At 42.7% G+C, this 267,672-nt stretch overlaps 2 protein-coding genes, 1 long non-coding RNA gene and 1 pseudogene across 6 annotated transcripts in view; 2 read left to right on the plus strand and 2 right to left on the minus strand.

Moving 5' to 3' along the window:
* Positions 1 to 62,555: 62,555 nt before the first annotated feature.
* On the minus strand, positions 62,556 to 63,169 carry LOC117716529 (MRG/MORF4L-binding protein pseudogene; annotated as a pseudogene).
* Positions 63,170 to 82,648: 19,479 nt separating this feature from the next.
* Positions 82,649 to 228,140, plus strand: Niban1 (niban apoptosis regulator 1). Its single transcript, XM_034512826.2, has 14 exons — positions 82,649 to 82,878; positions 145,343 to 145,473; positions 149,616 to 149,747; positions 152,782 to 152,896; positions 157,381 to 157,545; positions 197,999 to 198,114; positions 204,100 to 204,204; positions 204,537 to 204,699; positions 209,285 to 209,472; positions 212,978 to 213,139; positions 215,308 to 215,418; positions 218,628 to 218,735; positions 224,554 to 224,665; positions 226,144 to 228,140. Exons 1-14 carry the CDS (start codon positions 82,824 to 82,826, stop codon positions 227,298 to 227,300), a joined length of 2,820 nt encoding a protein of 939 aa, XP_034368717.1. The 5' UTR covers positions 82,649 to 82,823; the 3' UTR covers positions 227,301 to 228,140.
* A 3,176-nt stretch (positions 228,141 to 231,316) lies between these two features.
* LOC143443689 (uncharacterized) lies at positions 231,317 to 259,218 on the minus strand. The gene is made up of 4 exons (XR_013112871.1): positions 259,091 to 259,218; positions 232,179 to 232,253; positions 231,542 to 231,660; positions 231,317 to 231,449 (listed from the first exon to the last, which is right to left on the minus strand). It is a non-coding gene; the product is annotated as an uncharacterized LOC143443689 (long non-coding RNA).
* Positions 259,219 to 259,520: 302 nt separating this feature from the next.
* The window catches only part of Edem3 (ER degradation enhancing alpha-mannosidase like protein 3), a 64,057-nt gene continuing 55,905 nt past the window's right edge, over positions 259,521 to 267,672 (plus strand). Inside the window, exons 1-2 of one of the 4 annotated variants that reach the window (XM_034513024.2) lie at positions 259,521 to 259,899; positions 263,715 to 263,760. In XM_034513024.2, the coding sequence (XP_034368915.1) occupies positions 259,739 to 259,899; positions 263,715 to 263,760 (207 nt within the window). In that variant the 5' untranslated portion in view covers positions 259,521 to 259,738. The remainder of the gene's footprint in view (positions 259,900 to 263,714; positions 263,761 to 267,672) is intronic. The other 3 variants (XM_076941333.1, XM_034513029.2, XM_034513026.2) reach the window with 3 other exon arrangements.

Below are 267,672 nucleotides of genomic sequence, written 5' to 3' on the forward strand. Positions count from 1 at the left end.
AAGTAGGCTCAAGGTAAATACAGCCAAGGAATGTATTGTATTCCTAGTATCTTGGTCATTCTGATAAAACCGTAGACACAGTAACCAGGGAACTTTGTTTATTGCCTTGTGTGATTACTATGATTATTGCCTTGTTTGTTTCTTGACTACTTTGTTTATGTCTTACAACTGGCTGTATTCTTTGTATGTACCCAGAATGATATAAAAGAAGATTGGAAACAAATAAACCCACTTCAGCTTCAGAACTGGCTGGGGTCATGTTATAGTGTTGTCTAATTGTTGTTTTCTCTTTGATCCTCACTCCCTCCCTGGAAACCCCATTGACTGACTAAGCTGGCTTAGTCAGTCCATGGAGCATTTTGATCAGATATGAGTCTCTGACTTACCTGCTGCTGAAACAAGAAGCTTCTCTGACCAAAGTTAACAGGAACACAAATCTACCAATATAAACACAAATATAGACATTTTAGATGGTATGGTGGTTTGAATGAGATGTTGCCCATAGTCCCATAGTATTTGAATATTTGGTCCTAGTTGGCAGCACTGTTTGGGGAGGTTTTGGAGGTTTGGCCTTGTTGGAGAAAGTGTGTTGCTAGAGGTAGGCTGTAAGAATTGGAAATTTTATGCTATTTCTAGTTCACTCCGTCTACTTCATGAGCGCTGTTCAGGATGTGAGTCCTCAGCTTCCTGCTCCTGCCACCACGCCTCCACTCTGCCATCATGCAGTCTGGACCTCTGGAACCATAAGCCCAAATAAATGCTTTCTTCTATAGATTACTTGGTCATAGTGTTTTATCACAGCAGTAGAAAAAAATATCAAATACAGAAGTCATTTTGACAGCACAGCTACTTAACACAACAACAGCATCTACTTTAAGTTTTTCAACAGGGTCTCTTACTGAGTGTTGAGCTCACCAACTGGCTAGAATGGTTGGCCAGTAAGATCCAGGGATCCTCCTGCCTCTGCCTAGCAGCACCAGGATGGCAGATGTTCGTCATACTGGGTGCTGAGAATCCAAACTCGGGTTCCATGACTGTGTCCCACTTTACCCAAAGAGCGGCTTCTCCAGCTCCCCCTTTTTGTCTGTTTCCTTCCTGTTTTCCTCTCTCCTTGTTGTAGCTCTCACAAACTCTCTGCTCTCATATTTGCACTGCCTCAGCATATCCTTTAGATTGATACCATGGAAGGCTAGATTTGATCCTCAAATGCAAAAGGAACAAGCAGTCTGATGGGCTGGATCAAAGCCACTGCCAAGTAGGTTTCTGCTGAGAGAAAGCCTTGCCCCTATGAAGTGCAGTCCGAAGCAGGCTCCCGATTTCTATTTCACTTAAGGCTTTTTCTATGCACATTGCACCATGCAGATGGATTGTTGCCTACTCTTACAAAAACTAGCTGAGCCTCGGTCACAAGCAGCCAACTGTTCAAAACATGTTCCAATAAGGCAGGAAAGCCGTATACAGCTGGGCTGTGTCTGCGCTTCATTTCCATGTTCTGTACATTATTTCCATTCCTCTGGCTATAAATATAACTTGCCTAAGGGGTGAAGTGGAACATTCTGAACCATTTTTGGTCTAGACTGATGTCTGATTTGAGAACTTGTAAATAAAGCCAATTAAAATCTGCAAAAGGATATTTGTGGCAGTTTTTTTTCCCCCTTTAACATGGCATGCAGAACGTCTCAGATAAATGTAGCAAATGCATGTCATATTTGGGGCATATGTTTCTGGGACTAGGGTATTTGTCTTAGTTAGGGCTTCTATTGCTTCAATGAAACACCATAATCAAAAGCAAGTTGGAGAGGAAAGGGTTCATTTGGCTTACACTCTACAGCACTGTTAATCATAGAAGGAAGTCAGGACAAGAGTTCAAACAGGACAGAAACCTAGAGGTAGAAGCTGATGCAGAGGCCACAAAGAGAGGGGTGCTGTCTACTAGTCTACTGACTTGCTTCCCATGATCTGCTCAGCCTGCTTTCTTATAATTCCCGGGACTGCCAGCCCAGAGATGACACCACACTCTATGGTCTGGACCCTATCAATTACTAACTTAAAAAGTGCCTACAGGTTTGTCTACAGCCTAGTCTTGTGGAGGCAAGCCTCAATTGACGCTGTCCTCTTTCAGATAATTCTAGTTTGTATGTCAAGTTTGTATAAGAATATCCAGCACAATATTCAACTACTGAATATACTTGTTACCCATCATAGTAAATGCTATGGTTAAGGACATACACATTAAATTAAATCTTTGCTACTGCAAAATAGAAATACATTTTGAGATGTACCTTTTTCTGACCCCTCTCATAGAAATTATAAAGCATTAAGTCAACTAACAAACTAACATAAAAAAGGCCCAGGGCCAGTCAGAGTCCTTATCTCATGAAGGTGAAAATTTTTAAATAGTTATTAAGAAGTAAGTGGATAAAGAAAATATTGATAGGGCTGGAGAAATGGCTCAGTGGTTAAGAGCTCTGACTGCTCTTCCAGAGGTCCTGAGTTCAATTCCCAGCAACCACATGGAGGCTCACAACCATCTGTAATGGAATCTGATGCCCTCTTCTGGTGTGTCTGAAGACAGCTACAGTGTACTCAAATAAAATAAATCTTAAGAAAGAAAGAAAGAAAGAAAGAAAGAAAGAAAGGAAGAAAAGAAAAGAAAAGAAAGAAAGGAAGAAAGAAAATGTTGATGAAGATGAAACCTAAAAGGAAATAAAGAGTTACATAGCTGGTCCCAAGATAGTGGAAATCTTCAGACCATTATTAAGAATTAACTTAAATGACTGGGCATTCCTTTAATGCCAGCACCCGAAAGGCAGAAGCAAGCAGATCTCCCTGAGTTTGAGACCAGCCTGGTCTACAGAGAGAATTCCACAACAGCCAGGAGCTACACAGAGTAACATAGTCTCAAAAAAACCAATGTAATGATGACGATGATGACCACGACGATGACGAAATGGGAATCTGGGCATTTGGGCATAGTGGCACATACCTGTGATACCATCACTTGGAAAGCAGAGGCAGAAGAACTCCTCCAAAGTCAGCCTGGACTTCACAATTAATTACTGGCTAGCCAGGGCTACCAGTTCTCAGTCTCAAAATGAACTTCAGCAAACCAAAACCAAGCAACAAACAAATGGGATAGGCTGACAGCATAGAGCAATAGTAGTGTTACTACCTAGGAAATGGAGGTTTCCCTCTCTCGGTTCTTGGCCTCAGATAATAAAATAATTTGAAAATTAATGTGGAAGGATCTTGAGGACCATATGCCAGGGCAGGCAGGCTATAGATTTCAGTTGCCAGAAGGAGGAAGATGCAGAAGAAGAACCCAATGATTTTAAGAGAGCATGCAGTGGGCAGCATCATAGAGCTAACCCTGGTGGCATAGGCAGGGGAGAGCTGACCTGCTGACAACCACACAGGAGAGCTGGTGGGCTAAACAACACAGTCCTCACCTAAGCTCAGATCCAGAGCTTCGAGTTGGCCCACCCCAACATCTATTGAACTACGGGAGCTCCTCGTGCAGGGCCGGTCCTGTAGATCCAAACCTACAGGATCTCCAGGACATAGGATAACAACAGGAGCCCCACTGAGGAGCCAGTATTGATGATGTAGCAGAAGCCAGAGGCCTCCAACTGCACCAATGACTCATTCCAATAAGCATTTGCAAGTAAAGCTGTTTGGACAAAAGGGTGTACTGTGTGACACACCATGGTATCCAAAGGGTTGTTTGTTTTATGCTGTTTTTTCTGTTTTTTTTTTTGTTGTTTTAATTTTTATTTTTTTGTTTTCTATTAGCAGAGAGGTTGCAAGGGCAGAAGGCAGGCATGAAGGAACAGGGAGAGGAGTGGGATTGGGGTGCATGATGTAAAATTCAGAAAGGATCAATGAAGAGTTAAAAAAGGAAAGGAAGAAACAAAGAAACAACGCAGGCAGATTCAGTAACAAAAAGTCAAGTAATCATGCTAGGCAAGCAACTACATGTGTGTGGCAGAAAGTATTGGGGCCTCCAGAGAAGAAGAATTAGAAGGTCCAAAGTGTCTGGGGAAACATGCCCAGGCTTTGGCCAGTATTTAGGGGGAAAAAAAGAAGGAAAAAGAAAAAAGAAATAAAGGAAAAATTATAGTTTTTTTGAGCAACTCAGAAAACCCCACAGGACACATGCTGGAAGTTCTGCTAGAGACAGCACTGGAGCGAGGAGATGACTATTTTATCTCATGAAGAGGACAGTCATTCTTTCCATTCTCCTAGATTGACTTTGGGTAAATAATTTTCCTATGAAGTGGACTCCTGATCCGGTAACTGATTGACAGGCCCGGCTGGATTAACTCTTAAGAGAGGAGACAATACTACATAGTATTTTTTATCTTCACAGGAGACCAGAATGTCACTTTTCTACCTAGGGCCAGAGTATTCCTTTCTTTCTACCAGAAGAAAGGAGATTTCCCTTCATGGACCTCAACAGAGCCGAGGCACCCCCACCTTTTCACAGGATAGTTTAAGGCCTAAGGAGTGGCAAAACTAAGACTTACCTTACCTTTCTAGTGTTTATAGGGAAATGGGAGGTGGGGTTCACAATTTCAGCGGCTTCAAAGGCTCCTGACGTGTTCCACCCTCAGGAGTTTAGACCCTGAAATCATCAAGGAGCCAGAGCAGGAACCAGAGCCCTCTGGCCTCCAGCATGATAAGGCATTTCTAGCTTCCGGCTACCACAAGATCAGAACTGCTGCTTCTAGAGCTGTTGTAGGGTTCTAAACAAAGAGATGACTCAGGAAAACAGCATCACTGTTCATACCAGATAGAAAGAACTCTTGTTTGTAAGGGGGAAATTAGCGAGCAAGCAGATCAGTAAAACAGGTTTTTAAATATATTTGAGTTTTTTTTTTTTCCTTTTTGTCGTCCATATGCAGTTATATACATTTCGATGGGGATCCTGGATTACCAAGTAAGCCACGTTGGCTAGAATGAGAGGAAAGGACGGGGCTGCTTTCGAAGTGTGGTCTGTCTTCATGTACACAGAGAGAACTCTCCAGCTTGCAGGTAGCCTGGACTGGACACTGACGACGACTCCAATGGTTGTCTTCAGTTTTTCTTCCTCTTAGCTCTCTAGGGTACCCTCCTCCCACTACCAGAGGGTCTCTGCCCTAAACTGTCTGACCTGCTTGATCTCCTGTCCTCATCACTGTGTATGCTTAGCAAGGGCTCTGGGATGGAATCCATAGTGCCAAGAGGGAAAAGAATGGAAATTGATGTGGTTAAAACAAAGGAGATGGGAGTAGGGACGTAGTTCAGTAGGTAGAGTGCTTGGATAGCCTATACCAAGCACTGGGTCGGGTCACAACACTGCATAAAAGTTGGTGTGGCGGCACCATATGCCTGTAATCACAGCCACGGGGAGATGTGACAGGAAGACCAGAAGTTCAAGGTTATCCTCAGCTACATAGAACAGTCAGTGTTAGTGCAGTCTGCATGAGACTCTGTATTTAAAAAACAATGAAGAAAGAAAACAAAATTACTGCATCACAGTCTTCAGGGAACTCCAAACAAGTTTGCTATATTTACCGATTGGGAACATTTATCTGAGAAAAAAAGAAAAGGTTATCATGAAAAAAAAAAAAATAAGACCTGAAACTAAACTGCCCACACCAACAATCATGGGCATTACTCAGATAAAGATTGACAAGACACGCAGGGTCCTTTGGCTCAGCTGCTCCTGAGAATCTTAAATACACAAATGGGTTCAATGGTCCGGGCTGGATAAGAAGAATAATAGAAGATTCATTGATCTGGGAGCACTGTGCCAAGATCTACTGGTGAAGCTCTGGCTTGGGTTACAGTTTAATTAAGAGAACAGAGAACTGTAAGAGTTGATATGATAATAAAACCTAGAAACTTACAAAGCTTTATATGGCGAAGTTGTGCTTTATTTATTAGATGAATTACTTTTCTATTAGTTACTTTTCTATTGCTGTGGTAAGACACAATGACCAAGGCAACTTATAAAAGTGTTTCGCTGGGTGTATGGTACCAGAGGGTTAGAATCCAAGCTAGTGGAGTGAAGGCATGGTGGCAGGAAGAGCTGAGGTCTCACACCTTTCTGCATGCAAGCAGAAGACAGAGAACATACTGGGAGAATGGCGTGAGTCTTCAAAAATCTCAAAGCCCACCTCCAGTGACATTCTTACTCCAGCAAGGCCACATCTCTGAATCCTCCCTAAGCAGCCACAAACTAGGGACCAAGTAGTCAAGTGCCCAAGACTTATGAGGGACACATCATTCAACCGGGCGGTGGTGGCGCATGCCTTCAATCCCAGCACTTGGGAGGCAGAGGCAGGCGGATTTCTGAGTTCGAGGCCAGCCTGGTCTACAGAGTGAGTTCCAGGACAGCCAGGACTACACAGAGAAACCCTGTCTCGAAAAACAAAAAATAAAAACAAAAACAACAACAAAAAAAGGGACACATCATTCAAATCATCACATTTACATATATGTTTTGTGGGAATAGATACTGTTTGTCATAGTTAGGGTTTCTATTGTTGTGAAGAGACACCATGACCAAGGAAACTCTTATAAAGACAAACATTTAATTGGGGCTGGTTTACAGGTTCAGAAGTTCAGTCCATTATCATCATGGCAGGAAGCATGGCAGCCTGCAGGCAGACATGGTGCTGGAGGAGTTGAAAGCTCTATGTCTTGATCCAAAGGCAGCCAGGAGGAGACTGTCTTCTGCAGATAGCCAGGAGGAGGCTCTGGATCACACTGGCCAGACTTGAGATCTCAAAGCCCCACCTCTACAGTGACACACTTTCTCTAACAAGGGTACACCTCCTCCAATAAGGCCACACCTCCTAATAATGCCACTTCCCAGAGGCCAAGCATATTCAGACCACCACACTATTTCAAGCTGGAAAAGATTTTCCCAATCTACCACTGGAAAAGAGGCCTGGTACCCTTCGAGCAGTATTAATTAGATGTGCTAAAAATGAACCAATAAGATTGCTTAATGCCATAGTGTAGAATAACAGATGTGCTGCTGGTGGGAACAAGTTCTCTGTGTGGTACCCATACATAATGCCCAGACATTGGCTTATAAGAGAAGCCAGGAGGTGCCACCCAACTATTGAACTAAAGAATTCCCTCTTGAGAGATATTTGTTACCTTGTTATGAGACACTAAGGAAAGATGCCCCTCTGAATGAAAGAAATAGAATAATCTTATACATTGAGGTGCCTGTGCTATCTTGAGTGATATCAGAGAGTTCGTCTAATGGGGAAGACAGGACCCAGTAGAGCTCCATAACAGGATGAAATGGCTCGCCCAGGAATTGCTCCTTGAGGAAAGCAAAGAGACCCATAAATATGGAGATTCTTTTGTCTTCATACTGACTCTAGATCTGTGTGGGGACCTGGTAGATTCTACAAATAACTCAACTGAAAACAATAAAGCCCCCTAGCTCTGTGGCTGGTGATTATATACAACATGGAGTAGCTTAGAGTAGTGCATAGCCTGACCCAACAACTGGATTTGAGAAATAAAGTATTCAATTAGTTTACTAGACCTTACTCTTCATTCCTCAAAACATTCTTAGCTCTATTTAATGAGAATTTAGGCAAAATGGTGACCAATGAATAATTATAGATTCTTCAAATTGCAGTCCTTCCAAAAAAGTTATAAGGCCTGTATGATTTGGGAGGGGGTGGGAATCTGATTCCCCTCTTACTAATTTATATCCTATAATCTAGTGGGAAACGGAAGGTTCTGTTTGCTAGTTCATCTCCTTAGCATTCCCTTCAAAGAATCCCACTGATCGGCACATGATTGCAACAGTAGGTGGAATCTAATTTCCCAACTTACACACTTCTCTTTGATGGAATTTTTATTTAGTAGACACTGGAAGATTGACTTGACCTCTGATTCAGAATGCAGAAGTGAAGTGGCAAGGGTGAGGGTCACAGCAGAACAATGACTCTGTTGTTGACCTGTCACCAGAACAGGATCATGAGAAGTGGAGGGACTTGAGGATTGGTGGACACACAGGCCGGAAGTCCAGGAAAGCAGGCTAAATGTAGGTTTAAGAAAGTATTGCTTGATAATTAAATCAAGGTATCTGAAGCCAGACCCAACTTTCTGCCCTCCTCCAGGGGGGACGGAGCTGAAGGGAGGCTTAGTTTGTCTGGTATGAGTTGAGCCTGGCAAAGGGACGCTTCAATCTAGACTCTGGGTTCTGAAGTAACAAGGGGGCTAAATCTGAAGAGACAGGCAGAACTGAGATGACTTTACACCCTGGTGGTGGTGGCAGTGCATTGTGCCTTTAGTCCCAGCACTTAGAAGGCAGAGATAGGTAGATCTCTGAATTGGAGTACATCCTGGTCTACAGAGCAAGTTCTGGGATAGCCAGGGCTACACAGAGAAACCCTGTCTTAAAAGGAATAAAAAAGATGACTTTGCAAGAATCCCAGCGCCACAAAATGTTCAGTTTTCCAAAGCACATGGGTTATGTGAGCTTCTACTTCAAAAAACAAACACAAATACTGTCGGTGATGCCTTTAATCCCAGTAATCAGGAGGCAGAGACAAGTGGATCTCTGAGTTGGAGGCCACCCTGGTCTACAAAGTCCCAGGATAGCCAGAGCTACACAGAAAAACCCTGCCTCAAAAAAAACCCCAAACAAACAAACAAACAAACCCAAAAGGAAACAAAAGAAGTCAGGTGTAAAATAATGCTTTAAGTGTGTCTGGATGCAATTTAAGTTATACATTATTCCCTTACCAAGAAATCTACAAATGTGGGGCTGGAAAGATAGGTCAGAGGTGAAGAACACTTGCAGCTTTCCCAGGGGACCTGAGTTTAGTTTCTAGTACCTAAGCCAGGTGGTTCACAACTGTCTGTAACCCTAACTCTAGGGAATCCAGTCTTCTTCTGGATTCTGCAAGTTTCCACACAATATGTGAACACATACACACATATGCACACACATGTACATGCACTCACACATGACACATACATACATACTCACATATACACATGCACACTCACACGCTCACAAATAAAAATAAAAGAGTATAAATAGGCTTGGGGGGTGGCTCAGTGGGTAAAACACTTGCTGCCTAAACCTCAGGACTGAGTTCAGTCCTCAGGATCCATATGGTGAAAGGAGAGAACTGAGTCTCATAAGTTGTCCTCTGGCCTACACACTTGCACACATGCATGCACGCGTGCATGCACACAAACACACTAAATAAATACATAGATGAATATTTTATAAAAAATGGTCCATGAATAACTCAGTAACTCAAAAAAAAATTTAAGATAGAACATAGATACTATCCTCAAAAAATTCAGCATGTCCACGGGGACCCAGTCCCAGACCAAATGTGATGAGGCTGGTTTGACTATTTGTGTTTATTGTCTTGCTTGTTCTTTGACAATTTGCATCTATTGTATTGCTAGACGCTCATCCTAGAACTGACCTTAATACATGCATGTAATCAAAATAGTATAAAAGCAAAAAAGGAGGAGGGGATAGGATAGGGGGTTCTAGGGAGGGGAAATAAGGAAAGGGTATGACATCTGAAATGTAAATAAAATATCCAATAAAAAAAATAAAAAAGTTAAAAAAAAGATTAAAGCAGCAGGAATAACTGTCCCTGCATTGTTACCGGCTGCACACTATGTGACAGGGTCTCTCATAGAGCTGCAGTCATGCAATAATAGCTATAATTCTGGGAACTAGGGGAGTTGTAGGCAAATTCACAACTGTGCTTAGAGCCAACAGCTTTATAAAGTGTATTCTTATAAAGTGTGTTCTTGATAATGTGTGTATTTATAAAAATGTGTTCTTCTAAAGCGTGCACTTATAAAGTGTGTACATGATAACGTGTGTACTTACAAACTGTGTATTTATAAAATAAAATGTGTTCTTATAAAGTGTGTACATCAAGTGCCTTGCTGACTGTGCAAAGTCACTTCACTTTCTCTCGGAAACAATCCTCTGAGGAAATTACCACCATTATCTCCATCCTATAAACAGGAAAATATAGGCGTGAAACATCTTAATACTCTCCTGAGTCATCTCACAGGAGCACACAGGGAAAATTCACACCCTTCATCTCTTCGTTTGAATTGGCTTCTTACAATTGATACTTGATGTCTTGAATATAACATTTTAAATTATTTATTTATTTATTTATTTTGAGACAGGGTTTCTTTGTGTAGCCCTGGCTGTCCTGGAACTCACTCTGTAGACCAGGCTGGCCTTGAACTCAGAAATCTGCCTGCCTCTGCCTCCCAAGTGCTGGGATTAAAGGCGTGTGCTACCACTGCCCAGCATGAATATAACATTTGTATTTAGATAAAAGAAGAAAAGGCTGGAGTAAGCTAAATGGTGAATGTATCCATTGTCCTGTGGTAAGAATCTTCAGTTGTGGGCTGGAGAAATGGCTCAGTGGTTAAGAGAACCCTCTGCTCTTCCACAGCTTCTGAGTTCAATTCCCAGCAACCACATGGTGGCTCACAACCATCTGTAATGGGATTTGATGCCCTCTTCTGGTGTGTCTGAAGACAGCTAAAGTGTACTCATATAAATAAAATAAGTAAATCTTTTTTTGAAAAAAGAATCTTCAGTTACTCAACATGCTTGGATAAAAAAAGATGACTTTCACAGCCTAGTGGAGGTGGTGCATGCCTTCAGTCTCAGCACTTGGGAGGCAGAGGCAGGTGGATCTCTTGAGTTTAAATACAGCCTGGTCTACAGTGTGTATTCTAAGACAGCCAGGAATTTATCACATATGGTTGTCTTAGAGGGGAAAAAAAAGTTGTCTTCACAAGAATCCAGCTCCACAAAACATTCAGTTTTCCAAAGCTCATTTGGACACAAAACACAATAGCAGTGATGGGCACTTTCAAGCTCCCCAAGCCTTTATCCCTAGGTTCTTCCTTCCAGGGCGCATTCTGTAGAGCTTGGGACACAGCTCAGTGGTAGAGTATTTGCCTGGGATGCCCAAGACTGTGGTTTTAGTCTCCAACAACACAAAAGCAACAATGAAAAGAGAAAAGCACATTCTGTGTTTCAGATTATTTCTTTTGTTTTTCTTTCTTTTTTTTTTTTTTTTTTTTTGTTTGTTTTTTGTTTTTTGTTTTTCGAGACAGGGTTTCTCTGTGTAGCCCTGGCTGACCTGGTCGGATTATTTCTTCTGAAAAGTTAGTTTCTATTTGTGTACATGTATGCTTGTGTATGCGGACAGTGCACAGGTTTTTGCTCAAGCCAGAAAAACTACATGGAGCTGTAGTTGCAGGCCTTGTGAGCTGCCTGATGTGGGTGCAGGGAACTGAACTCCAGTATTCTGCAAGGTCAGCAAGTCCTTCTAACTGCTGAGCCATCTCTCCAGCCTCGTGTACCATCTACTACTGTAACGTTAATAATCACAACCAGAAGACTTCATACTTGCAAAGGCTGAAAATAGAAAACAAACCCTATAGGCATAGACTCTTCCAGTTTCACTGTGTTCTGCATTGCTTTATCACATATGGTTGGACCTTAAAACAGATGTGTCTTAGATGAGAAAGAGGCTATCTGTGGTGGCCAGAGCACAGAAAAGCATCCTTTGCTTGATAGTACAGAGGCCTCTCTGGGAGAGCTTCAGAAGATCCCTTTAAAGCTAGTTTTTTGTTAGAGTAAAGGTTTTCCAAACATCTTTCCAGTGAACTGGAATTATTCTTCTTCTTCTTCTTCTTCTTCTTCTTCTTCTTCTTCTTCTTCTTCTTCTTCTTCTTCTTCTTCTTCTTCTTCTTCTTCTTTTTTTTTTGGTTTTTTGAGACAGGGTTTCTCTGTGTAGTCCTGGCTGTCCTGGAACTCACTCTGTAGACCATGCTGGCCTCGAACTCAGAAATCGCCTGCCTCTGCTTCCCAAGTGCAGGGATTAAAGGCGTGTGCCACCACTGCCCGGCGGAACTCCGCTTCTTAATCTCTACTTTTTTTTTTTTTTTTAATTTCTGGCTTTTGAAATGCAATTATTTTCATCTTCAGTAAGACTCGGTTTTTTTTTTTTTTTTTTTCAGAGTAATTTTTACTTAAGCTAAAGTGAAGTATTCCCGGAAACCCTGCTCTGATATGTAAATATTAACATTTACACAATTCCCATTTGCTCAGTCTCATCTGGAATTCAGAGAGCACACAGAATTCAGCAACACATTTTTTTTTTTTTTGTCTGCCATCTGCTTTCTCTTATATGAAACTTTAAAAAACTTACTCTTTCAGGGCTTCGCAGGCTTCACGTGCACGGAGCTCAGCGTTCATCCCCAGCACCGCATAAAGCCAGGTGTGGTGGTGCGAGCTGTGCTGACTAGCTTTTGTCAGCCTGACACAAACTAGACTCATCTGGAAAGAGGGAATCTCAAGTGAGAGACTGACTCCACTAGATTGGCCTGTGGGCATGGCTGTAGCATGGGTGGGAGTAGGGGGGTCAATTGCTAACTGACTCAGGGGGAGGACCCAGCTCACTATGGACGGTGCCACCCACGCTCAGGTGGTCCTGGGTTGTATAAAAAGACAGGCTGAGCAGGCTATGAAGAGCAAAATAGCATCCGTCTATGGTTCCTGTATTGAGTTCCTACTTTAGCTTCCCTCAGTGATGAACCAAGCCAAACAAAGCCTCTCCTCCCCCCACGTTGCTCTTGTTTAGTTTCTCATCGCAGCAATAGGGAAGCAAACTAGAGCCATGATTTCAGCACTAGAGAAGTAGAAGAAGCAGGGGGTCTTCAAGATCATCTACTGACACAGAGTGGGTATGAGACTGTCGCAAAACAAACAACATGAAACAAAATCCAACAAAACCACCAATTATTCCTTAAATCACATTTAAATATTAAAAATAATTTCAGTTTAATGATGCACATCTAAGGACTATTTTCCATGTTAGTTCCATATAAATTAGAGTCATTTTCAAAAACTTTTAAAAATTATCATTATTATTCTCTCTCTCTCTCTCTCTCTCTCTCTCTCTCTCTCTCTCTCTCTCTCTCTCTCTCTCTCTCTCTCTCTCTTTGGAGGTCGGAGGACATGAAACCATGGAAGAATGTTCTGCCTGTTTTCCTGGACCCTCCTCCCACCATGCCGTAGAAGTGCCAGGATGATGGACTTGAGCCGCTGCACGGGCTTTCTTACGGGATTCTAGGGCTTACACTCAGGCCAGCCTAGAGTGGCAAGCACTTTACTTAATGACCCATTCCTTTCTCTATAAGCAATTTTATGTAGGAAATGATCAAGTGGCACCTAATAATGTGGCTACCCAAATACCCCATATATCTATAAGGTACTCCCAAGAGTTACTTCATCTGTTTAACTTTCGGGGAATGTGCTTTGAGGGTTTAATTACATTCTGAACACTCTTCTAGGTGCTAGAGAAAACCAGTAAGATGAAGACATGAAGTCCTCCTTTGCCAAGGACCAGCCTTGGCTTGCAGAGGGTTCCTGAGAAGTCAAATTGTGGGTCCAAGCTGGTGGCCTTTGTTCTGCTGTGATGATTTTCCAGACTGTGCTCCTCTCTCCCTTTCCCTCTCCTTCTCTCTCTCTCTCTCTCTCTCTCTCTCTCTCTCTCTCTCTCTCTCTCGTTTCCTCTTTCCCTCCCTCTCTCTCTGTCTCCCTCTCTCCCTCTCTCTTTCTCTCTCCCTCTCCCCTCTCTCCCCCTCCCTTTCCCTCTCCCTCTCCCCTCACTCCCCCTCCCTTTCCCTCTCCCTCTCCCCTCTCTCCCCCTCCCTTTCCCTCTCCTTCTCTCCCTCTCCCCCCCCCCCCCCGTGTGTGTGTGTGTTCTGCTCTGCACTAGACAGCTTTTTCTTGCTATTCTAAAAACTCTATGCTTGAGACATCTAGCTTTCTGCTTGGGACAGCTCTCTCTGCTTGTAAAAATTCTAAAAGTTCTCTGAATAGCTCATGGGTTTTCTGGCCAAAGTCAGAAAAACTGCTATAGAAAATTCTTGGATCTTCTGACCAAGTCAAAAATCTTGTTAGAAAAATTCTAAAAGTAATTCTTGGGTTTTCCAATCAAAATCAGAAAGCCAGAAAAAATTCTGAAAGAGCTGCTTTCAGTCTTCAGACAGCCTTCTCTGGATAGCTGCTGGAAAACATTCTGAAAGAGCTTTGTCAGCTCTCTAAGTAATTCTTGGGAAAAATTCTAAAGGAGCTATGAAAAAAAGTCTAAAGGAGCTGTGTTTGCTCTCCATGGAGTTTCCAGCTAAAATCAGAAAACCTGTTAGAAAAAATTCTTAAAGAACTTTTTTTACTGTCCAGATAGCTCAGCTCCTTTTCCCCACTTTTTTTTTTTTTTAAATAGGTTATTTATTTACATTTCAAATGTTGTCTCCCTTCCCAGTTTCCCCTCGGCAAACCCTCTATCTCATGCCCCCTTGCCTCTGTCTCTATGAGGGTGCTCCCCCATCCCTGTTCAATTTCCTAACCCTCTGTACATCTCTCCTGTCTCCTTCCATACCTGATCCTGCCCCTCTTTTCCCTCCCCTCTTCTCTCCTTTCCAGGTCTCTCCCTCCCTCTACCTCCCATGATTATTTACCCCACCCCCTTCTAAGTAGGACTGAAGCATTCACAGTTTGGTCTTCCTTCTTGAGCTTCATACAGTCTGTGAGTTTTATTATGGGTATTCCGATTTTTTGGGCTAATATCCACTTATCAGTGAGTCTACACCATGTCTTTTGTGACTGGGTTACCTCACTCAAGATGATATTTTCTAGTTCCATTCATTTGCCTACGAATTTCATGAAGTCATTGTTTTTAATGACATCTCAGCTCTTGCTAGAGAAAAATTCTATTACTTTCTGCTAGCTCATCTCATGCAGATCAAGAGCTCAGTTTTCTATTTACATATTAATTCAGTTATTTATTCCAGGTTCTCTTTTGATTATCCTATGAATCAGTATTCCATGACACCAGCCCCTTGATTTTTAGGAGACAGTAAGCACACACTTTCTTTTTATTGTAAAAGAATGTAGAGATCTGGCTGCCTCCATTAAACAAGGACCATAAGCTAGCTGGCTGGGGCCTTGTCCCGAGATTACCATTTCTGCTCTCCTGGGCATAACCTTGCTCTGTCCCAGGCTGACTCTAAAGTCTGCCTTTGTAAGCATGAAGAAACAACTTAGCTGGATGGGGTCTCCTGTGATCACCACCCTCCCTCCTTACTATCTTTCTGATAAGTTGGCTCACAGCACAGCTGCATCTGCTCCTTTAGATTTGTGAAGAAGCCCTTCATAGAATTCATATTGTATCCTTACTTTTTGAGAAATTATATATTTTTGAACCCAAGATTTTAGAGTTCTTTCCCACAGCCTTAAGCGCTGTCCTGCAGGTCCCAGCATTTACCATTTTGCTGAACAACAGCCATACCTCTTTGCATCCCAGATCGACTCTTGCTGTCTCTGTTTATTATGAAGTCATTAAGGTTAACAGGGAGGGCATTCATTGGAGAAATGTGAAAATGCATACATTATTATAGAAACAAGCCCTATACCTACAGCAGCCATCAACATTCATAGAGGCTCATGCCTGCTGGCCCTGTCTCAGGAACAGGAACCATGTCATTCTGTCCCCACCAAGGCCATGCCGGACTCCACACTCCTTCAGGTTCCCCAGCTGGTGGGACTATTGTGGAACCTTTAAGGGGTGGGGCATAGCTACAGGAAGTAGATTGCTAAGGAGGTGGGCCTTGAGAATATTAGGCTGGCTCCATTTCCAGCCTAGGCTCTCTGCTTTGTTGTCTACCAAGATGTAATAAACAAACTTCAGTGAAAGTTCCCATTGCCAGGACTGTAGCCCCAGGCACCTGCCCTCTTCACTGTGAAGCTCTCTACCCTCTCAAACCAGCCCGATATAAATCTTTCCTCTCTTAAATTGCCTCTTAGGCATTTTGTCATAGCAATGACAAAATTAACTAATGCAGGGTGAACCCGTGCTCATAACTCATGTTTCCTTGTTCAACAGTGTGGTCCTGTGGTGGTTTGAATGAAAATGTCACTCAGAGAGAGGCTCATAGGGAGTGAAATTACTTGAAAGGATTAGGATTAGTGATGTTGAAAGAAGTGCATCACTGGAGGAAGGGGGGACCAGAGTGGTGAGCTTTCAGACTCTCACTCTTCCTGCTGCTGCTGATACAGAGGTAGAACTCTTAGATCCTTCTGCAGCACGATGTCTGCCTGCAGCCATGCTTCCCACCATGATGATAATGGATTAAACCTCTGAATTCATAAACCAGCCTCAATTAAATGTTTTCTTTATAAGAGTTGCCTTGGTCAAGATGTCTCTTCACAGCATTGGAAACCCTAACTAAGTCATAGAGGGCAAGTGTATAAATAGTAAAATGCACAGATATAATGAATACAATTGGGTGAGGTTTTTAACAACTTTACACACCAATGTAACCAACACCCTAATAAATGCATAGGAAATTCCCCAGCCTATGAATGTGCAGAGTGAAAAATTATAAAGATCATTTTATAAAATATATACAGGCTTTTTTCTTTACCCCTAGACCTGAGCAAAAGAATACAGGTTCACTAGTTCCAGAAAGCGGAACTGAATGTAAGATTTCAGGCCTTCACTGCCCCGGGATACATTCGGAGAGTAGTACATTATCCCTGAGTCAGAGGACACTTGCTGGATTAACATTCCTCAAGCCTCAGGGAAGAGAACCCACCTGTGGGTGGGGAAGACCCAAAGCAGGAAGACATGTTCCTAATTACAAAGAAAGATGCAAGTCATCTGGGTGGTTCCAGGAACTAGGTAACTTTCCACTGTTTTGGTTTTTTTTTTTTTTTTTTTTTTTTTTTTTTTTTGGTTTTTCAAGACAGGGTTTCTCTGTATAGCCCTGGCTGTCCTGGAACTCACTCTGTAGACCAGGCTGGCCTCATACTCAGAAATCCACCTGCCTCTGCCTCCCAAGTGCTGGGATTAAAGGTGTGTCCCACCACAGCCCGGCCTTTCCACTGTTTTTATGTTATATTTCCATGGTTACCCCTTCCCCCACCTCCTCTTGAGGTCTTCCCAGTGTTCCAGAAAGCTGTAATTTAAGTCTACCTAGATGCTCTGCTAACCTAGATAAGCTTCCACCTGTAGGAACAGCCCTCCTCCCCCATTGATTGGTAAAGCCTGCTGATGTTCAAAAATTGTAAAGCAACCAATCATGTGTAACTGCACAAAAATTCCTCCCTTTCCCCACCCCATGCTATAAAAAGCCCCTCAGCTTGCTGGTCTTTTGTCAATTCAACTCCTGTGTGAGTGAACGAATTGACCTTGGCTAGCCAACTCTCCCTAATAAACCTTTGCTGATTGCATCCAGGTATGGTGTCTTGCGATTTTTGGGTGGCTGTGATTTCCAGAGACTTGAGTAAGGGTCTCCCGAGTTTGGGGATCTTCAAATGAATGCTGGAAAATGTTCATCATCCTCAGCCATCAAGGCAATGCAAATCAAAGTGACACTGAGGGCCTTGGAGCTATAGCTCAGTGATAAAAAGCTTGCCAGCTGTACACAAAGCCCTGTGTTCAAGCCCAGCACCATTAATTATCAATAAAAAAAAAACTACATTGAGATTTCATGTCATTCCAGTTAGAATAGCAATCATTATGAAAACAAACAACATATGTTAGCAAGGGTTGGTGGGAGAAGGAGCCCTGATAAGCTGTTGGTTTCTCAAAAAGCAAGAATTACTGTACACACTGGTTTTGTGTGTCAACACAAACTAGAGTCATCAGAGAAGAAGGAGTCTCACTTGAGGAAATGCCTTCATAAGATCCAGCTGTAAGGCATTTTCCCAATTAGTGATCAATATGGGAGGGCCCAGCCATTTGTGGGTGGCACCATCCCTACGCTGGTGGTCCTGGGTTCTATAAGAAAGCAAGCTGAGCAAGCCGCATGAAGCAAACCAGTAAGCAGCATCCCTCCAAGGTCTCTGCATCAGCTCCTGCCTCCAGCTTCCACCCCTGTTTGAGTTCCTGTCCTGACTTCCTCCAGTGATGGAGTATGATCTGGAAGTGTAAGCCAAATAAACCCTTTCCTCTCCAACTTGATTTCTGGTTATGGTATTTTGTGACAGTAATAGAAACCCTAACTTAGACAGTTACCATAGGCTCCTGCTATGTCATACCCAAAGGAATAACAGTTAGCATACAATAGAAGTATCTGCACACTAGTATTTATTACAATGCTAGTCATGACAAACAAGTTATAACATCCACCTATGTGCCCAATAGGTAAATGGATAAAGTAATATGATATTATTCTTATAATACCAGTACTTGGGTGGCTAAGGCAGATATCTCCATGAGTTTGAGGTCAGTCGGGTTCTATAGTTTTAGGCTACTTTGGCTATAGAGTGAGACTTTGTCTTAAAACAAACATAAAAAATAAAACAATAACAATTGTTGGGATACAAAATAAAACAATAACAACAATTGTTGGGAGCCAACTTTTAGCAGAAAGCGGCTATCAGCTTTGCAGCCATCTCAAGCCATATACCCTGACATGAGACTTGTTTTTCAACAGCCTATAACAGCTGAAGCACACTCTGATATCCCACATATCTTGTTTTGCTGTTTACTGCCCCCAGCTGCAAGGCACACGTGGTATCCATGCCTGCAAGGCATGCAGTTCACGTGCTATCCACGTGCTATCTACGCCATACATGCCTGAAAGGCGCACATGGTATCCACGCTATAGACGCCTGTAAGGCTTATGTCATATCCACACCTGCAAGGCAAGTGGCAAAAGCCTATAAATACCCCAGATTTCCCTTCAATAGAAGAGACAAGAGAATACGGGAGACAATGAGAGAGACAATAAAGGAGAGAGAGAGACACAATAAAAGAGACTTGAGACTCGATCAGACCCTCTGTCTTATCTTCTCTCTCTCTCTCTCTCTCTCTCTCTCTCTCTCTCTCTCTCTCTCTCACTAGACCCGGACCTGCAGAACAGAGCGGGCCGTTACAGTTTTGCCGCCCAACGTGGGGCAGCTCGGCCATTACAAACAATCACTTGAGTTATGGTTTTTATTGCTGTGATAATACACAACGACAATGAGAAACTTGGGGATGAAAGAGTTTATTTCACCTTATGCTTGTAGGCAATCATCCAGGGGAGTCAGGGCAGAAACCTGAGGCAGGAACTGATTCAGAAACCATGGAGGAGTGCCCCTACTAACTTGTTTCTCATAGTTTGCTCTTTCTTTCCTTTCCTTTTTCCTTTCCCTTTCTCTCCTCTCCTCCCCTCCCCTCCCCTCCCCTCCCCTCCCTTACTCTCCTCTTCTCTTCTTTTCTTTGTTTCTCTGTGTAGTCCTGGCTGTTCTGAACTTACTCTGTAGACCAGTCTGACCTCAAGCTCAGAGATCTGCCTGCCTCTGCCTCCCTAGTGTTGGGATTAAAGGCGTGCGCCACCACCACCACCCAGCATCAACCTGCTTTTTATACACCCCAGGATCCTTTGCATGAGATGGCATTGCTTACAGTGGACAGAGCTCTCCTCATCAACCAAGACAATACCCCACAGACTTCCCTCCAGGCCAATCCTGTGGAAGCATTTTCTCAGTTAAGATTCCCTTTTCCCAGATACATCTAGGTTTGTGTCAAGTAGGCAAAAACTAAATAGTATAGCAACAGTAACAACAACAAAGAAAATAAAAATAAATTAAGAAAAGAGAAAGAAGGAAAAATGAGGCATATTTATTCAATAAGATATTATTCAGCCTACAGAAGAATGAAATATGTCTCTGCAGGGGAACATACAAAACTGGAGATCATCATCATATGGAACAAGAGAAGCCAGACTCAAAATGGCAATTACCACATTTTCCTTTATATAAGGAATCTAGATTTTAAAAACAAATAACAATGAATGGGACAGTAGAGGGGTCTACTAGAGTGGAGAAGTCCTGAGAAAGAAGAGGGGTTAAGAAAGGGTGACAAGGGTGTGTAGAATGAAAAATTATAAAGACCATTTTATAAAATATATGTAGACTTTTTCTTTGCCCTTAGACCTGGGCAGAAAAATGCAGGTCCCAGAACGTGGAACTGAAAATAAGATTTCAGGCCTTCACTACCCCAGGACACATTCCGGGTGAAGGACATTATGGATTACATTCCTCAAGCCTCAGGCAGTAGACCAACCTATGGGTGGGAAAGGCCCAAGGCAGGAAGACACATTCCTGACCACAGATAAAGATGCAAGCCACCTAGGTGGGGCTATAGCCAGAAGAAGTGAAGATAGTTAATCTGAAATAGTTGGTAAATGACAGGGTGGGACACAATGACATGGTAAAACCATATTTTTGAGAAAAATGATTGTACTGAGTAATTTCCATGGCTATTAACATTTCAGGGTGGGTTTCTCTGAAATGTTCCACTATTTTTATGTTTTGTATCCTTGGCAACCCCTCACCCCCTTCCCACTCCCCTGGATTGTGGTTTTTCCCTTTAAAACCCTCCTCAGACTGTCGGGCATGGTCGAACTCTACTCCTGTGTGAGTATGTAGTCAGACTGCTGGCTGCCAGCTCTCTTCCCTAATAAACCTCTGCTGATTGCATCCAGGTATGGTTTCTTGTGATCTTTGGGTGGTCATGATTTCCTGAGACTTGAGGAAGGGTCTCCTGAGTATGGGGGTCTTCAGGTGAACATAATTAAAGTGCATCATACACATAAATATCACGATGAAAACTTATGTTTTGCACAAATAATACATGCTAAAAAACAGAGGACATTTTTATCATGCCCAGAGAGGCCTTAGGTGGGAGTTTTCATTCTTGTGACGAAAACTAAACTGAGAAAACAATGCAGGAATGTGTCTTAGTTAGGCTATCACTGCTGTGGTGAACACCAGGACCAAAAGCAACTTGGGTAGAAAAAGGTTTATTTCACTCACAGTTCTAAATAGCAGTTCATCATCAAAAGCAGTGAGGACGGGAACTCAAGCAGGGCTGGAAGCTGGAGGCAGGAGCTGACGCAGAGGCCATGGAGGGGTGCTGCTTACTGGTTTGCTTCTCATGTCTTGCTCAGCCTGCTTTCCTAAAGAACCCAGGACTGGACCTTCCCCTACTGAGAGGCTTACCTATAGACTTGCCTATAGCCAGACCTTATGGAGTCATTTTCTCAACTGAGGCTCCCTCCTCTGACTCTAGCTGGCACCAAGCCGATGTAAAACTGACCAGTACAGGAGGATACATTTACTTTGGATCATAGTTTGTGAGGTTTCACTGCATGGTTACTTGGTCCAATTATTGTGACCCTGAGAAAAAGCAGAGCATCATAATAAAAAAGGGGGCAGAGAGAGAAAAGGGGGTGCAGAAGAATATGCATTCCTCTTCCCTCGGACTGCTTTTTCCTGTAGAGTGAAAAATTATAAGACCACTTTATAAAATATATGTAGACTTTTTCTTTGCCCTTAGACCTGAGCAGAAAAAGTGCAAGTTCCAGAATGACGGACTGAAAATAAGATTTCAGGCCTTCACTGCCCCGAGACACATTCCTGGTGGAGGACATTATCCCTGAATCAGAGGACACTTGCTGGATTACATTCCTTAAGTCTCAGGGAGTAGACCCCACCTGTGGGTGGGAAAAGCCCAAAAGCAGGAAGACACATTCCTGGCCACAAAAAAAGATACAAGTCATCTAGGTGGGGCTGTGACTAGAGAAAGTGAGAAATATTTAACCTGAAATAGTTGGTAATGACAGGGTAAGGCACAGTGACCTGGTAAAACTACATTTTTGAGAAGAATGAGTGTGCAGAGTAATTTTCACATGACTCTGGATCATTTGATCATTTGGGCTAGATTCCTCTGGAATGTTCCACTGTTCTTGGTTACCCCTCCCTCCCTTGTCTTGCCAGTGTTATATTCAAAAATTTATAAAACAACCAATCATGTGTAACCACGCTAAAATGCAACCAATCATGTGTAACCGAATGAAAATGTCTTCCTTTCCCTACCCCATGCTAAAAAAAAAAAAAAAAAAAAAACAAAACCCTCAGCTTGCGGGCCTTTTGTCAAAATTCTGTTCCTGCATGGACAAGCAGTTTTGACCGTTGACTAGCCAACTTTCCCCAATAAACCTCTGCTGATTGCATCCAGGTATGGTTTCTTGTGATTTTTGGGTGGTTGTGATTTCCTGAGACTTGAGGAAGGGTCTCCGGAGTTTGGGGGTCTTCATTCCAGGCATTGTATCATCAACGAAAAGTTTGTATAATGTGAGAATCGGTACCAGAGACGTAAAAGAGTTGCTTTGAAGTCCTGAACACATGGTCCAGAGACCTTTGGAACTGGTTTGGAGAAGTTTGGAGGTATGAGAGAGAAGCCTTAACACGGTGTTTGTTGAGTTTGGTGGGCAGTTCTGTTGGGGATGCAGATAGAAACACGGGAAAGAAAAATATACTCAGGACTTGGACTAGAAACTTTCTTGTTATGTTTTTGCAAAGAGCTTCTCAATGCTTTGTCCACGCCCTAACACTTTCCAGCAGGTTGAGTTTGCAGGGCATGAAATAGATTGCAGTAAGCCATTAGAAGACTGTTTCAGCCTTTAGGCAGTGTGTTGAAGTTGTAAACAGGGATTCTGTGGTTGTTAAAGAGATTAGCACCATTAGCTGTTTTGCATCAGCACAATTGAAAGATAGTTTGAGGACAACCCAGGAATCAGCCAGACCTTGCCCTTCACAGCATCAAGAGTTAAGTCCTTTCAAAGTGCACCCTACTCCCTCCATCCCCCAGATCCAAGAAAAGTATGCCTCTGGGACAAACTGTTCGTTCTGGACAGTCTCTCTGATTCCAGTCCAGGTACTCAGAGGCTGTAGCCATGGTCCAAAGGAACCCTGGCACTGCTCAGGCTGGAGACAGGCTTTGGGGTTTGTCCACGTGATGCTGGTTTTGCAGGCACACAGAACGCAAGAGACTTCTACACAAATTGAAGGCAAATCTTTGCATTCTAAGCCAACCATGGCTTACCTGGGTCCAGGGATGGAATGCTACAGTTTACTTCTGAAACACGTTCCCAAATGCTCACCTGCTAAAGGCTTTGTTGCCATCTGATGGGCCTTTGGGAAGAGAATGGATCTTAAAGGCCTAATCAATAGATTTTTAACCCCTTGATAGATTCATAGTATGCTGGTGTTATTGGAAGGTGGGGCCTAGTTGGAGGGAGTGGTTCACTAGGGTGTGGGGTGCGAGTCTGACTTGGAAGACACACCTCATCTTTCAGCCCTTTGTGTTGCTCTCTTTTACTTGTTCCTGTCTGTGGGTGGTGAGCATCTGTGCTGTACCACACCCTTCTCTCTGTGATGTTCTTCCTTACCACAAGCCCACAAACAACACTGACAAACAACCACGAACTAAAAGACACACATCAGCATAAGTCATTCCTCCTTTAAATTACTTCTCTTCGGGTGTTGTCTGACATCTCCTGTACACCCTCCTCCAATCCCTTCCTTTAGAGGCACTCTCGGATTTCAGCCACCACAGGATAAATCATCTAGAAAGCCACAGAAACAGAATTGTACAATATGTATTCTCAGTCTCCCTTTTGGTTGCAACTAATATAGATTCATGGCACTGCACTATCTAACTAATTAATTACATATTTTTTACAGTGCAACATTTCTTTGTATAAATATATCAGAGTTACTTTTAATGCATAATCCCATTGATGGATATCTGAATTTGCCTCTAGTTGTTAATATTTATTTATGTATTTATTTTTAAGAAGTATAGCTTTGTTTTATACACTACAATAGGGCAACGGGCTGGCTAGAAACTAGGGCTCCATTTGTTGTTTCTAGTTTTTGATGATCAGAAATAAAGTTGTCACTGACATCTCATCTCAAGTCTTTCTGTGGATATGTGTTGGGGACCACTCTGCTCTACATTTGGGGGCCAGAAATGTTGAGAACTGCACTACCCCACGTTTGGGGGCCAAAATGTCTCAGACCACTCTATCAGTGTTGGAACCTGCACTGACAAAAGCCTTGGGGGCTAAACTGCTAGAACCTGCACTGCCCCAAGCTGCTCTGGTCTGTGGGTCGGGGTTCAGCAAGAGAGAGTGAGGATGGCCGTGAGGAATGGAGACCAGGCAGAGTGTGATTCAATCCCGTTTATTCTTCAGTCTCTCTTCTCTCCAAGTCCCTAGTACCTAGTCCCTAGTCCCTAGTGCCTCCAAGTTCCAAGTTCTTTCTCCAAGTGTCAAGTGCCTAATTCTCTGTTGCATGTGTCTAACCTAATTCCTAGTTCCAAGTTGTACTCTAAGTTGTTCTCTTCCAAGTGTCTAATGTCTATTCCTACTCCTAGTGTCTGAATCTCTGTTTCTCCAAATTGTTCTGAACTCTTCTGTCTGCCTCTCTCCTTTTATATGTCTCACTTCTAAGCCACGCCTCTAAGTCACACCTTTAATCATGCCCTTAGGTCTTGTCTCTAAATCTGATCTCTAAGTCACATCCTTAAGTCACACACCTTTAAGTCTCACACACCCAAGGGAAAATCCTGGTTATCTAAAGCAAGATGTTATCAGAGTGTGCTCAGCTGTTGTAGGTTGATGTAATCAAATCTCTTATCAGGGTATATGGCTCAAGATGGCTGCAAGGATGATAGCCGCCTTCTGTCGGCTTCCCACAGATATGTATCTTCATTTCTTTGGGTAAATACTTTAGTTAATTTTTAAAAATTGGGTGTTTATTGTGCTGCTATTATTGTGTGTATATAACGTGCTGTGTGTAAGTGCAGTCACAGCGTGCCATGGCTCAGCAGAGTTGGGTCCTAAGTCTTGATGTCAAGTGCTTTTACCCACTGAGTCATCTTGCTAGCCTGGAGAAATGGTTAGGAAGAAAACTGCTGGCCATGGGGTGGATTTCTAATGTGGTTTCATCATTTTAGACAATAGCGATAGCTGGTAAGGATTCCACTTGCACCACTGTTGGGGGCCGACTTTTAGCAGAAAGAAGCTATCAGCTTTGCAGCCATCTTGAGCCATATGCGCTGACATGAGACTTGGATTACAATAGCCTACAACAGCTGAGCACACTCTGATAATCTTGGTTTAGATACCTTGGGTGTGTGAGATTAAAGGTGTGTAAGATTAAAGGTGTGTGAGATTAAAGGTGTGTAACTTAAGAGTGTGACTTAGAAGTGTAGAGATCAGATTTAGAGACAAGACCTAAGGGCATGATTAAAGGTGTGACCAAAAGGCATGGCTTAGAAGTGAGACATATAAAGTCGAGAGGCAGACAGAAGAGAGATGAGAGAATCAGACACTTTAGAGAGAACAATTAGGACAGTACAACTCAGAACAATTTGGAGTAACAGAGATTCAGACACGAGGAGCAGGAGTAGACATTAGACACTCGGGAGAGAACAACAGGAGTACAACTAGGAACTAGGAACTCAAGACTTGGGACTTGGAATAGGAAGAGAGACTGAAGAATAAACGGGATTGAATCGCACTCTGTCTGGTCTCCATTCTTCGAGTCCATCCTCACTCTCTCTCTTGCTGAACCCCGACCCGAGGACCGGAGCAGCAGCTTGGGCCGGGATACAGTGGCCACCAAACTTGGGGCAGCCGGGGCCTCAACATTTTGCTCGGGCTGCAACATACCACGACCCGAGCAAATAACATTTGTTGTTATTATTTTCAGTTTGAACCATTTTAGTGGGCGTGAAGTGGAATTCTACTATGGCTTTAATTAACATTTCCCTGGTGACTCAGAAAGTTGAACAACTTTAAGTATATTTATTGGACATATCTATCTTCTTTTCTAAAGTGTCTGTTCAAAATGTACAGATAGCAAGAGACCTTGGAGCACTCAGCCCAGAGTGGAATGACTATAACAAGCCGCTCCCCTCATGGCTCAGGGTTCTAAGTGAAAGAGGAGGAGGAAGGAGATTGAACTGATACTTGCTGGGAAAGGAAAAAATCAGTTTTCAGTGGCGTTGAGCATATCAACTATACTCCAGGGCAAGCCAGGCCCAGTAGAAGGTGACCAAGAGAAAACAGATTCCATGGGGTGTGTATCTGTGTTATCTGTGTGTGTGTGTGTGTGTGTGTGTGCGTGCGTGCGTGCGTGCGTGCGTGCGTGCGTGTGAGAGAGAGAGAGAGAGAGAGAGAGAGAGAGAGAGAGAGAGAGTTATGATTTGGTGTTTTTTTATTTTTGTTTTGGTTTTTTTGTCTCCTTTGTTTTGAGAAAGAACATGAACTTGGGTGAGGAAGAAGTTGAGGAGAATCTGGAAGGAGCTTGGAGAGGAAAAAAAGGGTAATTAAAACTTATTGTATTAAAAATTAAGAATACTAAATTTAAATGAAGCCTTTAAAATATCAAAGTTTTTTTCTACATTTTTTTTATTTGAGTTGTCTTTATATTTCTTTTTTTTTTTTCTTTTTTGGTTTCTTTTGTTTTATGATAGTGTTTTTCTGTGTAGCCCTGGCTGTCCTGGAACTTATCTGTAGACCAGGATGGCCTCAAACTTGGTAAAAATTCATCTGCCTCTGCCAATGTAGAGTGAAAAATTATAAGACCATTTTGTGAAATATATGCAGGCTTTTTCTTTGCCCGTAGACCTGAGCAGAAAGAGTGCAGGTTCCAGAATGCAGAACTGGATGTAATATTTCAGGCCTTTACTGCCACTGCCCCGGGATACATTCAGGGAAGAGCAACATTCCTCAAGCCTCAGGGTAGGGAAGGCCCAAAGCAAGAAGACACATTCCTGACCATAGAGAAAGATGCAAGTCATCTGGGTGGTTCCAAGAACTAGCTAACTTTCCACTGTTCTTGTTTACCCCGCCTCCCTTGAGGTTTTCCCAGTGTTACAGCCTGTTGATGTTCAAAAATTTTAAAACAACCAATCATGTGTAACTATGAGAAAATGTAACCAATCATGTGTAACCTCGTGAAAATTCCTTTCTTTCCCCACCCCGTGCTATTAAAAAAAAAAAAACAAACCCTTCAGCTTGCTGGCCTTTTGTCAAAATTTTGTTCCTGCGTGGACAAGCAGTTTTGACCTTGGCTAGCCAACTCTCCCCAATAAACCTCTGCTGATTGCATCCAGGTATGGTTTCTTGTAATTTTTGGGTGGTCGTGATTTCCTGAGATTTGAGGAAGGGTCTCCTGAGTTTGGGGGTCTTCACCTCCAGAGAGCTGGAATTAAAGGTACCACTGCTACCTCGTGTCTTTATATTTCTTAAAGATTTGTTTTATTATTTGTAATTATATGTGTGTGTCTCTGTCTTGTTTTGTGAGTGCTGATGAATTTTTAGAGGCCAGAGGCATCATATTCCCCTGGGGCCGAGGTTACAGGTAGAGTGAGCCATCCAATGTAGGTTACAGGAATTGAATTTGGGTTTTCTGCAAGGGTAGTATGTATTCTTGCCATCTCTCCAGTCTGTCTTTATATTTTTAATTTATAAGACGCATACTCTCTCTCTCTTTCTCTCTCTCTCTTTCTCTCTCTCTCTTTGAGCTTTTCTTTTTTTTGTTTTTTTTTTTTTGTTGTTTGTTTTTTGTTTTGTTTTGCCAGAATAGCCCTGGCTGCCCTGGAACTTTCTATGTAGACCAAGCTAAATTTGAACTCACTAAAAATCCACCTGCCTCTGCCTACTGAGATGCTGAGATTAAAAGTATGTACCACCATGCCTGTCTATACCTTGATTTTTATGCAGTCTTTATTTAATTTTTAAGAACAGTTTTAGGTTCACAGCTAAATCAAGCTGAGAATTCTGGTTACCAGTATGGGCCCCACCTCATAAAAGCTGACTCCTCACCACTTTCAACATCAGTCCCCAGAGAGACAGACTCAATGAATCTATGATGCCATCAACAGAAAACCCAGAGCTTACTGGGCTTCAGTCTTCCTGTCGTAAGCTATCTGGGCTTAGAGAGAAGTGCAATGGCAGTTATATACCTTTCTTGGGCAGAATTCCTTAGAGGAATAGAACTGACAGATATATAGATGTATAGGTATTATGGACAGATGGTACAGGGGATTTACGAGAGTAGCTCACAGAATAGACACTTGGTATAACAAATGGCTCTCTGTGTGTTGGAGAAGCTGAGAACTCACTGACCACACAGTTCAGGGAGCCAGATGCCTCAGAAGCCCCAATCTGACTCTGAGGGCCTGGAAGATGCTGGAAGAGTTCTTAGTCTTCCTTCCATCTCTGAAGGTGAGAGACCAGACCAACTCCATCTTTGGCTCTGGCCCTATCTTAGAGAACCTGACTTATTCACCAGGCCTACACCTAACACTGGTTTCCAGGTCACTCCCTAACAACCACCAATCAGGAGGAAAGCAGAAGTTACAGTTGTACCTAAAGATATTTGCTTACAATAGTTAATATTTTGGCTTCACCAAATTCCATAATAGGCAGGCCCCAATCAAATGTGTGCCACGCTGGATACCCCCTTGCTTGTTTGCTTGCCTCTATAAATGCTTGCTTGAAACTAAGCTCGTGCTTCACCCTCCATCCTGATGCATCAGTGATGACATGGCCTGAGCTCAAGCCTGAGTAAAGACCGTCATGTGATTGCATTGGAGTTGGCTCCTTGGTGGTCTTTAGGGGCTCTTGAAAGGGGCGAAACAAATGCAGATGCTGGAGTACGGTGTTGGCAGAGCATAGCAGCAGAGCCACAGGAAGGACGGATGGACTCACCAGCAAGAGGCAGAGCCAGGCCAGCAGGCAACTGTGCCACACTTTTCTGGGACTTCTTCATATATGTGCCACCTGACAACCTCCTAAAGTGCCACGCATTCTATGGGAGTGTCTCCTTCCCTCTGTCGATCCTTCCTGGGAGTGCCTTCACACTTCCACCCAAAGGCTTATCTCTTAGTGGTTTTCAGGTGCATCAAGTGGACACTCAGGACTAACTCTCAGAATTCCTTCATGATATCAAAGCACTTTCATGTCCTCGGCGGGTGGTGGGCTAGAAGGGGGGTTGAGCTGTTTAAGAACCATCATTAAAAATATTCAGAAAAAAATTAAGCTACACATTTCATTTGTGTAAATATGAACTGTAGCTACACCTTCTCTGTTACATGGCATGAGCATTTCCATTGTTGTAGATGCTGTCTTCTCTCTCCCACAATGGCTTCGTTATTTTGCCTGAATGAGAATCCCCATTTCTGTGTGTTCAACCACCATTTTGTGGTGTTGGTATTTGGGATTTTGCTCATTCTAAAATTGCAATAGCATCTCATTTTTTTCTTTTACTTTGTTCAGGTGTTCGGTCCACTTTTATTTGGGGCTGTTTAATTTTCCTGTCATTGACCTAGTAAAAGTATGAATGTGCTTTATACATTTTAGACAATAGCATTTTAGCAGACACGTAGTTTGCAAATGTCATATTTTTCAGCCTGTAGCTCAGCTTCTCATCCTCTTGACACTTTTAACAATTATTTCAATTGTTTTAATAACAGAATGAATGTGTGTGTGTGTGTGTGTGTGCGCGCGCGCGTGCGCGCGCGTGCGCGCGCATGCACAGGAATATACAGCTTTACCCAATTGAGTGTTGCCTTCCATCATGCAGATCTTGGGGAGCCAACCTCATGTTGTTATGCTTGGTAGCAAGCATGTTTATCACTGAACTTTCTCACTGGCCCCATGGATGTATTTTTATTGATGTAGTTTAATAGTAATCTTGAAGTTGGGTAATGTCAGTCCATAAACATAGTCTCGATCAATACTCTGTTGGCTATTTTGTGTTTTGTATCTTTGTGTGCATCAACTTTAGAATTTGTTTTTCATTATCCACAAAGTAAACTATTGGAATTGCATTACATCTTTAGACCAAGTTGGCAGGTTACCAGCCGAGTGCTTTCCATCTGTCGTCTTATCCTGCAGCCTTCAGTGACGTCTTGTTGACTACTGTCAGGAACCGTGACTGCATCTTTCATCATCCACATGCTGTTCTCCCAGCCCCAGAGGATATTAAGAAGTGGTGCCTTCACTAGGCAATTAGATTATAAGAACTAAAGGCTTACGAATTCTATTAGTGCCCTTAATAAAAGGCACCCCAGAAAGCTTTCTTGCCTTCTTTCCATGTAATGATACAAGAAGTTAGGAGTCTGAAACCCAGTAGAGTTCCAAACATGAGAAACAAACTTCTGTTCATTATCTATCCAGTTGTTGATATTTAGGGATTTCATTTGTTTATTTGTCCATCGATTATTCTTTTTAAACAGGGTCGAGCCATGTGGACTTGGCTGACCTGGTATTCACTATGTAGACCAGGGTGGCATTGAACTTGTGGCAATCCTTTCATATCTTCTTTTTTTTGGAAAGATTTATTTATTTTATGTATATACACTTTAGCTATCTTCAGACACACCAGAAGAGGGCATCAGACCTCATTGCAGATGGTTGTGAGCCACCATATGGTTGCTGGGAATTGAATTCAGGACCTCTGGAAGAGTAGTCAGTGCTCTTAATTGCTGAGCCATCTCTCCAGCCCCTTCCATGTCTTCTTAAGCACTGGGATTACAGGCATGTACCACCACACCCCTCTCAGCTATAGATTTATTTCATCAGCACATATTACTAAAAGAACTGGATTTCACTTAGTAGGTCTATAAGACTCAAAGAAAATATCTTTATCCCTCAGGGTGCTTGGTTATCAGCTGGCTTCGAGTGACTGTGGAAAGCCGTTTTACTGTAAAGAGTAAGAGGTGACTCCTGTGATGCTAAGAAGGCTTAGAACTCAGCTTTCAGGAAGAAAGAAACCGTGTTTCTCAAGCAGGTTTCAAGCGGAAAGTGCTTCCGGGATAGGGTACTAGAAGTTGGTCTTAGCCAGGAATGAAGTTGTACTGTAACTATTAATCACTCATCAGCCCCAAGGCAAGATTTGTATCACAATTCCAAACTTGAGCCTTTGAGTACTAGTGTAGAGAATCTAATGTTTTGTTAATAATTAACATAAGAACATTTTGTTACCTGTACAGTCAAATAGAATGTCTGCAAGGGGGAAAGGAGAATAAAAGATTTTCAGATTCTTAATTTTTAAAATGATTTTATTTTATGTGTATGAGTACACTGTAGCTGTCTTCAGACACACCAGAAGAGGAACATCAGATCCCATTACAGATGGGATTTGAACTCAGAACCTTTGGAAGAGCAGTCAGTGCTCTTAACCGCTGAGCTATCTCTCCAGCTCTCTTAAATTTGTTTTCATTAAAAACAAATATAATGTATGTGGCATATGTCCTCTTAGAGACCAGAGTTTTCTGGCAGAGATGAGCATATCGAAGTACCATGTAAGCAAAATGCTGTGCTTTCTGAGAGGAGGAGAGGGTTTCAAATAAGGAGATTTGAGCTTTAGTCCTTGAAGGAAAAGCAAGACTTTGATAAGCAGAGAATGGAACATTTCAGGCAGGAGCCAAATGGAGGGATGAGCAGAGTCTGACTGCAGGGTATACTAGGGAGTCGTCAGTGGTCTGAGATGGATAATGAACAAACTATGATAAAAATAAGACAAGAGGGTTATTATCACTGCACTGTGTGGGTCTTATCAGACACAAAGTGGGGGTGGCTTTTACACTGTAAAGCCCATCAGATTTCAAAGAAAGGACACTCATTTGCTTTGTTTGCTAAGACTGCTGAATCTGAGATATGCTTCAATAAGCAACCCAGCAGTCACATGCACTGCTAACCTGTGTCCAAAATACATTATCTTGCTTCCCTAACTAGCTTCAAGTGTATCTCGCCTTCTGCCTCCATACTAGCTTTGGGAGAAAATGACAATGATCTCAATCAAGTCATCACATCAATCCTTGACCCTGGATCAGATTTTGTTATTCAAGCTGGCTTGTCAGTTAAATTGTAAATCCTTAGCAGACAAAGTCGTGATGCTGTACAAGATGCTCCTCATTCACTGACAATGTCCTAACTCCTTCTTTTCTGAGCCTCCCTTATGGATGGTGGAAGCCACGTGACTGTGTGTAGATAGATCAGGCCAGTGATCTGTAAATAGAAGCAGTGTGTGCCTGTTTGGAGTTCAGAAAGTTAAAAAGCTGGTGTGCCTCTCTCAGCTCCTCTTGTTCTCCACCTATTACCAAAATTCTGGATTGGAAGTCATTGTTCCAAATAGGAAGAAAGTCTGTCTGATCTACATTGACACCTATAAGAGTAAGAGATACCATCTCAGCTAGGTGGTGGTGGCACTTGGGAGGCAGAGACAGATGGATCTCTGAATTCAAGGCCAGCCTGGTCTACAGAGTGAGTTCCAGAACAGCCAGGGCTACACAGAGAAACCCTGCCTCGAAAAACCAAAAGGGAAAAAAAAAAAAAAAACAAACAATCTCACAAATTCACTAGGATTTTATAATTTATCTGCTACACAGGTATAGCTATGAAAAGCTACAGTCATAGGCATCCATACCAGTTGGGTAGTCTTGAAAAACACCCTACAAATTTATCTAAACTTTAGAATTAACAAAACTAAAGTTCAGAAGGTGGCAATTTGCCTGCCCAAGAAAACAACCCATAAAGAATAGAGTAGGGGCTATTTCAGACACAAAACCCTATTGTCTACAGTAACTTTTGCTTCCTATTTGATGACTAATGCATTCAACACCTCAACAACTCATCAAAAGTTGGACAATAATGGAACTGTCTAAATAGCTTGTTTATTTAAACCTTGGGTCATGGCTCAATAGTAAGCACTTAACATTGTTGGTGCTTCTTTGATTTGAAGCAATCCTTGCCTCCACATGGGAAGGCAGTAGTCTAGCTGGCCTTTTCTTTTAAAACTTCTTTCAACATTATTCACCATCAGGCCGGCAACTATTATTTAAGCTGATACATCCAACTTTATGATGTAACATATATTAAAAAGGCAAGCGAAGATTGAATTAGATGATGTGCCTGGCTTCCTCTGCTCCTGCTGCTCATTCTTCATTTAAATTCATAAGTCTCTTTTCTCCATGACAGGATAATCATCTCCACAGCAACTAACTATTATATCACAAAGGACGCTGCCTGAGAGTGAGAACCCGTCAGCGGGAGCTGAGCAACACTTAAGCAACAGAGATCCTATTTTCACACAAATATCTCTAATTATGATAAGCGAAGGAAGAAATACATCATTCCTTCTCCCGTGACCCCACCCACATCACGCAGGCAGAAGTCTTTCTACAGTGTTTCACCAAAAGCACCAAAAGCGAGTGTATCTAGGAAAAGCATGTTCCTAGGTAGAGATGACGTCACCTGTTGTACGAGGCAAGTGTGTGTCTAGACTGAAAAGCAGGCACTAAATTAAACTCACTCATGTACTGCACTGTGGCCTTCCCAGCTTTGAGTAGGCCTTTCCCCAGCCTTGAGCAGGCTGAAGAGACCTTGAGTGCTTGCCACTACAGACCTTATCGGCCTGGATGGGCCATCTGCCTTGGACACACGAACTGGTTCCCTCAGGAACTTTGGAAGATTGGGCTGCCGTGCTGACTTTGCTTTGCAACATACTTCGTCTGAAACAAAGGATGGGTCTATAAACACAGAGCTGAGCATTAAACTTTGAGCCTTGATCAGAACGGGGATTTGGCTTCACTCTTTTCTTGTCCCCTTACCCTTTTCATTTCCAGCTCCCTTTCCAGGTAAACCCAGTTCTCCAGTGGCTGCTGGATGGCTACAGGTGGCACCTGAACGAGGCACCTGAAAACGGGAGGCCCGCTGAGAAACACTGTCTTGGGTGGAGCTCCACAGAAAACAGAAGACAAAGCACGGTAAGCAATGTTCAGCATCAATGCTAGCGTTAGCCAGGTGCGTTTGAGGGGATACTAGCTAGGCTGAGGAGGTGTTGGCCCGACACTGACTTTACCTAGGGGTGACAGCACAATGGGGCAGGGGAATTCAAAACAGGCCTTTGTCAGTAGCCTAAAAGAGCTGCTTCAGGCGAGAGGAGCAGGGTTTTCAAAACAAACGTTAGAAAAATTTTTAGTTCAAATAGATTCATGTTATCCATGGTTTTCAGAAGAAAGAACTTTAAATAAGGAAGCCTGGGATAGAGTTGGAGAAGGTCTAGGAGCCATCCAGACAGATGCTGTCACCTCCTCCCTCTGGGTGCTTATAAAAGATGCTATTGATAATGAAATAGATAGGTGTTAGCTAATACCCAGGAACACCTTGAAGAACCCCAGGAAGAATGCCTGTCAGAGAGGGCTTCTGCAGAAAGAGGTACGCTCAACCCTAAATCACAGAAATACAGGCCTAGCACGCCTTATAGACCTAGGGAGACAGAAACTGCAGACACTGATGATGAATTAGATCAAGAGGAGGAAGCTGATTTGGAAGAAGGGGCTGACGAATATTATGAGAATTGGACTCCTTCTGCACCTTCTGCTCCGCCTATGGCCTCTAATGCAGGAGATGCTGCCCAGATGGACATGCAAGTCTATAAATTAAGTTAGAAGTTACACTGCAGAAATTGACTAATGTGTTACAAGAATTAAAGAGTGCATCAAGTGCAGGAAAGAACAATAATTATAAGATATGTCAATAGCTGCTAGAAAGAGCTGTGAATCAGGCTCGCAGGGAGGGGCAAAATACATCTGAACTTTCCCTGCAATGGAGACAATTGACCAGCAGGGCAATGCAGTCAGACAATATCAAATGTTGGAGTTCAAGGGGATAAAAGAGTTAAAAACAGCTGTGGTACAGTATGGGCCTACAGCTCCTTTTACGCAAGCTCTGTTGCATACTGTGATGGAAGCAAACTTAACCCCTCAAGATTGGAAAGCTATATGTAAGGCCACTTTTGTCGGAAGATTGCTTACTTTGGAGTTCTGAGTGGCGTGAAGCAAGTAAAAGAGCTGCTATGATGAAGGCTCAGGCAGGTAATGCTCATTGGGATCTGAGGATGCTTTGAGAAGATGAAGGTCAGTATGAAGGCAAAGCTAATCAAATGGGGCTACCTGCAGGAGAGCACACACAGGCAGCAATGGCTGCTCCTTGTGCTTGGAATCAGATGCCAACTAAGGGAGATCTCAGTGGAAATTTTTTTTTTTGGCATCAAACAAGATCCTGATGAATCGTTTCAGGAATTTATGGACAGACTGCTATAAGCAGCTGGTTTTAGCAGAATTTTTGGAGATCCTCAGACAGGAGTTTCTTTTGTTACACAATTGGCTTCTGGGAACGCTAATGCAGCCTGCTATGATGCTATCAGGCCATACAAAGCAAAGGCAGACTTCTCTGGATACATTCGTTTTTGTGCAGAGATTAGACCCTCATGTAATCAGGGTCTGGCTCTGGATGCTGCCTTACAAAGGACCACTGTGCAAGCAATGCTTTCACAGAGATGAAGGAGTAAAGGGTGTTTTAGATGTGGAGGTCTGGGTCACTTTAAAAATGATTGTCCTAGGACAGGCATGCACGGACAATCAAATCATACCCCGGGAATTTGTCCTCAGTGCAAGAAGGGAAATCACTGGGCCAGGGAGTGTAGATCTAAAACAGATAATCAGGGCCATTCCTTGTCCAGAAATGAGCAGATGGGTCATCCTCAGGCCCCCAAATGTCCACAGCAAGCAGCTTATGGGGCCATGAAGCTGTTGCCAAGCCAGGGAAATCCATTTCTGAACTTCTCAGAGCAACCCCAGGAAGTGCAAGATTGGTATTACAGTTGCCACCACTACCTTTTCTACATTTGCTATCCCGCTCACAGAATTGATGGTGGGCAAGTTTCGTGTGCTTAATGTTTCTTATCCTAATATTACTCTCCCTTGTTGACTTTGCTATGATATAGCACCTCCTTACTATGAAGGTATTGCTTTATTATCTAGTAATGTTTCTTACTCTAATAGCTCTTCTGATTGTCAATAGAATCAGAAGTCTGGCATAGGCCTTTCTCTACATGAAGTTTCTGGATTAGGTACTTGCATAGGGAAAATTTATAAAGGTAAAAGACAGAGCTTATGCAATCAAGTGCTTGCTGTTTCTACTTTCTTGTCTTACCTTATTCCTCCTAAAGAGAGATGGTGGGTTTGTTCCACAGGTCCTACCCCCTGCATTCATATACAAGTATTGATAGCTCCAAAGATTTTTGTGTTTTGGTTCAACTTATTTCTAGACTCATTTATCATTCTTATGATGAGCTCTTGGATCATTGGGATGGAGGTTGTTCTCTAGTTTCACGAGAGAACTTGCTACAGCATTAACTATTTCAGTACTGATGGTCCTCAGTGTGGGTGGAGCAGCTACTGGCACTTCTGCCCTGGTTTTGCAAGGAAAAAATTGAGCTTCTTAGAATGGCAATAGATACAGATATAGAAAGAATAGAGACTTCTACTTCCCATTTGCAAGACTCTCTAACCCCCTTGTCTAAGGTAGTCCTTCAAAACAGGAGAGGACTTGATCTTTTATTCCTTCAACAAGGAGGACTATGTACAGCCCTCCATGAATAGTGTTGCTTTTACATCGATTATTCAGGAGTGGTAAAGGATTCTATGGCTAAAGTTCAAGAAGGACTGATCAAGAGGAAAAGAGAAAGAGAATAGAATTAGGGATGAATTGAATCCTGGTTTTCCACTTCCCCATGGCTTACAACTTTAATTTCTACATTGCTTGGGCCATTAATTATAATTTCATTGCTTTTACCTTTTGGACCTTGTATTTTAAACAGATTGGTTGCCTTCATACAGGATCACTTTCAGCAAGCTCGGCTATTCACCATGGAAGTTATTCATTGCTATGGAGAGATGCATTAAGTGCATATGCACAGGTCCTTCATGGCTTTAGTCTGTATGGAAAAGAGTGTGCTATACAAGGCTTGTTAATAGAGATGAATAAAAGTGTCCTTGAGCTCTTAACGACCTAAGACAGAAATTACATCAATGCTATGTATGCTTCCATGATGGGAAGAAGGAGCAATATAGACACTGACCTAAGACAGACACGGTTGCCTGACCACTCTATACCCTAGACAGGATTATGGAAAACAAGTAAATCTTGTGCTCCTGTCCAACAACTGGCACTGCTCATCTTTAAAATAAAAAAGGGGGGAATTGTGGCCTTCCCAGCTTTGAGTAGGCCTTTCCCCAGCCTTGAGCAGGCTGAAGAGACCTTGAGTGCTTGCCACTATGAACCTTATCGGCCTGGATGGACCATCTGCCTTGGACACATGAGCTGGTTCCCTCAGGAACTTGGAAGATTGGGCTGCTGTGCTGACCTTGCTTTGCAACATACTTCGACTGAAACAAAGGATGGGTCAATAGGCTTTTCCTTTATAAATGCAGAGCTGAGCATTAAACTTTGAGCCCTGATCAGAACACAGACTTAGCTTCATTCTTTTCTTGTCATCCTTACCCTTTTAATTTCCAGCCCCCTTTCCAGGTAAACCCAGTTCTCCCATAGCTGTTGGACAACTACACTGCACAATTGAGAATAGAAGGCAAGTAGGATCTTTGGGCTACTGGTTGCTAATAACCTTCCCCAAAGCAAACAACCAACCCAGATCTCTTTGAAAGTGAAAGGAAGGTGTAGAAACCATCACTGGACCAAAACAAAAGATCTACTAGCATCTGTCCTGGCCAGCAGGGCATTAAACAGACAGGGGTCTAGGGAGATCACCTAAAAGAGAAGATGGGGGACAAGCAAATGTAAAGAATCATGGCTTGTCTATAGGCTGATCAAATCATAATTTTACTTTTTTCACACAGGGGTTATATACACAAAAGGGTAGCATTGTGGGGAAGGGGATGACACAGGAACATAAGTGTTCAGGGGGAAGTACAGATATCTTCCTGAACAGAGTGTCAGCTGGGTAAAGCTTCAGGGGACAGGTCACTATGACTCCGGCTATGATTCACTTGTCCTTATCTAAGTTGGTACTACCCACCAAGGTTACCTATTTACAAGGTCTATGACTAAGACTTGGCAACTTTCCACCAAAGCTGCTTGTTTACAATAGCTTCTAGCCATCTGTTTCAGGGTTTTTCCATAGAGACCCAAGACTTCGTGTTAGCATGCCTGTATGTCAGGCCTATATCTGACTCCAGGCCTTCAGTGTATAAGCAGAGCTGCCCCTGACATCTGCTTTCTCCAAGTATAAAAGGACCATGGCGATTCCAATTTTGCAAAGGCGGGGGACAGAGGCCTGACCTCTAATAATTAAAGGGGACCTTGTAATGGCTCCAGTCCTCCTGTCATTGTTCAGTGAAGCGTGAGAGCCATACCCATCCTGATGTCTTTTTCCTGGAGAGGGGATATTTTTGACATCCACCCCTATGCAGTCAGGCTTGTCCCTCAGGGAACCCAGAAAGATATTTTTAATTTGTATATTCCCTTTCAGTGCTTAGCCTAGCAGCCTAAGCAAGAATTTAGATCACCAGTCAGAGGGGTTTCTGGGTGGCCCCTCTCTGCTTGGTCTGGGGCAGAAGTCCCCTCTTTTAGGTTGCATGGAGATGGGTTTTGGGAACATCCTGGATGGAGTAACAACCTTGTTTTGAGTCTCGTGGTCCTCCATAGCTAACTTATAATAATGTATCTGAATAGGTTTTGCTATCAAATTATATATCTGTTGTTTCACAAAGTTAGTCAGCCTATTTAAGGCCTAGGAACAAAAAGAAATAAGCAAAAATAACCCAATTGATGGTCCCAAAACGGAAGGGAGTAGGGTTGACAACTATGAAGAGGTTGAAAACCAATTCCTGTACCAGCTCTCATCTCTCTCCTCTCTCTGTCTGTCTGTCTCTGTCTCTGTCTCTGTCTCTGTCTCTGTCTCTCTCTCTCTCTCTCTGTCCCCCTGTCTTTTCCCTGTCTTTTTTCAAGGCTTTCTCTGACCTTTTTCATGCTTTCTTTAACCATCCCTGTCTTGTCTATGAAAAAGCAGCATTCTTCTTTCGTTTTCGTCCTTCCTCTCTCACTTTCAAGGTTTATCTCCTCTTTAGGAGGTATAACTTTTTTTTTTTTTTTTTTAATCAACAGTCCCCTCTTCGGAACACACCACTAATGAAAGCAAAGGATTTTTAATTTTTTAATTTTAAAGATTCTTTTTTTTTTAACCCTAGTTTCCTGTGTTCTGAAGATAGACTCCTGGAGCTGTTTAACAAAGAGTGACTGCTTAGAAAATCTTTGTCCCATGCCTTGTCTTTAACCCTAATTCCTTGCATCCTGAGTTGACTCACTCTTCGAGTCAGTCAGGAATAGTGACTGTTTAAAAAACACCTGTCCCAGGGCCCTCTACCTCAGGGCCTCGACACTCTGATTCTCCCCAGGATTGTCCCACAGTTGGGTGGACTGTGGTATCCTTCCGAATTGAGGCTGTTGTCAGGCGGATCTCGGGAGCCGTCCTCTTGGGAGCTCCTGAGAAATTCCAGCGCCAAGCCTCTGGGAGTCATTCTAAAAAGTGCTCTGAGATCCGAAGTGCCTTCATGCACTTGGGGCAGCCACCCTCAACGCTCCTGAAAAACCAGTAGGCCTACCTCTCTCTGAAGAGTCGACGTCCTCTCTTTTTCAATCTCTTTGAGCCCCTGAACGCTGTGGGGCAGAAAGTCTCATCTTCAAGCGCCACAATGCTGAGTGCCAGGAGATGCCTGATCCCAAGGGAAGATGCAGTCCATTGGAAATAGGTTTAATGGGTTTAAGCCTTTGCCAGCACACACTCAAGGTAGCAGTAGGCTGGCCTTGAACACATAATCTACCTGCCTCAGCCTTCTAAGTATTAGGATTACAGGTCAGGGCTGCAATACCCAGCACTGGGTAGTAGTTTCCCTGGCCATGGGAATTATTTCTCTAGAGGATTCAAAACAATGCATGCTAGTGACAGAGTCCAACAGAGCAGTGGGTGGCTATCAGATGTTGCCAAAGAATTGCCGTTTTTTTTTTAAATAACCGTTTAATGGAAGTTAAGGTCAAATAATCTATATCACACATCTTTCTTTTCAGTGCTAGAGCTTTAGCCCAGGGTTTTGTATTTTCTGGTCAGGCATTTTACTACCAAGTTACATCCTTGTCACACTTGAAGAATATCAGTCTTGCCTCAGTCCCTGGATGATAAGCACATTTCAGGAAAGTTGTGTCTCATTTTCATGCATCCTTAGTTTGGGCTAATCCTTACTCCTGTCACCACTTCGCCTCTACAAGGTGAGTATTCCCCTCCTTGGTTCCATAGCACTCACATCCTACTGCCGCTCGAAGGCCTCTACTATGCACCACCTCCAATGGCTCCTTTCTAGCGTCCCGGCTTCCTAAGCTATACACATAAACCTAAAAATTGGAAGTTGACATCCACATGTAAAAGAGATATGCAGTGTTTATGACCTCAAATTCTTGATCCTTCTGCTTCAGATTCTGTGTACTAGGGTAATAGACCTGTGCCACCATGCCTGGGTGAATATAAACATTTTTAGTTGTCCAACCAAGTTTAGATTCCATCCAAGATGGGGAAACTAGTCTATGATAATCATCCTTACACACATTTCCTATGTAAGATTTATATATATCCTTACACACACATCTCTTAAGCCCTGAATACGCCTATAGGAGGGACCCCCTTCATCTGGAAATACCACTGGTCATTTAAATAGTTAAGATGTTAAATTAAAAATAATTTTTGAGGGGGCTGGAGAGATGGCTTCATGGTTAAGGGCACGTCCTGCTCTTGCAGAGGACCTGAGTTCAGTTCCCAGCATCCATGTCAACACATATGTACATAGTTAAAAAATTTTTTTTATGTATCCTAGGCTGGCCTTGAACTCCTGTCCTTATTTCTTGGACTTTCTGAGTGCTGAGATTGTAGTCATGTATCATATGCCTACCTGAAAAATATATTATTAAACTTCCAACTGAAAAGTTACAATCATACTTCAACTTATAGCACAAAAAGAATGTGTTCTTGATAGACATTCACAGTGAAGCCCTGGGTTCTATCTCCATTGCCTATCACACACACACACACACACACACACACACACACACACACACACACACACCTGTTCCTTAAAATCTTTTTCCAGATGGGCACTTGTGATGGTTTGTATATGTTCTGCCTAGGGAGTGGCACTATTAGAAGGTGTGGCGTTGTTGGAGTAGGTGTGTCATTGTGGGTGTGGGTTATAAGACCCTCATTCTAGCTGCCTGGAAGTTAGTATTCTACTAGGAGCCTTCAGATGAAGATGTAGAACTCTCAGCTCCTCTTGTACCATGCCTGCCTGGATACTGCCATGTTCTCACCTTGATGATAATGGACTGAACTTCTGATCCTGTAAGCTAGCCCTAATTAAATGTTTTTTATAAGACTTGCCTTGGCCATGGTGTCTGTTCACAGTAGTAAAACCCTAACTAAGACAGCGCTGTAACATTATTATTATTCTTAATCTCATGGCAAACCATTAAAAGCCTAACAATTGACCAGATCAGTGGTGTCCTAGCAGCCTTTGCTTTTCCCAATTGATGCTAGAGTCTAATTCAGTAAAGGATGTTATATTAATTCATTGTAGTTCATTATATATTTAATTTTAACCATAGATTCAACTCTACATTAAAAATATTAACCAAAACCTGTGAAGTGACACATACCTATGGCCACAATACTCAGGAGGCAGAGACAGGAAGGTCACCCATGAGTTCAAGGTACGTATTGAGATCTAGGCCATCAGTGACACATAGCAAGACAGTGTCTTGAAAATTAAAAAATCAGCTAGGCTGTAGTGGCTCATGCCTATGATCCCAACACTCCAGTTCTAGGCCAGCCTAGTCTACAGAGTGAGTTCCAGGACAGCCAGGACTACACAGAGAAACCCTGTCTATAAAAACAAAACAACAGAAAGAAAGAAAGAAAGAAAGAAAGAAAGAAAGAAAGAAAGAAAGAAAGAAAGAAAGAAAAAAGGAGGAAGGTAGGGAGTAAAAGAAAGAAGCTAGGATGGAAGAAGGGAGGGAATGAAGGAATATAATCAACAGTAACAACAAAGTTAAGCCAGGGGCATGATGGGACATTATAATAATGAAACACTCAGATGTCTGAGGCCTGCCTAGACCTCACAGGGTTGTCTAAAAAATCAAAAAACTATTCAGTTTCTGGAATTTATTTAGTGCTAAAGACTATGGCTCTAGCCATTTGGAGATTTTTTTAAATTAAAAATTAAAATTAAAAATTTTTATTGCAGTTACTTGTGTGTGTTTATGTGAGTGTGTGTGTGTGTGTGTGTGTATACTTGCAAAGACCATGGACATGTCCGGAACTTATAGAACAGCTTAGAGACATCAGTACTTTCTTTCTCTGTGGATTCTGAGGATCAAACTTAGGTCATGAGGCTTGGCAGCAAGCATCTTTACCCTGACCCACCTCGCTGCCCCTGTTTGGAGATTTTTTTTTTTTTTTGAAAATAAAAATTGTTTTATCATTTAAAATAGGTTTTAAATTTAAATATATTTTGATCATATTCTTCTCCTTCTTCCAAGTCCTATTTGGACATCTGTTACTTGACTCTTCTGTTACAGTCTCTGAGTACAGGCAGGGGTCACAGACCTATGTCACTATGCTTGGGTAAGTATGAACAGTTTTATTATATCTAAGTCTAATATAATCCATATCTAAAAATGTTTCATAGGGGGAGAAGGAAAAAAGCCATTATTTTTAAACTTCTTTATAGACAGGAAGTCATCAAATATTCTTGTCTACAGTCCTGGGTATGGGCATGTGGGGGTCTTCATAGGAAGAAACCAGAGTGCAGCTGTGTAATTTAAATTAGATTTAGGGAAGTAGAGAAGCAATAAATGTGAAAGTCTACTTTATGATAGTAAGGATAAAAAAGGAGGGGTTTTGGCACAACTTTAGTTCTAGCATTTATGAGGCAGAAGCAGGCAGATCTCTGTGAGTTCCAGGCCAGCCTGAGCTACAAAATGAGACCCTGCCTCAAAAATAGCTTTCCAAAACCATTTGTGTCTATCTGGCTTCATCTGTTGGGTGAAATAAATACTTCAGGAAGTATGTAAAGCTCCCCTCAGACACAAATGAGATTACTCTCTGAAAACCTTTTAAATGCTTTTTGAAAGGATTTCAATTGCTGAAAACCAGAAGGGCAAATCTTGTAATTCCAAGGCAATCTCATTTGTATGTGTCTAATGGAGCCACAGTATCAATGAGGAAGTTGCCCTAATTCTTAATTTCAGATAAAATACCAACTGTGAATGAGTACATTAAAATGAGCAGCATTTCCATATGATAAAATGTGTTCAGAACATACAAAGGCTGGGATTGTAGCTCAATGTTAGAGCACTCAAAAGGCCCTTCCCAGCACTACAAGTAAAAAACAATAAAAAAAAAAGTATGTCACCAAAAAAGAGCATATAGACTTAAAAAAATTTTTTTTTAATGCTTTAATACTCTGCGAATGAAAACGTGCTTCAACCATTAGGCCACTGGCTTTTCAGCCTTCCTGCAGTTCCTTTGTTCTACCCCCTTATTTGGTCTTTTCCAAGTTACTAAAATTACAAAAATAACTGCTAAAAATTCTCTGTATCTGGCATATAAAAACAGCCAGACATTATCTCAGGAGATATCTTAAAACAAAACAGCTCGAAAAAACACATCACAGGATTAACTTTGGCAGTATTTTTCTTCATACAAAACACTAGTAAAATAGGTTTCTTAAAAATTAAATAGTGAAACACCAACTAAATTATATACACTATTACAGTACAAGTGAATGAGGCAAAATATCCAGTTCTATTTCCCAGATAGGGGAGGCCTTCTGTGCACAGTGTGTGCTGTGTGAACTCCAAAGACACCTTCCCTTGTGCCCTCCCCCCAGCCTTAAGCAGGCCTGAATGAGCTGTTTACCAAACAAACAATAGGACCTATGAGGCATTGCTGGCCTTGGTGACCTGCAGTCTACTACAGGAGTTGAGGAGAATGGACTGCCTGCTGAGCTTGCCTTGACACCTCTGGGCTGCTATCCCCTCACCCATCCATGCTGGCTGAAGAAACTGGAGTTCTGGGGGTGAGTCTTCCCCTTTATATGTGAAAGCAAAATATTAAACTTTGGGCCTTGATCAGAATACATTGTCTTGGCCCCATGTTTTCTCTCGCCCTCCATTCCCCTTTCATCCCCAGCCTTTCTTTCAGGTAAACTCAGTTGACTGAACCTGCTGGTGGCTACAGATTGGTGCCCAAATCTTGAGGCCTGAAAACGGAAGACCAGCTGAGGAACACCATCTTGGGTGGAGCTCCATGGAAAATGGAAAAAGAAGAGTATCCTGAGCACTTGGTGAGCAACGAACAGCATCGATGCTTGCTACATTATGGCTGTGTTTGCAGGAAGTGTGCTTAAGTGGGATATGGTCTAGGTTGAGTAAGTGTTGACCCAACTCGAGCTCATCTAGGTGGTGACAGTGAATTTTTGGATAGGAAAATACTAATAGGCATCCACTCTCAGCCCAAGAGCTGCCTTAGGCAAGAGGAGCAGGGTTAGAAGGAATTGGAAAGAGATGAAGAGTTAGATCTTGTATTTGAGGGAGATAAAGGGCTTCAGAAAAGCAGTTGTCCTCTGGGTTGTGTCAGTAAAAGAAGGAAAAGGCTGTTTCAGAGCTCTCCTAGAAACAGGAGAAAATTCAAGAGACATCTTGCAGTTTTCTCTGGCTTTTACAGGAAAAATCTATAATTCTGCCCCTTTTTGTTTATGGTTTGTCCTTGGTAAGCCAATGTCCACGTGTGTCAATTGTCTGTTTTTTGTTTTGTTGTCTGAATGAATGGTGTTCTGTTTCATGTTCAAAAGACAAAAAACGGTTAAAGCTGCTATGCATCCACCTCTTGATCTAGTTTAACTTGGTTTTAAAGGCAGTCTTAATATGCACAGATAATTGACCTTATGTGCCCTTCCCCTAGGCCTGAGCAGGCCTGCAAGTCATTTACCACAATAGACCAAGCAATAGTAGGACCTGAGATGCATTGCATTACCAGCCTTGGAGTCTTGGAGTTTGCTACCTGAGCTAAGAAGAATGGACTGCCTGCTGAGCTAGCCTTGACACCTTCCAGACTGCTGTCTCCTTACCCAGCCCCTGGGCTGAACCAAGAAGAGACTCTGGGGGTGGGGCTTCCCCTTTATATGTGAAAGCAAATTATTAAACTTTGGGCCTTGATGAGAATACTTTGTCTTGGCCCCACGTTTCTCTCGTCCTCCATTCCCGTTAATTCCCAGGCTTCATCTCAGGAGAACCCAGTACCTATAGCTGCAGGCAGCTACAGAATGACACCTAACGTGGGGCCTGAGAAGAGAAGACCAGCAGAGGAAACACTGTCTTGGTGGAGCTCCATGGAAAATGGAAGAAAAAGTAGAGTATCCGGAGCACTTGGTAAACAGGGAACAGCATTGATGCTAGATAAGTTACGGCTGTGTTTACAGGAAATGCAAGTAAGGTGGATACAGGTCTAGAATTGAGTGAGCATTGACCCGATGCTAAACTCATCTAGGGAGGTGACAGTGAGTTGGGGAAAGGAGAGTATTTGGCAAGCCCAAGAGAGGAGGCCTTAGACAAGAGGAACTGAGTTTAAAAGAATTTGAAAGACAAAAAAGGGCAGAGCACTGAGTGGTATCCATAATTCTGCCTTCTTTGTCCCTTGGCGCACCAATGTCCACGTGTCTCATTGTGAATGATTGGTGGTCTTTTTGTGGTGTTCTATGTTTAATGTTCAAAAGATTGTTAAAATTGCTTGATCCAACCCTTGGTCTAGTTTAGCTTGGTTTTCAAAGGCAGTTTTAATATGCAGAGCAGCGGCTGATAGGTTTGCTTAACACCTGTAGCTAAGAGCCAGAGCCCAGCTGGAAAAGCCTTTCCAAAAGTTGATTGTTGGTATAAACTGCTTTTAAAGGGACCAGCAGTTTTTTAGAATCTATAAGGAAGTTAAGAGTTGTTTGTCACAGAAAAATCTCTGTGACAAGGTGCTTTTATCTTGAAATTACAGCTAAAAAAAGCGAGAAATTTTGTTTGCTTTAAATATATAAGATGTGTTGTCACTTCATTTTTGTTTCTGGTTGGTTTTAAAGGTATAAATATGTTCTGCATGTATTGGTTGTGTAGAGTGAAAAATTATAAAGGCCATTTTATGAAATATGTGTAGATTTCTCGTCTTAGAAAAACTTACTTTCTCGAGAGTACCTGAGCAGGAAAAACGCAGACATTCCTCAAGCCTCTCCGGTGGGAGAGGCTCAAGGCAGGAAGACATTCCTGACTACAGATAAAGATACTACCACCTAGGTGGGGCTATAGCCCTATAGCCGGAAAAGTAAAGATAGTAATCTGAAATGGCAGGATAGGGCACAATGGCATGGTAAAAACCACATTTTTGAGAAGAATGCAGGGCGATTTCCACATGACACTAATCATTTAGAGTGAGTACCTCTGAATTGTTCCACTGTTTTCATGTTTTGTATCCTTGACAACCCCTCACCCCCCTTCCCACTCCCCTGGTTTGTGGTTTTTCCCTTTAAAACCCTCCAAGGACTGGCTGAGGGGGTCGGACCTTGACTCCAGCGCGAGTACCTGGTCAGACCGCTGGCTGCCAGCTCTTTCCCTAATAAACCTCTGCTGATTGCATCCAGGTATGGTTTCTTGTGATTTTTGGGTGGCCGCAATGTCCTAAGACTTGAGGAAGGGTCTCCGGAGTTTGGAGCTCTTCAGTTGTAGATTGTTGTCCTATAAGTTATTGGGTATGATTAAAAATTTGCAACCTTGGTAACAGAAAGTTGGCTTAAAACTGGTAAGTCAGGGTTGGAGTCATTCAGAGACCAGATTTATAAAGATAAGATTTAAAAACAATGTCTCTTTAATGAGATATTAAAAGCTGCACTATCATGCATTCATATATAAAAACTGGCAGCAAAACTTTGTAACATAAAGGTAATCTACTTGGTGTTGATGTTAGAGAAAATAGATTGTGTACATTGTTAAAAATTGGTTTTGTTTCTCAAAATTATGGTTATACTCTAATGTTGCAAAAGAAGCTTAAAAATATAGTTAAACTGCCAATATTCTATTGGCTACAGTTGGCAGTTCAATCATGAGTTTGGGATTTTTTTTGACTCGCCCATGTTTATAGAGAAAAAGATACAGCACTTAGAGTTAAATTAAGTTTAAAACAACAACTGCAGCGCCTAGTCTTTGGGTCAGGCCTCAGAAAACAGGCCAAGATGAAGAACATCTACATTTGAATTAAGACAATGCGACTGAGCTCAGCAGAAGCTTGGGTGACAAACATTCCTTTTGTTCTAGGTCTTCAGGACAAGCTCCTAGAAAGGTGTTTTCCAGAATTTGTTTATTTCCTTGTTTGTTTCTTGTGGGGGAGGGGTCAATCTAAGACCCAAAGACATTCACAACAGTCTATGGGCCAAGAGTTATAATGATTATGCTGGAGAAATTTAAATTATGTCTGCTTCCCCCATGACATTGTAACTATATCTGCTGGCAAAAGAATTGTTTAACTTGTTTTGGTTCCTTTGCATCTGCTTCCTTCCAAATTTGTTAAGAATTAGAAAGGATGCTCTGGCCCGGATACCAGTGGCTTGAGCAGTCTCTCAGCCGATCTGCTCCCCTCAGGAAACTGAGTTTGGAGGCACCCTAGGGAGGGCACAGATCGCAGAGCAGAAGATAGGAGAACCCACCCACAGTCCTAGGCTTTAGAAGCACATCTGGCAGTAGAGAGCCCCCCAGAGGGCACCTGGCAGCCAGACCCTGCCCCTGCAGAGAACCACGCCCCTTCTGCCTCTAGCCTGGATACCGGTGGCTCCAGCAGTCTCCCAGCCAATCTACTCCCCTCTGGAAACTGAGTCCGGAGGCACCCTAGGGAAGGCACAGACCGAAGAGCTGCAGAGACACCCAAGAGAGGTCAAAGATTGTAGAGCTGCAGGCATCCTAGTGAGGACACGGCCCGCAGAGCAACAGAGCAGGGGACACCATATCCCAAAGCATCCTAGAGGAGCAACTACATTCAGAACAGTAAACACCTAGCTGGTCTACCACTGTGGAGACTCCATATCCTGAAATATCCTAGAAAAGCCACTGAACCCAGAGCAGCTGGAGCTCAGGATCATAGTTATCCATATCCCAAGGAGTTCTGATACAACCAAGATAACTGGAAAGGCAGACTCCAGTCAGAACCAGTGAGTGCGAGTAGAACTACAGCTAACCAAATGGCGAAAGGCAAGCGCAGGAATGTCAACAACAGAAACCAAAGCTACTTGGCATCACCAGAACCCAGTTCCCCCACCATAACAAGTCCTGAACACTACATCACACCAGAAAAGCAGGACCCAGAATTAAAATCACTTCTCATGATGATGTTAGAGGACTTTAAGAAGGTCATAAATAACACTCTCAAAGAATTTGAAGAGAACACAGGTAAACAGGTAGAAGCCTTTAAAGAAATGCAAGAAAACACAACCAAACAGATGAAGGAATTAAACAAAACTGTCCAGGATCTAAAAATGGAAGTAGAAGCAATAAAGAAATCTCAAAAGGAGACTACTCTGGAGATAGAAAACCTAAGAAAAAGACCAGAGGTCATAGATGCAAGCATTACCAACAGAATACTAGAGATAGAAGAGAGAATCTCATGTGCAGAAGATACCATGGAAAACATTGACACAACTGTCAAAGAAAATGCAAAATGCAAAAAGCTCCTAACCCAAAACATCCAGGAAATCCAGGACACAATGAGAAGACCAAACCTAAGGATAATAGGTATAGATGAGGGTGAAGACTCCCAATTTAACGGGCCAGTAAATATCTTCAACAAAAATTATAGAGGAAAACTTCCCTAACCTAAAGAAAGAGATGTACATAAATATACAAGAAGCCTACAGAACCCCAAATAGACTAGGCCAGAAAAGAAATACCTCTTGTCACATAATAGTCAAAACATCAAATATACAAAACAAAGAAAAAATACTAAAAGCAGTAAGGGAAAAAGGGAAGTAACATATAAAGGCAGACCTATAAGAATTACACTAGACTTCTCACAAGAGACTATAAAAGCCAGAAGATCCTGGACTGATATCATACAGGCCCTAAGAGAACACAAATGCCAGCCCAGACTACTTTACCCAGCAAAACTCTCAATCAATATTGATGGAGAAACCAAAATATTCCATGACAAATCCAAATTTACACAATATCTTACCACAAATCCAGCCCTTCAAAGGATAATTGGTGGAAAACTCCAAAACAAGGAGGGAAACTACAACCTAGAAAAAGCAAGAAAGTAATCTTCTAACAACCCTAAAAGAAGGTAGTATACAAACATAACACAACCGCCAATAACAAAAATAACAGGAAACAACATTCATTTTTCCTTAATATCTCTTAATATCAATGGACTCAATTCTCCAATAAAAAGACATAGACTATCAGATTGGATACATAAACAGGACCCAACATTTTGCTGCATACAGGAAACGCACCTTTGTGAAAAAGACAGACACTACCTCAGAGTAAAAGGTTGGAAAACAATCTTCCAAGCAAATGGTCCCAAGAAACAAGCTGGAGTAGCAATTCTAGTATCAAATAAACTCCTTTTTCAACCAAAAGTAATCAAAAAAGATAAAGAAGGACACTTCATATTCATCAAAGGAAAAATGTACCAAGAGGAACTTGCAATTCTCAACATCTATGCTCCAAATGCAAGGGCACCCACATACATAAAAGAAACCTTACTAAAGCTTAAAGCATACATTGCACCTCACACAATAACAGTGGGAGATTTCAACACCCCACTCTCAGCTATGGACAGATCGTGGAAACAGAAACTAAACCGAGACACAATGAAATTAACAGAAGTTATGAATCAATTGGACTTAACTGACATCTATAGAACATTCCATTCTAAAACAAAAGAATATACCTTTTTCTCAGCACCTCATGGTACCTTCTCCAAAATAGACCATATAATTGGTCACAAAACAGGCTTCAACAGATACAAAAAGATTGAAATAATCCTTTGTACCCTATCAGACCACCATGGACTAAGACTTGTCTTTGACTTGGACAAAAACAACGGAAAACCCACATACACGTGGAAACTGAACAATGCTCTACTCAATGATAACTTGGTCAAGGAAGAAATAAAGAAACAAATTAAAGACTTTTTAGATTTAAATGAAAATGAGGACACTTCATATCAAAATGTATGGGACTCCATGAAAGCAGTACTAACAGGAAAAATCATAGCTCTAAGTGCCCACAAAAAGAAAATGGAAAGAATGTACATTAATAAATTGACAGCACACCTGAAAGAGTTAGAACAAAAAGAAACTAATATACCCAAGAGGAGTAGATGGCAGGAAATAATCAAACTCAGGGCTGAAATCAACCAAGTTGAAACAAAAAGAACTATACAAAATATCAACAAAACCAGGAGCTGGTTCTTTGAGAAAATCAACAAGATAGACAAACCCTTAGCCAGACTAACCAAAGGGTGCAGAGACAGTACTCAAATTAATAAAATCAGAACTGAAAAGGGAGACATAACAACAGAAACAGAGGAAATTAAAAAAATCATCAGATCCTACTACAAAGGCCTATACTCAACAAAATTGGAAAATCTGGATGAAATGGACATTTTTCTAGATAGATACCAGGTACCAAAGTTAAACGAGGACCAGATAAATCATCTAAACAGTTGCATAACCCCTAAAGAAATAGAAGCAGTCATTAAAAACCTCCCCACCAAAAAAAGTCCGGGACCAGATGGTTTTAGTGCAGAATTCTATCAGATCTTCCAGGAAGACCTAATACCAATTCTCTTCAAACTATTCCACAGAATAGAAACAGAAGGAAAAATACCCAATTCATTCTATGAAGCTACAATTACGCTCATACCTAAGCCTCACAAAGACCCAACAAAGAAGGAGAACTACAGACCAATCTCTCTTATGAATATTGATGCAAAAATACTCAATAAAATTCTCGCAAACCGAATCCAACAACACATCAAAGCAATCATCCATCATGATCAAGTAGGCTTTATCCTAGGAATGCAGGGATGGTTCAATATTCGGAAATCCATCAATGTAATCCACTACATAAACTCAAAGAAAAAAAACCACATGATCATCTCACTAGATGCTGAGAAAGCATTTGACAAAATACAACATCCCTTCATGTTAAAAAGTCTTGGAAAGATTAGGAATTCAAGGTCCATACCTAAACATAGTAAAAGCAATATACAGCAAGCCAGTAGCCAACATCAAACTAAATGGAGAGAAACTTGAAGCAATCCCACTAAGATCAGGGACCAGACAAGGCTGCCCACTCTCACCCTACCTATTCAATATAGTACTGGAAGTCCTAGCTAGAGCGATTAGACAACAAAAGCAAGTCAAAGGGATACAAATAGGAAAGGAAGAAGTCAAAATTTCACTATTTGCAGATGATATAATAGTATACTTAAGTGACCCTAAAACTTCCACCAGAGAACTCCTAAACCTGATAAACAACTTCACTAAAGTGGCTGGATATAAAATCAACTCAAACAAATCGGTAGCCTTCCTATACTCAAAAGATAAACAGGCTGAGAAAGAAATTATGGAAATGACACCCTTCACAATAGTTACAAATAATATAAAATATCTTGGAGTGAATCTAACTAAGCAAGTGAAAGATCTGTATGACAAGAACTTCAAGTCTCTGAAGAAAGAAATCGAAGATCTCAGAAGATGGAAAAATCTCCCTGGATTGGCAGGATTAATATAGTAAAAATGGCCATCTTGCCAAAAGCAATCTATAGATTCAATGCAATCCCCATCAAAATTCCAAATCAATTCTTCATAGAGATAGAAAGAGCAATTTGCAAATTTATTTGGAACAACAACAACAACAACAAACAGGATATCGAGAACTATTCTCAACAACAAAAGAACTTCTGGGGGAATCACCATCCCTGATCTCAACCTATACTACAGGGCAATAGTAATAAAAACTGCATGGTATTGGTACAGAGACAGGCATGAAGATCAATGGAATAGAACTGAAGATCCAGAAATGAGCCCACATACCTATGGTCACTTGATCTTTGACAAAGAAGCTAAAACCATCCAGTGGAATACGGACAGCATTTTCAGCAAATGGTGTTGGTTCAACTGGAGGTCAACATGCAAATCGACCCATTCATATCTCCTTGTACAAAGCTCAAATCCAAGTGGATAAAAGACCTTAACTTAAAACCAGATGCACTGAAACTAATAGAAGAGAAGGTGGGAAAGACCCTCAAATACCTAGGCACAGGGGAAAAGGTCCTGAACAGAACACCAATGGCTTATGCTCTAAGATCAAGAATTGACAAATGGGACCTCATCAAATTGCAAAGCTTCTGTAAGGCAAAGGACATTGTCAATAAGACAAATCAGCAACCAACAGATTGGGAAAAGATCCTAACCAATCCTACATCCGATAGAGGGCTAATATCCAAGATATAGAAAGAACTCAAGAAATTATACTCCAGACAACCATATAACCCTATTAAAAAATGGGGTACAGAGCTAAACAAAGAATTCTCAACAGAGGAAACTCGAATGGCTGAGAAACACCTTAAGAAATGCTCCACATCCTTAGTCATCAGGGAAATGCAAATCAAAACAACCCTGAGATACCACCTCACACTAATCAGAATGGATAAGACCAAAAACTCAGGTGATAGTAGATGCTTGCGAGGATGCGGAGAAAGAGGAACACTCCTCCATTGTTGGTGGGATTGCAAGCTGGTACAACCACTCTGGAAATCAGTCTGGCGGTTCCTCAGAAAACTGGACATAGCATTACCTGAGGATCCAGCTATAGCACTCCTGGGCATATACCCAGAAGATGCTCCAACATATAATAAAGACATATGCTCCACTATGTTCATAGCAGCCTTATTTATAATAGCCAGAAGCTGGAAAGAACCAAGATGTCCCTCAACAGACGAATGGATTCAAAAAATGTGGTACATCTACACAATGGAGTATTACTCAGCTATTAAAAATAATGAATTGGAGAAATTTTTAGGTAAATGGATGGATCTAGAAATTATCATCCTTCCTTCCGGTCTGGGCCAGAGCACTGAGCAGATCTTGGGTGGCAGCTCTGCCCCCAACCTCCAAGAACCCAGAGGAAGCGGGGATCCCAGGTGCTGTAACTCAGGCAGTATCTTAGGTAAGCAGACAGCAGGGCCTGCCCTAAACAGGGAGTAACCGGGACCCACGAGGACCCAGGAAGTCACTCCCGGCCCGGAACACTGGTTCCTTCCAGTCTGGGCCAGAGCACTGAGCAGATCTTGGGTGGCAGTTCTGTCCCCAACCTCCAAGAACCTAGAGAAAGCGGGGATCCCAGGCGCTCTAACTTGGACAGTGTCTTAGAAACTAGTTCTCAGATCTGAGGCCTGGACCAGACCTCTGCCAGGTCTGTCAGGTCTGTGTGGACCCCAGATTCCACCTGAGACATACTGGAAGGTCCTCTCAACCCAGAGCCACAGAGGAACAACTGAACTCAGCGTCAGACAACATATCCTGAGATATTCTAGAGGAGACACTGCACCCAGAACAGCAGATACCTAGCTGGACTGCTACCTTGGAGGCACCATATCCTGAGGCATCCTAGAGGTACCACTGTAATCAGTGCAGCTGGAAAAGATCACAGAGACATCTGGACCCTTAGGAGATCAGACATAAGCTAGATAACTGGAAAGACAGGCTTCAGTCAGAGACAGCAAGTACAGGCAGCACTAGAGTTAACCAGATGGCAAAAGGCAAGCACAAGAAAGTAAGCAACAGAAACCAAAGTTACATGGCATCATCAGAACCCAGCTCCCCCATCAGAGCAAGTCCTGAACACCCTATCACACCAGAAAAGCAGGATTCAGAATTCAAATCACTTCTCATGATGATGATAGAGGGCTTTAAGAAAGACATAAATAACATTCTCAAAGAACTTAAGGAGAGCACTGATAGACAGATAGAAACCCTTAAAGAGGAAACACAAAAATCCCTTAAGGAATTTCAAGAAAATGCAACCAAACGGGAGAAGGAATTAAACAGAACCATGCAGGATCTAAAAATGGAAGTAGAAACAATAAAGAAATCACAAAGGGACAATATCCTGGAGATAGAAAACCTAAAAAAAAAAAAAGATCAGGAGTCATAGACACAAGTATCACCAACAGAATACAAGAGATGGAAGGGAGAATCTCATGTGCAGAAGATACCATGGAAAACATTGACACAACTGTCAAAGAAAATGCAAAATACAAAAAGCTACTAACCCAAAATATACAAGAAATCCAAGACACAATGAGAAGACCAAACCTAAGGATAATAGGTATAGATGAGGGGGAAGACTCCCAACTTAAAGGACCAGTAAATATCCTCAACAAAATTATAGAGGAAAAACTTCCCTAACCTAAAGAAAGAGCTGTCCATAAATATACAAGAAGCCTACAGAACTCCAAATAGTTTAGACCAGAAAAGAAATACTTCCTGCCATATAATAGTCAAAACATCAAATGTACAAAACAAAGAAAAAATACTAAAAGCAGTAAGGGAAAAAGGCAAAGTAACATATAAAGGCAGACCTATAAGAATTACACCAGACTTCTCACCAGAGACCATAAAAGCCAGAAGATCCTGAACCAATATCATACAGACCCTAAGAGAACACAAATGCCAGCCCAGACTACTATACCCAGCAAAACTTTCAATCATTATTGATGGAGAAACCAAAATATGCCATGACAAATCCAAATTTACACAGTATCTCAACACAAATCCAGCACTTCAAAGAATAATTGGTGGAAAACTACAACACAAGGAGGGAAACTACAACCTAGAAAAAGCAAGAAAGTAATCTTCCAAAAACCGTAAAAGAAGATAGCTACACAAACATATCTCCACGGATGTTAGCCCAAAAGCTTGGATTAGCAGAAGACTCAACCCGCAGACCATATGAAGCTCATGAAGAAGGAAGACCAAGAGGGGTGCCTCAGTTCTACTTAGAATGAGAAACGAAAATGCTCAAGGGAGCAAATAGGGAAACAACATGGAACAGAAACTGAAGGAGGGGCCATCAGGAGACCATTCCACCTGGGTATTCAATCCCATGTACAGCCACCTAAGCTAAACACTGTTGTGGATGGCTGGAAGTGCATAATGTGAGGAACATGATATAGCTGTCTCCTTAGAGGTCTACCAAAGACTAACACACTCAGAGGACGATGCTCACAGTTAACCACTGATATGATCAGGGGTTTCCCAATGGAGAACTTAGTGAGAGGACTGAAGGAACAGAAAGGGTTAGTGACCCCAGGTGGAAAGCAACAATACCAAACAACCAGAGCCCCCCAGGGTCTAAACCACCAGCCTGGGAACACATAGGGAGGGACCCAAGACTCCAGAGGTATATGTAGGGGAGGATGGCCTTGTCGGACATAGGTGGTAGAGGAGTTTCTTGGTCCCATAAAAAAAAAATGAGCACGGGGGGGGGGGGGATGTGAGGTCGGGGAGAGGATAATGAGGGGGGATAGGTGCAGTCACTGCCTCATAGAAGCATGAGGAGGGGGATGGGATAGGAGGTTTCTGGGTGGTGGGAGGAAGTAGGGTAAGGGGATAAAATCTGAAACGTAAATACTACAATCAATTTTAACAACCGAAGGAAAAAAAAAGTTGTGAGAACCAACATCTTTAAAAAAAAAATGCCAGCCCCCTGGGTGGGGATTTTTTTTCTTGATACTAAAACTTGTTCTGAGAGTTGTATATTGCAGAATATACAGCCTTGGTGCATCTACTCATCAAGCATACTGAGCAGACCTGCCCAAACCTCTGATGTCCTGGAATTCCATCTGGATTCAGTGAAGACACAGCATCAGAGGCTTATCAACTTCCTCTTCCCCCAACCCCTCTTCTAAAATCTCAACGCCCTTAATCAGCTTGAAGAAGTTAAAGAAGAGTCAGCGCCCCTATTCCCTGAGCTTGGGGACTAAGGTGGTTAATAATGGTCTGTCTTTCTAGGGAAAAGTAGTGGTTTTGTTGGAACAGGGGGGATTAGCTAGGACTTATTGCATAGCCATAATCTATTGGTAGAAATCTGTATAATTATTATCAAGATGAAGTTTTAATTTCTTAAATGGTACAAAATTTACTTTGATTTCAAATTTAAGGTTTTCATTGTTATGAGCCTCTTATTAATATAAAAACGAGATGAATATTGATACTCTCATGTGTAATTGTATAACACATTTAGGAATACAAGGCTTAGACCCAGCCCTTTTTTTAACTTTTTTAACTGATTTGGGACGGTTAACCTATGAGTTAAGGGACTATAGCAAATTCATATTTTTGAGTTTATTGTTAGGGTGTTTTCCATATTTTATTTAGAAATAGCTGAGAGGAGTGAACAGACAACAGTCCAGGTTACCTTACATGGATAGTTGGTTTTCAAAACATCAGAAGTCCATAGAACTGACGCTACAAATATTTATATATTAATGTTCATATTGATTAGAGACCTGTCTGCTCCTGACAGCTTCCTGTTGTGGCTTCTAAGAAGAAATTGAGCATCCTTGGACTTACTCCAGTTGTGTGGTAACAGCCACTAGGCAAGAATTGCCTCTTTCCATCTACAGACAAATTACTGTCCAGAAAAGGACACACATGCAGAATAGTCGACTTATTATACCTGCCTAGACAGAGTAATCAGCCCTTAATAATCCTACATCACTAAGTTCTATCAGATGTCTCTGGGCCAGAAGGCTGAAGATTTGATGCTCCAACGTTCGGTAGTATAGGGGCTTTTCAGGTGTTCAGCGGTCTCTATAAATTGGCTAAGTTTTAGAAGCTACGTTTAGTGCTTCCCATAACTTCAGTTAACTCAGTCATTCTGGATTTCTGACGGGGTTGAAGACCTATAGTCTCATAACCAATCCTGGCTATTTACTTTGAGAGAAAAGATCTGAGTAGATAGTTTTCAGCTGACATTCATTCTAAAGCTAAATAAATAAATAAATAAATAAATAAAGCCAGGATCAAAAGTAAGTGTTTTAGTTAGAAGAGATGACAGAGGTTCTGGTTAGTCAACAGAATGATGGACTGGGTATTAGGACTATCTTGTACCTCACTGGGACAATTAGGAATAAGTATGCTCTAACTGTATTTTGAGAGAAAAGTTCTACTTTAACAGGAAGAGTGATATGTAGGAGGAGCTAAGTGGGAAGGAGTATTGAGAGGAAGAGATGGAGTAAGGAGAGAAGATGAAGGAGAGGAGAAGCTAGGTGATGAGAGAGAGGGGGCATGGAGGCAGATGTTCACATGTCTCCACCAGTCAAAGATAGTTTTTATATCTAGGTTGGGTATTGGGTTACGCTTCTGATTGAGCATTACCAAACTTATAAATCCTTTGATTAACATTTAAAAAAATTGTATAAAAGCAAAAAGGAAAGGGGGGGCATGGGACAAGGGTTTTCTAGGGAGGGGAAATGGGGAAAGGGGATGGCATCTTAAATGTAAATAAAATAGTAAATGAAATTAAAAAAATAAATATAAAAAAAAAGAAAAAAAGAATTAGAAAGGATGTAAGGAGCAGGCCCTTAACAGAGCTGACTCCATATTTGTAATAGGAAAGAAAACATGTATGAAGTGAAGTTGTGATAACCAGAAGTTGTTTTGATAATCAAAAGTTGTTTTGAAAACCTTATGAATCAAAATATTTGTGCATTAAAATAAGTTGTTTTGAATAAGTGTGATAACCAGCTGTAATGAAGTCATAGCCCCAGAGATAACGAGAAGCATCTGGTTATCTTCTGTGCATGTCAGAAGTAACCCCAAATTCAGCATAAAAGAGGAGCCCCCAGCCGGAGCACTTCATCACACTGGTATCCACGACTGGCTAGCGTGATCCTCCATTCAGGCCTCCTTTGTAGCCAAGAGACTGAGCATTCTGCTGCACCCAATCATCAAAACAGCAGCCGAGAGACCAATCTTTGTGGTTGAGCACTCTCTGGACCTGAGCTGCTGGAAGCCGGTGAACACCCCTATCTTCGTGATCAAGTACTCTCCAGACATAAGCTGCTGGAAACTACAGTCATAAGGACTCAGGTCGTATAACTCATGATGTACTTATTGCTATACTTATTTCTTTGGTAATTAGCAATTTTTTATTTGTGTTAACTGTGCTGACATTGATAGAGTCAATGCATAGGAAATGTGGCAATACCTCATTGTTACAATAGCTTTAGCACTGGTGATAATACATTGTTTGCTGTGCATTATTAAAGAGCAATTAAATATCAAACCTCTGTCTCTGGCGTACTCTCTCCCCTCTCATGGAACTGACCATCTCACAGTCAATCCTGTATACGACTCCTGAGTGGAGAGGACCTGTTGCTCCTCTCCCCACGGGGACCCTAAAACCTTATACCAACCTGTTCATGACAGATAACATACTGGGCTCTCGACAAAGGACACGATGGCTTTGGTTCCTCTAATGTATATTGGGTTCAATCTATTACTAGCAAGAGACCTAATCTTAAGTTATGTAACAATTATTAGAGGACAAGGTTGCCTTTGGCTTGGCCTTTATCTGATACTCTCATTCAGCTAAAAAAAGATTGGTTATTGAATTAATCCAAAACAAAGTTCAAACTTAAGATTTATGAAACTAATGGGGCATTACAGCCTGACTTGCCTACTCCAGCTGCCATTCCAGTAAATGCATATGGAATTATTATAGATCTAGAAGATTGTTTTTATAACATTCCTTTACATTTCTGGTAAAGGTGGGAGGTTTTGCATTCAGTAAATTTGTTCATAATTTTTGAGAGCCCATGAAATGATATGGTTAGAAAGGTTTGCCTCAAAAAATGGTTAATTGCCTTACATTATATATAAAAAAATTATTGTTGCTTTGATACTAGAAATTAAGAGTTTGAATCTTTTAGTGTATATTATTTATTGTATGATATTTTATTAGCTGATCTCTCTGAAGGAGTCTTTCTGCAAGCCTTTGCTCCAATATGGCGAGCTTTAAAATTTTGGAGTACTTGTTGCTCCAGAAAAGATTCAAAGGCAGTATCTTTTCAGTATTTGAGACCTCAGTTATATCCTAAGCAGATTGTGGCACAGAAATTTTCAATAAAAATAGATAGTTGGGGCTAGAGAGATGGCTCAGCCGTTAAAGGTTAGACTCATAACTAAAAATATAAGAGTTAAATTCCCAGCAACCACATGGTGGCTCACAACCATTTGTGGTGGGATCTAGTGCCCTCTTCTGGCTTGTAGGTGTACATGCAAAAAGAAAATGGTTTGCTTTTAATTTGATTTGTGTTTAATGATTTTCAAAAGTTGTTAAGAGATAATAATTGGCTAAAACCTTATCATAAGCTTACCATAAGAGAATTTGAATCTCTGATTGATATTCTCAAGGGGGATGCAAGTCCTAATTTCTCTTGACAATTAACTAATAAAGGAGAGATAGCTTTGCTGAAAGTAGAGTAAGCTGTTAGTTATCAACAAATAAATTACATAGACTATGATAACTTGTTGGCTGTTTGCATTATTGCTGCTCATGTGTTCACAGCAGCCCTTTGGCAAAAGAAACCATTAATGTGGATTTATCTTTCTTAATCTACAAGTAAAGTTTGAACATCCTATTATAAAACTATTGCTGTGTTAATATAAGATTGTAAGATAGAATCCTAAAAGCATTTTGGATAAAAGGTTTATTCATTATTCCAAAAAGCAATTAAATTGGCTATTGAAAAATAATGATATTTGGCCTATTATATGACAAACTTTTTAGGCAAATTTGATGATCATTATCCAAAATACAAGTTGTTACAGCTTTTCTCTATGCATGCTTTTATATTTCCTAAAATTTACTAAGCATGAAGTCCATAGAAAAGATATTTGCTGTATTTACTGTATTTACAGATGCCTCATCTATTGAGAAGGCAGTATATGTAATTATATCACATGTTTAATTTCTTGAGTTTCCCCTGCTTCAGCACAAATAATTAAATTATGTGTTGTAGCCACTGTTTGAAATGCTGAAATTCAAGCTTTCAATTTGTGTACTCATAGCCAGTATGTGGCTCATGATTTATAATTGCTTAAAATTGTTCTTTGTTTAGATATTGCTAATTCTCAAATTTTATAGTTATTTATAAAAATACAGCTTAATTTAAGAAACGTGTACTGTTTTTTAACTTTATAAGACATTTAAAATCTCATATTAGATTGCCTGAACCCCAGGTCAATGCCAGAGCAGATTTGTATACTAGGCAGATTATAGGCCTTTCAGAAATAATTGGCCATACAATCTTATTCTTTACCGCATCAAAATAGTAATAGCTTGAGACAATAATTTGGCATTTTTAGAAAGTGTGCAAGTTAAATCGCAGAAACTTGTTCTCAGTATCTTCAGTTTTTTCATAATGGTGTTAAGCCTTGAGAACTTATACATAATCAGTTTTGACAAATAGATGTTACTCATTTTTGATTTTAAAAAATTAAAATATGTACATGTGACTTGACACCTTTTAGGCTTTCTAGTTGCAACTACTTTAACAAGAGAAACAACTAAAAATATAATTAGTTATTGCCTATATTATTTTCCTGTGCTTGGTGTTTCATGTCAGAGTAAGATAGATAATGGAACTGGCTATTGCAGTTATTTGACTACAGTCAAACATTTGAGATGTTTTGTTGACAATTTAATATTACTGATATTTCCTTATTATCCTCAAGGACAAGAAATTGTAAAAGAGAGATTATGAAACTTTAAAATAATATCTTCATAACTCTCTGAGTGTAGGAAAAGCAGCTAATGGTGCTTCTTCCCTGGTTTTACAAGAAACTCTGAAAAATTGGCTTTTTAAACTAGAAAGGGGGAATTATACCCCACAAGGTCACCAAAAGCACATCTTGCTTTTGTTTTATTTGTTTTAAATTTTCTGCAAACTGATGCTAAAGGTCAGTCTGCAGCAGATCACCACTGGCATCCAGTCACTTCTAGCTCATTACTAGGGTCATATGGAGAGACCCCTTAACTAATACTTGGTGTGGTCCCAATCCTGTTTTAATTTGGGGTTGTGGGTCAGTCTGCATTTTTTTTTCAGAAAAAGAAAATGGAGCCTGATGGCTGCCTGAAAGACTGGCCTGTCAAGTGGACACAGATCTTGAGCCTAATAATTATGATTCTAATGATGAAGATGGCTCAAAATCTTTATCAAGCAGCTGATTAACTTGGCAGATAATTTCCACTCTTACTACTGGAGAGTGGTTTTTATCATTACTTAAAGCCACCCACTATATATCTGGCAGCTAGACTTGTGTCTGATCCCTGCTAATTAGCAGTTGGATTAGATACTGGAACACTTCCACTTCAAACCTTATTTTCTACATTGCTTGGATAATCATGTTGCTTTTAACCTTTGAACCTTGTATTTTAAGCAGATTGATTGCCCTCACACAGGATCGCTCTCAGCAAGCTCAGCTATTCATCCTGGCAGTTACACATCACTGTGAAGAACTGCATCTAGTGCATGCCCACAGGTCTTTTGGTCTGAATGTGGTCTTGGTCTAAAGAGTGTGCCAATGATGGCAGGTTAGTCAATGATGGGTAAGAGTGTTCTTGAGCTCCTATAAACCTAAGGCAGAGGCATACATACATAGCATCAATATGCTATGTATGTTTTCCTCAAAGACAGGTAATATAGGAATAATATAGACACCGACCTAAGCCAGGCACAGTTGCCTGGCCACTTGAGACCCTAGATGGGATGAAATTTTGTGCCCCATCCAGATATTGGCACTGCCATCTTAAAAAATTAAGGGGGGGGGGAACTGTGCCCTCCCCCCAGCCTTAAGCAGGCCTGAATGAGCTGTTTACCATGATAGACCAAACAAACAATAGGACCTAGGAGGCATTGCTGGCCTTGGCAACCTGCAGTCTGCTACAGGAGTTGAGGAGAATGGACTGCCTGCTGAGCTTGCCTTGACACCTCTGGGCTGCTATCCCTTCACCCACCTATGCTGGCTAAAGAGACTGGAGTTCTAGGGGTGGGGCTTCCCCTTTATTTGTGAAAGCAAAATATTAAACTTTGGGCCTTGATTAGAATACATTGTCTTGGCCCCATGTTTTCTCTCGCCCTCCATTCCCCTTTCATTCCCAGCCTTTCCTTCAGGTAAACCCAGTTGACTGAAGCTTCTGGTGGCTACATTCTCTGGATGCCAGTGCACAATGGAGTCTTACAGGAAAGGCAGATGCAAAGAGTGGGCACACAGGGAGGATGTGTGGCTTCTGAGGACAGTGAGGGTGATGTCTTATTGCTTGCTGACTTTTGGTCCTCTGGCCCCATGCACCTGCTCTTCTTCACACACTGTGGGCATAAGGGAACCAACCAGAAGAAAGCAAGAGGCTGGCTCAGAGGCTTTGCCATCCAGCAGAGTGGACACCAGTCTTGCTGGTCTTTTGGACCAATCAGGTGCTCTGGAAGTCTGATGACACAGCAGAAGCCCCACTAACATCTCTGCTGATTGGCCACATTCACCCAGGGACCTGATGACAGGCAGCTGGAGCATCTCTGTGGCCCCCTGTGTCTGAGGTGTCTATGTGCACCACCTCTTGGCAGCACTGGGGCTGGAGGGATTGCTGCTGGCAGTCAGGACTTTGTCAGTGACCCACCTGCGCTTCTGCTTGTCTGCCCCTCCTTTGCAACCCCAGTCTGAGGAGTTCTTCTCTTTGTCTTTGCTGGATTTTTCTAATGCTTTCCCCAAGCTCCCTGAAGATGAAAAAACATCATAAGCCCCACTGTGGGCGTCCACATCCTCCTTCATCTCCTCCTTCATTTCTTCTTCGATGACCACTTTCCTTCTCGAGCTTCCTGAATGATCTCATCTGGAAGGACAAAGTTCCTCTCTGGATTTGGGAATGGAAGAATCTCAGACCGGTGCAGTGTCTGCATGTTGTACATAGTGCTCAGATGGTCCCAGATCACCTTGGATGGAACCTGGAGCCCAATATTCTGGTTGAACTTGTCACGGATACAAATCATGTGGAAGTGTCGATTCACCCCGACAGGCTTGTGTCCCAGCATGGCGTGGAAGAGGCACACCTTCACCTCAGGGCTCCACACCACCGTCTCCTCAGCAGGGCTTGGGGCTGCCTCGCCTTGGCCCTTGTCGCCTGGGGTGCCCGTGCTGCCCACCTCAGCCTCCCCCATGGCCTACAGCGAGCGACGAGCCCCGGGGGCAAGAAGGGCTACTACTGGCTCAGCCGCATATGGACTTTTAAGTCAGAAAAATATCAAGTTTATATAGAGTTCTGTCATTTCTTAATTGTTATTTATTTATTTTGAGACAAGATCTAATTATGTAACCCAGGCAAACCTTGATCTTTAAGCAGTTTTTTAAAAAATCACATTTATATATTCATTGGTGGGGAGGCAGATGTGGGATATGTGTGGGTGTGATTGTCAGAGGACAGCTTGTCGGAGCTGGTTCCCTTCATCTACCATGTAGGTCCTAGAGATTGGACACAGGTTATCAGGCCTGGCAGTAAGAGCCTGTTTGCACGGAGCCATCTCGACAGCCCCCAACCTCTATCTGTTAAGTAGCTCAGGCTGGCCTCCAACCACAATCTTTCTTCCTCAGTATCCCACATGCTAGAGTTACAGGGGATTACCACTCTGCCTGGCTTTCTAGCTGCTTAGTTTGGGGTAGAGACCGTTATTAACTTCATTCAGCCTAATGTCCCAAACAGGAAAATAAGGACGCTTAGCCTCACCTTGTGGCCTGCCTGTAAAGGTTAAGGGAGAGCATCTATCTGGAATGATAAGGCATCATAGATACTAATAAGTGTTACTTATCTCATTATTAAGAGTATTTTTGGCAGACAGGCTGGTGACCCATGTCTGCTAATTATCTAGTAAGCGTGGCCTCGTCATAAGCTGACCTTTTAGTAATTGAATTTGTTTAGTTATTACAAGCTGTCGTTCTCATTGAGGGTACCATGAGGTGTGAAATAAACAATCTGTAGCTTGTTATTTCCTACTAATGCTGATCCAAGCTAGTCTTCAGCAGATTCAAAAAAAAAAAAAAAAAAAAAAAAAAGAAAGAAAGAAAGAAAAGAAAAGAAACAAATAAAGACAAAAAGTCAAAGGTTACTGGAATAAGAAGTAACTTTTGAAGTATTTAGAGAGAATAAATTGTTTCAAGACTAACACTGGTTTGAAAATGAGAAACAGTATTAAATACAACCAGAGAATCCTGTACCTTGACTGGGCATGGTTTGACACTAAAACCTTGAATCTATTCTGCTTGACACTCTTGTACTGGAGTAATTGGCTAGATGATTTTACTGGGGGTCCATTTTCAGTTTTAAGACATGTACTTTGGCTGCCAACATGTTGATGTTGTTAAAGACAAGCATTAACACGATGGGCAAGAATAAAAGTATTCCCAGGACAAAAAGGGCTAGCATGATCAAGCTATATATGCCATTCTTGAAGCTTGACCAAAATAGAAATACTGACCTCAGGATATGAGTAATTTTATCAGCAGTATCTACCACATCAACACTCAGTAGAGAAGCATTCTTGAAATTCATAAGCTTACTATGTAAAGTTAAAACATCCAGAGAGGTGTTAGAATTATGCTAAATACACTGCAAGTGTCTTTAAACTTTTTCCTAATTATAATGACTTCCACTGTAAATTTTAGAACTAACATGAATCCAAATGTATTTGGCATGACACTTGAGATGGCTCCTTACTCTTAAAGTCTGACCCTCCTTCCAATAATTTGAATAAGATAAAGAGCAGCAATCCATTGTTCCAAATGCCTATCTAAATCCTCTTGTACATCCAACACATTAGTTCATTTTTTGTTAAATGATTAACAAAAGTAACTGTCTTAACTCCTTGTGTCAAAGCAATTACAGAAGCAGTGGTGCTAGCAATTAATGTAATTAAAGCTGTTATACCAGCAAGAATCAAGCCCACTACTCTCTTGCTTCTGTTTAAAGCCTGACTCACTTCTTCCAGTACTTACAAGCTTTTTTTTTTCAGAATACCAAGGTTCTGTAATACTCAGGCCACTAAAACAAAAGCTGGTTGATAGATTTCCATAACAGACAAGCCTGGTTTCAACACACTAACACAATTAGAGAGTATACAATCAATGCAACTTACATTAAATACTGTAGAAGAAACAAAAATAAGTTTAAGTTGACAATTAAAAGAGCCTTAACACATGTACTATCAGTTGTTTGAAACCCAGATCCTGTCCCAACTTTATCTCTTGTTAACATGACATTGTAGAGAACTGCAGCTAATTTCCAAATATGTCTCTGAAAATGTTCAGAACCAGCCTTCCAAATGAATACTGTTATTTCCAATATTGGATTGATTTTTAGACTAGTCAATGATTGAGTCCAAATAACTGGTAAAATTTAAGAAAAATACAAGAGTCATTATAACTTCTCTTTTTGATTCTCGGTTCCACAAGGTCTAAAAACTTGAGGCAAGGCAGCTTGTCCCAAGGTAAGCAAAGGTAGGTCAGGAACATATGTCCAATACAGTTTCTCAGTCACCATTGTCAACAGGCTGGCAAGCCAAGGATGGGTAAGATTCTGCACAGAGCCTTACCAACCTAAGATATAAGTGCATTGCTTTTGATAATTCATATTCCACGATGGGTAAGGAAGGCATTCTTGGCAGAACAACCTAAGACAGGCTCAGTCTTGTTTATGAAATTAAAAAAGGGGGAAAGGCAGAAAACTTTTGGGGCTGTTTGGCAAGAATCTGACATGGGCCAAGGACAACAAAGTGGGCTTCAAGCAGGATTCTGACATTAGGCTAGAACAAAGAAGTAATTTCAGGCAAGAATCTAAATCTTAGGCTAGAACAAAGAAGTAGGCTTCAGACATGAAAATGACTTTTGGCTAGGACAGGGAAGTAGGCTCAGATATTTTGGTTATCCTGATAAGCCCTTAGAAACAGTGATCACGGGAGTGTTCACGGAACTTTGCTTATTGCCTTGCTTATTTTTTGACTATTTGTGTTTACTGTCTTGCTTGTTCCTTGACTATTTGCATCCATTGTATTGCTAGTTCCTTAACCTAGAACTGACCTTAATACTTGCAAGTAGTTAAGATGGTATAAAAGCAAAAAGGAGGAGGGGGAATGGGATAGGGGGTTTCTAGGGAGGGGAATAGGGAAAGGGGATAACATCGGAAATGTAAATAAATAAAATATCCAATTTTTTAAAAAGTAAAGAAAAGAATTTGCTGTTTATGAAACCATGGAGAGACAGAACATTATAGTGCAAAGGCTACCCGGAAGTAGAGAAGAATATCTCTTACCAGTTGGTTTTCTCCTCTATCCTATCTTGGCCCTCCACCTCTTTTTTTTTTTTTTTTTTTTTTTTTAGATTTATTTATTTTTTATTTATATGAGTACACTGTCACTGTCTTCAGCTACACCAGAAGAGGGCATCAGATCCCATTACAGATGGTTGTGAGCCACCATGTGGTTGATGGGAATTGAACTCAGGACCTCTGGAAGAGCAGTCAGTGCTCTTAACCACTGAGTCATTTTTCTAGCCCCCTCTACCTCTTTGGATTGTGTTACACATATTCAGGGCAACCCTTCCCAGTAGTTAATCCTCTTTGTGAACACTCTTGTATATGTATCTGGAAGCTTGCTTTACCAATCCCCCATGCATAGGTCAACCTAAACAAATAAACAACTGAGATCAACCACCACAGACACATACAGAGCACTCCCACATTACATTTATTCATTCTTCTCAAAGCATGAGAATTTTCCAGGAGAACCACACATTGGACCTCAAATTAAGCCTCAATATATTTGTAAGGATAAAGATAGTTATCATGCAAAATAACCTCTATAACCATGGATCTCAAACTTCCTAACATTGTGACCCTTTAATACAAGTCTTCATGTTGTGGTGACCCCCAACCATACAGTTATTTTTGTTGCTACTTTGTAACTATAATCTGTAATTTTCTCTGTTATGATTTACAATATAAACACCTGACATGTAGGATATCTGTAGTGGTTTGGTCTGATGCTGTTTGTATTCTGATGCTAATGGGGTCCCCAAAACTGGTTGCCCCAGAGATGAGAGTCTGCAGGTAGAAGCTAGCTAAGTGACCCTGCCCCCAGATAATTGTGATTAGTAAAGAAAGATGCCAACAGCCAGTAGTTGGCAGAAAAGACATAGGTGGGGTTTAGGTTTCTTAGGCTTGCGACCACAAGGAGGAAGACTGTGCAGAAGAGGAGAAAGGAGAAGTTGCCATGGATTAGCTGAGCCATAAAAACATGGCCCTGAGGGCTGCCCAACTGGAGTTAAGAGCCCAAATGGAACATAGAAAATAGTAAGCAATAACTCAGGGTTATCAATGCAAAAGTAGATTCTAACAGCAGCTGCCCAGCTATTGTGCTGCTTAAGGCATATTATATGTATAAAGGCTTTCATCTGGGAACTCAATAACCAAAGGTAGGGGAGAAACTCTGGGCCAGGATTTTAGATATTTTTTTACTGCAGATATCTGATATCTGTATCAGATGTGCAGGGGTTACAACCCATAGGTTCAGAAATGCTGTTCTATAACTTTTTATATTTTTGGCTTTAAAACTTTAGATTTAATTATTTATTATGTGTGGGAAGGTGGGGATGGGGTTATGCCATCATGTACTTTGGAGGTCAGAGGACAACTTTCAGGAGTCAATTATCTTCTTCCACTGTGCATCACAGGAATGAAACACATGTTTTTATGCTTGGTGGTAAGTGTCTATATCCACTGAGCCATCTTGCTGGTCCTGTTCTTGGATATTTCCACCAAAAGAAGTAAATTCAAAAGTCTAGGATTGGGCTGGAGAGATGGCTCACCAGTTAAGAGCACTGACTGCTCTTCCAGAGGTCCTGAGTTCAATTCCCAGCAACCACATGGTGGCTCACAACCATCTGTAATGGGATCTGATGCCCTTTTCTGGTGTGTCTGAGGACAGCTACAGTGTACTCATATAAGTAAAATAAATAAATAATTCTTAAACCCCCCCAAAAATCTAGGATCTTAGTCGATGTATTTACTACAAGGCCAAATTATTGTAGGTAGATGCTGTTTAGTGAGAGGCTTAGCTTCTTGTTTAATTGTGGGGAGCCGACAGAAGGCGGCTATCATCTTTGCAGCCATCTTGAGCCATATACCCTGACAAGAGACTTGTTTTCAACAGCCTACAACAGCTGAGCACACTCTGATAACATCTTGTTTTATATACTCAGCACTTTCCCTTGGGTGTGTGTGACTTAAAGGTGTGATTTAGAGACTTAAAGCCGTGACTTAAAGGTGTGACTTAAGAAGTGAGACTTTTAAAAGGCAAGAGGCAGACAGAAGATGGGCTGGAAAACTTGGAACTTGGAGGCACTAGGGACTAGGAACTTGAGACTTGGGACTTGGACTTGGAAGAGAGACTTGAGAATAAATGGGACTGAATCACACTCTGTCTGGTCTCCATTCCTCTTGTCTGCCCTCACTCTCTCTTGCTGAACCCTGACCCTTGGACCAGAGCAGCAGTACAAGTCGGAACAATTTAGCCCCCAAAACTTGGGGCATTGCAGGCTCTAACAATTTTGGCCCTCAAGCTTTTGGCAGTGCGGGTTCCAGCATTTGGCAGAACGGTCCCGGACATTTAATAACAATCATTTGGGTGGATAGACACAGCGTTCACCCGTAGGAACTGAAAGCATTCAGAATGTCTCATTTTGTTTTGAGACAGGTTCTTGCTATGTAATACTAGCCTTGAGCCTGTGTCTCCTACACAAACCTTCCACATGCTGGTGTTACAATTACTTTTTTACTTCCAACCAGGATGCTTTTTTATTTTGAGTGGAGGTTGCACTGATGTCTTTTGACATTTCAGAATCATAAACATCAGAGCATAGGAGCAGTCAGAAATGATAGGTCAGTGACTCATCTGTCATAAAGATTTGGGGGCCTTGGTCTTATATGTACAGGATGTTGGTTACTTTAGTTCCAGTTGCTTACTTCTCCTGAATTCATCTATATGGTTTCTCCAGTCTCGGCACCTCTAAAGGAAGATGCCTTTCTCAACAATGCGCACTGAATCTAGCTTTTGACATAATCTAGGATTTCTCTCCTTCCACCTGCATCTTCCTCTGTCATCTGGACTGATCCTGACCCTCAGCTTCCATATCCTCCTTTGCTTGAGGATCTATTCTTGATGTGTTTCTTTAGCCTCTCCTATCCATTCTTCTTTAGACAGTAAAGAAACAAGAGACCATTTACACAGATGCTATATGTATAACCTGTGTTGGAGTCCAGGAGTCACCTCACAAACCACATGAACACCAATCTCAGTCAGACAAAGATAGTTTATTGAGCATATGACTGATCAGGGCCATAATTCAGGCTTGGGGACTAAACCATAATGTTAAGATCTTACAGGGCTTTTAAAGTCTGAAATATACAAAAATCTGTGCCAAGTTATTCCACCAATCAGGATTCTTAGGAACATGTTTTTGTTGTACACTTATCCTGTTCCCATTGGTTGGAATTGTGGTAGGGGACTTGCCATGTCTAACATTCATGTCTGAACTTGCCAACCAGGATGTCAGGTAACCACATACATGTCTCTTTCTGCCAAGAAGGATGTTAGTTCCCAAGGAGGTCTTGAGAATTTAATATTTCACTTGACCCCTACTCAGAACAAAACTTTTATTCCAAATAGTTTCTTATATTGGTACAAGTGTCTCTCTTATGCTAAGGTCCATCCCAGGGGCAGCTTATTGTCAGGCCTTGGACAAGGTAATTCCATTTAACCTGCACCATCAATCACGTAGGATGCAGGTAGAGGGTGTGATTAGCAGGTCTCCACTTCCAGAGATTAAAATATTAATGAGTTATCTAAAGGCCAGGGGCCTAGCTAATTAAGTTATTCCCACCCCTTTTCCCCCTCCCTATAAAAAGCCAGGCTCCCTGACCTTTTGGGGGAGCACGCACCATCTACACCCACTCACTACGCCATGAACAATAAAAGCTTTGGAAAACTGGACTCCACATGTCGCCTGGGCCTGCCGCGGCCAGGTTCCCAGCCTTTGGAACCTTGAACTACAGCCGCCGGCCTGTCCACAGCGGCTGTGTAAATGTGGGACCCTCTGCCAGCGGTGTGAAAAAGCCCTCCGGGACCCTGCTGCCAGACTCCCCCGGGCGAGTTTGGTTTTTTTCCTACAGCTTATAATAGCAACAACCGTCAAATCTTATACACAGGTGCAGGAAGTTCTGCTGGGTAGTTGGTTCGGGTCCAAGCTTATTGTGGCTAACTATCCAAAGCAGATCTAAGTGGCTTCTGTTGTGATTGGTTTCTAAGAACATCAAAGCCCAGAACATCCTAGCAACAGCACAAAATGGCAGGCTACCCTTGTAACAGTTACCTAGGCCTTAACATTCTACCTAGGCCTTAATATTTTACCTAGGTTTCGAAACCCTGTGTCTCCCTGGACTGTTCAGGCAAAGCTGATGCCCACCAGACCTTCCGATCAGTGTGAATGAAGCTTTCTATCTGCTTCTCAGACTGATATTTGCCTAGCAGTTTCCAACTCCGAGATGCCCGACGGCTCTTTTAAAACCTCTCTGCTCCTGCACTCAGCTGTCAGGTCCAGCCTCCCAGTTCATTTGTCTCCTTTTGTCCCTCTGTCCTTCCTTCCTTCCTTCCGTCCTTCTGTCCTTCCATCCTTCCTTCCTTTCTTCCTTCTGTTCTTCCTCCCCTATCAAACCCTGTAGTTGGAACCTTGGATTTAGTCCTGGTATACCCACACCTGGACTGATCACGAAAGGTACAATGTAACCTGGATGTAGTAGTAAAGTTCCTTTTTAGCATGGGTGAAGCTCTGGTTTCAGTTCCTAGCACCACATTAAAAAAAAAAAAAATCAGGTTTTGGGGCACAGACCTGTAACATAGATAGCACTCAGGAGATGGAGGCAGGAGGATTGTAAGTTCAAAGTCATCCTCATAATGAGTTTGAGGCCAGCCTGGGCTGTATGAGATCTTGTCTTAAAGCAAAACAACAGAATCTCACGATGTATAACAAGGACTGACATTCTGACACATGCTACATATGACACCTGAAGACATTATGATCAATGAAATAAAATGATAGAGAAGGTGGTGCCGGGGAGAGGATTCAGTAAGGTTAAGAGCATGTCTCGTTCTTGCAGAGGATCTGAGTTCTGTTCCAGGCACCCACGTCAGGGAGCTTACAACCACCCATAACTGCAGTTCCAGGGGACCTGCCCCCCTCCTCTGGCCTCTGCCAGCATCCACACCGAGGTACACATACTTACACCTATACACACATAGTTAAAAACTAATTAAAGAAGAAATAAGGTGAAAACGAAAAGGAGAAATATTCAAATTGTGCACTGAGGAGCTTAGACCAGGCGTATTCACAATGACAGAGAGTAGACTCCCAGTCAGCAGTGGTTGTGGAGAGGGAGGAAGGAACGGGAGGCCGCTACTTAGAGATTACAAGATTTCTGCTTGTGTCAGTGAGGAACACGAGAATGGTGCTGATGGATATACAATACGGAGACTTGCACACTTAACAATGCTGAAAACAGTTCTGTGTGATGTCTGCTCTACCAAGTTCGTCCTCCTCGACCTTCCGCATCTTCCTTCAAGCAGCGTCCTCTTTGCCTTAGAAGTAGAGCGAAGCAGCATTCGGCCCTCAGTTCCTTTTCATCCTATCCTGCCTGTCCCTGAGAGGCTCTCGTCAGTTTGCTTGCTCTCCCCTAGAAGCCGGGGTCCCGGGCCATCGGGGTTCCGAGCCGTCTGGCCCGTAGGTGATTTTCTGGCATCTCTGCGCTGGATGCTGAGCTGGCTCCACAGCTGCAGTTTCCTGGCTGACTCTTCCTCTCAAAGCTGCTTTCCCTTCTGTGAGTCTCATGATGTCTGTTCTCCACCAACCACATCCCCAGAGCAGACACTCAGGGACATCCCTTCATTCTTGGTCCGTTCTTTCTACTCGGTAGTCACTACTCAGTAGTCAGAGTGATTTTTCTAAAATGACAAGGAGAGGTCAGAGGTGTAGCTCAATGGTAATAAATACATTTGCTTAGCACCCCCAAGGTCTAGGCTTTGCTCTCCATCACAACAGCAACAACAACAGCAACAACAAAATACAATGAAAATCAAATTATATGGTTTATTGGTCCAAGTTTTTCATGACCACTGTGCCTCAAGATCTCCGTGTCAAGATCCAGGTCAGAAGCCTGAGTCTTCTAGCCGCTAGATCTGGATCACAGGTGAGCCCTCCATTTCTGATTCCGGATGTAGTCCGTCGACAACCAGGAATTACCGTCAGGTTTAGCTCCTCTCCTCAAACTCTTTTTAATTAACTAATTTTTTTTTTCAGACGGTCTTATATATCCCAGCGTGGCCGAGAGCTTGCTAACAGCTGAGGATAATCTTGAACTTTTTGTCCTCCTGCCTCCCCTCCACCTTCTGAGTGCCAGCTTTACAGGCACGCACTACCACAGCATTTCTGTGGTGCTGGGGACTGAATCCAGGGCTCAACTCATGGCAAACCAGCACTCTGGCAACAGAACCGCTTCTCCAGCTCTGCCTCAGAATCTTTTTAACAGTCTCTCAACACATTCTGTAAAAAAACATCAGCTTCTTTTCCAGCCCACAGAGCACGACAGGATACCGTGTTGTCTTTCTCCCTTCTTCATTGCAGTGGAAACACTTTAGCTGTTTATCTTTTTATTAAACAAGTCAAAACTTGTTCCTGTCTCGCTTCTGCACTTATCATCATCATCATCACTATCACCATCACCACCGTCATCATTTTTTTTGATGTGAGTGCATGTTCAAATGTGTGTTTTGCATGTATGTAGATGCAGATGTGTACAGTTATGTACATGTGTGTATGTGCATGCATGTAGAGTCCTGAAGTTGATTTCCGGTATCTTTCTCAAAACATCTCCGTGTGTGTGTGTGTGTGTGTGTGTGTGTGTGTGTGTGTTTGAGTGTGTATGTGTTTGCTTGTGTGTGTTTGTGTGTGTGTGAGAGAGCATGTGCTAAGTATCCTTTAACTGATTTGTTAGCTCTAACTCTGGTTTTTACAGTCACTTCACTTCTCATCTTAATTTCTTCAATATTAGGACGACATAGTTTTGGAAAGAAGTACCTGATAGTCCTTTCAGCTTAGAATCTGGAGCAACTGCAGAAAAATAAAGTGTCATGCCAGGCTATAGTACGGTGTAAAACATTCATTCACTATATTTTATATTCTATATATTCAATATATTTATCACATATATTCTCTATCTATATATTCTATGTAGTGATATGTTCTATATCACCATATTCTATATCACAATATGCTATGTTCACTCACTATAGTCTAGTGTAAAACATTCAGTCACTCAACAAACCTTTGCTGACTGTGGGACACAGGCCTGGTGTTGTTCATAATCATTAGGATAAGAGTGCATGTGTTTCAACAGAACAAACAAGCAAGGGGAAACAACCATGCCACCACCAGCAGCGAGGGAACACAGGTGACCTGGGAGATGGTGCTGTTCTAATTTTTAATGGTGCTTTTACTAATACGTATGGAAACTTTGCTTAGTTTTCCCACACAGGTGCCCTCTGAATCGACATTATTATAGCGGTTGCAGTAGTAATTTCTAACAGTTCCAGGAGTAATATAGAACTTATATTGCTCTAACTTTAGAGATACCAGGGAAAGCATAGCCATCAAGACCAATCTGATTTAGTTCAAACTCAAAAATTACAATTTTAAAATCTAATTTTAAAAGGAGTAAGAGAGAGAGAAAGAGAGAGAGAGAGAGACAGAGAGAGAGACAGAGAGAGAGAGTGTGTGTGTGTGATATGTGTGCACTTGTGCACAGGTCATGATTTGTAGAAGGATTTTCATTCTCTTGCCCAAATTTGAGCCCGCTCTCTTTAACTCTAAGCTGGTATTGGTATATAATGCGGTAGATAATCAATCAAATGTCTTGGATGAAGGAAAATCACTTTCCAAGTGGACTATAAAGAATGATGAATTACTAAGAAGAATAAATGGCCATATACTGTGAGAACTGACCCTTGTCACATGCTGCCAGTCAGTTATAGAAATTGATGACCACTTGTATCTGTTTTAACTAATCATATATAAGGATATGATATTGTTTTAGAATGATTTTTATTGATTTAGAATGATCTCACAAATAAATATTATTTAAGCCCCACATTTATCAAAATGCTCCATGATGGGAAGGAGGACAGAAATCCACCTCCAACTTGCTTAATCCAAGTAAAGAAACAAAAACAAAAGAAACAAACAAAAACTTGGGCAGATTTATCATTTTGTAGAACTGGATAAGCTGAGCTGAAACTAATGAGATGTCACCGGAACATTCTTTTCTTTCAACCAGGGGCTCTCCCTCTGGTTGACAAATACCCATTTAGCACCTCAAGATTCATCTCCTACCCACTTAGCAAGCAACCTCAGGGATGCCAGTCTTCCTTAACTGCAATCATCTTGGGCAAGACCGTGATTGGTCTGGGTTAGGAATAAATTACCATAATTATCACATGTAAATATGAAATTCCTCACTCATTTTTCCCCTTCAAATGCTATTCTGGCAATGAGCTGATTTTAACTAAATTTTAAGTGGAAAACAATCTGATTAAATAGAATCTTATTTGATAAGATAGTGTTATCAGGTGTAGCCCAAGGGAAATAAGTGGTACACTATCAAAACTGAAGAATTTAACAAAGTGTGGATGAAGGCAGTTTTAATCAGGTTTACTCAGTCATAACAACTAGGACTGGGTATTTTCTGTTTATGCAGACATTATAAATAGCTGGACATTTCTTCCCCACTCCACACACTATTTTTGAGTGCAAATATTCAGAAATCTACTGGGGGAAATGTTGGGTGGATGCAGTCTGCAATGATAAAACTCACTCTGTATTTTAAAATCACCATATGAAGAAATTTTATATATCCAGTGCTGCGATATCTCTCTTCACCTTGATATACCAGCTGCTCTGATTCCAAGTGTCCTCCAGGTTCCCCAACCAATGCTTCTTCCCAGGTTTCCACTGAAGCAATCAGACTCAAAGTCAGACACCTAGCAAGCCACTTTCCAGCAAGGATTGACACCTGACTAGGAGAATTAATGAGTTGGTGATTTGTACTATAACGAGCACAGGAATCTGTTCTTTATAAAATGAATTAAAATTGATATTAACATGTATTTCACACATAGTGAGTACAAGCTTGCACTGGAACTCTGGGAAACGTCCTTCTAGGACAGTAATTCATTTGTGATCCGAGAACAGGAAACATTTGTAAGAAATCCATGATTTAGTGTTAAATGACTGTTAAACAGCTTTAGCTTGTTGCAGGCGTGGTGAAAACCACAGGACAATGCTTTTCTCTCTGCCTGGAGGTTCGGTCCAGGCATGGAGCATCTTTGGCAGCCCGGCAGGTGGCGCTCTCCCCATTCCCCCCGACCCACTCCAAGATGGGTAAGTGTTTGGCCTTCTGCAGAATCTGGCTGATGGCTATAGCTATCCCAGAGGGATCGGTGGTACTTTGGTCTTTGTCTGGTTTGAGAATGTACTAGGCACCTTCAAATGTCTCTGATTCTAGAGTCTGCTCTCTTTAGTTCTAAGCCTTTATTTGCCATGATTCACATTTGAAAAGCACATAGAACAAATACATCTTAACTAAAAAAATGTCTTTTTTTCTTCCTTCCTTCCTTCCTTCTTCCTTTCTGTTCTTGTTCTGTTTTTCATCCTCCTCTTCCTCTTCTTCTTCTTCCTCTTCATCTTCTCTTCTCCTCCACCCCATCCTCCTTTTTCTGAGACAAGATCTCACTAGCTGGCTTGGATCTAACCATGAAGACCAGGTTGGCTTTGAACTCATAGAGATCCACCTGTCTTAAAAGATTAAAAGTGTATGCCACCACTCACCTACAAAAAATCAAAAAGGGATAAAAGGAAAACCCAAATTATATCTTTCTAAAAATCAGACTTCACTTGTGCTGGGCTCCAGCTAAATCCCTTCTGTAGAAGCAGCCACAAGAGGTTGGTCTCCTTCTGCCTGTACCCTCTGGAAAATATTCTAGTGAGCTTCTGCTTTCTACATTGCATTGTGAAAACAGATGCTATGAAAATTCTTACATATATTATGTATATACATAAAATATCTAATATAAAATTAAAACATAGGGCTGAGTGAGATGGCTTAGTGGGCAAAGGCACTTACGCAAACTTGGAGTCCTGAGTTCAACCCTTGGGGTCCACATAAAGATGGAAGGAGAGAAGACATTACACTAAGTTGTCCCCTGTCCTCCAAGAAAGTGCTGGTGCACACACACACACACACACACACTCCAGTGTGTACATACATACATGTACACACAATGATAATAAGTAATTTTTTAAAAACGGATTTACTTTTTTCTTCTACTATTTCTATTAATACTCCCTCTAGTCTTAGATGGTGGACACACAAGTATTGTAATAAACACATGAAGAGAAAGAACCAAGGTTGATTTTTAAAAAATCAGCCAGAATACCTTTTCATGGATGTTATCCATGAAATCTAGCTTCAGTCAGAGAATATATGCTAACATGATGTGTAAAATGTATTATATATGATATTTAATTTTCAGTTTAAAGGTCTAAAATACAAACCTTAGAAAACTGGAGTTATTTTGGGCATAGTGCATACTTGTTTTTAATTGAAAACAAGGTTTTTAAAAATGCAATATATTTTGATTATAGTTTTCTCTCCCTCATCTCCTCCTAGATCCTCCCCTTCCTAGTCTTTCAACTCTATAACTTGTTTCTCTCTCTCTTTAGGAAACAAACAAGCAAGTAAGACAAAGAAATAAAACAGCAACAATAATAACAAAACAAAGAAAAGCATGAGAAACACACATATACACAGATACACGTACAAGTACAAAACCCATAAAACACGGAATTGGAACCATAACTGTCTGACTCACCTGCCAATTGTGAGCCCAATGTTCAAAAGAGAGAACTCAACAAAAAGCACGGGGAAATATGTTTGGACAAGAAGAATGTGCTTAATTGCAATGGGAGTATATGTTACAGCAAGAGGATCAATGTCTTCACTACTTCCAAACTCCAAAGAGGGCATGTGGTTGGCTAGAAAAGTTGCCTCTTCCTCAGGAGTTTCAAATTTGGACAATCATCTTTATTTATAAAGATGATTTATTTATAAAGATATCATCTTTATTTGGATGTTCAAAATGACAAATATTGAAATATCAGACTAATGACTGATAAAATAATAAATACCATAAAAATCTGTAATGTGATCGAGGCAGAAGGGAAACAGGCAGGCACACATTGCTGGTGAGTGAATTAAGCTCTATTTCTGCACAGTGAAACATCACTCATCTGGAGCTAGGCATTGATTTCAGTAGAAATAATCCGGGTAAAATTATGATGGATTCCAGAATATATTAAAACACCATTTCACTTGGATAAGTAACTATTGTAAATTTATATGTAATTATAAATCATAATCCGTAAACCTGTAAGAATTTACATCGAGCTGCTAATTGAGTTTATGTAAAATACTGCTACTGGCTGGTGGGAGGATGATCTCTAACTTTTATTTCAATTTCTCTATGTCATTTAATGAGAGTGAGGAGTTTAAGGAGTGTATCTAAGGATATCTGTGTTCTGGGTCACCTGAAGTCACAGTTCATCTTTCTAACCCTGTGCTGATTCTTTTGTCCAGAATCTTGATTTTGCTTGTTTTATAAGTAGCCTAGTTTACTTCTCACAGTTGTTAGCCTCATCTGTGAAAATCACAATAGCACTTCCTTCTGTGGCTTTGTGAGGATTAAGTTGGATCACTGATGTAACACCTCAGGTACTTAGCAATCATCCTGCAACTGGAGTTCCAGCAGAGCAAGGTACTTGGAGAAATACAAAGGAGCCTATGATCGCCCCTGCTGTGCAAGCAATCAAATGTCTGAGAGTCAGAACCCTCTGTGGGTACTCAGAAAAGAAGGGGTTCATAATTCTATGACATGCAAGAAAGGCCCCAAGCACACAAGCTTTAAGAGCATTAAATGTAGGCTGGGCGATGACTGCTCAGGTCAATCCCAACACTTTACTCAGGAGGCAGAGGCAGGAGGATCTGTGAGTTCAAGGTCAGCCTGGTCTGCAGAGCAAGTTCTAGGGTGGCCAGAGCTATATCAAGAAATTCCATCTGAACAAACAAAAAACCAACCAACCAACCAACCAAGAGTATTAAATATATAGTAACGTTTTCTTCTTTAAAAAGATTACCCAAATAAGAGAATTTTATGGTATATGAATTATAACTTAATGAATACATGAATCATTTTAGGTTGTGGTACTGATCTGAGAGAGGTAGTCGTAAGAATATTTCAAAGTTGCTGGGCCTTTAATCCCAGCACTTGGGAGGCAGAGGCCGGTGGATCTCTGAGTTCAAGGTCAGCCTGGTCTACAAAGTTAGTTCGAGGTCATCCAAGGCTACACAGAAAAACACTGTCTCAGAAAATAGAATAGAAAAAAAGAGAAAAGAAAAGAAAAGAAAAAAGAGAAAAGAAAAGAAAGACTATCTTAAAGCTAAGTATATTAATGCAGGTAGAAACTAACGTTTCACAGGAGATTTCTAAACTAGCTAATTTGAGTTTTATAAATTGGGTTTATAAATTTATCGAATTGCTTGGAGACTCAGGATTTGCAAATATTAAATAGTGTGGCTGAAATACAAACAAATTCTGGGGCCAACTAGATGGTTTAGTGGGTTAAGGGTGCCAAGCCTGATGACCTGAGTTCAATTTCTGGGATCACACGGTAGATCAGGAGACAACTAACTCTGGCAAGTTGCTCTCCGTGCTCCACATGGTCCTATATTGTGTATGCTCCCCACCTGAAATAAGTAAAGTAAAAGAGATTAAAATACAAATTTCTCATTTTTCCCTATAAACCATTGAGAGAAAAATAACTTTGTTTTTGGGCAGGAGTGAGGAAAATACATGTTTCTTTCTTGATATAGCATGAACGATTTGAAGGGTCAATTAAAACTCTAGAAACTTCTTTTATTTCCAGTCTTCATGCTGTTGATAATAACCCAGCATCTACCCACTACACCCTTCTATGCTCTTTTGTAAGTGCTTCAAGAACTGAGGAAACCTGATTTTGACAATGGTCCATAAAGCACCTATAACTTCCTCCACATAACTGATGAAGAAACCCTGTTTTAGGGTTTTACTGCTGTGAACAGACATTATGACCAAGGCATCTCTTTTCTTTTTTTTTTTTTTTTTTTTTTTTGGTTTTTCGAGACAGGGTTTCTCTGTGTAGCCCTGGCTGTCCTGGAACTCACTCTGTAGACCAGGCTGGCCTCGAACTCAGAAATCCACCTGCCTCTGCCTCCCAAGTGCTGGGATTAAAGGCGTGCGCCACCACCGCCCGGCGACCAAGGCATCTCTTATAAGGACAACATTAATAGGGGCTGGCTTCCAGGTTCAGAGGTTCAGTCCATTCTTATCAAGGCAGGAGCATGGCAGCATCCAGGCAGGCATGGTGCAGGAGGACCTGAGGGTTCTACATCTTCATCTGAAGGCTTCCAGGCAGCTAGGACTAGAATATTAAAGCCCACGCCCACAGTGACACACCTCCTGCAACAAGGCCACACCTCTTAATTGTGCTACCCACTAGGCCAAGCACATACAAACTATCACAGATCCACAGAGGGATGTTCCCCAAATGTCCATGTACTGAAACCTTAGCCCTTAGCCTGTAGAGCTAGAGAAAGGCAGGGGAACCTTTAGGAAGTGGAGTCTGGTGTTGGGAAGTTAGGTCATTGGAAATGTGTTCTTGAAGGAGATACTAGGATTTCCTCCTCCCCCCTTGATTCCCAGCTGCTGTGAGCTGACCAGTAACTCTGCTATTGTGCTCCTATCATGATGTGTAGTGTTAAGCGAGGTACCACGGACATGTATATCACTAAGGAAACAGGGCAGGAAGATTGTAGGTTCTAGGCTAGCCTGGGTTACTTAGCAAAGCCTTGTCTCACAACACCAAGGCGTAGGGGGGAGGGGTGGGAAAACCTAAATAAATAAATAAATAAATCCCAAAACAAAACCACCTCATGATAGATTGTGCAGACACAGGCTGGAAGGCAGTGTGCCCACCAGGCCTTGTCTGAGCCTCTGAACTGTGTGCCAAAGAAACACCAGTCCTTGCAAGCCCATTAGTCTCAGTATTTTGTCACAGTGAGGAAAGCCAGCTAACACAAGAATGGAGTTAGGCAACCTGTGACAACGGGGCACGTGACAGCCAGTGATTTGAAGCTGAATTTGCCAGGTTATAAATGTGTTAAATCTACTCCATACAAATCTCTCCACCTGTGACTGCACAAAAGAGAGAAGAGGAATAAATCAAACTAGTCACATTTTTAAACTCAAATAAACTATACTAGTGGTGACAAACTAAAACTACTTTTGGCAGGAGATCCCAATTTGTTTTTCTCAACAGCAAGAAAAGAATTCTGAGGTGCAACTAGATCAATTTATGTAATGGAAGGAATTAGTACCATCCAGAAAAAAATATGCTGCAAGAACGAGCCAGAATACTTTATAGTGATTTTATTTTATGTGTTTAGGCGTTTTGCCTGAATGTCTGTCTACAATGTGCATGCAGTGCCAGGAGATGCCAGAAGAGGGTGTTGGATCCCCTGGCACTGGAGTTCCAAATGGTTGTGAGCTGTCATGTGGGGGCTGAGAATCGAACGTGGGTCTTCTGGAAGAGTTACCAGTGCTCTGAAGTGCTGACATCTCTCCAGCCCCAGCAGCTGTAATACTGACAGAGAGGTAGAACACTGAGCAGTTTAAATCATTGAGTGGTTAGCCGGAAGCACTCTGTATTCACCAAGATCCCAGCTTTTACTGAGTGCAGGCCCTTAAACTTTTTTTTTTTTTTTGGTTGGTTGGGTTTTTGTTGTTTGTATATTTGTTGTTGTTTTGAGACAATGTTTCTCTGTATAGTGCTGGCTGTTCTAGAACCCATTCTGTAGACCAGGCTAGCCTGGAACTCAGAGCTCTGCCTGCCTCTGCCTCCTGAAACCTGGGAGTAAAGGCACCACCATGGTGGATGTTTAGGAAGGGTTCAAGAGAAGTCTAAGATGTTAATCAGTCTGTCTTTCCTCTTTCTTTCTTTCTTTCTTTCTTCCTTCCTTTCTTCCTTCCTTTCTTCTCTTCTTTCTTTCTCTCTCTCTTTCTTTCTTTCTTTCTTTCTTTCTTTCTTTCTTTCTTTCTTTCTTTCTTTCTTTCTTTCACACAATGTTTCATGTAGCCCAAGCTGGCCTCCATCTCTCTATGTAACTCACGCCTCACCTCTGCCTCTGGCATTTGCCTCCCAGAGTGCTGGAATTGCAGGTATGCACTGACACACCTTGTTTGTGAGGTGCCGAGATGCAAACCTAGAGCTTCCAGAATGCTATGCCGGCACTCTGTTCACTCCGTTACAGCCTGGAGATTCTAGCCTGTAAGAGTTGAATGAATGAGGCACCCAGAGAGTAAAAGTGAACAAGTGGTTCTCCTTGGCACAGGGGAACACTCCACTGGGGCTGGAACCTAGAGAGCAGAGAGGGGAAACCCCCACCCCTGAGGCTATAATAGACCCATGGCAAACCCCCACCCCTGAGGCTATAATAGACCCATGGCTTTTTCTTGGAAGCCAGGAGCCTGATTAGGCTGTTGTAAAGCCCAATGTGAGAAAGGAGGGCAGTGGAGAATGTAAGGATTCGCTTGGACGTTGGACATATTTTGAAATTAGACTTGACAGGATTTCACCGATGAACTAGTGTACAGGGTGCGAGAGACTCAGGGTGTGAGCTGTGAGAAATATTTGTGTTAAAATTCTGGTGAATTAACTTCAGAGGCGGGTGTGGAGAAACCTTAAGGTCCTCTTTTAGCCAGGTTTAGCTGATAGGAATTGTTAAAATCCTGGCCACTAAGGACAGAAAGAAATCAGGATGATCCTTCTGCCCAGGCTATTCTTGCCTGAGGCTGCCAAGCTGAAGAGACAATGTCCTTGAGGATCAGAAACCATGTGGTTAGAAGACTTGAACTTAAGATGTCAGGACACACTTCCTGGAGTCTTAGGCAGGTTCAGGGCTTAGAGCTTATGGGAGAGACCTTGGAGTTTTCTTGACGTCTCCGTTTCTCTTCTCTGCCTTCCCTTCAGTTCCCATCTCCCAAACCCAACTTCTTGGTTGGAAGCCCCATGGTTCCATATTTCCGAGCAAGGGAATTCCGAGTGTGGGGGGTGGGGGACCTGTAGGCAGGTGGTCGGAGAACAGGAAGGGAAATGGGCTCCAGACCTCCACCTAGTGGGACTGTAAACCTTCCCCTGGGAGAAGTTTACAGTTACCTGGAAGAGGTCCACTCTCTCCGCTCCCTCCACGATGGGTCTGGGCTGTCACCAAACTGATGAAAAGTCAGCCTCGAGAAGGAGGAAAGTCCTTTCACTTTGGGTACTCCTTGGAGCTCCTAGGACAGCCCACGGGGCTCAACCGCGCAGCGAGGGCGGGAAGACAGCCCCCGGGCCAGCCCACACATCTTCCGAAGGCGCGGGCCTGGAGGAGGCGCCCAGGACGGCGACGCCTCTCAAGGAAGTTGGTCCTTTAATTACAGAGCCAGTTCCCTGTCACATCCACCTTCAGCAGCAAGCAGCAAGCAGCAAGCGCAGTTGGTGTCAGTCCTCTGCCTCCGGTGCAGCACCGCGGCCATGGGCGGCTCAGCCTCCAGCCAGCTGGACGAGGGCAAGTGCGCCTACATCCGAGGTATGGAGGCCAGGGCGGCAGGGTGGCACAGAGCCAGGGCTAGCCTGGTCACCTGCACACCGGTCCTCCGAGGGAGCACTGGCTAGCTGGTGCTACTGGCGGGCGTTGTGCTCCTAGACGCGCACTCGCCTCCCGGAGTGGAGCCGGTGTCCTGTTTCAAGCACCCGCGCGGCTCCGGTGGGGAAGGGAGTAGAGACGTGATGATGCAGGACAGGACAAGAGGCAGGTACTCTGAGGGTTGCTGGGGAGGACTTTGTGGGTCCCCCCTCACAACTCCCTCCCCCATATCACCCCGTTCCTGTCTAGCCTCAGCATCTGTTCTTTCCCTGCTGGGGAGACATCTCACTTGCTTGTACTTGGCTCTGAGTAGTTTCTAAAGGTGGCTCTCAGAGGTTACTGGGGATATCCCCTTGAGTTTTGAGATTTCCTTAGTGGTGGTGGTGGGGAGTTCCTGGGCTATCAGAATTTCCCTCCGGGTCATACTGGCCTGGTTTTGTAAAGTGCAGTGCAGGCCACACCTTCTCCTGAACTTCACACCAATTGCAAGGCGATTTCATCAGAAGCAGAAAGGTTGAAATCATTACCTTTTCAGGTTGGATGGTTCCCTTCCTTCCCCGCAGAGGGAGGAAAACAAAAGGGGAAGCTTGGTGTGTTTTTGCAACAGTTGTTAAAGTTATAGATGGGGAGAAACGTCTTTTTAGGAGGTCTTGGCATACAGAGTGACTCAGTAAAGAGAGGCAGGCAGAAGAAACCAAAACTCAGCGGTACAGAAACTGCAGGAAGTCATGACTCCTTATCTTTCTCGTTGTGTTTGGCTCTCACCCCACCCACCCCAATCTTGCCCTCAGCCACAGACATTCAGCTAGTTGTGAATTTAGTACCCAAGTACTAAATTACTAAAGTACCAAGTACTTCCCAAGTACTTTGAAAAGTGTGTATTAAGGGCTACTGATTTCTTTGAGTTAATTTTATATGCAGCCACTTTGCAGAATTTATCAGCTGTAGGAGTTCTCTGGTAGAATTTTTGGGGTCACTTATGTATACTATTGTATCATACAAAAATAGTGATACTTTGACTTCTTCCTTTCCGATTTGTATCCGCTTGATCTCCTTTAGTTGACTTATTGCTCTGGTTAGAGCTTGAAGTACTATATTGAACAGATAGGGAGAGAGTGGGCAGCCTTACTCTGTTCTGCTTGCAGACTGGAGTCTAGCATGGTTGTCCTCTTAGAGGCTCCACCCAGCAGCTGACTCACACAGATCCAGACACCCACAGCCAAACAGTGGATAAAGCTTGGGGACTCTTATGGAAGAATAGGGGGAAGGATTTCGGGCTCCTAAGGGGATAGGAACTCCACAGGAAGAACCAACAGAGTCAACTAACCTGGGACCTTGTGGTTCTCAGAGACTGAACCACCAACCAAAGAGCACACACAGGCTGGACCTAGGCCTCCTTGCTCATATGTAGCAGATGTGTAGTTTGGTCTCCATGTGGATCCCGGGCAACTGAAGGGGGGCTATCCCCAAAGCTGTCCATGGCAAAAGTTTTTCTAGCTGGGCTGCCCTGTCTGGCTTCAGTGGGAGAGGATGAGCCTAGCCTCCCAGAGATTTTATGTACCAGGGTAAGGGGATACCCAGGGGGGCCTCCACCCACTCAGAAGAGAAGGGGAGGGGGATGAGGGGGAAAGGATTATGGGAGGGGGTGATTGGGATGGGGCAGTGAGTGAGATGTAAAGGGAATTTATTTTAAAAAGTATGTATTAAGCTCCAAGTTTTACTGTAACTCTTGAGAAGAAACAGTGAAAATTTTCCTGATGCCCCTTTCTGGCCCTTGAGATTATGTCCAAAGGGAATACATTTATTTAGTTCTTAATTCCATATTTGTTGTCAATCATAGCGGTTCAAAACACTTTTAAAGGATGCCATATGAAGGCAGATTCCAGGCAGGGCTATAATTGATTTTCCAGATTCTTGCTTCTGCTCACTTCGACACAGGGAATTATCCGTGTTAGGGGATAAGCTCGGTCACTTGTCCCTCAGTGGTGGTCTTGGCCCTCTGCACAAGGGAGCAAAGATGGATGGTTTATTTAGTTAAAGACTAAGCCTGCTTACTCTTAGAAATTATATTTGTTGTTTTCCCCAGTGCTGGGCTCAGAGATGGCACAGAACACTAACAAGGGGCTTGCATTAGCCCGTGAGCAAAATTGTGCTTGTGGAGTTTGTAAGATGTTTCCCTGCATAGTAAGAAGCACGTAAGGTTGATGCAATGCATAGCCAGTTACAAGTATCAGGACCCCTGGCAAGGTGGGAGATGTGCTGCCTTACAGACCTGGTTTACACACCTCAAGGTCATGACCTTTGTTGTGATTTGATGCAAGTATTGTACTCAAATAAGGAAAAGTATTAGCCTTTTTATTCTAAAACAACCTTTATAGACATACAAAAAAAATCACTACGTAAGGGACATGCAACAATCATATTTAAGTTAGTAAAACTGTACTCATTACATCCTGGAGTCTTGGATTGTTTTCTCTCTTTCTATATTTGGAAGGAGGCTTGCATGGTATGTATGCTGGGAAGGAAGAAAGGAGTTAAAATACCTCCAGAGAAAATGAGCCTCTGCTTCACGTGACAGCACTGAGCATGCCAGAAGGGAAAAGAGCCTTGGAAAAATACATGGAGCTTGGAATTGTTCCTGCATGAGCAAATGGAGATCACGGGGCTCTGATTTCCCCAGCAGTTTTGAAGCTTCAGGTCCCTAAATAAAACCATAACCCTGCATTTATCTCTCCGCCCATCCTTTAGCCCATAAATATCCTCAAGCTTTGAGTTAATTGTAAGTAAAACAATTGGAGGTTTGAAGGTCGAGTTTAAATACAGTTTTACGATCTGCTCACCATAATGTAGCCACAGTGAAGCAGATTTGAAAGCTGCTGCTGAAGCAATAACTTTCTTTGGTCCTTGATTTACTTTGCCCGGGCAGGGAATAACTAGTCCATAAATTTGAAGCCTTGCTGACTTTGTATCTGTTTGAAGCAGCTGTACTTCTAGAATGGTAACACTCTAACCATGCTTACTTTCAGGCGATCATTTAACAAGGACTGTTTGGTTGTGTGCCTCAAACCTTGGTGTGGATGTTTTGACTGGACTTTGTTTCTTAGAATTCAGTCTTTGGGTAAAGCAAGGCCAGGTGTCTTATGGGATTACTTCATTCTGAGTGGCACTTTTAAATATTAACCAATAACCTCATGTTCCCAAAAAGGGATTAATTTTCGGATGGCTTAGAGGACTTCTAGTAACTTCCCATGATGAGACATATTTATTAATAAGTAGGGCAGAGACTGACTTGTCCTCATGATGCCCTCTGGTAGGTAGCCTTTAGTAATTATTTTACTATTTGTGTAAAAGTATTATATTTTCCTTTAATCAGGGATGACGCTCATTCAGTCTAGGCATCAGTGGTCAGTTTAAGATGTTCTTCTCTTTTTATGTCATTAAAATTGTTTATTATTATTTTGCCTACGATGTGTGAGGCTGGGTGTGTCCTTGCACACATGCTGAGGTCAGAAGGCATAGAGCTGACCCTCCCCTTTTACCTTTATGTGGGTTCCAGAGGTTGAATTAGGGCCACCAGGCTTACATGATAACTGCTTTGCCCCCGAGACGTCTTTCTGGTCCTTTTTGTGCCTTTTATTTAAAAAAAAAAAAGACCCCCCCCCAAAAAAAAAACTGGCATTGTTAAAACTTTAGATCAGTAGTTCTCAAGCTGTGGGTCTCAAACCCTTCGGGGGTTGCATATTAGATGTCCTGCACATCAGATCTGTACCTTGTGATTTATCACAGTAACAAAATTACAGTTATGAAGTAGCAATGAAATCATTTTATGGCTGGGGGGTCACCACAGTGTGAGGCAGTGTATTAAAGGGTCGCAGCATTGGGAAGGATGAGACCCACTGCTTTAGAGGAAACAGAAAAGCAACCATAACTACAATGGGTTTTTTTTTTCTTGTTGAAACAATAACTTTATTTCTTTTTAAAATAAAGGGTTGAGGGTTGATGACACAGCTCAGTGGGGACAGGCACTCCCTGAGGCCCTGACTCTGATCCTTTAGAGTCCAGGTGATGAAGGAGAGAACTGACTCTCACAAGTTATTCCTAGCTTCCACACGGAGGTACACATGCTCCCCTCACCAGCAAACGAATAAATGTAATACAAGATTTAAAAGAAGGCTTAGTGGAATGGCTCAGCAGGCAACCATGCTGTTGCTAAGCCTGGTGACGTGAGTTCAAGTCCCAGGATTCACATGGTGGAAGAAGAGAGCTAGCTCCCACAGAATACCCTTTAGCCTCCACACTTGGGCCGTGATACTACATTCCCACCCCTACAAAGAATAAGTAAGCGTAAAAAACTAAAAATACTATCGAATTGTTGTTGCTTGTTTTTGTGAGCTAGGGTTTCTCTGTGTAGCCCTGGGTGTCCTGGAACTTGCTCTATAGACCAGGCTGGCTTCGAACTCACCAGCCTCTGCCTCTGGAGTGCTGGAATTAAAGGTGTGCGCCACCTCAACTGGTTTGAGTTTTTAAAGAATAAAACAACAATAACAAAACGATAACAATAACAACAACAACAACAACAACTAAATCGGAACTCTCCCACATAAGATGTCCTTAGAGGACTGTCAAAGTCCTGGAAGAAGCAATTCAGCAGGGAAGAACTGGGGTTACACAGTCCCCATATGGGTTTGGTGGGCACCTGTGGGCCTGCTACCAGGAAGTAGTTAAGGAAACTGTTCTTTACCTGAGGGACTACAAGATGGCTCAGTGGTTAAAGGGGCCTGCCGCCAACCTGACTCCCGAGTGGAGGAAGTAGTTAAGCAAGTACTTACGGAAAGTGTTCTTCAACTGGGGGGCGTAGTACACGGGTAATGCTAGTGCTCAGGAGGCGAAGGCCGGAGCGTCATGACGTCAAAGCCAGCTCAGGGAAGGAGGCGGAAAGAAAGAGATCCTTTCTTGAGCTCACTGTTAAGTCAACAACAGCCTGAGAAAGGCTCGGTGACTTCCTTTGAAATAGTCTTCAACGAGTCGATGCCTTTCATGAGTTTCAGGTTCATTTTAAAGATTTACGTGTAGGTCTGTGTGCCTTTGTGGGCTTCCACGTATCATGTATGTGTGGGTGCCCCTGGAGACCAGAAGAGGGCAGTTAGCCCCATTAACTGAATTTACAGGAAGCTGAGAGCCACCTGTTTAGGGTGCTGGGAACTGAGCCTGGGTCTCCTCTGCATGAACAGTGTACTCTTTTTAATTAATTAACTAATGAATTGTCACTGTATGTGAGTTTGTGTGTGTGTGAGATACATGTCACACGGCATGCCGCATATGTAGAGGTCAAAGGACAACTTGTAAGTAATCTCTCCTTCAAGCAGTATACTCCTAACTACTGAGCCACCTCCCCAACTCTGGGTTTTAGTTTAAAACATTTTTTTCCCCTCAAGACAATGCTCTCATATTTTCATGAAGGGCTGACTTAAGTGACAAAGTCGGAACTTTAAGCTGAAGCCTCCCTTGGGCAGAGGAGAGGTGAGTGGCTCCTGTTAGAGGCTGGCCCGTATTCACTCATTTTCAGTTGTTGCTGAGAGATGAGCATCTGAATAGATCTGATTTCTCTGGATAAAAAGTCCAGTTTTCTGATTAGTAATGGCAGTATCTTCAACGAGACAATTAGGGTACAGAATACGGCAGCCACTGTCAGAAGCCAACCTGACATCCCTTCCGTGTTCCGGATCCTAAAAGAGCCCTTCGTTTGTTTAGCTACCTACCATTCCCCGTGTAGCACTGTTTTGAAGAGACTAGTCTAAATTGTGCACCCCAAAGATTGGGTGAGATTGTTTTTTGCCCATCCCACTAGTAGGTTCTTGTAGCCAGTGGTTATAGTGGAGGCGGGGTTATGGTGCAGTCTAGCCAGTGAGGCTCGAGGGGAAGTTCTGGCTCCTAGGAGAGGTCTTCTCTACTCAGTGCTTGCTGGCCAATCAGGGGGACCTGACTTTGAGCTATGCCATCCACGTAAGGAGCTGGGTACCCGGGTGCACACCTGTTACTCAAGTGGAGCCAGAAGAGTTCTTATGGGCTTGTTGTCCAGTCCAGCTCAATCTATGAGCTCCAGGTTCTGTGAGAGACCCTGTTTCAAAAAAAAAAAAAAAAAGAAAGAAAGAAAGAAAGAAAGAAAGAAAGAAAGAAAGAAAGAAAGAAAGAAAGAAAGGAAGGAAGGAAAAAGAAAAAAGAAAAAAGAAAAAAGAAAAAAGAAAAAAGAAAAGATTGAGAGTGATCAAAAAATAACACTCAACATTAACCTCTGGCCTCCACATGCACATGTGTTCAAGGAGAATGGTACTTTCCCCTTCAAGTTTCACTGAACTTGGCACTGAACTGCAAAGCTGAAGAAGTCTCAGAAAAGACAGGACCCTAATGAAACTTCTAATAGCCTCCTTGAACTTGGCTTGGACGTTTTTTTTTTTTTTTTTTTTTTTTTTTTTTTTGTGATATGTTAAATCCTCTTCGTACTGAAGTAGTAAAGGTTGCTGGCTTTCTTCAATCCCAGCATCTGGGAGGTGGAGGCACGAGAAAGTGGAGTTCAAAGCCATTTTTAGGTTACATAGGAAATTTGAGGCTGTCCTGGTCTGCTTAAGTGTTGTGTGACTACTCCTGTGGAGATAGCAACAAACATCTATCTACCCCAGATAGGGAAGTAATGACAGGCCAGACGCGGAGCCCACCAAAGTCCAGCTTGGTCAATCACAAGTTTGACTGGGCTTACTTACAGGAATATAGGTGAGGGGTTGCTTACAGGAGCAGAAAGGACTCAAAGTTACATCACCAAAGCCTACCCCAGCATGAGTGACAGCTGACAAGAGCTGGGAACCTGGAACACCACACAGCCTGCAGGTAGCTCTGCAGGCTGGAAAGCGTCCTTTGCAGGTGACTGAGTTGGTCTGAGTCTCTTCTAGTCAGCTCAACTAGCTGGTCTTTGTTTCTTCTGGGTAGTTAAGGTGGTCGGTGCTTCTTCCAGGATGCTGGCCTTGTCTAGCAAAGTCTTCTTTGCAGCTTGGCTTGTCTGAGACAGACTCGCTGGAGTGTTTACTGCTTATATACTCTTGGTGAGGGAGGGGCCTAGTGAATCTGGTCAGTTTCAGGGATTTCCTGAAATCTCGAGTTGTTTGTATCCATGGAGGATGGTGGGTTTTCTCAATCTTTCACAGGGGCCACCTAAGACCACCAGAAAACACAAATATTTTCATTATGATTCATAACATTAGTGAAATTATAGTTATGAGGTAGCAATGAAAATAATTTTATGGTTGAGGGTCAAGCATAACATGAGGGACTGTATTAAAGGGTCACAGCATTAGGAAGGTTGAGAACCCTTGCCCTAGAACATCCTGCTGCTTTACCTCCTTGTAAAACTTCTGTCCTAAAATATCCTGTTGTTTTACTTTATATCCCATGTCCTAAGAAATGTCCCTTCAAGATGGAAGGGTTTAGCCTCGAGGAAATTGCTACTCAACAATAAGACCTGATCTCAAAAAACCAACCAGAGAGTAAGAAAGATTGCTAGTGATATTCTAACAGCATTTTCCTTTCTCTCTTCAGTAGTGGAGCATACAGTTTTTAAGTGTCCACATAAAACTATTTCCAGCCTCCTTTGCATCAGGATGGGGACATACAAATGACTTTTGGTCAGTGGGATGTAAGTAAAAGTGTCACAACCATTTTCAAGAAAGTTATTGGCCCATAGGTCAAAGTGGACAGGAATGATGGTTTTTTTTTTTCCTGTCCTTGATGCTGGCTGGATGTGAACTTGTCTGGATTGGCCATTTTGGACAATGACATATCTTTTTAAGGAGTTTATACAGAGCAGAGCTGAGAGATGAAAGCATCACAGGCTCCTGTGGAATTCACATAAGTAGAACCTTCAAATGAAGCCCGGGACTACTTTCCTTTGGACCTTAATAAAAGAGAAATCAACTTGTGTCTTATATAAGACACTGTTATTTATAGAATTGCTACTGTACACAGAGAAGCCTTAGTCTGATATAACTGTCTTCTGTTATCTGTGGCCCACAGTATTCCAGCCAGCACACTAAATGCTGCCATATTGGGTCTCCTTTAAGAAAATTTGATCCAAAGACAGTAGGAAATGGTAAAGAGTGTAAAGAGTGTACCGTTAGCTTTAGCTTTTGGTCTACCTGCCTCTCAAGTGCTGGGTGCACTATTCACAGTTAACAATGGCAGAGCCATCTCTGTCCCCAGCCTGGAACAGCCTCTTTCTAAGAAGTGAGAAATTGCTGCTCAGGAAAGAATAGAGAGATGTTACGAAAAGAAAGGAGAGGGCCCTGAATAATGTATTCTGGTCTAAAAAATACCTTAAATCTGCCGGAGCAGTGGTGGTGCATACTTTTAATCCCTCACTTGAGATGCAGAGGCAGGCAGATCTCTGAGTTCAAGACCATCCTGGTCTATAGAACAAGTTCCAGGACGACACAAAGAGATCCTGTCTTAAAAAACAAACAAACAAACAAACAAAAACCCCAAACTCAAAACCAAACCAAGCCAATCCCCGTCCCCAATTTTAAATCTTTCCAAAGTGTTGATGAAGTGAATAGAGATTTGAAGGAAGGAACAGTAGTTACAGAAGACTGGGAATTTCTACCATCGATAATTACCTTCTGCTTTTACCCATCTTTATGAATGGGAATGGGAAGATAATTTTTAAGAAAACCAAATCTAATGTTCAGAATGAGAGAAGATTCTGGACTTGAAAAAGTTAATTTAAGTGACAGAGAATGTAGGAGAGTAGAGGGGAGGGGAGAGGAGTAGAGTGGGGGGGTGGGAGGGGAGAGGAGGGGAGAGGAGGGGAGTGGAAGAGAGTGGAAGGGAGGGGAGAGGAGTGGAGTGAAGGGGAGGAGAAAGGCGGTGAGCGGAGGAGAGTAGAGGGGAGGGGAGGGAGTGGAGAGGAGGTGAGGGGAGGTGAGTGGAGTGAAGGAGAGGGGAGAGGAGGGGAGTGAAGGACAATGGAAAGAAAGACAAGAATAAAGCACAATTCATATGTTACAGGCTGTTTAAGGAATTTTTAGAAAACAGTACACGAAGGCTAAGATGCTAGAGTTTTAAACTAAACCAACAGTCCCCCCCCCACATGCACACATATGCGCGTACACACACACACACACACACACACACACACACACACAAATGCAATACAGATTTTGTTCTCAGAAACTGGGAAATACATTTAGAAGAGAATAGCAAATTGCTGCCAATAGGAAGAATGAAAGCCAGCTTTTTAAAAGCGCCCTTTTCTTTGGAACTGTGTGGTTTTTCTCACAGGAAAAAAAATAAAAGGTTTAGAGAGAAAGCAATTAATTCTGTCTTGCAAATTGCCAGGACTAGGACCTAAAGAAGCTTGCATTTCTGTGCTTGATGTTGTGTGGAACAAATCTGTGAGGTCAGAAATAAAGAGTAGTTTTTGCTGTGATCCCAGAAATGGTGTTTAAAAGGCTTGAAGGAATTTTGGAAGAAAAGCCCATTTCTCTTTGCCAAGCCACGTGGACATTTATTTCCCTTTCCTTCCTAAACACTATTTTTATTTTAAAATAAAACACAGATGCAGAAAACCACACGGAGCAGATGCATAGCTCAGCAAATCATTGTAAGTCAGCAATATCCATGCAGCCATCACCCAGGTTGAGGGAAGGGCCTCACTGGCAGAAGCCTCCACGTGCCCTTGGCTCTCCAAAACAGCCACCATCTTCAGCTGCATATTGACAACCAACAAACGACCTTAGAGATACTGGCACTCATGTTTATTTGCTTATAATTCTACTATTTCAACTGGATCTAGCTGGGTGGTTCTATTTGTCTCCATTGGTGGTTATTCTTGTGGCTTCATTTAGCTGGTGTGTCAGCCGGAGATTCAACTCACCCAAGGAATTCTTTTTCTCCAGGTGACCTTTCTATGTGGTCTCTTCAATAGAGTACAGACTTTTAAAATAGTAAGCCAGGGTTTGCTAGAATGCCCAGAGCCCCTAGAAGCTTCTAGGACTTATGGTGTATTAGTTAGCGTTCTCTAGAGGAACAGAAGTTATAGAATCTGTTTGTCTATCTATCTATCTATCTATCTATCTATCTATCTATCTATCTATCTATCTATCTATCTATCTATCTATCTATCTATCTATCTATGGGATTTTTTAAGAAAGGCTTACTGGTTGTGGTTCAGCTAGCCCAACAATGGCTGCCTACCAGTAGAAGGTCTAAGAATCTAATAATTATTCAGTCCACAGACTGAATGTCTCAGCTGATCTTTAGTATACACAGGGGTTCTGAAGAAGTAGAACCCAATACCAGTGAAGGAATGGACTTGCCATGAGAACAAGAGCAAGCAGACAAAGATAGAACAAGATTCCATGTCTTTATATAGGCTTCCAGCAGAAGGTGTGGTTCAGATTCAAGACAGATCTTCCCACCTTAAAAGATATGAATTATAAGAATATTTTCCTACTTAAAAGACCTGAAATAGAATCAACTGCTTCTTCAAATAATTTAATTAAGAAAAAAAATTCCCGGGCTGGGCGGTGGTGGCGCACGCCTTTAATCCCAGCACTTGGGAGGCAGAGGCAGGCAGATTTCTGAGTCTACAGAGTGAGTTCCAGGACAGCCAGGACTACACAGAGAAACCCTGTCTCAAAAAAACAAAAACAAAAACAAAAAAAAAAAAAAACAAAAAAAAAAAAAAAGAAAGAAAGAAAAAGAAAAACATTCCCTCACGGGTAAACCCAGACACTTGGGTTTTAATTCCAGTCAATGTGGTCAAGTTGACAACCAAGAATAGCCATTACATATGGCATAGGCCTTGCAATGGGTAATCGGCATTGTCAACTTGGCTGGATTTAGAATCACCATGGAAACATATCTTTGAGTGTTAATGGGTGTTTCTAGAAAGGTTTAATTGAGTAGGGAAGACTCCCCTTGAATGTGCACATGCCTGCCTCATGGGCTGATACTCCCAGACTGAATCAAGAAAGCCTCAGTTTCACCTCTTGGCTCTGACCATGGATGAGTATGACAGCTGCCTCATGTTCCTGCTACTCATAGCTAGAGCCTTCAGCTCTGATGTACTTGCACCTCTAATTGTGAGACAGAGGAAACCTCTTCCCTTTAAGTTGATTGTCAGGTATTTCATTATGACAACAAGAAAAGTAATCAATGCAGGTGCGGAGATGCACGACACTCTTCTGCTATAATTAGGGAAAGTCTCCATCATCCTGGATTCGAGGAGGGACTACACACAGGGTATTCATGGCTGCCCAATCACAGTCTACCAGGCTGATAGTCTCAGATTTCATAGTGACTTCTGGATATTTCCTTGTGGTATCACTATTGTCTTATATACTTAAGTACACATCTTTTCTCAAGTCTCTCCTAAGCTAAAGTTTCCCTCCCAGTCTTTCTTTTGCTTGCCAATTATCTGGCTAACAGATGGACTTTTCTGTCATCTGGCATTTGCCCATGGTACAGTTCCACACATTCTTCTGTATTTTCAACAATATAGAGAGGAACAATCTCTAGATCAGTCTGAGAGTCAGTCCTTGAGTCAGGAGTACAGACAGCGCTGGGTTCTTCATTAGAAGGTTAGTTACATTCATGTGTAGTTACTTGGTTCTCTTTATATAATGCAGGGGGCCATGTGTGCTCATCACCAGGATTCATTAATTCGCTGTCCTCACACAGACAGCCTCACTGGTCAGAGGCAAGTCACACCTTCCTCCGTCATCACTGGCATCTTAGGGCTTTCCGATTGTGAGGAGACACCACCACCACAGCTGTTCTTATAAAGGACATTTAATTGGGGCTGGCTTACAGTTTCAGAGGTTTAGTCATTATTATCATGGTGGGGAGCATGGCAGTGTGCAGGCAGACGTGGTGCTGGGGAAGGAGCTCAGAGTTCTACAACCTCATCCACAGGAAGCACAAGGAGACTGAGTCACACTGGGCATAGCTTGAGCATAGGAGACCTCAAAGCCCGCCCCCACTCTGACACACTTCCTCCAACAAGACCACACCTCCTAATAGTGCCACTTCCTATGGATTAAGCATTCACACACATGAGTCTATGGGGGGTAGTGGTAGTGACATTTCTATTCAAACCACCGTAACTGGCAAGAGTGTGGAATTAGCATGGTTGACTAGCCCAGTGAAGATCACTCCATGGCTGGGTTCCCCTCTAAAGTACATGCTGAGCAGCATGATCATGAGATTCCTGAACAAAGTCAGGTGGAGTGACAAGAAGGAAGTGGCAACTGGGGAGGTAAGTAACATCACACATTTGATAAGGGCCATGGAGGGAATAAAAGGGGCTTATGACAGGATCAGTGAAGGTGCTAAGGCGGGAGAAGACATGTATGTTAGATACGGTGTTTAAGATCATAGTTGTTGTCTACACAAGAACCAAGACAAGCGCCTGTTGGATTCTCATAGGAGGGGAAGAAAGGCAGGGAGTTAAAGGGGCTGAGGAAGGATGGTGTTTTAGTGTGTTTGAGATACTGAGAAGTGGGAGACATTTGGGGGAGGGGGTCTTGGTCATAGTTTCTCTCCTAGCACCAGGGTCTTGACTTGGCTTCACTATGACATCTGTAACCAGTTTTGCAGCAGAGAAATTTTGCAATGGTAAAAAAAACTTAGGATGTGACCAAGTAACAGTGATAATTGAATATGAGAGAGCTCTTGGGGCAGTGAGGTACAGGTCTGTTGCCTGGCCCGAATTCAAACCCCAGAACCCATATGAAGGTTTCCACTCCACACACATCACCACAGCAGGGCATGTGCATGAGTGTGCACTGCCAACATCATATCCATATAAAATAAGAAACTTTTAAAAAGAAAGAACTCAGAAATTAAAAAATAACCCTGTGACCAAAAATTTAATGTTATTGTTTCTTGGATAATAAAGTTAAAATATTTCAGAAAACAGCACAGACATCTGAAGATGGGAAAGTGAAGAAGACAAGATTGAGAAAGAGTCAATAAAAAATTTTTAACATCTGATTAGAGAATAAAAAAAATTAAGGAGGAAAACCACAGAAATAATAGAAAGCTATCTTCTAGAAGAGATCCTGTGCCTATGGATTCATAAGACCAGGCAATTTCTGGGGCTGACAGAGGTGGGTCATGCTCCCATCTTTCAAAGGGAGAACACCCTTGCCATATACAAGGCTGGGCAAGGGTCCTTAGGGAGCAGAAACGAGTCCTGAACCACAGGCCACTCTGGACCTTTGGACCTGGCTAATGCAGAGTCAAAAGCAGACCAAAGAATCATGCTCACCCTGAAGTAATTAGGAGTATGTTCTGTATGACAGAGGGAGACACGCATGTCATGAGACAGGAGAACTAGAAAAACATACTCTCAGTTGCCAGTATTTTGGGAGACTACACAACTTCCGTGCTTCTGTCCTCTGTTGAGCTGTACCCACCTGCTGGCAACCTTTCTTGTCCCTTTCCAGAGGACTGTGGGAGCCCATGGGGGACCTGTTGAGACCCCAGGGCTGTTCTGAGCCTGGGCAGATGAACAGGATGGGTTCAGGGCAAAGCATGGCTTCTCTTTTGAAAGGATATCATTTGTAGTAGTCAGGTCCCCTTGACTTTGGGGCTCACACAAGGCAAGCAGCAATTTCTGTGTTCTGCTCAAAAGAATCCAGAGCGTTTTCCAAATTTGGGTTGAATGTGTTTGTTTAAAAAATTATTTCCTATGCAAGTCATGCTCAGTGTGAGATGATATGTCTGAGTAATTGCCCAAGCGAAGACACACAGGCTTAGCTTTAGAATAATGATAGATTTTATTAGCAACAATGGCAAGTGTGTAATATCTGGAGTATAAATATTTAAAATGGCTGTGTTGGAGAGAATGATTAAGTGAGTAACGAGAATTGAAATGTCCTGTTTAAATTTGAAGTAAACAAAAATTTTGGAGCATGACTAAGACCTGTGCAAACCAACTGAGATGTCAGGTCTTAATTAAGACTAGCTCTCCATGTGAGACATAATAACAGCAATAGTACAAGTTGACATTTATTAAGTGCCCACTGTGTACCCAGCAAGTAAATGTCTCAGATGAAGAAACATGATAGCTGATGTTCTTCTAGATTGCTGAGACTGTCTTCTATAAATTCATTCCTATAACTTACCCCAGAGTAGAAATTAAAACTTTTACTGAGCTTTTGCTTTTATGTCTCAATTCTAAATGATCTGCTTCTTTATTTAAACAAATTTTAGTTGTATATGTATATGTGTGTGTATGAGTGTACTGTACATGTGTGTGGGGGGGTTTATGTACATGTGTGTGCACGTGGTTGGGAGTGTATGAAGGCCATGGGAATGTCCTATTTTGCTTTTTGTTGCTGTAATATCATGAGCAAAAGCAACTTGGGGGAGGAAAGGATATATATAGCTTGTGTATCTCAATCATAGTCTAAGGGAAATCAGGGCAGGACCCAAGGCAGGAACCTGGAGGTGGGCGCTGAGGCAGAAACCAGGGAAGAATACTGTTTATTGTATTGTTTTCCAATTGCTTGCTCTGATTGCTTTCTTACACAACCCAGGACCACTGCCCAGTGATGGTACAGCCCACAGTCGGCTGAAACCTTCTGTATCTATCAGCAACTAAGAAGTTACCCTACAGACGTGCCGTGCCCCCCAAGACAATCTGATGGAATAATTCTTCAATTCAGGTCTTCTCTTCTTAGGCGACTCTAGTTTGTGTAAAACCTAGCCAGTACAAGGGGCATTGGGTGTCTTCTGCCATCACTTTTCACTCTGTTCCTTTGAGGCACCTGTTAACATTTTTTTTTTTAGTTAGACTGAAAGTCCGCAGGCCCAGTGAGCCTCTTGTTGCCGCACCCTGCCCTGCCCCTGCAGTGGGGTTCAGGCACACACACCCGTCATGTGTACATGAAAGTACATGTATGCTGGGATTCAGACTCAAGTCCTCACATTAGCTCAGCCAGCTTTCTTAACCACTGACTCATTTCTCCAGCCCCATGATCTGCTAGTTTTTGAGATGAACTTTTTTAATGGATGGGGTGGTAGACCATAAATAGCTTAATCTAGAAACTAAAATGTATCCCAACTCTAATAAAACATCATAAGACTTACAAACAGGTTGAAGAGTCATTTCAGCACCCCCCTTTTTTTTCTGTAAGGAGAATGATGACTTTAGGCAATTTCTTCACTAGAATGGAAAATGTTTGTGTTGGGGGGCAAGGTATAAGTGACTAATTATGGAGTTGTCGACTATAAAGAACACATAAGACAATTTCCTGAGGACTTGTTGAATCTGAAGCTGAATTCTTTGTAACTTTTTGATCTGTGGACTGACTGCCTTCAGTCTCTCCTATGTAAAATGGGGACAGGCGAGATAGAAAGATGTCCCAGACAGGTGAGTGGAAAAAGTGGGAGCAAGGAAGAAGGGAAGGAGAGAGAGGCAAGAAGGATGGAAAGAAGGCAATCATACCATGGCTGGTTCAGTCACAATATGATTTCACTGATCTCGAGATTGGAAGGGGGAGTCCAAAGCCGGCCTAGCCACCTGACGTTGGCTGCTGGAATACTCCTGCTGTGGCTTGGCAGTTCCCACTAAGGTCTCTTCCTAATGCCCTTCCTGGCTTTAGGGCAGTGGTTGGTGTTCAATCTTGAGAACAGTTACTTAAAGGTAACTGTTTCTATTTAGACTATTGTGTCTGACTCTTTCATAATGAACAAGGAAAGCAGAATACCTTACATGCAGTAATTTGTAAATTCAACAAGCTGTTGAAAAGAATCTAATTAGTACTAATTACAATGCTAGAGTGTCCTAACACATTATAATGCCATTGCTTCTGTAGAGGCATTGTGTTTAAACACTCAAACATTAATTAGTCTACAGAACAAATGTGCGAGCTAGGTATTATATGGCAGAATGTGAAAACCAATTATTTATTCTGCAAAGGCTCGATGCCATTACCGATAGGAAAAGAAATTGATTAGCATAATTGTAGAGATGGGAGATCTGAGGACCACAGTACATTGATTACATTATATTATTCATTTTTATGCACCTTTTTTTTGGAGACAGAATTTCATGTAGTTCCAACTGGTCTCATTTACTATACAGCTGGGTTTGATTTTGAACTCCTGATCCTCCTGCCTCTAGCTTCCAAGTGCTAAGAGATGACAGGCATGCACTACTATGCTAATTCCCTTCTTTTTAGTGGATGCGTGCTTGAAGTAAGTAAGAACCTCTGGGCAGTGGCTTGAAGCTGCTTCTCATGTACATTAATCGGATTGGGCTCAAAGCTGAAGAAAGTACCTTCAGATCTCAGTGATCCAATGTCACTGGGTAAATGGAACTTGCCATTGTTTGGGGACAAACATTTTTTTTTTCATTAGTACAAATGCAACATGAACTCCTTTAGACCTCCTCTCAGAATGACATTGTATTTGTTTATTTATTTATCTATCATAATGACATTTTTAAATAAAAATGAAACAGACATTATCACAACCAATTTTGCTACAGTCGCTTTAATCAAAATATTTTAAAATTCCTGTGCTATAGTGAGATATGTGCTTCTTTATTCATTTATTCAATGACAAAGGTCTTGTGGTAGGCTAATTAACTCCTGTCACTTTGAACAAGTGCTATTCTAGGATACGAGGGAATTAAACTGTGCTGTGAAAACGTGTGTGATCTCTGCAGATGACAGGGTCTGCTAATCCTACAGTGCTGTGTTGCCTTTCTTCACACCTGAGCAGGACGCAGAATTGCAGTTGGAGATTCATAGAAATAAAGATGCTATTCTTCCCTTTCAACCTCTGGAGCTCCTGAACCCTATCCACAGAGTCCCTGGTGTGTCTTGGATCCACATTTAAGAGCCCCCACCCTCCTGGCCCCATTATTCTCAAAGCCACAAAAAAACAAAAACAAAAACAAACAAACAAACAAACAAACCTCCAAATGAACCTTGTGTATAGGTTTGCAGCTAAGGGAAGAGGAAAGCATGAACCAGGTTTGAAAGTGCTGTATATCATCTCTATTTAACCTGAAAGAGAGAGAGACAGAGAGACAAGAGACAGAGACAGACAGAGAGACAGAGACAGAGAGGGAGAGACAAAGAGAGGCAGAGAGAGAGACAGAAACAGAGAGATAGACAGAGAGACAGGGAGAGACAGAGATAGAGACAGAAATAGACAGAGAGAGGGAGAGACAAAGAGAGACAGAGACACACAGAGAGAAGTCAAAGGTTGACATTGGATGTCTTCCTCATTTAACCTTTACCTTATTCTTTTTGAGACATGGTTTCTAATTGACCTGGAGCTCACTCGTTTGTTAGACTGGCGAGCCAGTCATCCTTGGGCATCTTCCTCTGCAGCAAAGGGACGGAAGTGTATGCCCCTGTGCCTGGCTCTTATGTGCATGCTGAGGATCAAGCTCAGGGCCTCCTGCTTGTGCAGAAAGCACTTTGCCCACAGGCATCTCCCCAGCTCTGACAACCACACAGCATCCCTTTGTATCTTCTGTTGGAAATTCCTGCCCAGAGCCACGTTCTTCCTGTGGTGTCTCTTTTCCCTCCATAGTTGGGTCCCACTGAGCATGAGGACCCCAGCCTTCGATGAAGAGTCTTAATGCTGTTAAGTCGATTCTGACGAGGAAGATAGGCTAAAGGTTTGCTGTGTCTTTGGCAAGTTAGAATCCTCTAAGCCTATACTGTCTAAGCGTATGTACATAGCTGAAATTAAAACACAGTGTCAATTTGATGATTTACTGTGAATTTTGAAGATGCAAATTCAAACTATACCAATTTTCTGAGTATTAAAATGAAGGAAAGAATTTGAACTACAGCACCAATAGCCATTTCATACTGGAATCATACAAGGTTGTCACTGATGGATCAAACACAGTATGTCAAAATGAAATAATCGAGCTTAAAAAAACCTTTTAAATGCTGCTATTAGAAATCTTAAAATTACATTTAAGGGCCTGGAGAATTGTCTTAGTGGATAAAAACACTTATTGGTCTTGCAGAGGACCTAGGTTTGGTTTCCAGCACCCACACAGCGTGGTGGCTCACAACCATCCATAACTCTAGTTCCAGAGATCTGACACCCTCTTCTGACTTATGCAGACACCAGGCACTCACATGGTACACACACATATACAGGAAAAGCCACTCATACATCAAATAAAATCTAAAAAAAAATTAAATTAAGTTTAGTTTATAGCTATTGTTCACGTGTCATTTCTTTTAAGCTGTTGTACTTGACTCAAGATTCACAGAGGTTCCACAGTGATGGCAAGAGTCTAGGGGGGCAGGCATCTGTCCTTATTGTAAGCCAAGGAGATGTATGAGCTCACCTGCACCGCTCGGAATGGCAGATGCGGAACTGGAATTCAGGTGGTCATGTTTCTGGTTCTTAGCTTTTTTTTCCTAACCTGTGGTTTCCAACCAAATCAATCCAAGCCAAACCAAACTCCAAATCCCAAAATGGAAGCTCCCGGTCCAGATCAGAATGATACTCTAATTCGGAGATGTAAATAGGAACCCTAAAATGACAAGCCCTTTATTTTTTCCTCTAGTCTGACATAGTCTCCAGTCCTAGATTTAAAGACTCTAATTCCTCGCTATCTGAGGCATAGGCAGGCAGCAGGCCGGTGGGAACATGTCTCCTGTCATCCCTAATAAAAGAAACCTGAGGTCAGTCTCTAAAGCTCTATAGCAGGGTCTGGAGACAATGGCTCAATGGTTATAAGCACTGGCTGCACTTCCAGAAGACCTGCGTTCAGCTCCTAGCACCCACATTTAACTTACAACCACCTCTATCTTTGGCTCCAGGGAGTCTGGCATCCTCTTCTAGCCTCTTTGGGTACCCCTACACAGGTAAAATTTTGTTTGCTTGTTTGTTTATTTTGTTTTACAGACAGGGTTTCTCGGTGGGTTGTCTGGACTCCTTTTGTAGACCAGGCTGGCTTCATATTCACAGAGATTGCCAGCCCCTGCCTTGAGTTCTAGGATTAAAGGCGTGTGCCACCATGCCCAAGTCCTTGCCAGGTTCTTTACTGTAAGCAGGCCGTGAACTCTTAGTAGCTGGTTGCTATTTTATCATTTGTATTAGCATACCATATCAATTTAACCACAATCAAAGATTTTATTATTTTGTTTATATATGTGTACGCCTGGAGGCTAGACATCCTTCCTTCTTCTCTCCTTTCTTTTTCTTTTTTATAGATAGGGTTTCTTGCTCTCTGGTGCTCACTATGAGGCTAAGCTGTCTCTGACACCCAAGGGTTGGGATGACTTGACTAGCCTGCACCACCACGCCCAGCTTTTGACGTGGTCTTCAGCTCATGTTGAGGTCCTCATGCTATGCAGCAAGCATCTTACCTCACTGAACTATCTCCCCAGCCTCAGATTCAAAGACTGCACATCATTTTACATTATATAAAATCTCTTTCTTTAAAAATCCTTAGCCAGCCATTTGCAAACAGAAATGAATTTATATTCATTTTTATACTTTATTTCTCACGTGGAGGCATCCACTGCCAACCATTCATTGTGGTCACAGCTTAGAATACGTCCCCTGTTTTATGAACTATGGTGAACAAAAGGCTAAATCTCTGCTTTTGTGGGACTCTTCATCAGGAAGGCGGTGGTAGGGAAAAATTAAGAAGTAACAAGACAGCATGGGATAATAAACGTCGTGCAGCATAGCCAGCGTGGTTATAGAAGAATGAGCAGTGGGTGCCGGGTCGTCGAAAGAAGTCAGTGCATAGGGATTCCCAGGCCGTCAGGGGCACTGGAGTCATCCCTCTGCATGGCGGGACAAACCACAGCGAGTTCTGAATGATTCTTGTAACTTGAGTGGAGAACAGATTCTTTACAGGAACAAGAAGAAAGAAGGCCGGTTAGGAAACCGTAGGAGTGCTATCTGGAACTCAGGGGACGTAGTGGTTTCGTTTGTGTGGGAGCTGTGGCAGTTGAAACAAGTGGTATCATCGTGTGTATGGGAGGTAGAGTCTGCGGGATTCAGGATGTTAATAGCTTTCAGTTTAGTATTTTTATGGCACTTCTGAGCACGCAGACGATCTCTGATTCTTGTGCTTTCTTTTGGGCTCCTTTTCTTCTATTGGCTTGCCTGTCCAACTTTGATGTGACATTTGTTGTTGTTGTTTTATCTTACTGTATTTTGTTATATTGTTATCTCTTAGGAGCCTGTCCTTTTCTAACCAGAGACAGAAAAGGGAGTGAACCCGGGTGGGAGGGGAGGTGGGAGGAGCTAAGAGGAGTAGAGGGAGGGGAATTGTAATCAAAATGTACTGTGAGAGAAAAGAACCTGATTTCAATAGAAGGGGCGGGGGAAGGAATAATTCCAAGTTTCTGATCCTAACAGCTTATTGAAGTGGGAACACTGCAGGGACACACAGAAGGATGAAAGTGACAAGTTCTTTTTTCAAATACACCGTCTAGAGGTTAAGTGGATATGGCAAGCAAATGTCTCATCTGATACATGGTACCCCATTAAATACCACAACCCTCTGAGATAGGTGCTGTTATGGTTACTTTTTTTTGCAGAGGGCAAGCCCAAGCTCCAGGGAAACTGTGGTAAAGAACACATGTCTCATGTGTAATCTGCAAAGCTCCTCTAGAGGACAGAGCCTGAGCTTTTATTTCCAGTGCTCTTTGCTTAATCGATCTGAGAAGAAGGAGGCTGGGCCGTAGGGTGCCTGAGCTCAGCCCGTTTCCACAGGGGGGTTGCTCCTTTGGTTTTGCATCAGTGAGTGGCCTCCACGGCTTTCTTTGTTAGCTCTTATGGATCCCTTGAAAGGGATTGCACCTCCGGTCAGAAATACCCTTTACTGTTTAAGAGGAGAAAGATTCTGTTGACATAGATTCACAATGTATTTTACATGTGAGGATTACAAAGAATTTTCAGCACCGAGTAGTAGCATTCACGAGAGCAGACGCATGGAGTTATTGTTTCCAAAGGAAATGAGCTTGGGTGCTGATCTACGTCCATCAGTGTCTCCTTTTATAGGTGAATCAGGCATCTGGGCATGAATTTTCATTTTTAGCATATCCTAATCTGAAACCCAGTTTCCTTTTTTTTTTTTCCAGTGCTCCGGTTTTCTCATCTATATTTCATGATAGGTTTTCCATGAACAAGCGCACAGAGAATGGCGATGCTCTCATTTGCATAAGCATCTCCCTGACAGGTCATCGGATATTTTTATTGTTCTTGAGTACGCTTCCTGGACTGCTGGAGGCATGCATAATCATCTGTAGCAATCCATCTTTTTACCTAGCTTAATGGCCCCTGCTATACTCAAGGAGAATGATGGAGAGATAAGACCGTGTGGCCAGGGCCTGTCTGCCCGAAAATGGAAGTAAATTACTCTGGTGGAAGAAATTATATTAACTCTTTCTCATCATTCAGTTCCCTTTGTAAATTTCATCTCAGTAGGCTAAACAATCCTGGATGCCTGCGGGGAAAGTCACCTTCCCACAAGCCCGCTCTGATCCCTTGTCAGAGCCACGTTAATATATTGGGACCAATTCTCTTCTATCTGGAGACCTGCCTGTGAGTTAACAAAGACATGGCGTGCGTGGACAGGACCAATGCATTCCTTTAGTGTGGAACTGATTCTTATTCACTATAAGGTGGGACTCTGGAGGGAAGAAGAGGAGGGGGCAGGGTCTCATAATATAGCCTATCTCAGGTTGGCCTGGAACTATATGCAAGGTAGAGTAGTTTTAAATAGGCACTGGATTGAAGTAGATTTTTGACTTTGTTGATCTCGACTTAGCAGTCAATGATGTTGGTGATGGTGATGTGTATGTGGACCACCTGGTGACTGTGTTCACTGGCCAATAGCTAGTTTGTGCCAGAGCAGAGATCTAATCTCATTCTGTGTAATTTTCTATGAATATCATCATCCTCAATTTCCAAATTAAGATCTGACTTAAATTCTACGTTTTTTTTTTCTTTTCTTTTTTCATTTGAACATGCGTTTGAACATTGATTGTCCCTGTTTAGTTTTGATAGATTCAGGAGGGAACTTTGACATAATCTTATCCTAAGAGAGAAGTGAATGTCCTGGGCTATCCCTTGTCTTTGAGCTTTGAGTATGTTGGTTACTCACAAAGGAGATTTGGGTGATCATGTGACTGAGATCATGTGACTGATTGGAAAGACCGTCACAAGGGTTCAAAGCAGCCCATATTTGGGTTTTATTCAGAAAACCTTGCACAAACTGTTTATTGGGCCTCAGGTCTTCGATATATTAAATGGAAAGTAACGATCAACTTGGCTTTGGTGTGAGGGTCAGTCCATGTCTGTACCCTGTTCTTCACAGCATAATTGCTGTAAATTTATTTCTTTGAGCAATAATCCAATTTCAGTACAAGATGTAAGGCCACTTTCTCATTGAATGTCAGGACTCTAATACACCCAGAAAACTTTAGAAAAAAAATAGGAAAAGAACTAAAAGCCATCACTTTTATTTAAAAATCTTTTAAATAATGAGTAATTTTCAATGTAAATCACCTCATCAAGCAGAAGGAAAATTTAACAGAAAAAGTGAATTACCTCAAATCACTTGATATACTGTTGTTAATTTCCTTCTTTTTATACCTGTTGTAGTAATTACAAGCTGACTATCTAACCAGCAGTGGCTCTGCCTAGCTCAGCTGCCATGGTCTGTGGCCAGAGGCCACGTGTGTGCTGCAGCTAGAAACAGCCAGCCAGAAACACCAGCCCTGCCACCCATGAGACGCCAGCGTGGGAGATGGCTCTGCCAATCTTCCACGCTGTTTCTGCAAGGCTGGGCATTGCCCAGACCATCCCACCATCCTTGTGGGCCCAGTAAGAAAATGAGGCTCTAATGCTTAAATATTAATCAAAGGCTTTATATGTTTGGTAATGCTCAATAACAATACGCCCATACAAAGAGAGGTGTTTCCCAATTAGCTAACCTAAATCAAAGTTGTTACCCAGGACTGCTCTCCATACCTTCGTGGCTCTTCATCTTCCTACATCTCTGCTCTCTCTAGCTCCTCCTCTTCCTTTTCCTCTTCCTCGTCCTCTTCCTCTCTTTACTCCTCCTACCCTAGCTCCTCCTACATATACCTTTGTCTCTCTTTTTCTGTTTCATATGCATTTCTATATTTCCACACATAAAATAAAAATTTGGATCATATTTTGTATTCAAATCTATATACACCATAGGTTTTTTTTTTTTTTTTTTTTTTTTTTTTTTTTTTTTTTTTTTTGGTTCTGCGAGACAGGGTTTCTCTGTGTAGTCCTGGCTGTCCTGGAACTCACTCTGTAGACCAGGCTGGCCTTGAACTCAGAAATCTGCCTGCCTCTGCCTCCCAAGTGCTGGGATTAAAGGCGTGCACCACGACTGCCCGGCTTCTATATACACCATAGTTATACAACATGCAAGTTTCTTATTGCTGATTACTCTTCTAATGCTTGTTTGAGGTTTCCCTGTGTAGCCCTGGCTGTCCTGGAACTCTCTGTAGACCAGGCTGGCCTCCAGCTCAGTGATGTGCCTGCCTGGGATTAAAGCACAGATCTGGCAGTGCTGGGATTAAAGGGCTGCACCACCACTGCCAGGCTTTGTTATATAAGTGTATATTAAGACGGAGTCTCTCTATAGTCATGGCTGTTATTTTAAGTTATGCAAATGCACATGTGTCTGAGTGTGGGTTTCTGCCTGTGAGTGTATAGTGGAAGCTGGATCTACAGGCAGTTGTGAGTCACCTCACAGGGTGTTGGGAACTGAACTCTGGTTCTCTTCAGGAGCACTGATAGCTTTTAAGTGCTGAAGCATCTCTTCAGTCCCAGAATGCCTCAGCATTACTAGCCCGGGAGAAAGCTAGCATTCATATATCCTATAATTTGGTTAACCATTGTTCTCTTGTTGGACATTCAGAACGTTTTTTAATATTGTAATCAGTTTTATTTTAGTTTTTAGAGACAGGGTCTCACTCTTGGTTCAGCTGGACTGGACTCTCAGCTGTTTTCCTGACTTGGAGTCTAAATGTGCCAGAGTAACAGGCCTGGTCAGTACTGTGGAGGCCAGGGGACTACCTTAAATAGAGTTCCTCAGATTCTGCCACCATTTTTCTCTGCTTGGCAGGGTTTCTCACTGGTCTGGAGCTAGGAGAGTAAGAGTTTAATGACCAATGAGCCCCAGGGATCTGCCACCCCCAACCCCAGGCTGGGGTTATGGGATTGTGCCCTGGGTTTTGTTGGTTTGTTGTTGTTTTTTTTGTTTGTCTGTTTTACATGGGATCCTGACTGAGCCATCTCCCCAGGTGTTTAGATCTTCCTAAGATAGAAATGTACCCAAATGGTCCTTTCTGGGTAACTGAAGGGTTCTTGAAAACCAGTCCCATGCATGTGCGACTGGATGACTGTCTTCCTTGTCATCCTTGACAATCCTCACCACTGAGAATTCTTTCCTTTTGTCACCTACTCCAAGGTCTCAACTGTGTGTCCCCAAGAGCGGATGGACCAGCTAAATCGTCCAAGTTCCTTTCCACCTCCCTAGTTTTTCAACTTTATCAGTGGGGACATTTGTGAAAATAACCGGTGGTTCTAGGTAAAGAAAAAAGCATCACCTGCTTGCCCTTTCGAGAGGGAACTTAAAGGTCATTAAAAGTTGCCCCATTTGTGAAGGTTCTTACCAAATGCATGAGCAGTTTCCCATGTCCCCAGTCGTAGGAACACATATCTCTTAAAGCCAGTCAATCCATATTTAGGAAGTTATTTTGTCAGTGAGTTATGCCAGGGCTGAATTCTTCCTAGTTCCCACTCTTGTCACTTTTCTCAGACTTGGCTGTGAGCCAAGTCTTCTGAAACCCTGTTTGCCCAGGCTCAGCTGCTCTCATCATTAACCCCTAGTCCGTACCAAGGGTCTGGTCTGTGTAGGAAGATAGCCCAAATGGCCACAATCTGTAATTCAAATCTAAGTCTGCATGGTTTCTGGTAAAAAGCAGGCCTTTTTGTTTTATTACTGTGGTAAAACATATAAGGCACAGTCTTTTTTATTTTAATGATTTGTATGTTTGCAATTCAATGGCATTCAGTGAATTCATAACATTGTAAAACCATTTATAGTGTCTATGCCCACCTTTTCATCAGGCTTGTCTTTGCCCTTTTTCTGTTGCTATAACAAAATACCTGAGGCCATGCAGTGTATAAAGAAAAGAGATTTATGGAGCTCACCGTGTTGGAAAGTCCAAATTTAAGCAGCCATATCTTTGGTGAGGACCTCAAGATAGATGGCACCACAGTAGCCAGAGCACACAGAGACTGCGCAACCCATCTAGCTGAAGAGGAAGCCAGAGAGCCTGGAGGGCAGGCTTCCTCTTTTATAAGACTCCTCTCTAGTGGAACTCATTCAATTCTTAAATGCTCATTAATTCTTTCTGTGGCAGATAACCTTGATCACCTAATTACCTCATGTGAGACTTCTCCTTTAAAGGTTTCAATGCCTTTTGCCACAGTGAGGACCAAATTCCCAACCTGTGAGCCTTTGGGGACACATTCAAACAGTACCCGAATCATAGCAATTCGTAAATCCAAACCCTAACGCTAGTAAATCATAACTTACCACCCTCCTTTCCCAGCCTCTAGTAGCCTAGTAGTCTCTCTTACAAATTTCCTGGGAGTTTGCCTGTTTGTTTGACCTATGCATTTCATGGGGGTTTGTTTGTAGTGGAAGAGATCAGTGCTTTTCCTATCGTGTTCAAAGGCATCCAGAGGCAGATCTCTATCCTGCAAGCCTTCCTTACCTTAGGAGCTTCGCCCTCTGTCAATATGTGCTTTGTCTACCTAACCATCCCAAACAAGCTGGATTCCAAAGGTTGTCACACTTTTACCGAGGATCTCAGGGACTTTGATTGCTAGTCAGGGGATCCAACAGACAGGGAGAGACAATGTATCCTTTGCTTTGAACTCTCTGTTCCTTTTAGGCAATTTCTTCTTCCTATTTGGCCAGATTCCCTTAAAAAAGACCTGAGAGTAGAGAGTCAGAGCTTCTCCCCACCCAGTAGCAGGCACTCTGGTTTCCATGCTGCTTTTAAGCTAAATGTCTCTATTGGTTCTCTAATAAATTTGATAGCAACTGTTAGCTAGAAAAAGAAAAAAAGATCATGTCTTTAAGGCCTGAAATTTCAAACCACGTATTAGCGCCGATTTCCTAATCTTTCCTGGCATTAACAATAAGCTCAAGGCTTAAGTACATTCTGTGTAGCTCTATCTGCTCCGTTTTCATCTGTTGGGGAATCAGATTTGAACCTGATCATTCAGCTCTCCCAATGTGTCTTTTTATTTGACAGCAGCTTAGCAATCTTACTAGTAAATTTCCTAGCACACTAGACTATAATCGTTTTTCTCAGTGTACTTTGTTATTATCACATACTGATTGGATGAGTTCATGGGATTCGGAGTGGTATTCCCGCATGCGCGTACAGCGTGCACTGGCTGCAGCTCCCACATCCCACCCCAGCTCTCATCCCTGCATCCACACTCTCTGTCCCTTCCACCCCATTCCTAATCACTCATAACTGCTATTCATTCTACTCATTAGGTTTACTGGTTTCAGCTTCCACCAGTGACAGAGTGAGCAGTCCTGTGCTTCCAACCCCACTGTGTCACCTCCCTGATGGTCCTTTGTGTGTATTTTCTAAAGATTTGTTTACTTTTATTCTATATGTATAGGTGTTCTGCCTGCATGTATATCTATGTACCTATGCATGTATATCTATGTTCTGCCTGCATGTATATCTATGTACCTATGCATGTATATCTATGTTCTGCCTGCATGTATATCTATGTTCTGCCTGCATGTATATCTATGTACCGTATGCATTCCTGGTACCAGTGGAAATCAGAAGAAGGCTTCAGATCCTTTGGAAATAGGGTTACAGTCAGTTGGGAGCTGCCTTGCGGATGCTGGGAATTGAACCCTGGTCTCCTAGAAGACCAGACAGTGCCCTTACCCCTGAGACGTCTCTCCAACCATCCCCAACCCCCCTTTGTGACTTCTATAAGTTGTAGCTGTCAATCTATCTGACACATCTTTGGAGGGTCCCAGACTTTTCTGTTTGCTCCCAAGGAGAACCCCATTTGTCTTTTCTGTCTCAGCTCATTTGAAAGCAGAGGCCACCATGGAAGTCTGTTGCCCTGAGCCTCTGCTGTTGACACTGTAGAATCACAGTCGGCGACTGCACCCAGAAAGACAGCCAGGTGATGGAGTGTGCTCCTTGCTTCTGTTTCTCCTTAGCCGTTTGAAGCTTGCTTTCCAGAAGCTGCAGCTTTACTGTCGAGTTGACAACCCTGACCTACCTGGATATTAAAAATACTAGGATAGAAGCTTTTTTGTGCTGTTGCTGGAACAGAGTTGTAAGTTTTGAAATGTTATTTTCAATCTAGATTTTAATATAATATTTTAAATTTATTTTTTGAGAATTTCATACATGCGAACAATGTTATTTTGATTATATCCAATCTCAGTTTTTCTAGCTCCTCACAGATAAAATATCCTGCCCCCCCCATCTTTCCTTTCTTCCCCCCTTGTAAAAATAGTCTACTAAGTTCAATTAGTGTTGCCCATACATGGGTGTGTACGGGGCGATCCACTGGAACATAGTCAACTTTTGACCTACACTTTTTAAAAAGTTTGACAAGACTTAATGAAGAAATGTGGCAGCAGACCCCACCAGTATCTGTATTCTTTGCAGATTTTAAGTTTTCAAACAACCTATCCAGCTGTTTTTGCCTACGCACAATTTAATAGCAGGTTTTTTTTTTCAGTAGTCATCAAACTGTGAAATGTTTAATTCATAATGGCTCTTTTCTTTTTGCACTAATATTTACTGAGCTTGAAATATTTAAAGTAAACAGTGTATCTGCTGTATCCAGGACTGGCATAGGTTGGAAGGAAACACTACTGGGAGTTGATGAACACGTTACCTGTCAAATGGAATAGAGAACTTGGAGAATAGTGGGTTGAGCTGCCCCTCTGTTCTCTGGGCATTAGCAGTCATGTTTTGCAGAGGCAGTGAGCATCCTTGTGAGGAAGCTATGAGTTTAAGACAGCTCTGCCATGGCTATGATGTCGTGATTTCACCCAAGGTTCCAGAGATGGGTTTTTTTTTTTTCCCCTCCAAGTTGCAGTTCCCTTGGTTACTTCCTCTCTGAAGAAACAAAGTTGCCATTCAGCCCAAGCGTTAACTTTGCCAGACTTTCTGTCTTTGGTTTGGAGAATGCAATCAGATGTAACTGAGGTTTCCCATCACCCTGCTTCCTGCTTCTGTACCAGCACTTTGTTATAAACTTAGTTAATAACACACCACCCATTTCTTCTATTTGGCCATAGGTCGGTTCATATCTGTTTCACTGTTAGTAAGTTTTCTGGTTTTGCTCACTTAGTCCTCATCTGAATGCCTCTTCAACCTCCTTACCACCAAAGTGCACGGACTTTCTTCACCAGATGACTTACATCACCCGTTTGTGCACATTCTGAATTCAGCACTCATTGGGAAGTTGTATTTATGATCTATTTCTCAAGTTCTCATGCTTTGTACTGCTCCTATGTAACTGCTAAGACCCCCGTCATACTTCGGTTCTAGCAAACATTGAATTGTGCTGGCTTACGGTTTTAGAGGTTTAGTCCATTATCAATGTGGTGGGAAGCATGGCGGTGTGCAGGCAGACAAAAAGTTGGAGGAGCTGAGAGTTCTTGATCCACAGCAGAAGGGGACTGTTTTCTGTAAGCAGCCAGGAGAAGGCTCTGATTCCACACTGGGCAGAGCTTAGGCACAGGAGACCTCCAAGCCCACCCTCACAGTGACACACTTTCTCCAACAAGGCCACACATCCTAATAGTGCCATTCCCTGTGGGCCAAACCTATTCAAACCACTGCAACCCCCGACCCCAGAGTATAACTTTGGAATCTTTCCCTTATAGTAATCTCAGGGTTCTACCTATACCATTCTTTTCTCCAATACATGACTATAAACTTTCATGGTAGCTGGCCTTATGGTTGTATATGATCATTGCTCTTTTGAAATTCAACTTAAAGTCAAACTAATATTCTTAAAGCTCTCCTCACTGCCCTTGTGAGATGTACTTCCCTACCTAGAGTTCACCATTGACTTGTCCAACATCAGCATCAGCAGGAATGACATCCCATTCACTGTTCACCTCTTTTTGTAGCAACCCCTGTGAAAGTGTTTGAACTCCACAGGGGTTGTGATTCTCAGGTTGAGAACTACTACAGTAGACCATCAGGTAGGGTACCAAGCCTCCAATGTGAGCTTTTGGAAGTTTGATGGATATTTGAAATTCAGATTACAACAACAGGCTTCCAGTGAGACTCATCCCCATCTAACTTGTAGCTGAGAACACTAGTCAGTCTTGTTAGCTTTAGAAAGACTCATCATTGTCATCTAAAGTAGCTTGGGGATTTGACGGAGCAGGTTTCATGTTTGTAATGCATCCCCCCCTTGGAATCCAATGCTTGCATCAGGCTAATCGAGAGGCTCACATGCAAAAACTCGTAACCCATTTTCTTAGATTATGATGAATCACTTTCCAAAATAAGCAAACACTTTGCTTATATGCTTGGTGATATTCTCATTACCACATATGACATTACCTTGTCTATGTTGAAGTGTTTTCGGAAATAACATCGATTTTTCTTTCTTTCTTTTTTTTTCTCATGAGACTTGGACAGAGTCACACGGGAAAGCGGGATTAAAACTGGGAGAGAACGAGAGAGCAAAGGGCGTGTGGTCACCCTCTGGAGGCCGGCACCTAAGCCGCTAGGCCACTGCTTGTTCGCTAACATCGATTTTTCAAGTCTCATGGAGGGTGCCTTTTTCATACCCAGGGTGACTAATGATAAGGAAAAAGGCTGTAGAGCCAGTGCATAGAGTTAGGGTCAAGGTGAGGGGGGACTCTCACCAGTCATTAACCCCATGCTGAGCCTGAGCTGTCCAGCAAACACACCAGCAGAAATCAAATTCCTCTGAAAATGGCTATCAGCAGCGGGTTTCCACTGCATATATATCTGAGATTCAAGTTCTCCGTTAACTGTGCTTATAAAGAAAGATTGTCTGCAAACAGGTGATGACATTCAAGGCTCCCACCAATTTCATTTGTATCTTCCCTGTCACGATAGAGGTTTGCTCTGAAGCTAACACATGCATGTACCCCTTCTTTTTAAGATGGAAACATTTAGGAGGACTTTAAAAAATCACGTTTATGCATACAGGAAGTAGAAGTTACAGTAGCTATTCTGTTCTCTGTATTTCTTGGCCTACCCAGTTTTCATTATAAACTTTCCTGGATTCCTTAGAAATTATTCTACACTCAGTAGTTTGGATGCACTTGGATAAATAGCTCCAGAGTCTAGTGAGCTTTAAGCTGTTCTACTGAGTTGGTCTTTTATTTTCTCATAGGGCCCATGTGATACTGTTGTGTTATCTTTGCTTGTGTTGTTCAGCCGCTGCGGGAAGTCGCACTGAGGAGTCTCCTCTGTTTCGCCATCACTTGTTTAGATGGTGTCTCCACATCCTTCTTGGGTTAAAAGCTTCCGTCCTCTCCTGGGAGCTGGGGACATCTGTTGGGAGCCGACTTTTAGCAGAAAGCGGCTAGATTATCTTTACAGCCATCTGGAACCATATACCCTGTTAAGAGATTTGGTTTTCAATAGCCTACAACAGCTGAAACACACTCTGATATCCCACATATTTTGTTTTGCTGTTTATTGCCCCCAGCTGCAAGGTGCACGTGGTAGCCACACCTGCAAGGCATGCGGTTCACGTGCTGTCCACGTGCTATCCAGGCCATATATGCCTGTAAGGTGCACGTGGTATCCAAGCCTGCAAGGTGCACGGTGCACGTACTATCCATGCTATAACGCCTGTAAGGCTTACGTCATATCAACACCTGCAAGGCACATGGCAAAAGCGTATAAATACCTCAGAATTCCCTTCAATAAAAGAGACTTGGTAGGAGACTAGAGACTTGAGAAAAGAGTCAATAAAAGAGACTTGGTAAGAGACTTGATCACACCCTGTCTTGTCTCCATTCTTCGTGTCTCCTGCCCCAAGAGCCCCACTCTCTCTCTCTTGACCAGAGCACTTAGCCCCAAAGCGTTGAGACAAAGCATTGAGGAAGAGTACGGGTCGAGACATTTGTGGCGCCCAACGTGGGGCAGAACAGGCCACAACATTTTGGCCCACAAAGCCGGACAGTACGGGCCGCAACAGACATCCACTTGTCAGATATGCGCCTGTACTCCTCTGTGCTTCTAGCAGCACAGCCAAACCCATCAACTTGGAAACAACTTTAAAACTTTCAGTCAGTCACAGAGTTGCCTTTCCTTACTGATGCCCTTGTCATGGTCTAGACTGTCAATGGCCTAGAGATACAGTCTATGATGGACTAATACTTCCACACAACTGTGGGGACCAGACCTTAGGTGCTCAGGGATCAGAGTGTTACAGAATGACTGGCTGAAGAATTTGCTGCCAATTCAGGCAAATATGTTCTCCTCTATGTATCTCTGAGCAGCTGAGGTGATGCTCAACCCACTTGTAGCCGTATCCCTGGGTATACATAAGGAGTATGAGCAACAGGCCCCATCTGTAATATCCTTTAGTATAATTGGAGTAAAGCAGCTAGTAGAAAAGGGATGTGTCATACTCCTGTATAACCCCCCTTCTGGGATCTGAATCCATGAAACCTATGGACTCTCGCCAAGATTCTTTAAGTGAAAGTGTTAACATTTTAGACATGTAGGTTTCCTAATTTAGAACAAGACTTGTTGGAGTTGGGAAGGGGAAAAACGCCAAATACCTTCCAGTGGATTTAGTTTGTTTTTTCCCTCCTTTTAAAAAGCCCCACCCTCTCCTTTTTTCTCTCCTCCTCCAGTACTGAATCCCTGAGTGGGTTGAGTATCATCATTAAGTGATGTCATGTTGATAAACTCTGTATTGGGGTTTCCCATAATGTGAGCCAGAAAACAACTGAGACAAAAGAAAGGGTCATCTGAAGGGTGTTTGGACGCCTTTTCTGCTGTGTCTGCACTTATATTGCTCTTGAGCCTGCTGAGGGATGAAGGAAGTCCCCTCTCAGTCCATCTCACACAGAATGAGTGGCAGAGTGTTGGAGGTTTCAGTATTCCCTCTTTATATATGTAGGAAGGGCTTATCACATTTTTACAAAGATTATTTTGTCTAGTAACTGCACATGTGAGTATGCCCGAGTGTTTTTCCTTTCAGAATGAGAAACATTAAATTACTGTATAAGCTTTGTTTAACTTGTTTGTTAATGACCTGCTCTATAAGTTAATAAGAATTTGCATTATTGTCACAGAATTTTAAAGACAATAGGGAGTACTCTCTCTAGGTCCCTACTAAAATAAATGAGGCTATGCTAATTTATGCTAATTACAACAGCATAAACTAATGGCTGTGCTTTCAGCAGAAAAGCACCTTAAAACAACCAATCAGAAATTGCTTTCTTTCCTGTATTTTAAAGCCATATTGCTGAGCGCTGTGAGAGGAGTTTGTGGTTTTACACAATTTGAAGAAATTAAAGAGCTCTGAGTGGTGGCTGGGTCTGCTAACGTAATTTGAGGAAATTTGTTCCCTAAAATATATCATTTTTATAGGATCACTCATTTCTTCAAAACCCAGCCTGTGGATGGGACACTCTTGGCCAGCCCTCAGGTTCAGCCACTCTTCTGGGGTCTTGGCTGCCCAGGGTCTCTTGCTAGCACTGCCCATAAATAGCCCTCTGTTCCTCATGCTGCTCCATAATGCTAATCAGCAGGAATCGCATCATTTCCTCTCTTTTGCATCTAGAGATCCTGCTGCATTTCTCCTTACGGGAAGAAACTGTGTTCCTCGCATCTCTGAGTGTCTTCATCTCAGTCTCCTCCCTCTGCCAGAGACCTCCTTCCAGAGGACCACCCAGGACTCCCATGCTTCTTCATTGCCAATCTTTATGTTTTGTCCAGATGGGAGTTTTATGTTGGTTATTTTCATTTCTCTGCCCACCACCCTGTGTACCTGGCGTTGTCATTTGGTTATCATATTACTAATGGCTTTTGTTCATGAAATCTCTTCTCTCAGACTTCTTCCTTTTTCTCTCTGGTATTTATGGTGCTGGAGACAAGCATTCTCCTGAAGGCCTTACTTCCTGTGATACTTGGTTTTCCTTCATCTTTCTCTCCCTGGCTTTCCTTCTTCAGGTTAGGAAGTGTGAGGCCATTGTTGGCCCCATCACTCCCTGTTCGTCTGTCTGTCCTTTTAGTCTCACTCCTGAGATCCCACTGTGCACTTGACTCTTGCAGCTTACACTTGCACGATTTTCTTCTGAACCTAACTTAAAAACAAAAACTAATAAACAACAACAACAAAACATTTACCTATTGGACATTTCTCCCCTCCAAGATACTTCCAACTAATTTTAATTAATTCAGCATCCTTCAAGTGCTATGCCGAGTCTAGAAATAGAAAGATAAGTAACTTTTATTAGTCATTCTGTGGTAAATATATTTTATTTTATATTTTGAGACTGTTTCATGTAGCCTAAGCTGGCTGCAAACTTCCCATGTTTCCTGAGTGCTGGGATTATGGGAGTGCACTAATAAATTTGGATTTTGTGCTAGAGATTTAGCCCATGGCTTTGTGCATACATCACCAGCACAACAGATATATTTAAAATATGTCCCCAGGGGGCTTTGCGAATTCTCCAAAAGGAAACTTTAAATTCTATGTAAAAAGAATGGAGAAAGCTAGGGCAGTAAACGTTGAGTTGAAATCAGTCTGGGACAAGAGGCCAGGGGAACCAGAAAGGTGGTGACATAGGAGCCTGGGTGGGAGGCTCGTGCTCTTCTGGGAGCAGACAGGAAGGGACCAGTCTTGACTCTGTCACCTCCTTGCTTTTTTTCCATCAGTTCTATCTGTCTAAGATTTTTTTCCCTCCTTCTGCGTTTGCCTTCTGTCCCTTCTGGAACTGTAACTCTCCTCTGAGCTCTGAGCCTTGTTTATAGCACTTACATGGTGTTCAGTGTATTCTTAACTGGTCAACTTAACCTTTGTACCTAACTCTTCTTTAGAATTCTGTAACATCTAGTTCCACTGCATGCTTGCCCTGCATGCTGAATGATGTTAGTCTACAGGAGACAGGCAAACTTCTCATAAACTCCAAACAATGTATAATCCTTCCTGGGTAAACTGGCCATCAATTTGCTTCAGAAGCAAATTAGCCCATGGTTGCTTAGTGATGTAACCTACTCGAGTAGTGATACAGCTGCTTCAGCTGGCTCTTAAAGATGCTGTTCAGCTACTGGTCTTGGGATGCTGTTCATGATTACCGGGCAGAACCCAAAACTCTGTGTTTAAAGTTGTGTGTGTATTGGCATCTAAGTCCTGTTGATATTCTATAATTTCTTATTGGTGAGAAGTGTGCTTTAATTTGAGGAGTCCATCATAATTGCTACATTTTTTATTGTAAAAGGCTAGCAGAATTTAAATACTTTAACAGTGCCATCATGATGCCCAAACAACCCCTTCAAAGCTGAAAACTATTTCCAACATGCATTACTATTTGTATCTCAGCTTGGCCTTCTTTTTACATTTACAAGGAAAGATTGGTTTTGATTAGAAAGAGAAAAACCATAAAGACAAAGGGGTGGGGGAGAGAAGGGAGAGAGGGGATGGAACTGATTCTTTTAGCTGCTTCTATTCAGCTATAACATGAGACCTTTTAGGCCATCCTGTCTCTTCCCTCTTCTCCAGAGAACCCTCCACTACATAGTAAATTCTAATGTCAGAAATTCTTTTGAATTCTCTTTTATCTGTTTCTATGTCACTGCCCAACTTTGTACTAAATAATACCCTTTTACTAGGGTTATTGCACCATTGACTTCCCTAATACTTTGTGTGTGTGTGTGTGTGTGTGTGTGTGTGTGTGTGTGTGTGTGTTCTCATGTCTCTTTCATCCTTAGATGCCAGCCCCATCATAGTTCAGGCAGAGCGTACTTGCAATGCTTTGGAGTATACACTACCTGCCTTTCACTATCTGGTGATGGAATCTGGGAACACAGTTGTATTTGGATAGGACTGGTAGTTCACGTGGTTTAATCAATCACCTTAGCAGAAGTGCAAAAGTGAGTAGACTCAGCTTTCCTATTTGTGTATCAGTCACTGGTATAGGCAGGAGTCGGCAATAGCTGTGTGTGCTTGTTCCTGTATATCTTTGTAATGAGACCTCCACGACAAAAGCAACTTCAAGAGAGAAAGGTTTTATTTGGCTACAAGTCCAGGTCATAGTTATCATTCCAACAAAGTCAAGACAGGGGGGTGAGGCAGCCAGTCACATCCACAGTCAAGAGCAGAGAGAAAATAAAGGCATGAATGGTTACCTGTGCTCAGCCCCCTCTACATTTGTATAGTCCTGGAAACAAGCCTGGGGAATGGTACTGCCCACATTCAGTGCGGACCTCTCCTCCTGTAGTAATCTAATTAAGAAAAATCTCTCACAGGCATGCCCACAGGCCAGCTTATCTAGATGTTGTTCCCTACTGAGACTCTTCCCAGGTGATTCTAGACTGTGGCAAGTTCACAATCAGAACTAACCATCACACGGGTGTCTCTCAACTCTGAAGCCCTGTGACCTCTGACCTGAGTTGCTTTCAAAGAGGCATTTGTGGGCTAAGCAGAATTAAGGGGACATCAAAAGCTTTCAGCGTGCTCTGTAGGAATGTTCCCAAATCTATCCTAAGACTTTGTGCTGGTCAATGCTCATGTTCCCTTGCACTGTGCAGTAGTCCACACGTCCACACATAACGCCCCTCACCCTTCCTTCTCTGCTCTCAGCCCTGACTTGGGGTAGCTCTGCTGTTCTGATTCACTGAACCTGGAGTCTTCTCAGGATCACAGCTCAGCAGTAACAGCAGGCTGCAGCTGAGGTCTGCAACAAGGCAAGGCCACTGTTGAGAATGTCAGCAGGCAGCAGAGCAGACCGTCACTAGAGACATTTGGTCTGTGAAGCTGAAGTCATAGTTATCCAAAACAGCTGACCTCCTCCTTCTCATAAAAGTTCAAATTATACTTTGGGCAACAAGGAAGTTCTCTCTGAGCTCACTGGTCAGCCACAAGTTCGTGGAAAACCTCATAAGTTCACTGGCCTTGGCCTTTCTCCAGGGCTCCATCATGGCAGGGTGTGATGCTCTAGCTGGACTGAACAGGAATGGTCTGAGGCTGGAAAGGATAAGTAGTGGGCCCCTGGTCCCTGGGCTCCTGGGAAAGGAGCTGCTAGGCTCAGTACAATCTGAAGGGCTCCCATCTGCTGCAATGTGGATCTACCTCAAGTGATGAAGATAACAGAGGCAAGACTTCCACAGGCATTGAAAACTTGCTGATAGACTTGTGTTTCCTTTCTGAGTCACTCTCTGTGGACCATTAAGAGATGATCTTATAAGATGACCATTTTCTGGGGATCTTATAAGAAACTTGATGTATGCAAACACATTGGAAATCAGCAGGTTTAGCCATTTGATTCAGTAAGTAATTAATGGTCCCTAAACCACATCCTGACCAGGTGAGTGAGTTCCTGGAACCGATGCCCAAGACTTGTCAAGTATGGCTAAGAGCAATGGAGAAAGCAAAGCATGATGGGAAATGCTGTCGTGGTTGAAAAGTCTTAAGTCAAGGATCACAGTTATTCTCATTTGTCCTTCTGCAGGGACTGGATTGGTTTTGAGCTTGAGTATGAATGGATTTGAGAAGATGCAAATATTATGTCCAAAGGCTAGAGAGACACAACATTACAGTGGTCCTAAGGGTGACCTCTTGACATTGTGTGAAGTGGGCATGTACGAAACTCTTACTGGAAACCAGGATGAGAGGGAGAACAAGAAGGGCAAAATACTTTACAACATGTGTGGACTGATCATCAGTTCAACAAACAAACAAACCAACAACTAGTGGGTCAATCCTAAGACCCTAATGTAGGCACACCAACTGAATCATTGAATCAAGAGTATTCAAAATGCTAACCTAAGATCTAGAGCAAAACATACTTCTCCTTCCCCGGGAACTGTTATGTGCCAACAGCTCAACTTGAGCCTACTGACACTATAGTTAGTAAAAATTCCATTCCAGGAATGGCTCATAATGATGCATTTGAATGAACTTCTTTCTAAATAAAACTGGTATTTGGGGGCAGAAACAGGTAGATTGCAGGGGTTCACTGGCCAACAAATCGAGCTGGAAAAGTAAGCCCAGGGTTTAGTGAGATGCTCTGTCTTTAAAAATAAGGTGAGGAGTGGTTGAGGACAACACCCAAAGTTGACCTCTGGCCTTCATATGTGCATGCACATACATGTGCACTCACACGCACACATGGCACACACAATAATAAAATTATTTTTGTTTATATTATATTCGTTACATAAAGTAATTTTGATTTTGTTTCTAGTTTCGTCATCTGCATAAACACAAATGCACACATATATGTATACTTAATTTTAAATCTAGGTTTGGCATATGGGGGAAGAGTTCCAGTGTTTGTCTTTCTCTGTCTGGCTCTTACTTAATAATGGTTTCTACTTCCATCCATTTTCCTGGAAATGTCGTGATGGTGTTTTTCATCACCATGAAATAAACTAACATGGATGTATACCACATCTTCTTTTCGCTGATGTAAGCTGGTTCCGTTTCCTGGCTATTTTGAATAGTGCACCAATAAACACAGATGTGTAAGTATCTCTGTGGTATGTTGACTTAGAGTCCTTTGAATATATACCCAAGAGTGGCGTATGTGGGCCATATTTAAGGCAGACATTTCTGTGTTCAAACTATATATAAAATAAAGTAAGATTCAAGTCCTGTCCTGATGTAATAGAGATATAAATAATAATAACATTAAATAGGTGCTGCTGAAATATTGATGGAACTAGCCTTAGATGCAAAAAGTTAATAAATCTAGGTTATGGTCTTGAGTGGACCTCTTGCCACGATTGTGAATTTATGAGCACTGGCTTTTTTCATACACCCAGGGGCCCTCTGGAGACTCCTGTTTGAATCCGTGAGCATGAAATTATATAACTATATGGAAAGTGTCCAACATTACATCCAACTTACAGCAGGAGGTTGTCAGAAGCTCTTAAATGTCAGAGAAGGGAACAGAAGGCAAGGAGAGGTCAACAGAGGTCATATGGATTTCAAAGAGCTCTTGGAAGATGCAGTGTTTGGGAGAGGCCAGAACAGTGGATCCTCTGGGCGGCAAACGAACAGTGATTACCATATGCTGACTGAATAGTCTTTGAGGGATGGGCTGGGTTCCCACAGGAATGCTACATTGACCTGGGGAAACATGGGTCTTGCTGGCAGAATAGTTCGACAGGGGATTAGGGAATTGTGTGACACAGGTTATCAAGCGAGTACTGACTTTTCCTGGTAGACTGGGGAGTTTGTACTCAATCAAGTCAAGCCACTCTTTAATTTCTCTGTCTCCATTCACATTTTCTGGACTATTGAGAGTTTATGACTGTACTTTCCACCTGCTTTGTCCATCCTTTGCTTGGAAAGGGCTTTAGGCAGTCCTGGGCAGAGATAAAGACATCTTTTTTATATAGTAACAGATAACCAGCATCTCTTCCTGCTACTTTCCTGGAAAAAATCCAGATCTAAGGACTATGCTGTATAGTTTTACATCTAGAAGTGCAATTAAGAAACTGATTGGACTGTAGGCAAGCCTGTAGCACATTTTTTAAATTAGTGATTCACCGGGAAAGGCCCAGCCCATTGTGGGTGGGGTCACCCCCTAGGCATGCTCTTCTGGGTTCTGTAAGAAAGCAGTGAGCAAGACAGTAAGCAGCACCCCTCCATGGCCTCCGCATCAGCTCTTGCTTGAGTTCCTGTCCTGACTTCCTTTGATGAAGAACTTTGATGTGAAAGCCTCAGCTGAGTAAATCCTTTCCTCCCCAGTTGCTTTGATCCTTGTCACAGTGTTTTGTCCTTGTCACAGCAATAGTAACTCTGATTGGGACACTGACCCTGGAAGGAAGAGAAATAGACTAGTTTTTTCTCCATGTTCAAATCCAAAAAGCCAAATATGCAAAAGGGTGAGACCACAAGTTTTAGATGAATTGATACATTGTTTCCACCGATGTTGACAATGTCTTCAAACCCGTGGTTTTCTGTGCATTTTAGATTGTCTCAAGACATATATTAATTAATTAATTAATTAATTTATATGTTGTTTTGTTTTTTGAGACAAGGTTTCTTTGTATAGCACTGGCTGACTTGGAACTCACTCTGTAGACCAGGCTGGCCTCAAACTCAGAAATCCTCCTGTCTCTGTTTCCCAAGTGCTAGGATTAAAGGCATGCGCCACCACCACACAACTAGTTAAAAAAAAAAAAAAAAGGACAATCAGAAAGAAAATAAATCTCATCGGAACAAAGTATTTGCCACTAAGTCTGGCAGCCTGAGTTTGATCCCTGGGACTCACATAGTGGAAGGATAGAACAGACTCCCACAAGTCCCCTGACTTCTACATTCATGTACGCTAACACATACTACACACACACACATACACAAATACACTTACATACACACCCACACAAGCATGCAAGCACACACAGTTAAAAGACAAGTTCTTATAATTTCAACTAACCTTGTTCATGCCTTATTTTATAGCCAGCTGTTCCATTTTAACCATCACACAATCCTGAGAGAGAGAGAGAGAGAGAGAGAGAATGAAGATTCAGGAATAGCTGGGGTGTTGTCATTTCTGTAGGAAGAGAGAGCCATGGAGCGGGCACTAAAGACAGAACTACCCATGGGGTTCCGTGGAACTGACTATGACCTCAGCTGCACATGCTCCAGTGATTCACATGCCCTTAGGAAAATGTTCTGCCAGCTGTGCCTAATGGTCATCCTGTACGATATTCAGATGCTCACCTGGCTTCTCATGGCTTTGACATGTCTTGATTTTTCTTCTGGGATTTGGCACCTTTGAAGGCTTTCCTGTGTTGCTTGGCATGAGACAGGCAATCCTTTATTTGTTGTCTGTAGGAGAAGGCAACTCAGCTTCCTTTACCCATTGTTTAGGTGGGATAAAAACAATTGAAGGTGGCTATAGACAATCAAGTCGGGGTTTTGGACATCCTTCCGAGCTTGGTCCACAAATCCTGAACTTACTCTGCAACTCCATCTTCATACCTTTCTACTTACTTACACTATGGTTTTTCACTTCAGTTTGGAATCTGTGATTTTGGAAGACATGTGAAGTGTCCATTAAGACTAACCACAAACAAGGCTTAAACCAACAGCATAAAGAACAGCTATGTGCGCGTGACAACATTCTGATGGCAAGTGGAAGGCAGTTCCATTGTTTATAAGACACGCTCTGGGGCCAGGAGTTGTAGCTCAGCTGGTAGCATGCCTGCCTACAATTGCATGAAGCCTTGCATAGGTTTGATCCCCAGCACTGCATCAAACTGGTCATGGTGGCACATGTGGGAGACATGTGGGACACAGAGGTAGGAGGCAGAGGATCAGAAGTCCAAGGTTGCATAGTGTGTTCCAGGCCAGCATGGAGTACATGAGACCTCTTCTTTTAAAAGCACATTCCAAATTTACAGATGCTAAACTTAGAAGAAAAGTGCATCTAAGAAACAATGGAATATATTAGCTAAAATATGGCCGTGGGCCAGCCAGCCTAGCTTTTGCTAAAGTACTTTCTCTCTCTCTCTCTCTCTCTCTCTCTCTCTCTCTCTCTCTCCTCTCCCACTGTGTTGTATGCACATGTCACATGTACACATGTTAAGTGTCTCTCCCTGATCACTGTTTACCTTAATTAATTTTAAAAAAGATTTATTTTGTGTGTACATGTGAGTGTTTGCATGTGTATATGTATCGCATGCATGCTTGCTGCCTGTGAAGGCAGGAAGTGGGTGTCAGATCTTCTGGAACCCGAGTTACAGAGAGGTGTGAGCTGCCACGTAGGTGCTGGAAACCGATGTCAACTCTTCTGCAAAAGCAGCCAGTGCTCTTTAACTGCTGAGTCATCTCTCTAGTTCTCAATGCCCGTACCCACTCCTATTTTTTGAGACCAGGTTTCTCGATAAGCCTGGATTTCAGTAATTCAGTTACCCTTGTCATCCACCTGTCTCTACGTGCCCCTGCCTCTCCAAATGCTTGAGTTATAGATGTGTTCTGCTGGGCCCAGCTTTTATATGATGCTGGGCACCTATGCTGAAATCTTCATGCTTGTACTCCAGGTCTTTCACAAATTGGGTCATTCCCCCCAGAACCACAGCCTTCCCTTTATTAGAGAGACAATTTCATGTAGCTCAGGTTGGCCTTAAACTTGCTATGTAGCCAAGGATAGCCTGGAACTCTTATTCTTCCTGCTTCATCTCCCAGGTGCTAAGATTTCAGGTGTGTGCTCTTTTATTTTTAAAAGACCAAGTTGCTTGAGTTAGAATTGCATCTTTCTGTGGCTCTGTTTTCCTGATGCATGTAAACATGTGTCATGTAAACAATGTATACACATCACACATTCACCTCAGCCAAGAGCTCTACCAAGTAGGAAGTAGATATACTGACCATTAATTAGTATATCTAATTGATTTCTCCAAATTAGTACACGAAGAAGCAATGATCTGATTATGCTCCAGTTAAGAGTCTATTTAATGAGTTATTTTGTGATGTTTTTGTTTGGTTTACTTCCTGATGTCCCATATTTCATAATTAATACTTCGGTTTATATTGAAATTGCTTAACTTATCCTCCGTGAAATCAGTTTCATTCATCTCAGTTTGAGCTTGCTCATCTCAGAAATTCCCACACTACAGAGCGCACCCTACAAATAGAGATGTGGGAAACCAGCTGAAGGAAATTAAACTGTCATTCTTCTCATCGTCCCCGCTGAAGATGCCTACATTTTTTTTCTATGTTTTGGCAGCCATCAGTCTGAACTGAGCAGATTTCATACTTTCTTCTCAGCAGAGCGCCTCAAGTTTAATCTCTGCAGACGCTTTTCTTCATTGTTCATTATTTGCAACATCAGTAGGTATGAGTTTTACCACATCCCCTTTACCCCAGTTGCTGACTAGGGAAAAAAAAAAACAGTGAAATTGGGGACGAAGGTTAGGAGGAGCTCAGCAGACTATGTAGTCCGCAAGAGTCTGCGCCGCAGGCCTGATCTCCAGACCTGTTTGTGGCACCGGAGTCACTGGCACGAGAGCAGGACAGGTTTCATCGTGGTGGATTGGGGTAGACTAGTTTTTGGTTTTGTTTGGGTGTGTTTTGGTTTGTTTTGGTTTGTTTTGGTTTGGTTTTTCGAGGCAAGGTTTCTTTGTGTAGTCCTGCCTGTCCTGGGACGTGATCTGTAGACCAGGTTAGCCTCGAACTCAGAGATGGTGGAATAGCTCTTAATTCCTGTTTTTGATTCACCCTGATTATTATTTCCAGGGCACAGTTCCATTCTGCTGGGTGCAGTCTTAGGAGCCGTGTAGATGATGAAATGACAGTAGTTAAAGCCACACGCACAGTGTTCAGCAGCAGGCACCTTCCTCATAGCATTTTGAGGTAACTTACCAATTAGACCAAGCTAACACAGTTAGCCAATGCTTGCTTTGCTTTTAAGGGAGAAATACAATTCCAATTTAAGTGAATGATTCAACCTACTTTAAACAGAAAGTCTCATACAAGTAAGTTTTGTTTATTAAAAACAGAGTGCCAGAAGGGAGTGGGGAGCGAGGGAGGGAGGAAGGGAGCGAGCGAGCGAGCGAGCGAGAGAGAGAGAGAATGATGAATAGGTAGAAAAAATTCAGAGATTTTGTTGTTTTCAATTAACAAGTTTGGCATAGGCCTACCTGCTTTTTAGAAAGCCAGATTTACTATTTATCATATAGGAAGTAAAACATTATGATTTTAGAGTACTTAAATATTTAAGTGAGAAGACAAGTGTTTGTTTCACACTGGGTGTTTGCTGTGACAAGAATAGTTTATGTGACCATCACATGGTTTCATTACAACCATTTTATTTGGGCAAATATGTGTTTCCTAAGCAGATGATTATACTTTGGTACTGATTTTTCAATAAGAACCTTTCTTATTATAAAATGATGTATGTCTATGAGGTATACAGTTCTGTCTGAAAATAGGAAGAAAAGGCCCCTCTGGCTTCTGACATAGCTGCTCTCAGGCATGTTTCTCTGATCTGTAGCTTTTGTGTTTTTATTTCTCTGTGGTCACTCTATAGCAGGAAGTTTATGTTCATAGTGTTTTTATTTTCGTTACCAATACATTTCTATATATTGATCCTTTTTTATGAGTACCTCTCTATAAATTACACCCCAATTAGCATCACATCTTTTACTATGCATGATTAAATCAAGAATACATGCTTGATGTGATAAACTTTTTATTTGCTTCTATTATAATATTACATCACAGTAGCGGATACATTACCCAGTTCTACAGCTAAGATATTTAAAACTGGGCGGGTGAGATGAGTCAAGGGATAAAGGTGCCAGATGTCAACCCATACCACTGAATCCCACATCACGACACACATGGCAGAAGGAGAAAACAGACGACTACAGATTGTCCTCTGATCTCTACATGAACACACACACACACATACACACACACACACACACACACACACACACACACACAGTAGTTACTTATATGGAGATGGTTGAAGAACCGGTGACTCAGTAGGAATTACCCAGTACAGAGGATGTTTACAGGCCCTGCTCCCTGGGGAGGTGATGGGCGACCAGTCTTTCCTCACCTGCTCCTCTTACCCAGACAAGCCACAGCACCACAGAGGTCCCCTGTGAAAACCAGCCAAGCACAGTATGAGGCAGCCATTCTCTTCTTCTCAAGGGCTCAAGGGCTTCTCTCTCTCTCTCTCTCTCTCTCTCTCTCTCTCTCTCTCTCTCTCTCTCTGTGTGTGTGTGTGTGTGTGTGTGGTGTGTGTGTGTGTGTGTGTGAATTATTTCCAAAGTAAGTTTGAGTCTTTCCTTCCAGTAAGTAAATAACTTCTGATATCCAGGCTGCTTACAGTTGACGTTTTCTGCCTCACACTGAGCTGGATTAAACCAAGTATTCTTGTGCCACATAAGCCTGGTCCTATGTACATTTCACCTTGAAAACTCCCTTTGTAAATGTGCCATTTTGATGCTTCCTGTGATACTCCCACAGGAAGTGTGAGCTTTAGCTGGGACTGAACAAAAAGGAAGGGAGCTGTTCACCTCATATCACCTCTCCTTAGCCCCCGGTGCTGCCAGCAGCTTTGCCTGATTCACCTACACCACAGGCCAATCCTTTTTGTCTTAGATTTTTAAACATTCATGTTATGGGTCACCTTTTCCCAGTCTATCTCATGCTAAGTGACCACATAGATAAACACATTTCTTTAGGTCGGGTCTTTTGACAAATTATTATTTATTTGAACGGTTCTCCAACGAAGGGAAAATAAATACCCAGTGCATGAAATTCAGAGCAGTTTTCCAATGGGATCTTCTAGGAAATTTCAGAGGTTTGTGTTCTGCGTTTAGTGGCATGTATGTTCTGTTTGTGTGGAAAATTAGTTTTGCATTTGCTTTCTCTGGTGTCCTGTGGAGGGAGTCTGGGATGGTGTGCAGGGAAAGTGTACATGACTTACAGCTAATGTCTAACTGGCAAACCAACAAATGTTTATGAAGTCTTATTTATGTGCCCTGTGCTGACTTCTTGTTCCCAGGAACCAACCAGAGGAAGGCATTTTCAGCAAGCTACTGTACTAGAGAGAAAGGGCACCTAAGCATGCAGTCAACTGCACTGTAGAAATAGATCCACTGGGGATTTAGGTGAAGGGCTGTGTGAATGCAAAAGTGTAGGACAGGGAGCCTTTTACGTCAATTCAAGTGACAGATGACCGGGAGTCACTCAGCAGAACCTTCTAGGCAGATTTCCAACTTGATTTTGAAGATAAATTGAGGTTTGTCTGCGTCTGTGAATTCCAGGAAAGTAGACAGTATCAGCCACAATCAAGGTGACATCATCAGGACATCCAAGGAAGATGACATCACTGGTGCTCAGGTGGTCTGTTGCCTAGAGGAAGAGCTAGAGATAAGAGCTGAGGCCAAATTAAAGATTCTGGAAGGGTTCAAAGTGATGGTGACCAAAAGAGGGACCTAACCAGCTATGCGCTGTATGAAGTGTTGCCTCTGCTGGTGGGTGAAGGTCAGATTTAGTTAGTTTGGTTGTTTGAGACAGGTGTCACTCTGTAGAGCAGGCTGTCCTGGAACTCATATACAACCCAAGATGACCTTAAGTCTATGTGGCAATCCTCTTGCCTCCACCTTTGCAGGAATCCCTGTGCCTAGCTTGAAGATCAGATTTGAAGGGGTGTGAGTAGAGGCAGGAGCTGGCTGATGTAACTTCTCTTGGAATAGATGAGGGTCTGTACTGAATACTGGTAGCAAGGCTGCATTCCAGAGACATAGCTGAGGTCAAATGATGAGAACAACCCCAGAAGGTGGAGAATAAAGAAAAAAAAAATTAGGTTCCCACTGCAGAGACTCAGGTGATGGTGAATCTTTTCACTGAGTTGGAGTGCAATTTTGAAGTTCCTGAAGGGCTGGCTTCGCATGGAATTACTTGGCAGGAGAGAGTTGGACGGACATACACAAGAGGGTTCTAGAGCGCCTGAGGCAGCAGGCACACATGTAAGGTCCATTTTGGTTGTGCAGCCTGCCCAACGACCCTTGTGTTTCTTGGGGAAAGATTGGTTGACAGAGAATTAGACGATAGAAGTGGAGGGTGTGGAAACGGGCATTTTGGAAGTACTGTTTCAGAAGGTTGACTTAGGAAAGAAGAAGAGGGCCTTGGCTGACTGAGAGGGAGAGTTTTGCTTTGTATTATTTTCCCTCAGGCCTTGAAGAAAATTGTTTGAGAATGATGATCCGAGACAGGGAAGATGATCAATATAGGATACTTCTTTCTTAGTCAGAGAAGAAGGAAGAAAATAGAGAGACTGTGAGATGAACTTGGAGCTGGATAGGAGAGAAACGAAACCTCAATTTCCTTAAAAAATGAGGAAGTTTTCTGAGAGTGAAGAGAGGGTCCTTATGGGGCTGAGGACACTTGTGAAGTGATGCCATGCCACTCTAAAAAGTGGAAGTGGCATTGGAGATGGGAAAAGGTTTCCCCGGGTGGTGACAGTCCAGCCAAGGCCGAGCTCATTCTTTGGCCATGATTTCCTGTGTAGCTGAGAAGCTCATGAGAAGCTGTGAGGAAAACAGGCAGATAGGTTGATCCAGGGCTACAAACTGGGAAAGACTTGAACAAATATAATTTGCGGTAAGAAGATTGAAGTTAATTTTGGTGGAGATATTAAAAGATAAGGTAGTGGATATGTGTGGGGTAGGGGTGGGTGGAGATCATGGCTGTAACTGAAATACTCAAAAGGCTGAGGCAGAGGGATCACTGTGTCTTCAAGGCCAGTGTGGGCCATATAGTGAGAAACTGTTTCAAAAACAAAACCCAAACCTAATCACAAACAAACTAACTAACAAACAACACACTCCGAAGGAGAAAGAGATGTTATCACTTTCTATGATATTTATAAATATAGAATACTTATTTTCTGTTGTGTTAAATGGAAAATTTAAAAGTCAGCCTTCTACCTTATCCCCATAGTTGTATAGTTTGCTTTTTTAAAAAAGACTTTCAACATGTGTGTGTGTATAACATTATATAATTATATATATATATAATACAATTATATATGTGTATATATATACACAAATATATATATATATATATATATATATATTACAAGGCAACAAATGTAGTCTGTTTCATTTTATGTTTTACATGTAACTACCTTGTTTTCCATTTATTATAGTAGCAAACCAGAATCAAACATTTATAGTTAGACCAACAGTAGTGTGTAAATGCTACAATTAAATAAATTAAAAATTGTAAACACAAAGCTTAAGTGATGTTCCTAGCCCATGTTACTTATTTATTTATTAAATTTGCATGTAAATAAATTATTTGCTGCAGCTTTCCTTTTGGCATCTGCTCTAAGGCAGATCCAGTGGTATTTACTTATATTATCAGATCAGCTCTCTGGATGAGGACCATGGAAACACTCATTAGCTCAGAACGTTTCTGCAGTTGTCAGTTTTCCTGCCTTGTCTGCATCCTCTGGTGGGGAGCTTCATGAACTTTGAGAGAATCCAATTATAATCCCTTAAGGAAAACATCTGTGAAACAGGGACGCCCATGGGCTTCTGAAGCTTTGGGGTTCTCCATGGATGTTGTGCAATAGACCCGAAGCAATAGCAGACTCAGGAACGGACTAGAATGTAGGCCATGTGTCCCAAACCACCCTCTAACCCTGTTGAGGTTTCCCCTCTATTTTATAAAGCCAACTACCTACCAAAAGGAGGACTTGGCTCTTCTCCCAACAGCTGTCTTTTACATCACCACGGCACAGTTACACATTGACAATTTTCTCTTGCCTCCCATTCCTAGTTAACTCATCTGATTTAAAAAATAATTTGCAGGCCAAAGATAGACGGCTCAGTGGACGAACATGCTTGCCTCTAGGCCTGAGAAACTGAATTCAAACCCCAGGTGGTAGAAAGATAGAACTAATTTCCCTAAGTTGTCCTCTGATCTCTGTAGGTGTGCTATGTAGCACTTGCATGCACACACACACACACACACACACACACACACACACACACACACACCAAAGGAGCCTAGTTGGAACATGGGACATGACCCCACTCCACCCCAACATACACAGAGATACAGACACACTCCCTGGAGTACCAGAGTGCTTCTCTTTCTTTAGAGTCTTGAAGGGAATACTGGACATTAGTGAGCTGGTGTGTTAGGTCAGAGCCCTGACCTTCTCCCTCCCTCCCTCCCTGGTATGTACATTTTCATGCATTTTGCTAATGCTTACAAATGTCCGTTTCTATGGTTCACTATAGTGCGATTGACTACACCAAACTGGCTGTATCTTAAGAGTCTCTCTGAGACTCTAGCCTGTCTCAGACAGTCTCAGATTTGGTAAGTCTGGAGTAGGGAATAGAATTTTCTATTTTTTACTCAAGCCATTGAGGAGAATCTTCCTAGCAGCAAGACAGAAGGAAACACTGGGATACGTGTTCCATATCTTCATTTTTAAGATGAAAACATGAAGGTTTTTCTGTAGACTGTTAAGATGAAAGTTAATTAAAGCTAAGGAGAATATTAATCTCAGACAAGTAACCGATGAGATGATAGATATGTTAACCTGCTTCACAGACAATACTGCCATTAGGCAGTACATTTATAACTCGGGACAGTTCTTCATTTGTAAGTAATTGCCTTTCTTGTAATGTCTGCATCCTTTATCTGGAGGCCTTCGTGTGTTCTGAAGGGATGCCATTATATTCCCTTTAGCAAAACAGATGAGCAGATGGCTTCCACATCTGCAGAAATGTGTTCTAGAGATAAAATAAGTTACTTAAGGTCATATTGCCAATCAGTAGTGGAACTGACATAATGGTATTTGGACCTGCAGCTTTCTCAAGTAGACTCTGGTGCTGCTGTAAGCCCAGTTCTGTCAGCAGGAATAGAGTCTGCTCCAGGGAGAAAGCTGAATATCTGCCTTGTGATGAGAAAGAACTGGCCTTTTTTTTGTCATGTTTGAAACCCCAGGAGCTTCCCATTTGGGGTTTCAGTGCCCAAGCTCTCTGAGCTCACAGTAACAGACTCAGCGAAGCATCTAGGGGCAATGTACTAAGAGAAAGGCAAACAGATGACAGCCAGAATGCTGGTGCATAGAAAGTCATTTTTCACAAAAGCAACACACCTCTCTTCTGCATCCAACCATAAAGCCTCACCTCCCCCAAAAGCGACTTGCTTATTTGTTTGTTTTTGCTTTTTGGGACAAGGTTTCTCTGTGCATCTCTGGCTGTCCTGGAACTCTCTCTGTAGACCAGACTGGCCTTAAACCCATAGATCTGTCTGCCTGCCTTTGGCTCCTGGGTGCTGAGAACAAAGGCGTGTACCACCACCACCCAATAAGGGTGACTATTTTAAATGTTACTCTTTGCCAACTGGAAATAACAATTCCTTTTTCCATATGCAGATAGTCCTTGTACTCCAAACTTTCAATACATACAATTTTATTTATTTATTTATTTATTTATTTATTTATTTATTTATTATTTATTTACTTAGTGTGTGTGTCTATATAATCTCATGCCTTTATATGCTTGTCAAGGTCAAATGACAACTGGTGGCCTTCTCTTATCCTACCATGTGGGTCTCTGAGGTACAACTCAAGTTGTCAGGCTTGGAAGCAAGTGTCTTTACCAATGAGCTATCTCATCAGCCCAAGAAACAATATTTTAAGTGATGATCTGAACTGGGTGTAGTGACATGTGCCTAGCAGGGGGATTGTCAATTTGAGGCTAACCTGGGCTACAGAGTGAACTCTGGGCCAGCCTGGTACACAAAATGAAACCTGTCTTTAAAAATTGTCTACGCTGGCTTGCAGAACATCTGCAATGTACATGAAAGGAATAGTATACCTGAATTAAAAACATGTAATCATGACTACAATATTAGTTATATGTAATAGCCATTTACAGCTCTTCTGTGATTGAACTGCAAATATGCATACTATAAATACACATCCCAAGTCACTATGCTGGAAAGATTTTCAGTCTGCCGCCATTCATGGCAGGCACAATCTCAGGTAGTTGGGACGATAGGTTTGATTTTTTGTTAGCTCTATAGCTATGCCACAGTCGTCTCTTGTTGAAAGGTTGTGGGCTGGAGTTTGAGGACAGCACGTGCTGCCTCTGTGGGCAAATGACAATGTCATATGATACAGAAAAATGATGTAATTTCTATGAGGGTAATGTGTCCAAGTCAATTAAAATGACAAGCAATTGCACTGTGGATTATCATTTCATTGTGCAAATTTATCTTTTTTTTTTTTTTTTTGTATCTGTGCACAGGAACAAAAGGTATGTATCATCTGCATTGCTTATAACAGACAGAGCAAACTGCAGGCACATCAGTAGGTGACTGATTAAACTTGTGTTTCTACCTTAGACTGTATCGTTGTGGCCCGGAGGACTTGCTCAAACACAGTTTGCTAACTTACAATTCCCGGATTTTCTATTCAGTAGATCTAGAGCTCCAGGGCAAGCAGAGTTAAAGCTCTGCCCACGATGTATTAGCTCCGCCCATGATGTATTCTCCATTCATGTGGGGCTGGGTGACTCTTTTGCTAGTTTGCCCTGTATCATAAAACCATTAGTCTCATAATAATCACAAATTAATTGATATTCTGATGAAAATGCCTACCATGATTTTCCATTGGGCTTGACATAATTTGTCATGAATTCATTGGGTGAGGAATATCTAAGAAAATTTGGAGGACAGAAATATGGGAAGATATTGTTCTCCAGAAATAGAAATTAGTCTAGTATTATAATACTTGAGATATGTTATTGATATTTCCAAAGTCAACATTTGGCCACTGGACAGAGTAGACAGCTCCAAACCAAACACTCAAGTATGAAAAGTGTGTGTGTGCTAACCAGAGAGCATGCATGGGCTGGTCTGTGGCTCCTGCTACATATGTAGCAGAGGACTGACTGCCCTACCTAGCCTCAGTGGAAAGGGATGTGTTTGGCCCTGTGGAGGTTTGATACCTCAGAGAAGGGGGATGCTAGCAGAGTGAGGTGTGAGTGAGTGGGTGAGCACCCTCTTAGAGGCAAAGAGGAGGGGGATGGGGTGAAGAGTTCATGGAGGGGGAACCAGGAAGGGGGACAACATTTGAAATGTAAATAAATAAAATAATTAATAATAAAAAAAGAAATAGAAAAGTGTGTGTGTGTGTTTCATAAGAAAACTATGGAGTCCCAAATCATACATAAAATAAGTTCCAGGTTGTGAAAGACCTTTAGGTCAAAGCAGTTTTAAATGAAAACATAGAAGACTAGCCTTGCGAGCAAAAGAGGAAGGAGGGGTTTCCTAATGTAGACATGGCTTAAGTCTTACTTCATTAAGCTCTACAACTCTTGCTCAACAGAAAACACCATAATTGAAAAAACAAGCCACAGATTGGGAAATGATACTTTCAGTGTTTATGTCTGCGAAGGATTCTTTCTTAAAATTTATAAACAATGCTCGTATGTCAGTAGACAGACATGGCGAGAGGATACACATTCGTGGAAAAGAAAACGCAATGGCCAAGGAACATCTGAAGAGATGTTCAACTTCACTCACACGAGTAATATTTTACCAGTTATAATCGGCGATATTTTCTGAAAATTTGGGTAATAAGTTGCTGACTCCTTGGTGGGAAGCTTGGCAATTGAGGGCCAGTGAGACCTCCACGCTTTGCCCTGGTGTTCTAGATGGACTAGAGGAAGTGACACACATGAACTCAGAGATTCAGGAATCAGCATTACAGTTTACATCAGCATTCATTGTGAGGGAGAAAGAGGAAACAAGTAAGAGGCAAAAGGAACTAAACTGTTAGAGATTCCAGTTAAAACGAATATGCTAAATCTCTGTGTGTGCGCGCACACTCGAGTGTGCAAGTACACATGCGTGTGTAACATGTTCTGATGTGTATCCAATTTCCATTTTTGACTCAGTTGTTTTGAATTTTCTGTTGTATTCCAGTAGTCTGATGTCCATCCTGGCACTAGTAATATAATGCTGTCTCAGTGATGACAATGGTAGAGTAATTTATATTATGATATTGTTATATATACCTGCATGCATATATACAAAACATAATGAGTTGGGAATCAGGCAGCAGACTGACAGGCGGAGTTAAGCCTGAGAATATACAAATGATGTTATTAGTTATGTCTCGGTACCACATAGGTTGTAGTAGTCTAAAACAGTTCACAGGAATAAAGACTAATCTCAACATAATAGTGCCAAGTGAAGCAGTCCAGGCAGACTTTACATATAATATTATACTATAATACCTCTATTACATATAGAGTAGTATGTTGGAAATATCTCATAATGAAAGAAAACTTACGAACACACAATACACTGTGTCAGTGGCCTGTTGAATGTATCATCACCTCTTTGCTCATATAAAGCAGGATGCAGGGCGGAAGCAAGAGAAACTCGGCTAAAGCCTGTTCCCAACATGCAGAAGACACGGTTGGTCCACGCTAATACCGATTAACCTTGATTTGTGAAAAACAAGTTTGTAATCACTAGATAAGAAAACCGACTTAATTAGTGCCTTTCCCAGGGGACTTTCTAGAATCAGTCAGCAACTGCAGCTTTAATTGAGATGGTGATGCCACTTAATTGGGACACCTGAATGGGATTAAAGGGTGCTCAGATAAGGGGAGCTGGTTTCCCTGGTACCCAGAACTTTGTTGGCTTTCTGCCCTTTTATGCCAAACTCTGCCAACTGGGATGAAAATGAGCCAAATGCTTTAATTGTTTTTCATAGATGACTTGATGGAGCGTTTTAAGTATAGATTCTATGTTTTTTCAGAGGCTTTTTTTTTTTTAATGATGATGTTTAGAACTTAATACATGGAGGCAGTTGATATTTGCGTTGCTTTTAACTTGTTATTGATCTAAGAACATGATGTCTATTAAATAAAATAAGTGGATGGTTGTGTTGGGATTCAATAATGTGTTTCAATCAGTTGTATCTGATTGAATATATATATACACACATATATATTATAAATAATTGGCTCATGCCATTGTGGAGGATGATAAGTTTCAAAATGTGCGGTTTGCAAGCTAGAGACCCAGGAGAGCTAATCGGGTACTTTCCGTCCAAATGCTGCAAGGCTGCAGATCTTGGAAGAGTCCAAAGGCTGGAAAGGATTAACGTCCAAGCTCAGAGCAGTGAGGCAGGAGAAGCGCCTTACCACGTGAGAGAAGAACTCAAGCACAGATACCTTCACAGATGCCTTCCCAGCAGTAATGTCTGACTGAGTCAGGCTAATACAACACCAGTCTTCACATCTCACACTGCTCCTCGAGCACATTCTCTTGATCACCAAGGACTGCTTGCATTCCTTTATAGTCCACGAGGAAAGCCTGAGCCCGTCCGTACACATCAACGTCGTTTTGGCACAGAGGAAAATGCTCTTAACATCTTCACACTGATTTTTTTTCTTTAACAAATTTCACAAATGCTCTATTGCCAAATAATGTTTGGCAATAGACAGGTAAGCTCTTTCCTTGAAAAGAGAAGAGCATTTGAGACTACCATCGTCATCCATTGAGTTCTGGAGTCTGTAAATTTCACCCGTGAGGCCTGGGGTCCATGCAGGGATGATGGCATGACCACCATCAGAAAATCATTTCCAACTTCCACAGAAAAGGGAGGGTGGTTCTGAACAGTCTTGTGCCATCTAATAGTTAGCACTCTGGGAGTTTGGATGATTTAAGCAATCCCTGTGTCTTTTGGGGGCATTGCACACGATTCTTTTGTGTGGCTTTTCAGTTATGTATGACTCGGGAATCTTAAGTTTAGCGATTAGCAGAGCTGGGCTGGCATCTATTGAGTTCCAAAATATGAAGTTTGACTCCTGTGCAGAGCTGTGTCCTAAACTGTCACCAGTCAGATTCCATTTTGGGTGATGTTTGGGTTAGTGTCAGGAGAGTCGAAATCAGAGATTTGGCACCTGCTAAATTCAAGGAGCTGTGAGCCTGAATCATGTTGGTAGGTCTCAGAGTTTATAAATTAAGGCATGTGAAAATAATTTTTGTTAATGAGTACCCTACCAGTCTCGTGAATAGTTTGAAAACGTCAGCTGGCCCACAGAAATGTTGGATGTTCTACAAAGTTTTTCATGAAGTTTGTAACTGACACCTCCTTCTTGCCACCCTGCTCCTAGATAAGCAAATGTAAGCATGCCTGGTCCCCAATATGAATGCAATATATATGGTTGTTTCACATCAATGACATGAATCCTATAAATGAATGAATGAATGAATAAATGAACGAATGGACTTTCTGTATTGAGGGTTCTGCATCCGGCATGGCGCACATGTAGAGATCAGAGGGCAATTTTGTGGACTCAATTCTCTCCTTTCATCTTTACATGGGGTCTGAGGGTTGAACTCAGGCCTCCAGCCTTTCAGGGTGAGTGTCTTTTCCTAATCAGCCATCTTGCCAGCCCAGCTTAGACTCTTGAGAGACAAGAGATAGAAAATGCAAAGCATATTAAACCGATGTACTTCTATGTGGAGACAAGAAAAGTGAAGCAAGACAACGACATAGTAAACAAAGAAAAGCAAAGACAGAGTGAGCCATCTACGAGGGGTACAGAGAACTTTCTGCATTAGAAAAGGAGTGTGTGTGTGTGTGTGTGTGTGTGTGTGTGTGTACAGGTGTGGGTGTGAATGCCTGTGTATACAGGTGTATGTGTGTGTATAGTGTGTGTAGGTGGGTGTATAGGTGTGTGTGTGTGTGTGTGTGTCCAGAAACATCACGAGGCTCCATTTCCAGTTTGTTTTGAGCCAGGCTTGCCTTTTTAAAAAATGTGCATGCTATGTTCAGTTGCAAGGAATGTTGGAACAATTTTGGAATACTTTGAAAGCCTCTGATAAAAGACATGCAGAAACAGACTTAATAATTGTGATTAAACCCCCCAAACAGCCAAGAGATTCTTGTCCCCCTTGCTCCTGACTCAGTAATATATCCGTTGTCCTTAGTGCAGGGGAGGTTGTCAGATGACCGAGGCATGACAAGCATTCCCATTGCCGTGAAGGGAAAGTCAGCTGTCAGAGCAGCTTAAGTTCTTCTTCACTCCTTGGAGGACATTAGGCAACTTAGAGAAATGGCCAAATACATAAGATATCTTCTCATCAGATGAGTCACAAGACAACTGGAAGCATGCGGTGAGGGATGGCAAAGCTTTAAAGTTTCCAAGCACTTTATCCAAATGGAGAGGGGAAACAAAACAAATACGAAGCAGGGGCCACTTTATCACTTCTACCCAGCTATGGCTAAGGAAAGGTGTGTGTGTGTGCATATACAGGTGTGGGTGTGAATGCATGTGTATACAGGTGTATGTGTGTGTATAGTGTGTGTAGGTGTGTATATAGGTGTGTGAGTGTGTGTCCAGGCACATGTGTGTGAGTGTATGTGTATGGTATGTGTGTATATAGGTGCATGTGTGTGTATGTGTGTAAGTGTGTGTGTATATATATATATATATATATATATATATATATATATATATATATATTTGCGTGTTTCTAACAATAGTAAAAAACAATAACAAAACCAGAGCTCAGACCAGACTTTAGGTCTAGTTTTATTTGTCTGTCCCAGATTCTCTTTTAACTTGGGAAAGCTGGCCAAAGTAGGACTTTTTTTTTTTCCCTGTAGAGTAGGGTAGTAATTGAAACTCATTAGATGGTAGAGTGACCACTCTATTATCTTCTCCATTCATTTGCATTCATTTGCATTCACTCTGAACTGTTGTTTTGCAAACGTGTAGTGCAGATGGAGCCTTCACTTACTTCAGTCCTTTGCAGAAAACACTGTTTTTGCTTCTATCTGTTCACTGCTGCTGGCTTTTGCCCCTTAGTATCAACACTCCTTTAGAGGACTGACCTCTGTGGTCACATTACAAGCTGAGGGGACTTGCAGTGTGGAAAAGGATCATGAAACATCAGGGTCTCTAATCGTCTGAGGGCAGGTTCACTGCGAAATCTCCTCACAGTTTCGGACCTTTAAGTATGAGTTTGGGAACCCAGGAAACTGGGTTGTGTTGTTTATTCCTGATAGGCCTGGTTTATCCAGATGTGCACTGAGTGACTTTAATGTAAGCCCCTGGAAGCGTACGTATTTGTGTATTTCTCTGTGGATTAACATTGAAAGTAAATGACAGAGAATGTAAGTTGGTTTATACACCCCTCACCTTTTACCTCATGCTGGAGGTTTCACAAGGAGCCTGTGGGATCTGCAGCTCAAGGCTGCCTATGAATCTTTCTGCCATTTCCTAGTGGAGTCTGTTAAAAGCCTGTCACCCGAGCTCCAGTAATAAATGTGTTCTCATTCGCTCTCCAAACCCCCAACTCTCTCTCCCTCCCTGCCCCCTCCCTCCCTCCCTCCCTCCCTCCCAGTCTTTAGTTCCCTCCCTGTCTTTAGTTCAATTATGAAGAATCCAATTTATCCTCATTCTCTAAGGCATTTACTTGAAGAAAGAGAGTCCTTGGGCATCATTGTATGTAATTAGATTTTTGCACCTCTGTATTGTGAATTGGGATTTCCAATTTTCCACGCTAAGGTGTAAAGTGAAGGTGCTTAGCAACCCAAGATCATAGCTGATGCTATAACTCCTGAGGACTTATAAATCTCTACAATCTCAGAAACCCTGGAGAAATACACATTGGCATATATTATACCTTAAAATTATTGAAATTTTTGGAGGCATTTTTCTTGTTTACCAATATTAATCTTCACCCACAACCTCAGCAGGTCTTTAGAAACTGTACCAAAAGCCTTCTCAGTTTCCCTTCTTATGTAATTCATCTCAGTTCCAGTGAAATGGCCATGGTGTTAAAAAAAATTTTTTTATAATTACCTTTCATAATAGAAATCTAAAGTCTTAAAAACAATGGCTTTGGGGTTTTTTTGTTTGTTTTTCTGGCGTTTTGTGGGTTTTTGGGGGGCGTAGATCAAGGGCTAACTAAATAACACTGATAAAAGCTATAATATAATTTTCAAAGATTAGAACAGAGCACATTGTTTGAATTGTTTTGTATCTCATGACACAAAACAGGGTTTTAACTTCTCGTATTGTTTTCTTATGAACTAGTTTTCTAAAAGGTGTTGAAGTAGATCCTCTTTTGAAAAGATTTTAGACTTTAGATCAGTGGCACCCAGCCTTCCTAATGCTGCAACCCTTTAATACAGTTAATCGTGCTGTGGTGATCCCCAACCATAAAGTAATTTTCATTGTTAATTCTGTGACTTCCATGAATAGAAATGTAAATATCTGACGTCTCTGATGTCTTAGATGACCCCTGTGGAAGAGCCATTGAGCCTCCCAGAGGGGTTGATGCTCACAGATTGAGAACAATTTTAGATTATTGGTAGTTACTGAAGCAACGCTGGGAATCATAGGAGTGAAGATTAAGACGCAGCAGATAGAGTAGAAATCAAATAACTGATAAATAGATTTGAGAGAACCACTGCAGGTGTGGTCACTGTCGTTCAAAGAACCTTCTAGAATGAAAAAAAAAAAAACCCTACAAATTCAGATTCTTCAGACTTTATATAAATTTCAGCCAGGCTGTCACATGTTTCTCATCTTTATAAACTGATCAAATCAAACAAACCAAGATGTGATGTTAATAATTTCAGATATTTTCCATGGGAAAACTTATTTCAAAGCTCAAGAAGAGTAAGCCTGTAAGATTCTGATTTCTGTAAACAAATATGCATTGGGCTTCATGGTCCATACCTTCATAATAAGTAATAAGGCCCCAAACCTTCCTTCCTGGAATGATGTCATGGGTTTCCATATTATTATGCATTGTGATGTTCTTTGGTCTTGAATGTTTATTCAGCTGTTCCCCCAATCATTCACCAAATATTTGTTGAGTGTACAAATACAGTTTACCCTTGGAGGAGAGATAGGCTGTATTTAAACAGTTGTAGCAAAAGTGATGCACAGTTTGGGAGAATGCTAAAGGTGGTGAGATTGTTTCCAGCTGGCTAGATCTGAAAACAATTCTTTTGGGCTGGCATTGGTCTCTGGCCTTGAAGAGTGTGAAAATGGCCAACAGAATACTTACAGGAGAAAGGAATAGATAAGGCCTGGATTTGCACCAGCCAAGGTTTCGATTGAGCCATGTGATATGTGACAGGTAGAGTTGGGTTCCTTCAGTGGCAGGCTGAAGAGTTACAGGCAGTGGGAAACTACTGGAGGATTTCATACAAGAAGTGGCATGATCTGATGGCTCCATGTCCCTGGAACTTGGCAGGCCAGGACCCAGAGATCTGTGACTTCTGTCACTAATGAGGTCTGCCCCTTACAGCATTCAGAAGATTGTCCCTGTAGTCTCGATGCCAGCACTCTGCTCTGCAGGGCAGACACTCAGTTTAGCATCTGGTCATTTGCAGCTTGTAACAGCTTCATCTTGAATGGGTCCCAGTGGACTCATTGTTTTTGCCTCTCCTATGCTGTCCCTTTATCCTAGACTCCTCCGGCCCTTCTTAGAATCTGTTGGTACTCCGTGAATGAAGTGTTGGCTTTGCTTCCAAGGTCTTTAGGGATCTGTATCTCGGTCCTAGCATTTCTCTCTTCTGCCCTGCACATTTTGGTTCATGTTTTAGTGTAGAGACTAAGTGATTTTGCCTTGCTGTGCTGTCAACCCAGAGAAAATTTAGAGATTCTTATTTAGAGAGTTAATAAAGCCTCAATAGAGGATATAGTGGTTGAGGTGGGGAAAAGGGGACGGATTTAAGAAATAGTGTAAAGGGGCTGGACAGATGGCTCAGCAGTTAAGAACACTCTGCTGTTCAGCAGAAGGACCTGAGTGCGGTTTCCAGCACCCACACCATGTAGCTGGTAACTGTCTGAACGTCACTCCAGGGGATCTGATGCCCTCTACTGGTCTTTATGGGTACCTGCACACATGTAGTGTACTATACTCACACAAACATACACAAAAAATAAAAGTAAAACTTGAAATAGTGTAAAAATAAAAGCAACAGGATTTGCTTGAACCTAGGAGTGAGAGAGAAGGGAATTGAATGGACAGTGGGTTTTTGAGTTCATGAGTGTGTGAAAACATTTGGTTTTGGAAGGGCCTGCAACTACCTTTTCTATAGATGGCTAAGCATTGTGTCTAGAGCTATGGAAGAGGCCTTTTGGTTTTACTGAAGCTCACCGAGGGAGTAAACTGTTGCATTATGATGCCCAGCACAGGCTGGAGCCACCAAGTAGGATTCGCAGAATTGTACCTGTGGTGACAGTGCTATGTCCCTAACTGAAAAGAAGCCCTTCCCCGGGTGCCAGCCTTTCTGTGACCCACTAGCATCCTTGTGCTGGGAGCTCTGGCAATGTGGTTTACATAAGACCCTGATATGGGGGCTCCTCATTATCTGTATTTTACAGGTGTGAGGATTGAGGCTCAGTGGAGCACAGATGCTAACTGTGCCTTTTGCCTTCAGTTGGTTAACGCTAATGTTTTATGTAGTTGAGGTTTTTCAGTTTAGTTTGGCCTTTTGAGACAGGGCCTCACTATTTAGCCCATACTGGCATTGAACCGCCAAGCACTGGAATTACAATCACACACTACTATGCCTGGCATTATGCAGTTGATTTTTTAACTCAGGATACACAGAGGGCAACTTAAGCCAAACACCTATGGAAGCACAGGTGATATTTGCTTCCGGCCCACAGTGGGCGTCTCCTGGTTCCTGGCTGAGGGCCTCAATTATCCCCATCTTTCTAGCCACTTTCAGTTTGTGTGCCAGCCATGGCACCAAGTACTTTTAATGAGGTATTTTGTATGACTGTTACAATAATTCTATGAAGTTGCTACCATTTTTTTTTTCATGTGAGAAGGAAGAAAAGGTAGCTTCTATGAGGCCACACAGCCAGAAAGGGGCAGAAATACTTGTGCCATCTTTGCCTGAGCCCAGGGTCCATCTTCCTACCACTTTGGTATTGTTGACCCAACCCCAGACTTTGCCGTTATCCTCAAAGTCTTCACATTGGATGCTCCTTTATGTAGGTCCACACAGGTTTAATCTAATGTCTAGATGCATTTTAGATCAACTTTGGGTATTTTTTTTTCCTGGATCTTTTGACGCTATCAGCTGTTTTATTTACATTTGAACCAGTCATTAAGTAAATGCAAGAAATCCACAATCTTTTCTTTGTTAAGAGTGACGTGTGTCGAGAGTGTCATGTGTAGATATTTAAATCCCAGAAACATTTTTTTCTTATACAGTGGGAGACTGGCATTAAGGCATCTCAGTAGAAGCAGGGCATACCTGCAGGAGGCTTGGGGAGGTAGTAGAAAATTGGCTTCCATAGCTTCACAGAAATCATCATAAAAGGACAGCCACCTTCTTTCCTCTCATTGTGGTGCTTGTAAGAGAGCAAACATTAGCATCAACAATTAGCGTGATACTCTTCAGACAGGCCAAGCAGAGTGCGTCCCTGGAACTAAAGGGCAATGCTTGCTCATCATTTAGACTCTTAGTGTGGGGATTCTCAAAGATTTCCCACTCCTGTGTAAGAAAATTATAGACAAGGATATAGGATTACTATTTATGCGTTGTAATAAAAGCTAATAAAATAATAACCAATTAGATGCTTATAAAGCCAGAGTATATTAAAGTATTATGCAGATCCTGATTAATTGTAATACCATAAACTCAGGGAGCAAGCAAAAGCATGCTTGATTCAAATTATAGGGGCTTTTATTTGCATTTCTACAGAATCTATTATTAGTGGGTCTCAAAAGGACCTTACAAGTAATAATTACTAAAGCCCATAAATATAACCCATAAATGTCATTTTATTAAGGGAATACAAAGAGCTCTCCTTTCTCATACACATTACAAGACTGAAAAAATGCCCAAGCAGAAGTAGGCTTGCCTGCCTGTAGAGGGTCTTGGTATGCATGGGTGTTTGGCCGCGATTTCATAGGCACACAAGCAGTTGGCTGTGGGAGTCAAGGTCCTCCTACTGAGCATCTCCAAATACCTGGCTCGGATTCTTCATTTCTTTCTGAAATTTCACATGCGTAACAGCTCTGTGTAACTCTTGCCTGTAAGGTATATTTTAACATCCCTCTGTCAACTAAAACATCAGGTTTGTAAAACAAAAGTTTTAAGCCAAGCTTCCCATGAAGTATTTAGAAATGTCTTGGAATGCTATCCGTGCTTTATTTTTCCCCGAGTTCCTACCCTACCTATGGTGTGCTTTAAGTGCTCGTCAGAATAGATGGTGACATTGACATTTATCTCTGTCCTTGAAAACAAGTATTGAAACGCCAAGAGGCTTTCCAGTCTGGTTCATGGCTCTCCCATCACCTGTACTAAGCAGGGGTTGGAAAGGCAACTGGATCTGCCCCTTCCTGCAACTCCAGGTCCTACATGATTGACAGCAAAATTTACCCCTGGTGTCAAGACACCAAAATGTCACTGCTGGTCAGTGTGGTGATGTAGTTGTGCCTTCAAGATCATGCTTCCGTGTCATCCAGACTCAGAGAATGTGGACCCACATCCACCTACCCTACTTCACAGCCAGGGACAGTGGGCCTGGAGAGCAGAGGGAGTTGGCTGAGGTAGGATGGGCAGTTTCTATCTCACAGTTGGGATGGGGGCCGAAGTCCAGGTCTCTAGACTTTTAAGTCAGTTTCTCTCTCTACCTCATGACAATCATATGACACTTTATATCCAAAAATTTTCTAAACTAAGAGCATAAGAGCACAAGGCTCTCACTCGCCCCCCCCATGTGTGTATGCATGTGTGTACATGTGTGTGTGTGTGCATTTGTGTGTGTGTACTTGTGTGTGTGTACATGTGCATGCATGTGTGCTCATGTGTACATACAGAATCTGTTTATGTATGTAGAGGCCAGAGGTCAAGTGAGTTCCTCGGACACTCTCCACTTTTTTTTTTTTTTTTTTTTTTTTTTTTTTTTTTTTTTTTTGAGACAGGATCTCTCACTGAACCTGAATCTCACTAATTTAGCTAGATTCCTGGCCAGCAAGTCTCAGTATCCTCCTGTCTCCATCTCCTTGGGGGCAGAATTTTTACATGGGCGTTGGGGGGTGGGGTCTCAATTCAAGTGTTTGTGCTTGCCTAACCAACCCTTTACCAACTGAGCCATCTTCCCATCTTGGTATTGTATTTTTTATCTAGGACTGTGGAGGCAAAAAGAGTAGAGGCTCAGCTTCCAGGTTCTGAAGAAAAATGAGAGATGTGTACACAGAGTCTGGAAGGGTAGACCCTGAGATTTCTGTCATGTAGGAGAATAAGTAACAAGCTAGAGGACATGGGAGGCCAGATAGAATACTCTTACAGTCACAGTATTGAGCAAAACGCACACCGAGAAAGACTCCTCTGACTACTGACCGACTAGTGCAATGCCGGGTGAAGGAGGGTTCGAAGCAGGTGTAGCAGGAGCATCGTTCCCAGATAACATAGGCTGCTAAGAGCCCTGGTCAGCAGTGGTGTAAGGGAGATGGGAGGGATATGCAAAGTAACTTGATATCTATTCTGGGAGGCACGCTACATTTCAAATTTCTGATTTTCATGCTTTTTCCCCCCCAGGGAAAACCGAGGCCTCTATCAAAAACTTCAGCCCCTACTACAGCCGCCAATATTCTGTGGCTTTCTGCAATCATGTACGCAGCGAGGTGGAACAGCAAAGGGATTTAACATCACAATTTCTGAAGACCAAGGTAACCCACGAACATTTGACTTACATCTTTCCCTCACCGGAGAAAGGGTTATAGATGCTAATAGTGGAATTATTTGAATGGCAGTTCTTAAAAATACACTAAAATCATTTCATGCTTTAAAAAAAAGAACCCCAAGTGAAAATAGATATGATTTCTTGTTGATTACATGATCTATATAAACAGAAAATTAGAAGGGTTCAAATCTGTATGTTTTCCTCACCAATGGTTTGGTACAGGAAATTTAGCTTGCCCAACTTGTGAAGTTCAATCAAAAAAAAAAAAAAAATCATGATTACGTTTGTTTTGGTCAACGATCAAACACAATTTCCTCTGAGTTGTCTTTGATCTAGTATGTGAATTTCAAAACTCCTACCTTCCTGGAGTTTATGTTCAGATGGAGGAGACAGATGGTAAACAGTGGAAGAAACTGACAACAGGTGATGGTAAGACAGTGATCAAAGCTTCAGACACAAACGAAGCAAGACTCTTGTCTGGGGAAGTTGATAGGGAAGGAAGCCCTCTGTAGAGACGGCATCACATCTGATGACGGGACAGAACAGATGGGGGGAAACAGCTGTGGAACCAGAGTCCCAAGAAGATGGAGCCGGAAGTGAGAAGGTCCTCCAGCCCAGAGACCCCAAGAGTCTACGAGCTTTACTGAAGCTCTGCAAGTGTGAGAGACAGTAGTGGACAGTGACCTCGGGGAGACAGGCAGGGACCAGGACCTGTAGGACCAATGTAAGGGCTTGGTTTTAATAGTGATGGGAAGTTCCACGACAGGGTACCACACATACAGACTGATACAGACTGTCAGAATTTTAAGTGTGTAGTTTGTTGTTGTTGTTATTCTTTCTATGTAAAGACTAGACCATGAGGGAAGAAAGGAAGTGATGGCCACTGTGTGTGTATGTGTGCATGTATATACACAAATGTGTGTGTCTGTGAATATGGAGGCCAGAGGTCAGCGTTGTGTGTCATTTCTAAGAAGGAGGAAGGAAACCTTGGTTTTTGAGACAGGTTCTGACACTGACTTGGATAGGCAGGCTGGCTACTGAGCCATTTGGATCTGTCGGGTCTCTGCCTGCCTACTGCTGCTGGGGTTACAGAGCGCTGGCTTTTCAAGTGTGGCTTGTGCTTGTGTGATAATCGCTTCAATGACTGAGCTAGCTCCCAGCTTGAGAAGGAGGCAATTTTGACAGAGCTGGTGGAATCTGCTGTGAAATAATGGGGAGGAGAAATGTAATGGGCGTGGCTTTTCATGCTAGTACAGCGAGGGGGTGTGGCTTTTCATGTGAGCAAAGCAAGGGAGTGGAGCTGCCTTCTACTCAAAGAGGGTGAGTGGAGCTTAGAGGGTGTGGGAACCAGTTCGTTTTGCCAAAATAAGTTAGAAAAGTTGGCTTTCTTTTGCTTTTTAAAAGATGTATTTTATCCCTCCCCCACTGTGTGTGTGTGTTTGTGTATTCTTGTCCACAGGTGCCAGGGTGTCCAGAAATAGTGTTAGATTCCCTAGAGCTGTAGTTTCAGGTGGTTTGGGGCCGTCAGATGTGGGTGGTGGGAACAGCATTTGGATTCTCTCCAAAAGAGCAGCAAGCATTCTTAATCATGGAGCCAGTTCCCTAGTCCTGAGATGATAATAGTGTTGTTGTTGATGATGATGATGGTGGTGATTTTTACATTCATCTGTGGACAGGATGGTCAGGTGGATGGTGGTTCTGATCTGGAGCTCAATAGACAGATGGAGTCTGGGATTGTTAGCTCACAATGGAGAAGAGCCTGAGGCATGATGGGCGGACAGAAACGGAGTGGGAAAGTACCAGTCTCAGCAGCATTTGCAGATCCCAAAGAGGAGAGAGTCCAGGCAAAAACACTAGGAAGAAACTCCCTGAGGAGGAGGAGAAATGAATCAAGAAAGACAGAAATGAGTGATGAATGAACCAGCCACTGCTGAGAGTCTGAGTTAGTTAACCAGAGAATTTAGCAGCATGGGGATCCCACAAAAGGGCCTCAGAATTCAGAGAGCATGTTGAGATGCATGTTTCGGAGCTAGAGAGATGCCCAGCAATTAAGAGCATCTGTTGCTCTTGCATAGGACTTGAATTTGGATCCTAGGACCACATGGTGGCTCACAAACACCCAGAACTCCAGATCTCAAGTTCCCAATGATCTGATATCCTCTTCTGTCTTTGGAGACACCACACACACACATATGGTGCATATATGTACACACTGGGAAAACATACACATAAAATAAATCAATTTAAAGGGAGGAAAGAAAAGAATGCAAGTTCCAACCATTTATGGTGGGGTGTAGCCATCGCCTCAGCCCTGGGGGAGACAATGGAGGGAAGGTCACTGGGTCCCAGAAACTTGAGGCCAGCCTGGGCAACAGACTCCTGCTTTGAACAAAACCAATGCAGATTCTGTGTCCGGAACCCAGAGACTCAGACATAATACATCTATCAGGAGACCACAGTTTTGATTAAGTGGCCCGAGTTTGAGAAAAGCTGTACATAAGACCTATAAAGTTGTCTTCAGCTTTATTTAAAGAGACCAGGGAGGCCCCTTTCATCTTTTAATGAGACAAGATAGAGGGTCATCTCATTATCCATCAGGAGGGTCTTTAAGCCCTGGAACTTGGAATGAAATTCATTTCACTCCTTGGATGAATCTTAAAAGAAATAGACCTGTCTCTTCTGTATGATTCATATAAATTTTTTGCTTTAAAGTAAGGTGATAAGTTTTGAAGGCAAAGCATGCCTGTTTAAGAGAGAGAAGTCAGTGTAGCGTCGGTGGCACGTCAGGCAAGGGCACATGCCTATATTATACAATAATAAGGAGATTGTGCAGCAGAGCAGGATGCGTGTTCTCCTTATACAGAAAACTCGATAAAGACCTCTAGCACATACATCAAAGTCGATGAGAAATGCTCATGAGTATAAGAGACAGAAGTGGTTGTTGCTGGCTTGCCTTGTTCGTCATCCTAAAACATACCTTTTAAAAAGCAGGAAGAGGAAGCCTGGCAGTGCTGGTGCACACCTTTAATTTCAGTGCTCAGGAGGCAGAGGCAGGTGGATCTCTGTCAGTTTTGAGGCCAGTTTGGTCTACAGAGTGAGTTTCAGGACAGCCAGGAGCTGTACAAAGTAAGCCTTGTGTCAAAACCAAAACTAAAACTAACCAACCAAAACAAAACAAAAGAAAAAAAGCAGGCAGACAGGTAGAGTGTTCACAGCCTAGGTCCCCACTTCTTCTGGAAAAGCTGGGATGAGTAGGAAGTTGCTTTGAACTGTCAATTATTATTATTATTATTTGTTTGAGTCAGGGTCTCTCTGTGTACCCCTGGCTGGCCTGGAACTCACAGAGATCCACCTGCCTTCCAAGGGCCCAACGGAAGGTATGTGCCATCACACTTGGTACAGCTGTCAATTTGATATCTAGAATCACCTGGGAAGAACATCTTGATGATGAATTATTGACATTAACTTGGCCTGTGGACATGTGTCTTGGGTACTTTCCTATTGTTGCAATAAGAACATCACCAAAACAACTTATAGAGAAAAGAGTTTATTTGGGGCTCACAAATAGAGGGCTAGAGTCCTTGACTGTTATGTCAGGAAGCATGGCAGCAGGTAGGTAGGCTTGGCGCTAGAACTGTAGCTGAGAGGTCACATCTTAAGAAACAATCTCAGGCAGAGAAAGAGAGACTTGGAGTGAAACCGGGACAATAGGAAAACAGCTGACTGATTTTAGACATAACCTCGAGGCATGTCAGTGAGTTGCAGGGGATACTCAAAATGTGAATGCAGTCCACTGCCTCAGTCATTCACACAGTTTATCAAGCATTAAGTGCCATATGCATGCACTTAACAAATAGCACATGCATGTATACCTTCCACCATTTGCTCCCATTCCTAATCTATATAGAGGGAAATGAAAATCAGGACAGTACCATGTAACAAGTGTGGGCACTTTCCTTGAGGGAATAAGAAGGGGAATCCATGGTAGCCAGGAGAAAGCAACAGTTTCCCCGGGATCACTGTACACCAGAATTTCCTAAATAATTCCTTAAATATCATGAATAATATACTGTTGGCAAGGTGTATTATCTTTTGTTGTATCACATAATCATATCCATCTCCTTTAAGCCCCCTCTGGAACCAGGAACTGTTTTGTATGAAGCTGAGCTCTCCCAGTTTGTTGAAGACATCAGGAAATGGAAGGACAGATACATTGTGGTTAAAAACGATTTTGCTGTGGAAAGCTATGAGAGCAAAGAGGTAAGATATGACCAGATTACCACCAGTTCTTGGAGTGTTTTTAAAACATTGGTTATGTTACTCGACATGTCCTGGCCTTGACAGTTGATTGATCGGGTACTCACCTCAATGAATACTTATTTGTTGAGTATCTACTGTCTGCCAAATGTCTTATATGGATCTAAATGAATAGTAGTTGATCAGACACATGCTTGCAGTATAGGGAACAAGACAGGCTTGGGGAAAGTGATGGCAGGTAAGTGGGAATAGCTTGTGTTAAGTGACCGGTGCTTGATGTAAGAGTTTGTTCAGTGATTACTGGTGCTTGATGTAAGAGCTTGTTCAGTGATTATTCATTCAAGCTCAAGGTTCTTCTCGACCTGCAGCTTGCCACTGCTCTCTGCTCTGCCTCATCTGTCCACTCTTAAGCATCACATCTGATACATGGCTGGGGAGTTGTTATTCAATAAGATAGTGATCGAATTTGTAGGGGTTCCAACAAAGTTAGAGTACCCTAAAAACTTCAGTCCACTTCGCCTTAGGGGTTGTTTTGATTTAGTTAGACTCTTTCCAGATTATTTGTCTTGTCTTTACCAAGTGAAAACAACAAGATTAGGTGTGTAAAGCATCTACACCTGGAGGACTTAAGCTTTTAATGTTTCTTCTTTCTTCCCTCCTAGAGAGGTTATGTTCAGCTAGAACAGAAAGGACACTGAGCGGTGAATTTGGAAAGTCTAAAGTTTAGTCAAGTGTGTCACTAGTCAGAAGTAAACTCTGGACTTGTCTGAGCCTCAGCTGAACTTACAATGAGCTCAAATGATCTGGCAGATCCTCAAGAGCTCATGCCATATGCGTTTCTCATCCACACACATTCTCAAGTACCCTATGAAATGCTTGCCTGTATTAGGATTCCACTCGATCCTTAATCCACACTCCCAACACACTGCAAGCAACGGTAATGAATTATCATAGGCTTTTCATAGACATCCTACTATGTCCCTTAGACCGCTGGGAGAGGTATCTCAATAACATTAAGGGCTTTGAATTACATTGTTGACAGTTACCAGATGCATGCCTTTAGCTAAGTTACGTATGGCCTCTAGTCTCCGTTTTCTCTTCTGCAGACTGGCAGGTGTAGCTCCTTAGACTGACATAAAAGAACACACTGAAGCACCGAGCATCTGGCTAGCACAGTTTAGTCCAGAACAGAGCAATTGCTCCTCTGCTTAATACTAACTAATTGAGAAAGCTTGTTATCAGATTTATTGAGTTTTTCACCACATTTCACAGTAAATGAAATTTCTTTGTGAATTAAATTTTGGTGACTTTTATTTTTCTTCCACTTTTAAAGATGTTCTCCCCCAATTTTGAAATTTATTCTTTCTTTTCATTGCTCATTATTTCCAACTAATTTAAGTTATAAAGATATGATGAGTAAATTTGATCATGATTAGATCTTTCCAAAAACCACCTGGGTATTTAAATGAAAGGTCCATGTAGCTTGTCATCATTTGACATTATAACAATAAACATCCTGTTTGTTAATTTATAGACATATTTTTAAAAATCACACAAAAGAGTTAGACATTAACTATTTATAAATGTCTTGTTTTATTGAGAGTCCAATTTGGTGTTGAGCACAGGGACCTTGAACCATTCTCATGTCATAATTCATCCCAGTTTCCCTCACAATTGCTGGGGACCTGACAGATACAAAGATGTGTCTGGAATCTGTCACTCATGGCTGGGTTGGTGCATGTTATTTAACCTCTGTGAATTTGAGTTTTCTCACTTGTAAAATGGAGATAATATCATAGTTCTGTCTTGAGAATCAAATGATAATGTGTAGACACTTATCAGATAAAATTCACAGTGGAGTCCTGTCTGAATCAAATCACTTCACACTATTCCCAAACTGTTCAAAGACAGATTCTCCTGTTACACTCTGGGTCCCCAGTGTGCTTAAGGAGCTGATCAGTAGTTCTTCCAAGTATTAAAACAAGTTTCATAGCACTCAGTGTTTGTTTTGTTTGGATCTCTCCAGGCACCTCTTAGAGATGGAGCATGTGTTATTGTTATTTTGAGTTTTTTGCCCAGATCAATGTTATTTTAGTTATTCCCAAAGGCACACTTTAGACTGTGGGTCCCACAGTTTCTGGGTTTCAATTCTCAACTTGCCCTCAAGTTACTACTTTCAATAATTTGTCTTGACAATCAGCCTGCCAGTCAGATGCACCGGCTTGCATTTCATCTCATTTGTTTGTCCCTGGGGCGCGTCAGCATAGGCACTTAGCAGGGCAATGGATTTCATTCTTGTTTCTCAGACAGCAGAATGTCTTATCTGTCAGCCAGAATGTCTTCTGATGTCACAAAACTGCACTTCCATTCCAACGACTTCACTACAGAACATCCAGTCACAGTCACATCTGAGGCCAAACGGTCACACATTTTATTATGGCAACATTTTTGTGTTTTTTTGCTGAAACTCCATGGGAATCACTGTAGTTTCATAGTCCACAGTTTCCCTCAGCATCATATGCCCACAACAGCTGAATACTTTGTTACTTCTTGGAGTGCCTGTATATGACAGAGAGAAAAAGAGAGAGAGGGGGAGAGAGAGAGGGAGCGAAAGAGAGGGAGATGTGGGGGGGAGAGAGTAAGTGAGAGATTGCCAACCTTGTGGTTATCAGAATGAGTCAGAGACATCAGTGTCTGAAGTGATGAACATTATATAGACATAGAGATGTTACTGATACTATATTTTTCCATTTAAGAACACACTTCCTGTGAATCTCCCTGAGATTAGGGACTCTGGTTAAGAGTGACTGTCAAGCAGATTTGTTTTGTTTGTTTTGTTTTTTTTAATACTACCCTATAAGCAGCAAGAATGCAAACATATACAAACGAACGAACGAACAAATAGTCTTAAATAACATAGTGTGGGAATGTCTATCACTGGGTATGTATGTCTGGACTTGCTTGTTTTTTAAGATTTCTGACGTTTTCAAAAATATGTATTGGGGGAAATCATCTATTTCATTCCTTTCCTTTCTAGGCCTATCAGAGAGGAGCTGTTCCTAAAAGCAGGATTCTTCCAGCTGGTGGCAAGGTGTTAACCTCAGAAGAGGAATATAGTCTCTTATCCGATAAGCATTTCCCAGACCCCACTGGTAAGTCCTCTGTCTTTCCCTGTACTTTGTGTAGGTGGATCAACAGTCCTTAATGAGGGAGACTTTTGTGTAGGTAGACCAGCAGTCTCCAGTGAGGGATAACTGTGAAAGTAGACCAGCAGTCTCCAGTGAGGGAGAATTGTGTAGGTAGACCAGCAAGTCCTCAATGATGGAGAACTGTGTAGACAGACCAGCAGTCTTCAATGAGAGAGAATGGTTCCTTTCCAGAGACAATTGGCATTGTCTAGAGACTTGAAAGATGTGTGTTGTAGATGATGCTGTTAAACCGCTCACAATGCACAGGGTAACCCTGACAATGACAGATAAGTGGCCTAAGGTATCAGTAATGCCAAGATGAATTATTGCAAGTCAACATTATACTGTTTCTATTACTTCATCTCTACTCAGTCACACAGGCAGTTAATTGTGTTCCTGGCACACAGAAAGTGTGTTCTTGGTCAAGTTTCTTGGACCTTTGGGGATACACTGTAGAATTTGATAACAACACTCAAGACAGCAGAAATAAACAGGTCAGGCATCCTGTGTGACGTACAATTTCATTTTTCAGTAAGCAAGTCTTGATCTGTTAGGGATTATTATCTAATTTTGCTGTGATAGGCGGTTAAATAGTCAATACTTTAAATAATGGTTACAGGGACTCAGAGCTACTGTGAAAAAGAAAGCAGTGCCTTTGTTCACCAGTCTATAAATAATGCTGAGTGCCTGCTGTAGAAAAAGCCTTGGCCTGAGAACTGGGGGCTGGGCTTTGATGTAGCTCCGGTTGTGCCACTTAGTGAAGGTTTTCAGGAGAACCAGCTCTGAGTACCTCTGGCTTCTGTTTCTTCTGTTTTAAAATGGAGCTTCGAGCTTGAAAATTTTGAAAGTATTTTTCCAGCTTTAAAATTCTTTGATTCTCATTCATTTTTACTTATTTTTATGCAGAGAAGATGATGGATACTATATAGGCTAAATAGGGCATTTCATAGAAATTCATGAACTGTGCATAATGTAATAACTCCATCTGCCTTGGTGTAAATCACACCGCACATTCATTACTTGCTTTCTTGAAGAGAGCCCTGGATCTTATTAATGGGCATGAACATTTCATTAGAATTTATGGAGAACTATATAATCATTCCATCAGTTGTTATTCTGGTATAGATTGCCTAGTGTAGTGTTTTTAATAATACAATTATAGGTAGTGCATGGACCATAAACCTAGATTATCAAATTATTACTAAATAATTCAAACTAACATAATGTTTTATGTGCCCCCTACCTAATACTATACATGATATTTTCATCCAACAACTGCCTGTCTGCCATGTTGGCTGTGTATCTACCTGCCACTGAAAGTGGGAATATAAGCATGTTGATTCTGGAGAATCTCTCCGGAACTTTCCAGTGTAATCTGCCAGAACAGACAATGCACTTATAGATTTATTGATGAAATCATATCAGAAGGAATGAAAAAGCACAAGGCTGTGTGACTCATGCCTAGATAGCCCAGGGCTCCGCACACAGCATCTCGTCTCAATGACTATCTTCATTGTATGGTGTGGCCTGCTGCATTTTAAATATAGAGCTCGCCACAGCAGATCATTTGTTATATTCTTGTAACTCAGCTCAGAAGAAGAATGTAGATGGGTGGAATCTAGAAAATTGTTATGGAAGGTTTAGTGAGAGGTAACTAGAGGTTGAGAGGAGGGAGTTTTGTGGTAACTGGTCAATATGGGAGGCATTAACTTTCCCTGAGGAAGGCGCTGGAGGCTAATGGATAAACTGAGCTTCTTTGCAGAATGTTCAGCCAGGATGATCTGTCACAAGTGTCGCTGTGCCTTACTATATAGTGAGTCACTTATTTGGCATTTTATTAGTTAGAATCTGGTTTGCTGCACTCAATGAAATTCAAGTTAAATATGCAAAGTTTCACTGTTTTCATACAAGCATTTGAGTGTTGCTCCACGGTTAGTGTGGCAGATGCACATACCTGTCGAGGACCTGGGCTCTTCTGATTTTCTCCTCTATTTTCCCTAGGTTTGGGCACTTATTCTAACAACAACGTGGATACTGGAACTGTGGCTCCTTTCAGATAGCATGAAGGGGAGGGAGGGGGGATGCGGCTCCTTAAGGATGCCTGCAGGAGGTTTGATATGTCTGTTCAGGTGATTTCCTGCTGGCCAGCGCTTAGGAGCAGTGAGCCACCATGCTACAAGGGAAGCTGGAAATGTATGTGACGTTGTCATCATCCAAAACTTCTTGCTCAGTTAAAAGACAAACAGCTTTGGGATAGACTCCCAAAGGAAGGGGGAGTCTCTTCAATGTGTAACTGTTCATTTGTTTGTTTGTATGTACGTTGATTCCTTACTATGTTCTGGGTTTGTACCGGGCACTGGTGGGCTCAGCCTATGTTCTCAAATAGTTCTGGCTGTTGCCTTCAGATTGTTTTAGCACAGTGGAACCAGGTTCGCGTACTTGTCTTAAAGAAATCTTACCTTGTATTATTAATTTTCCAGTAGTTGACAGTCCTAAAAGCACCCCTTATAGTTCATATTCATTTCTTGGCATATCCAGCATGCTCTAGCCTCTTAGATGGTCTCACTTTCTTTCCTTTCCTAGAGACCTGAGCCCACAGAACACTGTGTCTTCTGTGTGCTCCCCAAGACCCTAGAAAGAACTTGGATCTTTTAACCAAGTGTGATGCCATGTGATAGGGATGCAAAGATAAGGCTGGGGTAGGTTCTTTTCTTCTCCTCCCATCTCTTCCCCTCCCCTCCTCTCTCCCCTCTCCTTCTCTCTCCCCTCCCCTCCTCTCTCCCCTCCCCTCTCTTCCTGTCTCTTCCCCTCCCCTCCTCTCTCCCCTCCCCTCCTCTCTCCCCTCCCCTCTCTTCCTGTCTCTTCCCCTCCCCTCCTCTCTCCCCTCCCCTCTCTTCCTGTCTCTTCCCCTCCCCTCCTCTCTCCCCTCCCCTCTCTTCCTGTCTCTTCCCCTCCCCTCTCCTCCTGTCTCTTCCCCTCTCCTCCTCTCTCCCCTCCCTTCTTTTCTTCTCTTCTCTTCTCTTCTCCTCTCTTCTCTTTTCTTTTCTTTTTCTTTCTGTCAAGACAGGGTTTCTCTCTGTAACAGAACCCAGGCTGTGCTGGGCTTGCTTTGTAGAGCAGGCTGTCCTTGCCTGCCTTTACCTTTCAAGTACTGGGATTAAAGGTGTGAGCCACCATGCCTGGCCTCGCGTAGGGTTTTTGAAAAGAGACATGGTTTCACATGAGGTTATCAGAATGGATTTTGAAGAAGTAGTTAAACATTACTGTGTGTGCTTGATATTGGACAGCAGCCACTCTACTATTGAACTAGGCCTGTAGCCTCCAAGTCTTGTCCTCTGAGGGTTACTAAAATTTTCTAGACCAACAGAGCATATCTGCTCACTCAGTGTGATGAAGTTGAATGTCTTCTAGGTTGTACAACTCTGCTACAGGCTGAGGATACAAGAATATGCCGGAAGTGGACTCTATCCTCTAGGAGACAGTGTTTAGGGAAGGGTACCCTGAGAATCAAGAATCAGGACTCATTTACTCACCCTTCCTCCCCAGTGAATGCCCAGTGTGGAAACTGGCCACTCTCATGTTTTAGGAGAACATTAAAGAGCACAAAGTACCGTTTTGGTGGAAGGTGCCAGTGAGGGCTTCCCAGAGGAGGTGACCTTGTGAGGGTGAAATGATTTTTCTCTAAAAGAGCATGATTGGGAAAAAAAGGTGACAAGGATTGTGGGAATAACTTAAAGTATGGAATGGATGGATGCTGGTCAGAGGGTTAAAGACCAAGAGTAGAGGGGAACCATACAGCTGGACAAGTGCCAACTCTTAACAGGGAGCCAGAGAGGGGGCAAACGAGGCCATAACATGCAAATGACAGCTTGTTTTTTTAAAAGGAGACATGATAAGAAGCAGGAGAGAAACCCTCCTGGAAGTCAGTGGGAGAGAATGTTGTCCAAAGAATGGGTTGCCAGGAGCAACAGCTGTTACAGATCAAGTTAAAGGACAATTACCAGTAGATAAGCTGTGGGCTGATGCCCAAGATGGCATTAGTGACTTTAGCCATTGGGTTCAGGAGCTGGTGGGGCAGGAATCAGACTGTAGTGAGAAAAGAAATAGACTGTGAAGTCAGCAAATAGTGCCCAGCTTTGCCACAGAGGAACCGTGGGGAACTGGAGCCTGCAAGAAGCACACGGAAAGGAGCTCTGTGTGCGGGTCTTTGGAGATTCTTTCAACAGTAGGGAGCTGAGGAAGATGTGTTGATTGTGTCTCTCTGTGGAGGAGTAGACTATACCTGTGGGAAGGAAACGCTGGACTGGTGGATTGAGAGAAGACAAACTCCATTTCCCTACCATCTTGCTATCCTGTGGTTGCCTCCAGATACTTTTACAGACGGAAGAAAGTGTTTGAAATGTAAGACTCGTGCTTTAAAACTATCCGTGTTCCCATTATTTTTCCAGCTTCCAGTGAGAAGAACTCTCAGCCCTTCGTGGTCCTACCCAAGGCATTCCCCGTGTACCTGTGGCAGCCTTACCTCAGGCATGGATACTTCTGTTTCCATGAGGCCCCGGAACAGCAGAAGTTCAGCGCTCTTCTCAATGACTGCATCAGACACCTGAACCATGGTAGGCTCAGTGGCTCTCTGCCCTAACGGCCACCTTTTCTGAACTGCTTTGGTCAGTCATCTGTGACCATAATTCTCAAAGCCTGAGAGAGCATTGCCATGGAGAAGAAAAGGGGGGCTATAAGCAGCCAGCTTTGAGCACAAGGAACTCAGTGGACAGAGCTTAGAGCAGTTCTGTGGTAGCTGGGGCAGGCCTCTTCTAGAGGGCTCTCTGGTTATTCATTATCCTGGCCATTCCATCAATAATATAATCCTTCCTATTCCTTTCTCCTGGTGTTCTTACTTTGTTTGTTTATTTTGGGGGATTGCTTGATTTTTGACTACAGGGTCTTACTAGGAAATACTAACTGGTCTTATCCCCACTATACAGCTCAGGCTGGTCTTGAACTCATAGTAAACCTCCTTCCTCAGCCTCTTGAGCACTGGGATATTGAGCATGTACCACCATGCCCAGCTTTCCTGGTGCTTTTAATTATTTGCCAGCAAAAATGTGCCAGTTGACCCTTTAGGTCTCTTTTCATTTATTTCCTTGTGTATTTCTGTGTAGTGGATACCCAGTAAAGATCAGTGGTACAGATCATTGGAATCTAATACTTTTCAATTAGCAGTCTTGTTGGTTAAGCTTCCCATCACTGTAGCAAATGATGTTCATGTTAGCTTACATTTATTTTGGTGATTGTTGTCTGTGGTTGGTTGGCTCTGTTGCTCTGGGCCTGTGTGATGGCACTGCAAATCTCAGCAAGAGGGAAGTGACAGAAGAGGGGGTGAGGGTCCCATAATCTGCTTCAAGGACAAGTTCTCAATCATCTTCAGGACTTCTGACCATGCATGCATAGGTCGAAGATTCTATTACAAGCACAACGCTGGGGACCAAGCCTATAACACAGAGCCCTTAGGTGGACTTACCCAGACCACAGAGGCAGTTCTTAAAACTTGAAGGGATGTAAGAATCCTGGGGTTGGGGGGTGGGGACCTGCTCAAAAGCTGGAGAGATAGCTCAGTGATGGTGAGTGCTTACAGTTTTCACAAAAGACTAGAGTTCACTGAGCACCCAGGTTGGGTAGCTCACAACTGCCTGTTATTCCAGCTCCAGGGAAGTCAGAGACCCGCCTCTGGGACCTCCTTGAACACCTGCCTTCATGTGCACAGACCCACACACAGACATATGCACATAATTTAAAAGAAAACAAAAGTTAAAACTTAACTAAAACACAGGCGCTTGGGCACTGCCCTCAGACAGGCTAATTCACTGTGATTGGCAGGAGGTGGGATTTGCTTTCCTAACAAACTTCCAAGTGATATCACCAGGCACACTCAAAGTAGCACGGCTTTTTAGATAGCATTATTTTGCTTTTAGGTATGGATTTACTTATCTACCTGTAAGTAAAATTTTAAAAAGGACTTTTCATTCCAATGTGTCACTTTTTGACATTTTAATATGAATGTAGGTTTGTCTGGGCTTGCAAGATAACGGAACTGTGTTCCTTGGCATTTGGAAAGGCAGGCAGTCAAATGTCACAGAGGGGCTCAGTCTATGCCAATCCTGTATGGGTGTAGAGTAATGAAGCATACAAAGTTCCTCTCTTGGGGAGTCTAAACAAAAATGGAATGGACGATCAAGCTTACCCACACATTCTAACTTGGTAGGTAGCAAAGTTAATGTGTTAAAGAGTAACTAGAAATCCTGGCCAAGTGAAGAAGCATGTACAGACGATCCCAGCTCTGAAATAGCCTAACTTAAGGATTTCCCGGATCATGATGATGCAAGAGTGGTACCTGTCTGGAACGGCTCTGTGCACTGTGATGCTCTCTGTCCAGGCTGGCTCTGTGCATTGTGATGCTCTGTCTTGATGCTGACAAGAGCTCTCTCGCTTGTATCACAAGAGCATTTTGGATATTGTGTTTTGTGGTTTTGCAGCCAACCAGTCCACAAAACACCCACCTGTCACTGCACAGGAAGAATGTAACATTTTATTGTAACACTGGTTTTTCAGCACATGATTATACTCAACTGCAGGGTTAGGTAAGTATTTGAACATGTTTAAGGCAGGCTAGGCTAAGCTGTGGGGTAGGTGAGGTATATTATATGTCTGTCTGTCTCTCTCTCTCTCTCTCTCTCTCTCTCTCTCTCTCTCTCTCTCTCTTCTTTCTTTGGTTTTTAGAGACAGTCTGTGTAGACCTCCATGTCTGGAACTTACTCTGTAGACTAGGCTGGATTTGAACTCACAGAGGTCCACCTACCTCTGCCTCCCTAGTGCTAAGATTAAAGGTGTGCACCACCACCGCCGTCTAGCTATATTAGATGCATTTCCAACTTACGATGGATGTGTTGAAGTGTTACCCCACTGTAAGTCAGAGAACTTCTGTGCGGCTATGGTGCTGGGGACACACTAAGTAAGCATTTTGTTGAGTACTGAGCAATACCACCAGGCTTGTGCAGAATCTTAAGTTTGTTTGGCAGGGGAGGTTTCTGAACACATGAGTTTTGAGCTGAGTCACAGTAAAAAGTACCCCACCACACACACTGCAGCTAATTTTATTATACATTTGTTTTTATGTTTGGAGATGTCCCTGAGACTATCAGTGCCACTAAGTGACAATCACTGGTGCTGCATCTCAGCAGTTCTTGGTATGTATGTATGTATGTATGTATGTATGTATGTATGTATATGTATGTGTGTATATATGAACAATACATATATGTATGTGTGTATATCTGTGTACATGTATGTGCACATGTCATGGCATGCATGTGGAGATCAGATGGTAATTTGGGGAGTCTGTTCTTTCCTGTTATCATTCAGGGTGTAGGGATCAAACTTATTTTGTCAGGCTTGGTAGCAAGTGTCCTTACTGACTGAGTACCCTTGCCAGATCCTAATTCTTGGTTTTAATATGTGTGTCAATAGAGGCTAATAAAAAAAGTTGTAACTCCATTTTGCTACAGCAACTCCAAGTAATATAATATTGACTCTTAACTAGAGCCTTATAAAAATGGTTCCCTTATTAGTCTCATGCCTGTGTCGTTAATGTCTTAGAGTCAGAGACTTGCCCGGCACTAGCTCAGTTTTCAATATACTTAGAACCTCTGCATCTTGGGTTTTAGTCTAGTAAGGACTCACAGCTGGCACAGAACCCAGGAGATACAAAGTTGCACTGAGTAAAGAATGTGTTCTGCCCAGTCAAAAGGGACTTGCTACATTCCCCGTTCCTTGTACATAATAGGAGTTTCTCTGAGGAGTTTTGGATGGTGTGGAGCCTGCATTTAGACACCATTTATGGAAGGCCTGAGTCAATTCAGAACCCAGCTCTGCTCTCTAGGATGTTGTCAAGGCATGAAGACAATGAAGTCTAGTTATACTTCTCTGGTCTGTGGCATATTCTTCAAACCAAAGACCATTTGTTCCCCACTGAGTCTCTATGCTGACAATTGGGCACAGGCCATCATAGTGTTCCAGAGAGCAGTCCTTAGTTGTTGCAGGCCAATGAGCTCATGGGGCTTTCCTATCTTGCCCCATCCCCTGATTTTTCCCCTTGTATTTGATGGCACAATGTACCACTGTTTTTACTGAATCACTTTTTCTGTCCCAAGTCCCTACCTATTATTCATTGTGTTGTCTTGAATAAGCCATTAAGAGGTTTTCTCAAGCTGCCAGTTCACTGTATTTACCAGAGTTGTTCCCAAGGGCTAGAAAATATTGCCTGTGACTAGAGCCTGAACCTCTGAGCAGGACTGTTTGCAATTGTCATTGTTCCATTGACTCTAAGGCCACCGTATAGATCTGTTGAGAACTAGGTCCTAGATATTTGAGTGACGTCTGCCACTGTTGATCCCATATGGGCTACTTAAGACATGTTCCCTATTGCTCAGGTCAACAACAGCTCAGGCCACTTGTTCCAAAAATGTTGAATCCAAATCGTTCTAGAGATTCATATCCATGCATTCCAAATCCAGATGCACTTCTGTTGTATGTAAGAAGTGTATGTATTTAACTTTGACAAAGGTCCTGTGTACGTGCTTTTCTTGTATAGTATGGCTGTCTGAAGACAGATGAGGACAATTGGAGGATCTGTGGTGCTTTGCTCTCCAAGAGAGGGAACAATAGCTAGCATTAGTTTCACTCAGGAGCTTTGAGTGTGCTGGGTAGATTTAAGATCTCCCAAGATTAATCTTTACATCACATTCCAATTCAGTTACGGCATGGCGTTTGTGTACAGTAGCTGCTACAAAATCCACACTGCAGTCCTTGACCATGGCAGGTACCACAAAGTGGGGTTTATACTTCCAAGATGTGCAGAGGCAACTTTCTTGTCCAAGACTCAGTACTGTGCTTCCTTTACAAATACAGAGCTGAACATTGGCTGTGGGGATGATGGTCATTGTCAGTGTGCGCCTGTTCCTCCAGCTGTGGAGATGCAGGAAAGGGGGACTGTTGAGCTGTGGCGTGCCTGTGGGTGTGGGTTCTGTGGGTTGAGTTGTGTGTCCTGCATCTGCCGCCTCCAAGGGGATAGGGTCACGGCTCAGAGAGGCAGAGGCGTCGGAAATTGACTGTGGGAGGGGGATAAGCTCTGGCTGTGTCCTGTGGGGATGAGACTCTTTGTTAGTTGGTCTTGGCGATTTGCTTGGCTGGGTCTCTGCTGGCTCAGCTTGCCTGCTTGAGTTGGTGGCCTTCAGCTAGAACATAGAGAGGTCGGTGGCAGGAGATTAGACTGCAGCTCTGTAGGTGAAGACCTTCTTCACGGTTCCTGATGGCAGGTCCCAAAGAAGAGAGATAGTCCATGGTCTTAAGATATTTATTGTCATGGTGGAAAATGGATGAAGCTATACCCCATTATTCTCAGGGCAGGCCTGAGGTGAAATACCTTTTGCAAGGAGAAGTGTCTGGGAAGGAATGTTTAATTGGCTATGCCCTCTGGCCTTTAGGTATCTCATTAGTATGGAGATCTGTCTTGAGGCTCTGTGGCCTGTAGTCATGCCTTCTACCTGTGCTATATGACTGATGGCCACAAACCTCTCTTTGGGAGGGGCTGTAGCTATGTGAAAGGAGCCAGGGGCCCAGGAGCAAGACTGAACTTCTACCATCCCTGAGGGGCTCCGGGGTTCAAGGCCTGTGCTCGACAAGGTACCCAGCTGCCTCTCACAGCCCCACAGGGGACTGTGTTTCTGGCAGGAGGGATAGGATAATTGGGAGCTCAGAAGCAGCACAGATTATGGACCACTTGAGGAACTGAAGAAATTCTGTGAGCTGGAGGGCATGAATGAGCAAGAGACAAAGGAAGATGGAGAAATGGACTAGATCCAGCTGGAAAGGGGTTTTATATTATATATTAAGAATGTGGACTTTCCCCAAGAATTGTAAGTCCATAAGCAACATGATCCTTGCTTCTATCAAGGGGGTCACAGTGGCTGCAGCGTAAGCAGCATGGGGTGGGAGAGCAACATTTTGTGGTGCCAGGAGGCCACTTAGGAAGTTTAGTCAGGCAGCAACAGATGGCCATAGGCTGCATCAGGCAGAGGGCATGAATTAGTGAGAAAATTCATCAATAGATAGCCATTGTTCTTGCCCTAAAGGATTTGGAAAAAAAAAAGAGAGCGTGGAATAGATACAGTATCAATGCATGGGTGGTGAGTGCTGGCAACTTCCTTTGACAATGCTGAGCTAACCGGAAGGATGCTGCATTACCCTGGAGGACAGCCAGGACCTCCACTAAGCAAATGCCTGTGTTTATTTACATCATGGGGAACACTCAGGGAGAAAATCTGGGAACTATGAGGGCCATGGGTTGAAAAACCCAGAAGAACCCAGAGGATTTAGGCTAAGAGATCACAATGATGTGACTCAGGCAGCCCTCGTGACCTCCAAGGGCTTTGGTGGTGGCGGCGCTGGGCTGAATGTGACGTTATAAAGCGATTGCATTTTAGATTTGGTTGCTTTGTCAGTGCTATGTGCCTCAAGCTCTTTTCCAGAACTCCCCTGTGAAATCACACACTTTTATTAGATTTGATTTTGACACTTCGCAGTTTTAGGTGTTCAATACACGCTGCTGAGTTAAATTGGATTTCAGAACAGAAAAAGACTTTACAATTCAAATGAGATGCAGCCATTCCTTTTAATGTGTTTATTTTGACATGGTGTTTTACATTCTCCAGCACTGGGCAGCAGATCTCTGGTTTGTTTTCACCGACTTAATGTCTACACACAGTCTAGTGATACCTACAAAGGAAGTTTATTACTTGAGGGACTGTCTGGTGGTGTGGGCACCAATCAATTCTAACTGAAAATACAGAGTGAGTTTTATTATGTAATCTATTTGTGCCACCCATGTTTTTGGACAAACAGATCTAGGAATTGGACAATTCTAACTTATACCTAATTGTTTTTGGCCAGTGTACTTCAAATAAACATTATTGGGAGAAAGAAAATTTAAAAACAAAACTTTTGGGGGGGGTTGGGGGGCTTGGCAAAGGGTGTCTCTGTGAAGCCCTGGCTATCCTGGAACTTACTTATGTAGATCAGGCTGGCCTTGAACTTACAGAGATCCACTTACATCTGCCGGCCAAGTGCTGGGATTCAAGGCATGTGCTACCACTACCTGGCTTTTTTTTTTCCTTCTTAATTTTATGTGCATTGGTGTTTTTCCTGCATGTATGTCTGTGTGAGGGTGTCAGATCTTGGCTACAGACAGTTGTGAGCTGCCATGTGGGTGCTGGGATTTAGACTCCGAATCCTCTGGAAGAGCAATCAGTGCTCTTAACTACTGAGACATCTCTCCAGCCCAAAACACAATTTTTATAAACAGCACTTTGAATGCTTTTACTTGCAACCACATAGCTGTGAACCTCCACAGCACCTAAGCACATACCCATTATAAGCTGGGAACAAAGTGTTTGGTAACTATTCTTTCCTAAAAATGAAATGTCAGTGTCTTGTCTTAGAAGGAGTGGTATTAAAGGAAATTTTCTTAAACTTGTACTCTTTGCACAGACCACCTCTCTCTGAACTTTGCCTGTGCTTATTGTATGACGTGGTTAATACTCTACAATAGCAAATATTTCCCTTTGTCCTCCTGTGAATGTGAGATTTTCTCTGAAGTCATTATTTCTCCTTTTCTGGACTTTGCTGATTATTTATAAGATCCCAGATTAGGGAAGGAGCTTTAGGTTCACCTATTATATACATTAGAGTACCTATGATAAAGCTTGAATAGGACTCTGCTTGTGAGTGGCAGAGGGCTGGATGCTCTGATTCAGCCCTTACTTCTATCTCAGATAGACATATCGTACTGATTCTCAACATTACTTTACAAAAAAAACCCCAAGCAATCTTTTGGACATTTTGACCACACAACTTTTAAATCAAACTACTGTCATGATTGTTTGCCACATTCCACAGTGACACAGTCTGGAACAGTCACATAAGGTCTTCAGAGACCTGGGGTGTGTGGGTTTCTTGATTAGTGGCATTATCTAAGCCGACCTTGCTATTCTATCCACTGGTTACATATGACCGGATCACTTAGCTTACACAGACCTGGAATATAAAGTGTTTGAGGTTGTAGGTTGTATGCTGATTAAATGTTGGAGGGTTGAAATGCAACGGTCCATGATTTTATACAATTTAAATGTAAATGTCTTATGGTGTGTGAGTACATCTCTGGAACACCGCAGATGTCACTGATCTCAGACATGCCTTTATAATGCTTCTGCTTTTGGTGCTAGTTAAATTAATGTTCTCAAAGCAGCATGAGGCCTGGACGTGGAAGAGGGGTCTCCCCCAGAAGCTAGAGTACTAGAACTGTGTCCCTTAGGCATTCGGTTCATTACCCAGCACAGGCTAAGGCTGGTCTCTATAGCCTTGGTGCCTAAAGCCACAGTGCCAGGCAACTACATTTGAATACTTCTTGTCAGACAGTGATGCTCCTGGGACAGCAGCCACCATTCTCTTCCCCACTTCTGCTGAGCTAAACAATCGTCTTGGCATGAGGGCCTAAAAACGATGCAGTTCTAATAGTTAAGGGTTGCCAGTCAGACCAGTGATGCAAACAGTTAACCAAACGACGAATTGAAGAGTTAATTTAAAATCTGTATCATTAAGATTGGGTATATTCCAAAAATTAATGGAAATAATAATAATACCTGCAGGGAAATTTGAATAGCTTTCAAGTTTTGGGTTTTTTTTTTTTTTAACTTGTCATTAGGACATGTTAACATTGAAACTCACTAGAAAAGGATTCTACTTGGCATATGTTTCTTTTAAAAATCAGCACTTTGGAGAATTTGGAGGAAATTCTGGCACACTGTAAAATGCTGAGCCCTGTGATCCTCGAGTCCCTTGCTGGGAACAGACTTGGAGGGTGAGAGGAAGAGCCCTAGCCAGGAGCTGTGGCTCATTCTACTAGTTGTTTTGAGGTTGTTTAAATGTTAAATATTGAGTGTATGTGAAGGAATGTGTGACATATCCGGCAGGAGGAAGGGGATCTGCTGTGACCTCCGATGCCTCTCGATGTCTTTTCTCCATCTTCCCTCTGACCGCACACCACCCTGAGTGGTTTTATGCTGTTTTTTGTTTCTCCACAGCAGCCTTATCTCATACGGAGTGATCGTCTAGCATACTTTAAGCCTGATCCACATGGAATCTGACCACGTCTTCTCCCACGATCTCCTTATTAATATTCCATTCCAGCGCCTCGCTTGCGTGATTGCCTATAGCTGTTGGCCACTGGCAATCAGTGCTAAAGCAATTCCATTGTATTAATATGCTGTGATTTCTAAGACTCACTCCGCTGTTGACAGGGACCTGGGATGCTTCCAGCATTTGTCACTCAGAATGCCACTGCGAGAACCTTCTATTTGTTCTGGTTTATAGGAATTTGATTTTTATTTTGCTTGCTAATATCTTAAGGAGTTTTCTCATCTATGTTACTGAGCGTATTTGGTATGTAAGCTTCCTGTTGGTTGATAAGATTCTAAGGTCTGGCTGTTAAGGTCATTTATGCTTTACAAAATGGACCGGAGGGCTGGGCACATAACATAGTCGCTGAGCATATGCTAGCATGCATGAGGCCCTGGGATAGATAGATCGTGACCTAACCGTACTCCCTATAGAAAATTAGAGAACATTCTTGCTCTTCTTGCCCAAATTTTTATAATAAAAAGGAGTTTAGGTAAGGCTGGAATTGTTCATGTTTAATATTTGATAGAACTTGGACATGAACGTGTCTTAGCCTAAGGCTCTTCTTTAAAAAAATAATAATTTGTATTTCTTTGACAAGTCCGTAGACACATGTTCTGTGTCTTGATAATACCTACCCTCGTCTCCCCCTTCACCTTCTCCCAGGGTCCCCCTAATGCAATCCCCCCCTCAACTTTATGCCTTATTTATTCATTTCAATCCACGGAGTCTAATTAGCATTGCCCATACGAGCGTGGTGTGAGCTCACCCACTGCCGCCTGCGCCATCTACCAGTGGTCATCCTCTGCCCAACCTCAGAAAAGTAACTGACCCTCTGCAAGCCATCAGTGAGCTGTTCATAGCTCTTCAGCCGGGGCTGGGGCCTTGGCGTAGCCCCTCTCAAGGCTCTTTCTGGGGGGAGATTTAAAACCAGTGACTTATATTTATAAATTGTTTTACGACTATGACACAGCTTCTATTCTATGTACGGAATTCTAGAGTGGCTGTTGTCTTTCTGTCATCACAGTGAAGACTGTCCTCTATCATTAACTAGCTTTCCTCTGTGAAGCAGGAACATTTGCTGTCAGCTTAATGGCTCTTTTGGGAATAATTTCATTTATTTCAAAAACATTTTCTCAGCTGGGTGTGGAGACCCACATCCCAGCACTTGAGAGAGTAAAGGCAGGAGGATCAAGAGTTCAAGGCCAGCCTCTGTTACATAGCAAGTCCTAGGCCAGCTTACTTCACAAAGAAAAACAAAAGTCTCTCTTTGTCCTTAGTATCCTGGGGTTTTGTAAGAATGTATCTTAGCTGAGAATTTTCTTAGGCACTGATAACACTTTCACATCACTCCAAGGTCCCTTTTGGGTTTCTGTACTAGTTTGCCAAGGTTCCTGTGGCTGGATGACCTCAGCACTGGAAAGTTGCATCTAGTTTTAGAGGCAACTAAATCCTGGTGCAGGCAGAACAGTTTCCTCTGAGGATGGTGAGAGGGGCCCATTGTAGGCTTTTCTCCTTGGCTCTTAGATGCTTCCCTGAGACCTGCCTTTGTCTTCATGGGGCCCTTGAGCCACTGTTTGTGTTTATGTCCACGACTGTGTCAGTGTCTGAATGTCCCCTTCCTTCACCTTTGACACCTACATTTATTTATACATCTATTTATTTAATTTTGTATGGGGTGTGTGGAGGTCAGAAGACAGCAAGTAGTGGGTGTTCTTCTTCTACATGGGTCCTGGGGAGGGGTCTTGGGTATTTGGCAAGTACCTTTACCTACTGAGTCATCTTGCTGACCCCTTTGAAAACACCAGTAATCCAAGATGGGGGTGGAGGGAGTGACTAACCTATTCCAGAATGACCTCACTTTAACTAAGTAGGTCTGCTAGGACTTCCTTTCCAGATAAAGTCACTTTCTGGCCTAGGGTGCAGGACTTGGGAAAGCACTCTGTTGACGCCTCAAGGCAGTGTGAGGCAGGTGCTGCTGTTAATTGCGTCCTTCTTAGTGTGCAGACAAGGTCTCTGAGATAGCAATTCCGACAGCTGGCTCAAGACAATTTTAAACCCAGGCAGTGTGACGTCAAAGCTCGTGGATTGAAGTTTACAGAAAAAAAAAAGCCACCCTAAAGTTTTCCAAGACTGATTAAAATCTTGTGGAGAATTGGGATGTGGCAGGACCAGGGCCACATACTCTTGAGATATCTTTAGACTCTCAAGATGACCATTTGTTATTCACCTTGGAGTCTAGGTTAACCCCCTTGTGACTGTCACGAGGAACTTCTTGGAATGCACTAGAACAGACACTGGCTTCCTCCATTCAAAAACTAATAGAGTTGTGAGATGGCATCTGAAACCTACTGTAGAAGCCTCTCCATTTTGCTTTAGCCCACCCACCTATCAGACATTTAAAGATTCATTGACCTGTTACTTCTTTTGTTCTGTAACTATGAAAGCCCCAGGAAACTGTTGCCATGTTGGAACATGCTGTTTGAGGGCAACCTGAATCCATGTTCCCAGGCCACAGTTGCTCCTACTCCCTCCGAGGTGAGGGCTCTGGTCCGTGTGGACACTTTTCTTTGGGGGCTACTTATTAAGAACCTACTGTAAGGCAGTATTTGACTAGCTGGTAGTTAAGAAAAAAATTCAGTCCATTTCCCGCTTGGGGCCTGGTGATTTGAGGTTAGTCATTTCAAACTAAGCTCGACACAGATGATTTCTTAGTATTGGTTTGAGGAGGAAGTGAATCACTGTACATCTATTGAAATTCGGGTAGCAATTGAGATGGAGAAGTCTTCGCCTTGAAACCTGAAGTGGTGCCTTTACCCAAATGGGTGTTTCCACGGCCAGCTGCTCTACAATAAACTTGTTCTCCAATGCTAGATTTTTTGCATATATAAATATGTAGCTATGAATAATGTGAGATATATTATAGGCATGGGGATGAGAACTCATAGTGCTTATGTGTTTAAACATAAACTATTTATGTTTTAAGTAGTTACCATTCACTTTGTTTTCCCTACAGAACTTTTTTTTTTTTTTTCTGTTAACTGGACTGTTGTCTTTTTGTTTAAGGCGGGATCACACTTAGCTCAAGCTGGCCTCCAACTCATTACGATGTCCCGGCTAGCCTTGATTTCTAATCTGCCTGCCTCAACCTGCTGAGTGCCGAGATAACTGGCCCGAGCCACCATGCTCAGTTTGTTAAGTGGATTCTTGGCTACTGCTGAGAGGAATCCTGCTTTGACCTGACTTTGTTTCTTGGTGATTTCTTCAGAAAAGTAAAGTCAAGCTTGAACCAGTATCTAGTAGTTAACAAGATGCTTCTATTTTATGGGGCTTAGAAAAGGAAAAAAAGAAGAGAGAAGTTGGAGAGAAGCCATATAGGGAAGCTGGAGAGAAGCCATATCTTAATGCCTGCTTTCACACCTTACCAGGCCAAGCCACTCCCTGATAACTTCCTTTCCTGCTGGAGATTAGGGTGTGGTCTCTGTTGGGATCGGCAGAGAGAACTGAGAATCTCTGAACTAGATGTCTGCTCACACTGCCTGTTCACTATGGTGGCCATCACCAGGGAAAGACACGAGATGGGACAAGAGAACTTGTATTAAAGGTGTGTTGTCATAGATTCTGGGGGCAAGACAGAAACATGAGGCTGCATTGGTGAAGTTAGCCTGTTCTGTCAACAGTGGAGAATTTGTGGAATTATTTTCTCCTGGTATTGAAGGAGACACGGGATAACAGAAACCCGAAGTGGGAATGTCATTTCAAACCACTCCGTCCCATTTCATGTCAACTCTTGGCTAACCCCAAGTGGTTCTGTTCCAAAGAACATGTTCAGTCAGGCTAGATGTCCTTCTGGGACATTTCTGATCACTGCCTGGTCCTTTTTCAATCCCTGCAAGGAGAATAATTGTTGACGGTACCCTTCTGTCTTTCTTCTTTAAGACCCCTCCTCGTGCTGGGGATTGAGCTTGGGGCTCCATACATATTAAGTGAATGATTTATGACCGACCTAAGTTTTCTGGTCCCTTTTTCTCAGCATTAAGCTATTAGATTGAACATTTTCAATTTTGGGGAAGTCAGCAGCCTTTCCATGAAGTTGTAGACTCTCTTTGGTGATAACAGTGGGCTATTCTTCCCAAGAATTTGCATCTACCCAGCACTTCTTGCCTGAAGAATGTTAATGAAGTATGAGGTATGCTGTTGCCTGGAACCGTATGCTCTTATTACAACCTGCAACATTTTGCAGCAAGACTGTTTATTGAGGACATTCAAAGTGGTAGGAGAGCAAGTTTTTCTACATGTACTCGGGGTGTGTGCGTGTGCGTGTGCGTGTGCGTGTGCGTGTGTGTGTGTGTGTGTGTGTGTGTGTGTATTACTAGAGTTACAATTACCTTCCTCATTGGCCTTGCCTGGTGTCACATTGATCTAAGTGTCATGTCTCATAATTGTTGTGTAGAATGACCCATATTCAAATCCCAGCATCCATGTCAGGCACTGCACATCTGCCTGCATCTCCAGCATCTCCAGCTACCGGGGAACCTTCTTCTGGCCCAATTCCCAGCATGGGAAGGGGTTGGAAAAGAAAAAACCAGAAACCTGCAACAAATACAGCAATAGCATTTGGTGTTTGACTTTGAGATGAATCACCTTCCTGACAATAACAGAGATGAACTGAATGCTGGTTGTCTGGAAGAAGTATGAAACTTCCCTTCTTCCTTCTTCAGATACTTTATGAGCTAAACAATTCCTAAGGTCGCCTGCCAAGGGTAATCATAAATATCACTGCCTTTCTGATGGCTTGATAAATTTTATGGTTGGGTTTGGTCTTGACAGAGAATGGGGAAATCCCCAGATGACGACTTACTTGGCAGCAGTCATGTCTAGTTTCTCCTCACTTCTAGTTTCATATGTCTGTTTGGTTTAAAATTAACACTGTGCTGTTCCTCTTTCCAGATTATGGACTAATGAAGATGTCTCTGGAAATATAAATTTTATGGTTGAAAGAAGGGAGCATATTTAAAATTGAAATAGCGTATACTAGGGAGCTAACAATTATGTTAAGTGGATTATTACCCATTATAATCTTGAAAGTACATTTATTTCCTATTTTCTCACTTACTGTTTGTACTACTCTTTGCTTTTTTTTTTTTAACTAAATCTTAGGTCAGTGACTCACTTTGGGGTTCTTTTCTGAAGACAAGAATCTATGTAATTTCCTCAAATTTTTATTTTTAAAAACTCAAATGTATGTGTGAGTGTGAAAGTGTGTGTGTGTGTGTGTGTGTGTGTGTGTGTGTGTGTGCGCGCGCGCGCTAGCCACTTGGATGTGGGTTCCTGCAGAGGCCAGAGAAAAAGTCTCCTGGAGCAGGAGATACAGGCAGTTGTGAGCTGACTGATGTGGGTGCTGGGAACCGAATGTGGGTCTTCTGGAAGAGCAGCAAGTGCTCTTAAACTGCCTTAATCCACCAGTTATTGCCAAGAAAGTTCTGCTTTACTTGTTAAACAGATAAGGCTCCTGGGAAGGCAGCTTTCTCTCTTGACTGTCTATCTGGTGATTTGTCCACCCTACCTTCAGCTTTCCTAAAGCTGACCACCTTCTAAGGCTTCTCGTCACCTGCTGTCCTTTCAGTTTAGGCTTCTTTCTTACATAAAACAATATTTTTGCATTTTTATTTGCTTAACTCATGAGAATCCACCTAAATAGATTCCTAAGACTGGGCAGGCAGTGTGAAATGTGTTGTATTGTGCTGTCTTTTAAATGACTGGTTTTCTGCCTGTACCACATGGAGTGTTCCTTCCTTGCACTAAAAGATTTACTGTTGTTTATACATCTCCTGCTATTTTCCATATAATTCTTTACAGTCACACTGGTGATTGTCATTCTACTGTCATTCAGAATAAATGATGTCATCATCCACAAAAGAAACTAGACTGCATTTCTCCACACAAACTACCTCAAGCTCTATGAGAATACCAGCAGGGAAGATAAGAGCTTCTGCTAGCTCTGCCGTAGTCAAAGGTGTACTCACACCAGTTCATAGTTACAGTAACACGTATACTGAAAGTCTACTTGTTTCTGTGAACTTCTGAAAGAATAAAATAGAAACTAAATGGTTTGTGCCTCATGGTTTGCCACATGTATGATGACCTAACTGGTGACAATATACTAGCTAACATTGTTAATATTTTCTGAGCACAGGCTCTGGGACAACCACTGTTGGCAACAGTTCTTTTCAGTTAGATAGCTCTACTGTCCAGGGTCTGAAGGTGAGACAGGTGCTAAACTTGATATGGCTTAGTTACAGTTACCAAGTGCTAGATTCACAGGGCCATCCGAAGTGTCCGACTCTAAAGCACTGGCTCCTATTGTTTGTTAAAGAGCTCAGGACCTGAAGGTTTGTATTCAATTTTCCTCTATATGTTTTTAAAAGGATTTCAGAAAGTAAGGATACAAACAGCCAACTACGAAATGCCTGTTGATGCGTGTTCACTGAGCTCTTCCAATCTGCAACAGTGCTGATCACAGGTAACTTCAGCCTCCATGTAATAGACATTGTATAGTCTCCTGGAAATAGAGACACTCAGGACCTTAGGGATCAGAGCTGAGCTGACTGGCTCCCAGATCCATGTTTGTGCTATTTTCTAGAATGTGTTCAGACAAGGTCGAATTCTGTGATGTCTGGAAAGCAGGTTATGAGATTGAGAATGTTTGGTTTAGCAATGGTTTATGCAGGGAAAAGTCTTCAAATATCTTCTGTCACTTAGAAGAAGAGTCCTTTCGCTTTGTTCCAAAGGGTAAAAAAGTGTTCCTTATAACCACAGGCAAGCTAGATTCTGAAATTACTGATGTACTTACTTGCTTTTTGGAATTGTATTTAATAAGAGTAGAAATTGGATCTATCATTTAAAAATGACAAAAATATTAACTCAGTTAAAGGCCCCAGGTGGCTCCTTGTCACACACATCTTCAAGGAATAGTGCTTCCTGAACACTAGAGGTAAAGTCTCAGGCTGATCCTACAACATGTGAGATGCGAACAACAGTCCTTCTTATTTTTAAATTTACTTCCGAGCATAGTGTCAGTTGTTCTGGAGAATGGTAAGGTCAAGTGATGACGTAGGGGAAAGGACTGGTCTCGGTGTTCAAGGCTTCCATAAAACAGACAGCATCAGGCACGTGAGCTAGCATCACCTGCAAGCACTGTGGAGAAGAGACAAGAGATAAGAGATTGCTTCACTAAGCAGGAAACTCCTGTCATTCCTTAGAGGAGGCAGGTGATATTTAACTGATATAGAACCTGGTGAGAGATTTTTTTTTTTTAAGGACAGGTTTCTCTATGCAGCCCTGGCTATCCTGGAACTCACTCTGTAGACCAGGTTGGCCTCAAACTCAAGAGGTCCACCTGCCTATGGCGTGTACCACCACTGTCCAGCAGGGATTTTTTTTTTTTTTTTAAATAGAGAAGCAAAGCAGGATAAAAAGACAGTAACCCTTAGGAACCTGGGTATAAAAGGACTCCCTCACCTAGAAATCTGGTTGAAGCTTCTGCAATAGGCACTCAGGAATTCTGGACCAGTTATCAACAGCTACCCGAGGCATTTCCTCCTTCTCAGCTTTAAGCTGCAATTATCCTGGATCTCACCAGAAATCTCCCTTTTTAACTCTTGTGTAACCCCAGTGGCTCCTGGTTTTATTACTGTAGTTTCTATCTAAGACTCCCCTGCAGCTGCCCTATAATCTCACATATCACACACACACACACACACACACAGAGAGAGAGAGAGAGAGAGAGAGAGAGAGAGAGAGAGAGAGAGAGAGAAGGTTTCTTAGCCACCCTTTGAGATGTAACTTGAGCCACCAAGATGGTAACTATGGCTAATATTCAGACACTTAATTATAACTCTTCTTTGAGGAGGCCACGCCTGTACTCTATTCTTTCCTGAGTCTCTGTCTTTCTATTTTTAATAAACTCTAACTCTGTTTCATACTAACCTGGCCTGAAATTTTATGAATCAAAGCCAAGGATGCGGTTTCACCAGAATGGAAGTCCTAAAAGAATAAGGGAACTCTTCAGGTTGCTAAGGGACCAGTGATAGCTTATTGGCCCATCTCTATCCCTGGCCACTGACAGAAGGACACTGGGACACTTGGATTCTAATGGTACCTTAAGAATGTACAGTCTGAGGGCTGCTGAGATGGCTCAGTGGGTAAGAACACTGACTGCTCTTCCAGAGGTCATGAGTTCAAATCCCAGCAACCACATGGTGGCTTGCAACCATCTGTAATGGGATCTGATACCCTCTTCTGGGCTGTCTGAAGACAGCTACAGTGTATACTTTAAAAAAAAAAGAGGGGGGGCTGGAGTGGGGGGGAGCGGGCTAGGAGGAGTGGGCTGGAGTAAGCAGGAGAAAGGAAGAAGAAGAAGAAGGGAGGAAAATATTTAAAAAAAAAAAAAAAGAAAAAGAAAAAAAAAGAATGTGTGGCCTGGGGCTGAAGAGGGGCTTGCTAAATGTGTGGCCTGTCTGCTAAAGCTCCACTCACAGGGTAGCTCACAACTCAGCAACTCCAGGTCCATACTCCTGCTCATACCAAGCACATGGTACTCAGGCAGACACACAGGCAACACACAAAATCTTTCTGGTTTTGCTTTTTTTAATGATAATGCATAGTAGTCTGTGAAGAGTGATGGAGAAAGTGCTTCCTGATGAACTCTGGGGCAGCACACAGAACCAGGTCACATGTGAGGACTGACCTTCCTGCCTACCCACCCTGCTTTCCATCTCTCTCTCTCTCTCTCTCTCTCTCTCTCTCTCTCTCAAATACTGACTGGGCATCTTTTTATTGTTCGGGAATCCAGTTTGGATGTTACAAGCTAGTAATAACAAAGAAAATGTAATCACAAACTGATGTGTGTGTATTTATAAGAGAGAAAGATTTGATACAGACTACTCTAGAGAAGGCCTGTGTGAAGGAATTATACTAATATTAGCCTGAAAATTATGTCCTCTAGAGTAAGAGTTGACATATGTGATCTGTACACCCAACCTGAATGTCAACTCTTTTGTGTCCACACTCTCTGCCCAGGTATTCTTGCCTGTCTTTGTCAATGAAGGGCAAAGACATATAGTCATGGCAGAAACCGTGTGATTGGCAGAGCCTGTGACACTCTAGTATATTGTCTCTCACAGAAAAATCTTGCTGCCCTTTGGTCCAGAAAGCACATGAGAAGAGGATCCATAAGCCATCTGTGGTGGCTTACAACTAGAGTCCTAACATTTGGAGGCATAGAGGCTGGGACAGGAGGATTGCTGTAAGTTCTGGGCCAGCCTGGGCTACAGAGAGAACCCCTGCCACAAAACAAAAGACAGAAAAGAAGAAATACAGTATTTAATTTGACCCAGGCCTTCATGCAAAGAGTGAGCCACAGACTTTGGGAGACTGAGACATTAATTTCTCTCTCTGTCTCTATTTCTTTCTCTGTCTCTCTCTCTGTTCACTCTGTCTTTTTTTTTTTTTTTTTTTTTTTTTTTGGTTTTTCGAGACAGGGTTTCTTGGTGTAGCCCTGGCTGTCCTGGAACTCACTCTGTAGACCAGGCTGGCCTCAAACTCAGAAATCCGCCTGCCTCTGCCTCCCAAGTGCTGGGATTAAAGGCGTGCACCACCACCGCCCGGCTCTCTGTCTCTTTCTGTCTCTCTGTCTCTTTGTGTGTGTGTGTGTGTGTGTGTGTGTGTAAAATACTCAGAAGTAAGTGAATGTCTCTTGAAGTGGACTTGAGGCAGGTAGGAGGCATTTCCTAGAGTGAGACTATGTATTTCACAGGGATGTTCTATGTGTGAAGTGTGAGCCGCGGCGGACAGAAGCTGCATGTGTGGAGTCGGAGTCAGGCCATTTGGACTCATATCTTGACGCTTACACTTAGTAACTGTATTACTCTCATTGCTCTTCACTGTCGTCGGGGTAAGATAGAAACACTCAGTGCAAATTATAAAAGATTAATGTAAGGAAGTCATTACGAGAGACTGAGTAAATACATCATAGGCATAGACATAGACATTACTAATAAGTACAAAAATAATGTCATAAAACAACACCTTGGTCTATATCATCTCACACACACAAAAAAAAAAATCAGTCATTGTTTCTAACCCAATGTATTGTTTTTATGATGTTTCATCTCAAAAGTGGTAGTTTGTAAATCGTTCTAATTTCATTCTGTTGCCATAATAAAACACTGACCAAAAGCAACTCCGGGAGGAAGGGGTCATTTGGCTTACATTTCTGGGTCATAGCCCACCATTGAGGGGAGTCAGGGCAGGATCTTGAAGCAGAAATCATGGAGGAACGCTGCTTGCTGGCTCTGTCATAGTCTCATGCTTAGATAGCTTTCTTATACAGCCCAGGACCTCCTGCCTAGGAATGGTACCACGCACAGTGGGCTGGACCCTCTTGCATGAATTAATAAAGCATGACAGTCCTCTACACACATGCCCAGAGAGCAGTCTAGGGCGTTCCTCAAATGCAGATTTCTTCTCAGATGATGCTCTGCTGTGACAAGCTGGTAATTAAAGCTAGCTAGGATGTAAATTATGATTCCACGGTCTTTTGAAGGCGATTTCATAACATTTTGAAGTTTTGAGTATGTTTACAAAATTATATTTTCTCTGCAAGTGTGAGGTGTTTGTCTCCGTGTCTCTGGCTCCCACTCCCCAGTGCTATCTGCAGTAGAGTATACATCCCACCAACATCTTCCCCTTACCCCATCTTCCTACAGCCTAGACATTCTTGGGTGACCTTCTCTAGTCTTCTGTCACTTGGTTTCGCAGTCTGTACATTGATCTGTTCATTGCACCATCCTCTTCCTGTAGTCCATTTTTTCCTGAAGCTCTGGCTTTGGTTTCTGGCTTGTAGAAGAGTGTGGCCTCTGGTTGACAGTGATTCTAAAAGCCATGGGGAGGTCTGAAGGGATGGGGTTGTGACAGTGGGGACTGACTGCTTTGTACCCCATCATTAACTGTCCCCTTTCCTTGCCCAGACTTCCATTTCCAGAGCGGTGACATTCCCACTATTCTGTCTATGAACCTAGCCAGCACCCAGACCTTCCATTTGCATTGTGGGATAGACCCACTGTGCCCAGCTGTGTGTGTCATGAGAATAAGTGTGGCCAGGCCAAGAAAACAAAAGTCAGAGTGGGTGAAGCAGAAAACAGGTAGTGGGGTGTGCTCAAAGTTTCTGTTTGGATGCCATGGCCTGGTTGCCACAAGCTACAGTGTCGTTAGGGAAACAGAAATCAAATGGGTCTCCTCTAACCCGGGTGACTGAGGAAGAGGAGGCACTGAATGAGGACACCAGAGCTGGAAATTGTCTTTCAGATGGTGTCACCTCATAGCAGCAGAAGGTGGGAGGCTGAGTGACTCACCCAGGGGCTTGGAAAAAGTTTCATACAGTATATGCATGTGCACACAGTTTGTATGAACACGTAACTCAGCCCATGTCATAAAAGCTAGGCTATTTTCCCTTGTTCCCTCCTTCTGTTCTGCCACGAGCAATGTTAAACTCTGTATCTTCCATATGTTTTCTGGTGTACATCCATGATAAGCTGTGTTGCTTGGTCACTCTTATAAGTAGGATCATCCCGCCTTGCTGTTTCTTACCCAGTGCAGCCTTGTGAAAACCTCTTCTTGTTCCCCAGCACGGTTCTAATGCATTGATCAGCAGATTACAATGTTCCGTGGCTTGGATTCTACATCGGTCAGCCATGTTCCTATCAATCGCCTTTCCTTTTTTATTCTTCTCTAGAAAGATGCGTGATTATATTAACACGATCATGTTAACATCGTTGTGCACCTGTCCCCATATTCTTACTTCTATGAAGTAAGTGTGGTTGCTGAGTAAATAAATTTGTAACAATAAATGCGATCAAGTTAATCTTCAGCTGGACTGTAAGGTTTCGAGTTTCTGTGGCACGCAGAGCATTCTTTTAGCAGCATCTTTGCTATAGGACTTTCTGTCCTTTGTCCGCACCCGTAGGCTGACAGGTTAAAGATGGATCTCGTCTTTATTTTGGTGGACCTGGCCTAACTGCTGTGGGATCTGAGCATCTTACCTAGTAATTGTCAACTGTTACTTTCTGTTTCCATTTTTACCCATTCATTCTCCTGTTCTGTTGCTTATTGTTTTACAAGAGTAGTCTGGGGGCTGGAGAAATGGTTCAGCGGTAAAGAGCACTAACTGCTCTTCCAGGGGTCCTGAGTTCAGTTCCGAGCAACCACATCGTGGCTCACAACCATCTGTAATGGGATCTGACGCCCTCTTCTGGTGTGTCTGAAGACAGTGACTGTGTACTCACATAAAATTAAAAAAAAAAAAGTAGTGTGGAAAAATTTGTACATTAACCCTTTGTTGATACCTTTCCACTAATGACATTTTATTCAAGCTCACCATTAATCTGTTACCATCAAATCATCTATGTTAGCTTTTAATTAGAATATACTTTGCCTTGTGAGGATGTCTAATTTTTATATGGTCAAACATCTCTCTCTTTTCTTTTATGGTTTTTGGATTTTCTGCCTTTGTTGAGATTTTCCTTAACCTTGGATTATATGCGTAACTTTCTAATTTATTTCATTATTCTTTTATTGCTACATATTTTAATTATTTTATTTTATGTGCATGAGTAAGGCTTGCCTACATGTATGTCTGTGCACCTACCTGTGTGCCTGGCACTTGTAGAGAGCAGAAGAGAGCACCAGATCCCATAGGTAGTTGTGAGTTGTTTGTGGGTGCTGGGAATGGAACCTGGGTCCTCTGGAAGAGCAGCTGGTGTCCCCTGCCGTGAGCCATCTCTCCATCTCTGTTGTCGCACTGAAATCTCTCATCTGGGTGGAAAGCCTATTTCCATGTGGTGTATACCTGTGGTCTACTGTTTTTCCTTAAGTGGATCAACAGTTGTGTCAGCACCAAATATTAAAATGATACGCATATAGCATAAGGTTATCTGGTTATTTTTTTCTCCACTAAGTCATATACTTAATTCCACATAGTTGCAATTTTGATTTATGGTAGATTATAGGTTTTTGTTATGTAATATTATACCTGATAGGAAAAACTTCCCCTTACAATTGATTTATGTTATATTTTTTGACTATTTTAGGCATACATTCTAATTTGTGAACTTGTGCTTATTGTAGCTCCTAATGCGTGCTGAGGGTCTAATTGCAAGTTCATTAAGCTATAAATTATTTTTAAACAATTTGAATGATCACACGACATAGTCTATGCGTGATATTAGCAATTCACTTTAAAGACCGGGCCCACTCATAGGCTAGCCTGAGTACTGGAATGGATATTTGCCCTGCCCTGGTAGTTTGAGGCTGAATTTCAGATGTGACTGAAAGAGGTGAGGGAAAGTGCTTGTGGCTGTAGAGAGCCTACTAAATGCCAGGCTCTGTCTCCAGTCCCTTCTTCATGGTGTGTCCCCATACACACCCCACTGGGATCACAGGTAGTTTCTAAACTGAAGAATCCACCCCATGGAACTCTGTTGGAGGTCTCTACATCTGGACCTCACATAACCGAAAATGTCTACTCCAGGTGAGGTTGAAAGCTCCATGGCTTGGGTATGTAAAGCAGGAAGTGCTGCTTGGCAGGCTCTGGGGTGTACTCTGTGGTTCGCCTCTGCGTGCTGAGGCGTAACCCTCCCTTTGCCTTGAACACTCCCACTTGCCACAATTCGACCTGCACTTGTGCAACTTGCCTTGCTGTGCCGCAACTACATGCACCGTAGAGCAAGTGGTTGTGCATTCTTTTACCAAACTCACATTAAGCCATTGCTTTGTATTTGCTCAGGGTGCTGGGGATCCAGGGGTGAACATCTGTCTCATTGCTATTCCTGGTTCCTCTCTTGACTATAGTAATGCTTGTTTTTCATTTAGGCATTAAATGCACTCACTAGTACACTCACTAGAAATATGGGCTTCGATGAAAAGTTTCATATTAATTTGATCTTAATTAGAAATTCAGAATCGGTATGGATCAGACCAACATTCATTTAACAGACATTTATTGTGTGTAGTATATGCCAAGCATAGTTATGGGTCAGTGACAGAAATGAAAATTAACCATAAATATAAATACAAATGATTAACTTAGATAAATGTAATAAACACTGTGAAAAACAATAGACTAAGGGAACTCGGGCATGCTGGGTGTGGAGGAGGGATTGCCCTGGATGAAATGTAGAGTAAATTACATTAAATATACAAACTTAATTAGGGAGAACTAAGCCCAGCCTAGAACTTGGAAGAAATGTGGATAAGTACGGAGGCTGTGTTACTAAGTAAAATTATTATATTTTATGCATATGAGTTTTGCCTACAGGTTAGTCAGTGCATCCTGTGCATGCCTGGTGCCCAAAGAGGCCAGAAGAGGGTGTCAGATCCCCTGGAACTGGAGTTACAGACAGTTGTGAGCCACCATGTAGGTATTGAGGGATGCACCAGGGTCCTCTGGAAGAGCAGTCAGTGCCCTTAACCATTGTCCCTGACTAATCTTAATAGTCTCTCTGAGGGGGCTTCAGTTGAATACTGTAGTCAGATTGGCTTCCCCCTCTGACTAACTCCTAAACTCCACTGTGTGAGCCGCAGGGGACCTAGCCAAAGAGTATCCAACTCATAGCATTCAGTTTGAGAGAAGAGTCCTGGGCAGATGTGATGATTTCCCAAGGACATGTCTGCTCTCAAGGCTGTCCACACATGGGGGCTAAGCCGTGCAGGGTACAGTAAGGAGAAGTGCTTTGTAAGGAGAGTGCCCATGTCTCACACACGGGAAATATGGAAGGAGTGGATCAAGGTCTTCCGAACGACCTCTATTTGATTAGTTTTGATGTGTAAACCCACACTATTTAATACACAGCAGTTTTTAACCATTATCAGTAACGATAATAAGCCCAGAATAATTTATATGCTATCACAGTCATTGAATAAGTAAACATTGCTGTGTTGTAGGGTAATTGAGACATTAAGAGCACAGTCTAGTTCTGTAATTCCACTGTGTCTTTTTTAATCACAAAAATACTGTCAGGAACTATGGATACACAAGAGGCATTCACTGGCTTAAACAGTTCTATAAAAACACACTCACACAGGAAGCAGATTACATGGTCTCATCTAGTCAAACCTTTGACCCATCCTGCAGGGATGGAGATATATATATTTTAAACTATTTTATTACAAGAAGAGTCTGATCAGTGGACCAATTCTTTGTATAGTTCCGTGGGATGTAATTATATCACATAACTCAAAGTTTTAGCCATTTCTGACACTAGGTACCAGAGGTACCTACTTTTATCAACCTCTTTGGCTGTTTTTCTTTTTGGCAGGGGGCAGAGATTGGGTGAACAAGTTGTTGCTATAAATAAAGCAGGTTGTTGTAAGGCTTGTGTCCGGTTTAGAAGTTGATTTCATCTCCTGTGTCCGTTGGTAGTTAGCACTTTTCTACCACACTGAGCAGGACTATTATGGTTCAGCGCTGGTGAGAGCCCTCAAAGTTAAAGCTCTGCACTGACTCTTCACAGCCCACTGGCAGGGTCTGTGAGAGACAACCGTGAAGGTCTTAAACCTGAGCCAAAGTTAATTTACATAGACTTGTTACAAGTCATTTTCTTCTTTTTTTTTTTTTTAATTTAATTTTTTTTAACTTATTCACTTTATATCCCACTCACTGCCCCTGTCCTGGTCACCTCCTCCCACAATCCTTTCCCCATCCTCCTCTCCCCTTCTCCTCTGAGTGGGTGCCCCTCCCCCACTCCCGGGTATCCTCTCCACCCTGTCACTTCAAGTCTCTGCGAGTTTAGGTGCTTTCTCTCTCACTGAGGCCAGACAAGGCAGCCCAGCTAGAAGAACATATCCCATGGACAGGCAACAGCTTTTGGGATAGGCCCCTCTCCAGTTGTTCAGGACCCACATGAAGGTCAAGCTGCACATCTGTTACATCCAAGCAGGGATGCCTAGGTCCAGCCTGTGTGTGCTCTTTGGTTGTGGTAGTCCAGACTCTGAGAGCCCCAAGGGTCCAGGTTAGTTGACTCTGTTGGTCTTCCTGTGGAGTTCCTATCCCCTTCCAGGCCTGCAATCCTGCCTCCTATTCTTCCATAAGAGTCCCCAAGCTCCATCCACTGTCTGGCTGTGGGTGTCTCTGTCTGAGTCAGCTGCTGCGTGGAGCCTCTCAGAGGCCATCCTGTCTGTATGGTTCAAGATCCACGGATCTGATGAAGGTTGAGTGACATGCAGTAGGAGAGTGGAGGTCCCCTGTGTGGTTCAGGAGTCTGAAGAAGGTGGAAGAGTGTGGAGGTTCCCTGTGTGGATCAGGAGTCTGAAGAAGGTAGAGGGAGAGTGGAGGTCCTCCTGGGATAGCCTCAGTTTATTTCTTATTTATGAGGTGAGCTGTGCTCTGTGTGCAATGATGATTCAGCACCTCTTTATTGGTATAGAATAGATGCATTTTCCCCCTTTTGGTGGGGAGTCAGGTATCAAGACAAAAGTATCTGTGTCACAGCCCTGGCTATCCTAGAACTTGTTTTTGTAGACCAGGTTGGCCTCAAACTCACAGAGATCTACTTACCTCTGCCTCCCCTAAGGCTGGGATTAATGGCATGCATCACCACACCCACCCAAGATCCATTTTTAAAATGATGTTTCCATTTCACAGGGTATACAGTGGTTGGTCGTGTGTTCTTTCCGGCTCTGACCCCACTGGGATAAGCAACTACTCTTAAACCCTGAGTTCCATAGGCAGACATTAGCCACCCATGGCCACTGAGCACCTGAGTTGTCTAGACTGAGGTAGTCTGTCCAAGTGAAAGTTACAACAGATCCCACAGGCTTAGCATGCAAAGAGCCTGGGAGATGTTTCTTCACTTGTACAGTTAGCCATCCTTCTGTCTCTGGTGAAATGCTCACCAAACAAGTAAGCAAGGGTTTATTTTCTTCCTGATTTTGGTTCATCCTGGCAAGGAGATTGGGCAGCTCACATCCTAACACTGAAGAAGCCAGGAGAGATCACACCAGGACACTCTCTGACCTTTTCTGTTCTTTGGTTCCATGTGGAACCCAGGTCTATGGGATGAGTTCTGTTCACATTTAGGGCAGGTCTTCCCCCTTAGTTAATCCTGTGGGGAAGTAACCTCACAGATACATGGAGAAGTGTATTTTACTAATGTCCCAGGCTCTTTTCAAGTCAATGAAGGTGACAATCAAGATTCAACATGGTGGGGCTGGAGAGATGGCTCAGAGGTTAAGCGCCCTGGCTGCTCTTATAGAGAACCCATCCAGACAATGGCTCACAGGCATCCTAACTCCAATTCAGGGATCTGATGCACTTTTCTGACCTCAACAGGGACCAGGCAAACACATGGTACTCATACATGCATGCTAGCAAAACACCTCCCCACACAAAATTAAATCAATCTAAATGAATTAAGTTATACTTTATTTACTGGTTACATACTTTAGATATTTGTAAGTACAACGTGTTATTAAAATGAACTTTTATCTGTTTTATTTTTTGATGTAGCTACAGTTATTAATAAATTTAAAATGGAATACGTAGTTTCAATAACCTATTGAATGAAGGTTAGAATATCTTTGTTTTCCCATTTTTCCTGTTATTCCCTACAGAAAAATCTTTAGGACAAGTATTTATTATTTTCTGCAGCCTGGAGAACTGCATGTGTATCTATGTGTATGTGTACATGTGTGCGTGTGTATACATGTGTGTGCATGGGCATGCATGTGTGTGTATGTATGTGTGTATGTATGTGTGTATGTGTGTATGTATATGTGTGTATACATGTGTGTGGGCATGCATGTCTGTGTGTGTGCATGCATGTATGTCTGTATATGTATGTTCGTGTGTGGATGTGTGTGTAAATGTATGTATGTATGTATGTGTACGTGTGTGTGTATATGTATGTATACATGTGTGCATGAGCATGTGTGTGTACGTGTGTATATATGTATGTGCATGTGTGTGTGTGTGTACATGTGTGTGTGTGTGCAGGCATGAGAGGTGGAGAAAGCTGCATGGGGAGTGAAAGGACAAAGGAGAAGAAGCAACTTGTTTGGGCACTGGTCTAAGATGCCACCTACCTGTCACTTTAAGTAAAGAAAAAGAATAGCTAAGCACAAGTCAGCTTCCTATAGGGCAGATTTGCTGTTTGTTCTAAAGTAAATGGGGGTCCTTGGAGCATAGAATCAGCAGCATTCAAATGCAAACACACAACAGATGGAGATACACACACACACACACACACACACACTCACACAGAGACACATACGCAGACACACAGACACACTCAGTGCTCTAGCATAGATCCAAGCAGGAAGTTCTAAGAATTATTGTCATTCCTTTTCTTAGGTTACATGGATGATCAAAGATTGTCTTGTATTCTAGCTGATAGTCTTGATTTGGACAAATTGCTTATAATATATTTGGTTCTATAGCTGTTTATTAATGAGAAAATTCTGGCTGAGATAGCCTTATAGTGGCCTTGGTTACATGTAAACATATATGATAGTTTTTTTTTTTTTTTCTGGAGAACTGGATGATCTTATAAATGTCAATGTTTTGGATAGATGTTAAATGACTTCTATCAGTCAGTCTATTTTTTTTTTTGCAAAGGAAAAAAGGAGGGGCGACATTTAAGCACCCAGTCCCAAGTGACTAAGTTAAGGATTTAATGCTCTGTGTGTCAGTTTTAACTGTCACCTTGTCATAGAGCATAAAGTGGCCAACTGCAATGTTTTTGCTGTTTTATGAGCTCAGTTAATTAAATTGCCCATTTGATGAGCTCAGAGAAGGAAATAACATGAGCTGTTGTTCAGGGAAGAGCAGGGGAAACCAGAGGGCAGGGACCACACACACCGTCCTGTGGAATCATTACAGAGGGCACTTCTGTCATTTAATGCATTCTAGTGGCCACACTGGTGACTTCCTTTAGCCCAGAGACAGATGAGCTTGGGGGGGGGGGGGGGCGTGCAAGAAGGCAAAGAAAGAAAAGTAAGAAGTGGCCTTGACTCTAGAACTTTCTGTCTGACAGTACACATACTGTCATGGAAATCATTGATGCTGGCCCAGCATGGCCCTTTTAGGGACAGAATGACTTCCGGTTCCTGCCCCTGGGACAGGGCCAGTCAGCGGGGGCGGCATGGACTTCCAGGAGCCGAGATGACTGCTGTGGGCATAAGGCTTGTTTGCATAATAATGTACATATTTTACATTCCTCCTTCAAGGAATGTGTCCCCCCTGACTCCCAGACTCCCCCCCCCCTTATTAACATTAATGACTCAGTGATGACCAGAGTCAGCAGGAGTAAGGGAGGCCAAGGCATGGCTAATGTCTCAACAAAATGCTAAACACTGGAACCTTCAGGATAGCCCTTAAGGCTGTGGGAAAGTACTCTAAAAACATGAGTTAGAAAATATATAATTTCTCAACTATGCAAAACATAAGGATGCAATATGAGTTATATGAGGGGCTTCATGAATCTAAAGGAACAGAGGCAGGTGCATTAATGAGCCAGATTGTCAAAAAGATACAAAGACAAGCAAATATAAATGCAGGCGGATTTCTGAGTTCAGGGTCAGCCTGGGACACAGGGAGTCCAGGCTCAGGTGTGATATCATCTGTGCTAACAGAGGCAGGCAGGTCTCTGAATTCTTTTGCAATGTTGAAGGAAAATATGTGCTTGCTGTTTCCTAAGAGTTAAGCGGCTGCGGGTCACTGTCACCGTCACCAGATGCTGATTCTTAGGATATTCAAAAGGAAACCTGAAGTAAATGACTGGATTGGTGTGTAAAATAAAGGACTGGGCTTATGATCTACAGGAGATGAGCTATCTAGAGAATTTTTCAAAATATCAAGAGAGAACTGCTTGGAGAACTGTCTCAAGCGGAACACACAGAGATCTGGAGATCTCCGGAAAGAAAGCAGAGCAGAGAGAAAGAAAGCAGGACAGAGAGAAAGCAGGCTGGAAAACTATCTTCAGTAGAGCATAGGTCACCAGCTGTTTGTTTCACTGCTCCCAAAAACCCTTCTCTCAGAAGCCCCCTCCAAGCCAAGGCTGGTCCTTGGCACACGCACTACATGACAAACTAACTAGCCTTGAAGAGGCTTAGTCAGCCTCTTATTTGAAATTAAATGCATAGAAGCAAATAACACACCTCAAGTCCCACAATAGAAGTGGCCGTCACACTTCTGTGGATGAAGTGTGGATGTGATAGTGATGACCATGTCACACACCTTCATCTGGCCTTATCACCAATGACATCTTTACTTTCTGATGCATGACCACGTGTTCTCTCACCTTGCTCAGCTTTGACGAAGCTGATGATCATCACACTTTGACAGACATTTGTAAGAAGCCCAGAAGTACTCCTGGTGATTAGGTTTGGTCTCTGTTCAAGAAGAGCTCAGCCCTGGAAGGAGGCAGTGGGGTCTTCTGGGTGAACCCCACTAAGGAGACAAGAAAGACCTTCTTAGGTAACTACTGGGAGGACTAAGGGGAGAGCTGGGCTCAAGCTCTGTCTGCCTCCCAGGGTGAGAAAGCTGCCTCTTCTGTATGACATCCCACTTATTGATTCTAATTGCTTCCTGGCTCCTGGGCACACCCTCTGCCTGTGGGGACCTTGGAACACCAGGTTGTGAGCTAGCAACTGGTCATGTTCATAGCACCTCTCTTAGAGCCTAAGGAGCAAAGTACCAAGGGGCTACTTTGAGTCTGGAGATGTAAAAATAGCTCATGGTCATGCAGATAAGTAAATGTATGTATAAGTGTACATATGCACCACCACCACCACCACCACCACCATCATCATCATCATCATCATCACTGTGATTTCATTGAGACAGGACCTCACTCTACCCCCATAGTGGTCTAGAACTCACAAGCCTCTTGTTCTCAGCAGTCTTCTGGCCTCAGCCTCCTGTGGGTGCCTAACATATTTTAAATGTGTGTTTGTTTTTTTTTTTTTTTTTTAAATCAGCATGTATCTTTCAAAGGACAGTTAATACATGTTATAACTGTTAAGTCAGAAATACAAAATTCCCCATAACTCTTTTCATATCTGATTTTCTTCCAGTCGCTGTACATTTTACACTGCTAAATCAGGATGAGCAAATAACTTTATAATTTTTGCAATTAAAGCGATCTGAAACTACTTTTCCATGACCTTCTTAGCTCAGCTGTTGTCACATTCCAGTCAGGAATTCTATTGCTGTAAGCTAGTTATGCAAAAAGACATCCTGGGGGCTGGAGAGATGGCTCAGTTAAGAGCACAAAGGTCCTGAGTTCAATTCCCAGCAACCACATGGTGGCTCACAACCATCTACAGTGTGATCTGATGCCCTCTTCTGGTGTGTCTAAGGACAGCTACAGTGTACTCATAGACATAAAATAAATAAATAGATCTTAAAAAAGAAGACGTCTTCCACCTTTCCTGAAAATAACTTAAAGTGCTTAAAAGTTTTTTACAGATCACACAGTTGAGCCCAAGTGTGAGCTGCATTAAGAATCTGCCTTGTGAGACAACACACGTGAATACAGAGTCCCAGACCTCAAAAACCCTAGCAGCAAAGTGCTCGCCAAATGTCTTTTGGCTTAAGGCAGTTATGAAAATCAGTGTACTGTGTGGGATCAGCTAACCCAGAAATTAAACACTTCTCTGTTGGCAGAAGCACTCCTCCCCGTCATGGGTCAGGAATGTAGACACTGTTTTTATTGGCTTATGATTGCTGGGGCTCCCATTGTTGTAAAATGACCCAGTCCCTAAGAACTTGAGCCCTAAATAGTTTTCTGTCCCTCCAAACCTAAGGAGGACACCATGAAATTAGCCCACATTCTCTCGCTTCTACTCAGAGCAGGGGATAGGTTCCCACCCTCTTGGAGCCTCGAATCTCTTTCTTAAGTAGAAAGGAGGGTATAATTCAATTTTAGGTGTTTGAGAGAGAATGATAAATAAGGAAAGTGAAGTACATTATTACTTGAGATAAGCTATACCATAGTTAGAAGTTTCAAGTAAGGTTTGGTCCATTTTGCAGTTGAGCCTTACATCAGACTAGAACTTTGTTGTCTGCCTATTATTTTTATTCTCAGTTGATGTCCTGATAGAATGAGTTATTTGTTGCTATGACCCTGGGCAATGATATATATATATATATATATTTTTTTTTTTTGCTTTTCAGCTTTTCCCATATTTTATTTTTAACCTAGAATGATTACATCTGGCTTGCCGGCCTCTTGAGATTGTTATGGGAATCAAATGAGATGTTGTAAACTGTAAAATCTGATAAGTTCAAGGTATGTGCAGCTATTAATCATTGGTAATGATGATGTTTGGAATGCTGCCAGATAGCATCATCAGACCTGTGCTGGACCCTGTGCTGGACCCCGTGGCTATGTCAGGCTAGGACTTGATGAAGTGATGCAAGTTCATGCCAGTGATTTGCTCTCTGAAGTTGACCTGGTCTGGTCACCATCCTGCCAGCTTCTGCTTGTGAAAAGTGTGTTTTCACAGATGGGGGTACAACTATGGTGTTCTGGGATCATACAGGGAAGTCCGTCCATAGAATCAGTCAGGAGGAATCCCTCTGGCAGCTTCTGTGCTTTTGTGACACATTATACCAGTTTGTAAATAGTCATTTCTAGGACCCAGATAAAGTTCTAATAAGAATATGGACCAATCTGTGACCAGAAGAGAATCTTCCTTATTTATTTAAAAGCATAAGAAGACACTAGATCTTGACCAGGTTATGTGGGGAAGGTTGCCTGCAGGGAATTAGCCACACCACTTTCCACAATGTCACAGGGAGGTGCATGACTCTGTTTCTGTGGTTGGGCTGAAAGGCAACCTGAGTGTGTGATTGCCACATCATCCTGAAGATCATTTGACAGTAGACACTTTGAACTCACCTTTTAAAGGGGGAACGGAATCGTCTTCATTTGGTATGCTGATGTCTGGAGCATTGCTCTTTTTGAAAATGTTTCGGTCAGTAGGAGGGATCGTTAGAGCCTTGAGTGACAGCTTTGAACTTACCGCCATGAGACACAAACCTGGTCATACAGACATATCATATGCTCATACAGACATATCATATTCTCATACAGACATATCATATGCTCATACAGACATATCAATTCTGTCATTATCCCCTTGGTCTTACTCTGTCCAGGTAATCAAGTCCCACAGTGTGATAAAGGACCTCATAGCCATGTATAACATTTCAGTGCATCTCACCTTCAGACCACAGAGGACTCTGTGGTACTCACAAAGAAGAAGCTAATGGCAACGTCCACAGTTTTGGATGAAGCTAGATGTGGGTCATTTTTACTTCTTAAGGCTTTCAAAGAAACAGTTAAAGCAAAGGAAACTGAGATTCCCCGAGAAGAAAAGGCTGTCGCATACAGGATAGTGACCACATATCCACTGCACACACAAACATGGAAAATGAAATTATCCAGGGTTCTAGCCGAGGATTTACATCCAGTCAGTGGCTGCTTCTGAAAAGAACAGGGAGGGGTGTTCATGGGTTTAGAATGGTGTCTTTTGACTGTTTCCAAGTGGCTACCCATTTTTTCCATATATTCTCAGATAAATCTCATCCTTGTACCATTTTTTTTAAAAACTTGCTATTGGTTCTTTGTGAATTTCACATCATGTACACAGTTCCACTCATCTCCCCCTTCCCCTTATACCCAACCTCCACTCTTGCAAACCCCCACCAAGAGAAAAAAATCTAGTTCTGAAAACTTAAGTGTGACACAGTGTGTCCCACAGTACACCCTTTTGTCCACACTTCCTTACTTGCAAATGCTTGTTGCAATGAGTCATTGTTCTGGCTCACGCCCTTTGGATTCTGCTACCCTCTCAATACTGAAACCTCACTGGGACTCCTCTCAGATGTCCTGTTGTTGCCTTGTGTCATGGAGATGCTGTAGTTTTGGATCTGTAGGACCAGCCCCTTCATGTACTCCAGCAGTTCATCCATGGGTTAGATGCTGGGGTGAATCAATTCAAAGGCCTGAATCTGGGCCCAAGAGATATCTAAGCCAGTCAGCCCTCCAGCTCTTCTGTACCCACACACCACAGGGATGAGCTCTGCTGCCTTGCCCTGGTTGGTCCATCTAATGCTGTAGCCAGTAAGTGGCTAGGCCAGCTCTCCTGCTCTCATGCCCTCTGGCTAGCTAGCCCAGGTGAGGTACAGGGCTCTCTCTCCCAAGTGCTGCGGCTGGCTAGGGGCAGAGTCATCTCTTCTGCTCTCATAGGCCCGTGGTCAGCTTTCCCACTATTCCCAGGCCAGGAATGTCAGACCCCTGCTGCTACAGGGCCATGGACACAGACACTGCCCTCAGTGGCCGCACAGGTCGGGACTTCACCATGGTCCCAAGTGGCATCGCTGGCTACTCATATTGGACTGATCCTCACCGCCTTCAGGTCTCCAGTTCTGCCTTTCTTCATTGTGCCCTCATCCTTCTGCTTCTTTTTTCTCTTTCATTTCCCCACCACTTACTTGCTCTGGGTATCTGGGGTCGTCTCAGCAGTGCCATGCCCTACCTATACAGTATGACACTGGGCAGGGGTCATTTCGGACTGGTGGTCATCTCAGGCTAGCTCCCTGTCTGGGTCTTCTGATGCCAGACTGGTAGTCACCCTGGGCTTTCTCCTAGCCCAGGTCTCGTGGCTTCAGCTGGTGATCATCTTGGGCTTGCTCCATGCATGGGCCACGTGGCCCCATGTAGAGCTGTCTGCCTTGGGCTCACTCTTACCTGGGCCCTGCAATCTCAGACAAGCTTTGTCTTATCTAGGGGCTTACCCCCTGCCCTAGGAGCCAGTACCTGTACCATTTTTAAGTATTGGTTTGGTAACTACACGTTTTCATTGTATTAAATGGATGAGCAGCTGACAAAAAGAACAGTTCTTAACCTACTGATGGGGAGCAAGGTCATCAAGACCCTAAACATTCAGCCATCACACTTTTCTAGGTCTAATTCTTCTGTGCATCCCCTGACCCCCATATGTGTCTATAAACCACTGGGACAGATCACCCTGGCTCCAATCCCAGACATGCTGGACTACAACTAGGAATTATTAACCACGGGTGCTTCTGATGTGTGAGAATCACAGCCCTAATGATGCAGCGGAATGCTTCTCTAAGTGTGTTCTGAGCCTGTAGCATGAGCATCACCCAGAAGCATAGTAGATATGTAAACTCTTGGCCCCATCTCAGGTTCACCAAGTCAGGCCTGTGAGAGTAGAATGCTGCTTGGCAATCTATTGAATAAGTCATCTAGGGTATGCTGATGCTTATTAACATCTGGGGGCTCCCGGGATAGAGCTACATCTTTTCTGTTGCTCTGTAAAACAGTAAGGGAGGGACTCATTAAGACAGTCTTGTAATTTGCATCTCTTGGGTTTTTGTCTGGAACCATGGAATTTCAGATTAGAAGGAATCGTATGAGATTTAATCTAATACTCTCTCAACCATTTTAATTCCCCTCTTCCCTCATTTCTCGTTCTTTGATCATTTGATAAGTCCTGTGCACTGGGCCTTGAGGAAGCCATGATTAATATAAGGAGCAGCCCTTATCCTCTTAAAGCTTACTGGATACAGGAGAGGCATGTCTGACATGCTCATACTAGCTATAAATGGTGACTTCTATGCTGGATAGACAGTAGCCCTGAGAGGATTTTCTAAAGGGATCTGAGTGAGTCCTCTACAAAGTAACTAAGCCATGACAGGAGGCTGACTCTAGGACCCAAATCTACATGGAGCAAGGCCAAAGCTCTTTTTACTACTGCAAATCTTCACGTTCACAAGGATCCCTTCCCTCTGGATTTCTCTCTCCAAGGCTGTGAGATTTTTGTATTGCTTTAGTCCAATTCAGAAATACTCTGCCCTTTTCTCTCTCGTTTAAAAATATTTGCAACCTATTCGGGTGCTCTACAAGAGAGATCAACTAGGATGATAAGCTTGGGGGAACAAATCTCAGACTCCACCTCTGACTTTGCTATAACCCATACATCTGAAGCCCAACCTCACTCACTTTGTGGATAAAATGTTAGGCTTCTGACTCACACTGATCTCACAGATACAGAGAAACCCAAGCTGAGGGGCGGTCTTCAAGTTTAGTACTTTACAATGTACTTACCTTCTGTGGCAGAATAATGTGCACCTGAGGATGTTCAAATGTGCACATATATACAACATGCCACAGATATAAAGGAAGTTAAAGATTAAAATTTCACAAAAGGAATTTACTTATCAATCTATTGTTTTGAACCAACAATGTGTAGGGTATGTGCCACATGATTTTGTGGTCGAGTTTTTGGAGTCCATAATTCATTTATCTATATTATATTATATTATATTATATTATATTATATTATATTGTCAGATTCTGTAACCTAGTAGAGTGCGGAGGCCTGGAAGTTAAAAACTTTCTCCATTTTGTCTTTAATTTCTCAGGGCTTACCACAGTTTGTGGTATGTTAATAGGTAACTAAGATTTGATATTTGATGTGTTGTGAAGATAGACATGTATGTTTTTCAGGGAATTGGCAATGCGTTAAGGTAACCTACAGATTTCCCTCTATGATGTCAATAACCTTAGCTCTTTAACAAACACCCATCATTTATTTTAATGGGTTTCTCTGGGTCCATTTGCATTATCAGCCAACCTGAACTTCATCCGTGTGCCTGTCAAAATCACACAAGCCGTTGCTAAGTGCCTTGCTAAAATCTAGACACAGGATGTCTTCAACAGCCTTCTAATCAGCCAATCTAATATGTTTATCTGAAAGAAATGAGGCCAGTCTGCCTCCACTTCTTCTAAAGACCGCCATTTCCTCTTCTCTGTTGGTAGTCTTTGAGTTTTTATTGACAAGTCACGAGGTTCTGCTCATGGCTCATCTATGTGGTTTTCTTCTGTGTGGTTAAAACTTTTTACAAAACAATTTTTTCCCCGCTAGACTTTTTTTTCTTCATTTTTAGAAGTAGTCTATCTGTTCTGAGGAAGTTGTTGTGTTTTTGTATTCTCACCTAGGGCAACCGACACTGGACTTCTGAAATGTGCACATATGTCCCTGGCATGTTCATCTTCTGTGCCTGATAGGTCCGTGTCCACTAACGAGCACACACATGATGGGAGTAATATTGTAGTCTAATGGTTTTCTAAGATGTGTTTCAGGGATGTCTGGTAACGTAGCAGTTTCTTCTCAATACCTCAAGTTAGCCCCTATAACGTAGCAATGGATATCTATTTAGGCTGGTCATATGTAGTTTTTAAAGCAAAATACACTCACTGCCATTGTATTAGTGTGGGCACCAGCCATTATTAATTCCAGTGGGTAAATTTACATTTATTTGGCTTTAGTTTTAGTAATATAAGTCCATGGTCTTTTAGACCTTGACTGGACAGTTCTGGAATGAAGAGTTTAGGCTCAGTGATGCCTGTCATATGATCAAAGTCCCGAATTCCATGATTCTAAACTTTGCAACGAAATACCCCTTAAAGATAGTGTCAAACATTAAACTGCAACACACACACACACACACACACACACCTACAAATATAATATCTTTTGAATATAATATTTTTTAAATTTAATTTTAGTTTTTTACTGCCCCCTCCTGGCCACCCCCTCCCACAGTTCTTTTCTCTTCCCCCATCTCCTTCTTCTCTGAGCCTGGGGGGGCCCCCTGGGTATCCCCTGCCCCCACCAGCACTTCAAGTCTCTGTGAGGTTTTCTCTCCCACTGAGGCCAGACAAGGCAGCCCAGCTAGTAGAACATATCCCACATACAGGCAACAGCTATTGGGATAGCCCTTGTTCTAGTTGATTAGTTTTTATAAACTAGTTTTGAAACGCTAAACCAACATGTTAAAAAAGGATATGGAGGTAACTGGGTCTTGCTTGACCATAACCTCCCCCGGAAGCTCTGTTCCTAATCTTTTGCAATACGGAGATTTTATGAGATGGTTTCTAATAGCCACAGTCTTGACTCAGTAGATCTTGGTCATCTTGGTCGTCTTGGTCGTCTTGACTGCATGCCTTCTCTTCCTTGTTCTAGATTAAACACTAGGCAGAACATCCTCACTGGCTTGCCTAGGAGGGTGCTGTGAACAGGAACTGGGGAAGGCTTAGGAGAGTCTGCGGTAAGGAACCACAGAAGCCCAGGGAGTAACACTGTTATATAACTTGCCCAAATTGCTCTGCAGATCAGCTGACAGGGCCTGGTATAGGTTATCCATAAAACAGAATTACAAGGCAGCTTCCAAACCTAGATCTGGCACAGCCGCCAGAATCACGGCATACACTGACTCCACAGGCCTGGGAGCTTTGGGGTTTTGGTTAGCTCAGGCATGTTATAAATCCATACAAGTGGAAAAAAACAAAAAATGATGTGTCTCTGGCTGGCCCCCTGAATAACTGTCCCTGAGAGGCCTAGGAAAGCAAAGCTTCCTTTAAAAAATCCTTAATCATCTCTTTCAAATATGAGTTTTCCATGCAGCTGCACCGATGAGGACCTAGGGAGAGACCAAGGAGAACAGAGCATTTCTAGACACTTCCTGGCCCTAGGGATACAGTGTTGAATGAATAGCTACAATGTGTCTCCCACGTGCCTGCTAAAATGCTTATAGTTTCCCAGGCTTTGTCTGTGCCCCGGACTTTATGAACATTTTACCAGCGAATTGGGTAGAAACAAAGAAGGCAAATTTAGCAATTTTTCTGGTTCTTGGGTTAAAGTGGGTATGTGGCAGAATTACAGTTTTTAAATGGTTTGTCTGGTGGGGCTGGTCACAGCTAGTCGTCACTTAGTACGGATAAGCTTTAAAGGCTGGCCGGATATCAAAAGTAGAAGTGCAAGTCTGGTGACGCTTAGGTTGGCAAGTGTCTCATATGAAAAGAAGTTTATGGATTTTGTTGGATTTCAAGAAAGGCGTGAGTCACCCGGATGCCGTGGCTGCATTAAAGAAGAAACCAGAAAGGGGCAGAGAGTATCCCGTGTTTTGTGGTGAGTGCTAAAACGAAGAGTGTGATACATTAGAGCACATCACCAAGGAGGAAAAAAGGGTAAAGTTAGAAAGATCCAAGGGGTAAATTAATTGTTTAAAGAGGAGTTGAAGGAAAGTTAGTCTACTCTGCCGACACCTGGGATTTAGCCCAACCATATGGAAGGGGAGTAACAACAACTAATTTACTCTAAGAGAGAAAACAGATGGTGTGTGTGTGTGTGTGTGTGTGTGTGTGTGAGAGAGAGAGAGAGAGAGAGAGAGAGAGAGAGAGAGAGAGAGAGAGAACGTGAGAACATAGTGGCTCGAAAGAAGGGTAAACATTTAAATTTTAAAATAATTAGAGCAGTTCAGGAGTGGAAAGAACCATTTTATTAAATTCTGGGCTTTTCTGTCACTAGAACTATTTGAGCCAAGGCCAAGAGAGCGTTGCTCCGGCCTTCTGAAGGTTCTCAGCACTGAATAAGAGCTCACGATAAGTGACCACTAAGATCACTCATCAAGATTCTCATAGTCTATGATTTAAATAACTGTGAGTGCCAAGGCCATGCAGGACACAAACCCTTGGCCCTGACTCTGGCCAGCTGTGTGACCTTCAGCTAAGACATTACTTTTTTTTTTTTTTTTTTTTTTTTTCCCCCAGTTTTTTCATCTGGCTTTAACAAATGCCTCAGTTGTTCCCCAGTACATCTGGCTCCTTGTACAGTTTTCAAGTCAGAACATGTGGGAAAAGGAAATTCTGGCCTGCTTGCTACCTGACGTTAAGTCTTCCTGCAGAGGGGAAGCTTCGTTGAAGAGCAGGAAGGTCCTGAAGGCCACTGATCTAAAACCCCTCAGTTTGCCTATTGGCAGGAGAAAGGGTAGTTTTGGAGCTGCAGCGTGTTCCCTTGAGAACTCCCAACAGGATGCTGATCATGTCACTGGCAATCTGCTTTCTCTCAAGCACCTGTACTGAGTTCAGCTCTGCCTCTGCAAACAACCGAGGAGAAACCGGAGGTCAGGTTACCTCTGCACAGCACAGTCTTTGGCAGACTTCATTCTCTATTTGCTTACTGAGCTGGCGATGGCTTTTTGAGCTTTTCTCACGGTCAAGAGAACAGACACTCACAGAGAAACTTACCCTGTGGCACGTTTCTTCCCCAAGTCTTTTTTTTTTTCTTTATTAATCAATTTGTTTAATCAGCTTATAAGCTGAAAATCTATCAACAAATTGGCAACATAGATCTGTCCTCCCACTACCCAAGAAGGGAATTTAAGATTTCATTTGTCCTAATGGTAAGAGCTCTGTCTCCGGTTTCCATTGCTGACTGACTGTGCCTTCTTCCGTGGGCCCCTGGTTCCTTATCCCCTTCCTCTCTGCCTGAGAGGAGACTCTTCATCCCCCCACCACCATGCTCACTTCCTGACACCCTTCTGTGACTTTGGTCAAGCTAATATCATTGTCTGCAAATCCCTTCCATCCCCACACCAGCCCTCCCCCCAATATCTTTAGCGATACACTTATCCGTATACAAGTCAGTTTGTTTGGACCCAGACATAGAAGGCAGTAGACAGGATATAAACTCTCTCCTCTGGTTCCTGACATCAGCTGGGGAAGAAGTGGGAGATGTGCTTCTCGTAAAGCAGTGAGGACCTGAACTCTTGGCTCCTCGGCTGGCAGCTCTGGCCATACCCACCGCATCCACATACAGAATCGCATTTCTCCCATCTCTGTTTCCGTAGATCGGAAAAGAAAACAGCTGTTAAAAATAAGAGCGTGTGAGTCATCTGGAATCTCCACGTGGTAATTACAGTTTCCATCTCGTTCTGTCCAGTCCTCCCCAGTGTGCCGAGCCCCGTATCACAATCCCGCTGTGGGGCAAGCAATTTTCGTAGATGGTATGCCCTAAGATGTGTTTTCTCTTTTAAGTGCCTGGTGCTTTATAATCTCGTAAACCTCAAAGGAGGTGATCCATAATCTGCTAGCCGATTGTCACCTGCCAAGGCAGACTGGTTCTCTTAAGTTACAGCCAGTCCCCATAACAACCATTTAACCTTGAATGAGCAATAGATGCCTACCCAGTTCTCAGAGGGACCCTCCACTCACTATCTGTGTGACCTTAGGCAGTTAATTCTGCTTTCTCTGCCTTGTGAGCCTCATCTGTCAGATGAGGTGATAACAATACTTTCCTCTGGGATTTTTGGTCAGTTCTCAATGAAATGGGTGACATACTTAAGTAAACAGTATCTTGCTATGTGCCAGGTATTACCATTTTCCTATGCATAAATTAGCAGACTATGTAGACAGAATATACTTTTGACAGAAAGGACTGACATCAGCTCACAAAGAAACTGGACTTTAGTTTGGGCTCAGATGCATCACAACAGATGACTCATAGGAGAGGCTTCTTATTGGTGGCATGCAGTCACTGGACAACCAGGGACAACATTTGAGGTGAAGCAGGGAGGGAGAAATGGGAGGTGTAGGGGAGAGAGTGGGGGAGGTAATGGTGGTCCCCACCACTTTGTTCATTAGGTGATGGAATTATCAGCTCAGAGGGAGAGTAAGCAGTGTGGCAGACACTTACAAATGTGCTCCTACTGGACTGGCCGCTTAGTGTTCTGTGTTCTTGTACTTTCATGCCTTATAATAATGTTGCTTCTTGGCCTGTCATACTTGAAGAACCACAGAAGAATGCAAAATAACATCTCTCTTTATGAAATGCCCCTTTTCTTTCTTTTAGATTACATGAAGCAGACAACATTTGAGGCCCAGGCTTTTTTAGAAGCTGTGCAGTTCTTCCGGCAAGAGAAGGGTCATTACGGCTCATGGGAAGTGATTACTGGGGATGAAGTCCAGGTACTGTGGGGCTCAGAGTTATGGATCTATCTGTGTGGTGGTGGTGGGGGGGGGCGGGACCATTTAATGACGGGTCGGCAAAAAGATGCATGAATAGAAGATGTGGTTTCCAAGGCATTTCCCTGAGCTGTCTAAAAGCATCTAGTCAGTGCGCTGGGGGGGTACCTCATATGAAGACCACCAGACCTGGCATTCTGTAGGGCAGCCCACAGTGCTTCTGTTAGGTCGCTAAATCTGTAAAAGCAGAAGTTTACTCACAATGATGAGTGTTTTTTGTTGGCGTATGAGCCAAAGGCTTCTGTGTTGAGTATGTTTTTACACATCCACACATACTGTATTTGTATATTCCCAACCGGAGAACACTTTAGAATTTCAAACAATTCTGGCAGAAGTGCTTCCATTTAAAACTTTGAGAAGTTGAAATATTTACAGTACTTTATGCACCAAAGAAAACCCAAGCATAAGAAACGGAAGCAAACTGCTTTGGCCCAGCAAATAGACAACACATTTAATAGTTAACAGATATTTAATGCAGAGACCTGTATTAAAATGTTTCTTGTGTGGTGTTTTGTAATGTTCAAACCCTACGTGTGTCTTGGCAGTCTTACAGAGTGGGAAGGGCAGTTTGTATGAGGGAACAGGGAGGCACAGAACAGCTAAGTGACTTGTGCAGTCAGTAACTTTATTTCATTTTCTGGGTAGGCTACTCGCTTCATATTTTCTTTCACTTAAAATCTTTATTTTTTTTAAATTTATTTTTATTTTATATGTATTGGTGTTTTGCCTGCATGTGTGTCTATGTGAGAGTATTAGATCCCCTGGAGCTGGAGTTACTGACAATTGTGTGACAATTCCCTGTGGGTGCTGGGAATTGAACTCCAGTCCTCTTGAAGAACAGGCAGTATGCTTAACCACTGAGCCATCCCTCCAGTTCCTCACTTAAAAATCTTAATTTACACTGAAACAAGAATTTAGTAGATCTTTTCTGGGGTTGAATGTGTGTGTGTGTGTGTGTGTGTTTGGTTTTTCGAGACAGGGTTTCTCTGTGTAGCCCTGGCTGTCCTGGAACTCACTCTGTAGACCAGGCTGGCCTCGAACTCAGAAATCCGCCTGTGTGTGTGTGTGTGTGTGTGTTTTTCCTTTGGCTAACATGTGCTAAGTGCTACATAAAGTGCAAAATAGCTGAATGACTGTTTTTACGTTGCTCTCTTAGTAGTAATGACTCACACAAGTATGGCAAGTCTTCGTGATGATGGTTATTTTAGGCAGAGGTCCAGGCAGAGCAGTGTCTCGGAATAACTTTCCTGGCAGGCTGTTAAGGTGAAAATATTTGTATGCTTGGTAAAAAGTGTCAACACATTTTCTACTTGTCAATATGAGTGACGAGCACTATCAAATGAACTCATGAGAAAAAAGCAATCTGCAAAAATGTCAAGTAGCTGCAGGTACGAGCTGTATTGATTTGCCTTTAAATTAGCCAGATGGGTGAGAACAGCTCATACTTCCCATGCTGCTTGGTTCTAAGACCAGAAAGCTTCCCGCGTTTGAGGTCTTGTCTATTCCTTCTAGATTGGTCTTCACTCAAAATATCTTGAAAGTGACCCTCTAAATAGACACACTCACCTACAGTGCTTCAGTAGCACAGGGGCCCCGGGGCCAGAATCCAGTCAGACATGAGGCCTGCCTTCAGAAGGCCTTCCCGCTCCTCAGCTATACCCCTTCTTCAGCCTTACCCCTCTACAGCTTCCAGTCTGAGAGGAAGCACAGTGGTGTGCCCTTGGAGCATGGTGGTGCAGCCTCAGTGAGTGTGTTCTGTTGTTTTGGGTTTTGTTGTTATTTGGGGGACAGGGTCTCGGCCTGTAGCTCAGGCTAGCCTTAAGGTCTTGCCCTACTCCCCTCAGTTTCCTTAGTCATACATGAGGCACGCAGCACCATACCCTGCTTGGTTTGTTCATTTCAATCAATCTGAAGACACGTTTGGTTTCTTATATGTGTGATGAAATTTTTATCTCTACTTCCCAGTAGTTAGAATTTATTTATCTCATTAGCTACTTTCCCTCAAAAGGCCCATGGGCTTCTCTGTTGCTTATGGAGAGGTGGCCAGGACAGGTCACATCAGAATGAGCAAGAAAGGGGCAAAGTGGTGTCAGGATGGGAGGAAGCTGAAGTTAGAGGATGAGGCAGATGGTGTTGATGTGCGATGGCATGGTACCCAAGGATCTGCCAGACTCAGGCCTCTTTCAACCCCTACCCCCCTCTCTTGTAGCCTCTCTTCTCCTTCTTGTAGGAGGAGCTAAGGTGGGAGGAGTTAGGAGAGAAAGAGGAGGAGTAAAGAGAGGAGGAGGAGAAGGAAGAGGAGGAACTAGGGAGAGAGGAGACATGGAGGCTGACGTTCGATTGTCTGTAGCAGTCAAAGGTAGTTGGTATATCTAGGTTGGGTATTGGGTCACACCTCTGATTGTATGGGCATTTTGTTATTGATCATTACCAAATATATAAGCCTTTGGATAATTTAAGCATTGAAGTCTCATCTTACTACTGGGCCAGTGTGGATGGTGGGATGGTCTGGGCAATGCCCAGCCTTGTAGAGACAGTGTGGAAGACTGGCAGAGCCATCTCCCATGCTGGCGTCTTGTGGGTGGCAGGGCTGGTGTTTCTAGTTGGCTGTTTCTAGCTGTGGTGTGCATGTGGCCTCATGGCCTTGGAACATGGCGTCTGATCTAGGCAGAGATGCTGCAGCCTAGATACTCAGCTTTGCCAGCGGCTGTTTTTAAAATAATTTCTACAACACCCTCTTTCTTTCTTTCCCAGACATACTTTCTTTTCAAGTCCCCAAGCTGTAAAATAGAAGCAAATGTCTTGGAATGTCATGTGGGAAAGAGCAGAGGCAAACTGCAAGCCCACCCAGATGGAATGTTGGTTTTCTTTGGCCTTTGTGTATAACATTTGGGTCTTCTCACATCAATTCACACTCATGCTCAAAACCAATCCAGTCCCTGCAGAAGGACAAATGAGAATAACTGTGATCCTTGACTTCAAGACTTTTCAACCACAACAGCATTTCCCATTGTGCTTTGCTTTCTCCATTCCTCTTAGCCATACTTGGCAAGTCTTGGGCATTGGTTCCAGGAACTCACTCACCTGGTCAGGATGTGGTTTAGGGACCATTAATTACTTACTGAATCAAATGGCTAAACCTGCTGATTTCCAATGTGTTTGCATACATCAAGTTTCTTATAAGATCCCCAGAAAATGGTCATCTTATAAAATCATCTCTTAATGGTCCACAGAGAGTGACTCAGAAAGGAAACACAAGTATATCAGCAAGTTTTCAATGCCTGTGGAAGTCTTGCCTCTGTTATCTTCATCACTTGAGGTAGATCCACATTGCAGCAGATGGGAGCCCTTCAGACTGTACTGAGCCTAGCAGCTCCTTTCCCAGGAGCTCAGGGACCAGGGGCCCACTACTTATCCTTTCCAGCCTCAGACCATTCCTGTTCAGTCCAGCTAGAGCGTCACACCCTGCCATGATGGAGCCCTGGAGAAAGGCCAAGGCCAGTGAACTTATGAGGTTTTCCACGAACTTGTGGCTGACCAGTGAGCTCAGAGAGAACTTCCTTGTTGCCCAAAGTATAATTTGAACTTTTATGAGAAGGAGGAGGTCAGCTGTTTTGGATAACTATGACTTCAGCTTCACAGACCAAATGTCTCTAGTGACGGTCTGCTCTGCTGCCTGCTGACATTCTCAACAGTGGCCTTGCCTTGTTGCAGACCTCAGCTGCAGCCTGCTGTTACTGCTGAGCTGTGATCCTGAGAAGACTCCAGGTTCAGTGAATCAGAACAGCAGAGCTACCCCAAGTCAGGGCTGAGAGCAGAGAAGAAAGGGTGAAGGGAGTTATGTGTGGACGTGTGGACTACTGCACAGTGCAAGGGAACATGAGCATTGACCAGCACAAAGTCTTAGAATAGATTTGGGAACATTCCTACAGAGCACGCTGAAAGCTTTCGATGTCCCCTTAATTCTGCTTAGCCTACAAGTGTCGTATTGTTTCATAGTATTTGGTGCTAATTTATCTTCATATTGTTTGCCTAGCAGGGTCCAGGTTTCTTAATGATATTTTTTTTATAGACAGTCAGGATATTCCAGCCAGTGCATGGGTAACTAACAACCTTATAGCCCCCTTCTTCAGTGCATGGTTTCAGGAGATAGCTGCTGGAAAACACAGTATTGTCTTCATCCCATCAACAGGGAATGTTTAGACTAAAGGTTGACACTTCGAAACTCTTAGCACTTGGCTTGCTAGTGAAGACATTTTCACCAGCTGACTTTGGCTTTCAGGAAGCAGCAGGGAAATGACAGAATTATCCATCTGATGATCTATATCTGAGAAAAGGGACTCTGTCTTCTTGCTCTCTTAAGGGACTCTGTCTTCATGACATTGCTGGCAAGTTAGCATACCAGTAGCCATCTTTGGGGGGTCAGGTTCTAACAGGTCTCTGGGTTTAATGACATTAACCCAAATACTTATAGACAATATAGAAAACACTGAGTAAAGAGAACATAAAACATACTTTTAGCTTTTTAAAACAATGCCATAGGCATTTGCCCAGGTGGCTGTGTGTCCCTGGAAGGAAGTTCCTTCTCCTGGGAGCCAAGAGATAGTCCTCTTAAAGTATAAGGCAAGAATAGTTCTCCCATAACCATCCAGCCTGGGAGATGTTGATTAATGGCATATGTCCCTTCCCTTTAAAACACAATGAAACAATGAAATGTTCTGTTGCTCAACAACACAAGCGTAAAAACACATAACACAATTCTGCAGCTTTGTCTTGGTTGTGTTTTGTTTTTGAGACAGGAGTTCACTCATACTGACCTGGGGATGCTTGATCCCCCTGATGCAACCTCTTAAGTATTGGGATTATAGGCAGGTACAACCTCATCCAGCAAAATTTTGCATCTTTATAAAACTTGTTTTAAGAATAATATTTCAAAGTAGGCAGTCACCTTCTCTCTCTCTCTCTCTCTCTCTCTCTCTCTCTCTCTCTCTCTCTTTCTCTCTCTCTCCATTTCCCTCCCTCTCTCTTTCTCTCTCCTCTCCTCTCCCTCCCTCCTTCTCTCCTTCCTTCCCTCCCCCCAGTACCTTCAGGACCTTCAGCTTTCTGTGCCTGGTTTGTTTTGACATCTCTGTTTCCTATCCTTGCCAGCATCTCCTTGGCTCTTTGGTACCTTCTCTTCCTTCTTCACAGGGCCCCTGTTAAACTTGGTGTCTTTAGAGGAGGTTTAGTTAACCAACCTGAAGAGCTTCTTTCGGTTTATCCATCACCTTGGCTTTATCTCCAGCCCTTCTCTTGGGCACAGTAGCAATGATGGAAGACACAAGTGCCAGAGCAGGCAGCACACCAGGGCTTGGAGTAGTCTGATAGTTTCTCTTACCTCTTTACTTCGTTGCTCCATCCTTTTTTGTAAACATCAGAGGATGGAAGGCATGTTTGAGAATACTTGGAGTAAGGAGAATGAGGCATGCGGACGCTTGAGAAAGCATAGTGGTCCTAGGACCACAGACCAGGCTCCAGCCATCATGTCCAAACTTGATGCTCCTGTTTAGGGTGCCATATCTGCCGCTGAAAGCCCCCCTCTCATTCTAACACAAGGGGTCTTGTTAGTGTGCACATGAAAAGCTTCCCTTTGAGGAAATGGTTCTTGACAATGGATAACAGCAGTAGAGAATGTCCTCAGACACATCTGTTCCCTGTGTATGTTGAAGAATATTTATCTCTGAGATTGTGAACAAAGATTTTATATGGTTATCATATGCACAGCCATGAGCTCCAGCCCCAGCATCAGCATCGAGGTCTCTCATTCCTCACCCCCACCCACCTCTGACTACTTCAGAGCCCATGTAGTCCAGGACAAGGATGCTGTTGTGAGACCTCAAGGTGGCCATCATCTCCTGATGCCCTGCCAGTTTCTCTTTTTCTCTGCAGGTCCTGAGTAAGCTGGTGATGGAGGAGCTCCTGCCAACCCTCCAGACTGACCTGCTGCCTAAACTGAAGGGGAAGAAGAATGACAGAAAGAGGGCCTGGTTTGGAGTAAGTTACAATGTTGCTTTGCAACTGTGTGTCAGAGTGAATGTTCTCTCTCTCTCTCTCTCTCTCTCTCTCTCTCTCTCTCTCTCTCTCTCTCTTGCGCGCGCGCGCGCGCGCGCATTTGGTGTCGCTTTTAAAATAATTCCTTCCCTAGGTAGAAAAATATCGTCTTTGAGCCTGCTTAATCTCACTGGCATAAGAACTAATCTAAACAGAGTTGAACTCGAAGTTTGAACAAGTGTTCAGTCTTGTTTATGTGAGAGTCTGTGGTGGGCTAGCCTCCCGCCCTTCCCTAACTCCTTTAGTCATAGATGATGCACCTGTCTGTGTTTCAGCTCCTGGAGGAAGCTTACAATCTGGTTCAGCACCAAGTTTCAGAAGGATTAAGTGCCTTGAAGGAAGAGTGCAGGGCTCTGACAAAGGACCTGGAAGGGACCATCCGCTCAGACATGGATCAGATTGTGAACTCAAAGAACTTTCTAACTGGGAAGATCCGAGGTTGGTGGAATGACCCCCTTGCTGCCCCTAATAAATAAGCTGTCTACTGAGATCCATACATAGAATGTGCTGAGCCTCTGTGTCCATGGGGTTCATATCTGTGGATTCAACCAACCACAGACTGAAATGCACAAGGGAAAAAATATTTGCAAAAATCAAGTGCAGACTTCTCTGTTATTCCCTAAGCAATACAGTATGGCCGCTATGTGCCATCTATATTGTATTTAGTATTATAAGTAAACTAAAGAAGTCTTAAGTTATAGGGGGTATATAGTTGGGTGTGCACTGGTTCTATTAAAAGACTGTATCATTTGAAAGCAGTAATATTACTGTCTCAGGATTTTGGCCTCCTCTGAGGTCGGGGTTGAGGGGTATCTCAGAACCAATTGCCCTCAGATAGTATATCCAGCTTCAGAGGAGAATTAAGCTGAGGGAACTGAGGGGAGACAGTAGTGGCTATAGAAGGAGCATGCTGTATTATTAGTAAGAGCCTTCGTTTTACCCTGGATGCTCTGTAGACGGCAGGTAGAGGGAACCTTGCTTTCTGGCTTGTGATGTGCCTGCGTATTGTGATGAAGGATGCAGTTTTCTTCAGCCTCTAGTTTTGGCTTAGGTTCAGTAAATCTGTAGTTGCAGTGACAAGTTAGTGTCCATATTACCAGTCAGGTGTACTTGAGGCAGTCACTGGCTTCTATTTGCCTTAGTCTCTTAATCTGAAGTTGGAAGGGCTGACAAGAATGTGGTTGGCACACTGTGGTCCTCAAGCTGCCCCGGTACGTTTTGTAGATGATGTCATTTTGAACACAGCCACGCTTACTCATGAGTTCACAGTCTAAGCTTTGTGCTCCCACCTCAGAACCGAGGTGTCGGAACCTTAAGGACTCCAGAGCCACAGATATTTACTGTCTGGCTCTTGACAGAAAATGGCTGGCCCATCCCCACACAGCAGCCTTAGGTGGCCTGGAGGGGTCTTTGGGATATTTTCTGTGGCTCCCTGTTCTAAGTCCCGTACCCAATGCATGGATGACTCCTAATGTTCCTAATGGAGGAAGGGCATGTAAGCTCCTCGGTGATTATTTCTCAGAATTATTTCTGGATAGCTCAGGTGAATACTCACACATTGGACATTTGCTAAGGGTGTGCCTTCTGAGCTAGTGTGGAGCTGGGGCTCCTGTGTTCCTGAGGCTGCCTGTCTAGTGGGGGTTGTCTGCCTGGCAGATTATCTTCTGCAATTCACACCTTCTTCATACTACAGCCCAACATGCTTTGGAGCTCTTAGGATGGGTCTCACTGAGAGGTCAGAAGAGGCATAGCTATGCACATGTGTGCTAAGAGACATGCACATGTGTGGTGTCTGTGGGCCTGCCTGTTTCTGCAATGCCTCCAAAGCCAGACACAGATCAGCATCAGTGTGATTTCTGTTTGATATGGGCTAGCCTCATAACTCCTTTAGGGTGAGTGTCATAATTCTGTGTATATCTAAAACTACCAACATTCTGCTCTCTCAGACCCACGTGGGCTAACTACCCAGGCTGAAAGCAGACCAGTCTCTTTTACCTAATGCTCCGTGGCTCCTAGACTAGTAGGTGTTCCATAAAGAAGATCTTGAAAGGAAGTAATGGGCAAATCTTTTTAAAAGTGAAGAATCAGGCAGGTACAGCGAACTCACTGGTTATCCTTAGCACTCGGGAGGCCATGGTGAGGATGGTGGGTTCCAGGCTAGTGTGGGCTGGAAAAATAATGTGATATTGGAAAGAAAAAAAGAGGAAGAGAAGGGAGGGAAGATGGAAGAAAGGCAGAGAGGAAGGAAAACATAGACACATTTTAACTGGGCCTCTGGTTCTCCATCTTTAAAACAAAGAAGGGAGCCAGCTACATTGATGAAGGGAGTCAGATTTGGGGAGCATTAATTAGTTGTAGTCAGGTTCCATTACTGAGAAGAGACATGGCAACCCTTATAAAAGAGATTGGGGGACTTGCTTACAGTTTCAGAGGTTTTGTCCATGACCATCACTGAGCATGTTGGCACACATGGTGCTGGAGAAGTAGCTGAGAGGTCTACATCCAGATCTGCAGGTGGCAGGAAGTGAGTGACACTAGGCCTGGCTTGAGCTTATGAAACTTCAAAGCCATTCCCATGATGCACCTCCTCCAGCAAGGCCACACCTACCCCAACAAGGCCACGCCTCCTAATCCTTCTCAAGTAGTGCTACTCCCTGATGACTAAGCATAAAAACATATGAGCCTATGGAGGCCATTTCTATCCAAACCACCACAGTCCTCAGCTCTCCATTTCTACCCATAGGCACTTGGGAGTGAGGCCATTAGTCGTCAGTTCTGTTCTACAATTATCTGTTCAGTAAGAACTTATTCTGCTCACGCTCAGTGAAAGGACTGAAAGGCTTCAGGTCAACACACTTTTACACACAGAAGACGTGAAGCAGTTTGTAGATGCCAAGACAGAAGGAAAATATGACGAATGCTCTCAGAGAAACCAGAACAAAGAGGACAAGTTCAGAAAACTATGGGGGCCTCTTAAGGAGTGTAGTTAGAATCAGGTGATTAGAAAGCACCAGAAGTCCTGCAGTTCTATGCTTCTTGTGTGACGCAGCCATCCTAAGCACCTAGAAAATGGTTAACTTGTTTTCTCCTCAGCATAACTCCCGGAATAATTACTTTCCTGATCTCCATTTTAGATACAACAAAACCAAGGCCATGGTTAAGGGGCATCCTGACACCCGGAGGCTAGCGAAGCAAGAGGCTCTGACCCAGCCCCACCAGCCTCAGCCTTCTAAGCTTCTCAAAAGCTGCCACCTGTCAGGGAGGCTCTTTAGTTAGTGTCACAGCCTCCATAGTCATCATAGCCCCATCCCTGTGTGTTTGAAAGAGGGCAGAGTGAATATATGTGAGATGCCAGTCTTACTCAGCCTGGAAGGAAACACCTGCAGGCCGCAGTGCAGGAAGTCTAGTGGTGGGGCTCAAGAGGCTGTCCCAAGTATGTGACAATGGAACTGGATCCTGAAGGCACAATGAAAAGGATGTTTGCTAGCAGACACATTTGGAAGACACATGTGGGGGAAGGCCGGCTCAGGTGAAAGGACACTGGATGACTGGGTTGACTGGGTTGGGGGTGGGGCACGGAGCCCTCCGCCATCAGTAGCAGTCAGGGAGAGCTGAGGGGAGGAGCATGGGCCTGTCTCTGCTCATCTTGCAAACAGCATGCCCAGCACTGCCGGATCGCGGCCATTGCCAGTGCTCAGAATCATTCTGAAACTCCAATTAGATGCTTTTCAAACAGTTCCTCTCACAAAGTTAATTAACTGACAGCTTATTTTCTTGGCAAGCACTTTTGCAATTTGGTTTCAGACAAATCCTCTTGTTAAAATTTTACAAAAACTCGAAATGTTTCCTTTTTGAGTCTGTCATCAAAGGGGTCTTTTATTTATTCTTTGACTATTTTCATACACATACACAATATATCTTGATTATATCCACTCTCAGCTCCCCCTTTCACTCACCCACTTCATCCTCCTCCCTCTACCTTCATCTTCATTCCCTCCCTCCCTCTCTCCCTTCCCTCCTCCTCAGTAAACCACTGGGTCCTAAGTGCTACCTGCTAGAATGTTGAGTGATCTTATGTGGGTCTTTTTTTTGAAAAAAACCACACCATTTATTTGTGAGTGTGTTCGTGTGTGTGTATGTGTGTGCATGTGTGTGTTTGCACACGAGTGTACACATTTCACATGTGTGGAGGTCAAAGAATATCTTTTAGGAGTCAGCTCACTCTGCCATGTGAGTGCTAAGATCAAACTCACATCATCCTCTTGGCAGGAAATGCCTTCACTCACTGAACTATCTTGCTGGCCCCTGTACAGGTCTTGAGCCAGTAACCATAGCACCGTGAGTTCACGGATGCCATGCTGTGTCCAGAATAACTTAAGCACAGTTCTGGACCACAATCGTGCATTCGCACGTTAGCCCTGGCCTTGGTACAGTTATCTGCCACGACCAGTTTCTCTTTTTCTGTATGTAAAGTGGGAGGGTTGGACATCTGGGGCCGGCTGTGATAATGGGGCAGAGCAGTGTGACACACTGAGCTTCAGCAAACGGGTCTTCCCGCTCCACGTATCACGGCTAGACCGAAAGTGAGCAGCAAGTTGCATGAAACTTCGGTGCCATTTGTCGGAGACTGTATTTGAGTTTTTAAAGGGTTCCTGGTGGTAGAAAGTGGGTGGAGTTACACCGACTTAGTGCTTAGAGACATTAATTAAAACAGATACATCTGCTTTAGAATTACAAAGTGTGCATCTGTGATGATGGTGGTTGGAGACTCAGTTTGTCTGGCCATTGCACATTCATGAAGATCATACAAAGATCTGCATTCTTCCCAGGGTAGGACTTCTGGAGATGCTTTAGGTCTCAAAGCATCCAGCGGGTTTCCAGCCTGGTGAACGCTGGCAAAGGATCTATTATGAAAGTCTACTCTGCCCGTAGGAACTTGCCCAGGGGGCCATTTAGCTGCGACGTGGTCTCTGAATCCAAATTTGCCCTAAGCCATGCTTTCTTTCTTTGTTTCCTTCTTTAGCAATGGTGGCTCAGCCAGCTGAGAAGAGCTGTGGGGAGAGTGTGCAGCCCTTCCTGGCATCCATTCTGGAGGAGCTAATGGGGCCGGTGAGCTCGGGTTTCAGTGAAGTCCGTGCACTTTTCGAAAAAGAAGTAGATGAACTCAGCCAGAGCTTTCGCGCCGCCCAGGACAGTGCCCAGCTGAAGGAGGTAGGAGCGAGCACACTGAGGGCCAGGGGTCCTGGGGCTGCTGGGATCCCGGGCTGCTGGGCTGCCTTTCTTGCCCTCCTCCTGTTTCTCCTTGACCCTTCAGCCTCTCCTCTTTCCCTCCCCTTCCAGTTCCCTCCTCTCTTTCAGTCCCCTCTAGCCTCTCCTTCTTTTTCTTTTCCTCTTTCTTTTCCCTTCCATCCATTTACCTGGTATTTCCGCCATCATATCCAACTAACTCATTGATCTATCCATTCATAACTAAGTCCACCTAATTTTCCTTATTAATGGTTTGTAAGTTGCAAATATGTTTGTACAAGTGAAACAACCAACTCAAATATATAATTCTATGTCCATAAGGAGGGAAAACTAGTAACCAGCCTTGATACCAGCTGCTCCTCATCCCTCTGGCTTGATTGATTGACAAGCCTTTGGATTGACTGATATAAATAGTCTGGTGTGTGTTTACCTGCATATTTTATTGTTTCGTATATCAGCATATCTCTTATTTTAAATAATGTTTGCTTCTTTATTTCCACAGCTATAGGCTCCTAATATAAACCCATGCTTGCCAAGCAGCAGTGACACCTCAGTGTACTGAATCCGAAAGTGGGGGAGGGGTGTAATCTGCTCTGCTGTGGATACCAGAGGAGTTGATGCACCCTAATGTTCGAGATTTGCTGGCACACACACTGGCGGCTTGCCTTACACTTAACATGCCACTAAGGACAGGACTTGTTAGGGTGACTCTTTCTTTTCCTCCCTTCCTGATAATCAGTTAAAAGCGTTTGCCTTTTTAATTGGCACACTGTAATTGTATATATTTATGGGCTACAGTGTGACAATGTTACCCAGAGCTTGGAAGGCAGAAGCCTGACCCCACGGCCACAATAAGCTATGCGCAGCTACCTGTCACAACATGCCAATAAAGAGATGAGTGGCGGTGACCAGCAGAGGAAAGAGGTCTATTTAATTTGCCCACCTCAGGAAGAGGAACAGAGTCCAGAGACTCAAGTCTGTCTTTGAAGTGCTGACCTGAGCTTTAGGTTTAAATAGAGGGAGAACTGGAGCATGCCCTATCAGCTCTCCTGCCCCCCTTGACCACTGTCCCAGCTCTAGCGCTTCGGTTTCCAGGTAGTCCTTAAAAATCATTAGCCCTCGAGGAGACCCATCTGGTTCCTATGGAATGCTCTCTTCTGCTCCAGGTGTATCCTGGCCTGCAATGGTGACTGCCTCTCTATATGTGGATATATCCTGGGAGGTTCTGCTCCTTCTAGGACACAGTGACTGCAGGTTTAGGACAATGACTTGCCTCTGTGCCTTCAGCCACAGTCAAGAAGACAGACAGATACTAAAGGAAGGTAGAGATGCCAGCCTTCATCCTACGTTAGGTACCCATGGACCCACCTGAAGGGTCAATGCCTTTTCAGCAAAAGCAGCCTCTGCACGCCTGTTTCAGCAGTTTATACATGCAGATGGTTCAGAACGATCGCATCAGGAATGACCGCTTCTATTCCCTTAAACATTTTTCATTTCTGTATGTTATGAGCTCTTCGGTCTCATTATAAAACACTTGATAGATTGCGGTAAGCTGTAGTTTCCCTCCCATGCTGGACTCTCATTTCTTCACATGCGTATTCACATGTATGATGTACAAGACCAAGATCATTTAATAAATGCGTTGATGCTTCTTATTACAGCCATGTGTTCATGTGTGTGTGCACATGTGCATGTGTTTATATGTGCGTATGTATGTGGCTTTGTGTGTATTGGGTGCCTGTGGTGTGTGTGTATAATATATGTGTGTGTATGTATGTGGGGGGTGGTGGGACATGTGTGTATGTGTATGTATGTGTGTGTATGTACATAAGTATGTGTGTATATACATGTGTGTATTATCTTGCCTTTCTTCCTCTTTGTTTTCTGGCAACACCCTCTTCTCTGCAAATAACTATTATCACCAATTTGGTTTATGCTATGCTGCGCTTTCCCTCTTTTAGAAGATATATAAAACATACACATTTCACAGCCGTTGCCTTCCAATGCTTGCTTTTAGAAAAATATAGTTATTTTACATACCATGCTGCTTATCAGGTCTCTTCTTCAGAATGATTTCATGAAACTGTCTCCAAGGCAACTGTTCTAGTTCTAAATCACTTTGTGTAATGACAGCATAATATTTCATGTTTAGAAATGCCATGATTTATTCAGCCACCCTATCGTTGCTGACACCATGAGCAAAGCCATAATAAATAACCTTGTACCTACATCCTATCGCATTATAGATACATGTATGTGTGCACACACCCACAGTCCCTACATCTTGAAGCTTTTTATTTCAGTGGGATAGAGTCCTAGGTTGAAGATATAGTTTTATGTTAACAGATGTTTCCATTAAAATTTAAAGGAATTTTAAATTTTGCACTGATGTGTTTGTGGCAGGGAGCCTTCTCCCTGTGTTACCCTCTGTGATGATGGCTATCACTTATTTAAACTCTCAACAATCTGATAATAGTGAAGCAAGCCCCCATTTTTCCTCTCTCGTATATCCAATTATTTTTTAGGTAATACATTCCTGGCTCAGCAGTTAAGTCTACTTGCTGCTCTTCCACAGGACACAAATTTAATTCCCCCCATGTCAAGGGTCTCACAACCAACTGTAATTCCAACCCCAGGGGGATCTGATGCCCTCTTCTGGCCTTCATGTGTACATCCACATGCCCTTAACTCTTTAACACACATAGATATTCGATGTTAAAAATAAACCTTTGAAAAAGAAAGTGATATATTTATAATTGTAGGACAAAAGCAAATGTAACAATGTATCTTCTCCCCACCTTTTAGTCTTTAGTTCCACTTCAGTATATCTCTCCATTGTTTACTCCTTAAAATGATTACTTTCCCCAATTTAAAGCACAATGGGCTCGGTTCTGGGGAAAATTCACATCAGATACGGTCTCCTATGTCATTCACACTTACTTGCCTTTTGCACAGCTTTTCTTGGGAGCTTTCATTATTACCAGTTTTCTTCTGTCTCTCCCCATTCTCCTGTCTAATAGAGCTTACAGTGTTTGGAACCATTTTCAGCTAAGCTTAGCCTAGGAAACAAGCTCACACGGCTTAAGAGAACCCTTTGCTGGTTCAGGGGCTCAGCAGCAGCTCTCACAGCCTGCCTAGCTGGTTCTTGACTTCAGGAAGCTGGGACTTGTAGGCTACTGAGGACGTGAGGAGCTGGGAGCCCCTGCTTGAGTATGCATCCGAGTCTTCCTTATATCTGGTTGGTTCTACTGTGTTTCTTTCCTAGCAGTAGAGCCGCCCCAGAGAACGTCAGAGAGAAAGAAGACAACTGAAGATGCTCCAGATAAAGTGGTCCAAGCAGTAATTAATACTCATAGCATACTCTTGATTGTTTCATAATACTAGTATTATGTAATATGGAAGCTAGATTCCTAAATCTAAGGGAGCTTGCTTTTCTTTTCTTTTTTTTTTTTTTAAAACCAAAATGCAGTGCCTAGAGCAGCTAATGAAGCTTCCTCTGGATTCTGTGAAGATGGAGCCTTGCTATACTAAAGTCACCCTGCTTCCAGAGCGCCTGCTGGACCTCCAGAGCCGCTTCAGAGTCCCTCACGTTGATCTGGTGGTCCAGAGGACTCAGAACTACATGCAAGAGGTGGGAGCAGAGGGGAGTCCAGGGAGGTTGAGGATGAGGCAAGAAAGAAGGGAAGAGAGAAGGAGAGGAGGATAAATGCTTGCTGGTGGGTGTGGCCAGGGCGCTCTTCAGCTCAGGGAAGTGAGGCCGATTTGGGTTGACTGAGGACACACGCTGTACTTCTAGCTGGCTTCCTCTCACCTCAGAAAATAAGAATCTGGGAAATAAAGTAGCACTAGCCAGTAGTTGTTTGATGGTTGAGTCAGGGCTTCAAACTTTCTGCAGGTGAGAAACACGTGGGAAAAAATTTAAAAACTACTAATGTGCTACCCCAGCCCTAGTGATTTCAAATGTGTACGTGTGTGTTATAATATATTTGAAATTCTTAGAGAGCTTCCCCCACCCCATCCCAGTGTTTCTAATATGCAACCATCTAGAAACAATGGCTGAATTCTCCACCTCATTATAAGAGAACCAGTCAAAGCTTCATGTTTGGTTTTTTATTCCTTAAATTTATTCTATTACGAGTATGCTTGTGCACACACCTGCTTGTCTGTATATGTGCCATGTGCATGCAGGTTCCTGAGGAGGCCAGAAGAGGGTGTCAGATACCTATGGCTGGAATTATTGGTGGTTGTGAGCCTCCCTGTGGGTGCTGGGAAGAGAAATGGGGTCTTCTGGAAGAGCAGTGAGTGTTAACTGCTGAACCATGTCTCTAGCTCTGATATTCGAATTTCTTGAGTCTACCCTATAGATCCCCACCCCTTCAATGAGGAGGTCTTTCTCCTCCAGAGACAAAAATGAGTAAGCACTATAGGCTCTTTCACATTATAGCATTCCCTAAATGAAAGAAAAATCCGATTCTGGTCCACATGTTTAGCTTGCTGCAACTAACACTGCATAGAATCTCACTTCATGGATCCAGAGTTATGACGAATTCTAAGTAAGACCAAATCTTAGGTAAATGCAGTGGTGTTGAAAGTGTCTCGATAAAATGTCTTACCTAAAAGTCACAGGCAGGATTAATTTTGTGTCATTAGCTAACCTCTCAGTTAGTGATGTTTGGAGTTGCTGGATGTGGTGGTACCCAGCTGTAATTCCAGGATCAAGGAGGTAGAGGCAGGAGGATTGGATCAGGAGGTTAAGGTCTTTGTCTCCATTACAAATTCAAGGCCATCCTAGGCTGATTGAAACCCTCTCTAAAAAATATAAAGGATAAATGGCAGAATATGGTTAGGCCACAATATAACAAGAGTGCCTCGGATAATTCCGGATCCTGGAGAGACAGACACAGGCAGGACTATAGACTAAAACATCTGAGCGGCATCAGTTTCCTGAGCAGTGAATTCCTGTCCCCAGTGTGACAACCACTACTGTCATGGGGTCCTGACCCTGCCTCTCCTCTCCAGCTATATTAATGTCCTTTAGAATACTGGACAGGAACCACTTAAGGGAGCAAGGCTTCCATGTGGCTTATAGATTGAGAGGCATCAGCCCAACAAGGCAAGAGGTCATGGTTGAGGTCATAGAGGTGGGAGCATGTGGCTGGGGCATGTGGGCCCCAAATGCTGGTGCCCGGAATCAGAGAGAGCTCAAGCTAGAGGCAGGATGAAGCTTGCTATATTCCCTAAGATCAGTAATCTCCCGGAACATTGCAGCCCACCAAAGACCAAGTATATAAAAACACGACTAAGCCTACAGTTCCATTCAAACTGGAACACAAGCCTGGCAGAGGAAGGAGGGGCCAAGAGATGGTAGGATAGAAAATGGAGGAAGGTGCGGGGTTGAAGCCTTCCCCCACCTTGTCATGTGATCTGTGTCTGCATGGCCAGGGAATCGAGGAGGATGCCCACAGGAGACCATGGCTCTGGGCCCTCTGTACTGGGGTTTCTTTCTCATTAAGAATGATGGGTAGAAAAGGGGGTGAAAGGATACCATTATGCAGACAGATAGACAGACAGACAGACATATATGTATAAAAAAGGATGTTTCCCACCCTCTTCCTATTTCACAGTGGCTACTGGGTTTCTTGTTTTACACTCCAGGGAGTGGGGGAGCCCTGTGTCAGGCCACAGTTGTTTCTGGGAGAACTCTGTCCATCTCCTTTCAGAGCCCAGGCAGGCAGGCAGGCAGGCGGGGCCCTATGTTCCCAGCCTCTGAATGTGGTCTTTTTCTGTCTTGATGGACAGCTCATGGAGAATGCTGTGTTCACGTTTGAGCAGTTGCTCTCCCCGTATCTCCAAGGAGAGGCTTCCAGAACAGCTGTGGCCATCGAGAAGGTTAAGCTTCGTGTCTTAAAGGTAAGAGTTTGGTCTTCATTTGCGGGGGGACATCTGACAAGATTGTGACCCCTGTTCCTTTACTCAGTGGGAAATACCCTGACCTCCCTTGTGTCCCATCAGACCCCTTTCTCCAAGCAGATAACCATTGTTCCCAGCAGTTTCCCCAGAATGACTCTCATGCCTCCTCTGCCATCTAGTGGCGTCTTCTGGAACTACATGTCCTCAGCAGGAGCACCCAGTTAGAAGTGACTTCTGTGTTCTGGTTGACTGCTTCAAACACTGTGACTGGTATTGCATAGTGTATAACAATAGGCCAGTTGCATCTGAACTCTCCAAGTACAATAAAATTCACTAAGTTACCCAACATTTCAAATAAAAACCAAAGCTTAGAGCCAAAGGAACTGTCCCAAGAAAAAGGCATGAGATAGTTTTTAATGAGCTCTATGTATAAGAGCTTAATAAAGCTGTTGCAATGACAGGAGCTTGCATGTATTTGGTACTTACTTAAAGTCTGATTTGTTGTTCCTAAGTTTTCATTCCAAGGGTTTATATGTTTAGTTTCTAGTATTTATATGCGTTTGTGTGTGTTTGTGCAACTGCATGCCACCTGTGGGTGGCTTCCCATGGAGACCAGGTCCTTTGGAACCAGAGATACAGGCAGTTGTGAGTCTTCCAGTGGGAACAGAATGAACGGAATTCAGGTCCTCTGAAAGAGCAGGAAGCAATCTTCCTTTCAGAGCCTATTTAAAGTCTTTCAAGGAAAAGACCCCAGAACCACCATCCCCTTTGACTTTCACTGAGCTTAGATGATGCTTAGACTCCACCCCACAGAAGTGGAAGCCAAACCTCTGAAAGCAGGACTCTCTTACTCAAGCTCAGCAGGCCAGTGAAATGTGAGCTTGGAGCTGAAACTGTATTTGCACCTGGCCCACTAATTTCTGCTACCTCCTGTTTAGAACAGAAAGTTCAGGTCCTATCGGGTCTGAGGGATGTCCTGGAGTTTCAGACCTTCATCTTGATGCCACGGGGCAGGAGAAAACTCTGGCAACCAAACTGTCAAGATGAGAAGCAATGTTGATCATAGCAACACAAGTAATAACACAGTCACAACTGACATGAGGGGAAAAGTCGAACCTCGGTCATGGCTTGGGCAGACAGGAGAGGAAGGAAGTAGAAAGGTGTAAAGTTTGGTTTGGGGATCAAAGGATCTTAGAACACCCCAAGATCAACTTTATAGCTTGCATTAAAAAACGTTCCTGCTCAGTGAACAGGGCCAACCTGAGCTCTGGGTGAGGAACTTCCAGTGTTGTTTGGGGCTGCAGGAATATGCACCCTTGGGTGGCTCACATCCACTTCGAGACCGGCTTTAGATTTGGGTTTCCCTGGAACCCCTGCAACCCGTCCTTCAGTGTTGAGTCATCTGTAGAGCAGACCTGTGTGACGGGAATCTAGCCACTGAGGGTTTCACGCTCCTGAATTCAAACACCCTGAGACTATTGGCTATATTTGACTGTGTCCATTTTAGCCTCCCTTTTATTTAATGAGGTGACATTGTAATCGCAAAAAAGTCCAAGTCAAATATTTGTAAAAGAGCAATTCATTTGGAGGGAGACGAAAATCCCGACCACTACTCTACTGGGTATCTTTAAAAGCTGTAGTTACACGATTGGATAGAAGGTGATAACTTACAGAAATCTACAGGTACCACATACCACGGACCTACTTCATATGGACTAATAAGAGGAGAGATCTTCTTCCAGATTTAGCTTCTCAGTGGTTTTGGGCTTCTGTGTGACTCCCCACACGGCCACTGATTTTCTGATGATTGGCAAGCATTTATTTATTTATTTATTTATGTCCTTATTATTGTCTCCTATTCAAATGAAATTATTAATGCAGTTAAATTATTTGCTACTCCAAAAAATAAATAGATAATAGATAAACAAACATATGGAACAGACAAATAGACAGACAAAATAAAACGTGTGGTGATGCCTTGAGTACTTAGACACCTCCAAAATCACAACAAATTCCACCTCCCAAGACAGCCAGTTGGACTTTTCACAAGTTTGTGTGCAAGCCCACACCTTCTGATGTTAGAGTCAGACCCTTAGAATTGGTCATTCTATCCCCCGCCTTCCTTCGTAGCCTTCTCCACCTGGTTGCCTTTGGCAGTTTGAATAGAGATGTCATTTTGATCCCTTTCATGATCTGCAGTGTGAGTGCTCTCCTTTCTCTCCTTTCCTCTTTTGGCTTGACCCATTGTGTTTACACGCCCACAGCAGTTCTCCACTGCGCCTGTGCAGAAGGCACTGGCAAACCACGTGCAAACCAGTAAGAAAATGGGCGCTCCCAAGAGCCTGCTCTTACTGACTTCTAAGTTCAAAATTGTTCTTTTGTGTGCCTGTCCTGGAGAATACCACACTGAAGCAGAGCGGGCTGGGTGAGCTCTCTTGAAAGTGTCAGGGGGTAGATGCTTTAGTCTTCGTTTTCTGTTGCAATCACCCAGCATGGCTACTATGTACCTCGTTTGGGATGTCCAGGGTGGAACAGAGAAACCCCTCTCTTCTTCGAGACTGTAAGCTTCTTTGGTTAACTTTCATCCACTCTGTTGATGGAGCTTTGAGCCATGTCCTTGTAGATATCATTACAAGCCACGAACCGCGCTTGCAGGACAGCAGATAATTGGTATTTGTGGCTCCCCTGTATCTACCCAGCCAGGAATAATGAAACACAAACTCACTCTCTAGTTAGATACCCATCTTTAAAAAGAAAAAAAACAAATATTTATTTTATGTATATGAGTACACTGTAGCTGTCTTCAGACTCACCAGAAGAGGGCATCTGATTACTTTGCAAGATGGTTGTGAGCCACCATGTGGTTGCTGGGAATTGAACTCAGGACCTCTAGAAGAACAGTCAGTGCTCTTAATGGCTGAGCCATCTCTCCAGCCCCCTGATGCCCATTTTTTTAAAACACAAGATTTCACTTCTTTGTTTTGATCTTGCCTCAGTTTCCATGTTTGTAAAAGGGGTGCATGAAATGGGTGATGACTTCAGTCTATACCCAGTTTGTGTAGAAGTTCCAGAAATAGATCTGAGAGCTGAGAGTCCTTAGAAATTAGCAGGGGCTGAAGAGGGGAGGTGACATAGTTGGCTGTGTTGGTTTGTTCATTAAGATCACATATTGAAACGCTGTTCCTTAGCACGTGTTTCTGTGTCCACAGCAATACGATTATGATAGCAGCACTATCCGGAAGAAGATCTTCCAGGAGGCGTTGATTCAAATCACACTGCCCACTGTGCAGAAGGCGCTGGCATCCACGTGCAAACCAGTAAGGCTGCTCCCACGAACCTGCTCTTGTTGACTCTTGAGATCAAATGTTTTACTTTGCACTCTGCATTGATATATGCTAGCTACACCCAGGGGCTGGGGAATCCTTTGTAAGCGGTCAGGTAGTAGATGTTTTAGGCTTTATGGGCCTGTTTCTGTTACAACCACTCAATGCTGCTGTGTAGTACAATAGCAGCCAGAGATGATGCATAAATAGATAATCAAAGTCTGTATTTCAGTAAACAACAATAACACACACACACACACACACACACGGAGGAAGCCCAGGATTTGTGAGTCCTGGACTCACAAGCCAAGTTCTAAGGGCTGTCTGTCATGGACCCCCAAAGGAGACGAGACGTCCTCCTGTTTTATTGCCAGTCCTTATTCATCGTGTTCCCTGAAGGTTGGCACTATACCCAGAAAAGATCTAATGTGTGATGGCAGAGGGCTGTTTGTTCTGTAACTTTAGTTTACTGAAATCTCTGACATAAGCTGGTATGAGCAAGGGGTTGCAGGACAGCCATGATTATGGTGTGAGTCAAGGTAGCACCTGCAGGTTGCTTCAAGTTTTCTGTTTAAGTCCTGGCTCCCCTGTCTCTGCTCTGGGCCCCTGGGCAAGCATGGTCCTGTGTTCTTGTTTTGGTCAACTTTCATCATTTATAAAATTCATCTATTAATGTATATATCTTTTTATTTTTCTGTTATCCTCAAGCCTCTCCCCTGTGCTCTGTCCACCCCACCCCCCACCCCCCTCCTACGATTTTGACAGTATTTTGCTTTGTAGCCCAGGTTGGGTATTGAACTTTTTTGATCCAGCTGGCCTGCTACAACAGCACCTCCACACAGGTTTGCATTATATGTCTCAAGAATGAAACACTAGAACGAGCCATGTGCCATCTGATTAAGTTCCTATCATACACCAAGCATAGCATTAAACAGTTCTTATCCATTATCAAAACGAGTTTCGAAGCAGCCCCTGGAAGAGGAGAGAGACTATACACATCCTCAAGGTGTTAATAAGGGCAGTAAGCAGGTGAGCGGTAGCAGGCCCAACATCACAGGGCCAGTTACCATCAGCTGAATCCAGTCTGTTTTTACCTAAGACACAGCTGGCACTCAGCAAATGGTAACGCCTACAACCATTGTTCTTCTTGTTCCTGCATTCCCGAAAAATGACTTAGCAACGTGGCCATTTGCAGGGCCTGTTCCCCCTTGGAGTCAATAAGAAAGAGCATCATAGAATTTTTAAATGGCTTTTTGACAGTTTGGAGACTCTCCAAGCACAGAACATTAAAACCCTTTGTGTGGGTTATTATACTGTGGAATTTTCTCTGGTTGTTTTCATCCTCTATAAATGCTGTTTCTCTTCAGATAGTCATTGGCATATCAAATCTTGCATTTATTCCTGGAGTATTTCTTTGGTGGAAAGGTTCTGACAAAACCAAAAAAGAAAGGGATTGGTCTGTATGCGTGTCTCTTGGCCACATGTGAAGGATGATTCTGTAATCTGAAGATTACTGATCCACCTCAGAAGGCGTCTGTGTTTTCCTCCCAGGGGATGTATGGAGGCCTCAGTACTCCCTTCTCCATGTGAGGAGAGGAAGGAGGGCTTTGGCACCTGTTGTTTCTATGCCTTCTGTCCCTAACAGCAAAGGAGTGAATTGTGCCAAGGCTATACAGCTCTTTGCAGGTGTTTTATTTTGGCATGTGTGTGCAACATGTATGCAACATGTGTTTTGCATATGCAGGTATGTGTGTTTTCAGGTATGTCTGTCTATGTGTGTGGAGGCCAGAGGTTGACACAGAGTATCTTTCTCCATCTTACTGAACATGGAGCCTGCCAATCAGCTAGTCCATCTAGACGACTTGGCTTAGGGATCCTGTCTCTGCTTCCTAAGCACTGGGTTCACAGATGTCTAATTGTCCCACCCCCAACCCTCCCACGTTTATGAGGATGCCACTGGGCCCAGCCATGGCTCTTGCTATTTTTAGTTGAAAAAGGTTGCTTTTAAAAGAGCCTGTGACCCTGACTTTTCAACGGTAATGGAATTGTGTGTCAAGAGCTTTTGGAAACTCTATGTTTATAAGCAGATATATGAGTGGATTTTCTGCTTCATAGAAGTCTTTTATTTTCCTAAAGTGAGTTTTTTCTTAGTTCTTTTAGTAGCAACTTCCTAGAGCTGGGACATTTGACGCTACCCTAGCTGTGTAGCAGAATTGCCTGGGGTGCATTTTCTTAACCACCCTCCAGGTCTCAGTGTCAGGGTTCTGTCTTAGCTGATGGAGAAAATTAAGCAGATGACCCAGTTCAGCTGTCTCAGCATGCAGGATGAGCCTTGTAACCAAGCGACATATATGTTCCTCTGTTCCCTTCTCACAGAATTACTTAACTGCTTGAAAATATGTTTTCTATGTATTCAGCAAACATACTTCAGAAATGTATCAAACATGATCCAGGTACCGTGGTGTATATAAAACATGATCCAGGTCACTGCCCTTGCTGTCCTGGAGTTCTTAGTGTAGCAGCAAATGCCAGGCACACAGGATGCCTGTGAGCAACACAACAGTGGCTGCAGAGGGAAGCCTCCGAGGGAAGGTAGCAACTTCCCTCACTGAGCTCCGGCAGTTCAGGGGGGCTTCCCAGAGTCAGCCTTCCACTTCGTCCCAGCAGATGAATGACAGGGGAGTGAGGACCAGCATGGGAAGATGAAGGAATGCTGAGGCTTGATCTAGTACCCCTCATATAACAGAAGTAAAGACTCAGAGTGGTTCCTGGGCTTACCCAGGCCTCTTTCAAAGCTTCATGGTTCTTGTCTGTTAAACCATCTAGAGCTCACTGAAGCTCCTGTCTCTTTAGTCTTCCACCTTTCTTCTCAAGTGGACATAAAGAGACCCCATTGTTATCTATTGGGTGTTCCATAAAATCCAGGGCTGCAGCATCCCCATGTCTTAGCACTGAAAGCTATCTAAACGTGACAGTGTTTTAAAACTTATTTAGGGTTTCTACCCCACCTTTGATCATTCAGTTCCTGGATAAAAGACACACAACTTTTATTATTTACAGTAAGTCTTAAACAGCACAAGAGCTGGGGAGATACCTACCCTCTATGTTATTAGAATCTACTTTCCCATCAACAACCCTCAGTTATTACTATGTTTCATCTGAGTTGCTCTTAACTCCAACTGGGCAGACCTCAGGGCCACATTTTCACCTCTCCTTCTCCTTGTGGTTCTCCTCCGACCCCAAGCCCAGGAATCCTAAGTCCCACCTATGCGTCTTCTGCCCAGCTATTAGCTGTTGGCATCTTTATTTACCAATCAGAAATAACTTGGGAGAAAGATCACATAGTATCACTTGTCACTTAGGTCTACATGCGGACTCTCTTGTTTCTGGGGCAACCAGATCTTAAGGAACCAATATTAGTATCAGAATACAAGCAGCATGAGGCCAACGCACTACATGGTAGTTTCCTGCTACCTGGAATACTGACCATCAGACCAAAAAGCATCAAATCTCAGTGCTAAGTTTCTGGGTCTCTAAAAGCTGTACATAGGGAGCCCCGCCACCAGCACTGTCACGTGCCTGAATAAGCAAATTCATCTCTGGTATATAATTAGTAACATTTTTATCCATGTCTGGTCTTCATGCTGGTAAGAAAGCATTTGGAAGGCTTTGGGAGGTTGGGAATGTCAAGGGACTTTGTATCATGTCTGAGTGGTCTTGGAATTGGAGACTATCAGTGCCAGTGGAAGAGGAAGACTCCTTGATTCTCCAACTGGAAAAGGACTCCTGTGCTAATAATGTTGAACATATATCCATACCTGATCCAGCAACCTCAGTTCTAGGCATCTACCTAAGATAAGTGAGTTCTTGAGTCACCCATACAGAAAAGAATGTGCATAAAAAAGGTTCATTAGTCAAAAAGTCAATGTCTTAGTCACTGTCCTATTGCTGTGAAGAGACACCAACTCTTATAAGAGAAAGTATTTAGTTGGGGGTTGGCTTATGGTTTCAGAGGGTTATCATGGCAGCGTGCGGGCAGGCATGCTGCTGAGGAAGTATTTGAGAGCTGCACCCTGACCTTCAGACAAAGACATACACAGACAAAGAAAGAGAGAGAGAGAGAAAGACTGGGCCTGGTGTGGGCTTTTGAAATTTCAGCGTACTCACAGTGACACACTTCCTCCAATAAGGCCACACCTACTCCAACAAGGCCACACCTCCTAATCCTTATCAAATGGTGCCACTCCTAATGATTAGACACTCAAATATATGACCCTATGGGGGCCATTCTTACACAAATCACCTTAGTCAATATCAAATAAATATGAATGAACAATTCTAACTCATTCATATAGTAAATGCTATTTATCAACATGGAGGAATGACCTGCTGACCTGTGTCATAGTGTGAAAAAATCTAAAGAGCAAACACAAAACAACGTGTGGTTTTATTACATGCAAAATCCAACCAACTGTGACAGATATCCATCAGGCTTTATCTCTTGGAGGGGTGTGGTCTGGATGAGGACCTAGGTTATGGTCACATGAACAAATTTACTCTTAATGTCATCAAGCTATAGTTTTAAAATCCGCATTTCACCACATATAACTTTTACTTTGGTAAAGTACTCTTTGTATCCGATAAAAAATGATGAAGGAAGGCTGGAGTTGATGAAGCTCAGTAGTTAAGAGCACTGGCTGCTCTTTCAGAGGTTCTGAGTTCACCACATAGTGGTTCAGAACCATCTGTAAGGGAATCTGATGTCCTCTTCTGTTATGTAGGCACACATGCAAATAGGACACTCATATGCATAGATAAAATCTTTTAAACATGAAGAAAACATTGGTTAGTATTGAGAAAAAAAGGACACAGCACCCACTCATAGGCCTGGAGATGACTGAAGCAAAACTCTCTGCACAGGATGTGTTCTCAGTATAAACAGAGGGAATGAACAACAGCTGGGTGCCTCTTTATCATAAACAGTTAACAGGTTCAAGGAGGTGAGTTCAAAGGCTTGGGGCAAAAGGAACACAGGGAGACATTGTTGGCTGCATTGTTATCTAAGCATTGTTAACCTGTAGGCACAGCTGCCATCCTCTCACATTCCTTAACGAGGAGGCAGTAAGTGAGAGCTGCCCTTTCCCCATCTCTTTTGAAAATAGGCATCCATCTTTTCCCCTGGTTTTTATTATTATACACTAATTACAAAGAATATTGGGTCTCTTTCTATCTTCGAGTGTATACACAGTGCCCTCTGATTGCTTGCCCTCACCTCTCGTCCCTCTCGTCAATCTGCTTTCTGAATTGTCTCCCTTCTACATTTCTGTCTTCTTAAATGTTTTCTAAATCTAGATTCTGCACGTGAGAGGAAGTGGGTGACATTCGTCTTTCTGGGTCTGGCTTATTTCACTCCATTTTATCCATTTTCCTAAAGATGACATAATTTCACTTACCGTGTATACACCTCACGGTCCTTGTCCATTCATCTGTGGTTGGGCATGTGGGTTGCTTCCACAGCTTGGCTATTATGAACAGTTTCCTTCAGGCACACGTGTAAGAGTGAGTGGTAGCTGGATCACATGCAGTTCTAATTTTAGTATTCTGAGAAAGGTCCATGGTAGTTTTTTACAATGCCTTAATTAACTCCCATCCCTACCAGCCATGTACAAAGGTTCCCTCTTTGTGTCCTCACCAGCGTTTACTGTTTTCTTGCCTTTATGATAGTGTGAGGTGGAATTTCAGCATACCTTTGAGTTTCACCACTCCGACATCATGGCTTTTCTTCTTCATCCTTTTCTCTCTCGCTCTCCAGGAGCTTCAGAAATATGAGCAGTTCATCTTCGCAGATCATACCAATATGATCCACGTTGAGAACGTCTATGAAGAGATTTTGTATCAGATCCTCCTCGATGAGACCCTGAAAGGTGAGGAGGGAGCACTCCGTAATGGGGAGCACTCCAGAAATAGGACTTGGGAAGGCTGTAAGGTCAGAACGAGGGAGACTTGAAACTGATATTGGTCTACAGGGGAGATGACAACGAGAGGGCAGAAAGGAAGGAAGGACCAACCTCGACTCATTCACGAGGTGGCTGCCACGACAGTCCTCTTTCAACGCAAGCATGTATTCTGTAGGATAAGAGTATAGGCTTTATCATTGAAGAGGAAAGAAACCAAGGCTTATGGGGCTGAGCTGAGGGTCTGTCATGTTGATCTGTCTTTGCCACTCTGTGTTAGAACACCAAAGGGCTTTCAGGGCTGGACAGCAATAGGGCCCAACCATTGCTGTCTCAGCACATTCCTCCCCTCCAGTCAGCTGGTCAGAGACACAGGGCAAGGCATGGGACTCAGAGCCTCTTTAGGACTCTGGCATCCATCCGCTGAGTATAGAGCGGAGCCTTGTCTGCGATTACAGTGTGACTAGTTACACATTGGAAATCCTCTGCAGGAGGCTGCCAGCCGTCTGTGGGAGTGAGACTTATTTAGTAGCCATAACTAAACCACATCCAATGAGAAAACCGGTTCAGGACAAGCTTCAGGTCACTGTAGCTGACCAGGAATCTCAGTCGATGAGGGCAAAGGTGTTGACATGGTATGTGCATATAGGCCATGGACAGCCTACCTCAGACAAGTCTGAGTAAGTTGGAAGAAGATTCTTCTGCATAACCGCCCCTCTGCCTGAAACTTGCTACAAGATGGTGTCTGTTAGAGCAGGACACAAGAGCTGGTTGCCCCTAGTTGCTCTGCCTCTGCTGGAATTCCTGCTTGGAGTTGGCATTGTTGGACACTTGCCCTGCACAGAGGTCTGTGGCTGAATTCTCAGGCCCTGTTGTCTGTGCTGTTACTTCCTTTGTTCCTCCCCATGCCTTTGAGACTGAGGTAGGTACATGGAAATGCCCATCTCAAACACTCCAGGCCAAACAAACTCTCTCAGCTGGGTGCTTAGCACTGAATACCCACGACACAACCATGACCACACTCACTGCCAGACAAAGCAAGGAAGTGGAAGGCCTGCACCTGTCCTACTGGAGTTCCAAACTCACCACTTGTCTTAGCAGCTGGTGACACTGATGAATGTGATACCCTTGGGGACTTTGAGCTCTTTAAAAGCAGAGGCTTTACTTTATTCTCTGTGTAGGGGCTGGTCGCAGAATAGATGCCTAGCAAGTGTTTCTTGATTAAAGAAATTTTCAAATGAACACTACCAAGATTCCGAGTCTGGAAAGCTTGCATGTTTTGATTATCAGGAAAGTCTACCTCCAAGAGGGTAGGCATATGATGGTTCTTGAAACTGGGAATGAAATTGGAGAGCCAATGGGAATGACTGACTTCTGGGTAACATCAGAAAATCCAGATTTGCTGGGCAGAGTGCTAATACGGTGTTTTGTTTTCTGGTCTCTCTCAGTGATAACGGAGGCAGCTATCTTGAAGAAACACAACTTATTTGAAGACAACATGGCCTTGCCCAGTGAAAGTGTGTCCAGCCTGACAGATCTCAAAACCTCCATGGGGTCAAACCAGGCCAGTCCAGCCAGAAGAGTATCCGCCATTCTCCCAGGAACTCCAGATAATGAGCCCCCAACTAGTGAAGTATTCCAGGAGCCAGAGGAAAAGAAGCAGCAGCTTGGGGTGCCTGGTTCACTGGCCAGAGAAGAAAGTACTTCCATCTCTGGGTCCAGCCCTCCTTCAGGTGGGGAAGAGCAGGTGTCAGTGTCCAGTGTAGATAACTCTGCTGGGAGCCCTCTCACTGCAGAGAATAATACAGCAGGACCCCTCAGCTCACACTTGTCAGAGGTGGAAGTTGGGGAAACCCTTAAAGATGAGGAACCAACCTGTGAAATGCCAGAGTCTAGCACCAGCACCGTGCCAGGGTCCTTGAAGGAACTGAAGGAGTTGTTGACTGTGACAGTGTCTGTAGAGTCTGTTCCAGTGATTGAAAATGATATATACAATGGAACACCTGTTCCCCAAGAAAATCAAAAAGAAGAAGAAAGCAAGATCCACCCAGAAGCCAGCCAGCCATCTGCCAGCCAGCAGGACAGCTATGAAGAAAGTAAAGTCAGAGAAAAGGAGGCTCATTCTATGCCTTTGGAAGCTGAAGCTCTTGGGGTGGACTTGGGGACATTGTCAGAGGGTAGAGGCTCTACCTCTCAGTCCACCAGTGGGGGGCTCACTGAGAACACCAGCTGTCTAGGCCCCATAGAGGAGCCATCTGAGGCTCAGGAGCCAGCTGAGAAGGTGTGCTTGGCCATAGTTTCCCCACAGGACAGCCCCCAGGCAGGAGACGAGGCTGTGCATTCTGTGACAGTCACACCTCAAGAAGATGCCATGTTTAGTTCTAACCCCATCTGCCCTGTGGAGTGGAATGAGGTGCCCCAGGTTTCCGAGGATCAGCAAGTGCTAGGAGGGAATGATAGCCCAGCCCTTGCTATGGATACAGAGCAAGTTAGTGCTGCCCATGTGCACGGGTGCCAGTGGGTGGTAGAGGATGCCCCGAGCACCAACATCCTAGCCGTACATGATGATGTGAGCTCCCCAGAGCAGCCCTCAGAGGAGTGGTAGAAACAGTTTGCCAGTCATTTTTCTTTTAAAACTGTCAGTTCAAGGGTCTTAGTTATGGGTATCCTTAGGGGGGCTGCATGTGACTTGCTATAAAAATTATGAACTATTTCTTTAATTTGAATGATGAAGCCAGAGGAAATGTACAGAGGACGTGGGCACTGAGCTGACTTTGGGGAGCTGAAGTGCTCCCTATGAATGGCCATTTTAGAGTTTTCATAGAATCGGGGTAGGAGAACTGGAGCGTTGTGGTGAAAGGCAGTTAAAGGGGCTCCAGAGGAGGGAGCAGTGTAGAAGCAGGAAATGACACCTCACTATTCTCATCACAGAAACGTGGTACAAATTTTGAACTGCACTTTAAGGCATTTTAAGCAAGCGTGCGAAGGACTCCAGCCTCACCGCCCACTCAGTCAGCTTCACTGTCTCTTGACCATAGCCAGGCCACAGAAAGAGGAAGTCACAAGCCAGGCACCCATGTCCTGTAAAGTACCCAGAGCCAGTCACTGCTGGTAGCTCTCTGGTGATGCAGAGCAGAAATCTGAGGCAGAAGGTCTGTGGAACTATATCCACCCATTCCTAATCCTGCTATCAATTCCTTGTTGGTTAATTTTTGTTGGCTTTTATTAATTGATCACCTTTTAAGGAAATTCAAATGGGGCAAGAGATTTCATTGGCATGAATTAGCCTTAGGCTGTACAAAGTGCTTGGCTAAATTTTCTAGCTCAAAACCTACCAATTACACAGACATTATTTGAACAGCTACCGCACGCTCTGTTAGTCACAGTAGTAAATAAAAGATCGGGTGCTTTGCTTCATATAAATGAAAAAGGCTCATGAGAATTTATTCAAGAAGAAAAGAGTATTTATTCCAATTTTTAAGTTTTAAACCATGACAGCTTTTCACTCTTTCCATTCACATGGTTCTGGTTTATTCTCAGAGGGAGGGAAGGAATTAATGAATGAATGAAAAAAAAGGAATGAATTAAACCGTTCAAGTTTACCAAAGACTTTACCAATGTAGAAATTGTTTGATCATTCAACAGATTGTTTTCCTAGGTTCCCTATCAGGCACCAAGCCTAAGGATACCATGATGAAAAGGCCAGCATCCCTTCTTTCTGAAGGAAACAGAAAGACATTCACCTCTAAGATAGATTGCAACCTGTAACTGTCAGTGTAAGAGACGAATGCGCTCAGTTGCAGTAAGACACATCTCATTGTGTGTCGGGAGGTTTCAGGCCCAAGTAGTAGACTGACACTTCCTTTCACAAACCTTAACATCAGATCCTCACACGTTGGCTTCGGGTTGGTTTTACTCCTGGCCATTAAGCACCTCCTTCAGAGAAGTTATCCTACACTTAGCAGGAATTAAGCCATCTCACTCCCCACCCCTCCCACAAAGACTTTCTGGGACGTATAAGTCATAGAGGATAAGTAACGATCATGCCAGCACGGTCTCGTGTTGAGTCATTTCACTTTTCCTTAGAATGTTTGCATCCTATGTCCATGAGATATCCCACAATTGAGGAAGGACTAACCCAGTCATCTCATGTGAGTGAGGAAGGGATAGCCCATCTACTATGCCCCCTGCTTGCCTTTTTTTACCCAGTCTTTAGCATGGTGCACCAAAATCATGTTTACTTCCACACCCTCCTCCTTCCTTCAAGGATTGAAACCAGAGATTAGTCATCGCTTGCTCTTTCTGCTGGAAACCTACAGCCTTGAATAATGGCTTCCTGCTTGCCACATAACTTTAACATCCCAGGGCCTAGGATGAGGACTGACAAGTTTCATGCTACTCCGGAAATGTGGGAGCTGAAGACCTGGCACGCTGCTGCGCAGGGGCTATTTGGGGCTTGCTTTCAGGCAGGGGGATGCTTCTAACTAAGCTTTCTGACCTTGTTGAATCTTCCCATAAATAAAGTCCAAAGCGGAAGAGGCAGATAGCCAAATGGCCAGCAGCATGCCCAGTAAGGCTGAGAGCCAAGAGAGCAGCGTCTAGCCCCACAGACACTACCCTTCTTTCTCAGCGAGCCACGGCTATTGTGGAGCCCCTGCTCATGCCCACCTCACTCCAGAACCTCTCTTCCTGCCTTTGCTCACCTCCTGTACCCCATGAGAAGCTAAAAATAAATGAGAGTTCATGTCACTGAATTGGCTGGGTGAGGATTACTGCCAATCCAGAAGGCCAGAGAGGAGTAGGCGCTAAGAAGCACAGCGTTCTAGAAAACACGAGGAACACTTCCATCCATATTTCAGACAGCCAAGGTCTCCAAAACAGGCAAGACAGCTGTGACACGGCAGGACAGACAGGATGGACAAGAACCCTGCAGTGCACTAACATAGTCTGTGTGTGTGGAATGTGTACAACATGTCTTGCTTTTCATAGGTTTGTGTGTATTCTAGTGTTTCCATGGGGGAGCAAGGTGCTTGAGATCTGAATGAGCAATCTCTGCCTTGGGCAAAGCTCTTGCAGACTCCTGGTTCATGGCCAAATCTCCAGAACTTAAAACTAGTTATGTTACTTACTGACCTTTTACAAAGAGATTTTCCTTGGCACAGTGTATGAAATTCTGCAGTAACCCTAACACACACACACAATTTAAAAGAGCATTTTCAAGACTACAAAGTCAGATTCCAGTGTCTTTTTCAAAGAGTGACAAATTCCATATATCCTCATTTTTGCCTTTGTAATACTTCAGATTCAAGCCTGCGACTTCTGAGGATTTTATAGTTTTCCAGACAAAAGTGATTTTAATTTGGTTTTTTTTTTTTAAAAAAAAAAAACATGAGCTGAGGGCATGGTTTCAGATACAGTACTTGCCTAGCAGGCTGGAGGTACTAGTTAAACCCCCAAGAGGTGGCTGTGGGGGAGGGGAGGCTACATGATGTGTGTGAGATGTGCTGAATAGTCATATCAATATGGCAGAAGGCTTGACATCATTGACATAAGCCATAATATAGTTTCACAATGTGAGAATGCCTTCTCTACCATAAACACACATGACTAGGGATTTGCTTTCTGAAGTCTGGGACTTTGGGGAAAAGAATTCCAAACTATGGCTTCATTTTTGTATTCACTATACAAAGCAAGTAAACTAAAAACATGTTGTAACCGTGTATTTACTCTGCCAAGTGCCTATATGCCAATAAAACTTTCAGCACTGAAGGGCTGTCCAGATACCTTTATTTAGAATGGGGCTGGCTTCATCTTTTAAGCAAATGTCACACTGGAGCTGCAGGAACAGTCCTTGGAAGATGAAAGGGCTAGTCACTCCCGCTGGCTCCGGAGACTGACTTCTCTTGTTGTTGGGGAGAAATCCACTGAGGCACAACTTAATGTCCAATGACATTCTGCTTTGATAACACACACATGCTTACTTTTCAAGGAATTGGATTGCATCCATAATCCAGCAATGGGCAATAATTCTTGATATAACTGAACGGCTGTTCAAACTTAAGTAGACTTTCAGCAGCTGAAACTGGGTAAGATGTTCCTTCCTTCTGTAATTATAAATAAAACAATGTTTACTTACTAACATTCACAGTTGCTCATTTATCTGTAAATTCGCTCATCCAAAAAATAGTCAGTGTGTATCTCCTTGATGGTACCTCGTGGATGGTACAGAAATACAAGAGACTGCAGTAGGCAGGACCCTTGACATTGTCAAACCCAAATTCTCGGGGGGGGGGTATAGCCAGGGAGAACCTAGACCACACATTTGTTTCCTCTGATGACATAAAACTTCATCTATGATATCAGTCCTAGCTCTGGACCAACAACTTAATTCAGGAGAAAAAAAAATACAGAGGAAGAACCCAGGACATTAGGGATGGGAGACACTCAAGATGGTGGACAGGTCATCGCTCCCTTCCCTTTCTCTATCAAGCTTCCTGTGAGTGAAGGTCATTTTGAGCAGCTGCTCTAGGATTTCTTCATAGAGACACTAACAGATGGGACTTGACTTAAAACTGCTTGCACCTCCTTAGATGAGTTGGTCATTGAGTCAGAGTGACTTAGGAAGGACAGGTGGAGGTCTTGGAGGGGTCACTTGGATCTGCCTTGGCTTGAACAGCTCAGCCTTTGTCACATTCTTCACCTACTGGGAGCATCTGACTCTCCTCCAACTGGCCAATTCCCGTTTTGTTTTTTCCTGAAAGAGTCAGGACACGTCAGAATATACCCTCTACTGTGTTCCCATACCGCTCAACATTATTTTCTGAACTTTGACCCTGATTTACTCACCTAATTCTGGTCACCATACCTCCCTCCACTGCAGCCCTCTGCTCTCTCTGTGCCTTTGGGGGAAGGGATTCTTCAGGTATTTAATCCTTGTGTCTCCAGCAGAGCAGCATGCTTGCACACTGAAAATGTTCAACACACATTGGAAGAATGAATTGATAAAGACCCTCCATCCTGGATGGAGACAGGAGGAGATGAGGCAGATGATGTCTCTTCTGCACAGGGCTTGGGATGCTAGCTAGCAACTTTTTATTCACACATTCTTGACCTATATTCTTATTCTTCTGTTGTATCAACAAAACTCAACTGTGAGTGTGCACACTCAGATCTCTAGGAGAAGGCTGAAGAGTCACGTCATTTAAAAATAAAACCAAGCTAACGACTATAAACCTAGTTTTTGAGGTAGTAGGCAGCCACCCCTGGATTTTCCTAAGGTCTCTTGGATGTAAACTATACAAAAAGGTTAGGAAGTTCCCTTTGCAGTACAATTAGGTCTGCAAAATATAAGCAAATGGCCATGGACAGCAATGCCAACAGGCCAGCTCTCTTCTTGGAGTTGGGCAGGGAAGAAGTTGCAGTTCCTGCTTTGCAGAGACTTAGAGGGAAAGGCATCCCAGAATTCCTTTAGCCAACCCCTTACCTAAGCTCTTCCTAGAAGCTGTTTCTCCCATGCATGCTGCCCTGGACCTTCTGCAGACTCAGCTGGGCTCCTGCACTGTGTGAAGAAAGTGTGTTACTCCGGTTTTGTAAAATCTTGTAAGAAAGATTGAAATGAGATTTTTTGAGTCAGGCCTGTTGGTGCTCCACATATTGGGAGGCTGAGACAGGAAGATCACTTGAGTCTAGGAGATGGAGAACAATGTGAGCAACACAGTGAGACTTCCCATCTTCAAAGAGAAAATCAAAGACAAAAACAACTGGTGATGGTGGCTTACAGTGGGTAGATGGAAACAGGAATCAAAAGTTCAAGGGTGTCCTCAGTTACACACTGAAGTCCAGGTGACCTTGAGGCCCATGAAACTCTGTACAAAAATGATTTTAAAATAATAATAATAATAATAAAGATATTTGCTTGGCTAAGGTTTAAGATATTTTAAAGATGTATTTTTTAATTTTATAATGTGTTTGAGTATTTTGCTTGTGTATATATATATATATATATATATATGTGTGTGTGTGTGTGTGTGTGTGTGTGTGTGTGTGTGTGTACTCTATGTATGCCCAGTGCAGGCAGAGGCCGGGAGAGGGCTTTGGGTCACCTGAACTGGAGTTAGGGACACTGTCACCTGCTCTATGGAGTGCTGGGCACTAAACCTGGGTCTCTTATAAAGGCAGAAACTGCTCTTAACCACTGAACCATTTCTTTAGCTACCAAAAATATTTTCAAAATAGGAGGCTCCCCTCTGTAACTATGCAACAAAATTCATGTTGCTTCTATACTGTGAAGTTAATTAGAAGACAATCAGGAGGTACAGCTAACATGTTTCTCCTCTCAAGATGAATGGGAAAACACCTGTGACAGATGTGCTTTATAATTTCAGACACGCACATGTTTGCCTGTAGCAATTAATCATAGTCTTTAGACAAGGCAGTCATCTATGGGGGATAACTTTAAGTATGGACCTGATTTTTTAAAGGAAGCGCTTTTCCTCTCTATAAATCAGTGGTTCTCAACCTTCCTAATGCTGTGGCCTTCTAATGCAGTTACTTCATTATTTTGTTGATACTTCATAAGTGTAATTTTGCCTCTGTTATGAATTGCAATGTAAATATCTGATATGCAAGAGGAGATCTGATGTGCCACCCCTGTCCACAGGTTGAGAACCACTACTGTAAATTAAAGCAACCCCCTTGCCCCAAAAAGTTAGCTAGAAACTCAGTTCCCTGACATCAGACGCAGGTCTGACAATGTTTACCTTGTGTGGTTATCATTTCTTATTCTTTGTAATTCTAGTCACTGGTCTGCAAATGTTCATTACCCATCTCCTTCAGCCATTAAAGTGTGAGCCCCACTTCTTCAAAGCACTCAAGGCTGATGCTGCCCTTCCTTACTGTTTAAAACTTGGTTTTGAGACCTATACAAGTCTACGTTTTTGTGTGGTGCTAGGGCCTCATGTGTGCTAGCTCGGCACTCTACCATGAGATATATGCCTAGTCCTAATTCCACATGTTGAACATGCCACGAAACCAGCAATTTTCTTCTCTTTCCATGGGGATGTAGCAAGGCTCATGCTGTTCCCAACATCTCCAAGCTTCCCGTCTGTGCATTTGCTTAGCTGTTAGTGCTGCAAATACTGGCTTTGGTACTTAAGTATGGGCTACCAAAACGTCTTAATGATTTCCTGTTTTGACTAGTGACCAGATGGACAGCCATAGCTGCCCTTGGCTACTTTGTGGGTTCTTTTTTCCGCCCTTCTCCACCCCTTTTCTTCCACTCTTTCAATCCCCCAACACTAGATAAGATAGGAAGGAAAAATAGAGGGGCAACAGGAGAGAGATCCCTGAATAAAGTCAGGGTTAGAAAGGGGGTGACATTATCCTTAGACTACTTCCTGCTGACTGGGGATAGGTGGGAGTTCCTTGGGGCAAGTTTGATCTTTACCATCAGGATATCTAATTTCTTCTTGTTGTTTCTTCTTTGTGTGCATGACTACTTAACAAACCACAACCAACAACCCACCCAACCTCTGGGAGCCCCAACATTTACATACTCTCAGAAAAGTTCCCAGAATTCCAAATGTCACAAGATTGCAGAAACTATCTGCAGCTGGCAAAGTCATGTACCTGCTAGAGCATGAGGCAAATCATAGTCAGCTGCTGTGGACAATCTGAAGCAGCCCCCATAGCCCACACATGGGATTAAAATGAAGACATAATAGTTCTATGTTTTTACCAAAATTGTCACTGCAGATAGCTTTTAGAGGAGAGAGCTTTGTATAAATGCCTAGCAACATTGAGCAGATCAGATACTCATGGGGGTGGGTTTACCCATCGGAGAGCCATCCATTGCACCTGTTTTTCCTATCTAAAGCTTTTCTGACTGGGGATGGGAATTTCAGTGTCTCCCCTAGGGGTACATTCCATCTCCAGACAGCTATAGTTAGAGCACAAACATTCTCTCCTTTTCCTCCCAAACCACCCAAAACCATAATTTCTACCTATGAGCCAATTCTGTCCATCAGAGCAACCTTTCCTAAGGACAACTTTCAAATGGCTGAATAACCTTAACTCTCCCCTCTGCTCCCCAGCCCTCCCTGTCTCTCTTTCTTTCCATGGCTTTGAATTCCTGTCTTGAATCAATCTTTCTCTCTCTTTTTCCCTCTCTCCCTCTTTCCCTCCCTCCTTCTCTCCCTCCCTCTGTCCCTCCCTCCCTTCCTTCCTTCCTTTTAGATAAACTAATGCCTCGTGTTTTGTGAAGTTCCTCACAACACTTTGAGCCCGTCAGTCTAAGCCCTTGGTTCCTGAGCCCTGCCTCCCTAGACACCTGGATTCTTCCACTTCATAGGAATGCAGGGAACAAACAGTCCCCCCACCCTTTCTTCTTCTATTGCCTTCCTCCCCCTTCTTGCCATAGTTTTTGTTTCCAAACACTTTGGGAAGAGAACCCAGATAAAAATGATAAAACCTCTAAAATTACAAGCATAAACATTTATGTTTCCAGGGTTATCACTTCTGACTCCTGAGAAAGTAAAGTTTGTTGCTTGTCAGCTCACTATCTGTGTCTAAACAAGCAGAACTCAGCAAACATCTGCTTTCCATTTCTTTATTACCACTGCTGCTGCTACCACTATTATTTTTATGTGTGTATGCACAAGTATACACATGAGTGTGGAGACCAGAAGACAACCTCAACTCTTGTTCCTCAGAAACATATTTTTGAGACTTGGTATCTCATTGGCCTGGCACTTGCCCATTAGGCTAGGCAGGCTAGCCAGTAAGCCCCAGGGATCTGTCTTTGACTCCAAGGGTTGAGATTACAAGCATGTGCCCACACACCTGGCTTTTTTATGTAGGTTCTGGGAATGAATCAAGCTCAGGTCTACCTGCTCATTGACTGAGCTTTGAGCTTTCTTCAATCTCTGGCCTCAGATTATATAAATCTACTCTTTCAAGAAAATAATTCTTCCCAGAATACAATTCAGGAAAAACAAGGGCTTTCATGGTGTTATCTACAAAGGCTTCCAGAATGCAATAAATCTCTACTAGGTTTGTCTTGTCAATCTCCTTTTGACAATTGTCTATTCCCCTTTGAGACTTCTAATGGATGTTTATTGACCAAATACTTTACATTCCATAGATTAAATAGTACAGGAGTTCAAGAGTTCACAAAGGTCAGTCTCGAAATAAGAGTTTGATGATTGAAGCTCTTGGGGAGTAGATTGAAAAATCTATAGACACGTGATCTAGGGTAATATCATTTGTGGAACAAGGAGAGAAAAAAAAAAAGACAAGTTTGTTTTGTGTTTAAGTGTAAGGATGAAAGGCCAGAGAACACAACTTGAAGGGGGAAGTGATCAATGTTTCAAGTGCCTCAGACAGCTTGGGTTTGATAAGGGAAGAAATAATTCCATTGTTTATTCTAAAATGTCATCAGTACCTTGGAAGGACAGAATCCAGATTGTAAGAGGAGGTGGGGGAAGACACATTAACTTCTCTTTATCTGCCTTGGGGTGTGTTACACTCCAACTGAAGCCCAAGTTCTAAGTGCTGTGTGTGGTCTGACTGATATGGTAAGCTGGGGTCTGATCACTTGGTGATCTACTTTGTATCTATGAATAGAACATCACACCATATTAAAGTTGGGGAGGAGGATATTTTGATTATTATCATTTTGGGGGGACAGTACCATGTACCACACCATTCAACAGACTCATATACAATATAATCTGCTTTTCCGTCACCTACATGACACTTTCATCTGTAGCAGAAAAAACTCATGACTTCCCATCCTGTGCTCCCATGGTAGAGATCCAAGCTTAGAACATTCTACTTAGCTACAACTTACATTGGTTAGTTTCATCTCTTTGTTCTAGCTTTTGGAAATCGTTGGCATGATTCTGTCATCTAGTATGTTAGCTATTCTCCTGATTTTATGTCTTCCATAGACTTATCGATTCACTTACTGTTGTTCCTATCCAAGTTAGCAATAATGTCAGTTCCCTTACCTTCAGGCAAGAGCTGGGAGGTAGAAAGTAGAAGATACGCCTGGGTCTGAAGCCAGTAACAAGTGTCAAAAGCTGACAACAGGTGTGAAGCTTAGGGGAATGACCTCCATACCAGAAGTTGTTCAAGGAGAGGAAGGGCATCGGCTAAGGAATCGTGTAGAACCCAGGAATAGAGCCAAATCACAACCTTGATGAAGAGATTTAATTTAAAGGACAGATCAAGAATCTAGAGAAAGTAAAGGATCACCAAAGATGCAGTAGGTTCAATGAAGGGAGTGAACAAACTGATGCAAACCTCTGGGGAGTTTGCTGGCTTTTATTTCCCCTTTCTCATATGCAAACACACAAGTCCTTCAAAATTCCAAAGGCTCTCAGATAAAGAAAAGCACGATACAAGACAGGCCTCCTAGCTCCTATCTAAGGGCATTAGGACCTTTGCCTAGATGCTCAGGTAAGCAACTCTGAATTCACTGCTTTCCAAGTATTAGATTATGGTGGTACACCACAGTACCTGGTGTGTCGTTAGTATTATTTTTAACATGTATTAGAGCTAAGACTGAAGAAAGAACTGAAGAATGATAAGGATGCAGCCACGACTCCTGTCCTCACTGGTGATAAGGCAGAATGCTGTAGCCAGTGGGAGAGTTCAGCATTATCAGAGATAATCATCCTGCTACCATGGGATTCAGTAATACCTAGATATTTATAGAGTGATGAAAACTTTTGTTCATATAAACACTTATTCCCAAATACCTATTGTTGTTGTCTTTGTGACTTTCAAGAGCTAGAGATACCCTAAGTGTCCTTCAGCTGGAGAATGGACAAGGGAGCTGAGAAACATCCATGGAACACTACTCAACAATAAAAAGGAATGCTTTACTGATAAGCCCAGGAACAAGAATGAGTCCCAGAGTAACTAGGAAGGGTGAGAAACAGCAGACAATATAAAAGCCTCCCTACTGTGTGACTGTTTTTTTACACAGTGTGGGGTAATTTGATGTTTAATCTGACTGTCAGTTCCCTTGAATTAAGACTTACATAGGAGATTAGTAAATTGCACCTTTGGGTATGTCCACAGGGACATGTCTAGAGACAATAGATTGGATTGTGACTCAATATATTGTAGATATATAAATGCTTCACAATCCAATTTTTTTTTTTTTTTTTTGAGTATCCCTGCTTGTCCTGGAACTCACTCTGTAGACGAGGCTGGCCTTAAACTCAGAGATCTGCCTGTGTCTTTCTCCCAAGTGCTGGGATTAAAGGTGTGGACCACCATCACCACCTGACATTTAATAAATATCTTAACTCTTAAATGGATTAAGATTTTGAGTAGATTACAAGGTGGCAGAATGAGGACGGTGGAGGCAAAATTGCAGGGAAAAGGCCATTGGAAACTTGTCATTGGGGCATATACCTTGACATACCCTCTTCCTGTTATGGCTCTGCTCTGCATCCTGTCTGCCACGAGATACATTACCATGCCCCATCAGCCCATGAGCTCAAACAAATCCTTCTTCTTTTTCTCCCAACTATTTTAGTAACAGCTGTGGAAAAGCAACTGATACCATGTAGTAGGTACTTTTCTGTTACTGTGATAAAACACAGTGACCAAGGTCAACTTAAGCAAGGATTTATTTTGACTTATATTTCCAGAGGTTTAGATGTCCATAAAGGTGAGGAAGGCAAAGCTACAGGAGCAAGAAGGTCCTGAGATGTGAGAGAGATCACATCTCACCCGCACACAGGAAGCAGAGGGCTCTAGAAGTGAGGTGAGGTTATAAGTTCTAATTCCACCCTTAGTGATGTACTTCCTCTCGCAAGAATGCACCTCCTAAAGGTTTCATAACCACCCTTAATCAACACTGCTGTGATGGCTATTTCTGGTTGTCACCTTGACTCTATCTGGAATGAACTACAATCCAGAACTGGAGGGCACACCTGTGACCCAGATCTTGAGGCTGTGAGACATACACTTCTGATCTGGATCTTGGCATGGAGATCTTGAGGCATAGTGGCCATGAAAAGCTTAGGCCCAGCCAAGATAGTACATATCTCTAATCCCAGGAGACTGAGGCAAGGAGATCTCTGAGTTCAAGGTCAGCCTGGGACCAAAGCTAGTATCACACACCTTAAATCTGGGTCACACTTTCTGTTGGAAGCCTACATAGGAACATTGGAAGAAGCAAGACTCACTCTTCTTCGCCTGCTTGCATTTCCTTGCCAGCACATCTCTTGGAACCTACTTCTACAGAAGATCAGCTGAAACAACTAGCCTGGTGGGACTGAGCAACTGCTAGATTCTTGGACTTCCCATCCACAGCTGCCCATTGTTGGGTTAGTTGGGCTACAGACTATATAGAGACATTCCATAAGTTCTGTAACTCAAGACCCCTGACTAATACAACTACCAACAGGGACCAAGTGTTCAAATACATGAGTCTATGGGGAATGTTTTTCATTCAAATCTCACATATACCAAGAAAAAGTAGATCATTGGTTGCTGACAGTTGGGATTACTACAGGGTCTAGCCATGAAGGGGCAGATGAAGAAATTTTGGGGGATGATTGAATTATTCCATATTTTGATTATGGCTGTGCAGTTGTCAATACTCATTAAATTATGCATTAAGAAGGTTAAAGGGTATAAAAGCATCCATTTTTCTTATATGTAAATTTACCTCAATAAATCTGTTTTTTTCAAGACAGGGTTTCTCAGTGTAACAACCCTGTCTGTCCTAAAACTCACTTTATAGAGCAGGCTGGTGAGAACTCACAGAGATCCACCTGCCTCTGTCTCCCGAGTATTGGGATTAAAGGCATGCTAAAATGTTTTAAAGAAAGTATTTAAAAATATTTTATACAATACACTTATTCTTTGAAGATTTCTACATGGATACAATGTATTTTGATCATATCCACCACCTGTTCTCTCCAAATCCTCCCAGGCCGACCACATTCTTCTCCCAACTTCTTCTTCCCTTTTTTTTTTAAAAAAAAAAAAAAAAAAAACAAAAAAAAAAACAACCCACTGACCTTAATTAGTGCTGTCCATGTAGTGTGGAGAGAATTTCTTGTGCACTGTATGTAACTATCACCTGTCAATAAGATGCTGTTGTCCTATGAGCTTAGGCAGGAAATAGGAGATGGGAGTTCCAGCGGAGAGATTGGGATTGTGGGATAGTCAGGGGCAGGAAAACTCACCCTGAACTCTGAGGAAGACAGTTGTATGAGCCTGAGGAGATGTAGCTAATAACATGGTGGGACTTAAACTACAATAAACGGGATGATTGAATTATGAGCTAATGGGAACAAGCTAGTCTCAGTCGTTGTTTTTGGAACTTCAGTGTGGGTGGAAAAGCCTGCAGTTACAAAATAGAAACACAGAGTGTAGTCAACCTACAGTGGCCACAACACCAGAGAAAATGACTCTCCCTTCTGCAAGTCATCAGCTGTCAATAACTCCTTAACAAAATGTGTCATGAAGCTCACCTCTTAGAAATAGTTTTAAATGCTCCTACAATTGTTAACAAGTAATTGTTAAATATATTATGAAACATTTATGTCATCTAGCATTGCATAGCAGTGTTGGACATTGTTCTACCTAGTAATAGTCTTCTCTATAGGGGAGAACCTACCTTAAAATCAACTTTCTTTTTGTTCTGTTTTGTTTTGTTGAGGAAGAGTCTTATTGTGTTGACTGGTTTTGAAGTTTTCATGCTCCTATCTAATTCTCCAGAGTTCTAGGATCCTAGCTATGTGCTTCCAAGCCCAATGAATCTACCTGTTCTTCAGTTAGAAGCCACCATTTTTATTTTGTACTCTCCCTTACACATAAGAGCATGGCTACACTCTTACCAGTAAGACACACTCACGAAACTCCAGTTCCAAAGACTTAGGAATTAGGAGTTGGTTGCCTATGGCAAATCTATTCTGAGTGTGGTTGCTCAGCAGAGTGATAGCCAGCCCTCACAATGGCAGTGACAGATATCCGGCAGTGTTCTTCCTTTAGAGTTGACAGCTTCTTTAAGTCAGGATCTTGGGCTTTCCAAGAACACATTTACATTCATTTAACTTTGAAATTAATTTCTTAAATTGTCCAACTGTCTATGGCCAAGAATAAAGGATGATAGAATACACATTACAAATCAAGTTTCCCCCAGACCTTGACCGTGTGGATAATGACTCTAGCATGAATATGGTGACTTGGACCATCATTGAGATCGTTTTGTCAGGTGATGTCGGTCCCCTCACTACTACACAAAGGAATGTCATTATCTGAAGCAAGGTAGAGCCTAACTATCTATAGGAAGTGGATCTGTGTCCTCATCCAGACTGCAGGGAAGAGAGGACAGATAACTGTCTTCTCCTGCTGCACTCTCCAACCTCACAGTTGTCACAAAATTCGAAACACCAAGAAAACCCATTTGAATCTCTCCTGTGCTATTTTGTTTTCAATATGTAGCAATTTTGGATGTATCAACTTTAGAGGGATGTGTTAAGAAATTTTAATAATGTGAGAAAACCCACAGTTGCTATGTTTTAAGAAATATTACAAGATGAGTAAATATATATACATAAAAAAAGAAAGAAAGAAAAAAAAAAAAAAAAAAAAAAAAAAAAAAAAAGCCTGAAGTTGAAAGACCAGACTGGACTGGAGGATTTTAATTGGTAGTTGTTGCTTTCTCTCTCTCTGCCACCGCATTTCCTGTGTCTCACAATGAAGATGTGTCACTCTGTGTTCTAGAAAATAATTTTTTTTGACCAGATATACTTTGGGTTTTGAATGAGTGAGTGTGGTGATTTGAATATGCTTGGCCCAGGGAATGGCACTACTAGGGGGTAAAGGCCTTGTAGGTGTGGCCTTGTTGGAGTAGGTGTGTTTCTGTGCTCATGGGCTTTAAGACCATTGGCCTAACTCTCTGGAAGCAGCCTTCAGATAAAGATGTAGAACTCTCAGCACCTACTGCCTGAATTCTGCCATGCTCCTGGCTTGATGATTACAGACTGAACCTCTGAACCTGTAAGTGAGACCCAATTAAATGTTGTCCTTATAAAAGTTGCCTTGGTCATGGTGTCTGTTCACAGCAGTAAAACTCTAACTAAGACAGTGAGTTTATTAGATAAATAGTAAGCCAATAAAATAATTGGTGCTCACTTAATAAAAATAAAAAGTAAGTGATGACAGATGTACAGATTGATAAATATGGATATCAAAATATTATTAGATCAAATGCTCAAAACAACCAGCAGAAATCTCCTGAGGAAAACTGTTAAGGCAATTAGCTGGTGCCCCATTGGGTAAAGCTTTCAAGTAAAAGAACAAACAAGAGCAGAGGAGCAAGGGCTAGTGAGTTGGATTAGTAGTTAAGAGCACTTGCTGCTCTTACAGAGGACCTGGGTTCAGTTCCCAGCATCCACTTGGTAGCTTACAGCCACGAATAACTTCAGTTACCAGGTTTTGATGCTATCTTCTGGCTTCTGTGGGCATCAGGCACATGAATGGTTCAAAAACATGCATGTAGGTATGTGCGCGCACGCGCGCGCGCGCGCACACACACACACAGAGAGAGAAAGAGACAGACAGACAGACAGACAGACAGACAGACAGAGAGATGGTGCTGTAGGAGCTTAGAGTTTTACATCTTGATTCAAAGGTGGCCAGGAGGGGACTTTCTTTTGCAGGCAACCAGAAAGAGAATCTGTTCCATACTGGGCAGAGCTTAAGCACCAGGAGACTTCAAAACCTGCCTACACAGTGGCACACTTCATCCAACAAGGCCACACCTCCTAATAGTGCCACATCCCATGGGCCAAGCATATTCCAACCACCACATCACCCAGGAAGAAATCTCAGTCCAAATGACTGTCTCACCTTCTCCTGTCCACTACTGCTGGATATTGTGAGGACCCAACTTGATGATGTTAGATGTTATCTCTACCTGTTCTTATGTGTTCATTTGCTTAGAAATCTCACATCAAGAGACACTGCTGCCAAAGGCTTATGGGACACTTCAGGTGGCTGCTTTAAAGGGGCTACCTCAGGAGGTTTCTGCTGGATGTTTATAAGTCCCTGGTTTGATGATAAACTTCGTGATTGTTTAAAAGATGATTTATGATGATGATGATGATGATGATGATGATTAATGCCCTAAGACAGGTGAACTCTCTTTTTCCCTATAAGTACCTTTGAATCATGAAATAAACAAAAGTAACAGTCAGAAATGGTTTACCTTCTAGCTATTTTGAGAATATAGTATTTTTACTCCTGAGCTTTTCCCTCCCTGACACAGAGTTTAGCGGGGTAGCCCCATACCCAGAGGAAGAGCTTAGAAGGACATGTTGAGACAAACATGCTTGAGGCTGTGTACAACCCTGCTTCTAAAACCTACTTCCTAGTGAGCTCAAACAAACACAACTTACCAATATACATTACAATAACAAATCAGGAAAAAAAGGACCATTTAGAAGTAATTAAAATATAAATTTTGTTTTCCCAGAATCACATAGGTTAAGGTATTCTTTTGGTGCATATACCTACACTCAGCCCCTTTAATAACGGTACATAACTAAGAGTGACCTACAAGAAGGGGAAAAAAAACCAGACAGCTTTGACAATTTAAAACTGGTTCCCTGGGGTGAGTGATACAGCTTAGAGATGGAACACTTGCCTAGGATGCATGAGGCCACATGTTAGATCCTCAGGAGCATAGAAACAAACAAATGACAAATGGACTTGTGGCTTCATGGAGGATCACTTGGCAATACTATTCTGAATGAATCATAGCCATGAATGAAAGATGAGAAAGAATGCAGTGAAATGTCCTATGGACTTGCCATAGCAGCTGCAATCATGAATTCACTGCAGCTCTAGGTACTCGCACAAGACCTGCCCGAGAACAAGCCAGTCGAAACGCCTGCATAGATGGGAGAGGGGCTCATGAGGGGCCTCCTGTAGCTGAGGAACCACTGGCAGTTGATGGCTTCTGGGGGAAGCAGTCAATTTTCCTTTGTGGGTAGGTTACCCAGGCTCCAGCAGATGACATCATAGTCATGTGTATGTGGACGGCATTAATCTGACTCAGTGAATTATTTAAGAGGAGGAGGAAGAGGAGGAGGAAGAAGAAGAGGAGGAGGAAGATGACGACAAAGAGGAAGAAGACACTAATTTGAGAGGAAGATGTGTTGGGGCAGCCACAGGGGAATTGGACGAGAGAAGTCAGGGTAAATATGATTAAAATTCTTTGTATACATCTATAAACTTTTCAAGGAATGAGTAATACATTTTTAAAACGTGGGTGACATTCTGCTGTTACCTCTCATCTTTTCTATGAGGCACCTGCCAAGCTGCCTTGCTAGCCCCCTCCTACCATGGGAAACCAGGCACCCAAACATGGCAAGATGACAGACTGCCCAGATGGGAAAAGGAAATGCCCAAGTTGTGTTCTAAGCTGTGCATTCCTGAGGACTCTCCCACACAGTCTGCTAAGAAAGACAACTTAGCCCATTTCCCTTCTTTGATACACTTTAAGAAATTAAACACACAAGAGGACTCATACAGAGAAAGGTGCCATGCTGTGAAAACACAACAGTGGTTCAAGTCTGAAAGCCACACCGAGTTTAAAATTTTTCACCTGCTTATCTTTTTGTGTCTAAACTACTTTTTTGTTTATGCCAAATAAAGTTTAAATCCACAAAACAGAGAGGTTACTCTAAGATAAAGTTATTGGAGTCTATTAAGGAGATGGTTTAAACATATAATCAAGAAGCATTTAAGCATTCTATGTTAAGTATTTCTATGAACGGAATACATTCAAAGATACTCTTTATAATTCAGAAAACCCATAAAAATGGGAAGAGTGTGCCTTTAAATTTCCTTCTCCTCACAATTACAAAATACTTATCATGGACTTTGCCACACTTAATTAAAACTGGTGACCCTTTACAAACAGCTGCCACAGAGACCTGCTTTGAAAAGTATTCATCCAGAAGCAGTGATGCTGCAGTCCAAGTGTTGGGAACAGGGACTGTTACACTTCATGCTTATCTCCTCGTTGTAGCTTGGATCTGAAACATCTCCTAAAGGGGAACTAGCCCTAAACCAGGCTGGCCTCAAACCCATAGAGATCTGTTTGCTTGGTGAGTTAAGCAAGTTATTAAGCCTCTTTGGGCCCAAGTTCGGCTATTTTTAAAAAGTAGTGGTGGTGCACATCTGTATACACAGCAGTCCTGCAGCAAGATTGGGGGTAGAGACAGGAGCGGGGCTGGAAGCTCATGGGTCATCTGTCCTGAAGTATGAAGAATAGCAACAGAATCAAGAGAGAAGCCACACCCAAGTTACCCATCAACCTCTACGTGTGCACCACAGAACTGTCATGTGTCCAATGCCTCCAACACACAAAATAAATGAATAATTATAAAACTTTACATAGAGGTCACCTCTTATATAGAGTTAATCAGTTGAAAAAAAGTCCCCAAGGCTTGCCACCTTACCACCAGCCTAAAAGTATCAGAGTCAGGGACCATTGCCTGAAATGAGTCATTTAAATTTAAATTGCTTCTCTCTAGTACTTGTCACTGCAACAAAGAGCCGAAACCATGCAAGGATTGGACCTAATTATGATCAAGAAAAAAGTCAGACATTGACAGTACAAAGGACAAATTTCTTCCCAGCGTGAGGAACGGTAATTAGACCAGTTAGACACGGGAAGTAGTAAGGAGAATAGCTAAACATTCATCACTGGAGAAAGCAAACCCAACAATCATAATCCTGGAAGTGAAAACAGTGATTTTCCATTGGTTTGGAGTTTCAAGGACTTTCAGGCGGTAAAGCATAAATCTTTATAGTCTTTGGAATAAATGTAGATGTTAGGTCTGGCTCTACCTCCCAGCTCCATGCTCCCAGAAACAGGACTCAGACTCAAAATATATTTACAAAGACCTTAGTCATATAGCTAGGCTCTACTCTGACTAGATCAGAACTTAAAATAACCCATTTATTGTAATCTACATTCTGCTATGTGGCTTGTTACCTGTGCTAAGGTACCATGTGTCTGTCTCCTCACATCCTCCTGTGTGAATCTTCCTACATCTGGCTCTATCCCAGAATCCTTTCTGCCTCCCAGATGCCCCACCTTCCATTTTCTGCCTAAGCCATAGGCCATAGGCTTTTTAATTGGCAGGTGATGCATCCATACAATACACAAGATATTCTCTCTACAATAGGACAAAGTGCTGTAGAACAGGCCCATTCACACCAGTAAATGTGGCCATCTATTGCTTCTCTTATATACTTTTAAAATCAGCATTGCTCAAAAGAACTGAGTCTTGCATAATCTAAATTTAATTTATTTCACGTTAAAAGTAAAAAGCAACAGGTATGAAAGTTAGTGGTGATAGTTTATTTAACCAATCTACCCAACGTGTTCATTTAAATGTTAAAAATCATTATTTTACTCCTTTTCAACTTACATTTTAATCTATTCATTTTGTGATGTGTGTGGATGCGTACAGGCAAGTATATGGCACAAGTGTGCATATGTGTGTACGTCAGAGGGCAGAGGACAGTCTTCAGGAGCTGACATCTTACATGTGGGTTCTGGGACTCGAACTTAGGTCATTAGGCTTGGAAGTAGGTGAGGTGATTTTACCTACTGAGCTATATCAGTGGCCTCATCTTACACTTTTTAACAAGGCTTTAAAATCTAGTATCTTGGAATAAAATCCAAAAGTATATTTACACTTACAAATTAACCATATTTCAAATGCTTGATGGTCACATGTCGTTAGTGACCACTCTGCTGGTCTGCATAGTTCTAGTGTATACCATTAATGAAACCATCAATCCACTTCATGGGAGTGAAAACAAAAACTTTACAAATCCATACAAATGGTTTCTAAACTCCAAGTTCCCTGGCATCCTAAGGGAATGAATGTGTAGGAGAAAGAGATCTGTATAACAAACACACGTCCATGTCCACGCTTCCTTGGATGACAGTACGCATAAGTTCCATGCTCTCTCGCAAAACCTATTATTAAATATATCAAACAATTTTGCAAGCTGCTAAGCTTTCTTATCAACTTCTAACAGACTCCCCCTTTCCAGAGGCGGAGCAAGAAATAACTGTCCTGCAGGTTGTTTACGTGACTGCAGTGTTCCAGGAGCCCCTGCTAAGACCAATACTATAGTGTTTACTGTTTACTACCTGCCTCTCTCATCACCGTGGGACTTGGATACTCACAAGGGAAGCTGCCTGCAGCTCTTCCAGTAACACATTCTCTCTGCACAGCTCACACACAGGAGAAGAGAAAGGGAAGTCGTGGCGATAAAAGCGGTTCCTTTCTCAACTATTAGGCTTTCCCAGTAAAAAATAACGAGTGTAATATATATTAATACTTCTCCACGAACCCACTATTTATCTGCTGTGCTAGGAGTTTCAATGGACAAGCTATGTATCATAATATTTTAATGGGATTGCTTTTCACAATTATCCTATTTTTTTTAAATCCATGAGTGTATCACAAATTCCTACCTGCAGCTTACTAAGCAAACATGGCTGAAGGACAGCAAACAAGGACTTGGCATGATAACCAAGTGACTCCCAGTGACTACCGTTCTCCTTTCAAGTTACAGAATCCCTTGAGCTTAAGGTTGGGCACATTCATGCTCACTGAGAATCAAATCCCAAGCCTTGTCACTAGGTGTGACCAATTCATAACTCCATAATATCCATTCAAAAAGGGTATGAGAAAAGTGACAGGTGCAGCTTCTCCGTTCATATCCCTCTCAAAGGACTCTGCTGAGTTCCTCTCTCCATTTTGTATCTTCAGGCAGCCTGGGTGTTTTGTGACACTGGTGAGCTGGTCATCTCAGAAAGCCTTTCAGTTAACCAAACAAGGACCTGAGTTCCTAGATCTTGGAATGGATTTGCCTGCCGGCCCTAGATTGCCCACTCGATTCTAAACATTGCACTGATTTGGACTCTGAAGAATTTTAGAGTGGAAAAGCTTAAACCTTTATAGCCTTTGGGACAAGACAAAGTGCTGTGGCTTAGGCCAATGTAAGCTTGTAAATGTGGCGTCTGTCATTTCTCTTGTGTAGCTTCTAAATCAGCACTGGCCAACAGAAATGAGTCTCACGTTATTTAAAATGTATTTTAATACACACATGCATGCACACACACACATGAAACAGCTTTAAATGCTAATGTTTCTGTGATGGTTAATAGGCACTCTTGTGAGGAATTGTCTAGATTAAGGTTAGTCTCTGAGAACGTCTGTTGGATTATCTTGGTTACATTGATTTATGTGGGAAGATTCCCATGAACTGAGTTAGACCATTCCCTGAGTCAGGGATCCTAGATTATATAAAGTAGGAAAGGCAAGCTGAAAATTAGCATGCATTAGTTCACTGATCTCTACTCCTGACTATGGATGAAACATGACCAGTTCCCTTGGTTCCTCCTGCTGTGACCTCCCTGCCGTGATGGCTTGAAACCTGGAATTATAAGCCAAACAACCCTTTTCTCCCTTAAACTGCTTTAGTTGGAGTATCTGATCATAGTAATGGAAAAATAAATAAAGACATTCATCATATCCGCCCCCCACACACACCCAAAAAACAACCCAGGGTTCTCTGTGTACTGGAACTTGCTCTGTAGATCAGGCTGGCCTCAAACTCACAGAGATCCACCTGCCTCTGCCTCTACCACCCGGCAGACACTCACCATCTTGGACAAGCTGATATCTTTGGAGTCTTTTTCTTCCAGAACATTTTTTTCCCTTTAAAAAACTCCTATGACTACCAGCTTTAAGCAGATTGTTAGTATTAAATGATACAGTTAAGCACCTAAGATATATTTCTTTAAATTAAAAGGAGTTGTCAAAGGGTCATTATATCTATACAACTCACTGAACATGGAGAAGTCAAGCTGGTGCCTACCTAGACTCTTCCACCTCTACTGACTAGTGTTCATGGTACTGTAAGGTACAGGCCTTACATAACACTGGAGAAGGTACTCTATATGCCACCAATTGACCTATAAATCCTGCAGTCTACAGTGGTATCTTGCCTGCAGGATACACTGGCAATAGTGGCACAAAGGTTGTGGAAGTAACCAATCACTCCACTCTCTGCTTAGATTTAAGGCCCACTCTGTGAGCTGGAACCCATGCCTGAGACTGTTTTCACGGCCAAGAACTGGAGACTAGATAGGCCAAGGACTTAGAGGAAAACTAAATGCAAATGTTCTGCTAAAGGTATGTAGCAATAAAAGGATTCCTCATGACTCTCTGCTATACCTATAGATCGGCCATCATCAGAGAAGCTTCCTCCTGCAGTAGATGGAACAGCATCAAAGACTCACAAGGCGACAATGCACAGAGGGAGAGACTTTGGAATCTTAGTCCTAAATGGGATGTCTCTATCAAATCCTTCCCAATCAGGGATCAGGGAGCTATGCAGAAGAGGAGGCAGAAAGACTGTTAAGAGCCAGTGGTGATGGAGGACACCGAGCAAACTAGGCCTTCTAAACCCAGCAGGACTGGCTTACATATGAATTCACGGAGACTGTGGCAGCACTCACAGATCTGGGCCAGAGAGGGTCCCAGAGCTGAGAGAGGAAGTGGACACAAGCCCCCCATCCCTAACCCAGAAGCTACAATCACCCCTAAAGGAAAAAATAGTTTTCTCCAATGAAGTCTCACCACATATACAAATCACTCTTAAAGGCAGGCCCCATGTCTGGCTGTAGATGCTAACACAAAACAAACTCAGTGGTATTTTTGAGGTCCCTTGTCTATAATGCTTTGTCTGGGCATTATTTAATTTCTTGTCTTTCTTTTTCTTTCTTTCTTTCTTTCTTTCTTTTTTCTACCCCATCCCTTTACATGTCTTTTGCATATATATTATGGTTTCTGAAGTTTTATCTTTATGGGATTTCTGTGTCAAACAGGCACCTCAAATTCATCATGCCCCAGCTGAACTCCCCTGTTCCCTCCTCCCGATCCCCACCCCCACCCCCACCCCGTGGCCACTCACCCTACGGGTTTCATTGTTGTGAGTGGAATAATCATTTAATCACTTGCCTAAGTAATAAAGATGTCAGGGACTCATCCCAAATTGCTACTTATAACAAGCGTTTGTTGAATACCTAAAGTAATGAACAAATGAAAAAACCGATCGAATATGGTGAAGACAACAGGTGGTGACTGTTGAGGGTAACGTAATCCTGTTTTTAACTCTGCCCACTGTAGACTATTTATTATTTACTAGCTTAAGGGACAGCGCCAGGTACAGATTTCATTAAAGATTGAAATTTGACAGTCTTTTCAGGAAATTAAGGAGCAGAGTTGGTCAGAAAACAGTGTGTTTCCGTGACATAAATATAATTTATCGAAATTTATTAGTTTGACTCCATGAATAAGAGACGCTCAAATGTCAGTGGCTCCTGTGGGATCTTGTTCCTTACCGTCGCCCTCAAAGCTCTCAGCACGGCTTATACACAGTAGCTATTGAAGGTGATTCAGGAAGGCGGGACAGCTTTGAGTTTTAGGTCATTAAATTTGGCAGTATCATCTCCCCTGCACCCTCTTCACTTTTTATCTGCGTTACGCTGGTGGCACACATCGGTGGCTTTATGATTTCTGCGCATATCATAGACCCTATTAAAGAGATCTCGCCCTGACCCATCTCCAGACTCTGAGCCTTATAATTGGGAGGAGAGTAAATAGTTCATAACGGAGTTAGTAATAGTTCATCATTTAAAAAGTCATTTAGAGGCAGTGTAAATATCTTATAGGCCAAATAAATATTATGAGTGGTATAAAGTTTATATTGATCTCAACATTTTGTTGTGTGTGTGTGTGGGGGGGGGGGGTTCATCTGCATGTATTCTGTCCACCACATGTGTTCAGTGCCCCTAGAGGCTTGGAAAGGATGTTGTGACACACCACACTGGTGCTGGAAATTAAACCCCAGTCCTCTGCAACAACAAGACCTGTTCTTAATGCCGTCTCTCCAGCCTCCATTTTTTTCCTTTTTAAATATGAGAGCAACAAGCTCAATCTTCAAATAAACTTTAGAGTTTTGCTGTCATTCTCTTTTTAACTTTTTTTTTTTTTAGATTTTGTTTTCCCTTTTCCCTTACTTCCTCTCGCTCCGGCCCCACTTGCTCGGTATGAGATACTTCCCCCACTCTGAGGTTTTTATTTATGTATTATATGTGAGTACACTGTAGCTGTCTTCAGACACCCCATAAGAGGACATCAGATCTCTTACGGATGGTTGTGAGCCATCATGTGGTTGACTGGGATTTGAACTCACGACCTCTGGAAGAGTAGTCAGTGCTCTTAACCGCTGAGCCATCTCACCAGCCCCTTGCTGCCATTCCCAAGGCAGAAGGGAATAAGTTAACTCATGGGAAGTAGTGGTGACTCCAGGTCCTGGGTGGTCGAATGCTGCCTCAAAGCTAGATTGCATGAATTTGAGACCTAGTTCCTCTATGGGAGGTGAGGGTCTCTCAGAATCTTACTTTTTCTTCTGGAAATGAGACACACAATAGCATTTACAGAGACACTGTTAGCGGATAAAAACAAAGTACGCCATGCAGAACTATTTTGTTTCCTTATTATTCTACGAGAGAAAACACAAGAGTAGAGGGTAAGGGGAATGCTTGTCTAGATGAGAAAAGAATGGACAATGAGAAAAGGTAACAATTTCTTATCTACTCCGCTGGAAACACACCGATGGCTACGATTGCACTCAGGGCATCAAATATCCAGAGAGTGTTTTCACCACCAAAATTAAGCTTATTGTATTAGTATTTATTTATTTATGTTTTTTTCTGAGACAGGATCTACTATGTAGTCCTGGCTGGCTTAGAACTCACTTTTGTGTAGACCAAGCTTCCTTCTAGCTTGTGGTGATCCTTCTGTCTCTGCCTTTTGAGTGCTGAGATTATGGGGGTAAGGTATCACTCCTGGCTTAGTAAATATTTATTAAATGATGTATGTATACCGAGGATTGTTTTAGCAAATAACAAAAAGGTGCTTTTCCACAACCATTTACATAGAGTCTGCAATAAAATAATCTTTTTGCATATATTTTTGTTTTTAATGGTGATTTCCAGTCCTCTGAAATGAACAGTAAACTCATTATTTATTGTTCATTAAATTGTAGAAAGCAATTTTATTAGAAAGTGTTTTTTACTTCTTGGCCTTGGGAAGGACTTTATTCTGGAGACTTGTGATTTAGAGTCAATAGGCACACATTTCACACAATATTGTACATTAAATATTGTTTAATGATGGATGGGCAAGCATCCAGCACATTGATGGTAGTGCCACCCATGGGCTGGTGGTCCTGGGTAGCATAAGAAAGCAGGCTGAACCAGCCACGGGAGCAAGCCAGTCAGCAGCACCCCTCCATGGCCTCTGCATCAGCTTTTAGCATTTTTGCTCAGGAGACTTCGTTTCCCTTGCAGACCATGTTAACTAACTCTGACTAGCCATTCTCCCCTGCTCTTTCACCACATAAAACCTTCCTGTAGTTTAAAGAAGAAAAATGGGTCTAACCAAATCTATGGTTCATGGTAAAAAAAAAAAAATTATGCCCAGAGCATTTCTGGCTGTCCAGTTCAACTCACTGATCTTTTCCAGTGTCCCCTCTTTTTAAAGACTTACTTTTAATGGTATGTGTGTGTGTGTGTACATGTGAACACAGGTGCCTGAAGAAGTCAGGAGAGGGTGTTGGTGGAGAATTGAAGCTGGAATTATAGGCTTCTGTGTTCTACCTGCCTCGGGTAATTGTTTCATGGTTGTGACTTCATGGTGTGTTTCATGGTTGTTTCAGGTCATGAAAGGACAGAACCTGGGATTTAATCAAACTCATATAGGCTGTGTGTGGTACCTTGTCATTGCCTGCCAAGAGAAATTAGCCTGAGACTTGTCTTGTTAACTGGTTATGACATGGTCACATAATAGTTAATTTTCTCCCTACTCCTACAATTTGGCTGCTATAATTATTTGCTGAAAGCAAGCTAGTAGTTTTGTATGATTAAACTGTGTCCTAGTTAAGGTTTCTACTGCTGTACAGTAAAATACTATAAAACAAACAAACAAACATCCTGACCAAAAGCAATTTGGGGAGGAAAGGTTTATTGCATTTTACAGTTTGCAATTCATCATCTAGGGAAGTCAGGGCAGAAACTCAAGGCAGGAACCTGGAGGCAGGAGCTGATGCAGAGGCCATGGAGGGGTGCTGCTGACTGGCTTGCTCCCGTGGCTGGTTCAGCCTGCTTTCTTATGCTACCCAGGACCACCAGCCCATGGGTGGCACTACCATCAATGTGCTGGATGCTTGCCCATCCATCATTAAACAAGAAAATGTAGCTGAGAGGTGGCAGCCTTTATTTCCAGCACTCAGGAGTTAGAGGCAAGCAGATCTTTGTGAGTTTGAGGCGAGCCTGTGTACAGAACAAGTTCCAGGACAGCCAGGGATACACAGAGAAACCTTGTCTTGGAAAAACAAAACCAAGCCGGGCGGTGGTGGCGCACGCCTTTAATCCCAGCACTTGGGAGGCAGAGACAGGCAGATTTCTGAGTTCGAGGCCAGCCTGGTCTACAAAGTGAGTTCCAGGACAGCCAGGACTACACAGAGAAACCCTGTCTCGAAAAAACAAAAAAAAAACAAAACAAAAAAACAAACAAACAAACAAACAAACAAAAAAAAAAAACCAAACCAAAACAAAACAAAAAACCCAAAACCAACCACCCAAACAAAAAAGCTCCCCAAGCTTGCCCTATGATAGGGGCATTTTCTCAATTGAGGTTCCCTCTTTTTAAACACCTCTAGCTTGTCAAATTCACAGAAAACTAGCCAGCACAAACTGTGTGTAACAGTTATTTGACACTTTTAAACAAATCAGATTCATATCTGAATTCTCTGCTCAATTCTTCTGTAATTTACATTGAGAAAAGTACAACCTAAAACTGAATCTTTGAGAAGCTGGGTTATGCACAATATAGGTCTCAGGTGTATAAGGTATCTTATTCACATTCTATTCAAAGTTCAACAGTCAGGAGTAGGCACAAGGCATAAGTATATGAACAGACATGTCACATACATTGGAAATGATCCCAAGTGGCACAGGACATACAGAATCCTGGGGACCCTAGCCCCACAAATTGACCGTAAGCCCCCTGCAGAAGGGCTAGGAAGGCTCCAAAGGTAAAACTTCCTTATCAATTACTTGTACAAATGCTCAGTAAAACCCACCAGTCTTTAGCGAAACTGCTGTGCATAACTCTTGTTATGGTTTGTATATGCTCTGCCCAGGGAGAGGCACTATTAGAAAGAGTGGCTCTGTTGAAGTAGGTGTGTCACTGTGGGTGTGGGCTATAAGACCCTCATCCTAGCTGCCTGGAAGCCAGTATTGTACTAGCAGCCTTCAGATGAAGATATACAACTCTCAGCTCCACCTTCACCATGTCTGCCTGGATGCTGCCATGTTCCCACCTTGCTGATAAGGGACTGAACCTCTGAACCTGTAAGCCAGGCCCAATTAAGTGGTGTCCTTATCGGAGTTGCCTTGGTCGTGGTATCTGTTCACAGCAGTAAAACCCTAAGACAGCTCATTATCTGATGCACAGAAAAAGATGATGAACTTTAAAAGGGCGGTGGTATCTAAAACCACATCTCTTAAAGTTTGAAGTTTAAATCCTGTATTTGGAAGTGATAAATTGATTTCTTAAGGAGATTAATCATGTGTACACACATATACACATATAAACATTTACACAAGCATGCAACATATACTTACAAGAGTGGGGGGAAAACCCTCATGTTGGGGCTAGAGAGATAGCTCAGCAGTTAAAAGCACTAACTGTTCTTCCAGAGGACCTGAGTTTGGTTCCCAGCAATCACATGGTGGCTCACAACCATCTGTGACCCCAGTTCCAAGGGGTCCCATGCTCTCTTCTGATGTCCATGGGAACAGACATATATGCAGACAAACACTCACTCACACAAAATCACATAGAATCCAGAGAGAGAGAGAGAGAGAGAGAGAGAGAGAGAGAGAGAGAGAGAGAGAGAAAGCAAAAGTTCACAAGACCTTCTAACTATAGACGGTCTCCAACTGCTCTTACAATTCTAAATGCCTTACAGTGAGGTCACATTTTCTGTGTAGCTCACAGAGTAGCATGGAGGTCCAGGTGGGTTAGGATTTTGGACAGGAAGGCTACAGTTAGCAGAACAAGGTAGTGGATAAGATTTGTGGCAGAGATTAGACCCAGGGCTGTGGGCACCTACACCCACCCATGGCTCCTACTTTCATTGTGGCAGCTTTCCCATTCTATTCCATAGTCATGATAAATATCAATAAGTACTATTTATTGAGCTGTTCTGAATTTTTCTTTTCTTTTTCTTGAATATTTTTTATTTACATTTCAAATGTTATCCCCTTTCCTGCCCCCCAACTTCCCCTCCCCCTGCTTCTATGAGGGTGTTCCCCCACCTACCCACCCTCTCCTGCCTCCCTGCCCTCACATTCCCCTACACTGGGGCATCAAGCCTTCCCAGGACCAAGGGCCTCTGACGTTTGTTTTCTACATAATGTGCACACACATTATTTCATTATCGTCACAAGAGCCCTAGAAGGTACAGATGCCAAGTCACGAGCACTTCCCAACGTGCTGTGAAACCAGCCTTATTTTACAAGCAGAAATGCTAAGACACAAAGAATTTTAATAGTTGGCTTATGTGAACATGACTAAAAGGTAGTAGAGCAATGGCTCAGAATTATTGTTCTTGGCCTCTAGGGTGCCGGAGCTGGAAGCTATTGAGCAGTACTGAGTTAAATTCTGTGGCTACTCTAAACTGGTGAGAACCAGATTGGTGGTGTAACATGAGGTTGTAAGCCCCAAGAAAGAACAATGAAAACTGGGCCTCACCTCTGATAAAGAGAGGACATGGAAAATGGTTACTAAAAGAACAAATATTTCCATCATGTATTATTACAAATGACACTAAAAGAGCAAATGATACATCTTGTATCATTACAAATGATTCATCTTGTATCATTACAAATGATACAGGAGCCTGTCCTGGTGTCAAGAAAGGAGCGATCGAGTGAGATCTGAAGTGCTCTGAAGGTCTCAAATCATTGCTGACAGTGACTCATCTGAATTCCTCATTCCTTTTCTGGGATTTGGATAAGCCAGTCAGCCATTCCGGGAGACAACCCATAATATTTACTGAGTACTTTTCATGAAATACACCTTCTGGAGCCTTAAAGTCCCAGAATGTAAATGCAGAATAAATGTTGCCTTGATTTAATATACACAGGCTTGAGTTCACAAGAAGAAAAGTGTCCTGTAAATTCCACATTATCAACAGATGGGAATATTGAAAGGAGAAGGATGGGAAGTCATTTGGGGAATGCTACAACAGCCACTTCCAAATCCTATTTTAGGAATATGAGCCCCGTAGAATTAAAGACTATAGGGGCAACTGCTGCTCTGTGACCAGTCTTGTTCAGCTGCCTTCAGTCTCCGGGGACTCTCCTTGAGTCCTAATAGAGTTGAAGTGGAGCCTCTCCCTGTGTCCATATGGTTTCTACCCACAATTCTTTGTAGCCTTTGACACATCCAGGCAGGAAAGGGAACAGACATATTTGCATAAGATACAAGGCTATGGAAACAAACTCTTAGCCGGTTAAAGGGCACCACTTTATAAACTGCCCTTATCATTTTTAATGGGCTCTACACATCTAAAAATCTGTTTTACATTCTTTAAAAAGTCCTTCTCTCTTATTCCCCTTGGGTGCTTCCCACTAATATTGTCTTTTTCTGTATAACTCCGACTTCTCCAAATTAACTTCCATACTATTTAAAAAGATTACTCATGTATAAGTTTTAAAACTAACAAATGTAAAATTTCCCAGGAGTCCATAAATTGGCAATTAGCTCATAATTTCTATTCCCATTAAAGGGTTAAAATGGGATCTACTCTGAAATGTACTTTTGTGAGTGTATTTCCATCATGAATATGAATTTCCAGCTTAGAAATGCTAACTTTCAATACTTTTTAGGTCACACCAGACTTTCCTATTTATGATATTACAGAGGCTAGTAAAAAATGGACTCAACTATTGGCTAGAAGTTGAATCACAGAGGGAGGAAAAAGATGCTTATTATTCAGTGAGTCAACAAAGAATGTGTCCTGGCTGCTCATTATACTCTTTAAAAATGCAGTGTTAGCTTAGAGACAAGCAAAAATGCAGCAAAGATAAACACTGAGGCCAGGACTTCCTATTCATATGTCGTTTCTTTAACAAGATTACTAATGTCTTACTGAGACCCAAAGACTCAGAAGTCTTTATGGTTACAACATCAAGACTTAAAATAATAATAATGATAATAATAATAAAACCAACTGGGTTATTGTCAATAACTGGTTATTGTCACTTCAAATAACTGACTTGGAAATACATCTGAAAGTCATTGGGTATTTTTCTACTTTGTTCTTCGTTTTCAAATACTAGATGATTGGTGTTGACCTTTAGCTTGTTCTGTTCTCTATGCCACATCCACACCAGCTCAGAGGTATTTATTTACTTAGCTAACTTCATCAGTAAGGCTGCCAACCAGGATCCGGGATGGCAGCAATGCAGGATTGCAGGTTTGTAAAAGGGACAAACGTCATTCAGAAATGAGCTCACGTGGACAGTATCCTTATGAGTGCAGGGAAAGATCAGATTATTTCCACTTTATCATGAGGAAACTGAAGGAATAAGAAAACAATACATTTAATACTTCCCGAACATATATAGTGGGGGAGACACAGCACTAGGCCTTTTAGAATAATCTGGTTATTTAGAAACATGCCGGTTAATACCCTTCAAATGATCACAATCTAGTGCACGTAAAACTGCACTAATAAAAACACAGAGTACAGTGGAAGAGCAGGAAGGACGGTGGCTTGAGGGTTCTCTGCAAGGTTTAGAACTGTCTTGTGGGGATGGAATCTAAGCCAAGTCTTAATGGCTTGTGGGTGTGGGGCAAAGACTACAGAATAACAGAGGAGATAGAAGAGCAAAGATAAAGAAAGTACATAGTGTGAGAATTTCTTTCGTTTGTCGCCTAGAACTTGAGGGCAAGGACAGATGGAAGGCAGAGAGGAGGAATTCGGAGGGTTTGCAAATTGAATGTTTACTCTGGGGCGGTGTAGAGGAGACTAGGGTGGGAGTGTCCTCACTTGGGCTGTTGCCACAGTTCAGCAAAGAGATAATGAGAGCTGCAGCTACACAAAAGTGGACTAGAAAGGCAAAGGTCTGAAAGACAGTAGAGACACGGATCTGGGTGATTTAGCCACTGATTGGACACTAGGGAAGAAGAGGGTGAGTAGACATAGGTATGAAGCATTAAATAATTTTACACTTGAGTTTCTCTTGGACCAGACAAAAAGGAAATTGAATGTAAGGCTTGATGATCAGGACAGATACAAATCTAGAAATCAATCAGAGAAGCAAGGTGGCTGAATCGGTGGCAGAAATCACTAAAGAATAACCCCTAGAGTACAAAGGGTTGAAACAAAACCTCCTGTTTTGGGGAGAGGAGTGAAGGAAGGAAGGTTATTTTGTAACCTGGATGGTCAGAAAGATAAGACTTAAGTGGTGAGGCATTAAAAGCAAGAGGTTTCGGGCAGCTCGATACTGCTGAACGAACAAATGCGAAATTTACTGTGACCACAGAGGTCATATCTAAGCTCAACTCTGCAGCCACCTGCTGAAGTAGCATAAAGGAAAGAAATGTGCTTTTGCAAGAGAAACCCACTTGTCATTTTACCAACAGTTAGCCTGCCAATCAGCCATTGCAACTTATTACAACATCCAGTCTTCACTAAATTGAAAAAAAAAATCACTTTTGCATTGTACACTTATTTCCTTCATGGACTTTTAAGATAACAATTATTAATCACGTCTCTAGCTTTGGTTGCCCTCCTTCATTTTGAGGGTCCTGCTTAGTTGCTGGGACTACTGAACTAGAGGTGTAATCCAGGAGTGAGAATAGTGTTTGCTAACTTCCTCAAGCCTTTGTGCAAAAGTTCAAGCGACGTGTGCAAAAGTAGAAGGATGATATATACATATTAGAGTTGAGTATATGCGCTAATGAAAGTAAACCTTTCACATGGTTCAGTCGTCAAAGGTTCGAGTCATTTTGCTGATGTTCATTTGCTTGCTTTTGTTTTGTTTTTTTGTCATTTCCTCGAAGGGCAGAAGAATATTCGCACTGTGCCCCAAGGCATTCGGTACGGATCTGGGGACAAGTCTCATTCTGTCAGCTCTCAGGAAAAACATCTTCAGGAAGACAGTGGCAAAGAACTTACGAGTCCCAAGGACTGGGCAGCCCACTGACGAGGTAGGGTTGGCCAAAGGTCCTGCGAAACGTAGAACGCCTGGAACCTGCGTGGCCTTTACAGGATGGGACTACAAGTCCCAGAACGCTGGGAGCTACTAGGCAGAAATTTAGTAAGGCGCCTGCGCGTAAGGCTGTAGTCAAGCCAGAGGAAGCGGTGCACTTTGGGACCAGTAGTCCCCAGGTGGCAACTCCTGGGGTCGGAGGTGGGTCGAAGGGACAGCTCCCTGCCCAGTCCCGCCTTTTGTCCACGTCCCGCTTCTCTTGGCCAATGCCTGGTCCTGTAGCTGCAGCCAGCCCCTCTCCGAGGCTGTCTCCATTGGTCCCGAGGCTATCCCACTTCGGCTCTACCCGGAAGTAGCCTTGGGGAGGCGGTTTCCTAGACTACGACACCGGAAAGCTGGGGGCGGTGCTCCGAGCCGTGGAGGGCGGAGGGTGGTGGCAGCGCTGGCGCTGGAGACCGGCTCGGTGGCTTCGGCAAACAGTTTGGCGCCGGCGGCCGCCAGCCTCACTCCACAGCCCGCCCTCGACACGGCTCGCAGCCTCCTCGCCGCCGGCAGCCCGCAATGTGGCCCACCGTGCGGGTGTAGCAGCTGCGCGTGCGCGGAACCGCGGGGCCATGAGCGAAGCCGGCGGCCGCCGGGGCTGTGGGTGCCGGGTCCCCCAGCGAGCGTCATGGAGCCTGGTGGCAGTGTCGGCCGCGCTCTGTCTGATGTTGGCCACGTCCGTGTGCACGGCAGGAGCCGCACCCATGAGTAGGGAAGAGAAGCAGAAGCTTGGGTAAGGGTGCGTGGCTGTCCGGGTGGGTTTCTTAGCGAGGTTGCCAGCAGTGGAGGTGCCTGTCATTGCGCCCCCGGCGCACAGTGGACTTTTTCTGTGGTGACTGTAACAGCTGGTGAGGCTGGAGGACCTCGGTGCGGTGGACAGGGTCCAGGAGGATGGGAGCTGATCCCCGGGACGTGACCTCGGGGACTGTCGAGTGTCTCCTGGGCAGCCTGTGACATATGTGGTGGTGTGTCAGCGCCTCTGCCATGTCAGGGGTTGGTGGAGGGGCTACCGCCTGGGTAGCGGAGTTGTTGGGGCGCCTTTGGCGGAAGCAGGTACAGAGGTCTTGCCCAAGTGAGCTCCCAGCGGGAAAATGTTACCGTGTTTACACCTGTTAAAGGAAAAGGGGCGTTCACTGGAACTTGAACTTTTCTGACTTCACTCTCCCCCTTGCTGTGTTTTCTTTCCTACACATTTGTGAAATGGAGCAGGCGATTTAATGTTATTCAGAGGCCTTGATTAAGTGTATCCCTTTAGAGTAGTTTTATGAGTCTTAGAAGTGTTCCAAAACACTATTTATAGCATTTAATCCAGTAATACTAATACATTCGAAGTGGCACAAATGACTACGAACGAAGTGGAAAATCTCTGGAACTTGGAAAAACTGTGAAGTTAAGTGAGAGAAGAGGAAATGCGTGCCTGTCAGTAGCACGGAGCGTTGATTGTGAGAGATGCTTATTAAAACAGTGAGGTGGGTGGGTGGGTTTTGCTTGTCCGTTAGTAAGCACAGAATGCAGCACTGGCTAGTGAAGATGTGAGAAAACTGGGTGGGAATGTAGACCGTGTGACTTATTGACACCAACTCCGGAATTTTAAACTGTCCTTGTCCTTTGATTCATTTCTTTCTCTGGGGAATCTGTCCTACAGAAATAAAGACTCTGTTAGAGATAAGTGTATAAAGGGGTGCATTTTGAAAGAACAGAACGGGCTCTGGGGTGCTCAAACATTTAGAAAGAGTTCTGTACTAAAGGAAGTTATAGGGTAATATATAAATAGAAAACATAACATTTTACAAGAAAAAAAAAGTTGCCTGAACTCAGGAAAAAATAAAAGGTAACTTAGCCCACGATGTTAAGATGAAAGGAAACTAGAGCCATTCAGTTCTAATGTAGATGCTTCTTTATTTCAGTCATTTCAGAAGAACTGTACACATTTTTTAATAAAAGAGCAAATAAAAAGTTGAGAAAAAGAAGATGAAGTGTCAGCTAGTCAAACAAAATTACCAGTGAATTTTAGTATCTTCCTTTTTTTTTCCTTTATAAGTTTAATGTATTATTTTGTGACATTTTAATGATGTTCCCACTCTGTTGGCATTTAACTCATGCCATCTCTAAAACTCTTATTTCATCACGGGGTGAATGCTGTCTCCATTGTGCAAGTGAAGAAACTGAGACTCAAGGTTAATTTGCTCAGAGTCTTAAAGTGGTCATTGGAGTCAGGTTTATTGTTTTTTTTTTTTTGTTACATTTATATTTTTTAACCTATGTCTGATCTCATAGCTCACACTCTGCACAGTGCTGTACTCCCTTAAGATTTGGGGGGAGGGGAAGTTATATTTTTATTATGGTTGCAACTATTTTATTTGACTTATTAAAATTTATATGAGTCATTGGCCTATCAGCCCCAGGTTCAGCCTCAAAAAACCAAGCTGTATCCCCCCAACCCCCCACCCCAGTGATTTCGAACACTTGCTCAGTGCTTGCTCAATTGCTGATCGTATGTAGTCTTGCCTTTCACGGAAAATTCTTTTCAGGACAGGTGATCTTGCTAATCCTTTTAGTTAACAGAATATAAATCAGTGCAGTCGGTATTGACGTTGGGAGGCAGTGTGACTTTAGAAAACCATTTCTACAAATTATTTAGGAATGGAAACATTTTTAAATGGGAGGGGCAGATTTCCGATATGTCTTATGCAGTTGCTAAGCTGATAGAAAGATTTTTAACAGTTGAACACAGTCACTGTGCCATTCTGTTTGAAGTTGATGACATGGGACTTGTTGGTTGTTGCAAGATGAAAGTGTACCCTTGTATGCAATCATAATTTACTCATAATTTGGAAAATTAACAGCTCTCAAAGTTAAGGTTTTTAAATCTGTGTTCCACCATTAGGCTGTAGCATCTCCAGGGACAAGAGATTTCCCTTCTTGATATTAATCAATCATTCTACTTTGGGGAAGGAAAAGTTAACCTATCCCATTTTTACGTTAGAGCTTGCAGGTTTTGTGGGGCCTTGACTTTGAAGCTGCTTGAGAGATTTTTATTATTTGCAAGATGAGGAATTCTCTAAGATACTGCTTACTTTTCTGAAATTCCCTGGGTATGTGTAAATGTACAATATTGTAACACAATAGTAGGAAGATTTTTTAAAATTCCATTTGCTGGTGTGCAAGTCATAGAACAACATACTGGAATTGGTTATCTCCTTCCACCATGTGGGTTCTTGGGATCAAACTCAGATTGGCAGGCTCTGTGGCAAGTGCCTTTACCCAACGAACCATCTTGCCAACCAAGGTCTTGTTTTTAATGGCTAAGTGTTTTAAAATAGTCATAAAAGTTGCCAGGACTTATTTAGGTCACCAAAATGAAGTGCACTTGACCTTGCTGGTCATTAGCCAGGGTCTGGATATTATATCTTTTCTGCCCGTAAGCTTTATTGTTATCAGCACTTCATCTTCCATTGTTCTGAAAATGACAGTATAGTGTAATAGGAAGGGAGAAATACCGCCAGTCATTTACTACTTTTCTTACTACTTTTTTTCTTTACTACTTTTTCTATCCCTGATTTTAGTATCTGGGACTTTGGGAAGAGAAGCATTAGTAAAAGACTTGTTTGGCTGTTTTCCTTTGCTAGTTACTTTATTTGGCCCTGCCTGGCTCTCACATTAGCTTTTGTAATAACACTCAAGCCCTGGTTATGAGAATGCTTCATTGTAAGACTTAGTTCTTAGTTTCTGAGACTTGTGGGGTTTGTAAATCTGGTTTGGGTACCTGAAACCTGCATTTCAAACAGCTGTATTGGAAGTCGGTGTAAGTCTGTCTCTCCTCTTTTCTCCCTCCCTTCTCTGGTTCCTCCGTAAGCATCTGCTGTGGCTGATCCTGAATGTGTGATCTTCTAGCCCTAGCCTCCCGAAAGCTAGAAGTCTCCCTTCTAACTCCTCCTAAGCTTTAGAGGTTTTACTTTTGAAGTGAATTTTACTTTTTAGGAGTGTTTTTAAGAGAGCACAGTACATTAGAAAGTGTATCTTTTGGAAAGGAGACAAACATAGTATATACTTAACTAGGTATTAGTGGTTTTGCTCAGTTTAATGGGCAAGGCAAAGGCTTGAGAAAATGTTTTTATTTCATAGTAGTATACACCCCCGCAACTGCCCTTAGTAGAATATATAGAATAAGCAATAAATGGTGCTAGTACCTGTTGCTTTGAGGAGTCGTCTAGAGACGTCCCACTCCAAGGGTAAGTTAGGCAATTATGTTAATAGCAGTAGTGGTTTCTTCAAGACCTGCATTCCTTCTCTGCCATTCTGACATGGATCATCCAATAGTTTTCTTAGGGGAAAAAAAAGTTTTATATAAATTGCCAGGACTAGGAATAGTAAAATCTTGGCTCAGCTCCTTGTGGTAAGATAAGAAAGGCTTCTCTACTCGATCTGTGGTATCCTAGCTTGTTTTATGTTTTTATTAGTGTGCTTTTATGAGGGAGAATTATGTTCCTGAAGTACAGTAGATAGAATATACTTAACTTGTCTCCCTCTCTGTTTTTTCACAATTAGAAATCAAGTCTTGGAAATGTTTGATCATGCTTATGGCAACTATATGGTAAGTATGAAGCTCACCTGTACATACCGTTAATAGGAGCTAATGATACACAGTTAGCTGGGAAGTTATCAAACCTGAATTACTAATGTATATTTTTAAAGAAAACTTTTTTTTTTTAAAGGCAGGACAAATATAAGCTAGCAGAGCATTCCTGTTGGTGATTCTTAGGGAATCGATTTATTGATTAGGTAAGAAATTGAAAGCAGATCATGAAACTTTGTATGTAAGCAGTGTAGGTTCTGCCAGCAGTTGACAGTGTACATAGGTAAAGAGGAAAAATATGTTGTCTCTGGCTTCAAGGGATGTCCTTTATGAAAACTACAATATTACTTTATAGACTTGTGAAGCAAACCATTGCATGAGGTATAATATCACCTAGCTTCTGTCTATGATGGGAACTCTGAATTATGCATTTTTCTGTCTGCTGAGCCAGTGTTTGAAAGTGTTTCATAGCTACTGTGAAATGCTTCCACTGTTCAGATGAAAAGTTTTAGGGCTCTGGAGCACAGAAAGTGAGATAACATAGCAAGCAAATTTTAAGAGTTCAAAAGGAAGTTTCATGTAAAATTTTCTATAATTTTGTAAAGAGTTTAATCAAGTTACTCGGAGAATTTCTTCTCATTTCCTTGTTTTTACATTTAAAATGTGCCAGGAGATTTCTCTTACGATTATAACCTAAAAGTATAGTTAGCAAAGTTTGACAGAGAGCTAACTCTCATTCTTTTAAGATACTTTTCACCCGACTTAGTAAATCTATTTTCACTTATATAGGACAGATATCATTATATATCATTAGTCCCTTTATATATTTTTATATTTTCTGTTTTTTTAAATTTATATGTCTGTGAATGTATGCCGTGTGTGAGTGCTGACAGAGGCCAGAAGAAAGTATCTAATGGCTAGGAGTGACAGACAAGAGGTTGGGACCCACCCACAGTGCATGCTAGGAATTACATCAGGTCTTCTGGAGAGCAGTGAATGCTCTTAGCCACTGTTACCTCTCAGGCCCTGTTTTTATATTTTAAACATGTTTTATATTTGATAGCCTTGTTCTCGTTTATCATCACTTGGTTAGAATGAGGTTTGACTTTCAGTGAGTTTTCTAGAATCTGATTGTTATGAAGCTTTGGTGTAAACACTGGGAACACAGTTTTAAACTTACTACTCAGTGTAGCCATAGCTACTCCGTTAGTATTTCTTTCAGAATCATGTACTCCTCATTCATTTTGTTTAGGGGAAGTGTACTTTAACAAGTCTAGGCTAGTTACAATACACAAATAGCCAAATGGACCTCTAACAAGACCCTCCAGTTGTAGCCAGCTCATACAAGTAAACTTGATTCCAAAGTTGAGTAAAATAGGAGACAGCTAGATGGATTTACCACATTTTGCTCTAACTGGGTCCTTTCCTTACAGATTCTATTTACTGTGTGTATGTATTTGTGTGTGTGCATGTGTGTGCATGGAGGACAGCTGTGTGTATATATTTGTGTGTGTGTGCATGTGTGTGCATGGAGGACAGCTGTGTGTATATATTTGTGTGTGTGTGCATGTGTGTGCATGGAGGACAGCTGTGTGTATATATTTGTGTGTGTGCATGTGTGTGCATGGAGGACAGCTGTGTGTATATATTTGTGTGTGTTCATGTGTGTGCATGGAGGACAGGGGTCGGCTTTGGATGTTTTCCTCAGTTACTGTGTATCTTCTATATTTTGAGACAAGGTCTCACTGATGCTGAAGCTGACTCGCACCTTGACTAGACTGGCAAGCCCAGGGATCCTCCTTTCTCTGCCTCCCCAGTGCTGGGATCATTGACATGAATTGCCATGTCTGGCTTTTTGTGTAGGTTCTGGAGAATCTGAGCTCAGGACTTCATGCTTGTGGGACAAAAGGTCCATAGGAACCTCTCTTTATAAAGTATGCTGTCTTTAGTACTTCCCCCCTTCTGAGTATACAGCAGCACGTCTATCCATATGTATTCAATGGGTTTGTGACAGAGTGGGCACCAAGGGCAGCCCTCACAAGGTTTCATGACCCAATTCCTAACGGGACCTAGCCGGGTAGCTTTGCTATAAGTAACTGCATATAAGATCAAGGTGAGAGGAAAGCCAAGTGTGCAGGTTTAGGGTTAGATGGCAGCTCTGCATCGGTTTTTATTCACTTAGATCTTAACCTGATGAGCTAACTCCTTTGAGTCAGGTCTTGTAGAATGGGGTCATTGCAGAGGATTGTTGTAGACTGTAAGACTTTAAAACAGAGACACCCTTCCTTATATTTAATTTTTAATAAAGTCATCTTTTATATATCTTGTGCTTAGGATGTTACTTGAACACCTAAGTACTTATTAAATATTTTTTAAAGAATTAAATTGGATTCTTGTGAAAATTAAATCAAACATTATTTTGCATTTGATTATTTTAATATATCTTGCCTTTTAAAGTAAAGAAAAAACTTAATACACTTCTTTTAAAATGGAGCATATGGAGGATTTCAGGATCCATAAACTTCTTGTATTGGCTGCCTATGTTAAATGTAAAGTGTCTGCTACTGGTTAGGCTTTTAATAATGTAGAGAGTGCGCCCTCATTTCTCACTAGCTGTGTCAGCGTTGCTGGTCTGGTCTACAGACTACAACATTTCCTTGAATCTTCTTGGCTCCCAGGGGAAGAAAATGGCATTTTCTAAAGATAGGCAGTATAAAGGAGTTAGGACCCTTTGGAGGTTCTGCCACCTACCAGCCTGGTAAAGAAGGGAAGAGGTTCACCTGATCTCAGAGCCTGTTTTCTCACCTGTATAAAATGAAGTCAGTCCTTTACCCACCCCACAGTCCTGGGCAGGTAAGACTTTCTTCGTCTTACACAGATTGCCTAGTTAGAGTTAGTGTCTCGCAAGTATTTGGAAGCATCATATGGAAGCCCAACCAGTAATTATAACTTATGTATTATTTGGCAGAGATGGAAATTTCTCTTGTAAGTTGAATGTAGAGTCACACATTTCTAATCCCAACATTTAAAGGCAGAGGCAGGAGGATCACTGCAAGTTCCAGCACAGGTTGGTCTATACAGCAAGGATTAGGTTAACCAGGATTAAAACCCTGTTTCAAAAAAACAAAACAAAACAAAACAAAAACAAGAAAGAGAGTGAATTCTCTCCTAAAATCCATCTAGATTTGAACCCAGTTGTGTTTCTAGGTTGGACAGAGAGCTTCCTGACAGCTCACACTCTGTCGTTGTCTGGCCACATGCTCTTTGAGCTCATTTTTCTATCTGCTAACAAAATACACGATTCTCTGTGTACTGTGTCTTGATAGAACATCTTGCCAGCTCTGGGTAGATTACTACCTCTCTGCAATCCCTGGAGTTATTCTGATTTTTGTGCTACTGGCATGGCTATTAACATTATAATGATTGTTTGTCAAATCTTCAGTCCCATCAGACTGTGGTTTATTCTCAGTGAACTAATTGCACAGATGGCTTTCTCTTGTCTTCAAATCATATGAAATTTGGTGTTTATTTTGGCAATTCTTGTGTAATTTTACTTAGTCCTAGACCATAGTTACTCTAAGGTTTCTAGTAACAGGTTTTGCATGTCTGTACTGAGTTAAGTTTGCACAGTAATACAGATGATAAAATGATATGTATCAGGGCCATTCCTACTTATGATATTTTATTCTCAGGGTTTACACTGGCTATTTTGGGCAATCAAACTGTTGTATGCAAAACATGTTCTTTCGTAGACCCCTAAATATTACAGATAAAGTTTGAAAGAGTTGGAAAATGTACTTTCCTTCAACCAGTAGACTCCTCCTAATTCTATAATCACTTTAAGTTGGATTTCCTGAAATAGGTTTTTTGTTTGTTTGTTTGTTTTGAGATAGTTTCCGTATGTGATCTCGAACTCACTATGTAGCGCTG

The sequence above is a fragment of the Arvicanthis niloticus genome, chromosome 10 (genome assembly GCF_011762505.2).
Source record: "Arvicanthis niloticus isolate mArvNil1 chromosome 10, mArvNil1.pat.X, whole genome shotgun sequence".
Lineage (NCBI taxonomy): Eukaryota > Metazoa > Chordata > Mammalia > Rodentia > Muridae > Arvicanthis > Arvicanthis niloticus.

Bases quoted from the DNA above. Each gene is read 5' to 3' on its own strand.
- Niban1 (XM_034512826.2), top strand. From the start codon at position 82,824: ATGGGCGGCTCAGCCTCCAGCCAGCTGGACGAGGGCAAGTGCGCCTAC. The intron at 145,474-149,615 runs GTAACCCACGAA...ATCTCCTTTAAG, and splicing joins CACAATTTCTGAAGACCAAG to CCCCCTCTGGAACCAGGAAC. The intron at 149,748-152,781 runs GTAAGATATGAC...TTTCCTTTCTAG, and splicing joins AAAGCTATGAGAGCAAAGAG to GCCTATCAGAGAGGAGCTGT.